This window comes from Haematobia irritans, chromosome 2 (genome assembly GCF_050003625.1).
Source record: "Haematobia irritans isolate KBUSLIRL chromosome 2, ASM5000362v1, whole genome shotgun sequence".
In the NCBI taxonomy this organism is placed as follows: Eukaryota; Metazoa; Arthropoda; class Insecta; order Diptera; family Muscidae; genus Haematobia; species Haematobia irritans.
This window is the reverse complement of record NC_134398.1, coordinates 149,001,762-149,266,214: the sequence shown is the minus strand read 5'-3', so window position 1 is coordinate 149,266,214 and position 264,453 is coordinate 149,001,762. Positions and strand designations below refer to the sequence as shown.

At 31.6% G+C, this 264,453-nt stretch overlaps 9 protein-coding genes and 3 long non-coding RNA genes across 19 annotated transcripts; 7 read left to right on the top strand and 5 right to left on the bottom strand.

The window, feature by feature from the left end:
• Positions 1–21,424: 21,424 nt before the first annotated feature.
• LOC142224210 (uncharacterized) lies at positions 21,425–21,791 on the top strand. The gene is made up of 2 exons (XR_012719070.1): positions 21,425–21,675; positions 21,743–21,791. It is a non-coding gene; the product is annotated as an uncharacterized LOC142224210 (long non-coding RNA).
• A 1,647-nt stretch (positions 21,792–23,438) lies between these two features.
• On the top strand, positions 23,439–24,072 carry LOC142224209 (uncharacterized). Its single transcript, XR_012719069.1, has 2 exons — positions 23,439–23,801; positions 23,859–24,072. It is a non-coding gene; the product is annotated as an uncharacterized LOC142224209 (long non-coding RNA).
• Positions 24,073–25,603: 1,531 nt separating this feature from the next.
• LOC142226534 (uncharacterized) lies at positions 25,604–31,821 on the top strand. Of its 6 annotated transcripts, none has more exons than XM_075296597.1 (5): positions 25,604–25,745; positions 26,236–26,327; positions 29,380–29,478; positions 29,611–29,833; positions 29,895–31,821. In XM_075296597.1, exons 1-5 carry the CDS (start codon positions 25,728–25,730, stop codon positions 30,864–30,866), a joined length of 1,404 nt encoding a protein of 467 aa, XP_075152712.1. In that variant the 5' UTR covers positions 25,604–25,727; the 3' UTR covers positions 30,867–31,821. The 6 variants fall into 6 exon arrangements, with proteins under 6 accessions (XP_075152712.1, XP_075152711.1, XP_075152710.1 ...); XM_075296596.1 differs by having other exon boundaries at positions 29,892–31,821; XM_075296595.1 differs by having other exon boundaries at positions 29,889–31,821.
• Positions 31,822–37,771: 5,950 nt separating this feature from the next.
• LOC142226533 (putative RNA methyltransferase CG11342) lies at positions 37,772–40,579 on the bottom strand. Of its 3 annotated transcripts, XM_075296592.1 has the most exons (3): positions 40,487–40,562; positions 40,345–40,428; positions 37,772–38,480 (listed from the first exon to the last, which is right to left on the bottom strand). In XM_075296592.1, exons 1-3 carry the CDS (start codon positions 40,503–40,505, stop codon positions 37,795–37,797), a joined length of 789 nt encoding a protein of 262 aa, XP_075152707.1. In that variant the 5' UTR covers positions 40,506–40,562; the 3' UTR covers positions 37,772–37,794. The 3 variants fall into 3 exon arrangements, with proteins under 3 accessions (XP_075152707.1, XP_075152709.1, XP_075152708.1); XM_075296594.1 differs by lacking the exon at positions 40,345–40,428 and having other exon boundaries at positions 40,487–40,579; XM_075296593.1 differs by lacking the exons at positions 40,345–40,428; positions 40,487–40,562 and adding an exon at positions 40,154–40,314.
• A 7,806-nt stretch (positions 40,580–48,385) lies between these two features.
• Positions 48,386–49,578, bottom strand: LOC142226532 (lysosomal aspartic protease-like). Its single transcript, XM_075296591.1, has one exon. It carries the CDS (start codon positions 49,574–49,576, stop codon positions 48,440–48,442), a length of 1,137 nt encoding a protein of 378 aa, XP_075152706.1. The 5' UTR covers positions 49,577–49,578; the 3' UTR covers positions 48,386–48,439.
• A 4,613-nt stretch (positions 49,579–54,191) lies between these two features.
• Positions 54,192–55,522, bottom strand: LOC142226530 (lysosomal aspartic protease-like). The gene is made up of 2 exons (XM_075296588.1): positions 55,482–55,522; positions 54,192–55,404 (listed from the first exon to the last, which is right to left on the bottom strand). The coding sequence occupies exon 2, from the start codon at positions 55,394–55,396 to the stop codon at positions 54,254–54,256; it is 1,143 nt and encodes a 380-aa protein (XP_075152703.1). The 5' UTR covers positions 55,397–55,404; positions 55,482–55,522; the 3' UTR covers positions 54,192–54,253.
• Positions 55,523–60,347: 4,825 nt separating this feature from the next.
• On the top strand, positions 60,348–61,647 carry LOC142226531 (lysosomal aspartic protease-like). Its single transcript, XM_075296590.1, has one exon. It carries the CDS (start codon positions 60,351–60,353, stop codon positions 61,488–61,490), a length of 1,140 nt encoding a protein of 379 aa, XP_075152705.1. The 5' UTR covers positions 60,348–60,350; the 3' UTR covers positions 61,491–61,647.
• Positions 61,648–68,662: 7,015 nt separating this feature from the next.
• LOC142226528 (lysosomal aspartic protease-like) lies at positions 68,663–70,003 on the top strand. The gene is made up of 2 exons (XM_075296587.1): positions 68,663–68,797; positions 68,857–70,003. The coding sequence occupies exon 2, from the start codon at positions 68,864–68,866 to the stop codon at positions 70,001–70,003; it is 1,140 nt and encodes a 379-aa protein (XP_075152702.1). The 5' UTR covers positions 68,663–68,797; positions 68,857–68,863.
• Positions 69,612–70,601, bottom strand: LOC142226529 (uncharacterized). Its single transcript, XR_012719691.1, has 3 exons — positions 70,230–70,601; positions 69,804–69,999; positions 69,612–69,747 (listed from the first exon to the last, which is right to left on the bottom strand). It is a non-coding gene; the product is annotated as an uncharacterized LOC142226529 (long non-coding RNA).
• An 8,241-nt stretch (positions 70,602–78,842) lies between these two features.
• Positions 78,843–80,235, top strand: LOC142225112 (cytochrome P450 6a8-like). Its single transcript, XM_075294884.1, has 2 exons — positions 78,843–79,754; positions 79,817–80,235. Exons 1-2 carry the CDS (start codon positions 78,866–78,868, stop codon positions 80,233–80,235), a joined length of 1,308 nt encoding a protein of 435 aa, XP_075150999.1. The 5' UTR covers positions 78,843–78,865.
• A 15,406-nt stretch (positions 80,236–95,641) lies between these two features.
• On the top strand, positions 95,642–97,422 carry LOC142226526 (cytochrome P450 6a8-like). The gene is made up of 2 exons (XM_075296586.1): positions 95,642–96,744; positions 96,808–97,422. Exons 1-2 carry the CDS (start codon positions 95,676–95,678, stop codon positions 97,224–97,226), a joined length of 1,488 nt encoding a protein of 495 aa, XP_075152701.1. The 5' UTR covers positions 95,642–95,675; the 3' UTR covers positions 97,227–97,422.
• Positions 97,423–106,900: 9,478 nt separating this feature from the next.
• LOC142226524 (protein phosphatase 1 regulatory subunit 14B) lies at positions 106,901–245,556 on the bottom strand. The gene is made up of 7 exons (XM_075296584.1): positions 245,407–245,556; positions 244,754–244,852; positions 142,759–142,798; positions 116,165–116,752; positions 113,881–113,955; positions 108,122–108,163; positions 106,901–108,057 (listed from the first exon to the last, which is right to left on the bottom strand). The coding sequence occupies exons 4-7, from the start codon at positions 116,378–116,380 to the stop codon at positions 108,016–108,018; spliced, it is 375 nt and encodes a 124-aa protein (XP_075152699.1). The 5' UTR covers positions 116,381–116,752; positions 142,759–142,798; positions 244,754–244,852; positions 245,407–245,556; the 3' UTR covers positions 106,901–108,015.
• Positions 245,557–264,453: the final 18,897 nt, after the last annotated feature.

Sequence of the window (264,453 nt, the reverse complement as noted above, 5' to 3'; positions counted from 1 at the left end):
ATTTTATTTTTTAATTTTATTCCTATACGAAATTTTGTCAAAATTTTATTTCAAAGAAAAAAATTTTTTAAATTTTATTTCCATACGAAATTTTGTCAAAACTTTATATCTATAGAAAAATTTTGTCAAATTTTATTTCTATAGAAAATTTTGTCGAATTTTATTTCTATAGAAAATTTTTTCAAAATTTTATTTTGTAAAAATTTTATTTCTATAAAAAAATTTGTAAAAATTTTACTTCTATAGGAAATTTTGTCAAAATTTTATTTCTATAGCATATTTTGTCAAAATTTCTATAGGAAACATGTTTTGATTTGAATTCTATGGAAATTTTTCTTAAAATTTTGTTTCTAAAGAAAATTTTTTCATAATTTTGTTTTTATAAAAATTTTGTCAAAATTTGACTTCTATAGCAAATTTTATCAACCTTTTGTTTCTACAGAAAATTTTGTTAATAATTTTATTTCTATAGAAAATTAAAAAAATATATATCAATTTGAAAAACAGACTAAGAATTAATAAAATGAAATAAATTTAGCCGAAAAAATGCTAAATCCTTTGTAAAAAAATTTCGAATTTTTGAAAATATTTGATCACAATAGTTCCAGACAAGAGTTATAATGCATTAATAATCATAAAAAATTTTAAAAATTATTTATTTTAACTACCCAGGAAGTTCTTTTAATTCAATTGTTTATAACTTGGTTTTTTCATACTATATAATGGTACAAATCTTTTAAATTTTGTCGAAAAAATGCTAAATCCAATCTGAAAAAATTGTGCATTTTTGAAAATTTTTGAGGTCAAACATTTCCGACAAGCGTTAGAATCCATTAAAAATTATAAAAAATTATAATAATTATTTATTTGACAAAATATCACAGATTTTTTTAATTTACATCCAAAACATTGAATTCGGATCACACCTTAAGAAGTGATGCAAATTTAGTGCAACGGCTGCTGAAATGGAGGACTTCCGTCCTATGACAAGCCCATGTTAAATTCATCGCTTCTGCATCAATTTTGCACCACTTCCGGATTCAAAAAGAACATTTTCATTACTTTTTTGGCGACGCTTTTTTGCTGGGTGGTGAAATGGTGGAGAGAAGTTCACCATTGGGTATCACAATGGGCTGAATAGTCTTAGTGATCGTGAAATATCGGGCTGCACCCTAACCTAACCCATGATAAATTCCAATTCAAATATTCAAAAGTGTGGTTGTTTCTCGTGCAAATGGAAGTGAAAATTATTGACATTTCGAGAAAAATGTTTTTTTTTTCGAACTGAAATTACCTCTCTTATTTATTCAAGATTGGTACTATCAATTCTGTGATTGAAGATATTTCAATTAATTGAATCAATTAATTTAGTGAAAATAAAATATTTTTTTCTGTGTATGCAAACTATTTTGCTCAATAAATTATGCAAAATATATATAAAACGCAAAATAAAATTTCAGTATCATTTATTATTTTTGTGTTAAAAAATCGTCTAACTTTGCATACGATAGCTGTACACTTGACCCACATGGAAAGAAAATGTTTTCACGTCTATGACGGTGTAAAGTGTAGTCCACACTTCGTCAGTGTGACACCTCCTACATGTATGTACCAGAACAGACACGATAATTTTGAAGAAATGTGTCCTTAATATTGTGTAAATTACTTGAGGTTGTATAATTTTTCGTATTTGGTCATTATTTTTTTCAGTTTAGTTTTATTTAAAAAGTAGACTTGGCTCATTTGACAAAAAACGGCATTTAATGTGACAATGATTTGAATCCAACATGTTTTCAGATAGACTACTTTGTAAACGACTTGAATCCAAGATGTTTTCAAATAGACTACTTTGTAAACGACTTGATTTCAAAGATTGTTCATACTTTATTTGTCTTCATTCCGTATATCATCATAAATTATTGTAATATAAAATCATTGCATTAAAATAAAACAAAAACACCGACTCATAATACGGGCCATGTTCCGAAAATCCAAATTGTTTTCTCTACTAAATGAAATTTAAAAATGTTAGTTTAAACTTAAACATGATTCTAAATATTCTGGCTTATTGCTTTCCAATTATCTTCAATAATGGGAAGTAGCTTTATTTGACTTTCTTCCAAATTAATACTAAATTAAAGAAATTTTCGGTAACATGAGCTAATATCCCTACACAAAAATTCTATAAATAAAAAAATATATAATAAAACTCCAACAATCTCAGGTATGCCATAGAATAAAGAAGAAAAAAAATATTAGATTAAAAAGAAAATACAATTACAACAATACATTAAAACAATACCCAAAATTTTTCTAAAATTTCCCATAACATCTAAAATATACTTGATTAAATGTATAACATTGTGTAATTATTTATTTTGTTTTTTTTTTTTATTATTTTTTTATTTTTTCCTTACACTCTATTTCTGCTTTATTTAACTTGAGTTAGTTATTTTAAATAACTATAAAATTTTTCCTATACATTTTTCTAACTTATATTATCCACATAAAACAAACTAAAATAAAATTTTCTTTAAATTAAAAAAAAAAAACAACAACAATAGCTAAATTATATATAATGGAGTAAATATTTCTGATCAATGACTGTACGTTTTATACAATGGTTTTAATTTCGCAAATATAAAAAATTGTTTAGTTTATATATGTATGTAATTAAATTAATATGAAGTGAAAATAAAACAAAAATATATACCGAAAAATACCCCCAATTGGCATTTAATTTATTTACATTTTCAAAATTATAAAAACAAAATTCCCGAAACATTTTTCAAAATTATTATCTCCCTTTAACCAGTACTAAAAAAGTTATTTGGCTTTCAAGTCTTTATATTTGTATATATATTTGAAGTCTTTAAAAAATATTCAATAGATATTTTTTTAAGCTGGTAAGTTTTGACTTTATGATCCAATATGTTCTTCGACATTTTATTGATGGAGAATAATATGTAATGCATTTAGCTTTACTGAAAAATGCGAAAATGTCAACCAAGTAACATCAATAATTTGGTGTAAATCCCCAAAATTACCCTAAAATTCGGGTCATTTTGCACATGAGAGTTGTTTAATTGATTAATTTTCCTCTGCACAGCTCGTGCAGTAGTCATTATCAGAGAATGAAGCCACCGAGTCGCGCCGCCGATTGTAGACTTCGCCGACCAGTTTTTGCCAGACGACGCTGCTGGCGAATATATTGACTTATCTCGAGTCAAATTTAGCCCCCAATTAATCAAAACTATTCGACTAGGATGCCCAAAACAGCTGAATGTATAAAGGAAAATCAGCTGTTTTTGACATTTCAGTCGAACGAAAACGTTCGTTTCGGATATGAGAAATTGGCTGTTAATAATTACTGTATTTTTGCCGACATTTTGAAGCTTCCACCCACAATCAATCAGTATCAAGTCGCTATAATAATTTTACAAAAATTTAACTCAGAAAATTTGAATGAAATGTAAATTTGATTGTAAGATTACCATTCAAATTGATTTAGAGTGGAGTGAGTAATTGTCCCCCGCCGAATAGACAAATTTATATCGACTTAACCGCCAAGCCGTCGCCGGAAGCAAATATTTAGTGTAAATCGCCACCAAGAAATATATATCGGCTTCATTCTCTAGGGCCAGGCACCCAAATTTGTGTGTAAATATGTTATAACCATAGCGATAGGCCGTAGCCGAAACATTTCTTCCGCGACGACAAATACAATAAGCTTGTCGGGTAATATTTCCTTTTTTCATGTTTCCGAGTGTTTTTGCTTTTTATACCATGCGCAACACTGTCGAACAGGGTATTATAAGTTAGTGCATATGTTTGTAACACCCAGGTGGAGACGCGATAGACACATGGTGTCTTTGGCAATAACGCTCAAGGTAGGTCGCTGAGTCGATCTAGCCATGTCCGTCTCCCATATATATCTTTCGCCCGAAATGGACTTATATGGACCCAGAAACCAGAGTTTTACCCCAATTTGGTTGAAATTTTGACCAAATTGGGATAAAACTCTGGTTTCTGGGGCCATATACATCCATTTCGGGCGAAAGATATATATGGGAGACGAACATGACTAGATCGACTCAGCGACCTACCCTGAGCGTTATTGCCAAAGACACCATGTGTACTAAATTTGATTCAAATCGGTTCAGATTTAGATATAGCTCCCATATATATCTTTCTCCCGATATGGACTTTTATGGCCCCAGAAACCAGAGTTTTACCCTAATATTCTTGAAATTTTGTACTAGGAGTACAATTTGTAGTGTAGTCAAGAGTGCTAAATTTTATTTAAATCAGTTCATATTTAGATATAGCTCCTATATATATTTTTCGTCCGATTTTATGTTATATGACCATAGAGGTCAAATTTGTAATCCGATTTACGTGAAATTTGGCACAGGGAGTAGAATTAAATTATGCATGTCAAACTTGGTTGCAATCGGTTCAGATTCCGATATAGCTTCCATATATATGTTCTTCCGATTTTGGCAAAAATTGACAAAATATCCACGTACGCTTTTGCGAAGTTGCCTCAAAATTGGTTCAGATTTAAATGTTTTGGGCATTAGCCGATTTAAATTTTACGTCCATAGATTTTGCAGAAGTCTAACAAATTTTGTCCAGATCAGGTCAAATTTTGTCCAGATCAGGTCAGATTTAAAGATACGTATATAGGAACAAAAACGTTTATATATAGCACCCAACACATTGGACGGATTTGATATGCTATCAAAAATGTGGATCTACAAAGTGATGCAGGGTATAATATAGTCGGTCCCGCTCGACTTTAGACTTTCCTTACTTGTTCAATATTAAACATTGAAGTTGAATAACATTGGCTTGTTATTTGTTGAATTATTTCAAGAAAAAGAAAATGCCATGCGGGCACACAACAACAATGCCTAGTGGTGAGTTAAAAAAATTTGATAAGCGACGGCAACACTATACCAATTTCCGCCAAGGAATTAGAATAGATTTTAATTTGGCGACACGCCGATAGCCGTCACGGTATTCCGTCGCTTATTTTGGTGTTCGCCTAAGAAATTCACGTAAACAAGTGTTCGCCTATCGCTATAGTTATATTTACACACTTAGGTGAATATTGTACTGCTCAGTCTTCTCGTTAAGAGATTTGCGGCAATCGATCTCTCAACGAGATGTCTGAGCAGTACATAATATGGATTTTCCATTCTTTGTAGAATTGTTTGTCTGCCATCGACCGTTACGGCGGTCAAAACCATCGCCGGAGTGCTGGAGACAATTCAAAGATGTAAATTTTCAGCTGACCTCTCTGGCAAGTAAACCCCATCATTTTGTTTGTTCACAAACTATTCAATTTGGAATAGCTTCTCATCGAAGAAAACCAAATTTCGTAATTTTCAAGCAAACGTCGCGACTCCTTGGCTCTTTCCAGTCTAGGAAAACGGTTGGTATGTAGGTTAGGTTAGGTTAAAGTGGCAGCCCGATTAAGTTTCAGGTTCACTTAGACTATTCAGGGGAGCCACCGTGGTGCAATGGTTAGCATGCCCGCCTTGCATACACAAGGTCGTGGGATCGATTCCTGCTACGACCGAACACCAAAAAGTTTTTCAGCGGTGGATTATCCCACCTCAGTAATGCTGGTGACATTTCTGAGGGTTTCAAAGCTTCTCTAAGTGGTTTCACTGCAATGTGGAACGCCGTGCGGACTCGGCTATAAAAAGGAGGTCCCTTATCATTGAGCTTAACATGGAATCGGACAGCACTCAGTGATATGAGAGAAGTTCACCAATGTGGTATCACAATGGACTGAATAGTCTAAGTGAGCCTGATACATCGGGCTGCCACATAACCTAACCTAACCTAAACTATTCAGTTCATTGTGATGCCACATTAACTAAAAGTACATATAGACACTTTTAGTTTTAACCGCTGAACCTTCTCGATTATTTTCACAGAGAGAATAAAAAGACAAGAGGACGAAACTGTAAAGCGAAACTGCGTCAGTAGGTGGCTGTCATGAGGAAAATTTCTCTAATATCATGCAGTTTTGTCGGCGCTTATCTCAAATATCATACAGTTTGCGTCGGCGTCACCCAGTTTAGTTCTTTGCCGGCTTTACGAAACGTAAGGAAAAGAGGATTTAGAATCTACTTTGTAATAACAAATGTTCTTTTATATAAATATTTTCATTCTATTAAATTTTTTGGCAGACAATTTGAAATTATAACTGCCGATGCCTTTATAAACAATTTATCAAAACAGCGCTTCGACCGCAACGTAGGTAATACTAACGCTGCAGGCATTGTGCGACATCTATACGGTTGACATTTGTTGTTTTTGTAGAAGAGAAATTTTCGTCCTCTTGTGTTTTTATTCTCTCTGATTTTCATATGTTGATCCAACCAGATTGTTCCAAAAACATTAGCAGACTGCTTCAGTTAACGTTTTCCAGGTCCGCCAGTAATCTAAAGCTATATGCCCCTAAAATTCGTTTACGCCTTACACGAAATGTAGGACACTCACGCAAGAGGTGCTTAATTGATTCCTTTTCCTCCGCATCACGACAGCTCATATTTCGCGCCAATAGTTTTTGCAAAATCGCCTATCCGGTAGCGACCCGTTATAGCAGATATCAGGAGTGATATCTGACGTCTTGAGAACACTAGCATATCTAGTGTGCGGTTTAAGTTTAAATGGGGCCATATTTGCTTTGTGTCGTTACAACCCTTGCAATTCTCCCATCGAACATTTGCCATCATAACAGCCCCCTCACGCAGTAAAGCTGAGTACTATGTTCAGTTTTCAAGCTGAAAACCAGCTTGTTTTCACGGTTACTTTTTTTAAGTAACTAATTTAGAAATATAAAATTATTTGCAATCAATTGCTTGGATCTTTTCCATCCATTATTTGGCAAGACTCGATCAAAATATAATCGTCTTCATAAATATATTTGTACTTTTAATTTAGTGTTTTGGTGAAAAAAACCGAACATAGTACTCACCTTAAGAGCTTGCAGGTAGGCAGAGGCATACCAGCAGATTCTAGTTCACCTGGAATATATAAGGTAGTTCCTAGCCTTGCTAACTCATCCACTTCGCAGTTTCCCGGTATGTTCCTATGGCCAGGCACCCATATTAGGTGAATATTGTACTGCTCAGCCATCTCGTTGAGAGATTTGCGGCAATCGATGGACGTTTTCGATTTAAGGAACACAGAATCTAAGGATTTTATTGCAGGTTGACTGTCTGAGTATATATTAATGCCAAAATTACTTCTCAGCCAATTTGCCACCTCTCTTATTGCTAATACTTCAGCCTGACAAACACTACAGTGATTAGGTAGTCTTTTCGCTATTCGAAGTTCCAAGTCTTTAGAATATACTCCGAAACCCACTTGTCCATCCAATTTGGAGCCATCAGTGTAGAAATCTATTTGACGTTTATTGTGGGGTCTGTGTGCATCACGCCACACTGTTGGGAATTAGAGTGTCAAACTTTTTGTCGAAAAGTGGTTGTAATCCATTACGTTTGGCACATCTGGCATTATTTTGAGGTTGACATGTAGGTCCAGTTTTCGTATCGTTCCTCCTCTCCGGAATTTCGTCCCACTCTCGAATTTCAAAAAGGTTCTTATCCGCACCCTTGATATTGAGCTAAACTTAGAATTGTGCAGCACTCACCCTCATTTTCAGGAAGCTCCGTTAGTGCTACGTTAGCGAACGAACTTTTAAACCGTACTATGGAATAGTATGTCATCTTGTCTATATATTCAATATGCCAGTTAGGAACTTAACTGCTAAAAATTTTTCAGTTAAAGTTAACCGGAGAGAAGATATTTCGATTTTATTTTCTGTTAACTGGGAGTTAAAGTCTAACGGAGATACATAAAAATGGCCGTCAGTAATAGAACATAGACCAAGGAAGATATAGACATCTTAAGGGAATTCACAGCGCTGTAGTTTGCCTGCACACCGTAGATGGCTCTTTTTCGTGATTTTTTTTAATTTGGCTTTAATATTGTAAATCATATATTGTAAAATATTGTAAAATCATATAAAATTTTAAATCAAATATTGTAAAATCATATAAAATTCTAAACATCCACACCTTTTTTGTAATACAAATTGGCTGATTTGTACGGTAATTCTCGTTTTTCAAAATGAAATTGAGTCACTTGACTGAGCAATTGAGTGAAATGACTGCGGACTGCAAATAAACAAAATCATTGTGAATTATCAAACTATGTCTTTATATTTTCTTGGTCTATGGTTAGTACTAAGTTCGAATATCAGCACTTATCACAATGAATGGGGTCCCAAAAACATGGTTGTTAACTTATTTGTTCGAAATAGTAAGCCTTCCTATTTTTTTCATACGAAAATTTCGGAGTTGTATTACTATCTGTTCGAAAAAAAAAATAAAAAATAAAGTTTGCGTGTTTTATATGATGTATAAAAACGTGAATATTGTACAAGGTTTATGATATTACTTAGAACGACCATTCACAATAAGACAACTTAATACGACCAATTCACAATTTATTTAGAAATCAAAAAATGTTGAGTTCATTTTTTCACACTAAAAAAAATATTAACTCATTTTATTGATTTCTTTCGTAAATTTATTTATTTTTTTTTAATTTTAATCAAATATTAATTTCCTTTTCCCTATTTCATATAAAATATTCAACTTGTGTAAAAATTAAAAATAATATGTAAAAACTAAAAATTAGAACTACAACCTTTTAGGCATAAACAATTACGAAGAGTTCAGAACCATTAGATTATATGTATAACATAACCTCTTCAATAATAATTTAATAATAAACAACTTTAACAATTAATGCAATTTTCCAAGTTTTTTTAAAGATAGGAAATTTTTTTCAATATTTGTAGGTGAAATAAACAAAAAAAAACTCAAATAAAATGTGTAAATCAAGTTGTGCGTAACATACAAAATTACACCCCCTCATGAAAGTACAAATTTTTCTCTAATTTACATATATGTATATTGGCAAAAACTATCCGATAACATTTTCATTAGAATTAGTACGTGTTTAGTTAAAAATGTCAATGTATGATTCTATGGCATTTAGAAGACGATAAAACCTATTAAATACGAATAAAATTTCAACAGGCAGATTGGAGATTGACAGATAGACGAGGCTTCCGTTTTAACCAATACTGCACAATGACAGAATTTAGTTTTTTACATATTTAAACAAATATATTTCAATTCTAAAGTTGTTCTCCCCATAATATGGTAAGAAAAAACAGGTAGTGTCTGCGAACAGATGATTCTAATTTAACAGCCAATTTCTTATATCCGAAACAAATGCTTTCGTTCGACTAGAATGTTCAAAACACCTCAACAAAAAAAAAATAATACATTTATTTTATGAATAGTGTTCACAAAAATTTTCCAAACACGGGATTCATAAATTATATGAAAACAATTCATAAAATAAAAATACAGGTTTTCATTGACTGCGAAAGTATACATAATATGAATGGAATTTTTAATATTATAAATGAAGTATACATATTTTTGTCATTGAAAAATATGAACTTTTACATAATATATAATAAAACCGTCATGCATTACATGTAACTTTTCATTTAGATTTCTGATTCTTAATGCCTGCATAATTGGTCAAAATGTATGAACCCAATTATTTAAACCCGCATTAAAGTCCAGCCTGCAAAGAACATAATTACATACACGCAAAGAAAAAAAAACGTTTGGGAAACGTGTACCGAAAACGTTTTTCTCTTGTTAGAGTTTTTTGAATTGCTTCGAAAATTTTAAACTTTTATCACCAAAGTTATTTTTGAAACAACAACGCAGTCCATTTCGTTTATATCAAACAGTGTTCTTTTCTGACTTTAGGTCTTTAATAATACACATTTTACAGTTCAAAATGTAATATACTACAATGTAATGTTGAACATTTTTTCGGAATCTTCCGAACATATCTGGAATATATGTAAAAAAAAAACTTTGGTCGAAGCAGGGTTCGAACCCACGATTTAGTTTGCTCCACGGTGCCAAACTAAATGTTTGTTTCTGTTAAATAAACTTTGTTTATTCGGTTCGTGGGCGCCGCAAGCTATGCTATGTAAATATAACTTATATGGATATTTATCTATTGATGACCATAACAGGTACATAGCTCAGTGGTTAGTGTGTTGGCTTACAAAGTGCATGGTCCGCGGTTCGATTCTCCGTCCAGGCGAAAGGTAAAAAAAATTTAAAAAGGTGAAAAGGAAAAGGTGTTAAGAACTAAAAAACCTCGTGAATGTGAGAAAGATGTGAGGGAAAATGCAATTAGCAAGAAAACAATGTTTTTTTTGAGTTTGTCTTTATGAAATTGTTTTTACATCCTGGAAAAGAATAAACGTTTATCACAAAAAATATGTACTTTCTTCCAATTACACTTCCTTACAGCGAAAAGCAAATGAGAATCGAACTTTGTTTGTCTAAAATTTCGTTTGGGAGGAAAGAATTATTTTTTTGCGTGTAATTAATAATTATAATATTTTATATTATTTATAAACATAAGCACCAACGCTTCCAGTTAATATTGTTTTTCATCAATTTTTTTACGGCAATAAATAATCTTGAAATCGCGACGGAAACTCAAACTGTGCTGAAAAACTCAAACACACGTGTTGCCTTCAAAACGATATGTTTCGTTTTTTTTTTTTGTCTCGTATTATATGCTTGTATTGTATACACATGAGAGTAACTCTATGTTGTGGCTCTCTCACGCTAAGAGAAAACCAGTATTTTTGATATATTAAGTTAAGTTTCATTAATTTTATGAAACCGTCCCTATATGTTATTAAAAAATTCATAATTTCATAACAAGTATTTACGAAAACAATATATTATGTAGATGTACACATTTTTTATGAAAAAGTCAATAAATTTATAAAAATGTACAAATTTATGTACAAATGCATATTTTATTTTTTTGTGCTGAATTTATAAAGGAAAATCAGCTGTTTTTTGCATTTAAGTCGAACGAAAGCGTTCGTTTAAGATATCAAAAATTGGCTGTTAGTGTTCGGATCTCAAAACGTCATATAAAATAATGAAATTGTCATTGCGAGTAATGGTTTTCTTTTTCTAGTTATTGAACAACATAAATAGAAATCTTTTTTTTTTGTAGAACTAGCACTACCTCTTTTTGTAGAACTGACACTACCATTCATCTACCAATTTGTAGAATATCGCTGATAAGATAAGAGAAGTAGTGTCAATTCTACAACAACAACATTTTTGTTCTCCAATCAGGGTCTGTTCGAAACCGAAACTTTTTACTATGGTGAAAAACAACTGATAATTAGTACACCAACAACTAATATGGTGTTCTCACCAAGCATGTTTTGGGGTTTGAGATGTTTTCCCTTTAAAAGCACTTCAAAACGAGTCGTCATTTTTAGAATGTGAGCCCACCTAATTTGGAATATACCCCGAATAACATACCCTATTCAAAATATATGTCAAAATATTGAAATAAGTTTCATAGAAAAAAAGAATAAACAAAGGCTTTTAAGAACATGGACATGTGAAAATAACATAAAACATTTTTATTTGGACATAGGTTGCAATTTCGAGTAAATGTTAATTTCTAGTTTCCATGGTAACTGTCAAACTAAAACATCTCAGCCCGGTGTGAACGGTGCAATTTTTTGGAAAAACGAATGAGGAAAACGAGTCGGTGGGAACATAGCATAAAACTACTTTTTGTTCGTTTTGATATAATCAAAACATGTCAAGCCTAGTGATGTCGTAAATGTCAAGAATTTTCAGCAAATGTCAAATTTCTTACTAGCCCTCCTGGGCTAGTGAAATTATACTCACCTCGATTTACGTCAAATTTTTACCAATGCTAGTAAAAAGATTCGGTTTCAAACAGGCCCTCAATCATGAATTCTATATTCTATAAATTTCAAATTAAATGTATTAATTTTTAATTATTATTATTAATATTAATGTTGAAGTTGAAGTTATTGAGGTTTAAATAACAAAAATGTTATTTTCATAGAACTGGCGCTCCATACCCTACGTATTTTGTAGAAACATCGTCTTCTACAGCAAAACTAATTATATTTATGATCATGTATTTTTTATTTATATATTAACATTCAATTATATATTAATTGAAAAAACTTGAGTTACACATTACAATAACATATAGTGAAACGTTTCAAATTTGGACACTCTAAGGTGATTTTGACTAGCGTTCATATTTTAATATAGACAAGAAAGAAGTTTTAAAATGGTACCAAATGTGTTGCGCGGGTACCACGTTACTTATTCTACTCAAATGGTATCAAAAGAGTACAAAAGTGTCGACTTTATCAACATTGACTCCCATATATGGATAAAATGTAAGGGACTGTGGGTGTCCAGGTCTTAGAGGTTTCACTGTATATAAAATAAAATATTTTGTTATTTCAAGAATGTTCTGAACTGCTGAGTAAGCAAAATTTATAAGAAAACAGTTGGCTCAACAAATAATGGCAAAGGAAATTAAAAAAATGTTTATTTTTTTTCCAAAAAAAAAAAAAAAACACAAAAAATTGAATTTTTATTTTAAGTTTTTTTCTTTAGGCAGAAAAAAAATTATACAAGTCTAAAATTTGAAAACTCAGGGCATAATAAAGACTTGTAGTTATAAAGTAAAATATAGAATATAAATAAACAAAATAGATTAGAAATTACAACAACACTTATACACATGACATTTATATCATTTAATTTTTGTTTAAAACTAATATCAATAAAAAAAACTGAATTTTATTTATTTAGTATTTTTTGTTTATATTCTCAAATGAATTTTTATTTCAAATATAACCTTTCCAACTCCAATAATAAATAAACGAATATGAACTTCTCAGGTATTAATTTTTAGAGCAAACAAAAACATAAAATTAAACATAGAAATACAATTTCTATAGAAAAACAAAAATTTAAAAAAGGAATATCTTTTTTTTAACAATGATGTAAAATATCAAAACAAACAACCAAAAAATTACAAAAAAAACTATATATACGTAAATAGCAACTACAGTTTATAAAACAGCAAACATCAATAAAGTCGGTATCGAAAGTTTGGGTAAAAAGTATCGAAAGTTCATATGTATGTAAAAACCAAAAAAAAAAAAAAAAAAACAAAAACAAAAACAATATTCTAATAAATTGAAATGGAAAATATATGATAATATGAGTAAACACAACCCTGTGAATTAGTCGTTGAGAATTATTATATTAGTTTTTATATTTAATTTTCCTTAATTTTTGAAAGAAAGCAAAAAAAAATAACAAATGTATAAAACCATTTATATTAAGCTGTGATTTTTTTAAAGAAATAGTAAAAACATGAAAAACTAGACTATGGAGCACATAATACAAATCCTCTTTTTGCAAAAATATAAAATAAATTTTGTTTAGATCTCACATATATGGTCAATGTCTCATATGCGATACAAATGTTCCGTTCAACCGAAAAAAATCTAAGAAAGTCAGAATTAAAGGCATTTCTGTTGAATGGACATTTTATTTTTATATTAAAGAAATTGACTTATAACTCCTTACCAAGCAAAATAAAAACTAACAAATAAATAAAATGCATTCATGTATACATATAATATAATTATTTTTTTTATTTAAAAAAATATATATATTTTTTTTAATTTCCAAACATTTGAAGATTATGTTCTAATTATTACAAACTTTTGGCATAAGAGAATTTCTTTAATTTTCATGTAAACTATTTTTTAACTACGCTCAAAAATAGAGTTTTATGTATTCGAAAAATGTATGTAAAATTTAATAAAGAAAACAAGAATACACAGAACCAAAGAATTTCTATAGAGAAATAAATTCAACACTTTCAAAAAACTCACCACATACTGTATGGACATATGTTTAATAAAAAAGAAATTTGAATTGTATTGAATGGATATTAAAAAAATGGCATAATAGCAGAAACATTGTATTGGAATAAAGGGATAATTTCAATAAACTTGTTGCTACGAAAATATCAATTTTCTACCTTGTTTGATTTAGAAAAAAGTGGAATTTCTACGAAAAATGGTAAGACAGAAAATTGTAAATTTGAATATAAGTACTCACCTTTCCCACTTTCCTCCGGAACAAAATGTTAGATCAACGAAATTTATCCTACGTTATACCTCCTACACTGAAAGAATTCTCTTCGTAAAGAGAATGTAAAATTTCGTTAAAAGAAAATTTGGGTTTTTAAAAGAACGAAATGTTACCTTTTTTAACCAAATTTGTTCTTCATTAATGTATGAAATAAATACTTTCGTACTTTTTATGAAAAAGTTTCATATTTTATACGAAAAAGTTTCGTTCTTTTAATGAACATTTTCCGTACCTTTAATGAAAAAATGTCGTATTTTTTATTAGAAAAAAGTGCGATTGATTGTAGTGTCAAGTTTGAAAAATGACATCACTTTTATACATATCATGCCCATTCTATCAAAAAACAGTTTACTTGAATTCAAAGATTTTAACCTTCCCTTAAGGATTTTGATTTTGATATGGTCACACTGGGCAAACATTTGACAGAAATCAAAAAAGAAAAATATCGTTGCCACAGTCAAACCAGCAAACATTTTTAGCTCATATTGGATATATTACATCACGATAATAGTACTTTCCAAAACCGGTTTCCAGATATTTAGAAAGTGCTCCCAGAAACAGTTTGACACTCATTATGACCATACCCTTAGTCAGTGTTGCCAGTATTGGGGATTTTTCCCCAAATCGGGGATATTTTTCGTAGATGGGGACAAAATTTTTGAGTCGGGGACTGGGGGATTTGGTGGGGAATTTCCACAAATTTGGGGATTTTTGTGGGGAAATTTTCAGTAAAATTACTCAGAGTAAGAACTATGGTTTATATGAAATTTTTTACATCTTAAAAAAAGGCTTAACCCATTTCCTGCCATTGTACTCGCTTGAGTAGAGAAAATTGGCAACATTTAATATCGCAGAACTTTGTTTATAAATTAGGCAACGTTTCTTTTTGTTTTTTTATGTTTTTTTTTTTTGTGATTTTTTTATATTTCTTAACTGAAGTTCAGTGTATCGTAAATATATAAATGTATTTAACATTTTTTTTTTAATTGTCTTGGCGTGTAATGGGTTAAAGAAGTACAGAGATTCTCCAAAATATAGAAAAAAAAACTTTTCTCTTAATTCCACGGCATTTATTTGGGTGGTCCAAGAGCTTCTTTACAATTTTTTTCTAAAAAATTGTTTACTATTATGAAATTATTTCGAAAGGACTCATCTGCGTACATCACTGATTTTGAAAATATGCGTACATCACTGATTTATTAATATCATATCGGGACAATAACGATAACGGGATCGATAAGCCAATTTTATTTCCAATACCAATAATTAACTCTTATGGGGGCTGGTATCGGATGATATTTTGAGCACCCGCCTCCTGGTTTAGTGTTTTGAAATCTTCATCTTTTTGTAACTCGCAAACTGGTATAACAAAAATTGCACATTTTTCAAAAATTTCACATTTTTCAAGTTTTTGGGGATTTTCTATAGCAGAGTCTATTTGCTTACTTTTTTCAAAAAAACTTGCCAAAAATTTATTGGGGATTTTTATGGGGAATTTTAAATTAAATTGGGGATTTTTGGGGATAAAATCGTTCCATTTTTGGGGACAAGAGCTCGGAAAATACTGGCAACACTACCCTTAGCCTACATTAAAAGTTTTTTATCATTAATCTAACGATTCAATATCTCAGTTAATCTAAATATTATTTCTTTAAATTAAAACATTTTGCTTTACTTTAAGAAAAAATTGTTTTACGAATTTATCGGAGGGACGCAAATTTCAATGATACGTTTCCTAAATTTAAAGAATTTTAAAACACAGATTATGAACTTTCTTTGTCCTTAATACTGTTTAAATTGCGTGTTTTACAATTTAAGGTGAGTACTAAGTTCGAGTTTAGCCGCCAAAGTGAAAACTAAATCAGTAAAAAAAGGCATAAAATTATACATATTTGTTGCGTATTTCGTTATAACTTGACGGGGAATAGCCCAAGGCAAATTTTCACTATGTTTGTATTCCTTAAATTAGATTATTAAAGAAAAGTAATCGTGAAAAAATGGCGATTTTAGCGTCTAAACTCTAACTTAATACCCACCTTTAGGTTGCATAATATTTCGTATTGAGTTAATATTTTTTCCCTATACCAACCCCAAAATTTCACTATGTTCTTCTCTCTTGTCGCTGCATTTACGTGGTAGAAACATATATAAAGCCTTTTGTATAAAAGGTTTACAATTTGAATGTTTGATAAACGTCTCTCGAAAATATCTCAAAGCAGTACGCACGGTTGAGATGTTTGGCCAGCATTAGGTATGTATTTAGATTTCATTACCGAAATTAAGTATAGGATTTATAAGTTTACGCCTTAAGATATGCAACAAATAAAGTCGATTTTCATTGTGAATGGTTTTATATGAACGAGCCTTTTATGCATGTGCATGTGTAGCAAGAATGTTTGTTCTACTCTGTGTGCAAAACCTCAAGTAAATCGGAGTGAAATTTAGACCTCTGGGGCCATATATGTGCGTATCGGACGAAAGATATACATGGCAGCTATATCTAAATCTGAACCCAAAATGTTCTTGAAATTTTGCATGCATAGTAAAAATGTTATTTCCATTCCCTGTGCACAATTTTAAGTAAATCGGAGGGAAATTTTTATCTACGGTGGTCATATGACTGCAAATCGGACGACAGATATACATGAGAGCTAGGGAGTCACCGTGGTGCAATGGTTAGCATGCCCGCCTTGCATACACAAGGTCGTGGGTTCCATTCCTGCTTCGACCGAACACCAAAAAGTTTTTCAGCGGTTCATTATCCCACCTCAGTAATGCTGGTGACATTTCTGAGGGTTTCAAAGCTTCTCTAAGTGGTTTCACTGCAATGTGGAACGCCGTTCGGACTCGGCTATAAAAAGGAGGTCCCTTGTCATTGAGCTTAACATGGAATCGGGCAGCACTCAGTGATAAGAGAGAAAGAAGTTCACCAATGTGGTATCACAATGGACTGAATAGTCTAAGTGAGCCTGACACAGGGCTGCCACCTAACCTAACCTAATCTAACCTACATGAGAGCTATATCTAAATCTGAACCGATTTCAAACAAATTTTCACGTAAATCGGAACACAATATTGGCCTCTGGGACCATAGGAGTGTAAATCGGGCGAAAGCTACACTGTCTCAAACAATTGTCCGTACACCAAACTGTTAAAGCTATATTTCATTGTATTTCAGAAACTATATGGCTATTTGTTTCAAGTAAATTGTATTTTAAAGATCAAGCTTGAATGATCATTTTCTATTTGATACCAAAAAAGATCGAATAAAATCAAATTATCTAGTTTCTGAGATACGATGAAATATATGTTCAACAGTTTGGTGTACAGACAATTGTTTGAGACAGTGTATATATGAGAGCTATATCTGAATCTGAACCGATTTGACTGATATTCTGCAAAATTTACGAGACTCAAAAAACATTCGCTTATATGAAATTGGAAGAAGATCGGTTGATAAATACGTCATTTATGATCAGATCGGTTATAAATATATATGGCAGCTACATCTAAATCTGAACCGATTTTTTCCAAAATCAATAAGGATCGTCTTTGAGCCGAAAAACGACCCGGACTTAAACTGCGAGCTGGACTTTGCACACAAAAATACATCAACAGACAGACAGACGGACATCGCTAAATCGACTCAGAATTTAATTCTAAGACGATCGGCATGCTAAAAGATGGGTCTATGACTACTCCTTCTCGGCGTTACATACAAATGCACAAACTTATTATACCCTGTACCCCAGTAGTGGTGAAGGGTATAAAAATGGGGTAATCGATGGTGCGGCCGATAGTTGGATCACAATATTATAGAGAACCAATTGCATTTCCGACTCGATTTATACCTAATATCTCCTTGTTGACGGGATTTTGACGGCCCCCAATAGTTCAATTCTTATCTAATATTTCATCTGGACGTCTAAAATAAATTCATTCACGTAGATGCTGCCTCGACATCTAGAAGCCGATAGCTGAATAAAAAAGTATCAAGCAGCAGTATTTTTAATTGGAATGCCTGAATGTATGCATCATTTAAATCGGAAATTCCTTTATACACCAACGATGCATATCAACCAATAATTACAAGGCAAGTATTTTTCAAATATGTATAGGGGTGCATACCGTAAATGCGCACTATACTTTTTTTCGGACATATTGTCTGGGTCTGAAGTGTATATTCCGTCTCATCCACGGTACCTCACCGTGGTGCAATGGTTAGAATGCCCGCCTTGCATGCCTTGGTGTTCGACCGAACACACACTGGTGACATTTCTGAGGGTTTCACAGCTTCTCTAAGTGGTTTCACTGCAATGTGGAACGCCGTTCGGACTCGGCTATAAAAATGAGGTCCCTTGTCATTGAGCTTAACATGGAATCGGGCAGCACTCAGTGATAAGAGAGAAGTTAACCTATGTGGTATCACAATGGACAGAATAGTCTAAGTGAGCCTGATACATCGGGCTGCCACCTAACCTAACCTAACCTAAGTAGTAAAATAGAAAGTCAGGCGAGGCCGACTACATCATACCCTAGACCACCACTACTAAATTAGTAGTCATTGTTTGTATCAATTGTTTGGCAGATAAACCGCATTTCCACATTTCAGACCATTAAGCGGTACATGTTTATGGAAGTTTTAATACAATCTGAACAGAAATGTCTGATATTAGGAGCTATAGTTGATTCTGCACCTACGGAGTTAGTATGCCAGTAATATTGATTCCATCATTAAAAAAAGAGGGAAACGCTCAATTAGTGTGGGTAATAAAGGGTGATACGGTCAAAATTTGGTCAAGGGAAAACGCGTGTAAATCGGTGAAATCGTTTATTTAAAAAATCAAATTAAATTTCTTTTTCAAGTTCAATTAGTATAAAATTCAGGAAAAATATTCAGTTAGGCTTTCGCTTTTCCAAATCCGAATTGCCGGGCCTCACGCTTGACACCGGCCATCAGATTTTGTACAGCCACCTTGTCCACCTTCTTCGCCGCAGAAAGCCAGTTTGCCTTGAACTGCTGCTCGTCCTTAGCAGTTTTTTTGGTCTTCTTTAGGTTCCGCCTGTTGGGAGGGTTCTTGTCCTTGGGAACCACCTGCACGTTGTTGGCGGCGTACCACTCCATGGCCTTTTTACCGTAATGGCAAGATGCCAAATCCTGCCAAACAGTACGGAACAACCGTGTTTCTTCAGGAAAGGCAGCAGACTCTCTTTCACGTAAATTTCTTGGTTGACAGTCCCGGAAGCTATGAAAATGCTGGCAGGGTCCATTCCAAATGGAATAATCGGATATTTTACAGATATTTTTCCAGACATGCGGCTTCGATCAAGGATAAACATCCCTGCCAACATTTTTTGAATTTGGGGGCGCTTCTGAGAATCCCCACTGCGTCGAAAACAGTCGTATACGATATCCAAAACTCGTCGGAAAAGCACCGTTACTATTGAGAAGTTGTACCACGCCAAGTTACTACAAAAAAGTATCGCATGAGTGCAATTATTAGGTGCCTTTTTTAATAAATTTAGAACGACGCCAATAAGAGCCCCTTCAAACAATCAGAAAAAGTGCATTGTAAGATAGTTGTAAAAGAATCATTGTGGTCAAGTAAAACACGATTGTTTAGATGTTTATTAATTTTATTAAACATTTATAAATTCTCATAAATATAACATTTATACGACTATCACATCACATTTAACATATTTTTATGCATTAATAAAAAATTGATGTTGAGTTACAAGTTGCAAATTACATGTTGTAGCGTCTATCAGCGAGTGCTTTTATTCCCAATAGAGGCAGCGTGTGTGGAAAATATTTGAAAAACTATCACTTTATTCCATTTGGAAAGTCAAAAATTGTTCACCAATGTACCTTTCACAATTTTAAGCGAAATAACTATGTTTTCAGCACTTCATTATCATTTTTATTTAAATAAATTATAAGAAGCTAGTTGTGCTTGGTGTTTCACAAAATATAAAATGGCTCTTGTAACAATAGTAATGGCAAAATACTTTCATGCGAATAGTGATAGCAAAATACTATCACAGTTGGCGATTGTTGCAGTGTCACTGGTAGCGATGAGGATGAAATGGAACTTTGAAATGTTGGCAGGGATAATGCGCTTTACAGACTATCAGTTATTCCGGACGACAGTGCTCGTGTCGAACATATCCCATACATTGTACACATTATAAGTTAAGTCCGCAGGCATAATCGATACTGCTGCATGTTTATGGGATCGATAACACATTTACCGATTATTTAGTCATCGCCGACAAGTCGTATCGATCCGACACACTGTAAGATTCTTTACAAACACCGACATTCCGTCAGGAATAACTGATAGTCTGTAAAGCGCATAATAGACGCTGTACATCAGTAGAATATATAAATAAATTTATAAATTAAATTTATCTAAAAATTCAACCAATAATTGCACTCATGTGATGCTTTTATATAGTAAAGGTGAGTACTATGTTCGGTTTTTTCACCAAAACACTAAATTAAAAGTACAAATATATTTATGAAGATGATTATAGTTTGATCGAGTCTTGTCAAATAATGGATGGAAAAGATCCAAGGAATTGATTGCAAATAACTTTATATTTCTAAATTAGTTAAATAAAAAAGTAACCCTGAAAACAAGCAGGTTTTCAGCTTGAAAACTGAACATAGTACTCAGCTTAACTTGACATTGTACACTGGTAGAAAAAAGGCGGTACGTGGCCATTACCGTTTGGTATTAATTGATGGGTTCACGTTACCTTCTAATTTTGATACCACTTTCTATCATATCATTTACATCCGGTATTATTATGGTATTAACTATCACATACCCGTAGCATATGATATGTCGCCATTGCTGAAAACTAGGTTGTCGCCTTAGTAGTTTAGTTTGTTCACATAAAGTAAACAGATGCGTTAATTGCAATATTTCTTGGAAAACATGATGACTGAAAAAACTAAATTTGTGGATATAGCGAAGTATTCGTAAGTATAAAATGTTTTAGTAGTATTAATGTTTACTAATTCGAAACCATTCTCTCATTAGATACGTAAGAGACATACAAAAGCTTTCCAAATCTCACAACAGACAGCAGAGCCTGTGATGGGACATAAAATTCAAAGAATAATTTTGCAAGAAAAAAGTGGTGAAGTGTATGTACTATGTATTTTATAAATGTATTAAAGGAAAAGCCATTGTTACGTGTGTTTTATTGAACTAATATGTATTATCCCTGCCAGCATTTCAAAGTTCCATTTCATCTTCATCGCTACCACAGACTCGTAAATGTCACTACAACCATCCTACTGTGATGGGGGGCAGCATATCATAAAGTACAAAATGTACTTCATACATGTATTTTGCCATCACTACTTTTACAAAAGCCATTTTATTTTTTGTGAAACGCCAAGCGCAACCAGCTTGTTATATTTTATTTAAATAAAAACGAAAATAAAGTTCTGAAAACATAGATTTTACGCTTAAAATTGTGAAAGGTATATTGGTGAACAATTTTTGATTTTCCAAATGGAATAAAGTGATTGTTTTTCAAATATTTTACAGACACGCTGCCTCCATCGAATAAAAACACTGGCTGATAGACGCTGCAACATGTAACTCGCTACTTGTAACTCTACCTCATCATTAATGCAAAAAATTATGTTAAATGTGATGTGATAGTGGTATAAATGTTATATTTTTAAGAATTTGTAAATAATTAATCAAATTATTAAATATCTAAACAAACGTGTTTTACTCGACCACAATGATTATTTTACCACTATCTTAAAATGTGCTTTTTCTGATTGTTTGGAGGGTCTCTTATTGGCGTCGTTCTAAATTGATCTGTAAAGGCACCTAATAATTGCACTCATGCGAAACCTTTTTGTAGTAACTTGGCGTGGTACAACTTCTCAATAGTGACGGCGCTTTTCCGACGAGTTTTTGATATCGTATATGATTGTTTTCAACGTACTGGGGATTCTCAGAAGCGCCCCCAAATTCAAAAAATGTTGGCAGGGATAACAATAAATACCCAATATTAAACCCAATATCGTTTGGTATTATTTGGTAATACCACACTGTTTATACATCAATAACTTAATGATATAAATATTAATACCGCTTACCCTGCCAACATTTTTTGAATTTGGGGGCGCTTCTGAGAATCCCCACTACGTCGAAAACAATTATATACGACATCAAAAACTCGTCGGAAAAGCGCCGTCACTATTGAGAAGATGTACCACGCCAAGTTACTACGAAAAAGTTTCTCATCAGTGCAATTATTAGGTTCCTATTTAGATCAATTTCGAAGGACGCCAATAAGAACCCCTGCAAACTATCAGAAAAAGTGCATTTTAAGATAATTGTAGAAGAATCATTGTGGTCAAGTAAAACACGATTGTGTAGATGTTTATTGATTTGATTAAACATTTATAATTTCTTATAAATATAACATTTGTCGGTTTATCTCATCACATTTAACATAATTTTTTGCATTAATAAAACAATGATGTTGAGTTTTAAGTAGCAAGTTACATATTGCAGCGTCTATCATCCAGTTTATTTTCGATGGAGATAGCGTGCCTGGAAAAATATTTGAAAAACGATCACTTTATTCTATTTGGAAAGTCGAAAATTGTTCACCATATCCTTTCGCAATTTTATGCGTAATATCTATGTTTCCAGAACTTTATTTTCGTTTTTATTTAAATAAAATATAACAAACTGGTTGCGCTTGGCGTTTCACAAAAAATAAAATGGCTCTTCTAACAGTAGTGATGGCAAAATACTTTCATGTACATTTTGTACTTTTTGATATGCTTCCCCCATCAAAGTTCGCGATGGTTGTGGTGACATTTACGAGTCTGTGGTAGCGATGAGGATGAAATGGAACTTTGAAATGCTGGCAGGGTTAGGTATTATTTTTAATACCATTTTGGTATTTTCATAATACCGTATGGTACTTTCATGCTTTGTGTACCGCCTGTACCGTTCGGTATTGATATTGTACCATACGGGGTTGGCTAACTATCAATAACGTACGGTATTGATTTGAGCCCGTATGGTAATAATTTTTCTATGGGTATACAACTCAATAGTGACGGCACTTTTCGGACAAGTTTTGGATATCGTATACGACTATTTTCAACATGGTGGGGATCTCAGAAGTGCCGCCAAGTTGAAAAAATGTTGGCAGGGACATGGCTTTTGTTACATTATTAAAGAAACGTAACATTGCATTAGATTGCATAAAATTCATTTTTGCGGCAGAAAATAAAACAATTGTAAGCCAATTTTTCAGATTTTCTCAAAGATATTTTTATTAATTGGCGGCTACATTTTAGTCGAGATGAGCCGACATTATCGGCGGTGGTGTAACCCTGCCAGCATTTCAAAGTTCCATTTCAACCTCATCGTTACCACAGACTCGTAAATGTCACTTCAACCATCATGAAAAGGTACATCAAAAAGTACATGCAAGTAATTTGCCATCCCTACTGTTAAAAAGGCCATTTTTTTGTGAAACGCCAAGCGCAACCAGCTTGTTATATTTTAATTAAATAAAAACGAAAATAAAGTTCTGAAAACATAGATTATACGCTTAAAATTGTGAAAGGTATATTGGTGAACAATTTGGTGATTTTCCAAATGGAATAAAGTGATTGTTTTTCAGATATTTTACAGACACGCTGCCTCCATGGAATAAAAACACTGGTTGATAGACGCAGCAACATGTAACTCGCTACTTGTAACTCAACATCATCATTAATGCCAAAAATTATGTTAAATGTAATGTGATAGTGGTATAAATGTTATATTTTTAAGAATTTGTAAATGTTTAATCAAATTAATAAATATCTAAACAAACGTGTTTTACTCGACCACAATGATTCTTTTACAACTATCTTAAAATGCACTTTTTCTGATTGTTTGAAGGGTCCCTTATTGGCGTCGTTCTAAATTGATCTATAAAGGCACCTAATAATTGCACTCATGCGAAACATTTTTGTAGTAACTTGGCGTGGTACAACTTCTCAATAGTGACGGCGCTTTTCCGAGGAGTTTTGGATATCGTATACGACTGTTTTCGACGTAGTGGGGATTCTCAAAAGCGCCCCCAAATTCAAAAAATGTTGGCAGGGTTGTTGCACAAATCGTATTTAAATAGGTAATTATTTTTAGACAAATTGACGTTGGATATATGACATTTCTTGAGGTAGAATTACATACCATGCGTTCAATGCGTACAATGCGTCCGATGATTGAAGAGTTGAAATTTCTCTTTGAAATCAAAAGCTCGAATAGTTTTCCGCAAACAGAAAAAAATCAACCCTTCCATCAATGCACGGATTGACGCATGGTGTGTAATTCAATATTTAAGGTGGGTATTAAGTTGAGTTTAGCCGTTAAAATCGTCATTTTCTTTATGGATTAGCCATTTTAAAGAATAAAAACTTTATAAAAAGTTGCTTTGGGCTATTCCCCATCAAGTTATATTAAAATTTGCACCAAAGACTTTTAATTTTATACTTTTTTACTGATTTATTTTGATTTTAGCGACTAAACTTGAACTTAGTACTAACCTTTAAGGTGAGTATTAAATTCGAATTTAGCCGTTAATTTTCACTAAAGTGAAAACTAAATGAGTAAAAAATGTCATAAAATTATACATATTCGTCGCAGATTTCATTATAACTTGATGGGGAATATCCCAAAGCAAATTTTCACAAAGTTTGTATTACTTAAAATGGATTATTAAAGAAAAGTAATCGTGGAAACATTACGATTTTAGCGGCTAAACTCGAACTTAATACCCACCTTTAACCAAAAAACAAACAAAAAAAAACAAATTTCAAGAGACAGTTTAACTTTATTTTAGTTCATGAAAATAAATTGATTGTAGTTAAATTACCTACATATTTTCTTTATTGTAATAATTATTTACAAATATAGGTGAGTACTTTTCCGGCCCGGAAAAAACAAAAATTCCACATCAATTCGCTGCGGAAATCAAACAAGCAGTCACCTACAATGTGAACGTTGGTAACACGTTTATAAAAAATGTGAAGGGTATATTAGATGCATTGTATACATATAAAAATGGACGCCGAAGAAATTGATTTAGATAGTGATGTGACAACAATTGACACAAAACTGAAGATGCCATATTTTCCAATTACCAATACGTTTGTTCCTAAAGAGACCTCAACTCAAAGCCTTTTTAACGGCGTTGAAATGATTCCCTATGTATAGCGATGTGTTTTATGAAGATATGCGGTTTTAAACAGTACAAAATATAAAATAATGACAAGTGTTCGTTTCGAAAACAATTATTGTGGGCAAATTAACAAAAATAATGCTACTTTACGTAAGAACAAAGTAATTGGTTCTACTAAATAACTGCGATAAAAACAACAACTTCGATGCGGCCACCAAAGCCGTTTGCATTTGTGCGGCTTTGTTCTCTGCCCCAATTGACAACTGTACAAAATTATTTTCCATATTAAATCATAAAATCTCAAGATTATTTCATTGATAAACAATGAATTCAGCCACAAAAGTAAGTTTATTTTTATGAAATCGATTAAAAAATGTCGTCTTCAACGGTCAATATTAAAAAAATACTAAAAAATAATTTGTGCGGGAAAACTGAGCGACGTCGTCAATGTCACTACTCTAACACAACCACCAAAACAACTCTCGGCAAGTGTCAGATCAACGAAGCTGAATTCCTTAGGGCGGCCAAGAGGAAAGAACGAGCAACAAACAAATGCAAACAAAATATTTATTTAAAAACAATATTAATGCTATGGGTGGAATGGGTCGGGCTCATACATTGCCTCCCCATTGAGAGAGAATGCAACCATAGCCGCCTCATTGAAGTTTATGACCCAAACATGCTAAGGACAGACAATTGTTTTCATCCAGGAATCAGATTCAATGGTCCAATTTGCATACTAGTTGTTTACTTTATTTTGATAACGATTTTTCGATTTGTTTACATGGTGATGTTGTTATTGTACCGAAAAAATTGTTTCACTTTGTTGCAGGTGGGTGAAATATTCACTGCTGCTGGTCAGGCATTTAGTCGTTTAGGAGATTTAACAATGCAATTACATCCAAATGCAGAATCACCAGCAGGGTATGTATATTTTTTGAAAAAACATAAAATTTAATAACAAATGTCTATAGTAACTCAGATATGAAATGAACTTATGATGATGTTTTACATTAAATAATATAAACTAGATTATTGAGTTATCTTTAGTGTTTAAGATTGAAATTTAAAAAATATTTGTTTGAAATCAGTTCTAATATTTTTATTAATAGGCTTTCACAACAATGGGGTCGCTGTAAAATCTACAATCTCATATTTTTGCAAAATTTTTGATCAAGCAGAATCATTTATTATTGTCGATTTATTTCTATTATTTCTTTATCATTTCCCACTTTATTTATATACCTTCGGGACTTTCTGATTTGAAGTGAAAAATCCCACATAGTTAGAATTATATATATATATATATATATATATATATATATTTTATTTAGCCCTAGCCTTCACCAGATAAGTGTTTTTATTTTTAAATTATATTCCTTCGAATTATTAGTTTAATTAATGGAAAGTGTAATCTAATATTAAAAAGATCGTTTTACCAAACGACTGCTACTATGTTCGGTGTTCAAGTTGAAATCACTTTATTTTTTCTATTACTTTTTTTAAATATTGAAATTCTATAAAATCTTGATAAGATCTAGATGAAAAAGGCTATACGGCTCAAATGAGTTAAACGGTCTGCTCTAAAATTAATTAACCGCGAACATTTCAACTCGAAAACAGAAAGTAGTAAGGCCCTTATAGTGTTATTGATAGTTTCTGGAAAATTTGTTGCCTACTGTATCTTGTATTGTAGTCCCTCGCCGAGTCCAAAATCAGAATGCTTTTATGAGTTTCAAGAACTTGCAAATGGGTAATATCTTAAAATAAATAATTTTTTAAATTTGAAAAAAGTGCCAACTACCTATTGCAGGTTTGCTTAGCTCTAACTTGTATTGTAGTCCCTCGCCGAGTCCAAAATGTGTCCGTCCATAGAAAGACGTGCAAAATCAAGTCGAAAGCTATAAATTTATCTTACACCGAAATATGTCTGCTATACTTATACTCGTTGCTTTATAACTCCGATATTATCTTTGGTTCATAATTCATAAAAAAACCTGAATGCTCATATGCAGGCCTATTTACCATTGATTCACGTTTATTCACAATAGATTCAGTTCATACAAAGAAAACTATCAGCCAGTTAACGCAGACTTCACAAATCTATGCCTATCTATTAAAAGATCACTATTAGTTCTTAAATATGCCATTTATATGGCATATTTAATTATGGACCAATATGTATGGTTGCTAGAGGATAAATCTCGTTCTATATTTCATGCAGATCGAATCAGAAATAGGCCTTCAGAATAGCCAAGGAGTCAAATGTAGAAATCGATTTGTATGGGGGCTTTATGAACTAAAATTGGATCAGAACATTTTCTTAAATAGACGGTGTTGATTAATACATCATTTCCGTGATTGGATAAATTAATTTCGTGATTGATGACAAACAACTCTACTGTGGTAGAGGGTATAATAAGTTTGTGCATTTGTATGTAACGCCAAGAAGGAAAAGTCGGAGATCCATCGTTTAGTATACCGATCGTCTTAGACTTAAATTCGATACCTGCCAACCTACCAGCGAAAACCTGTAACTTTGCCTTGACTCCTTATGAAGAAGGTCTAATGTAGTGTAACATATATATTCTCTTTTTAACTCTTTTAAACTTGGCCTAGCGATGCTCCAATTTAGTTCCCTGTATAATACGATTTTTCGAGGTTTGCAAATAGCTCTCCGTGAAGGCTACAAGCTCATCATTCGACTTATAATTGTGCCCATCGGCTACTTTTTTATGTTTGGAGTTGTAACGAAGCGGTACGGAATCAGGAAGGAGTTGTAATTCGTAAACCAATTTGGCAAGTCGAGAAAGGAGAAGCGACCTCAACATTATTAAGGAGAAACAGCAAATGAATTATCCCCATTCAGTAATGTTGGTGACATTTCTGAGTGTTTCAAAGCTTCTCCAAGAGGTTTCATCGCAATGTGAAACGCCGTTGGGCTCGGCTCCTAAAAAGGTGGTCCTTTGTCATTCAGTTAAACATGGAATCGGGCAGCACTCAGTGATATGTTAAGAGAGACGTTCACTGCCGTGTTATCACAATGGACTGAATAGTCTAAGTGGGCTTGAAATATCGGACTGCTACAATACCTAACTTAACCTAGACAAATAGGGACGTTGTTTTCTGAAATCAACTTATAATCGGCTTAATAATTCTACATACTACGTCCCTACGACCCCTTAACGTTTTTGCAGTTAGTCGTGGGTTTATTCACATCGGCCTTCATCACTCCTCTGTTTCGACTGTCGCTTGATCTTCGGTGTGCAACAATGGATCAATATTTGGTCGACTGTTTGCTCTAAAATGATCTCGTCATTAAGTTTATTGTTCGAAGTTAGCAATAATTCCTATGGTTTCGCCAAACCCGCATTCATTCTGCGGACTGTCAATACACCATGAAGTTTTTTGACATACTCTTCCTTTGTACCCATTTTCGGAAGAACGATGAAACTACGTTGAACTTAATTACTTAAAATTTATTTATGGTGAATACAGAAGTAGCAATTAATTTCGAAATTGTTCTTTTTCCATTATTCTACAATACAGACACACTCGCTAAAAAATTGTAGTCTTATCTAGCTGAAATTTTTGATAGGCGTTTTCGAAAATGTATTACATGATCGGACCAGTTTGTTTGTCTTTGCACTAATTGGCGATTGTCTGATTTTACCATCCTGACGTAAAGTTCCCTATCAGTCTAATAACAAAGAAGTTATTAACAATATTTCTTTCTCGTGTACAATCGAAAACTGTTTTGAGAAATTTGTTCTTATCTTTGAAATAAAAGATGTATCTGACTGCAATCCTTGGTTTTTGTCCAAATAAGTTTTATAAATATGTGCATATATAGGAGTACAAAAAAGTTGTCAAATTTAAACTAATTTTATTATTATTTTCTGTTCTCTCGCTATGTCCATCCACACGATTATCCACATTGTACTCTGCTATTGATTGTAAATGAAACGCAATGAAGAAAATGGACAGATGAAGAAATTGATATGTTACATGCATCAATAATCCGTTTCTCAGATGATTTAAATAAAATCAGTTTAAGCATAAAGAATAGAACAGTGTAAGTTGTAAATCGCTAAATTTCAATGATCAGTTAAGTCCTCTCAGGGATATAGCGAGAGGGCAATATTTGAATGCGGTTGCTTTTAATAATTGTTGTTGCTTATTTTCCTTCTTTGTGTGTTACCTTTAGAACCCAAATTAGACAAGCCCTAAAGAAAAAGGCTTTCGAAGATGCCGGTATACCTGCAAAACAAGTACCAGTGCAACAAGTACAAACGACAGTCGCTGTTCAACAGCAACAGCAGCAGCCGCAGCAGCAACAACAACATCAACCGACACATAATCAGATAATAAAGCATCATGTCGTACAGCAACAGCAAATACCCCATCAGCAAACACTTATTGCTACAAATGTATGTAACTCAAAATTTCTCGTAATTACCCATATGATATTTACGATTATTTCAGCAGCAGCCGCAGCCGCAACAGCATCAAGCGACACAGCCACAAACGGTGCATATACAAAATATACAACATATTGTACCTTTGCAGCAGCTGTTGCAGCAACAACAACAGCAACAGCACCATTCGTCCTCAACAGTAACAACAACACCCACACACATCTTTCAGTCAGCGCCTAAACAGATAATAATTCAGGCAGCACCTCACAGCGTAACACCATCATCGACAGTGACACTAAACACGGCAACAACAACGGGTACCTTGGTAGGGTCGCCCCAGTTGACACAACCTCAAATAGTTCACTTGCAACCACAACAGCTACAGCAATTACAACAAGCACAGGTACAACAACAACAACACACGACTACAACAACAACTACTGTGACATTGCAGCAATTCCAGCAAATGCAAGCGCAAAAGGCCTTAGCTGCCCAGCAGCAAGCGGCAGCATCTGGTTCTGTAGCCGTTTCTACCACAGTAGCATCAGCCCTCACACCCCCGACACCTACAATTGCAGCCACTGCATCAGCTACAGTGAACAACTCCAACATAACACCCGCAACACCTGCCCCGACCACAGTAACTGTAACCGAAAATATTGTATTGCAACAACCAAATACAACGGCCGCCCAAGTAGTGAGTGGTCCCATTGCGGTGGCAGCAAATACTCCCACATTAGCCACTATTAATAATTCTTCAAATGCAATATCGACCGTTGCTGCCGTTAGCAATACAAATGTCAATACTAATGCAATGGTGGTTTCACAATCATCCACAATAGTATCACCAGCAGCTGGATCGAATGTTGTTGTTCCCACCACAACTATGGCTTTGGCAGGAGCTACCGTGGGACTTAAATCTGGTCCAGATATTACAATGACATTGAACCGTATAAATACGGCAGAGCATGAAGTTGATGTGGAGGAATGTTTACCAGCTGATGTTGTTAAATTGGATTTTGCTGGCGAAGAAGTGGCTGGGTGAAATTTTACCCCTAAGGAATGTCTTCTAGGAGTATCCAATCGGCGACCGGTGCCCGGTTCTCCACCTATTACAACAGTACCATCATCGCTTCAGCCATCAGCAACAATAGCATCCCATCAGCGTCATATAAGAGAGATACAACCAGGTCACCATTTATCATCATCCCCTGCTAATTTAGAATTGACTAATGTTATGCAACATAATGTTTGCACCGATCACGAAGAAGTAGAAGAAGCTAATTGTCATAACCCCGCAGATGTAATCGATGAAGATTTCTACTTTTAAAATATGCTTAAAAACGATTTCGTCTTGTCTCTGTAAACCCAGTGGTTCTACATTCAACACCCATTTTTTTCATCCAGCCATTATTTCCTAAACTTTACCACCCATTTTTATTTCTTTTTGCAAAATGTTAACCGAAAAAATGTTAAAAAAAAAAATAAAAGTAGAAGCGAGTCAATATTTCATAAGATATGAACTCCAACTAACCCATTATGTTTGAACTAAAGTTCTCCCAAAAAGTATGTGCTAATACTTTATAGAAAACAAAATATCTTCATATAGGAACACTTACTATATATACTTATAATTATGATTTTTTTAGAATTTATGGTTAATTTATATAATTTTTACAAAGAAATGAATTGTATTTTTTTATTAATTTACAGCTCCTCCTAATTGCTCCCTTTTCTATTTATTAAGCGAGCTCGGTTTTTGTGTATGTAAGAGCCGTAAATGAATGAGAACTGAACAAAAGAAATCTTAATGCAATTTTAATTTTTAATGGAAACAACATGGAAGCAAAATAAGAGAAATGATAATTAAAAATTTTTAAATATAACAATATTAATGAGAGAGAGAAAGTTGATAATCCAGAAAAGAAAACATTGTGTTTTAGGGTCTTTAATTAGTGTATAAATGTACAAATTAATAAAAAATCATAATAAAATTATAATCGAACTTGTTTTATTTTTATATGCTGGGGTATAGGTAATTGGTTGGTGGTCTATACATTTTAATATATTAATTATTTATATTGAGTTAATAATTGTTGATTGAATTCTTTAACGAATCTTATTTTATGTTGATATATATACATATGTACGAGGATGGCAAAGAGAAACTGCTGTATTTTTCCACCATATGAAAACAGGAGTGTCTGGAAATATGGCAAACAGCAATGTCGATCGGAAATTCGTTTCTTGTTTTGGAAGATAAATATCATAACGAAATCTATTAGCGTTCGTATGCTCGGTTAACAATTGCTTTAATACGATTTAAAGTGGTCGCAAGTCGACTTGTGGTTATTCATGTGCAGGTGTCACAAATATGGTTGTCACCAGGGCTGTGGAGTCGAGCCAATTTTGCTCGACTCCGACTCCGACTCCAGCATTTTTCATCAGCTCGACTCCGACTCCGGGTAATATAACTAAATCTCATTTTAGTACCACTAATTTGTAGTTCTATTGAGGGGATATATATGGGGTATATATATGGATCGATATAAAGTATCGTATTTATTTGTGTGTGCAAGAAAGGTCTTAATTTCGCATTTATACCAATTAAACTCTTTATTTCAAATTTAGGGCAATGTTTAATAAATAAAATAATGATATAAATACCCATCATAATATGAGAAGATACCGACAGTATATGTATTTGTGGACGAAAATTATTATAAAGGGTTATATTCCCATATGCATGAATTTGAATCTGAATCGATTTAGACAAAATTGTATATACTTCTAGAAAATCTCTGTACCTAAAATTTAAATCTAACGTTATGGGACGTAACACAATTATAGCAAAAAATAAAAATGCAAAGAAAGTCTAAAGTCGGGCGGGCCGATTGTAACATACTCTGCACAACTTTGTATTTAGATCAACATTTTGATAAAATCTGAAATCAGACTTCTACAAAATCTCGTGCAATATTTGGGAAACATTCATAATTTTTTATATAGCAAAATTTGAGTCACTTTTACCAGTTTTCGACTTAGCAGTGAGTATCAGTAAGAAAAAAATTTGAGAAAATTTTCTACATAAATAAAATTTTGACAAATTGTTTTATAGAAATAAAATTTTGAAAAAAATATAAATAGAAATTTTGGAAAAATTTTTGTGTAGTAAATAAAAGTTTGCAAAATTTTCTATAGAAACAAAATTTGAACTAAATTCTCTATATAAATAAATGTTTGAGAAAATTTTCTATATAAATAAATTTTTACCAAATTTTCTATAAAAAGACTATAGTAAACAAATTTTGACAAAATTTTCTATAGAAATAAAATTTTGAAAAAAATATCAATAGAAATTTTTGGAAAATTTTTTGTGTAGTAAATAAAATTTTGCAAAATTTTCTAAAGAAATAAAATGCTGCAAAATTTTCTATAGAAAGAAAATTTAGACTACATTTTCTATAAAAATAAAATGTTGACTAAATTTTCTATCGCCATAAAATGTTGTATAAATTTTGTATAAAAAAAATCTATAGTAACAAAATTTTGGCACAATTTTCTATGGAAAAAAATTTGAAAAAATTATTAATAGAAATTTTGGAAAATTTTTTGTGTAAATAAAATTTTGCACAATTTTCTATAGAAGCAAAATTTTGGCTAAATTTTCTATAGAAATAAATTTTTGACAAAATTTTCTACATAAAAATATTTTTATACCCACCACCATAGAATGGTGACAGGGGTATAATAAGTTTGTCATGTCGAAGATGAGCTAGATCGGTCCAGGTTTTGATATAGCTCCCATATCAACCGATCGCCCGATTTGGGGTCTTGGGCTTATAAAAACCGAAGTTTTGCCAGAATTTGCCAGAAATTGGAAACCTAGAGGTATTCTAGGGCTATAAGGAGGAGTGCTGAAAATGGTGATTATCGGACCATGTTTTAATATAGCTCCCATATAGACAGAACTCCCGATTTTATTTCTTGAGCTTCTAGAATCCGTAGTTTTTATCCAATTTGTCTGAAGTTGGAAATCTAGAGGTATTATAGGACCATTACAAGGCGTGCCGAAGATGGTCACTATCGGACTTATCGGAAGTTTTGATATAGCCCCCTTTTAGACCGATGTTACGAGTTTATTTCTTGGACTTCTACAATCCGTTGGTTTTATTCAATTTGCCTGAAATTTGAAATCTGGAGGTATTCTAGGACCATTAAGAGGTGTGCCGAATATATTGTGTATCGGTCCAGTTTTTGATATAGTCCCCTTATAAACCGGCCCTCCGTTTTGGGGTCTATATTCTAGAACTACAATAGATGTGCTGAATACTGTACGTATCCTTCCATGTTTTTGGCGTAGCCCCATTAGTCCGATTGACCAAAATAGACCCAAAAAATTATTGAAGTTGGTCCGATGGTCAGACCAAATGGAATTTTTCTGCAGAAATAACATTTGGACAAAAATTTCTATAGAAATAAAATTATAACAAAATTTTCATAGAAATAAAATTTTAACAATTTTTTCATAGAAATAAAATTTTAACAAAATTTTGTATAGAAATAAGCTTCTTAAAAAATTTTGGGATACAATATTATGCAAAAATTTTGTACAAATTTCTGCTAAATATGTAATAGAAATAAAATTTTGGCTAAATTTTTTACAGAAATTAAATTTTGGCTAAATTTTCAATAGAATTAAACTTTGGCTACATTTTCTATAGAAATTAAATTTTGGCTAAAATGAAATCTATTGAAATAAAATTTGGACCAAATTTTCTATAGAAATAAAACATGGACAAAATTTTCGATAGAAATAGAATGAGGTCAACATTTTATATAGAAATAAAATTTTGAAAAAAATTTTCTTTCGAAGAAAAATTTTAGAAAAATTGTAACTTTTAAATTATTTTAATTTAAATTAGAAAACTGGTCCCCTGGTACGAATTTTGGAAAAATTTGGTCCAAAATAAAAATTCGTTGTTGCAACGCTGGTAAGGCCTCCATATAGACCGATTTCAGATATTGAGGGTACAGAAGGTGCATTTACCATAAATGTAAATTTGCCAGATATTACTTCTCGTAATCATAAAACAGTTGGTGTACTATAGATTTTAAATTTCAAATCAAGGTATTTTTTCTTAATTTTCTTGCACATTTACAGGATATGTTTATGATTCTTTTAAAACTCAAACAAAAATAGTTCTTATAAATCCGGAATCTGATAGGTAAAATCTTTGCATTTATTTTCGGGATGCGAACTGGTTAAACTGATCTGTCATCAAACCCTCATGAAATTTTCTAAGGAAATTAGTATATTTGATTCATGGTGGTGGGTATTTATGATTTGGCCCGGACGAACATACTGCTGTATATACTTGTTTTATTTTTTATTTTCTATAGTAATAAATGTTGATTTAATTTTCTATAGGAAAAAAATTTTCTATAGTAATAATATTTCGAATAATTTTTTTATAGAAATTAAATTTTGACAAAACATTCCATATAAATACAATAGTGACAAAATTTTCTATAAAAAACAGCTTTGACAATTTTTTCTGTCATATGTGTGTAGGTATATAGCCTTAAAATAAAATTAAAAACAATAAATTCGAATTATTGTTCGAATTATTTCAAATAAATTGATATGGGGATTAAAATGGATCGATCCAGCCCATTTGCTAGTCTAACATTCTAGGAAACATAAAATGATAGCCGTAATTGGAAGTTGATTTTTATTTCCAATCGTGGTGTACATTGATCGAATGCATAACGCATTGGAAACTAATTTGCGTAAAAACATTTTTAGTTACAAAAATGTGAAGTGTTTTAAAAAATTTGGTTTAGCCGGAGTCGGAGTCGAGCAAAATTTTTACGACTCCGACTCCGACTCCAGCCAAATCTTCAGACTCCGACTCCAAGACTCCGACTCCGACTCCAAGACTCCGACTCCGACTCCGACTCCACAGCCCTGGTTGTCACAGATGGTAGAATTCTAACAAAAATGGTAGATTCTTTACTGTTTGTTACATTGGTAGAATTCTTGATGTTCAACAAAGAGGTTTCAACAAAGAGGTAATTCATAATTTTTTAATAGAAATAAAATTTTGACAAAGTTTTCTATAGAAATAAAATCTTGATAAAGTTTTCTATAAGAAAACAATTTTGAGAAAATTTTCCATAGAAATAAAATTTTGTGAAAATTTTCTAAAGAAATAAAATTTTGAGAAAATTTCCCATAGAAATAAAATTTTGAGAAAATTTGCCATAGAAATAAAATTTTTAGAAGATTTTCTATAGAAATAAAATTTTGAGAAGATTTTCTATAGAAATAAAATTTTGAAAAAATTTTGTATAGAACTAAAATTTTGAGAAAATTTTCTATAGAAATACAATTTTGACAATATTTTCTATAGAAATAACATTTTGAGAACATTTCCTAAAGAACTAAAATTTTGAGAAAATTTTCTATAGAAATAAAATTTTGAAAAATTTTCTATAGAAATAAAATTTTGACAAAATTTTCTATAGAAATAAAATTTTGAAAATTCAGAGGTTTCACTGTATATGCAAAACTACCGATTCATATATGAGAGCTTTCTAAACGTGGCCCCGTTTTCCACTCAATAGAGTGCCAATAGTTCGTCTACATCATAGTTGGGTATATTGGCAAACCATTATTTAAGGCTGACTTAGACTATTCAGTCCATAGTGATACCACACGTGGTGAACTTCTCTCTTATCACTGCTGCCCGATTAAACGACAAGGGATCCCCATGTTATAGCCGAGACCGAACGTTTCACAACAAAAAACCCTTATAGATGCTTTGAAACACTCAAAAATGTCACTAGAATTTCTGAGAGTGCTAATCCAGCGCTGAAAAATTTGTTCAGGCCGATCTAAAATGTCTTTGCAAAGACATACAAATTTAATCAGATTTGATAAAAAAACTAAATATTTTATGTAGAAAAGCTTGAATCATCTTTGGTGTGTATAAAGTTGCAACTCCAGTTTCTAAAAAAGTTTAGGTATTATTTGGATAACCTTGATCGATTTTTGCTTTTTATACCCTGCGCCACACCCTAATTTACTTAAAATTTTGTACAAGAAGAACAATTAGTACTATAGTCAAATGTGCCAAATTTTATAGAAATCGGTTCAGATTTAGATATAGCTCCCATATATACCTTTCGCCCGATATGGATTAATACGGTCCCAGAAGCCAGAGTTTTACCCCAATTTGCTTGAAATTTTGCACAGGGAGTAGAATTAGCATTGTAGCTATGCGTGCCAAATTTGCTTGAAATCGGTTCAGATTTAAATAGAGCTCCCATGTATAGCTTTCGCCCGATTTACAGTCATATGACCACAGAGGCCAATTTTTTGCTCCGATTTAGTTGAAATTTTGCACAGGGGGTAGAATTAGCATTGTAGCTATGCGCGCCAAATTGAAATCGGTTCAGATTTAGATATAGCTCCCATATATATGGTTTTCTGATTTTGACAAAAATGGTCAAAATACCAACATTTTCCTTGTAAAATCGCCACTGCTTAGTCGAAAAGTTGTAAAAATGACTCTAATTTCCCTAAACTTCTAATACATATATATTGAGCGATAAATCATAAATAAACTTTTGCGAACTTTCCTTAAAATTGCTTCAGATTTAAATGTTTGCCATATTTTTTACTAACATTGTGTTCCACCCTAGTGCATTAGCCGACTTAAATTTTGAGTCTATAGATTTTGTAGAAGTCTACCAAATTCTGTCCAGATCGAGTGATATTTAAATGTATGTATTTGGGATAAACCTTTATATATAGCCCCCCAACACATTTGGCGGATGTGATGTGGTATCGAAAATTTAGATCTACAAAGTGGTGCAGGGTATAATACAGTCGGGCCCTCCCGACTTTATACTTTCTTTTACTTGTTTTTTAATGAAACTTCCTTATAGTTTTATTTATCGCTTTATTATCTATAGAAACAAATTTTTCTTTTCCATTTGGTTGGGTAAGATTCGTATACTTTTTTTCTCTGCAACGTCTCTGTTATATAATTTTCTATACAATATGCTACTTGGGATCTCCATTTCAATTCAAGAAATAATGGGAATATTTCACCAGATTTCTTCAGCCTTCTCTCGGCTGTTTGATAACACTTCCATGGCTGTGGCTCCACTATAAATAGTTTAGCTAATGCAGATAGTTTACGCAGAAATTCCTGTAGTCCCTCGTCATGGTGATTTAAGTGAATCCACATTGTAATCGAAAAACAGCAGACAGCATCAAATTGACATCTGCGATATCTTATCAAATATTCCTTGATTTTTTCAAATTCGGAATTTTCCATAACATTAACACAATCGTAGGAAATTGAGGTATTAGTATTTTCATTATTTGCCCTCTTAATAAGATTGTCATCGATATCTACACCATATACAATGACTTTACGCTGAGGCATTAAACCTGCAAGGAAGCCTTGTAAAAGATTGGTGAATACGCCAGTGTTACATCCTACGTCCAAAACTAAATAATACTCGTCCGTTTGTTCATTACTGTCGCTGGCCCAATGTTCTGTTGGTAGAAGTTTAAGTCGTTCCTCTGCCGAGTTGAATTGATAATAATTAATGAAGTTTCCATATTGCACAGCCCCAGGATCTGAAAAAATTATATTTTATTATATCATTAGCGGTTAAAACGTTGAAATGGACCAAATGCTAGTTTGAAATTCTAACCGTAATAATAATACGATGATGATATCTATACAGGGCATCTACACAAATACAATGAATAGGGTTAATGAAGCATATATTTAGTACTCCAAATGGACTCTGATTCCCTTTACATGGACTCCGAGTCTATGTGACTTTTCAAAATTTTGACCCTTTCCCATATAAGCAATATGGGACTCATAGCTAGTTTCGAGTACATACATTGTGAATTCGATAAAAAAAACTAAACCTTTGTTTTCTTAAAAAACGTGCTATTTTAAAAAGAGAATTTGGAGCAACTGCAGTTTATGGGCCCCTCACCGAATTGCTTAAAATTAATATATGTTGTGTCATTCGATTAGCTGATTCCAACAAAGTGACCCATACCCGAGGGAAGTACCCGGGTCTTGAGACATAGCCCTCCAAAGGGTCAATAAAAACTTGATATATCTCTTTTGTTTTTTGCCCAAGCGTGACAAGTTTGGTAGCATATGAAAGCTTATTCAATGCACTTTTATGCTGTGTATATATTTTTTTATATTTAGTTTGGGAGATAAAAATAAAAAAAGACAATTTTTACCCAAATTTTTTGTTTTTTTTCGTTATATCTCAAAAACGCTTCGATTATACCCTAACATTTTTTATATATAGATTGAAAGCCTATATTCTGGCGTTTTGATTGATGTAAAACATGTCTTTATAGGTCCACTTTAAGCAAAGTTATGGAATTTTTATTCTGAGTAGAAGAAGTTTTATTACTGAAATAATTTTTGTATGTTATAAGTATTAACCCAAAGGGGGAGAGTATCCGGCCTTCGGCCGGGGTTTAAGACTTTCTCCTATGGACAGAGTCCAAAGTGGGCTAACGCAGACCCAAGGGGGGAAAGTAGCCGGCCTTCGGCCGGGGTTTAAGACTTTCTGCTATGGACAGAGTCCAAAGTGGGCTAACGCTTGCCCAAGGGGGGAAATGTAGCCGGCCTTCGGCCGGGGTTTAAGACTTTCTCCTATGGACAGTGTCCTAAGTGGGCTAACGCTGGCCCAAGGGGGGAAATGTAGCCGGCCTTCGGCCGGGGTTTAAGACTTTCTCCTATGGACAGAGTCCAAAGTTGGCTAACGCAAACACAAGGGGAGAAAATATTTCAGTAATAATACATTTTTCTTTTTCTTCTCAGAATAAAAACTCCATAACTTTGCTAAAAGTGGACTTATAAAGACATGTTGTACATCAATCGAAAGGCCAGAATATAGGCTTTCAATCTATGTGTAAAAAATTAAGGTATAATCGAAGACTTTTTGAGATATAACGAAAATAACAAAAAAATTTTTTATTTATATCTCCCAAACTAAATTAAATATTAGAAAAATATTTTTTGCGTATAAAAGTGCATTGAATAAGCTTTCATATGATACCAAGTTTGTCTAGAAACAAAAGAGATATATCAAGTTTTTATTGACCCTTTGAAGGGCTATATCTCAAGACCCGGGTATGGGTCACTTTGTTGGAATCAGCTCACCGAATGACACAACATATATTAATTTTAAACAATTCGGTGAGGGGCCCATAAACTGCAGTTAAGCCGAGAATTTTTCCAAAAATCCATGCAAATCTCACCCACTTACGACCGTATTCATAGGAAAAAGTCCCAAACACCCGCCATCTCATTGGGTTCACGTTAGCCTACTCTCTAGGTCTCTAACTCCGCCGGAGGCTCGCTATTTGAACTTAATATTCGTGATTGGTCAAGGGTTTTTACCTCGCCCTCCCGACACTAATTTACTGCAAATTTTCTCTTAAAAATAAAATGTCCTACTCAACAAGTTGGGGGATTCATCAGCGTGTACAGGACAGTAGTAGGTATTTTGATAGCTAAATAATAAAGTTCCGTGCTTATTTCCTGCTTTAAAATATAGTAAAATAGTATTATTAAAAAGAAATCAAAGATTTGCACAAACCTTCATTCCGAAACTCCATTCGATAGCTTAATAACAAAATCTTTGGCAAATAAACAGAACTACTGTCACGTTTCAATCATTGGTTCGACTGGAGCGCATTTAATTTTATATAGTAAATACCGCCAGGGATGATAATTAGATGTCACCAACAGTACTTTTTACCGTTCAAAAGCTACCATCACTTATTAGTGCATTAAGACACAATTGTTTGAGAACTCTTTGATTTCCAGCCGTCATAATCAACAATTCTTTGTAATTTGATAATTTTTGATAATTATCACAAATTTTTACTAGAAGTCGTTCGTTTACACAATCGGCCTGCAAAAGAGAGCCGGAGAGAGAGTACATTTGACAGTTATAGATAGAGAAATTGAATGTTTTTGCCAGAGATTTTTCCCGAATTAAATCTTGCTAACTATAGCATACTGTTACGAATTTGATAATTATAGATATAAGTTTATTTAAATTAGTTTCCGTTAATTTAAAATTTCAAATTGTAACGATAAAATTTCGCTATCACTTGTTGGAATCATCTATTCATTTTCTAGTATTTTCCTGAATTTCTTTTATGTTCTTTTGTTTGCTTACCGAAATGTTAGTTTTTACTCTCTCATAGAATAACAACCCCTTTGCTTTGTTATTTTGCTTTCTCATTTCATCTCATTGTCTATTGTCATTGTTGTTGTAGTAATGCGAGCATATATCTATGTGAGTGTGTATGTGTTTGGCAGCCACCAGACGAATTACTTAATGGTCGTAGATCCTTCTAGCATTGTCTAAGAATGTTCTGGCGTTGCCAGAATATTGTAGTGCTACCAGAATGTTCTCGTATTGCCACACCGTCATATATAAAAGCGCTCGCATGCTGCTAACGGGTCAGTCTTAATTAAAGCGTCAAACGAATAACTTCAGTGTGAACGAATTGTAAAGTGTGAAGTCATAGTAAATAAATTGTAGATTGTCGTTATTTAAAAGAACTGTGTTTTAATTGTCGGGTAATTAAAAACGCCTAAATATAAAAACGTAACAATTGGTGTCGGAAGTGAAATAACGAAAAAAAATCTACAATGAAGTTTAATGAGCTTCGAGTGGAAGACCTAAAAAAGGAGTTGAGCAAACTGGAGCTGCCGACAACAGGCAATAAGGCCCAGCTTCAAAAGCGTCTACTGGAAGAGTTTGAACGGCGTAATATTGACATTGCGACGCATGAGTTTGATTATAAGGAAGACATTGATGAATCAATACTCGTCAATACCAGCAGTATAGAAACTCCGTCTGTGGCTCCGAGTGTTGTGGACTACACATCAATGCTCAGTGTTTTGAGCAAAATGATGGAGGAAAACTCTAGAAAAATCATGGATGAGAATTCTAGAAAAATGGAAGAAAATTCTAGAAAAATGGAAGAAAATTCTAGAAAAATGGAAGAAACTTCTAGAAAATTGCTGAAAGAAAATGCCCTACAAATGGAAGCAAGTTCAAGAAAATTGGAAGAAAAATTCGACGAAAATTCTAGAATTCTCAATGAAAAACTACAACAAATTTCTGAAGGCATGGAAAAACGTGTGGACCATATAGAAAATCAAATTGTGGAATTGGATAAGAAAGTTCTTTCTGTGGATGAGAAAATTATGGTTCATGATGAGAAGTTTCTGCACATCGAGAAAAAAATGTCAGAGCTGGAAATTAAAGGTGGTCCAGTGCGCGTCATCGAGGGCTCAAAAATCAAAACTCCTGTTTTCGATGGCTCAACGTCATTTGATGTCTTCAAATTCCAATTCGAAATGGTTGCTTGTAGAAATTTGTGGAATGACGATGATAAAGCAATTGAACTTCTATTGGCATTAAAGGGCAATGCTGCTGATGTGATACAAAGCATTCCCGCTGCTTCTAGAAATAACTATAATGAAGTAATAGCGGCACTTCAACGCAAGTATGGTGGAGAGCACAAGCAAGACATCTTTAGAATGGAATTAAGAGGTAGAGTCCAGAAATCAAACGAGACTCTACAAGACTTTGCAACAGAAGTTGAGCGGTTGGTGCTACTGACATACCCAGGAGAGAGTCACCCACTTGTGGACCGCATCAAAATTGAGACCTTTGTGAATGGCATTCGAGACCCAGACATAAAATGTGCAACATATGCGTCACAAAAGGCTACATTCGCAGAAACAGTAACATTTGCACTTGCGCAAGAAACTGCGAGATTGCTGGCACGGCCTCAAATTCACAAAGTACGCAGAGTAGAGACCGAGTGTGAAGAATCGAAATCGGTCATTGAATTGGTAAAAGAGGCTCTAAAGCAGATAATGCAAGAAATGAAGCAGCAGGCAAATAAATCTAGAATAAAATGCTATAACTGTGATAAGGCTGGACATCTTTCCCGGGAATGTAAAGCGTGGCGTAAAACGTCGGGGTCAATCTCGCCATCTCCATTAAACAATAGTCAGAAGAAGGCGACCACAAAGCCAAGCGACTCAAATTCAAATTTTGCGGATAATAGAAAAGGTGGCAAACAAGTTATTCATCAAGCCTTGACACGACGGCATTGCAATGTAGAAAACAGACGCTATTCGAAGGCTGAACCAAAGGAGACAGTTGTAAATGTCAGGCAGTTACACATCGAATCTGGCACAGACTGGTCAACAGAGCAACGTAAAGATCCCATTCTGAGAAAAATTATTTCGGCAAAACAAGAAAATAAGAAACCCAGCAAGAAAGATATCGCAGCCGAAAGTCCACTTATGAAAGCATACTGGGCTCAATGGGATAGTTTAGTTCTAGTCAATGGATCCCTGCAACGTAAATGGGAAAGCGAAGATGGCAAGAGCAGCCGAAATTTGATCATCGTTCCAGATTCCAAAATAAGAGACGTTTTGGCGGAGTTCCATAATGGTCCCAGTGGAGGTCATCTGGGAATAACCAAAACCGCCGAGAAAGTGAAGCAACGATTCTACTGGGTTGGATGCCAGAAATCAATTGCTGAATGGGTAGCCAATTGCGAGAAGTGCATGAAGGCGAAAGGTCCAACAAGGAAAAGTCGAGGTCCTATGCAAGAATATAGACCAGGAGCCCCGTTTGAAAGAATAGCAATGGACGTGGCAGGCCCTTTCCCAGTAAGTGATTCTGGAAACCGTTATGTCCTTGTGGTCATGGATTACTTCAGCAAATGGCCGGAGGTGTATGCAATTCCAAACCAAGAGGCAAAAACGATTGTGGATGTGGTCAACAAAAACTGGATATGTCGCTACGGTGTGCCGTCCGAGATTCACTCAGACCAGGGAAGAAATTTTGAATCGGCCATATTCAAAGAGATGTGTGAATCCCTTGGTATCAAGAAAACGAGGACTACGCCATTACATCCACAATCCGATGGCATGGTAGAAAGGTTTAATCGCACCCTGGAGGAACATCTTCGAAAAGTGGTGGACAACGGCCAGAGGGACTGGGACGAGCATATACCAAAGTTTTTGCTGTCGTATAGATCTGCCATTCATGATTCCACCTCTCGAACACCGGCCAATGTTCTATTCGGAACTGAGTTGAAGTTGCCTGGAGATCTGATATTCGGCGCTAAACCTAATGAGCTCGCCATGGAAGAAAACAGAAACGACATCCCAAACACTTTCGGTGAAGTTCACGAATCAGTGCGCAACAAAATAAAAATGGTCAGCAACAGAATGAAGGCGAGATACGATCGTGCTGTAAATACTGAGGGCTTCCAAGAAGAAGAATTGGTTCTGCTATTTAACCCGCAACGAAAGAAAGGATTGTGTCCTAAACTGCAAACACAGTGGGAAGGCCCATACAAAGTCATCAAGAAGATTAATGATGTTGTATACCGGATTCAGAAAGACGACAGCCCTAGATCAAAGATGAAAGTTGTACATCTGGAACGATTGGCTCCTTACGGAACAGGTTCTGTGCCTGTTCGGGACGAACAGGCTTAAGCGGGAGGCAGTGTTACGAATTTGATAATTATAGATATAAGTTTATTTAAATTAGTTTCCGTTAATTTAAAATTTCAAATTGTAACGATAAAATTTCGCTATCACTTGTTGGAATCATCTATTCATTTTCTAGTATTTTCCTGAATTTCTTTTATGTTCTTTTGTTTGCTTACCGAAATGTTAGTTTTTACTCTCTCATAGAATAACAACCCCTTTGCTTTGTTATTTTGCTTTCTCATTTCATCTCATTGTCTATTGTCATTGTTGTTGTAGTAATGCGAGCATATATCTATGTGAGTGTGTATGTGTTTGGCAGCCACCAGACGAATTACTTAATGGTCGTAGATCCTTCTAGCATTGTCTAAGAATGTTCTGGCGTTGCCAGAATATTGTAGTGCTACCAGAATGTTCTCGTATTGCCACACCGTCATATATAAAAGCGCTCGCATGCTGCTAACGGGTCAGTCTTAATTAAAGCGTCAAACGAATAACTTCAGTGTGAACGAATTGTAAAGTGTGAAGTCATAGTAAATAAATTGTAGATTGTCGTTATTTAAAAGAACTGTGTTTTAATTGTCGGGTAATTAAAAACGCCTAAATATAAAAACGTAACAATACGTTGCTAGCTGGTTGTTGCACCACACATTAACTCCCATATTCATAAAAGTTAACGTATGTTTGCCTCCGGCGGCGGCTAAGCCGATATAAATATATTCGGCGGCGCACGATTATCAATTATAAAATCAATTTGAAGTTATCCGATTGGTGCAGCAATTAATTGTACAACCAATATACAATCAAATTAAATTTTTTTTCAGCAAATTTTTTGCAAAAATTATTATAGCAACTTAATACTGATTGTGGATGAAAGGTTCTAAATTCTGTCAAAAAATATAACAACTTTTAATACATTTTTCTGATTTACAGCCTGTTTCTGTATGTCGAATGAGCTCTGTCGATCGACTAAAATGGAAACAAACAGCTGAATTTATAACCAAAAAGCAGCTGTTTCTATGCATTTCAGTCGATCGATTGAACTCGTTCGACATACAGAAACAGGCTGTTAAATCAATATTTTTGATTAATTGGCGACTAACTTCGAGTCGAGAACAGTCGAAATTATCGGCGGCGGCGTCGACTGGCAAAAAATGGTCGCCTGCGGCTAAAATCGGCGGCGCGACTGGGTGGCTTCATTCTCTGAAACCGACCCCAGATTTGACCTCCGGAGCCTATTGGAGGAGAAAAATGCATCAGATTCGACTAGTATATGGCCGCTAACAATCATGCCAAACTTATTCCATATCGGTCTATAGTTATATATAGCCCCCAGATAAACCAACCCCAATCCCACAAACATTGGTCCATATCGATTCATAATTGTATATTGCCCCCATATAAAGCGACCCGCATATTTCAATTCCTCCTCTCTAATTACCGCAAAAAAGTTCATATAGGTTAATAATTATTTGTAGACCTATTAACTTACAATTTAGAAACAGCGTCTTCTAAAGTTTTAAGATACCTCGCCATCGGCAAGTATTACCACAACCCAAGTAATTCGATTGTGGATGACAGTCTTTAATAGATGTTTCTAAGCAATCCATGTTGGAGAGTACATACGATTCGGCCTGACCGAACTTACGGACCCATGTACTTGTTATTGGATAGTTTTTATACCCTGCTCCACACTGTGGAACAGGGTATTATAAGTTAGTGCATATGTTTGCAACACCCAGAAGGAGACGAGATAGACACATGGTGTCTTTGGCAAAAATGCTCATGGTGGGCTCCTGAGTCGATATAGCCATGTCCGTCTGTCCGTGAACACATTTTTGTAATCAAAGTCTAGGTCGCAGTTTTAGTCCAATCGACTTCAAATTTGGCACAAGTATGTGTTTTGGCTCAGAATAGATCCCTATTGATTTTGGAAGAAATCGGTTCAGATTTAGATATAGCTCCCATATATATATTTCGCCCGATATGGAATTATATGGCCCCAGAAGCCAGAGTTTTTCCCTAATTTGCTTAAAATTTTGCACAAGAAGAACAATTAGTACTATAGTCAAGTGTGCCAAATTTTATTGAAATCGGTTCAGATTTAGATATAGCTCCCATATATATCTTTCGCCCGATATTGACTAATACGGTCCCAGAAACCAGAGTTTTAGCCCAATTTGGTTGAAATTTTGCACAGGGAGTAGAATTAGCATTGTAGCTATGCGTGCCAAATTTGGTTGAAATCGGTTCAGATTTAGATATAGCTCCCATATATAGCTTTCGCCCGATTTACACTCATAGGACCACAGAGGCCAATTTTTTGCTCCGATTTAGTTGAAATTTTGCACAGGGAGTAGAATTAGCATTGTAGCTATGTGTGCCAAATTTGGTTGAAATTGGTTCAGATTTAGATATAGCTCCAATATATAGCTTTCGGCCGATTTACACTCATATGACCACAGAGGGCAATTTTTTGCTCCGATTTAGTTGAAATTTTGCACAGGGCGTAGAAGTAGCATTGTTGCTATGCGTGCCAAATTTGGTTGAAATCGGTTCAGATTTAGATATATCTCCCATATATAGCTTTCGCCCGATTTACACTCATATGACCACAGAGGCCAATTTTTAACTCCGATTTAGTTGAAATTTTGCACAGGGAGTAGAAGTAGCATTGTTGCTATGCGTGCCAAATTTGGTTGAAATCGGTTCAGATTTAGATATAGCTCCCATATATATGTTTTTCTGATTTCGACAAAAATGGTCAAAATACCAACATTTTCCTTGTAAAATCGCCACTGCTTAGTCGAAAAGTTGTAAAAATGACTGTAATTTTCCTAAACTTCTAATACATATATATCGAGCGATAAATCATAAATAAAATTTTTTGAAGTTTCCTTTAAATTGCTTCAGATTTAAACGTTTCCCATATTTTTTTTACTAACATTGTGTTCCACCCTAGTGCATTAGCCGACTTAAATTTTGAGTCTATAGATTTTGTAGAAGTCTATCAAATTCTGTCCAGATCGAGTGATATTTAAATGTATGTATTTGGGACAAATCTTTATATATAGCCCCCAACACATTTGACGGATGTGATATGGTATCGAAAATTTAGATTTACAAAGTGGTGCAGGGTATAATATACTCGGCCCCGCCCGACTTTAGACTTCCTTACTTGTTTTTACTTGAAAAGTACGCGAACAGACCTATTATTATGTAAACGATCTGTATCAAATTGGGATATTTTGGAAACATTTAGGTAGTACTTGGGGAAAGATAAGAATGCGATGCAAAAAACCTATGAGTCCTATGAATCTTCAAACGGTCTCACATACTTCATTACGGATTGCTACTGGAAGGCACCACTCCAAGGTACCAGAACAGCATTCTTAAGATACTCTTGGTGATACAATACAGTGAACTCCTCACATGATAAACTGTAGTGGTGTAAACCACCCAAACAAAGCCACATTCAGGAGAGCACCATCTGAACGAGCCAAGCCCATCCGATTGGCTTTCAGAAAATACCAACAATCAATTAATTAACTGATCGGAGATAACTGTGGTTTGGAAATAAGGGCGGCATTGGAGGCCTTGCGGTTCAGAAAGCAATATCTTCCTACCAGTACAGCATTGTGCTGCGGGGAAGACCACAACCTGTCAGCGAAGACGAGAGAGACCAGGTCGTTGGTATCTCAGCTAAAATGTGACATCCAAGCAGTAGCCTCTCCCTTCTGAGCCCGGATCTTGAAGACCTGGACATTCTCATTCATCACGAGACATATCTTTCCGTGTCCTGCGAAACCAACAGACCTTACAACGACTTCACTCTGGACTTATCCAATAGAGGCAGCTCACTTACTCGAACTGCATGTAGAAGCTTAAATGTCTAATCCATAATCATTCCACCCTCAAAAAAGTTTATTTTTTAGGGATTTATTAATACTTAAACATGTATACTTTATGCTCTTTATTACAAACAATCAAGAAATATATAAACTTTAAAATTCTATTGCGCCAAGGCAAAACCGACTCGTTTATTCTCAAAATCGAAGGTAGTATAGTATTTACCAATAAAAACATCACCCAAAATCCATAGATTTGTTCCAGCATCTTCAAAAGCTGAAGCACATTGATCATCAGAATTGATAACATAGTCGGAGCCAGTCAATGTGAAAGTACCATCACCCAACGAGAAGGTAACCTCGGGTAGACTATCAATAGATGAGCAATCTAACATATATTCATTGATATCCTCATTGAGTGTAGCACCAATAGCTTCTTGAATGGCTTCGTAAACATTCGATGGAATACCAATAAGAGAGGTACCAGTATCGGCAATAGCTTGGCAACTATCGCACAGATTATAACCACTAACATCGACCGATGCCATTTCGAATTGCCAATAACCCTTCACAGAAACAGGAACATAGGTGAAATCTCCAGTATAGTGAGAATCGTCATTACCGCCCAGGACCAGAGCACCACCATCATCTGAGGTACCGTCACGAGCCAAATAAAACGAGAACACTTTGGTGTCAACCAAACTCTGTTGTATCATATTGTACCATGGTGGTATAACATTATCGACAGCAATTGCCTTGAAGCCCATACCCATAATTCCATCAAAGGGCGAATTGACAAAGGTATCTCCAGGTTCACTGGTGGCAACGGCAAATACTTGATTTTCAATTTCCAAACCTTCAACGTTTACGGTATCTTGAACCAAATAACCACTCAAACTGCCAGAGCCATATTGAATGGAGAAGGCTTCTCCATTCTCCACATAGGTGGAAGACTCACTGGGATCATAGGTATTGTGATTTTCACAAGCGGCATTGTCGGAAGAGCACGGATAGCCGGGAACCCACAAATTCGAGGATCCAGTATCGAACAAAATTAAAAATTCTTGAGGTGGAGTACCAATGGTTATCTTGCCATAATATGCATCATCCACATAGTTATAGAGTTTTTCCTCTACCGATGCCCCGCACACAGTATTGAAGGTATCACTATATTTGGCTTTCAATTTCTTCGATTCGTTAGCTTTGGTTTTTTGTTCCTTCACTCTTTGCAAGGGAATTTTCACTAAAGTCGCCTCGACCAAGAGGAGCGCACTTAATAGAATAACCACCGATTTCAACATTTTCAAATTTGCAACTGAATTTCCATAGGTGTGTGGTGGTTATTATATATATTTCAACCATTTTGGAGGCCGGTAGACTCATTTGTTTATCCAAAAAGTGTTTTCAATATCTACAGCGATAACCAGAGTGGTGAATTTATGCAACTCACAACCAAACAGAATGAAATCACTAGTATCGGAAATGCGATATCTTAAGCCCTTAGACGTAGGATAACGAATGTTATTGATTGATGTTGAGTTTATGAGTAATGAGTGGGTCTCCTTAGTCACTGGAAATTGTTTTGTTTGTTCCTATTTATATCATTGTTTAGAGGAAATCAAACAATTATAGTTTAAAATGACCTACAAAAAATTTTATATAAATGAGTTTACCATAGACTTGGATATTTATCATCATAATGTTAGGTTAGGTTAGGTTTTCGTGCCGAAAACTAAAATAATTCTCGTCGAGTATACATTTTCCCATTTAAAATAGAGTTTTGGTGGACAAACCGAATATAGTTCGAATATAGTGTTGCAATCTGCCAATTAACAGCACAATCGTAAAGCTTGACATTTTTGAGGTTATACGTACACACAGCGTTTTAACTTAAAAGATTCATTTCGTCCAAAATATGGAATTAAATCATGGACATTTTCGTGCGATTATTTTCTACAATTTTCGAAGTGGATTAACTCAACACGAGTGCATCGATAAATTTAAGTTTTGGGGATGAGGCTCCGTCAAGGACCAGTGGTTATTGATGGCCTTAGTCCACTCCAAGACAAATTTCGGAAAGGTAGTCAAAAATCAGTTGTTCATTTTAATCTCCATCACTCCACCGCCAACTGTGATGGGAAATGTACAAGGGGCCACGCTAATCTTCTCTGAATCGTTCCATTTTAGTATATGTTCTGCCGAAGCAAGAATATCTGTAATCTGATCTGTAATTGTAGGTCCTTAGGGACTTGGTTATGGGCATTTGAGGGCATAATTTTAGTATAAAAAATTTCAAGTGAATTTGAAGGAACATACCCCTCTGTAAAGATAATCGTTTCAAATGGTACGATTTCAAAAGTTCAATTAGGAATGCGATTTTAGATTTGAAGGAAGTTTTTTTATACCCACCACCATAGAATGGTGACGGGGGTATAATAAGTTTGTCATTCCGTTTGTAACACATCGAAATATCGATTTCCGATTATATAAAGTATATATATTCTTGATCAGGGAGAAATTCTAAGACGATATAACGATGTCCGTCTGTCTTTCTATTGTAATCACGCTTTCTGTTGTAATCAATAATGAAGCAATCGTGCTGAAATTTTGCATAAACTCGTCTTTTGTCTGCAGGCAGGTAAGTTCGAAGATGGGCTATATCGGTCCAGGTTTTGATATAGTCCCCATATAAACCGACCTCCCGATTTGGTGTCTTGGGCTTATAGAAATCGTAGTTTTTATCCAATTTGCCTGAAATTTGAAATCTAGAGGTATTTTATGACCATAAAGAGGTGTGCCAAAAATGGTGAGTATCGGTCCATGTTTTGGTATAGCCCCCATATAGACCGATCTCCCGATTTTACTTCTTGGGCTTATAGAAACCGCAGTTTTTATTCAATTTACCTGAAATTGGAAATCTAGAGGTATTGTAGGACCACAAATACGTGTGCCAAAAATTGTGAGTATCGGTCCATGTTTTGATATGGTCCCCATATAAAACGACCTCCCGATTTGGGGTCTTGGGCTTATAGAAATCGTAGTTTTTATCCAATTTGTCTGAAATTGGAAATCTAGAGGTATTTTAGGACCATAAAGAGGTGTGCCGAAAATGGTGAGTATCGGTCCATATTTTAGTATAGCCCCCATATAGACCGATTTCCCGATTTTACTTCTTGGGCTTATAGAATCCGAAGTTTTTATCCTATTTGCCTGAAATTGGAAATCTAGAGGTATTTTCGGGTCATAAAGAGGTGTGCCGAAAACGGTGAGTATCGGTCCATATTTTAGTATAGCCCCCATAAGAACGATCTCCCGTTTTAACTCCTTGGGTTTCTAGAAACCGTAGTTTTTATCTGATTTGCCTGAAATTGTAAATATTCTGGTATTTTAGGCTCACAAAAACGTGTATCGGATTAAGTTTTTATCGATCCATTTGGTAATGCCTCCATATAGACCGACTTCACTTCTTGAGGGTGTAGAAGGCGCACTGATCATGAAAATTGCTTGAAACTCAATGTAAAATTTCCAGATTTTACTTCTACAGATTTAAGATTTCAAATCAAGACGTTATTTTATAATTTTCTTGCACACTTACAACAGATGTTAATGATTCCTCTAAAACTCAAACAAAAATGGTTCTTATAAATCCAGAATCTGATATAGTCCTCATAGGTGAAATCTTTAAATTTATCTTCGGGAAGTGTCCTCAAGTCCTCAAGCCCTCCTGAAATTTCAAAGGAAACCCTAATATTTGGTTCCTGGAGGTGGGTATTTAAGATTCGGCCCGGCCGAACTTAGTGCTGTATATACTTGTTTTAATTTCAAAAGGGAATCTTAGATTTCTATCTAAGCGTTCAAAAAATAGAATGAAAATAAGACCTTTCATACGATTTCAGATCTAAAATCTCTAGGTTTATAGAGTGAATGGTTATTGTCCGAAATGGATAATTTTAATGGAGGCTATATGAAAACGAGAATTAAAATATTAACGATACGTAGTATCATTTATATGCCGAAAATAAATTAGGTCATGTCAGGTACAAATTGCTGTTTCTATTGGTCCAAGAAGTCGAATCGGGAGATTGACCTATAAAAGAGTTATACCGAAATATTGCGCTGGGACATGTTTGGCATATCACCTTTTCGATCTAAAATACCTCCAGATTAAAAAAAATTGATGCTTTCATGTCCTCAAATTAGAATATTGCTCTATCTTGGAGATATATTATAACACAACCCAATATATACTAAATTTGGTATAGCACTTTACGAATTTAAAATTTCGGTGTATATGGAGACTCTTTACACTATGTAGCTGTGTAAAGAGTCTCTCCTAAAATACTTCAATATTTCAAACGAATCGGAAGAAAATGCGGCTTCCGTGTTCTTAAGAAGTCGAGACATCATTCTATATGGGGACTATATCAAAACATGAAGCGATCTATACGAAATTTAGCAAAGCTCCTGATCCTAAAACACCTAAAGATTTCCAATTTCATGAAAACCATATGAAAATTGCTCCCAAGAACTCAAATCAAACCATGGACGGATATATACCAAAATTAGCACAGCTCCATACGAGCCTAAAATACTTCTAGATTTCAAATTTCAAGCAAATCGGATGACAATTGAGGCTTCCATGCACTCAACAAGACAAATCGGGATATCGGTCTATATGAAGGCTCTATCAAAATTGAAATTGAGCACTGCTCTTTATGGATCTAAAATACCTATAGATTTACAATTTCAGGAAAATAAGATGCAAATTGCGGCTTCCATGCCCACAAGACTTCAAATCGGAAGATCGGTCTCTATGGGAGCTATATCAAAACATACATCGATATTTACCAAATATAGCACAACTCTTTATATACCTAAAATACATTTGGATTTTAAAATTCATGTAAATGGAATGAATACTTCGCCTTCCATGCCCTCAAGAAGTCAACTCGGGATATCGGTTTATACGGGAGCTGTATCAACACATGGACAAATATATACCAAATTTAGCTTTTTTTATGGACCTAAAATACCTTTGGATTGTACATTTCAAGTACACCGGATGAAAATTGCGACTTCCATGCCCACAAAAAGTTAAATCGGCAGATCGGTCTTTATGGTAGTTATATCAAATATTTATTTACCGATATTTACCAAATTTAGTATAGATAATTATGGACTCTGGATCTCAAGCAAATGGAATGAAAACTTCGTCTTCCATGCCCTCAAGAATTCAAATCGGGAGATGGTCTGTATCGAAACAGGGTCCCATATAGCCCATCTGTATAGCCCATCTGTGCTCTTAGCATGCCTGCAGACAGACGAAAAAAGAGCTTGAGGAAAATTTAGGCACGATAGCTTCACTATTGAAGGCTGTAGTGTGATTTCAACAGACATCCAGCCAGAAAGACAGACGGACATCATTAGATCATCTTAGTATATATCCCTGATTAAGAATATATACTTTATGTAGTCGGAAATCGATATTTCGATGTGTTACAAATGATGACCATCCTATGGTGGTATGCTTAATTTTTTGTCGGAATAGACGCAACAATCCTTTAATTTTGTAACAATCCTTTAATTTTGTAACTTGGAATGGCATAACTTCTCAATAGGGACGGGGCTTTTCCGATGAGATCTAGACATCTTATACCCTTTTTTTCGGGGATTCAAATTCCAAAAATTTTGGCTGGTTCCGAAGAATCTAAAATTTGTGGTAAAGCGGATGAAATTTCCATTTCTATATTGTCAAGTAATGAAGACGGGTGAACAGTCTATCGAGAAGCAAGGTTCTCAAGCAGAGAAATCATGAGATTGATTTATCTAGTAGCTAATTTGTCTCTACCTGAGTCCAAAATAGCAAATTACTTCTTGAGCGACCTCCAGGTGCCGCTCCCTCAAATAGAATAATGCTTTCTTTTTATAAATTTAAAACTTTAAGAGTACTTTATTCATAATTCTTGCTAAATAACATCTTAAGCAATTGGAGCAAAACCAACACGGTTATTACCCAAATCGAAGACAGTATAGTAGGGACCAATGAATACATCACCCAAGATCCAGAAATCGGTACCCATATAGGTGAAGGCAGACATACAGTAGGTGGTATCATCATCGGTAACATCAACGATATACATATCAGGTGTCAAGGTGAACACAGTACCACCAATGGTAAGTTCAACATCGGGCAAGCTGGAGATAGTCGAGCAGTCGACAAAGAATTGACCATCATCGTTTTCACTTCCTCCAATAAGTTCATTAAGGGTAACATAGGCATCTTCAGGGGCAACGATCAAAGAGGTACCAGTATCGGCAATAGCTTGGCAGCTAGAACAGACAGAGTTGCCAGAGATGGAGGCGCTATCCATAACGAATTGCCAATAGCCTTGGTCGGAAACATCGACATAGGTAAGATCACCACTGTACAAAGAGGAATCAACACCGCCCAAAATCAATTCACCACCTTGGGTAGCAGTACCAGCACGGGTCAAGTAGAAAGAGAAGACATCGGAATCAACCAAACTTTGGCTGAACATATTGTAGAAAGGAGGAACAACATCATCGACAGCAATGGATTGGTAAGCCATACCCAAAATGCCATCAAAGCTGGAATCAACGAAACTGGTACCGGGTTCGGCCATGGCTTCAGCAAAAGTTTGAGATGTGATAGCCAAACCGTTAACGGTTACGGTATCGGTGGACAAGAAACCAGTCAAGCTACCGGATCCATATTCAATGGAGAAAGATTCACCATTGGCAACATAGGTGGAAGAAGCAGATGAGTTATATTGGTTGTGGTTTTGGCAAGCGGTGTTGTTGGCATAGCAGCTGACTGATGGTACCCACAAGTTGGAGGAACCAGAATCGAACAAAACCTGGAAATCTTGGGGTGGAGTACCAATGGAGATGGTGCCATAGTATTCCATGTTGACAGAGTTGGACAATTGTTCTTCGACAACATCGCGGGGAGTTGGCAACTTGTATTTGCCACGCAATAGCGATAATTCAGCCTTGATGTTGGCATAGGATTTCTTGAAGTTTTCTTGGCGGCTAATTGGTACACGGACCAAATCGGCGCTAGCCAAGGCAACCAAGGTTAAAAATAAAAAGAATTTCATGATGAAGGCTATGAAAAAAGGAAGAACAAAAAGAATCACATTTTAGATTATCCAAAAAGTTAGCTTAAAAATTAGTTTCACTTACCAAGTGTAGATGTGTCTAATATTAGAATATTGGACACAATAACTTTCGTCATCAATTCAACATCTATTTATACTCATGAAAATGAAATGTTTGCTATAATTTTGAAAAGAGCTTTCATTCTTTAGATTTGTTTCAATTTTGTTATCACTGGAGTGGAATAAAGAGATTGTTTTTTGGAATACGATATCATCGAGGTTTGCGATTATATTGTAAGGTATATCAGTTTCAGATTAGAAAGTCATTGTTTTGCCTCAAACACTTGGATGTGTCAAAAACAGTGAAGTGGCGTCAAACCTATTTTATTTTAGGCCCGAACTGTCCGCAATATTTTGTTGTCGATATATTGCTAAATCTTTGCGTAAAAGTTACCCACCACACCAAACGAATATTCTATACGACACCAAAAATGCTCTTGATGTAATGCTATATCTATTGTCCTCACACGAAATGACTATTTTGAATAATACACCAATAGATGTTCTTGATGTAATTTTGTATCTATCGCCTTTATTTTGACTAAAAAATCAAAGTCATCCCTTTAATTGTGCGAATTTTTGGAGAAATGCTCTTTTTTTATAAATATCGGTGCGTAGAACCTACTCAGAGAGAGTCGGAGAATTTTTTTGGTATTCCATGGAATCTGATAGAATCCATGTCACACAAGACAAACATGCTAATTACTTCACAAGAGAAATAAAATATACACAATAAAGCAACTTTCTTTGTAATCTCCGTAAATGGGAACCAGTTAAGGACTGTAATGGCATTTTAAAGGGTTGACCAGGAAGAGAACTTCATGCACAACAATGATATTTCAATTGTTTGGATGTCAGAGAAAAACACCTGCACCAAAAATAATTTTACGAGATCCTCGTAATGCTCTGTACTGTACACACCCAGAGAACGAATATTTCACAGGAAACATTTAACATTTCTGTCACAAAAATATTTTTTGTCGTTAAACATAACATGTTACATCTTCCCCTTGATGGGGAAATGCCACCATGTGCCGTTAATGCCGTGGTTGAGGGGACATTGAAAATGAAAACTCATTATGGGATGCGATGCAAAGGCACCGTGGTGCAATGGTAAGCATGCCCGCCTTGCATACACAAGGTCGTGGGTTCGATTCATGCTTCGACCGAACATCACAAAGTTTTTCAGCGGTGGATTATCCCACCTCAGTAATGCTGGTGACATTTCTGAGGGTTTCAAAGCTTCTCTAGGTGGTTTCACTGCAATGTGGAACACCGTTCGGACTCGGCTATAAAAAGGAGGTCCTTGTCATTGAGCTAACCGTGGAATCGGGCAGCACTCAGTGATAAGAGAGTAGTTCACCAATGTGGTATCACAATGGACAGTATAGTCTAAGTGAGCCTGATACATAGGGCTGCCACCTAACCTAACCAAGTGACATCATAATATATGGGGAAGTAGCGACATTAATACAAGAGGAGAGTCACTCATTTTATATACTAACTTTGTAGTTGGCAATAAGGCACTAAAACCATGCACGAGCTTTTGGACGTCACCTTTGCCTCGCAACACAGAAAAAAATATCACCAAAATATTTCCAATTAAAAAGTTAATTGAAGTTGAAAATGTTTCCAATTAATAAATTAATTGATACAATTAACTTTTTAATCATGATAGAAACATTAAGTTAATTAAGCCAGTGATTGAAAATTTTACAATTTTTAATTAAAAAATTAATTGATACAATTAACTTTTTAATCAAATTCGGAAGACTTATTCAGTTAAAAAAAGTGCTGATTTTTTTTAATTTTTAATTAAAAATGTATTTCAAACAATGATTTGTTAATCCAAATAAAAACTCTAAGTCAATTCAGAAAGTAATTAAAAATAGTTACCTTTTTTAATTAATAAATTAATTGAGTTTTGCAATCAACATCAATTAATTTTTTAATTGAATCAATTAAAAAATTAATTGAAATTTGCTGAAAAAATCAATTAATTCTTTAATCAAGAATTTTTTCTATGCCCAATTAATACTGTGATTGATACTATCATTTTCGTGATTGAAGACATTTCAATTAAAAAATTAATTGGATCAATTAATTTGGTGATTGAATCAGAAAATTTTTTTTTGTGTGAAGATCTGAATAAAAAGATATCATTTTAATTTTTTGTCTTATGATTATATTTGTTAGGGAGCCCACGGGGGCCATCACTCCCCTTATTGATCCTCTCCTACTTGAGCCTCCCCCTTTTCGCCGTTTTTGGTAGGCGGTTTTAGCGACTTATCTGGCCCTAAATCTGGGATCAATAAAATTAAAATTACGATACAGATCTCATTTATCGAATTTCCATTCTCTTTTCGCGGTATATTAATAAGGCTATTTATGTACAAACAAATGACAGTTTAAAAATCCAAATTATGACGGATACTTTTAAAATGTTTTCTTAATTCCAATAAAACTTTAAACCAAAGATGCTAAATCTTCAAAGTAAGTCTCAGCCTATGTTTGAATCCCTTTTATCTTAAATGTAAAGATTCAATATTTCAGCTAATTTCAGGACGATTTTTATACCCTTCACCACTACTGTGGTACAGGGTATAATAAGTTAGTGCATTTGTATGTAACGCCAAGAAATAGTGGTCATAGACCCATTTTTTAGTATACCGATCGGCTTAGAATTAAATTCTGAGTCGATTTAGCGATGTCCGTCTGTCTGTCTGTTGATGTATTTTTGTGTGCAAAGTACAGCTCGCAGTTTTAGTCCGATTGTCCTAAAATTTGGTATAGGGTCCTGTTTCGGCTCAAAGACGATCCCTATTGATTTTGGAAGAAATCGATTCAGATTTAGATATAGCTACCATATATATTTTCCACCGATCTGGTCATAATTGGCGTGTATATCAACCGATCTTCCTCAAATTCCGTACATCCAAATATTTTATGAGTCTCGAAAAACTTGCAAAATATCTGCCAAATCGGTTCAGATTTAGATATAGCTCCCATATATAGCATTCGCCCGATTTACACTCATTTGCCCACAGAGGCCAATTTTTTGCTCCGATTTAGTTGAAATTTTGCATAGGGAGTAGAATTAGCATTGTAGTTATGCGTGCCAAATTTGGTTGAAATCGGTTCAGATTTAGATATGGCTCCCACATATATCTTCCGTCCGATTTGCACTCATATGACCAGGGGGGCAAAGTTATACTCCCATTTACGTGGCTGTCAAGATTTTTACGTGGCTGGGAGTTATACTCCCATTTACAATTTTACTGAAGACCGTAAAAAAAATTCACGGCATTTTTCGAAGTATGGCCATGCGAAGAAGAAGAAGAACATTGCAAAAAGTGCTCAAAATCGAATTTGGCTAAAGAACTATAAAGGCTCGTAAAAAACGAAGGGCAACCAATCTAACAAAATTCAGGAGTAAGTTTTCTCCTCTCCTTCGTCTGGTATAAGTGAGTTTTTGTTTGGAATTTTTGTGTTGAGTAATCAATTGTATGATAAAGATGTACAAGAGTACATGATACATTTAATTATAAATGCATATTTATATCTATTCTCTATTTTAAACTTGAATTAATTTAGTAATTAACTTTAAACATTCTTATCTATTTAGTTGTTCACAGTTGTAAACATAATACGATCCCTTGCTACTGCTATCGGTCACAATAATATGAAATCAAAGGCAATATCAATAATAATTTTTTATTGCTATTTTATTTCACACTTGAATTTTTGGTGATACATTTCAGACAGCACTCGAGATAAGGGACAAACAGAAGTTATTTATGATACGAAAATTAAAAGTAACACACCATTAAGATTTAAGCATAAACAGTAATGTGCTTGTTTGTCTGAAACTATTTATTGAAGTCAAATTAAAAAGCACACAAGACAATAATTATAAAAATTAGTTATTATTATTATTTATTTTTAATTTATTATGATTATATTTAAAAGTGATTCAAATTCAGTGCAATGGCCGTTGAAATGGTGGACATCCGTCCTATGATAAGCCCATTTTTAAATCCATTGCTTCTGCGCCACTTTTGCACCGGATTCAAAAAGGACATTTTCACTACTTTTTTGGCGACGCTTTTTTCCTGGGTAATTAGTACTACAGAGGATTAGAGTAAGCCAAGTTTGATAAATAAGGGTTTTATCGCCAAATTTCCGAAAATCTGGCGATACACATATATGAGAGCTATATCTAAATCTGAACCGATTTCAATTCAATTCAGCGTCTTTCCTTGTGCTTTCTACTTTCTACTCACTTGTGTTGTATCCAGTTTGCTTGCAATTGGAATCCTAAAGGTAGGACCACCGTAGTGCAATGGTTAGCATTCCCTACTTGCCTACAAAAGGTAGTGTGGGTCCACTCCCAGTTTCGAACGAACATCAAAAAGTTTTTCTGCGTTGGTTTATCCACTTCAGTCCACTTCTCTGAAATCGTTGTCATGTTTCTCGCTTATGTGCCAAGAGACATTTGCCTATGCTAGCATCCATATATTGCTGGAGTGCATAAAGAAATATTTATTATTTTGAAATTATTTAATACAAAATTCCTTTCGATTTGAGGTCTATGTGGAATCTAATCAGCTATATATGCACAAGTGCATAGTTCCTATTTTCGAAAATTGATTGGCAAGATTTTTATAAATGCGCTTATCATCGAATGTATGTCAATTAGGTATCAGATTAGTAGATTGATATGATACGTCAAGATAATCCTGGGGTATAAATATGCCTAAACTTTCCGCTTGGAGAATAGTAATTGTGTCGTTTCTCTAAGGAAAACCACAATTAGTTGAAAGGTAATTAAAATTATATCAATAACTCCCTCCCAAGATAAACAAATTAAATAGTGCATTTTTCCAGTTTCAAAATGCTGAAGTACTTCGCCTTATTTGCCTTTGTCGCTGCTTTGGCCAGCGCCGAAATGGTCCGTGTACCAATTCGCAAGCAAGAAAATTTTGTCAAGACCAGCAAAAATATTCGTGCTGAAAAATTACATTTAAGCAACAAGTACAATTTGCCCCAATCTCGTGGCATTGTTGATGAATTGTTGTCCAACACCTTGAACATGGAATACTATGGTGATATCACAATCGGTACTCCTCCACAGAGTTTTGTTGTCTTGTTCGATTCTGGTTCATCGAATTTGTGGGTACCTTCCAGCCACTGCTGGATCTGGGATATTGCTTGCAAGAAACACAATCAATACAATCACGATAAATCGAGCACCTATGTCAAGAATGGCGAACAAATCTCCATTCAATATGGCTCTGGTAGCATGAGTGGTTTCTTGTCCCAAGATGATGTCACCATTGAGGGTTTGACCATTAAGAATCAAGTTTTTGCTGAAGCCATGAATGAACCCGGTAGCAGTTTCACCGACTCCAGCTTCGATGGTATTTTGGGTATGGCCTATCAAAGTTTGGCCAATGATGATGTTGTGCCTCCCTTCTACAATATGTTCTCCCAAGGATTGGTTGATGCCGATATGTTCTCTTTCTACTTGAAACGTGATGGCTCTGCTACCGATGGTGGTGAAATGATCTTGGGTGGTATTGACTCTAGCTATTATACCGGTGATATTACCTATGTCCCTGTCTCCAGCCAAGGCTACTGGCAATTCGAAGTTACCTCTGGCAGTGTCAATGGCACAAGCATTTGCGATAATTGCCAAGCTATTGCCGATACTGGTACCAGTTTGATTGTTTGCCCTGCCGATGCTTGCGATACTGTTAACACTGAAATTGGAGCTACCTATGATGAAGATGAAGGCAGCTATTATGTTGATTGTTCCTCTGTTGATAGCTTACCCGATGTTACCTTCGTGATTGGTGGAACCACTTTCACTTTGCCACCCAGTGCTTATATTGTCACTGTTGATGGCAACTGCATGTCTGCTTTCTCCTCCATGGGTACCGATTTCTGGATTTTGGGTGATGTCTTCATTGGCCAATACTACACCGTCTTCGATTTGGGCAATAACCAAGTTGGTTTCGCCACCGCTGCTTAGGAAACAAAGTGACAAAGTTCTGCAGTGAGATGTAAATAAAGAAAAGTTGTTAATGTAAAAGAGATTTGTTGCTTCAGTTGTTGTTCATAATTTTCATTAACCTAAAACAAAGGAAGAATATGTGCACACAGAGGCTCATAATAATAAAGTCATGTTTAATATTATTTCAAAACTAAGTCTATTCTGTATTTAAAATATTTCTGAGATGGGAAGCTGGGATTAGAGAACAAAAACAAATATTTATCACTGATCATAGATTGATAAATCAATACTTTTTGAATGCAAATCAAATGTTATAATTAACTACAACCCTCACACGCATAAATCCACGATTCTTCATCTGTCACGCTGTCATAGACCATCGATAAACTCTGGTGCTTGACGATGCTTTATAGTAACAGGTTGGCTGATAAGTCCTCGGTCTAAACACATTTTTTGTCAAAATTCGTTTTTATTATTCAACATAGTTCCCTTCAAGAGCGATACAACGATTATAACAACCTTCCAATTTTTTGATACCATTTTGGTAGTACTCCAGTTTCGGCGATCATCGCTCCTCAGTTTCGGCGATCACCGCTTCATTGCAGCCAAATTTTTTTCCTGCGAGCATCCTTTTGAGGTCTGAGAACAAGAAAAAGTCACTGGGGCCAGATCTGGTGAATACGGTGGGTGGGGAAGCAATTCGAAGCCCAATTCATTAATTTTTGCCATCGTTCTTAATGACTTGTGGCACGGTGCGTTGTCTTGGTGGAACAACACTTTTTCTTCTTCAAACGCTCCAATAACGCCATATAATAGTCACTGTTGATGGCTTTTTCCTTCTCAAGATAATCGATAAAAATTATTCCATGCGCATCCCAAAAAACAGAGGCCATTACTTTGCCAGCGGACTTTTGAGTCTTTCCACGCTTCGGAGACGGTTCACCGGTCGCTGTCCACTCAGCCGACGGTCGATTGGACTCAGGAGTGTAGTGATGGATCCATGCTTCATCCATTGACACATATCGACGGAAAAACTCGGTAACCACCTCTTTCGGGCGTCCAGTGCGTTCACCGTCCTCCGTGCTCATTTCACCACGCTTGAATTTTGCATACCAATCAATTATTGTTGATTTCCCTGGGGCAGAGTCCGGAAACTCATTATCAAGCCAAGTTTTTGCTTCCACCGTATTTTTTCCCTTCAGAAAACAGTATTTTATCAAAACACGAAATTCCTTCTTTTCCATTTTTTTCACAATAACAAAAGTTGCTTCAGAAAAGACGCTCTATCTCACAAACTAATTGACTTACAGACGTCAAATTTTGACACGAATCATTTGAAGGTTGGTACTATATATAAATATAATATGCATTTAATACTAGCGACGCCATGTGTCAGACCGGGGACTTATCAGCCAACCTGTTAGTTAAATTTTCGCACGAGGTAGTTCATTCTTCCTATAAAACTGTTTACTTTTTTTCTGTGCACCATCAAAAAAAAAAAAAAAAACGCTTCTGTAACAGATAATCTCAAAAACAGATTCTGCTTCAAGCAAATATATTTTCAGGATTAGTCAAAAAAATATTGTTTGTATTGTTCAAACATATTATGTTTCACCTCAGGCATACACTGATAGAAACCACTTTTAATGAAATTTTCTTTGTGTGTATATATTTTTAAACCACAAGTTGGTTACTTCTATTTTTGTATTTGAAGCATACTCTCATATTACTCATCCACACATATTATTTAAAAAAAGGTTATATCTCAAATATAATATGTACTAACATATTAACATATAACATGTCGCAAACATGTTATGCTAGTTTATGAACATTATATGCTTGCACTTAAAAATAATGTGCTAACAGTTTGAGTTTCAACAAGTATATACGGCCGTAAAATCGGCCAGGCCGAATCTTAAGTACCCTCCACCATGGATTGCGTAGAAACTTCTACGAAAGCCTGTCATCCACAAATTTCAACTCACTCGGATGAAATTTGCTCATCCAAGAGGCTCCAAAACCAAATCTCGGGATCGGTTTATAGGGGCTATAAATGATTACGGACTGATATGGACCACTTTTGGCATGGTTGTTAAATATCATATACTACCACCACGTACCAAACTTCAACCAGATCGGATGAATTTTGCTTCTCCAAAGGCACCGGAGGTCAAATCTGGCGATCGGTTTATATGGGAGCTATATATAATTATGAACTGATAGGAACCAATTCCTGCATGGTTGTTGGATACCATATACTAACATCACGTACCAAATTTCAACCAAATGGGAAGAATTTTGCTCTTCCAAGGTGCTCCGGAGGTCTGGGGATCGGTTTATATGGGGCCTATATATAATTATTGACCGATATCGACCAATTTTTGCATGGGTGTTTGAGGCCATATATTAACATCACGTCCCAAATTTCAACTGAATCAGATGAATTTTGGTCTTCCAAGAGGTTCCGGAGGTCAAATCTGGTGATCGGTTTATATGGGGGCTATATATAATTATGGACCGATATGGACCAATTTTTGCATGGTCATTAGAGACCATAAACTAACATCATGTACCAAATTTCAGCCGGATCGGATGAAATTTGTTTCTCTTAGAGGCTCTGCAAGCCAAATCGGGGGATCGGTTTATATGGGGGCTATATATAATTATGGACCGATATGGACCAGTTTTTGCATGGTCATTAGAGACCATATGCTAACATCATGTACCAAATTTCAGCCGGATCGGATGAAATTGGTTTCTCTTAGAGGCTCTGCAAGCCAAATCGGGGGATCGGTTTATATGGGGGCTATATATAATTATGGACCGATATGGACCAATTTTTGCATGGTTGTTAGAGACCATATACTAACACCATGTACCGAATTTCAGCGGGATCGGATGAAATGGAAAAATGGAATGGAATGGAAAAATACACAAAAAAGGGCTAAAAAAAGAAATCTAATATAAGAATAGAGTGTATAAAAAAAGTATATATAAAGAAGAAATATCATTTTAAAGCTATAAATTGTTCTAAAGCAAAAATCCACCCACTCTAATTTCTAGTTGTGCAAGTGTAGAATAGAAATCATAGATATTCTGGTTACTTTTAAGGTTTGACACTGCTTAATGCAGTGTTAAACTTTAACTGGCTATACGTAAAAGTGGACCGATATGGCTCATTTGCAATACCATACCACCTACATCAATAACAACTACTTGTGCCAAGTTTCAAGTCGATAGCTTGTTTCGTTCGGAAGTTAGCGTGATTTCAACAGACGGACGGACATGCTCAGATCGACTCAGAATTTCACCACGACCCAGATTATATATACTTTATGGGGTCTTAGAGCAATATTTCGATGTGTTACAAACGGAATGACAAAGTTAACATACCCCCCATCCTATAGTGGAGGGTATAAAAATATAATTTTTACACCCAATCATATGAAAAACAGTCTTTTTCGTCCGTGTGTATACTAGGTTAGGTTAGGTTATGTGGCAGCTATTAGCGTAGCTAGACAATTTTCCTAGGGGGGGCTATAGCCCCCCTAGAAAAAAATTAATAGACTGAACTTCAGTTCGATTCATATTTTATTTTATAAAAATTAATAAAAAATCAGACTTCAATATAACTCGACAATTAATTTATAAAAAAGTAACTAAAAGTAGTTCCACACTTTTTCCCAGCAAAAAAAAAATTTGTGTTGTGTTTCTAAAGGCACAACTGTAAAAGCACTTCCAAAAATTTCTTCACAAAGAAGTTAATTATTTTAAATACACAGGAAGTTTTTTTGATTCAATTTTGTTGTTGTAATAGTTTATTGTGGTTTCATCCATGTTTATGTTATACGCTTTGGTATTCAGCTTATGGCCAGATCGAGGAACTCTGCGACGTGTTGTGTTTTTAATGGGTAATTTTTTGTAATGGATTAAAAAAGAGTAAAAGTTTATAAAATGGTACAAATTTTTCAAATTTTGCCGCAAAAATGCTAATCCATTCTAGAAATTTTTAATATTTTAATAATTTTTGAAAATATTCGATAAACAAGCTTTACAATGCATTAAAAATCATAAAAACTTTTATTCGGGAAAATATCACAAAATTCACCTTATAGTAAAGAAACCAACTTACAATTTAGAAGACAATGTTAAGAAATAAAATCGGCAACTGCTACCACAATGCAAAGTCGTAAATAGGTTTTCAAATTCTGGGGGGGGGGCTAAAATTTTTCTGGGGGGGGGTCTAAACCCCCTCCCCAGAGGCCTTCCTACGCTTATGGTGGCAGCCCGATGTATCACGCTCACTTAGACTATTCAGTCATTGTGATACCACACACTGTTAGAAAAATATGTTTTTCATATGTTCCGATATAAACAAAATGTGTTTCGGGCACAATTTTTAAACACAATATATTTAAGTGCAAACATGTAATGTTCCTACACTAACACTAAATGTTTGGGACATCTATATTAATATGTTAGAATATATTATGTTTGGGGCATGAATGTTTCATAAAAATCATATGTGTGAATGCAAACATATATAAATTTACAAATTTCAACTAAACATACATATGTTGTGATATTTTATTCAAAGCGACAGAGAGAGTATAGAGAAAGATATCAACATAACACAGCGAAAGAATCAAAAGAGAACAATTTCTGTGAAACCGCTTGTATGTTGTTTCGGAAAACTGTTTTATGATAAGGCCAAAAATTTCATATGCTTAAGTCTAAATATTATTTAATTTGAATAAAGAGAATAGACATTCGGAACCAAGAGAACAGATATTTGAAAAACAAACAGCATATGTTTTCGCCTTGAGAGCAGCATTTTATGTATGTGTGGACATGTGTTTTGTTTATCATTTTGGCATCATGGGCACAATTTTTTTCTTGGTTCGTTAAAAGAAATCAGGGGTCTTCATAAAAATAACGAAAGGGCACTATACTCTTTTTAGAGTTGGGACATTAAAATGAAATAAGGAGGAAATAGTGAAAAATTACACAGTAAAATGTATAAAAACAAAGTTTAGTTCCTCTTTATTAATAAGTAGTCCACGAGGAGTTGACGGACACCTTCAAATATAAAAAATGGTCCTCGGTTCGATTCTCCGTGCAGGCGAAAGGTAAAATTTAAAAAAATTATAAAAGTGAATAATTTCTTCAACATTATTTGTATTACAGAAAAAGGTGCCAAGAACTAAAATATTTCGTGGAAGTGAAAATTACGAGTATGTTAGGCAATGAGCACAATCGTCTTTGGGAAAAATTCTTCCAAGCATATGATATTTTTGGGCTCAAAATGCTTCCAAACATATAATATGTTCACATAAATCAAACATATTAATGTTTCGGCAGTATCCAATAATATATGTGCTTCCTGCAAAATATGTTTGGAACATATGTTAAAGAAGCGATTTTTTTTGAGGGTGCAGTGGTGAACTTCTCTCTTATCACTGAGTGCTGCCCGATTCCATGTTAAGCTCACCCTGCCAACATTTTTTGAATTTGGGGGCGCTTCTGAGAATCCCCACTACGTCGAAAACAATCATATACGACATCAAAAACTCGTCGGAAAAGCGCCGTCACTATTGAGAAGTTGTACCACGCCAAGTTACTACGAAAAAGTTTCTCATCAGTGCAATTATTAGGTGCCTATTTAGATCAATTTCGAAGGACGCCAATAAGAACCCCTGCAAACTATCAGAAAAAGTGCATTTTAAGGTAATTGTAGAAGAATCATTGTGGTCAAGTAAAACACGATTGTGTAGATGTTTATTGATTTGATTAAACATTTATAATTTCTTATAAATATAACATTTTTCGGTTTATCTCATCACACTTTACATAATTTTTTGCATTAATAAAAGAATGATGTTGAGTTTTAAGTAGCAAGTTACATATTGCAGCGTCTATCAGCCAGTTTGTTTATTTTCGATGGAGACAGCGTGCCTGGAAAAATATTTGAAAAACGATCACTTTATTCTATTTGGAAAGTCGAAAATTGTTCACCATATACCTTTCACAATTTTAAGCGTAATATCTATGTTTTCAGAACTTTATTTTCGTTTTTATTTAAATAAAATATAACAAGCTGGTTGCGCTTGGCGTTTCACAAAAAATAAAATGGCTCTTCTAACAGTAGTGATGGCAAAATGCTTTCATGTACATTTTGTACTTTTTGATATGCTTCCCCATCACAGTTCGCGATGGTTGTGGTGACATTTACGAGTCTGTGGTAGCGATGAGGATGAAATGGAACTTTGAAATGCTGGCAGGGCAGTGACAAGGGACCTCCTTTTTATACCCGAGTCCGAACGGCTTTCCACATTCCAGTGAAACCACTTAGAGAAGATATGAAACCCTCAGAAATGTCACCAGCATTACTGAGGTGGTATAATCCACCGCTGAAAAACTTTTTGGTGTTCGGTCGTAGCAGGAATCGATCCCACGACCTTGTGTATGCAAGGCGGGCATGCTAACCATTGCACCACGGTGGCTCCCGGTGTATACTAACACTTGTACCAAATTTCAAATTTCCCGATCGAATGAAATTTGCTCCCCCGAGAGGCTCCGGAAAAAAATCTGGTTATTGGTTTATATGGTGGCTATATAAAGTAAAGCGCAATATTTTTTTTTTTTTTTGGGCCCATGACCAGTGAATCACCGTCTTGAGATGATCGACTCTTCGGTATTCCCCAGGTGCAAAAGTACAATGCATTAAGACCCGGAAATTTTAGTGAACATTGTGCGGTAGAAATGAAGCGAGGAACATCCTATTTAAGTAATTTTTGGTTCTGAGTGCTATGGTGCTGTATCTTGATGGCCTGCGGCTGAAATGTATACAAATTGAAGTAAACACTAAAGATACAAAGTTATATCACAATATTTTGAGTGCAATTGAAAATCTCTGCGCCCAAATAGACGTTTTCTGAGTGTGGACTTTTACCATCGCCCGACAAATTTGTCAAATTTTAACTTAACGCCTGCATTGTTTCATCAATTTCTTTAAATGCAAAACATTTCTTTAATCTGTATGATAATAAGACTCTATATGTCAAGAACTTAACATTCGATTTGCAAGCGATATGTTATCATAAGCGATGTGAATAAAATGATTACTCTATTTTGGGGGGAGTACAAACTTTCTGCAATTGCATAGCTTATTGTGATTATTGTTCAATATACATTGTCAATTATTTTGTTATTTTCATAGGTTAATTATTAGATAATCAGTAGGTATAAATAAACAATCATCCACCAAAGCGAAAGTAGTGATTGTGTTAATTCTTTGGAGAAAGCACAATTAAGTTTAAAAGGTAATTATTTAAAAGTAATTAAAAAAAAAATTAAAAAACTAATCGAATTAATTCTGCAGTTGCAACATGCTGAAATATTTCGCCATATTTGCCTTTGTCGCTGCTGTGGCCAGCGCTGAAATGGTCCGTGTACCAATTCGCAAACATGAGAATTTCGTTAAGACCAGCCAGGATATTCGTGCCGAGAAATCTGTTTTGCGTTCCAAGTACAATATTCCCCAACCCCGTGGTATTGTTGATGAATTATTATCGAATTCCTTGAATATGGCCTATTATGGTGATATCACCATTGGTACTCCTCCACAGAGCTTTGTTGTTATGTTCGATTCGGGTTCTTCCAATTTGTGGATTCCTTCCAGCCATTGCTGGATCTGGGATATTGCCTGCAAGAAACACAACCAATACAATCACGATAAATCCAGCACCTATGTCAAGAACGGTGAACAAATCTCTATCACATATGGCTCTGGTAGCATGAGTGGTTTCTTGTCTCAGGATGATGTTACCGTTGCCGGATTGACCATTAAGAACCAAGTTTTCGCTGAAGCCATGAATGAACCTGGTAACAGTTTCACCAATGCCAATTTCGATGGTATCTTCGGTATGGCCTATCAAAGTTTGGCCAATGATGATGTTGTGCCTCCCTTCTACAATATGTTCTCCCAAGGATTGGTTGATGCCGATATGTTCTCTTTCTACTTGAAACGTGATGGCTCTGCTACCGATGGTGGTGAAATGATCTTGGGTGGTATTGACTCCAGCTATTATACCGGTGATATTACCTATGTCCCTGTCTCCACCCAAGGCTACTGGCAATTCGAAGTTACTTCTGGTAGTGTCAATGGTAAAAGCATTTGCGATGATTGCCAAGCTATTGCCGATACTGGTACCAGTTTGATTGTTTGCCCTGCTGATGCTTGCGATACTGTTAACACTGAAATCGGAGCTACCTATGATGAAGATGAAGGCAGTTATTATGTTGATTGTTCCTCTGTTGATAGCTTACCCGATGTTACTTTCGTGATTGGTGGTACCACTTTCACTTTGCCACCCAGTGCTTATATAGTCACCGTTGATGGTAGCTGTATGTCTGCTTTCTCCTCCATGGGTACCGATTTCTGGGTTTTGGGTGATGTCTTCATTGGCCAATACTACACCGTCTTTGATTTTGGTAACAACCGTGTTGGCTTTGCAACAGCTGCCTAAATTTAAAGAGATTTTCTTTATCAATTCAAAATAAAAATTGCATATTTGAAAATTGTAATTAGTTTAAACTGCTTCCACCATAGGTTAGTTTGTAGAGGATGACATAAATTCTTCAATTGAATTGATGTCCACTTGGACTTCTATAGGTCCATTGTGTTTCCTCGATGTAATTCTCTCAATTTCTTCCTCCTGTGGTATTCTTCATTAAAGTCGCTCAAAAACTTACATTTGTCCGACTTCTTTAAAATTGCTGGAAATAACCAGCCACAGGCCCTCCACCATAGTAATGTTATTCTGTTTATGCAGATTCAATAATCCATATAGCCATCCTAACATGGTTTTATGGTCAAGTTCAAACGTCCCCAGAGTATCCGTAAGAATCTACAAACTGTTGAATTTGATGATGTGTAATCGAGAAATTGTCAATTTAAGATAAACGGGGCCTCGAATATGCGTCGATTGCACCACACCCCGAGGTAAACTCGAAACTCGAAGCCTCTAGAAAATGTATTTGCTTATTGATACCTCTAAATTTGGGCATTCGTATCGATGTAAAATTGATTATATTTCAGGTTTAGTTCATGTATGTTAACATCGGCTATTTTATTAAATTCGGTTGAAATTTTCTTCGGGAGTATCTCCTGGCCTGGCCAGGGTTATCATTAGGAAATTACGGCTATGTACTGTCATATTAGTGGTTTTTGAACAGCAGACATAAGTCTCAATGTGTGAGCTGTAGGCAGAAGCAGCATTACCGTTGAGAATTTATAATAAAAAGTGCCACAAAAACAAAACAAAAATAAAAATTAAATACTTTTATATCAATATTTGTAAGTAGAACTGTGAAATTGTATTGTTTTCAAATTGCATTTAAGTTTTTCTAACAATCGAAAGTCACCACTTGAAGTTGGCTTCTGTGGAGTAACACGATTCATATATTGCGGGTAATTTTCGTTGCATAGTTTTAGGCGACATATTTGTCCGCTTGAAAACATTGTGGCATGCGAAGAGAAAAGTAATCTCAAAAAGTACAAAAGGAATTATTAAAAAGTGTCACAGAATTTAAAAAAAAATATGGCAATTAGTAGCACAAAATAATGCTTGAAAAAAGTCGCACAGCAGTAACACTGGACAGAATACGATATAAAAAGAATTATTCAAAAATAGAAGCAACGTGAGTAGAGGATTTTCCCAAAAACGGAATTCCCGGGATAATATCTTATTGCTTCTACCGCTTTCCTGGGCATTAATTTCGGAATTCCTCGTGAATTTTTCTTTGCAATAGTTTATATAAAATATTGGGATAGGTACGAGTATTATGGAACAGGGTATTATGAGTTTGCAACATACAGAAGGAGATGAAATATAAACATAGTGCCTTTAGCAATATTGCTCAGGGCCGGCCCCTAAGTCGATACAGTCATGTCTGTGAACACATTTTTAAATTTGAAGTCATCGTCGCAGTTTTAGTCCAACCCAATTTCAAATGTGGCAAATGTATCTACTTTGGTTCAGAATGGAACCCAATTGGAATTATGGAAGATTCAGATTTATATATAGCTTCCATATATATGTTTTTCCGATTTGGGCAAAACTGGCTCAAATAATCACATTTCCTTGTAAAATCACCACTGCTAAATCGAAAACTTGTAAAACTGACTCAAAGTTTCCTATACTTCTAAAACATATCGATCAACCGATAAACCATAAATGCACTTTTGTGAAGTTGCCTAAAAATTGCTTTAGATTTAAATATTTCCAATATTTTTATAACCAAACATTCCGTTTATAACACATCGAAATATCGATTAACGACTATATAAAGTATATATCGATGTCTCCATTCCAAAGCACGCTAAGTCTAAAAAGTGAATTTTGCAGGAAACAAGTTCTAAGTTATTTTTTTTTTTTGGAATTTCTCAAAAACAGTATAAGATATAAATTCACCTTTTTCGGTCTTAAAATCATGTTTATTGTAAAGTTTTTTTGTATGTACGAATTCAAAAAAGTAATAATAGAACATGGTTAAAAATATTTTAGACCACTTTGTCCTTTTTGGATTGGAAATTTTTAAAACTTTACACTGAAAGAAAAGCATGTCCGCGTTTTGTCTTTACTTTAAAAATTTTGGTATTGATTCCGAGCAAAAGAAGCGTAGAATACAAGTAAGGATACTTTTAAGACACAATTCTCTTTTAAATTTGGGTTTTGTGTACTTGCTTCTAGGAAGCAAATTTTAATTTTTCGTTTTTTCAGCTTCTTTTCTTCATATGCTATCACAGTCCTTTAAAAACGAGTTAACGACAACTTTATTTTCCAAATTCAGGCTCGACTTCCAGTAGAAATTATGCTATGTTTCAAATAAAAAACGTCTTTAAAATAAAGTGTTGGAAAACATGTCCTATATTTGAACGATTTTTTGCTTTGTAGTCAAGATGCAAAAAGACAACAAATTTAAAGACAATTTCATTAATTTTAAATAATTTCTCTGAATTATTAAATTCAAGTTGACCTTAGCCCAAAATTGTTTTCTTTCATGTTATGATACCCATTTTTAATTGAAATCACTTAATTATAAGGACAACGCGACTTCATTGAAAAGTTTATCGACTTTTGGACAAGGAAAAACTTTATATTATTCAAATGCGTCTTCTATGCTAAGCAAAATTTGCATTCGTATTTTAAAGACATGACAATATTTTTTTCAGTGTAGTCACAGGCTACGTACAATATTAACCATAACTTTTGATAGAAGTGTCCAATAAATTCGAACTTTTGACAGGATGCAATTCACATCAATCCGAATAAAAAACAACGAACTCCATCAAAAAAATGCTAAGTCGACTTAGCGTACTCTGGAATGAGGGCATCGATGTATTCTTGATCAGGGAGAAATTCTAAGACCATGTCCGTCTGTCTGTCTATTGTAATCATGCTACAGCCTTCTATAATGGTGCTATCGTCCTGAAATTTCGCACAGATAAGTTTTTTGTGTATAGACAGGCCAAGTTCGAATATGGGCTATATCGGTCCAGGTTTTGATATAGTTCCCATATAAACCGATCCCCCGAGTTGGGGTCTTGGGCTTCTAGAAGCCGTATTTTTTATCAGAGTTGGCTGAAATTGAAAATCTATGTTAAAAGTATTTTAGGGCCACAAAAAGGTGTGCTGAATATGGTGTGTATTAGAGGTAATAGTTTACTCAAGCTTACGCACACTCACGACTGAAAAATCATACTCACGCACGATATTTTTTGGTAGGACTCACGCTCAGGCACACTCACGAAAGAAACTTTGTACTCACGCACGAAAACGTCGTGACTCACGAAAAATATCGTGACTCACGAATAATTTTATGATTAATTTACCTTACCGAAGTGTCTGAAAACATGAGCATTATTAAAATCGAGAGTGTTATTAAACTCTTAACATCCCAGGTGTCACTAAAATTGTATTTGAATTTAACTCTGAAGCGTTTTATGTTGGTGAGCAGGAATATTTTTGTGAGTGTAATTCGTTACTCACGCACACTCACGAAGATATTATTTTCGTGACTCACGCTCACGCACGACATTTTGGTTTGTTAAACACGCTCACGCACACTCACGGTGTTGTCATGAGCGTGACTCACGACTCACGCACGAATGACGAACATTTCGTGAGTCACGACAATTTCGTGTCACGTGCACACCTCTACACCCTCACAAAAAATCGCTTCTGTAACATATACTCCCAAACATATTTTGCTTCAAGCATATACATTTTTGGGTATTGCCCAAACATTTATATGTTTGATCTCTTCCAATATATAATATGTTTGAAAGCATATTGGTCTAAGCAATATATGTTTGGGTAGTCAAAGTTCCAAACATTTTGTATTTTTGCATCCAAATTCAATAATGTTGTCTTCCAAAAAACAATATATTATTATGTGAACATATGATATGTTTGGAAGCATTTTGCACCCAAAAATATTATATGCTTAAAAAAAATTCTCCCAAACAATATTGTGCTCAAAATTTTATTTATTTATTTATATATTTACAATCATAATGAATTATGAAAATAAACAGGTAATATAGGTGCTAACAACATAGATTTTCGACCTGAATGCTCAAAATTTTGTTTCTGCCTAATTGTATATTCCCCCACATCTTTCTCACTCCCACGAGATTTTTTAGTTCTTAGCACCTTTTTCTGTAATACAAACATTGTAGAAGAAATTATTCAATTTTATGATTTTTTTATTTTAAATTTACCTTTTGCCGGACGGGGATTCGAACAGCGGACCACACAGTTTGTAAGGATCAAAGAAGTAGCTGATCAATTGCCCAAGGAAAAATAAAATGTTAATTTTGTAATAACAAGCAACAACCACCAACTTAGTTCAATATCGCTCCCTGTTAAATAGCGCTCCAAGCTACTAAACACATATATGTTTATAGGCTATTTCTAAATTAATATATGTTTGCATCCAAGCATATTATATTTACAAACATTTTATGTCCCAAACATAATATGTTCTAACATATTAACATATATGTCCCAAACATGTTATGCTAGTCTATGAACATTATATGCTTGCACTCAAAAATATTGTGTTTAAAAATTTGTGTTCCAAACATATAATGTTTATAGCCAAACATATGAAAAACAGTCTTTTTCATCCGTGTAGTGTGTATCGGTCCATGTTTTGGTATAGCTTCCATATAGATCGGTCTTCCTATTTTGGGTTCTTGGGCTTCTAGAAACCGTAGTTTTTGTCCGATTTGCCTGAAATTGGAAATCTATATATTTTAGCACCACAAATAGACGTGTCGAATAAGACGTGAATTGGTTCAGGTTTTGGTATAGCTTCCATATAAACCGGTCTTCCGATTTTGGGTTCTTGGGCTTCTAGAAACCATAGATTTTATCCGATTTGCCCGAAATTGAATATGTGGAGATATTTTAGAACCAAAAATAGGCTTGTCGAGTATTACGTGAATCGGGGCATCAAAAAATTGGGAGTTTTTCTAAAGGCACAACTTTAAAAGCACTTCCAAAAATGTCTTCACAAGAAGTTAACTATTTTAACTACACAGGAAGTTCTTTTACTTCATTTTTTATATTTTAATGCGTAATTTTTTGTTTTCTTCTTTCAAATAGTTTAAAAAAAAGAGTAAGAATAAATAAAATGGTACAAATTATTCAAATTTTGCCACAAAAATGCTAAATCCATTATAGAAAAATCGATAATATTTGAAAAAACGTTTCAAACAAGCGTTAGAATGCATTAAAAATCATAAAAAAGTATAAAAATTATTTATTTGGGAAAATATCACAAAAGTTTTAATTCACATTCAAAACACTGAATTCGGATCACACCTTAAGAAGTGATGCAAATTCATTGCAACGGTTGTTGAAACGGTGGACATACGTTCTATGAGAAGTTCATATTACATTCATCGCTTCTCCGCCAATTTTGTACAACTTCCAGACCCAAAAAGAACATTTCCACTTCTTTTTTGGCGACGCATAAATCATAAGTTCAACCACAGCTTTATTTCATAAATATCAGACTTCTACCACAACCCAAGTAATTCGATTGTTCATGAAATCTTTAATGGAACTTTGTGTGTTGTACGAGTATATACTTGTTTAATTTTTATAAAAATGTAAAATCGTAAATAGGTTTTCAAATTCTGGGGGGGGGCTAAAATTTTTCTGGGGGGTTCTAAGCCCCCTCCCCAGAGGCCTTCCTACGCTTATGGCTACGACGAAGAGTTTTTTCATGTTGGCGGGTATTTAAGGTATTAAGGCTGAACTTAAGGTCGTATATACTTGTTTATACTAACATTGTGTTCCACCCCAGGACTTAAGCCGACTTAAGCCTTTTAAGTCTATAGATTTTGTAGAAGTATAACAAATTTTGTCCAGATCGATTTAGCTTTAAATTTATGTATATGGGAACATAAACCTTTATATAGATAGAAAAAAGTAAAGCAAGAATGAACTACCTTGTGCCCTAAATGGACTAAATTATACTCCACATTTTGAGATTTTCACAAAGCGTTGTTAAAACCAGGAAAATTTAATGGCCTGATGTACTTTTTAAGTACAACTCACGAAATTACACCCTATCATGGAAGAAAAAATGAACTAAAAGTAAGGAACAAAATCAGTACTTCATTCTTACTATTTTTGGGAATCGTACGAAAATTTTCTTTTGGAAAAATTCGAAAAAAAAAAAATAATTATTTTGCAATAAAAATAAGTTAAATTTAGCTTTAGTCTAACTCAGAGATGGTCGGTATCAAACATTTTTAGGTTTGCGACTGTCGCAAAGTTGTAAACGTCGTAAACGTCACATAGGCGTCGTAAATGTAGAAAAAGTAACAAAAGTCGCAAACTGAAAATACTTTAGTCGCGTCAGCTAGGCAGCGAATTCGATGATATCCAAGACGATGGTACGTGCGAAGTAGTTTCAATTCTTAGGAATGTTCACAATTTTCGGTTTTAGTCCCCACATTTTCCCTATTGCCTTTTGCAGGAGTACAGCATAACCGTGGATTTTCTCGCCCTTTCTTAGCTTTAAGTTCAGTCTCCTGTCCAATATAACCCCAAGGTATTTTGCACACTCACCAACGGAAATTTCGATACCACCTAAGAAAATAGGCTTGACCATGGGAAAACTTTCACAAATTTCAGCAGAAACTCACAGCGAATGGTGTCAAACTAAATTAAAAAATGTTCACGATTTCTTCTATTCAAAATTTGGTTTTCTACAGTAGGTTTACGATTTTTGCGACATACGTATTACACCGTCGCAAATGTATGTCGCAAAAGTCACAGTTTGTGACAGGCCAACCCTGGTCTAACTCCGGATTTTTTTTTTTTAGTGTATAGCACCCAACAAATTTGAAGGATTTGAGATGGTGTCGAAAATGTAGTTCTATAAAATGGTGCAGGGTATATTATAGTCTGCCCCGCCCGACTTTAGACCTTCCTTACACGCACAGAAAAAACATGTTTGAACATGGTTGCCGCATCCATTTAATGCTTATCTAGAGTATGTAATTGTCGCGAAAATCATGTATTTTGTCTTTGTAAAAATAATTTTCGAGCGGAGAAAAATATATGTTGGCAATAAGCATTTAAATGGTTCTCAAATGCCGCAAACATGATCTATTATTTAAATGATAGAATTTGAGACCATTACATGGTCGGGAAAATCATGTACCTAACCATTCAATTTTTTTACTTTTTTGCAGGGAAAAAAGTATTTTTATGGTTTACGTATACACGGATGAAAAAGACTGTTTTTCATATGTTTGGCTATAAACATTATATGTTTGGAACACAAATTTTTAAACACAATATTTTTGAGTGCAAGCATATAATGTTCATAAACTAGCATAACATGTTTGGGACATATATGTTAATATGTTAGAACATATTATGTTTGGGACATAAAATGTTTGTAAATATAATATGCTTGGATGCAAACATATATTAATTTAGAAATAGCCTATAAACATATATGTGTTTAGTAGCTTGGAGCGCTATTTAACAGGGAGCGATATTGAATTAAGTTGGTGGTTGTTGCTTGTTATTACAAAATTAACATTTTATTTTTCCTTGGGCAATTGATCAGCTACTTCTTTGATCCTTACAAACTGTGTGGTCCGTTGTTCGAATCCCCGTCCGGCAAAAGGTAAAATTAAAATAAAAAAATCATAAAGTTGAATAATTTCTTCTACAATGTTTGTATTACAGAAAAAGGTGCTAAGAACTAAAAAATCTCGTGGAAGTGAGAAAGATGTCGGGGAATATACAATTGGGCAGAAACAAAATTTTGAGCATTCAGGTCGAAAACCTATGTTGTTAGCACCTATATTACCTGTTTATTTTCATAATTCATTATGATTGTAAATATATAAATAAATAAATAAAATTTTGAGCACAATATTGTTTGGGAGAATTTTTTTAAGCATATAATATTTTTGGGTGCAAAATGCTTCCAAACATATTATATGGTCACATAATAACATATTGTTTTTTGGAAGACAACATTATTGAATTTGGATGCAAAAATACAAAATGTTTGGAACTTAGACTACCCAATCATATATTGTTTAGACCAATATGCTTTCAAACATATTATATATTGGTAGAGATCAAACATATAAATGTTTGGGCAATACCCAAAAATGTATATGCTTGAAGCAAAATATGTTTGGGAGTATATGTTACAGAAGCGATTTTTTGTGAGGGTGTGGAAATGTCTAGAACCATTACATGGTTTTTTATCAAGTGGACAATTTTATTTTTCTTAGAACCATGTTCATTGAGCCAACATGGTTGCAGGTGAAAATGTTACATGGTCGCCTCAAAAATAGCTCCTATCATATTATTTTGCTCTTCGAATATGATTGTGACAATCTTCTTCTCTGCGTGTAAATTAAATGAGGCTGTTAACCTTGATTAGCGTCTCATTTCGATATAACATAAATGACGTTCTGCCAAGGGCAAATTAATTGCATATATTTTTTGACTTTAATAATGAAATTAAAAAAGTTTTTATCTGGATGCAGTATGTCTTTTAACGTTATACCGTCATGCTTTAAATGAACAACCGTAAATTTGTTTTATCCCCCATATCGAAAATATCTGGGAACGATTTCAAAGTACGCTAATATGGATTTTTTATTCATTTGCACTTCGCTTGTTCTCATATTAGTCATTGTATTCGGACTCAAATATATCGAAAGATGGTTATATTGGAAACGACAAAATATTCAAATGTTGAGTATAACACAATTGATATGGCAAGCTAGACAAAGGCCTTTATATCAAATAGTCGATGAAATCTACGGAGAAATGTTGAAAAACAAAGAGCCCATGAGGGCTGTAGAATTTTTATTATATTCTGGAGTCCTAGTGCAGGATCAAATCGCCATTGGAAATATTCTCGGATCACAATATGAGCAGTTTGCCGATCGAGGTGTTTATATAAATGAGCGAGATCCTCTTCTATGTCATATGGCCCGTTTACCATATCATCAGTGGAAACCTTTAAGAAGAAAAATTGGATCATCGTTCTCACCCACTGTGGCAAAAACTATGTTCCCTTTGGTATCGAAAGGTTGCAAACAATTTGTGAATAGCTTGCGAGAGAAAGCGAATGGTATTCAACCCATAGTGGAAATGTATGATCTTTGCTCAAGATTTTTCATTGACATTATAGGCAATGTGGCCTTTGGTGTAGAGTGTAATAGTTTCCAGGATCCAAACTCGACATTTCGAAAATTTGGTGAGAAAGCAACAAGGGAACATTTTCAAAATATTTTTCAATTTAAAATGAAGCATTTGGATGTTCTTCACTTATTCAATGTAAAATATCATAGTCCAGAGACTGTAGAATTTTTCACTACTTTAGTTAAGGAAACCATAGAGCATAGAGAGAGATTTTCCATAAAGCGAGGAGATTTAATGGACATTTTAATTGAATTGAAGAATAATGCGGACGATAGCTCTGAATATCCTTTAACCCTGGAGAGAATAGTGGCTCAAGCTTTCTTATTTTTTGCTGCTGGATATAATACTTCATCTACTGCCTTATGTGAAGCTCTCTATGAATTGGCTAAAAATCCCAAAATACAAAACAAAGCAAGGCAAGAAGTCCTGGAGGTAATAAGGCATACAGAAAGTAATTCAATTACATTTGATTCTATTAAAGAAATGCCATATCTAAGACAAATTATTCTGGGTAAGTTTTGTGTACATTGCTTCCCTTTACCATTTTAATTTAATAAAATTTTCCTATTACAGAAACTTTACGCCGTTACTCTATGCTATATTTAATACCCCGGATTTGTCGGCAATCCTGTGTTCTTCAAACATCCATGGGTCCATATAATATTGAGAAGGATACATCCATTATGATTCCTGTACACTCTATACACCATAATCCAGAAATTTACCCAGAACCCTTTAAATTTTATCCTGAACGATTCGATGCGCAAGAAATGCATAAGTATCCCAGCTATAGTTTTTTGGCATTTGGTGAAGGTCCCAAATCTTGCATTGCTCAACATTTTAGTCTGACAAATATTATTGGATGTTTGGCTTATCTCCTATCCAATTTTCGCTTTGAATTTTCTGAAAAAACTCCCAAAGAGTTGATATTCGATAAGGAGACATTCAGACTCAGTTTGGATGAAATGTATTTAAGAATTGAGAATATTTAAGATATTAAATTGGATTTCTTTTTTATACCATATGGTCGTTATCATAAGCACGCAAAATATGATCACCTCCTAGAGTAAAATATATTTTTTTTTTGGGATGGGGAACATTGAATAGTTTTGTCGCAAACATATTGTTATCTCGCCAAACATAAAATGGTTGTCGAAATGCCCGAGAAAATGATATGGTTGCGATAAACACCTTACATGTTCACCCTCCGAAAATAATATTTTGCTCTAGAAAGTGATCATATTCCTTCTCTGGGAAAAGGTTATTGGGTGGTGGATGGAGGTCTAACAACGATTTGATACACGTAAAGAAAAAGCAAGTATATACGTCATTAAGTTCGGTCCGATCGAATCTTAAATACCCACCACCATGAATCAAATATAATAGTTTCCTTTGAAAGCTCATCATCGCAGCTGGTTAATTGAACCTATATAGATTTTAAAGTGGATTTGATGACAGATATTCTCCCCAGCAGATGGGTTCAAATGGTAATCTTCCCCAAGTAACATTTAAAGTTTCTAGGTATTCAGATTCTGGATTTATACGAGAACTTTGTTTGAGTTTTGGAGGAATCTTAAATATGTCGGCAAAATGTGCACGAAAATCCGATAGAATAACACCTTTCATACGAGTATAAATTGAAATCAAAACTATATACGAGTAGATCTCCATTACTCGAATGAGCACGAAGAGTAAACTCGGGACTTCAACACGGACGAAAAAGAGTGTTTTTCAGATGTTTAGGTGTAAAAATTATATGTTTGGAACTCAAATTTTAAGCAAATTATTTTTAAGTGCAAGCATATAATATTCATAAACTAGTTTAACATGTTTGGGACATATATGTTAATATATTAGAACATATTATGGTTGGGACGTTACATTTTCTTAAATATAATATCTCTGGATGCAAACATATACTAATTTAAAATTTTCGTATAAACATATATATATGTCTAGACACGTCAGAGAGAAAGAGAGAGAGTACTAAAAAACGATCACAAGAAAAAGATATTTATTTTCTATTTCTTCATACATAATTGAATGATGCTGTTTCAGGAAAAAATTGTCACACGCAAAAAAATAATTCTTTCATCCCAAACGAGATTTTAGACAAAGATCGTTTTTCATTTGCTTTTCGTTGTAAAGAATTTTATTTGGAAGAAAAGTATATACTTTTTGTGATAAACGTTTATTCTTGTCCAGGGTGTAAAACAATTTCATAAAAACTAACTAAAAAAAAACAATCTTTTCTGGCTAATTGCGTGCAGTGATTACATTAGTCCGCCGGATAACCTATTTGTTTATGGAACATTTTTCACTTCCGCTATTCAACAGCTTTAAAGTCTAAAATTTCAGCAACCTACATAATAAAGGTTGTGTATGTTCTTGTAAAGTTTGAATTTTAGCAAATCGGTTGAAAATTGGGGTGTCAAGACAATAAATAAGTCAAATCGGTAAATCGATCTATATGGGGGTTATACCAAAATATTGACGGGCACAACTTTTTGTAGCCCTAAAATAAAGCTAGATTTCCAATTTCAGGAAAATCGCAAGAAAATTGCAGTGTAAAGGTGCTCTAGAACTCAACTCGTGTGATCGGTTTATATGGGAGCTGTATCAAAACCTGGACTGATATGGTATAGCCCATCTTCGAACTTAGCCTGCGTGCAGACAAAAGACAAATTTGTGCCAAATTTAATTACGATAGCGCCATTATCACCATTCTATGCTGGTGGGCATAACAAATTTGAAATATGTGTATCGAAAACGTTGTTTTTTCGTTAGAGATTTTTAAATTTATTCGAAAATTTCAAACTTTTTTCACCAAAACAATTTTATACAAAAAATCACAGTTCACTTCGTTTGTATCAAGCACTATTCTTTTCAGACTGTAAAGTCAAATAATTTCTTCTACATTATTTGTATTACAGAAAAATGTGCTAAGAACTAAATAAACATCGTGATAGTGATAAATATGGGAGGGAAAATGCAATTAGACAAAAAATTGTTTTTACATCCTGTAAAAGAATCAACGTTTATCATAAAAAGTATATCCTTTTCTTCCAAGAAAAAACTTCCTTATAGCGAAAACAAATGGGAAACGATATTTCTTTGTTTGGGAGGAAAGCATTATTTTTTGCGTGTAGGAAGGTGCCGGATTGATGTAATATACTTTTTATTCCCTGCGCCACACTGTGGAACAGGGTATTATAAGTTAGTGCATATGTTTGCAACACCCAGAAGGAGACGAGATAGACACATGGTGTCTTTGGCAAAAATGCTGATATATGAACCAAATGGGCTCCTGAGTCGATATAGCCATGTCCGTCTGTCCGTGAGCACATTTTTGTAATCAAAGTCTAGGTCGCAGTTTTAGTCCAATCGACTTCAAATTTGGCACAATTATGTGTTTTGGCTCAGAATAGAACCCTATTGATTTTGGAAGAAATCGGTTCAGATTTAGATATAGCTCCCATATAACAATATATTTCCCCCGATATGGACTTATATGGCCCCAGAAGCCAGAGTTTTACCCTAATTTGCTTAAAATTTTGCACAAGAAGAACAATGAGTACTATAGTCAAGTGTGCAACATTTTATTGAAATCGGTTCAGATTTAGATATAGCTCCCATATATATCTTTCGCCCGATATGGGCTAATACGGTCCCAGAAGCCAGAGTTTTACCCCAATTTGGTTGAAATTTTGCACTAGGAGTACAATTAGTAGTGTAGTCAAGTGCGCCAAATTTTATTGAAATCGGTTCAGATTTAGATATAGCTCCCATATATATCGATCGCCCGAATTACACTCATATGACCACAGTGGCCAATCTTTTACTCCGATTTACTTGAAATTTTGCAAAGGGAGTAGAATTAGCATTGTAGCTATGCGTGCCAAATTTGGTTGAAATCGGTTCAGATTTAGATATAGCTTCCATATATAGCTTTCGCCCGATTTACACTCATATGACCACAGAGGCCAATTTTTTGCTCCGATTTAGTTGAAATTTTGCACAGGGAGTAGATTAGCATTGTGAAATCGGTTCAGATTTCAGATTTAGATATATCTCCCATATATAGCTTTCGCCCGATTTACACTCATATGACAAGAGAGGCCAATTTTTAACTCCGATTTAGTTGAAATTTTGCAGAAGGATTAGAATTAGCATTGTGGCTATGCGTGCCAAATTTGGTTGAAATCGGTTCAGATTTAGATATAGCTCCCATATATATGTTTTTCTGACTTCGACAAAAATGGTAAAAATACCAACATTTTCCTTGTGAAATCGCCACTGCTTAGTCGAAAGTTGTAAACATTACTCTAATTTTCTTAAACTTCTAATACATATATATCGAGCGATAAGTTCTAATAAACTTTTGCGAAGTTTCCTTAAAATTGCTTCAGATTTAAATGTTTCCGATATTTTATATATAGCCCCCAACACATTTGACGGATGTGATGTGGTATCGAAAATTTAGATCTACAAAGTGGTGCAGTGGTATAATATAGTCGGCCTCGCCCGACTTTAGACTTTCCTTGCTTGTTTATTTTTAATTAAAGGCCAGTATTAAGTTGACATTATGGCGCTAAATAGGACATTTTTCATGGTTACCTTTTCTTCAATGATTCATTTCACCGAAAACAAACATTTTCAATTTTTGCATTGGATTGGATTCCCCATCAAGTTATAATAAAATTAACAACAAGAAGATATATTTTTATTCTGTTTTTGCAGATTTATTTCTGATTTTGGCAGCTAATCTCGAACTTTGTACCCACCTTAACTCTGTTATGAAATAATCAGCACATATTTAATAAATGCATTTACATTTTTTAAGACCGGTTTTAAATGTAATTATCGATTTTATTGAACTCTCAAAGAATTTTTTTTTGAAAAGCAAAATAAATAATAATGTAATATAACAACGGGGGTTCAGTGTACGATTTTGTTTATTAACTAAAAGATATACTAAAAAGAGTGAATCCACTAGGAAAGAAAATGTAGGATAATTTTACAACATTTAAATATTTAACTAAACTATATTGCAAATGCCGATATGACATAAATAAGGCAATATTTTTTAACTCTCATAACACACACATATATATATATATATATATATATATATATATATATATATATATATATATATATATATATATATATATATATATATATATATATATATATATATATATATATATATATATATATATATATATATATATATATATATATATATATATATATATATAATATATATATATATATATATATATATATATATATATATATATATATATATATATATATATATATATATATATATATATATATATATATATATATATATATATATATATATATATATATATATATAATATATATATATATATATATATATATATATATATATATATATATATATATATATATATATATATATATATATATATATATATATATATATCTATATATATATATATATATGCGGAGGAAAAGGAAGGAACACCTCTTGTGTGAGTGTCCTGCATTTTGTGTAAAGCGCAAGCAACTTTTAGGAGCATATAGCTTCAGATTACTGTCGGATCTGCAAAACGTTAACTTAAGCAGTCTGCTAATGTTTTTGGAACAAACTGGTTGGTTCAACAAAGAAAAATAATGAGGAAGGTTCAGCGGTTAAAACTAGAAGTGCCCATATGTAATAGGTACTTTTAGTTAATGTGGTATCACAATGGACTGTATAGTCTAAGTGAGCCTGAATCTTAATCGGGCTGCCACTTTAACCTAACCTAACTGTTCTCCAGATTTGACCGCCGGAGCTTCTTGGAGGAGCAAAATTCATCCGATCCGGTTCAAATTCGGAACGTGGTGTTAGTACATGGCCGCTAACAACCATACCAAAATTGGTCCATATCGGTTCATAATTATGGTTGCCACTCGAGCCAAAAATAATCTACCAAAATTTTATTTCTATAGAAAATTTTGTCAAAATTTTATTTCTATAGAAAATTTTGTTAAAATTTTATTGGGTTCATAATCATGGTTTCCACACGAGCCAAAAATAATCTACCAAAATTTTATTTCTATAGAAAATTTTGTCAAAATTTTATTTCTATAGACAATTTTGATAAAATTTTATTTATATAGAAAATTTTGTCAACATTTTATTTTTATAGAAAATTTTGTTAAAATTTTATTTCTGTAGAAAATTTTGACAAAATTTTATTTCTATAGAAAATTTTGTGAAAATTTTATTTCTATAAAAAATTTTGTCTGTAAAAAATTTTGTCAAACTGCACGTATGGACTTACATCCAATTTAAAAGACGGTGTAAGGAGGTTTTAAGGTACCTTGCCATCGGCAAGCGTTACCGCAACTTAAGTAATTCGATTGTGGATGGCAGTGTTTAGAAGAAGTTTCTACGCAATCCATGGTGGATGGTACATAAGCTTCGGCATGGCCGAACTTACGGCCGTATATACTTGTTTGTTTTTATACCCTTCTCCACACTGTGGAATAGGGTATTATAAGTTAGTGCATATGTTTGCAACACCCAGAAGGAGACGAGATAGACACATGGTGTCTTTGGCAAAAATGCTCAGGGTGGACTCCTGAGTCGATATAGCGATGTCCGTCTGTCCGTCTGTCCGTCTGTCCGTCTGTCCGTGAACACATTTTTGTAATCAAAGTCTAGGTCGCAGTTTTAGTCCAATCGACTTCAAATTTGGCACAAGTATGTGTTTTGGCTCAGAATAGATCCCTATTGATTTTGGAAGAAATCGGTTCAGATTTAGATATAGCTCCCATATATATATTTCGCCTGATATGGACTTATATGGCCCCAGAAGCCAGAGTTTTACCCTAATTTGCTTAAAATTTTGCACAAGAAGAACAATTAGCACTATAGTCAAGTGTGCTAAATTTTATTGAAATCGGTTCAGATTTAGATATAGCTCCCATATATATATTTCGCCCGATATGGACTAATACGGTCCCAGAAGCCAGAGTTTTACTCCAGTTTGGTTGAAATTTTGCACAGGGAGTAGAATTAGCATTGTAGCTGTGCGTGCCAAATTTGGTTGAAATCGGTTCAGATTTAGATATAGCTCCCATATATAGCTTTCGCCCGATTTACACTCATATGACCACAGAGGCCAATTTTTTGCTCCGACTTAGTTGAAATTTTGCACAGGGAGTAGATTTAGCATTGTAGCTATGGGTGCCAAATTTGATTGAAATCGGTTCAGATTTATATATAGCTCCCATATATAGCTTTCGCCCGATTTACACTCATATGACCACAGAGGCCAATTTTTAACTCCGATTTAGTTGAAATTTTGCACAGGGAGTAGAATTAGCATTGTTGCTATGCGTGCCAAATTTGGTTGAAATCGGTTCAGATTTAGATATAGCTCCCATATATATGTTTTTCTGATTTCGACAAAAATGGTCAAAATACCAACATTTTCCTTGTAAAATCGCCACTGCTTAGTCGAAAATTTGTAAAAATGATTATAATTTTCCTAAACTTCTAATACATATATATCGAGCGATAAATCATAAATAAACTTTTTGGAAGTTTCCTTATAATTGCTTCAGATTTAAACGTTTCCCATATTTTTTTACTAACATTGTGTTCCACCCTAGTGCATTAGCCAACTTAAATTTTGAGTCTATAGATTTTGTAGAAGTCTATCAAATTCTGTCCAAATCTAGTGATATTTAAATGTATGTATTTGGGACAAACCTTTATATATAGCCCCCAACACATTTGACGGATGTGATATGGTATCGAAAATTTAGATCTACAAAGTGGTGCAGGGTATAATATAGTCGGCCCCGCCCGACTTTAGACTTTCCTTACTTGTTTTTTTTGCAATTTTTATTTTTGCAATACAAAAAATACTTTTTATTCCAAAATCGTAGTCCGTTTCGTTTATATCAAGCACTATTTTTTCTGACTTATATTTCATGTTTTACATTCACCTTTCGGGGGATTTTATCCCAATTGTCTTGATATTGTAGATAGAAATTTCTCCAAATCGGTTCAGATTCAGGTAAAACTTCAATATATGTGTTCTCCAAAGAAGTGGAGTATAAAAGTAAGGGCACCTTTAAAACACAAATCTCTTTTAAATTTAAGTTTTGCGTACTTGATATTAGGAAACAATTTTCAATTTTCAATTTATCTGCTTTTTTCTTCATGTGCTATAAAAGTCCTTTAAAAACGTGGTAACGGCACCTTCAATATCCAAATACAGACGTGTCTTCAAGTGGAAATTATCTATCGCGAAAGTCCCATTTTGAATAGTAAAATGTATATTGGCCCGACTCATCCTCTAATGTCCTGCCGTTCAGGTATTTGCCCATTTGTATTTAGCGTCTTGTCTTGTGATATTCTCCTCTTCCCGCAGGCATGGCTCCATCCACAATTTCTTTATTTATATCTCTATGTTTTACAATATTAGTTTTGTTTTCCTGATTTTGGAGGATTTTTCTACTGTCCATTCATAACGATACACATAACAAAATTGCTGATTCAATCACAAAACTAATTGATCCAATTATTTGTTTTTTTTAATTTGAATGTCTTCCATCACGAAAATCATAGTATCACTGACAGTTTTAATTGGACATCAAAAAATACTTGATTAAACAATTATATAATTTCATTTGCAAATTTAAATTAATTTTTTAATAGATTCAATTAAGTGTTTAATTGCACACAAAAAATTTTTTCTGATTTAATCACGAAATTAATTGATCCAATTAATTTTTAATTGAAATGTCTTCAATCACAGGAATGATAATATCAATTAAAAAATTAATTGAAGGTCAATTAAACAGTTAATTGATCCAATTAAAAAGTTAATTGATATTATTATTTTTATGATTGATTTTTGTTTCAATTAAAAAAATTGTTGAATCAATTAAATTTTTAATTGAATATTTTTTAAAACTCAATTAAAATTTTAATTGGAAAAAATTTCGTGAATTTTTTTTTGTGTGTGATGTTGATTGCACAATTCATTTAATTTTTTTAAACGAATTTATTTTTGATCTCTATACCATATTTCAATCACTTTCTATAACCTTTTGTAATCCTTTTTAGTTTGATTCAAAAATTTATTTTTTCAAAAAAAAAAAAAAAAAAACAACAACAAAAACAAAATAAAAACAAAAATATCCGTAATTTTTTAACTGACTTACTCTTCCGAGTTTGATTAAAGAGTTAATTGTATCATTTCATTTTTTAGCTGAAATTTTATAAAGTTTCAATCAATGATTTAATGTTTCTAGTTTGATTGAAAGGTTAATAGTACTCATTAATTTTTTAATTGATACAGATCAATAAATTTTTGAGAATATTTTGGTGATATTTTTTCTGCGTACCTCCATAACGTCAGCTTTAGTGTGTTCTTCAATATAGTTGCGCCAAAGTGTTCATTATGTTCTGTTATTTGCATATGTAGCAGATGTTTTAAATAATGTTACGAATTTGATATTTCTAGATTTAAGTTTATTCAAATTAGTTTCCGTCAATTTAAAATTTCAAATTGTAACGGTCAAATTACGTCATCACTTGTCAAAATCATTTCTTTATTTTCTAGTCCTTTCCTAAACATCTTTTGTGTTCTTAGTTTCCCATTCGTTCATTGTAAAGTAACCCCTTTTTGTTATCTTCATTGCTTATTGTTATAGTTGTAGTTATATGACCATAATCATCTATGCCTGTGCGACATCTGCCATAGAGTAGAATGTTCCAGTTGATTGTAGCCAAGACAATGAGCATGGGCCGATAAATATATGCGATGTCGCCCGTGCGACATCTACCAGGTAGTAGAATAGTGTAGAATGTTGTATATATAGGGAGATTTCTCAAGTAATTATCTCCATATACAAGTAATTATCTCCATATTATTTATGGATCTCAAATAACTCTAAATTCAAAATTTCTGACAAATCTTATGAAAATTTTAAAAAAACTTCTTAAAACAAATCGGAAGATGGGTTTATATGTAGGTGCTATGTCACAAAATTGTGCGATATGACCCATCTTCGAACTCAACATGCCTGCACAAAAAAATTTAGAACTTTAGGTTCCACTGCTATATTACCTTACAATTGTACCTTTATCAAGAGTCCATATAAAGGGTGATACGGTCAAAATTTGGTCAAGGGAAAACGCGTGTAAATCGGTGAAATCGTTTATTTAAAAAATCAAATTAAATTTGTTTTTCAAGTTCAATTAGTATAAAATTCAGGAAAAACATTCAGTTAGGCTTTCGCTTTTCCAAATCCGAATTGCCGGGCCTCGCGCTTGACACCTGCCATCAGATTTTGTACAGCCACCTTGTCCACCTTCTTCGCAGCAGAAAGCCAGTTTGCCTTCAACTGCTGCTCGTCCTTAGCAGTTTTTTTGGTCTTCTTTAGGTTCCGCTTGACAATAGCCCAGTATTTCTCAATTGGGCGGAGCTCTGGCGTGTTGGGAGGGTTCTTGTCCTTGGGAACCACCTGCACGATGTTGGCGGCGTACCACTCCATGGCCTTTTTACCGTAATGGCAAGATGCCAAATCCGGCCAAAACAGTACGGAACAACCGTGTTTCTTCAGGAAAGGCAGCAGACGTTCATTCAAACACTCTTACACGTAAATTTCTTGGTTGACAGTCCCGGAAGCTATGAAAATGCTGCTTTTCAAGCCACAGGTACAGATGGCTTGCCAAACCAGATATTTCTTTGCGAACTTTGACAGTTTTATGTGCTTGAAAATATCTGCTACCTTTCCCCTTCCTTTTGCCGTATAAAACTCCTGTCCCGGAAGCTGCTTGTAGTCGGCTTTGACGTAGGTTTCGTCGTCCATTACCACGCAGTCAAACTTCGTCAGCATCGTCGTGTACAGCCTCCGGGATCGCGCTTTGACCGTCGTATTTTGTTTATCAACGCGATTTGGAGTCACTACCTTCTTGTAAGTCGATAGTCCGGCTAGTTTTTTTGCTCGATGCACGGTTGTAGACGATACACCCAGCTTATTTGCGGCATCTCGGAGAGAGAGGTTAGGGTTTCGCTTGAAACTACCGGCAACTCTCTTTGTCGTCTCAGCGGCTTCCGGTTTTCAATTTCCCCCCGATCCAGACTTCCTGGCTGTCGACAAACGTTCCCCAAACACTTTAATTACATTTGTAACGGTTGATTCGGCAACTTTTAGCGATTTTGCCAGCTTTGCGTGCGAGTAGCTCGGATTTTCGCGATGCGCGAGCAAAATTTTGATACGCTGCTCTTCTTGCTTGGACGGCATTTTGACAACTGAAGAGTGAATTCCAAAATCAAAATAGGAGCAACATTCTACACACACACACCTTCAAAATGAGGGGTGTTCAGGTTTTTTAAATGCAAAATTGAAAGAAATACGTCAAGTTTATATTGACCAAATTTTGACCGTATCACCCTTTATGTTAAAAATGGACAATACAATTGATTAATTCAGCCCATATTCTAGTAAAACCTACTTTTTATATCACCGTGAAATTTCACCATATAAATAATGGTCTGAAATCCATTAATTCGTTTTTCGTTGTTCGATAAAAAACCTACTGGAACCCAATTTGTCGAAATATTTCTTCAGTTACAAAGATAGGAAGTGTTTGTTTCGAAAGAACTGTGTTTTATTAACGGGTTATTAAAACGCCTCAATATAAAAACGTAACAATAATTTGCTTTTCCAACTGTGCCAACCATTCTTCGGTTTTGCTTTGCATTTTGTGTTGTGGAATGTGGTATACTTTTAGGCTTGGTGTATACGTGTGTATTTAATAATGAGTATAGTCACCCAGTATTATTACCTTAGTAAAAACTTCTTTGTGTCACCCATTAATATTTGTGTGGATAATAAATTGAAGTATACTTTTAGGTGATAACTTATGTTCTTGTTCTTTCTTGTGGTATTTCTACGCGCGATTAAATTATGCGTATTTTTACGTATAATGACAATCTTTTAGGAAATAAATCAATACTCATATACCATCATCACATGTAACTCATTCTTCTTCAATAGAGCACATTGTAAACAAATCACCTCGCAAGGAATAGAACACATTTATCTTTCACTTTTATATTCTTAATGATAGCGTTGTAGAAAGAAATCTCTGATTCAGGGTTTTTATTTCATGAAAACACCACTTACTTAATTAGTTAATTAATTGCGGGGTTCTTTCTATTAAGTAAAATGTCCTATTCATTAAATACGTACGATTTAGGGTTCATATTTCTTGCGGATAGTCCAAAAAATAACATTTGAAGATTTTGCTGATCTCATTTACAAACTTTTTGAACATTTGCATTATATACGTATGTGTATTTCGATTGCAAGTCAACTGGTTACTTTTTTTCATCCACCTCATCATCATATACTAACATTGTCTCTACGTTTGTAACACATCGAAATATTTGTCCGTCCGTTTGTTGAAATCACGCTAACTTACGAACGAAATAAATTATTGACTTGAAACTTGACACAAGTACCTGTTATTGAGTTAGATCGTATGATGTCGGTTATATCGGTTATATCGGACTACTTTTAGGTACAACCATTATATATTTCGACCCCCTGATATGAATTCAGGCGCCTCTTGGCAGAGCAAATATCCGATTGAAATTCGATCCGATTGAAATATCATATGTTATGTTATGCCAGTATATGATTTCTTCCAACCGCGCTAAATGTTGTCCATATTGGTCTATAATTATATATAGCCCTAATATAAATCGCCCATTCAAGATTTCACTTCCGGAATACCATGGAGGCCTTCATATCTGTTCATGACTCTTCCGTATAAAAGGATTTAGTACTAGACTCAGTAGTAGACTCAACACCATACGATCGTGATGGGGGTATAATAAGTTTGTCATCCATTTCCGGTTATATAAAGTCTAGAAATTCTGAGATGATATAAATATGTCCGTTTGTCTGTCTGTTGTCATCACATCACTGCTATCGTCTTGAAATTCGACACAGATTCGAGTTTTGTCTGCACTCTGATCATGTTCGAAGATTGGCCATATCGCCCAGCAAAAACAGCGTCGCCAAAAAAGTAGTGAAAATGTTCTTTTGAGATCCGGAAGTGGTGCAAAATTGGCGCAGAAGCGTAAATTCATCGCTTCTGCGCCAATTTTGCACCACATGGGGTTGTCATAGGATGGATGTCCACCATTTCAACAGCCGTTGAACTGAAATTGCATCACATCTTAAGGGGTGATCCAAATTCAGTGTTTTGGATGAGAATTAAGAAATTTTGTAATATTTTGACAAATAAATAATTTTTAAAATTTTTTATGATTCTTAACGCGTGTCTGGAATGTTTAACATCAAATGTTTTCAAAAAATCACAATTTTTCTAGAAAGTCTTTTGGATTTTTTTTTTTTGTTTCGGCAAAATTTTAATGATTTGTACCATTATATATGTTTAGTTCGACTTGAGGTCATATGAATAAAAATAGATGTTGTTGTTTTTGTTGAGTTCTATTTTTATTTAAAATTATCCAATATTTCGAAACATCTCCGATGTTCGTCTTCAGGGAAATTTTTTTAGAAGTAAAGAACAATGATCTTATTCGCAAACGAGTAAATTAACCATTTTATTAATTCTTAACTGTTATTAACCCATTTGAAACAAAAAAAAAATAAATTTCCTTTTAAAAATATGAAAATAGCGAGTTATAAAAAAATTGATTAATTGAACTTCCTCTGCAGTTAAAATAAAGAACACCTTTGGGAGAACATTTTTGGAAGTGCTTTTAAAGTTGTGCCTTTAGAATTTTTTTTGTTGGCCGGTCCAAGTTTTGATATAGCCCCCATATAAACCTATCCCATGATTTGACTTTTTGGGCTTATACACACCGCAATTTTTATCCCATTTGCTTGAAATTGCAAATTTAAAGGTATTTTAGTCCCACAAATAGATGTTCCCAATATGGTGTTTAGCGGTCCACATTTTGGTATAACCTCCATATAGAGCGATCTCCGATTTGACTTCTTGAACTTCTATCCGGTTTGTCTGAAATTCGAGGGATTTTAGGTTCAAGAAGACTTGCGGAGTTTATACCGGAAAGAGTTTTATGTAATTCTTATATAAACTGGTCTCTCGATTTAATTCTGGAGGATAGTGGTTGACAGACTTTAGAAAAACTTTGAAGGCAATCCATAGTGGAAAGTACATAGCCGACCTTTCGGTCGAATACACTTGTTATACCCTCCACCATAGGATGGGGGGGTATATTAACTTTGTTATTCCGTTTGTAACACATCGAAATATTGCTCTAAGACCTCATATATATATATTCTGGGTCGTGATGAAATTCTGAGTCGATCTAGCATGTCCGTCCGTTCGTCCGTCTGTTGAAATCACGCTAACTTCCGAATGAAACAATCTATCGACTTGAAACTTGGCACAAGTAGTTGTTATTGATGTAGGTCGGATGGTATGGCAAATGGGCCATATCGGTCCACTTTTACGTATAGCCCCCATATAAACGGACCCTCAGATTTGTCTTGCTGAGCCTCTAAGAAAAGCATATTTCATCCGATCCGGCTGAAATTTGGTACATGGTGTTGGTATATGGTCTCTAACAACCATGCAAAAATTGATCCATATCGGTCCATAATTATATATAGCCCCCATATAAACCGATCCTCAGATTTGGCTTGCGGAGCCTCAAAGAAGAGCAAATTTCATCCGATCTGGCTGAAATCTGGTACATGGTGTTGGTATATGGTCTCTAACAACCATGTAAAACTTGATCCATATCGGTCCATAATTATATATAGCCCCCATATAAACCGATCCCCAGATTTGGCTTGCGGAGCCTCAAAGAGAAGCAAACTTCATTCGATCCGGCTGAAATTTGGTACATGATGTTGGTACATGGTCTCTAACAACCATGCAAAAATTGCTCCACATTGGTCCATAATTATATATAGCCCCCATATAAACCGATCCCCAGATTTGGCTTGCGGGGCCTCAAAGAGAAGCAAACTTCACCCGATCCGGCTGAAATTTGGTACATAGTGTTGGTATATGGTCTCTAACAACCATGTAAAACTTGATCCATATCGGTCCATAATTATATATAGCCCCCATATAAACCGATCCCCAGATTTGGCTTGCGGAGCCTCAAAGAGAAGCAAACTTCATTCGATCCGGCTGAAATTTGGTACATGGTGTTGGTACATGGTCTCTAACAGCCATGCAAAAATTGCTCCACATTGGTCCATAATTATAAATAGCCCCCATATAAACCGATCCCCAGATTTGGCTTGCGGAGCCTCAAAGAGAAGCAAACTTCACCCGATCCGGCTGAAATTTGGTACATAGTGTTGGTATATGGTTTCCACATCGGTCTATAATTATATATAGCCCTCATATAAACCGATCCCCAGATTTAGCTTGCGGAGCCTCAAAGAGAAGCAAACTTCATCCGATCCGGCTGAAATTTGGTACATGGTGTTGGTATATGGTCTCTAACAGCCGTGCCAGAATTGGTCCATATCGGTCCATAATTATATATAGCCTCCATATAAACCATTCTCCAGATTTGACCTCCAGAGCCTCTTGGAGGAGCAAAATTCATCCGATCCGGTTCAAATGTGGAACGTGGTGTTAGTATATGGTCTCTAACAACCATGCAAAAATTGGTCCATATCGGTGCATAATTATATATAGCCCCCAAATAAACAACCATGCCAAAATTGGTCCATATCTGTCTATAGTTATATATAGCCGATCCCCAATAACACAAAAATTGGTCCATATCGGTTCATAATCATGGTTGCCACTCGAGCCAAAAATAATCTACCAAAATTTGAATTCTATAGAAAATTTTGTCAACATTTTATTTCTATAGAAAATTTTGACAAAATTTTATTTCTATAGAAAATTTTGTTAAAATTTTATTTCTATAGAAAATTTTGTCAAAACTTTATTTCTATAGAAAATTTTGTCAAAATTTTATTTCTATAGAAAATTTTGTTAAAATTTTATTTCTATAGAAAATTTTGTCAAACTGAATTATATACATATTTAATCGGTCTGTTTTAATTTAATATATACCACGTATGGACTTATTTACAATTTAGAAGACGGTATTAGGAGGTTTTAAGATACCTTGCCATCGGCAAGCGTTACCGCAACCCAAGTAATTCGATTGTGGATGGCAATGTTTAGAAGAAATTTCTACACAATCCATGGTGGAGGGTACATAAGCTTCGACCTGGCCGAACTTACAGCCGTATATACTTGTTAATGTATTTTATCCATAGATTTAATAACTAAACCATCTGGATTTAGCATGCCTTTTAACATTATACGAACAGTTTGTTTTATCCCTCACATCGACTATAACTTCGAACGATTTCTAAGTAGCCTAATATGAACTTTTTATTCATTTGCATTACCTTTGTTCTCGTATTAGTCATTCTATTCGGACTTAAATATATCGAAAGATGTCTATATTGGAAACGACAAAATATTCAAATGTTGAGTATAGTACAATTGATATGGCAAACTAGACGAAGGCCTTTATATCAAGTTCTCGATGGAATCTATGGTGAAATGCTGAAAAACAAAGAACCTATGAGGGCTATAGAATTCGTTGTATATTCTGGAGTCTTGGTGCAGGATCAAATCGCTATTAGAAATATTCTTGTAACTCAAAATGAGCCCTTCGCAGATCGAGGGGTGTATGTAAATGAGAGAGATCCTCTTCTATGTCATATTGCCCGTTTACCCTATCATCAATGGAAACCTTTAAGAAGAAAAATTGGACCCTCCTTTACACCTAATGTTACCAAACTGGCGTACCCTTTGGTATCGAAAGCTTGCGAAGAATTTATGAATACTTTGCAAGAGAAAGCAAATGGTACTCCAGCCATAGTGGAAATGTATGATCTTTGCTCAAGATTTTTCATTGACGTCATAGGTAATGTGGCTTTTGGTGTAGAATGTAATAGTTTCAAGGATCCAAACTCGGCATTTCGTAAATTTGGTGAGAAAGCAACAAAGGAACATTTTCATTTTCTCCAATTTAAAACGAAATATTTGGATGTTTTCCAATTATTCAATTTAAAATATCATAGTCCAGAGAGTGTAGAATTTTTCACTACCTTGGTTAAGCAAACCATAGAGAATAGAGAGAGATTTTCCATAAAGCGAGGAGATTTAATGGACATTTTAATTGATTTGAAGAATGATAAGGACAATAGTCCCGAATATCCTTTAACCATGGAGAGAATAGTGGCTCAAGCTTTTTTCTTTTTTGCTGCTGGATATAATACTTCATCTACGGGGTTATGTGAAGCTCTCTATGAATTGGCCAAAAATCCCAGAATACAAAACAAAGCAAGGCAAGAAGTCCTGGAGGCAATAAAGCAGACAGAAAATAATGCAATTACATATGATTGTATTAAAGAAATGCATTATGTCAAACAAATTATTTTGGGTAAGTTTCCATATTATTTTTAATTGCCTCCTTTTTTTGGTTAATAAAATTTTCCTCTTGCAGAAACTTTACGCCATTATAGTTTTATATATCTAATACCTCGGATGTGTCGCCAATCTTGTATTCTTCAAACCTCCATGGGTCCATATAATATTGAAAAGGATACTTCTATTATCATTCCTATACATTCTATACACCATAACCCAGAAATTTATCCAGATCCCTATAAATTTTATCCTGAACGATTCGATACACGAGAAAGGCTTAAATATCCCAGCTGTAGTTTTCTGGCATTTGGTGAAGGTCCCAAATCTTGTATTGCTCAACATTTTAGTCTTACTAATATGATAGCATGTTTGGCTTATCTCCTATCTAATTTTCGTTTTGAATTTTGTGAAAAAACTCCCAAAGAGTTAGTGTTCGATAAGGAGACATTTAGAATGAATTTGGATGAAATGTATTTAAGAATTGAAAAGATTTAATTGAATTTCGATTTTATACGATGTAATATGAAATACTAGTATAGAAAATCAAATAATTGAGGAGACTTATTTTAAATTAATTGTGTAATTAAATATCCTGCTACTATTCGAACAACACAACAACATTTTGTTTAGAAAAGGCCGGTATAATGTTCGGTTTCCGCAGCGAAATCATATACAAAACCGAGCAATGCACAAAACTACCGAAATTTTTTCCATTTGTGGTACTTTTTCTATGCAAATAAATTGTTTACAAATTTTCTATTGGAATAAAACTTTGACAAAATTGTCTATAGAAATAAAATTTTAACAAAATTTTCTATAGAAATAAAATTTTGACCAAATTTTGTATAGAAATACATTTTTGACCAAATTTTCTATAGAAATAAAAATTTGACAAAATTTCCAAATTTTCTATAGCAATAAAGTATTGAGAAAATTTTCTATAGAAATAAAATTTGTACAAAATGTTCTATATAATAAAACTTTTGAAAAAAAAATTATGTAGAAATAAAATTATGTTAAATTTTCTATAGAAATAAAACTTTGACCAAATTTTCTATAGAAATAACTTTGTGAAAAATTGAAAAATATAATTTTTACAAAATTTTCTATAGAAATAAAATTTTGATAAAATTTTCTATAGAAATAAAATTTTGACAAAATTTTCTATAGATATAAAATTTTGGCAAATTTTTCTATATAATAAAATTTGTACAAAATGTTCTATATAATAAATTTTGAAAAAAATTCTGTAGAAATAAAATTTTGATAAAATTTTCTATAGAAATAAAAGTTTGACCAAATTTTCTATAGAAATAAATTTTTGAAAAAAATACTTTATAGAAATAAAATTCTTACAAAATTTTCTATAGAAATAAAATTTTGACCAAATTTTCTATAGAAATAAAATTTTGACCAAATTTTCTATAGAAATAAAATTTTGACTAAATTCTCTACAGAAATAAAATTTTGACAAAATTTTCTATAGAAATAAAAATTTAGACACCATTTTCTATAGAAATAAAATTTTGACAAAATTTTCTACAGAAATATATTTTTGAAAAAATACTTTATAGAAATAAAATTTTTATAAAATTTTCAATAGAAATAAAATTTTTACAAAATTTTCTATAGAAATAAAAACTTAGACAAAAATTTCTATAGAAATAAAATTTTGACAAAATTTTCTATAAAAATAAAATTTTGACAAAATTTTCTATAGAAATACATTTTTGACCAAATTTTCTATAGAAATAAAATTTTGACAAAATTTTCTATAAAAATAAAATTTTGACAAAATTTTGTATAGAAATCAAATTTTGACAAAATTTTCTATAGAAATAAAATTTTGACAAAATTTTCTAAAGGAATACAATTTTGACAAAATTTTCTATAGGGGTACAATTTTGACAAAATTTTCTATAGAAATAAAATTTTAACAAAATTTTCTATAGAAATAACATTTTGACAAAATTTTCTCTAGGAGTAAAATTTTGACAAAATTTTCTTTAGAAATAAATTTTTGACAAATTTTCTACAGAAATAAAATGTTGAAAAAAATTTTCTAAACATAGATAAAAACGAGTATATACAGTAGTAAGTTCGGCCGGGCCGAATCTTAAATACCCACCACCATGAATCAAATATAATAGTTTCTTTTGAAATTTCAGAGGGGTTTGATGACAGATATTTTCCCAAGCAGATAGGTTCAACCAGTACAAAATTTTCTATAGATATAAAATTTTGGCAAATTTTTCTATATAATAAAATTTGTACAAAATGTTCTATATAATAAATTTTGAAAAAAAATTCTGTAGAAATAAAATTTTGATAAAATTTTCTATAGAAATAAAAGTTTGACCAAATTTTCTATAGAAATAAATTTTTGAAACAAATACTTTATAGAAATAAAATTCTTACAAAATTTTCTATAGAAATAAAATTTTGACCAAATTTTCTATAGAAATAAAATTTTGACTAAATTCTCTACAGAAATAAAATTTTGACAAAATTTTCTATAGAAATAAAAATTTAGACACCATTTTCTATAGAAATAAAATTTTGACAAAATTTTCTACAGAAATATATTTTTGAAAAAATGCTTTATAGAAATAAAATTTTTACAAAATTTTCAATAGAAATAAAATTTTTACAAAATTTTCTATAGAAATAAAAACTTAGACAAAATTTTCTATAGAAATAAAATTTTGACAAAATTTTCTATAGAAATAAAATTTTGACAAAATTTTCTATAGAAATAAAATTTTGACAAAATTTTCTATAGAAATAAAATTTTGACAAAATTTTCTATAGAAATAAAATTTTGACAAAATCTATATATATAAAATTCAATCTATGTTTGTTTATTTGTTTGTTTGTTTGTTTGTATGTACCGAGTTGGCTCCGAAACGGCTGAACCGATTTACTTGAAACTTTCAGAGATCGTAGGGGGCGTTCATGTGGTGAAAATAGGGTACCTCATTTTTTGACACCTGGTCGCGGAGGGAACCTCCCCTTTGTCGGACTTTTTGAAAATTGGACCAAAGTTGACCGATTTGGTTGAAATTTTCGTTGAAGATTGGGGTTGGCATCTAGACAAAGATCCGCTACTTTTTATTTCGATATTTGGTGGCGGAGGGGGCCCTCTCCTTTGTTCGACTTTTTTTAAAGTACAGTGAAAAAACTAAAATTCTCTAAATTATCTGAGATTTACAGAGAACATGTGGTGAGGTTATGGAATTAATATGGGGTACCCGATGATTTCATATGTGGATGGGGAGGGGGACCTTCCCCTTGCCCTACTTTTTGAAACTTGGAACAAAATTATGCGATTTGCTTGAAATTTTCATTGAATGTTGGGGTTGGCATGTAGACAAAAATCCGCTACATTATTTTTCGATATTTGGTCGGGGAGGGGGACCACCCCTTTGCCCAATTTTTTTTTTTTGAAAGTTCAAACAAAACTAAACTCCGCCGACTGAAATTTTATAGAAAAAATGGGTTACGAAATTTATATCAGGTTCCTGATTTTTTAATAAAAATAAAAGGACATAGGGAGACATCCGCTACTCTTAAGTACATACAGAGAAACAATTAAACTTTACCGAGTTACTTGAAATTTACAGAGGACTGGGGAGAGATCGTAACCTCCGTCAACCGTAATAGTTGATACCTGATTTTGTGATATTTGGACGGAAGAGAGGCCGCCCCTTTAGGCTTATAATTTGCTTGACATTTTCTGGGACGTTTACAAAAGATACGCTAAATCACTTTTCGATATTTGGTCGGGGAGGAGGTCCTCCTCTAAAACTACAAAAAAAAATTAAGTTTTCTGGTTGGGGAAGGGGAAAATTGAAATAAACTTTATCGATTTACTTCGATAGAATTTACAGGGACCATTGAGTAGTTGCGAAATTAATATAGGGTACGTGATAGTCCGATATCAGGTCCGAGTGGAGCGAAGGTGTGGAGAGGGTTCCCTTTTGTCCGTTTTTTTTTTCTTAAATTGAAAGTAGAGGGTTGTCTGTAAATGGGAACTCGGTACATAATTTTATGATTTTTGCACAGGCTTCTGCCAGACTTCTTTTTAGTAAAGGACTTAAATTTACATGAAATTGGCAGCCAACGTAGAGGGTGCATCATTTTCCAACATTTTAGCAAATGTTAATGCGGTAAAATTTTTTACTACTTTTGCTTTTCCCAATTTATTGGATGGGAAACAGTAATTCTTTGTATGTTATTATAATATAGTGCTTAATTTTCAGATATGTTGAGGAGAAGGATACCTTTCCTTGACAAACCCCACTTAAAATTCACAAGAAATATAGAAGATTGTCCAACTACTTGAATACAGAACATTATTAAAAAAATTTGGAGGAAAGGGTTCACCCTCTTCCGCCGTATTTGTACCTATAAACGAAAAATCAAGTAGTCCGATTTGTTTAAAAGAATTGAAATCTTTTCGAATTTGTTTTCAGCACGAAGGATATAGTTGACTAAGTTAATGCAAAATGTTCCTCCAAATACGCTTCGGAAGGCGCAGCGAAGCGGGCCGGGTTACGCTAGTTTTCTATAAAAATAAAATTTTGACAAAATTTTGTATAGAAATAAAATTATTGTATAGAAATCAAATTTTGACAAAATTTTCTATGAAATCAAAATTTGACAAAATTTTCTAAAGGAATACAATTTTGACAAAATTTTCTATAGGGGTACAATTTTGACAAAATTTTCCATAGAAATAAAATTTTGACAAAATTTTCTATAGAAATAAAATGTTGACAAAATTTTCTATAGAAATAAAATTTTGACTAAATTTTCTATAGAAATAAAATTTTGACAAAATTTTCTATAGAAATAAAATTTTGACAAAATTTTCTATAGAAATAAAATTTTGGCAAAATTTTCTATAGAAATATATTTTTGACCAAATTTTCTATAGAAATAAAATGTTGACAAAATTTTCTATAAAAATAAAATTTTGACAAAATTTTGTATAGAAATAAAATTTTGACAAAATTTTGTACAGAAATAAAATTTTGACAAAAACTTCTCTACAAATAAAATTTTGACAAAATTTTCTATAGAAATAAAATTTTGACAAAATTTTCTATAGAAATAAAATTTAACAAAATTTTCTATAGAAATAAAATTTTGACAAATTTTCTATAGAAATAAAATTTTGACAAATTTTCTAAAGGAGTACAATTTTGACAAAATTTTTAATAGAGTACAAGTTTGACAAAATTTTCTATAGAAATAAAATTTTGACAAATGTTCTATAGAAATAAAATTTTGACAAAATTTTCTATAGAAATACATTTTGACAAAGTTTTCTATAGGAGTAATATTTTCTATTAAATAAAATTTTGAAAACTTTCTATAGAAATAAAATTTTGCCAAATTTTCTAAAGGAGTACAATTTTGACAAAATTTTTAATAGAGTACAATTTTGACAAAATTTTCTATAGAAATAAAATTTTGACAAAATTTTCTATAGAAATAAAATTTAACAAAATTTTCTATAGAAATAAAATTTTGACAAATTTTCTATAGAAATAAAATTTTGACAAATTTTCTAAAGGAGTACAATTTTGACAAAATTTTTAATAGAGTACAATTTTGACAAAATTTTCTAAAGAAATAAAATTTTGACAAATTTTCTATAGAAATAAAATTTTGACAAAATTTTCTATAGAAATACATTTTGACAAAGTTTTCTATAGGAAGTAAAATTTTCTATTAAATAAAATTTTGAAAACTTTCTATAGAAATAAAATTTTGCCAAATTTTCTAAAGGAGTACAATTTTGACAAAATTTTTAATAGAGTACAATTTTGACAAAATTTTCTATAGAAATAAAATTTTGACAAATTTTCTATAGAAATAAAATTTTGACAAAATTTTCAATAGAAATACATTTTGACAAAGTTTTCTATAGGAGTAATATTTTCTATTAAATAAAATTTTGACAAAATTTTCTATAGAAATAAAATTTTGACAAAATTTTCTAAAGGAGTACAATTTTGACAAAATTTTCTATAGGGGTACAATTTTGACAAAATTTTCTATTGAAATAAAATTTTGACAAAATTTTTTAGAGAAATAAAATTTTTACAAAATTGTCTATATAAATAACATTTTGACAAAATTTTCTATAGAACTAAAATTTTGCAAAAATTTTCTATAGAAATAAAATTTTACAAAAATTTTCTATAGAAATAAAATTTTGACAAAATTTTCTATAGAAATAAAATTTTGACAAAATTTTCAATAGGAGTAAAATTTTGACCAAATTTTGTATAGAAATACATTTTTGACAAAACTTTCTATAGAAATAAAATTTTGACAAAATTTCAAAAATTTCTATAGAAATAAAATTTTGACAAAATTTTCTATAGAAATAAAATTTTGACAAAATTTTCTATAGAAATAAAATTTTGACAAAATTTTCTATAGAAATAAATTTTTGACAAAATTTTCTATAGAAATAAAATTTTGACAAAATTTTTCTTAGAAATAAAATGTTGACAAAATATTCTATAGAAATAAAATTTTGACAAAAATTCTTATATAAAATAAAATTTTGACAAAATTGTCTATAGAAATAACATTTTGACAAAGTTTTCTATAGGAGTAATATTTTCTATTAAATAAAATTTTGACAAAATTTTCTATAGAAATAAAATTTTGACAAAATTTTCTAAAGGAGTACAATTTTGACAAAATTTTCTATAGAAATAAAATTTTGACAAAATTTTCTAAAGGAGTACAATTTTGACAAAATTTTCTATAGGGGTACAATTTTGACAAAATTTTCTATAGAAATAAAATTTTGACAACATTTTTTAGAGAAATAAAATTTTTACAAAATTGTCTATATAAATAACATTTTAACAAAAATTTCTATAGAAATAAAATTTGAAGAAATTTTCTATAGAAAAAAAATTTTGCAAAAATTTTCTATAGAAATAAAATTTTGACAAAATTTTCTATAGAAATAAAATTTTGACAAAATTTTCAATAGGAGTAAAATTTTGACCAAATTTTGTATAGAAATACATTTTTGACAAAATTTTCTATAGAAATAAAATTTTGACAAAATTTCCAAAATTTCTATAGAAATAAAATTTTGACAAAATTTTCTATAGAAATAAAATTTTGACAAAATTTTCTATAGAAATAAATTTTTGACAAAATTTTCTATAGAAATAAAATTTTGACAAAATTTTCTATAGAAATAAAATTTTGACAAAATTTGCTATAGAAATAAAATTTTGACAAAATTTTCTATAGAAATAAAATTTTAACAAAATTCTTCTTAGAAATAAAATGTTGACAAAATATCCTATAGAAATAAAATTTTGACAAAAAATCTTATATAAAATAAAATTTTGACAAAATTGTGTATAGAAATAACATTATGACAAAATTTTCTATAGAAATAAAATTTTGACAAAATTTTCTATAGAAATAAAATTTTGGTAAAATTTTCTATAGAAATAACATTTTGACAAAAATTTATATAGAAATAAAATTTTGACAAAATTTTCTATAGAAATAAAATTTTAACAAAATTTTCTATAGAAATAAAATTTTGACAAAATTTTCTATAGGAGTAAAATTTTGAGTAACATTTTCTTTAGAAATAAAATTTTGATAAAATTTTCTTTAGAAATAAAATTTTGACAAGCTTTTCTATAGAAAAAAAGTTTTGACAAAATTTTCTCTAGAAAAAATGTTAACAAAATTTTCTATAGAAATAAAATTTTGACAAAATTTTCTTTAGGAGTAAAATTTTGACAAAATTTTCTTTAGAAATAAAACTTTGACAAAATTTTCTATAGAAATAAAATTTTGACAAAATTTTCTATAGGAGTAAAATTTTGACAAAATTTTCTATAGGAGTAAAATTTTGACAAAATTTTCTATAGGAGTAAAATTTTGACAACATTTTCTATAGAAATAACATTTTGACAAAATTTTCTCTAGGAGTAAAATTTTGACAAAATTTTCTTTAGAAATAAATTTTTGACAAATTTTCTACAGAAATAAAATGTTGAAAAAAATTTTCTAAACATAGATAAAAACGAGTATATACAGTAGTAAGTTCGGCCGGGCCGAATCTTAAATACCCACCACCATGAATCAAATATAATAGTTCTCTTTGAAATTTCAGAGGGGTTTGATGACAGATATTTTCCCAAGCAGATAGGTTCAACCAGTACGTTTCCCACAGATAAATGTAAAGATTTTACCTATGAAGGCTAGATCAGATTCTGAATTTATAAGAACCATTTTTTGTTTGAGTTTTAGAGGAATCATAAACATCTCTTGTAAGTGTGCAAGAAAATGATGAAATAACGCCTTGATTTGAAATCTAAAATCTGCGGATTTTCATCCCAATTATTTAAATGACTACGAGAAGTAAAATCTGGACATTTTGCATTCAGTTTCAAGAAATTTTCATGATCAGTGCGCCTTCTATACCCTCAAAAAGTGAAATCGGTCTATATGGAGGCCTTACCAAATGGACCGATAAAACTAAATCATAAACATTTTGTTATGAGTCTAAAATGCCAGTATATTTTCAATTTGAGGTAAATCGGATAAAAACTACAATTTCTAGAAACCCTAGGAGTTAAATCGGGGGTTCGGTGTAATGGGGGCTATACCAAAACATGGAAGGATACACATAGTATTCAGCACATTTAATTGTAGTTCTAAAATCTAGACCACAAATCGGAGGGCCGGTTTATAAGGGGGCTATATAAAAAACTGTACCGATTCTCAATATATTCGGTACACCTCTTTATAGTCCTAGAATACCTCTACATTTCCAATTTCAGGCAAATTGGATAAAAACTACGGATTCTAGAAGCCCAAGAAGTAAATCCGGTCTATATGGGGGCTATATCGAAACATGGTCAGATAATCACCATTTTCGGCACATATCTTTATTTTCCGCGAATACCTCTAGATTTCCAATTTCAGGCAAATCGGTTAGAAAATACACTTTCTAGACGCCCAAGAAGCAAAATCGGGAAATCGGCCCATATGGGGGCTATACCAAAACATGGACCGATAGGCACCCTTTTCGGTACACTTTTTGATGGTCCTGAAATACCTCTAGATTTCCAATTTCAGGCAAATTGGATAAAAACTACAGTTTTTATAAGCCCAAGACCCCAAAATCGGGAGGTCGGTTTATATGGGGACTATATCAAAACTTGGACCGATATAGCCCATATTCGAACTTGACCTGCCTGCAAACAAAAGACGAATCTGTGCCAAATTTCAGGACGATAGCGCCATTATTGAAGGCAGTAGCATGATTACAAAAGACAGACAAACGGACAGACGGACATGCTTATATCGTCTTAGAATTTCTTCCTGTTCAAGAATATATATACTTTATATAGTCGGAAATAGATATTTCGATGTGTTACAAACGGAATGACGAACTTATTATACACCCGTCACCATTCTATGGTAAGTGGGTATAATAAATAAAATAAAAGTTTGAGAAAATTTACTATAGAAATAAAATTTTGTTGTTGTTCTGTGTATTTTAGTTCAACTAGTAGCCAGATCAAGGAACTCTGCGACAAGGATGGGGTGTGTTCAGAGTGATCTGGTGGTGAGACGGGTAGGCTTAGCTGGGCAAGCGAAAAGGTGACGAGTGTCATGTGGCCCTAGATTACAGATGGGACACACGTCAGCTGCGCTGCTAAGTAGGAATTGAGGCGGCAGCACTTGCTCTTAGTTGGGACAAAATTACCCTGGTCTGCCGTGGGAGGTCTCTCTCCTCCGGTGCAATGGGCGGGGTTGGACGCTGAGAAGATTTTCGATAGAAATAAAATTTGAAAAAATTAAATATTGATATTAACAAAATGAAATATTTTTGTTTGGTAATTTTTTGGTAAAATTCGCTCCAAATTTTGATAGATTATTGTTGGCTCAAGCGGCAACCGTGTTTACCAGCCGACGAGTCTTCTGCCTACCTTAAATCTTCGATATGTAATTGTAACAACCCCGGTTTGCAGTTGTATCACTCCGATATCCAGTTGAAAACTTTAAGGAAAGTTGAAGTTCCCATCCCAACTTTTCAAGAGTATTTGAAATTGTTTTAGTTTATTTTTGTATTTTATATTTTTGGTAATAAAACAACATTTTATATACGATTTGAAATGTTTTCCTTTTTATTGCATATGAAAAATAATCGAATTTTAAATAACAATCTTTAATTTAAGCGAACTCTTGCTTTAGCGCAAAATTGTGATTGCAGAGAAAAATGGTTGTGCCAATTCTCCCAGCAACCTGACTGACTACTCCTTTATTTCATTTCATTTAATTTATCAATTCAAAAACATTTTGGCAGTGAACCTGAGCTTTCATGAAGAGTTTTTTTTTAAATCAATATTAATTATATTTTTGGAAATATTTTTAAAATATATGCAATAATATTTTGTAATTTTGTCAGAAAAAGCTTCCAATTTCATAGTTTTGTGTGTTTTTTTTTTGCGATTAAGTTATGATGATTTTACAAAATTCTAATTTGATATATCTCGAAAATAATTCTATTACTAATTGTTTGTTTGTTTTTCTTATCTTGTGTTTTTCTTCAATTCTCTGTAATAATTATTTGTATTTCTATTGAAATTCACTTTTCCAAAAGAAAAAAAAAAGAAAATTTTTTTATGATTAAAAAAAATTATGTCATATATTTAAGCTATAATTCCTTAAATAATTTTTATGATTTGTTTTTTAAATTATATGTATAATCTTATAAAATAAATTTAAAGTTAAATTTTAGAAATAAATTGAAAAACATATTGGTTATCTTTGTATGTATACGAGTGCTGGATGATTGAGGGTTTTTTTGTTTGTTTGTTTGGTTGAACTTAACTAAAAAATTAGAAATTATTCTTTAGTTTTATTTTTTGTTTTCTCTTCTAAAATGTTATATGAGATTAAGAGAGAGATAGAGAATTCTTGTATGAATTTTTATTTCATTTTTTATTCTTTTCCTTAAATTAAAATATTTACTATTTTAATATTGGTAAATTGTAATTATTTTGTTTGTTGTTTTAAAAAATAAAAATTAAAAACAAAAAAAAAAATTATAAATAAATTAACAAACAAATCAAAGAAAAAGTCTAGTTATCTAAATAATTAGAAAATATGATGTAGATTTTCATGAATTAATTTTTTCCTGGATATCATTTGTTGACCAATTTTGGTGATTTTTAGACAAAGATGTTTTCTGAGGAGGTTGAAAAGATGTTTACAGCGTTTTGGCGCGATCCAAAAGATCACTGATGAATTTCTGTAATAAATTAATAATGATTTTAATAAAATTTATTTATCAGTGTATATTTTTTTCTCCTTACCGATATGTCGGATTGCGGGCGTTTGCAGACGGACAATAATCTCTGTAATAAAAAAAATGGGAAAGAGAAAATTAATATTTTGTAAATAACCGAAATCAAACAAGTATATACAGCCGTAAGTTCGGCCAGGCCGAATCTTATGTACCCTCCACCATGGATTGCGTAGGACCTTCTACTAAAGGCTGTCATCCACAATCGAATTACTTGGGTTGCGATAACACTTGCCGATGGCAAGGTATCGTAAAACTTTTTAACACTGTCTTCTAAATTGTAAGTTAGTCCATAAGGGGTATATATTAAACAAAAAAAAAGGCCGATTAAATACGTATTAAATACGCAGTTTGACAAAATTTTCTATAGAAATAAAATTTTGACAAAATTTTCTATAGAAATAAAATTTTGACAAAATTTTCTATAGAAATAAAAACTTGACAAAATTTTCTATAGAAATAAAATGTTGACAAAATTTTCTATGGAAGTAAAATGTTGACAAAATTTTCTATAGCAATAAAATTTTGACAAAATTTTCTATAGAAATAAAATGTTGACAAAATTTTCTATAAAAATAAAATGTTGACAAAATGTTCTATAGAAATAAAATGTTGACAAAATTGTCTATAGAAATAAAATGTTGACAAAATTTTCTACAGAAATAAATTTTTTTACAAAATTTTCTATAGAAATAAAATTTTGACAAAATTTTCTATGGAAATAAAATGTTGACAAACATTGCTATAGAAATAAACTTTTTACAAAACTTTCTATAGAAATGAAATTTTGACAAAACTTTCTATAGTAATAAAATTTGACAATTTTTACATGGGTGTTAGAGGCCATATACTAACGAAATGTACCAAATTTCAACCGCATCGGATGACTTTTGCTCCTCCAAGAGGCTCCGGAGGTCAAATCTGGGGATCGGTTTATTTGGGAGCTATATATAAATATGGACCGATATGGACCAATTTTTGCATGGTTGTTAGAGACCATATACTAACATCACGTACTAAATTTCAATTGGATCGGATGAATTTTGCTCATCCAAGAGGCTCCAGAGTTCAAATCTGGGGATCGGTTTATATGGGAGCTATATATAATTATGGACCGATATGGACCAATTTTTGCATGCTTGTTAGAGACCGTATACTAACATCAGGTACCCAATTTCAAACGGATCGGATGAATTTTGCCCCTCCAAGAGGCTCCGGAGGTCAAATCTGGGGATCGGTTTATATGGGAGCTATATATAATTATGGACCGATATGGACCAGTTTATGCATGGTTGTTAGAGACCATATACTAACACCACGTACCAAATTTCAATCGGGTAGGATGAAGTTTGCTCCTCCAAGAGGCTCCGGAGGTCAAATCTGGGGATCGGTTTATATGGGAGCTATATATATTTATGGACCGATATGGACCAATTTTTGCATGGTTGTTAGAGACCGTATACTAACATCAGGTACCAAATTTCAACCGGATCGGATGAATTTTGCCCCTCCAAGAGGCTCCGGAGGTCAAATCTGCGGATCGGTTTATATGGGGGCTATATATAATTATGGACCGATATGGACCAATTTTTGCATGGTTGTTAGAAACCGTATACTTAGACCACGTACCAAATTTCAACCGGATCGGATGAATTTTGCTCCTCCGGAAGGCTCCGCAAGCCAAATTTGGGGATCGGTTTATATGGGGGCTATACGTAAACGTGGGCCGATATGGCCCATTTTCAATACCATCCGACCTACATCAATAACAACTACTTGTGCCAAGTTTCAAGTCGATAGCTAGTTTCGTTCGGAAGTTAGCGTGATTTCCACAGACGGACGGACAGCCGGATAGACGGACAGACGGACGGACGGACGGACATGCTTAGATCGACTCAGAATTTCACCACGACCCAGAATATATATACTTTATGGGGTCTTAGAGCAATATTTCGATGTGTTACAAACGGAATGACAAAGTTAATATACCCCCATCCTATGGTGGAGGGTATAAAAAAGTAAGGGTAATAAAAGTTTAAAATATCCCCTATGTGAACCCCTCTACTAATTATTAACTGTTTTCTGGTATTAAAAACGAGCGATCCACATCGCCTATCTGGATGAATTGATCTCAAAGCTGAGCTATGACTTATTATTGGGACGGCTTGAAGAATAAAATTTATTCCCCATGGCGAAGATTAAAGTGCGATTTTACCTTGATAAGGCATCGGCTTAAATCTCCTCATAAAATATTGGGTGGCGAGTTGATGCTTCATTCCCCGTATTTGGCCCCTTGAGGCTTGAAGACCTGGGGAAAATATACTTTTCATGCGGGGTAAGAAATTTGTATCGAGTTAAAAGAAGGTTTGATGGAAAAATCAATTGTCACCTTGCTTTGTTTATAGTCGAAGTACTTATACCACCACCCTCGTTTGCCAACTTTACCCTTTTGCAGTTTTGTTTTTTTTGATTATTTCTACGACCAGGAAACCATATTGGGACGACATTGAACTACTCAGCTATGAATTTAAGAGATGGCCGTTTTCGAGTTACATGCACTGCGGCCACAGTTGGTATAATTCTACCAAAAATAGTAGATTTTTTTACTGTTTGGTAGATTGGTGGAATTTTTGATGCTTTGATAGATTTTGCATAATATTCCTCTCCAACTAAGAGGTACCTCACAAATTTTCCATAGAAATATAATTCTGACAAAATCTTCTATAGGAATAAAATTTTGACAAATATTTCTATAAAAATAAAATTTTCTATAGAAATAAAATTTTGACAAAATTTTCTATAGAACTGAAATTTTGACAAAATTTTCGATAGAACTGAAATTTTGACAAAATTTTCTATAGAACTGAAATTTTGACAAAATTTTCTATAGAAATAAAATTTTGATAAAATTTTCTATAGAACTAAAATTTTAACAAAATTTCTATAGAAATACAATTTTGGCAAAATTTTCTATAGAACCATGTTTTGGTATATCCCCCATATAGACCGATTTTGACAAAATTTTCGATAGAACTGAAATTTTGACAAAATTTTCTATAGAACTGAAATTTTGACAAAATTTTCTATAGAAATAAAATTTTGATAAAATTTTCTATAGAACTAAAATTTTAACAAAATTTCTATAGAAATACAATTTTGGCAAAATTTTCTATAGAACCATGTTTTGGTATATCCCCCATATAGACCGATCTCCCGATTTTGCTTCTTGCGCGTCTAGAAACAGTATTTTCTATCCGATTTGTATGAAATTGAAAATCTAGAAGTATTTTGGGACCATAAAGAGGTGAGTCGAAAATGTTCCGTATCGGTCCATGTTTTGATATAGCCCCCATATAGACCGATCTCCCGATTTGGAGTCTTGGGCCTATAAAAACCGTAGTTTTTATCCAATTTGCCTGAAATTGGAAATATAGAGGTATTTGAGGACCATAAAAAAGTGTGCCGAATATAGTGCCCATCGGTCCATGTTTTGGTATAGCCCCCATATAGACCGATATCCCGATTTTGCTTCTAGAAACTATATTTACAATATGATTTGCCTGAAATTGGACATCTAGAGGTATTTGAGGACCATAAAAAGGTGTGCCGAAAATGGTGCTCATCGGTCCATGTTTTGATATAGGCCCCATAGAGACTGATCTCCCGATTTTTCTTCTTGGGCTTCTAGAAACTATATTTTCTATCCGATTTTCCTGAAATTGAAAATCTAGAGTTCTTTTGGGACTATAAAAAGGTGTGCCGAAAATTGTGTCCATCGGTCCATTTTTTGGTATAGCCCCCATATAGACCGATTTTGCTTCTTGGGCTTCTAGAAACTATATTTACCATCCGCTTTGTCTGAAATTCTTGAGCTTCTATAAACTGTATTTATTACCCGATTTGCCTGAAATTCGACATCTAGAGGTATTTTTAGACCAGAAATAAGGGTGCCGTAATTGAGGTTTTTGGTATAACCCTCATATAGACTGATCTCTCGATTTTTACTTCTTGGGCGTCTAGAGACTATGTTTTTTTAGCCGATTTGTTTGAAATTCTGGAGGTATTTTAAGATCACAAATATGTGAGTAGCAAATGGTACCTATCGGTCCATGTTTTGGTATAGCCCCCATATACACCCATCTCCCGGCTTTATTTCTTGGACTTCTAGAATCCGTAGTTTTTATCCGATTTGCTGGAAATTAGTAATTTATAATGAAATTTTAGACAAACGAAATTTCCTTTCCTTTAAAAAATATTTTCGTTTATTCAACTCTAAAATTCTCTAAAATAGCAATAAAATTCTCAATAGATCATGAAAATTGCTTCAAACTGAAAGTAAAATTTCCAGATTTTACTCTACAGATTTAAGATTTCAAATCAAGGCGTAATTTAATCATATACACGATATGTTTATAATTTCTCAAAAACTCAAACAAAATTGGTTCTCATAAATCTAGAATCTTATCTGGTCTTCATAGGTAGAATCTTTAAAGTTTGTCTTCGGGACCTGACTGCCTTGGGAGAAGATTTGTCATCAAACCCCCTACAATTCTAATGTCCGTGAAAATAAAGTTAACTTTAAAATTTATGATAACATTGTCTTAACGTTAACAGAGCGTTAACAGAGCTCTGCTAAGTGCTTGACAGAGAAAAAATAAAGTTAACTTTAAAAAGAATAAATAGTTAAAATAAAAAAACGATCATTGTGCCAAAACTATAGAGGGGGCAGTATACACCCATATACCAAAGGGCCCTACAATTTGGTATATGGGTGTATACTGCCCCCTCTATAGTTTTGGCACAGTGGTCACATTTGTTTTTAACTTTAACTCAATCGCAACTTAAAGTGAAAATATCTCGAATTCTGGCAATGAACTTTATGAAATTATTTCGGATTTAGATTCTACTCATCGTGCCCTACAATTTGGTATATGGGTGTATACTGCCCCCTCTATAGTTTTGGCACAGTGGTCACATTTGTTTTTAACTTTAACTCAATCGCAACTTAAAGTGAAAATATCTCGAATTCTGGCAATGAACTTTATGAAATTATTTCGGATTTAGATTCTACTCATCGTGCCCTACAATTTGGTATATGGGTGTATACTGCCCCCTCTATAGTTTTGGCACAGTGGTCACATTTGTTTTTAACTTTAACTCAATCGCAACTTAAAGTGAAAATATCTCGAATTCTGGCAATGAACTTTATGAAATTATTTCGGATTTAGATTCTACTCATCGTGCCCTACAATTTGGTATATGGGTGTATACTGCCCCCTCTATAGTTTTGGCACAGTGGTCACATTTGTTTTTAACTTTAACTCAATCGCAACTTAAAGTGAAAATATCTCGAATTCTGGCAATGAACTTTATGAAATTATTTCGGATTTAGATTCTACTCATCGTGCCCTACAATTTGGTATATGGGTGTATACTGTCCCCTCTATAGTTTTGGCACAATGATCGTTTTTTTATTTTAACTATTTATTCTTTTTAAAGTTAACTTTATTTTTTCTCTGTTAAGCACTTAGCAGAGCTCTGTTAACGCTCTGTTAACGTTAAGACAATGTTATCATAAATTTTAAAGTTAACTTTATTTTCACGGACATACAATTCTCTATATTATCAAGTAACCCAATACGACGAAGAATTTTCAACTATTATATTTGATTCATGGTGGTGGGTATTTAAAATTCGGCCCGGCCGAATTTACTACTGTATATACTTGTTTTTATTAAATTTAATTTTTAAATTTGTTTTTTTACTTACTATTAAATGAGATCTTCTTATATCGTCGGTGTCCATATCTAAAATCTCATCAATATCTACATCAATGGCTTCAGTCTAGAAAGAAAGGTAAAAACCATCAGTTAATGAAAGCAATAAAAAAATATAAAATTAAAATAAATTTAATTTAATTTAAAAACCAGCATTACAAGGGAGGAAAAATTAAAATATTAATATCAATGGTAATTACAAAAAAAGATCCTTTAAGAAATAACACAATAAAAACAACAATCAATAATGGAATTAATTGATGGAAGAAATTTTTGATTGAATTGCCGAAATGATACTATAAGCTACCAACGAAAATTAATATTTATTATTAAAATTTTAATTGACTCAACTAATTTTTGTGATTGTTTATAAATTTGATTAAAAATCAATTATGTTTTTTTATTGAATATTTTTATACCCTGCGCCACACTGTGGAACAGGGTATTATAAGTTAGTGCATATGTTTGTAACACCCAGAAGGAGACGAGATAGACACAGGGTGTCTTTGGCAACAATGCTCAGCGTGGGTCCCTGAGTCGATATAACAATGTCCGTCTGTCTGTCCGTCCGTCTATACGTCCGTCTGTGAACACATTGTTGTGATCAAAGTCTAGGTCGCAATTTAAGTCCAATCGCCTTCAAATTTGGCACATGTTCCTAATTTGGGTCATAATAGAACCCTATTGAGTTTGGAAGAAATCGGTTCAGATTTAGATATAGCTCCCACATATATCTTTCGACCTATATGCACTAATATGGGCCCAGCAGCCAGAGTTTTATACCGATTTGCTTGAAATTTTGTACAAACATAACACTTAGTCGTATAGTCAAGTGTGCACAATTTGATTGAAATCGGTTCAGATTTAGATATAGCTCCCATATATATCTTTCGCCCGATATGGACTTATTTGGCCCCAGAAGCCAGATTTTTGGGCGAATTTGGTTGAAATTTTGCACTAGGAGTACAATTAGTAGTATAGTCAAGTGTGCAAAATTTGATTGAAATCGGTTGAGATTTAGATATAGCTCCCATATATATATATCTTTCGCCCTATATGGAATAATATGGTCCTAAAAGCCAGAGTTTTGGCCCAATTTGGTTGAAATTTTGCACAGGGAGTAGATTTAACATTGTAGCTATGCGTGCCATATTTGGTTGAAATCGATTCAGATTTAGATATAGCTCCCATATATATCTTTCGCCCGATATGCACTTATATGGACCCAGAAGCCAGAGTTTTATCTCGATTAGCTTGAAATTTTGCACAAGGAGTACAATTGGTAGAATTGTCATGTGTGCCAAATTTGATTGAAATCGGTTGAGATTTAGATATAGCTTCCATATATATTTTTCGCCCGATATGGACTTATATGGCCCCAGAAGCCAGAGTTTTGACCCAATTTGGTTGAAATTTCGCACTAGGAGTATAATTAGTAATATAGTCATGTGTGCCCAATTTGATTGAAATCGGTTCAGATTTAGATATAGCTCCCATACATATGTTTTTTTGATTTCGACAAAAATGGCCAAAACACCAGCATTTTCCTTGTTAAATCCCCACTGCTTAGTCGAAAAGTTTTAAAAATGACTCTAATTTTCCTAAACTTCTAATACATATATATCGCAAATAAACTTTTGCGAAGTTTCCTTAAAATTGCTTCAGATTTAAATGTTTGCCATATTTTTTTATTAAAATTGTGTTCCACCCTAGTGCATTAGCCAACTTAAATTTTGAGTCTATAGATTTTGTAAAAGTCTATAAAATTCTGTCCAAATCGAGTGATATTTAAATGTATGTATTTGGGACAAACCTTTATATATAGCACCCAACATATTTGACGGATGTGATATGGTATCGAAAATTTAGATCTACAAAGTGGTGCAGGGTATAATATAGTCGGCCCCGTCCGACTTTAGACTTTCCTTACTTGTTTTTTTTAATTCCTGATTTCAAATAAAAAAGAAAACAATACTGGTAATATTTTTTATTTACAGAAAAAAACTATTTTTGGTTGAATTACCGAAATGATACTATGAACGACCTACGAAAATCAAAAATTAATTTTTTCTATTAAAAATTCAATTGACTTAATTAATTTTTGTAATTGATTATAAATTTTATTAAAAACCCAATTATGTTACTCGTATTTTTTATTGAATATTTTTGTAAACTCCAGATTTTAAATGAAAAAAAAAAAACAATGCTGGTGAAATTTTTTACTGTGTACTTTATTTTTCTATATATCTATCTATGAATGTTGTTTTGCAACTTACCGGCGGATCAAAAAGTTTCTGCAATTCATCATAAAGCCACATCTCAACGGCCAAACGTTTGCGAATTAAGCTCATTTGATGTGAACCATATTTGGCTGTGAGGAACTTTTCACGACGCTCTTTGACTTCTGAGCCCTTCTCATTGAAATTCACCCGCAAATTTGTCCGATTTGGTGAACGTTCAGTGTCATTCATTTGCTCTAGACCGCACTGCATCTTTGGTATGGTTACGACTGTACTTGGTGGTTGGTTGAGAGTAATCTAAGAACTGCTGGTGACAGCAGCCAAATGAGAGTTCGTGGGAAGTGTTGGTGTTGGCGGGATGAGACGACCGACCGACCAATTGCCGTTTTGAAAATGATTTGGTTTTGGTCTTGTTCTATTTCCAAATACTTTGGATACGATAATGATGATGGTGACTACTGAAGTTGGGGATTGGTGTACTGCTACTGCTACTGCTGTTGATGATGTGGATGTTAAAAATGAAGTCTTCTTTCTTCAGGGTGTGGGTGGATGGGTCGAATGGTAGCTGATTTATTTGTGTTTTCCTTCCGTTTCGTCAGCAGATGTTCCAATGAATTTTTACCACTGAAATAGAAACAAAGTTTAATCGAATTAATTTCTTATGTTACGAAGAAAAAACAATGTTAATTAATTGATTGATTGATGGATGACTGAGAATGGGGGAGATATACTAAGAAATGCATACACGGCCATGAAGGCAATGTAGCATTCCAAGTAAGAAGATCGAAGTGTATTAGCGATTAAGTTTCTATGACTTCTGAGAGATAATGGGACCATTTGGACTCAGTACAATTGATGGACAGATATTCGTAGCGGCATGGAACGAATACCTCACTAGATACAATTTGAATTTAACTGCGGAACTACATCGAAAGAATTCTCTTTGTAAAAGAACGAAGAGTTTCGTTAAAAGAACAAAATCATGATGGCGGAGAGAGGTTCGTAAAATGTACGAATGAATAAACGTTAATGTAGAATATTTCGTATATTCGTAAAATTGAAGCAAATCAATAATGAATTTTCGAAGAATAACTAAGAAAGCGAAACCAAGAGAATTCTATCGTATTGTATTGTATTTTTGGAATAAAATAAAATTAATAGAGAGTAATAGGTACTTAAGAATCTTTAGTATCCCCTCTAAAAGGGTGTCCATATATCCGTTTTATAGAAAATGATTTTAGGTATGACATATGAGAATATTTTTTTTTGACATACGCAGAAAAAATGCTCACCAAAATATTTCCAATTAACTTTTTAATTGAATTTTTAAAAACCTTCATTTAAACATTTAATTGATTCAACAATTTTTTAATTAAAACAAAAATTAAAAGTATCAATTAATTTTTTAATTGATTGCGATAATTGATGCTACCATTTCTGTGATTGAAGACATTTTAATCAAAAAATAATTGGATAAATTAATTTCGTGATTATTCTTTTTTTTATTTTGTTGTGTGTATGATAGTGTTTTGTTTATTGGTGGAAGTGTATTATATCGAGACAGCTGTTAGGTACATATCAAAGTTTGGCGCTCGCCATACACACATGTCAAAGTAGATAGACATTTTATTGAAAAAACAGGATAGTTTAAACAATGTACAAAATACCGGTTTTAGTGATTTACATACAATGATAATTAATCGGTTTTGGAATCCCAGTTTTGAATCCTCTTATCAGATTTGATCCTGTGAACCTATTCCCAGATTTGAATAACGTACATCACTCAGAGATTAATTTTTTCCGACTCGTTATCGTATCGAGTTACAATATATGAGTCGTTAACTCTCAAGTTCACGAGTGATATCAACTAAGAACCTTGGTATCATGTTGGACAGCAGAGAACTGCAACCGGTGGCTTTTTTTCGTATTGCAATCGTACCCACAAAATGTGGGTGGCAGTGAGTAAGACACCAATTACCATGCGATCTTTTACATTGATCAAAATGCGAGAATAAAAACACCAGTAGTATATAACAATGTTCGTATGCAGTGTCTTGCAATCTTAAACCAATCGACATCGTAACAACACTCGGTAAACAAAAACAAGTAAGAAAAGTCTAAAGTCGGGCGGGGTCGACTATATTATACCCTGCACCACTTTGTAGATCTAAATTTTCGATACCATATCACATCCGTCAAATGTGTTGAGGGCTATATATAAAGGTTTGTCCCAAATACAACATTTAAATATCACACGATTTGGACAGAATTTGATAGACTTCTACAAAATCTATAGACTCAAAATTTAAGTCGGCTAATGCACTAGGGTGGAACACAATTTTAGTAAAAAAATATAGGAAACATTTCAATCTGAAGCAATTTTAAGGAAACTTCGCAAACGTTTATTTATGATTTATCGCTCGATATATATGTATTAGAAGTTTAGGAAAATTAGAGTCATTTTTACAACTTTTCGACTAAGTAGTGGCGATTTAACAAGGAAAATGTTGGTATTTTGACAATTTTTGTCGAAATCAGAAAAACATATATATGGGAGCTATATCTAAATCTGAAACGATTTCAATCAAATTTGGCACACATGACTATATTACTAATTTTACTCCTAGTGCAAAATTTCAACCAAATTGGGCCAAAACTCTGGCTTCTGGGGCCATATATGACCACATCGGGCGAAAAATATATATGGAAGCTATATATAAATCTAATCCGATTTCAATCAAATTTGGCACACATGACCATACTACTAATTGTACTCCTTGTGCAAAATTTCAAGCTAATCGGGATAAAACTCTGGCTTCTGGGTCCATATAAGTGCATATCGGGTGAAAGATATATATGGGAGCTATATCTAAATCTGAATCGATTTCAACCAATTTTGCCACGCATAGCTACAATGCTAAATCTACTCCCTGTGCAAATTTTCAACCAAATTCGGCCAAAAATCTGGCTTCTGGGGCCATATAAGTCCATATCGGGCGAAAGATATATATGGGAGCTATATCTACATCTGAACCGATTTCAATCAAATTTTGCACACTTGACTATACGACTAAGTGTTATGTTTGTACAAGATTTCAAGCAAATCGGTATAAAACTCTGGCTGCTGGGTCCATATTAGTACATATCGGGCGAAAGATATATATGGAAGATATAAATGTGTTCACAGACAGACGGACGGACGGACGGAGGGACAGACGGACATGGTTATATCGACTCAGGGACCCACCCTGAGCATTATTGCCAAAGACACCATGTGTCTATCTCGTCTCCTTCTGGGTGTTACAAACATATGCACTAACTTATAATACCCTGTTCCACAGTGTGGCGCAGGGTATAACGAGTGTGGCACTTAAGTGTGATTGCACTCAACAACAACAATTACCAGCAGTTGGCATTAGCTCAAGAGAATTGAGAGAGTGCCAACTAAGAGAATACCAGTGTTGCCAGGTTATTTTGGAATCTTCCCCCCAAATCTTAGGTAAAAAACCCCCAAATTGTACCAAATTTTTTTCAAAAACCCCTAAAAATTTTTTAGTAATGCAAATAGGTAAAAATGGGCTTCCCAAATTTGTAAAAATGAATACTATAGTAATGCACATCAAAAATTCAATTTTACAAAAAAAAAAAAATATCTAAAAATATAATATGTATATCAATTAAAAAATCAGATAGGAGAAAATAATTCAATGAATAAATGTTTCAATTCACACCCAGCAAACAAATTTGGAAGTTCTTCTAAAGGCATAACATTAAAAGCACTTCCAAAAATGATTGTTTGGTGCGGTTTTTTCATATTTTTAATGGGTTATTTTAACTTGTTTTGTTTCAAGTAGATTAAAAAACAGGGTAAAAATTAATAAAATGGAACAAATTATTCAAATTTTGTCGGTAAAAATGATGAATTCAAACGTTTCAGACAAGCTTTAGAATGTATTAGAAATCATAAAAAATAATATAAATTATTTATTTGGCAAAATACCACAAAATTTTGTAATGCACATCCAAAACACTGAATTCAGATCACACCCTAAAAATGCTTCAAATTCAGTGCAAGGGCTGTTGAAATGGTGGACATCTGTCCTATGACAAGCCCGTGTTAAATTTATCGCTTCTGCGCCAATTTTGCTCCACTTCCGGATCCAAAAAGAACATTTTCACTACTTTTTTGGCGACGCTTTTTTTGTTGCTGGGACATTAATTCAAAATCAAATCAACAAAAGTTAAATTCAGTATATGCATTAAAACTGTTTAAATGTGCTCCCTTTGCATTGTATGATTTGTTGGAAGTAAATAATTTAATCGTTTCACTTGTAAGTGTAAGGAATTTAAGGAATAATGTAAGGAATATTTAACTCTTAAAATGCTTTCAGTTGTTAAAGTTAAGATACGGTTTCTTAATTTGTTTTTAACTGTGTCGAATATTAGAAATGCCCTTTCAAAGGAAGCACTTGAAAAGGGTAGCGAAAGCTATCCTAATGCATACTTGCTTATATCGAGGGATTTGTGCTGATCTCCCTCGTATGTTTTCCGAATTTGGTTGAGAATTGTTTCACTTTATTGGATGTTAAATATTTTTTGCCTCTAAAAAAAACCCCAAATAAAAGTTACCCCTAAAATCCCCCCAAACGGTTAAAAACCCCCTAAATTTGGGGAGAAAACCCCCAACCTGGCAACACTGGAGAATACCAAACTGCTGAGATATGGGTAACCAATTTGTGTGATTGCTTTACTACGGTGTTTTCGAGAGACCAACACTCATACTAACAAACACCGACAGTCGTCGGTTGCATTGGATATTGGTGGTTGAAATTTTTTACCAATTGGTATTTTAAGATTGCAAATATTGGTGTTTACTAAATACACTGGTCGGTTGCGGTAGATCGCAGCCTTGTTCTGTTGGACAGTTCACTGAGTTGGACTAACTTTATTAGTGGTCAAATTTATGCCACTCTCAGAATCCTTTTGTTCACACGGACGTTGACATCTTTGCAAATAAGAATCCTTTAGGCAAAGAATGACACAATGATATCTATACTGCATACACGCAAGAAAAAAAAAAAATAAAACGTATGGAAAACGTATACCGAAAACGTTTTTCTTTTGTTAGATTTTTTTAATTTCTTCAAAAATTTTAAACTTTTATCACAAAAAAAAAAAAATTTTGTTACAAAATTTTTATTTCAGCAATAAGGTGGGTACTAAGTTCAACTTTAGATGCTAAAGTGAAAACTAAATCAGTAAAAAAAGGCATAAAATTATACATATTTGTTGAAAATTTTATTATAACTTGATGGGAAATAGCCCAAAGCAAATTTCACAAAGTTTGTATTCCTTAAAATGGATTATTAAAGAAAAGTAATCGTGGAAAAATGACGATTTTAGCGGATAAACACGAACTTAATACCCACCTATAAAAAAAAAATAATTTTTGATCGATAGTCCATTTCGTTTATATCAAGCACTGTCCTTTTCCGAATTTAAGTCTTTAATAAGACACATGTTCGGAATCATCCGAAAATTATTGGAATATATGTAAAAATATGTGTAAAAAACTTTTTGGAGTTCGGTCAAAGCAGGTATTGAACCCACGATCCTTTGTATGTAAGGCGGGCTTGGTAACCATTGCTACACGATGACCAACTAAATGTATGTTTCTGTTAAATAAAGTTTCTTTACATCGGCTTGTGGGCGCCCAAAACTATGATCTATAAATATAACTGCTTAACTGTATGTGTTGTTTGTGCGTTGATGGCTATAACATAATAATTGCCTGTTGATGACAATGACAGCTACATTACTTGTATTACAGAAAAACCAGCTAAGAACTGAAAAAACTTTCTGTCTTTTCTTCCAAATCAACTAGCTTACAGCGAAAAGCAAATTGGAAACGACATTTGTTTGTTTAAAATTTCGTTTGGGAGGAAAGAATTAGTTTTTTGCGTGCCCTTTCTTTCTCTGACTCTGGTCACAATCAATTAATAATACGTTTGAGCGACTTATTTTGTTAATATAAAAATTTTGAAACACACCTCGTTGTTGCCAAAATATTGTCTACTTTATATAAATAAATCATTTTTTTTCTTCCAATTCAAATACACGTTTCCTTTTGGGGTCAATCGAATCTCAAGTTTAATTTACGTTTCAAAAAAAAAAAAAACTTATTAATTCCCCTGCTTATGACTCATCTACCTACACGCTCACAAAAAATCGCTTCTGTAACATATACTCCCAAACATATTTTGCTTCAAGCATATACATTTTTGGGTATTGCCCAAACATTTATATGTTTGATCTCTTCCAATATATAATATGTTTGAAAGCATATTGGTCTAAACAATATATGTTTGGGTAGTCTAAGTTCCAAACATTTTGTATTTTTGCATCCAAATTCAATAATGTTGTCTTCCAAAAAACAATATGTTATTATGTGACCATATAATATGTTTGGAAGCATTTTGCACCCAAAAATATTATATGCTTAAAAAAAGTTCTCCAAAACAATATTGTGCTCAAAATTTTATTTATTTATTTATATATTTACAATCAAAATGAATTATGAAAATAAACAGGTAATATAGGTGCTAACAACATAGGTTTTCAACCTGAATGCTCAAAATTTTGTTTCTGCCCAATTGTATATTCCCCGACATCTTTCTCACTTCCACGAGAGTTTTTAGTTCTTAGCACCTTTTTCTGTAATACAAACATTGTAGAAGAAATTATTCAATTTTTTTTTATTTTATTTTACCTTTTGCCGGACGGGGATTCGAACAGCGGACCACACAGTTTGTAAGGATCAAAGAAGTAGCTGATCAATTGCCCAAGGAAAAATAAAATGTTAATTTTGTAATAACAAGCAACAACCACCAACTTAATTCAATATCGCTCCCTGTTAAATAGCGCTCCAAGCTACTAAACACATATATGTTAATAGGCTATTTCTAAATTAATATATGTTTGCATTCAAGCATATTATATTTACAAACATTTTATGTCCCAAACATAATATGTTCTAACATATTAACATATATGTCCCAAACATGTTATGCTAGTTTATGAACATTATATGCTTGCACTCAAAAATATTGTGTTTAAAAATTTGTTTTCCAAACATATAATGTTTATAGCCAAACATATGAAAAACAGTCTTTTTCAACCGTGTAGCAGCAAAATGTATTCTTTTCCAGCCCAAAAACCTGGTCAAAGAAAGGATTCTTTAAAGCCACAAAAAGATTGTAACTACTGACTGCTGTACTCATATCTTTAGAAAATTTTTATATGGAGTTGTCAATGCAATACCGAATAAAATTGGATGACTCATTTTCGATGCGTTGTTATTGCCCATACCATGGCCAAGCTAAACCCATATGAATGGTAGGCTAAGAAGTAGTCTGTCGTCATTTGTGATGCATGTCTACGAGTATCTGTTTTATGTCCCTTATTAATGTGTTTGGTGTTAACATGTTTTCAACATTTCATGCCAGATATCGGATATAAGTGTTAGTCATTTTATATGACGCCAAGGTTAAGATTTGAATTTTCTACTTCTTCATGTTCTTGGAATTGGTTAATAGATGCTGCTTTACTATAAAGTAGTAATTATAGTTTATGGGATAGGATTCCTTGGCGAGACATTAAATAATAAAAATCCATTTTGTAGTGTGTCATAGAATAGAATTTAAATAAAAATTGCTTCCAAAAGTAAAAGACCATCAAGGGGATTTTTAGTGGTAAACAGATTGAAGGAAGTTACAATCTGGCGAAAAATCGAATCGGTTTGTATCTTTTGTACCCTGATAAAATTATTTTCTCGATTGGATATACACCCAGATGAGGAATATGATCACCTCCAAGACCAAACGGTTATTTTATAATTTTCTCAGACACTACCCAGAAAATGAAGCCGCCTACACAAATCTGGGGATCGGTTTATATGGGGGCTATATATAATTATAGACCGATGTGAACCAATTTTTTCATGATTGTTAGATACCATATACCAACATCATGTACCAAATTTCAGATCGGATCGGATGAAATTTGCTTCTCTTAGAAGACTCGCAAGCCAAATCTGGGGGTCCGTTTATATGGGGGCTATACGTAAAAGTGACCGATATGGCCCATTTGCAATACCATCCGACCTACATCAATAACAACTACTTGTGCCAATTTTCAAGTCGATAGCTTGTTTTGTTCGGAAGTTAGCGTGATTTCAACAGACAGACGGTCGGACGGGCATGCTTAGATCGACTCAGAATTTCACCACGACCCAGAATATACGGGATCTTAGAGCAATATTTCGATGTGTTACAAACGGAATGACAAAGTTAATATATCCCCATCCTATGGTGAAGGGTATAAACGAAGCATAAATATTAACTAAATTCGTGTCTCCCACAAAATGGTTCAGAATTTCTTAAATTTTGTAAATTTTACCAATAATGCGCCCATCTTGAACTTTCCAGCAAAAAAAGAGCTTCCAAAAAAGTAGTTTGGATCCCCAATCTGTGATCCGGAAGTAGTGCAAACTTGGATCATCTCCAATGAATTTTACATGGGCTTGTCATAGGACGGAAGTACTCCCTTTTTGGATCCTTTGCATTGCTTTAGAAGTTGTGCCCTGGAAGTTAATTTGAATGAAGAAATTTAAAAAGCGAAAAAAAAATTTTCAACCAATTTCACTTTTTTCATCCATATGTTTTATTATTACACAATTATTTTCCTATTATCTATTTTTTACAATTTTAAAAACTTTTTCGCTCCGACCAGAGGTTGAACCTGGGTTTGCTGGCACCATAACAGAACGCCTTAGCACACTCAGCCACATTGAACATAAAGCGTCGAAAGGTCAATTCAAATGTTTGTGATATGATCGTAATACGACACCAAGGAATAACATTCTAATTGCTTCTCGAGATGTTCTTTATTAGTATGAACGAAAAAATAAGAAACGCAGGTTCAAATCTCTCAGCGGCAATTTTTTTTATCAAATATTTTTCTAAAAAATTATTTTATGTCATGCATCGTTTTTATTTTTGATTTTCGGCATATATTTTCATATAAATATATATATTTTTTTCCATTAAAAATAACCAAAAAAAAAAATTAAAAATTCTCGTAATTTGCAAAACCTTCTCAAAAGAACTTCCATGGAAGCGAAAAAGTCAAACGGCACATGTTCAAATCCCAGCGGGGATGAAATTTATTTTTTTTAATATTTTTTTTTTTACTTTTTTTATTAATTTCTATTTTTTATTAGTTTTCTATTTTTTTGTAAAATTGAACTGTACAAAATTTGCACTTAAAATAGCCTGATTGAGTTCTTTCTAATACTTGTCCACAAGGACTGCATCGGAAGTAGAAAAAAATCATTGGGGGATCCCAAGATGCGCTTTAGAAGAAATGTTTGTGCACTTGTCCAAAAGGACTGCATCGGAAGTGGAAACAAATTATTGGGGCATCCCACGATGCGCTTTACAAGAAATGCTTGTGGACTTGTCCAAAAGGACTGCATCGGAAGTTGAAAAAACTCGATGGGGGATTCTGGGATGGGCTTTAAAAGAAATGTTTGTGGAACAACTTCCAATTTTTTTTTGCTGGGTTCGTATGGTACTAAAGAAATTTTTGCAAATTTGAACTCCAATTTCTTCCTCCAAACTACGAAATTTTCTTTAATAGGTGGAAAATAATATTTTTTTCAAAAAAATTTTCTTGAATTTGTGGAAAATTATTTATTTATTTAAATTTGTGAAATCCGCGTGACATCTGCGTTTCTAATATAGTTTAGTTACCATTTTCTCAAATTAATCTAATTTTTCTAAGATTAATAAAAATTTTCTTTCCTGGTCGGTTCACTGTTGTGGATTTTCTCACAAACGAATTTTTTTCTGTTTTTGGAATTGCATATTCCCTCACATCTTTCTCACTTGCAAAAGTTTTTTTTTAAGTTCTTAGCACCTTTTCTGTAATACGAACAATGTAGAAGAAATTTTTGGATTATATATTTATTTTAAATTTTGCATTTTTGCCTGGACGGAGAATCGAACCGCGGACCATACAGTTTGTGAGCCAACACAATATCCACTGGGTTACGTAGCTGTTATTGTCATCAACAGACAGTTATCGCTATATCAACGCATAAGCCACGCATACAGTCAAATAGTTCTATTTGTAAAGCATAGTTTTGTGCGCCCACGAGCTGATGAAAAAAAACTTTATTCAACGGAAATATGCCGTGGAGCATGGCATGGGTCGTAGGTTCAATACCTTCTTCGACCGAACACCAAAAAGTTTTTTTATAATTAAAAATTTCAATAATTAAAAAAAAGATTTGAGCACTAGTAACTAAAGTTCTCGGCTAATGAATAATCAATAGGAGGTAATTGATAAAAATGTTACCTTATATTTATCTAGGATCATGACATTTCTTTTGTTTAGGTCTTGAGCAGTACATATAATATTACACAAAATGTACATAAAATATTACACAAAATGTTCACACAAATTCCTCTCTGAGTTTTCTTTATAAGAAAACTAACAATGGCTTTTCCACTTACCCAACAATTTCAGTTATTTACATAACATGTTGAATATTCTTCCCCTTCACATGGTGAATAATGAAAATGTCTATTCATATGTTGTGAATCCCATTCATTTTTTGGTTTCTCAGGCAATCATGTATAGTTTGTATGGAATCTTCTAAAACATTGGATATTTATGTAAATCAAAACATAAGAACACGTCATATTCATATTCAACTTGAGAACCACCAGTATGAAATTTTTCCTCATACAATCGACTGTAATCAAATCATAAAAAAGCTTCCAACGGCAACATGTTGCTGCTGCAGGCTTTTTAACTGCTTGCACTTTTTGCTAATTGTTATGCAGATTTACTGTAAGTCAACATTGTTTTGCACCAAAAACCACAACAACAAGGTGGAAGCTTTGCAATTGTGGCGATGATGAAATTCTGCAAATAAATTGTGTTTTTCTTTTTTTGTACAATAATTATAACGAAGACAATAGATGCGTTGCGTTACGGTTGCTATTAATGCTGGGCGAAATGATGCTCAGGGAACTGAAAATTTATAATTAGATTCGCTTCGCATACCTTATATTGCCAAGTCTGATTGATGGTTGTGATGATAGTGGCTTTGAGAGCACTCCCAACTATGAAAGATGACTTGTAAATTACCTAACTGACATTAGCAGTTAGACACTTAGGCACCTTTTATATTCTCCATGAAAGAGTTAAACAGCGAGGGGCGTAGCTGCAAGGGCACATAGGGCTGAAGGCATTTTTCATTGGCTTCTAAAGGCTGATTTTTTAGCTAGTATCTTTTTGGATGAATTCAATATATGTCAACAATTCATATGCTGACGCAGCAAAAAACAATCGGAAGTTCTTCTAAAGGCACAACATTAAAACAACTCCAAAAATGTTCTCCCAAGGAAGATCTTTAATTCGATTTCTTATAACTTGTTGTTTTCATAATTTTAATGGGTAATTAAGCCTTTTTTGTTTCAAATAGTTGGGGAACAGAGTAAGAATTAATAAAATGGTACAAATTATTTAAACTATGTCGACCACTTCCGTATCGAAAAAGAACATTATCACTACTTTTTTGGAGACGCTTTTTCTTGCTGTGTCTTTGGTTTTATTTAAAGTAAACAAGTAAGGAAAGTCTAAAGTCGGGCGGAGCCGACTATATTATACCCTTCACCACTTTGTAGATTCACATTTTCAATAGCATAGAAAATCCGTCCAATGTGTTGGGTGCTATATATAAAGGTTTATGTTCCCCCATATGTACATATATTTAAATCTGACCCGATTTGGACAAAATTAGTTACAGTTCTACAATATTTATAGACTTTAAATTTAAGTCGGTTAATGCCCTGGGTTGGAGCACAATGTTAGTAAAAAACAAGTAAGGAAAATCTAAAGTCGGGCCGACTATATTATACCCTGCACCACTGTGTAGATCTTCGATACCATATCACATCCGTCAAATATGTTGGGGGCTATATATAAAGGTTTGTCCCAAATACATACATTTAAATATCACTCGATCTGGACAGAATTTGATAGACTTCTACAAAATCTATAGACTCAAACTTTAAGTCGGCTAATGCACTAAGGTGGAACACAATGTTAGTAAAAAATATGGGAAACATTTAAATCTGAAGCAATTTTAAGGAAACTTCGCAAAAGTTTATTTATGATTTATCGCTCGATATATATGTGTTAGAAGTTTAAGAAAATTAGAGTCATTTTTGCAACTTTTTGACTAAGCAGTGGCGATTTTACAAGGAAAATGTTGGTACTTTGACCATTTTTGTCGAAATCAGAAAAACATATATATGGGGCTATATCTAAATCTGAACCGATTTCAACCAAATTTGGCACGCATAGCTACAATGCTAATTCTACTCCCTGTACAAAATTTCAACTAAATCGGAGTTAAAAATTGGCCTCTGTGGTCATATGTGTGTAAATCGGCTGAAAGCTATATATGGGAGCTATATCAGTAATGCTGGTGACATTTCTGAGGGTTTCAAAGCTTCTCTAAGTGGTTTCACTGGAATGTGGAACGCCGTTCGGACTCGGCTATAAAAAGGAGGTCCCTTGTCATTGAGCTTAACATGGAATCGGGCAGCACTCAGTGATAAGAGAGAAGTTCACCAATGTGGTATCACAATGGACTGAATAGTCTAAGTGAGCCTGATACATCGGGCTGCCACCTAACCTAACCTATATCTAAATCTGAATCGATTTCAACCAAATTTGGCACGCATAGCTACAATGCTAAATTTACTCCATGTGCAAAATTTCAACCAAATTGGGCCAAAACTCTGGCTTTTAGGACCATATTAGTCCATATCGGGCGAAAGATATATATGGGAGCCCTATCTAAATCTGAACCGATTTCAATCAAATTTTGCACACTTGACTATACGACTAAGTGTTATGTTTGTACAAAATTTCAAGCAAATCGGTATAAAACTCTGGCTGGGTCCATATTAGTGCATATCGGGCGAAAGATATATATGGGAGCTATATATAAATCTGAACCGATTTGAACCAAATTTAACATGCATAGACTGAAAAAAAGCATTCCCGGTTCCAAAGGTTTTGTCTTTACTTTAACAATTTTGGTATTGATTCCGAGCCAAAGAAGTGGAGAATACAAGTAGGGATACTTTTATGACAAAATTCTCTTTCAAATTTGGGTTTTGTGTACTTGATTCTAGGAAGCTAATTTTATTTTTTCTTTTATTTAAGATTTAATTTTGCTATCAAAGTCCTTTAAAAACGAGTTAACACGAGTAACGAGTAACATCTTTATTTTCCAAATTCAGACTCGAATTCCAGTAGAAATTATGCTATGTTTCAAGTAAAAACGTCTTTAAACTAAAGCGTTGAAAAACATGTCCTATTTTTGCTTTGTAGTCAAGATGCAAAAAGACAACAAATTTAAAGACAATTTCATTAAATTTAAAGAATTTTTCTGAATTATTAAAGTCAAGTTGACCTTACCCCAAAAATTTTTTCTTTCGTGTTATGATACCCATTTTTAAGTCAAATCACTTAATTATAAGGACAATACGACTTCATGGAAAAGTTTATCGACTTTTGGACAAGGAAAATAACATTATTTTAGAGAAATGCGTCTTCTATGCTAAGCAAAATTTGTATTCGTATTTTAAAGACATGAAATCTTTGACCTCACGACAATATTTTTTTCAGTGTAGTTACTATGTTAATTCTACACCCTTTCACGTAAATCGGATTTCAACTTTGACCTCCGTGGTAATATGACGAAAACTCGGGCGAACCGATTTCAACCAAATTTAGCGATCATAGTTAGAATGTTGATTCTACTACCTGTGAAAAATTTCACGTAAATCAGAGTACAACTTTGGCTTCTGTAGTCATATTAGTGTAAAGCGGGCGAAATATATATATGAGAGCTATATTTAAATCTGAACCGACTTCAATAAATTTAAGCACACTTTCTGGGGCCATATACGTGCATATCGGCCAAAAGACATATGTGGGAGCTATATCTAAATCTGAACCGATTTCTTCCAAAATCAATAGGGTTCTATGTTGACCCAAAACAGGAACTTGTGCCAAATTTGAAATCGATTAGATTATAACTGCGACCTGGACTTTGATCACAAAAATGTGTCCACAGACGTCTGGACATGGCTATATCGACTTAGGGACCCGCCCTGAGCAATATTGCCAAAGTCACCATATGTCTATCTCGTCTCCTTCTGGGTGTTGCAAACATATGTCCGTCTGGACATGGCTACACTCAAAAAAAAGTGAACTCTCTATTTTACTAAAGCCCATTTAACTTTATTTTAGTTCATGGAATTATTATGTTTGGAGAAAGTTTTCTTTACTCTACTAATTTTTTGTGTACGTTAGTTAAATTAACTAAACCCGAGGAAAAATATATACTCAACTGAAGCATAAAGATTAACTAAATTCATGTCTTCCACAAAATAGTTCAGAATTTCTTTAAATTTATAAATTTTACCAAAAATGCGTCCATCATGAACTTCGTATGTCACTAAAGACATTCTTGCAATTTTGAACTCCAAGTTTTTCCTTCAAACTACAAAATTTTCTTTAACAAGGGAAAAAGCTTAGTTATTTTTGTCGTTATTTTCTTGAATTTGTCGAAAAATATTTACTTATTTTTATGACATCGGCGTGATGCCAACGTTTATAATACTGTTTAGTTAAAATTTTCTAAAATTAACCGAAAGTTTTCTTCCTGGTGGGTTCACTGTTTTTTTTCAGTGTATATCGACTTAGGGATCCGCCCTGAGCAATATTGCCAAAGTCACCATATGTCTATCTCGTCTCCTTCTGAGTGTTGCAAACATACACTGAAAAAAATATTGACCTAATATGGAAGATTATGCAACTTAAATTTTAGGACTCGAAATTTACGCAATGCTAAGAACAAAATTCTTTAAAATAATGACATTTTAATTAAAAGAAAGTTTATAATCCTTGCTTCAAAAATTTTTTTCATTAAATTTGGGACACAAATCTTGAAATTTTTCGTCCCTCTGTTGAAGTTGTAGATCTTTGAAGTAAGGCAAATGTTCCTTAAAATAAAGAAAAACATTTTTATTTTAAAGAAATCGTCTTTAACTCAACTCAATATTGAATTTTTAAATTTAAGATAAAAATGCTGCAAATGTAGGCTAAGACTTATTTTAAGGATTTGCATCTTTGGTTTAACGTTTTTTTAGCATAAGAAAACAGTTTTTACTTTGAAGTACTTGGCATAATTTGGATTTTGAAACTGCAATTTGTTTGTACATGAATACCTTTATTAATATATCGCAAACAGAGAATAAAAATTCGATGACTGAGATCTGTATCCAATTTTAATTTTATCGATCCTAGATTTAAAGCCAGGGAGGTCCCTAAAAAATGTTTTTATTTTAAAGAAGCCGCATCTTTGGCTCGGAATCAATACCAAAATCCTAAACTTTTTTTTGAGTGTATGGACTAACTTATAATACCATGTTCCTCAGTGTTGCGCAGGGTATAAAAAGTAATTTTAGTATACCTCATATTTAAGGTTTTTATTTCAAATTTCTAAATTTAGTACTTCAAAGTTTCAGTATTCTAATTATGTCTGCGTCAAATTGTCTGCCCTAGCAAACCTTACTGCTACCTTTTCTAAATTCAACGATTTCGTCGTCGATTATGATACATAACACTGTGGCAACTACAACCACCTCAAATTGCAGTTGACTATAGTTGTCACAATTGTTGTACAATTGTTAGGAACATACCACACCTAAACAAGTTGCATGCAACGCAAGGGGATAAATACACGAAGTAAATTCCAAGGACTAGGAATATAATTCTAAGATGGAGCAAATTATCCATCTATGTTTGTATGGAAAAACTTGAATAATCGGGAAATTAAGCATGAAATTTATTTATACATTGGGGTAGGTTAGGTGGCAGTCCGATATTTCAGGCTCACTTAGACTATTCAGTCTATTGTGATACCACATTGGTGAACTTCTCTCTTATCACTAAGTGCTGCCCGATTCCATGTTAAGCTCAATGACAAGGGACCTCCTTTTTATAGCCGAGTCCGAACGGCGTTCCACATTGCAGTGAAACCACTTAGAGAAGCTTTGAAACCTTCAGAAATGTCACCAGCATTACTGAGGTGGGATAATCCAACGCTGAACAACTTTTTGGTGTTCGGTCGAAGCAGGAATCGAACCCACGACCCTGTGTATGGAAGGCGGGCATGGTAACCATTGCACCACGGTGGGGTAAATTAGTGCATTATAATTTATTAATAAACTGTCCAATAAGAGATAATTGTATATTCAAAATTTTATTTCCTATTTACCCTTTATCTACAACTGGATCTGCCTGCAAAGTTACTCCAGCGAATATTATATAATTCTTTGTCAACTTATAATCATATTAACCGCAATTTGTTTATCTATCAAAACTTTTCCTACCATTTGGCCAAAGAAAAAAATCTAAACAATGGTCCGTACAACTCTCACCCTAGATTTCCATGGCATATTGTATTCATTTGAATTTCCATATAAATGTGAAAACCCCTTCACATAATGCTTAAGCAAAATAAACAATAACGATAGTGTAAAAGAACATGAAATGATTAACTTCATGCTCTTGACATGGTATCTATCATTCCCAGAAGTGTCACATGGCAAAGTGTTAAACACCAATACAGTTTTGTTAAATGTCTCATAAATGACACTTTGTTGTAATTTGATTGCAAATGAGATATAGCACTTCGCTATGGTAACTGAATCTAAGCAAAAGCTAAACTTGATATACTTCTCCATGGCTAATATTCATGAAATTCAAATCTCATACGTTGATTGTATAATTAAGAGGCATATAAACAGACAACTATTATATGTAAATAATAATTTCTGCTTACGATTATATTTATTATCTTATGTTTATGTACAAAGAAAGATATGTGCTGATATAGACGCGTTTTCTTTTGTGAGTATTGTTATTTTAGATAAATGAAGTTTTCTTTTGACGCCAGGAAAGTTGCTTTCAAACCAAATAAATAATATTGTAAACAATCGTTGCAACGATTGAATTCCGATATATTTGTTCTTTTTAAGGAAAGTAATAAGTTAGAAAGGAGAATTTCGTTTATCTACAATTTTGATCCGCAGGAAACAATTTTTTTTGATTATGAAATGTAATGCTTTGAATACAATATTTTGGAAAAGTGGCGAATTTATTTACAAACTTGGAAATGACAACATTTCGTCTTTTGCAAATGCCGTCTTTTTCACTATATGGAAAAGACGATTTTCAACTTTTTATACGTTCTACTGTAGGATGATAGAATAACTTTGTCATTCCGCTTGTAAAACATCGAAATATTGGTTTTAGACGCCATAAAGAATATATATTCTGTGTCGTGATAAAATTCTGAGTCGATCTACAAAGAAAAAAATTTTACGAAAATTTTTACAATTAAAATTTTAATTGAGTTTTGAAAAATATTCAATTAAAAATTTAATTGATTCAATTTTTTTAATTGGAACAAAAACTAATCACAAAAATTAATAGTATCAATTTATTTTTAATTGGATCAATTAATTGTTTAATTGACCTTAATTGATATATACTATCATTTCTGTGAGTGAAGACATTTCAATTAAAAAACAAGTAATTACGGCCGTAAGTTCGGCCAGGCCGAATCTTATGTACCCTCCACCATGGATTGCATAGAAACTTGTACTAAAGACTGTCATCCACAATCGAAGTAATTGGGTTGCGGTAACACTTGCTGATGGCAAGGTATCTTAAAACTTCTTAACACTGTCTTCTCAATTGTACGTTAGTCCATACGGACTTGACAAATGTTTAATAGAAATAAAATTTTGACAAAATTTTTTCTATAGAAATAAAATTTTGACAACATTTTCTACAAAAATAAAATCTTGACAAAATTTTGTATTGTAATAAAATTTTGAAAAAATTTTCTATAGAAATAAAATTTTGACAAAATTTTCTATAGTAATAAAATTTTGACAAAATTTTCTATAGTAATAAAATTTTGACAACATTTTCTATAGAAATAAAATTTTGACAAAATTTTCTATGGTAATAAAATTGTTGCAAAATTTTGTATAGTAATAAAATTTTGACAACATTTTCTATAATAATAAAATTTTTACAAAATTTTCTATAGTAATAAAATTTTGACAGCATTTCCTATAGAAATAAAATTTTGTAAAATAATTTTTGGGATCGGCTATATATAACTATAGACCCATACGGACCAATTTTGGCATGGTTGTTAGCGGCCATGTACTAGCCCAATGTACCAAATTTCAACCGGATCGGATGAATTTTGCTACTCCAAAAGCTCCGAAGGTAAAATCTGGGGATTGGTTTAAATGGGGGTTGTATATAATTAAGACCAGTTTGGACCAATTTTTGCATGGTTGTTAGAGGCCATATACTAACACCACGTACCAAATTTCAACCGGATCGGGTGAATTTTGCTCTTCCAAGGGGCTCTGGAGGTCAAATCTGGGGGTCGGTTTACATATAATTCGGCCTACATATAATTATGGGCCGATATGGACCAATTCCTGCATGGTTGTTAGAGATCATTCATCCGAATCGGATGAATTTTGCTGATCCATGAGGCTTCGGAGGTCAAATCTGGGGGTCGGTTTATATGGGGGCTATATATAATTATCGACCGATGTGGACCAATTTTTGCATTGTTGTTAGAGACCACATACTAACACCATGTACCAAATTTTAGCCGGATCGGATGAAATGTGCTTCTCTTAGAGGCTCCGCAAGCCAAATCTGGGGATCGGTTTATATGGGTGCTATATATGTTAAGGGTTAAGGAAATGTCAACATCTATATTAGATCCATACACCATCGTGGCGTTTCTAGACATCGAGGGGGCATTCAATAACGTCAATCCGAGCTCTATATTAAATGGACTGGCAACTCTGAATGTTGACCCAGGTATACTTAGGCTGCTAGATTAACTGCTAATGAGGAGACGTATTTCGGCCACACTAGGACAAGCAAACATACAAAGGTATGTATGTCATGTACTGCAAAGATCGCAAAACCCCAACGGTTAAGCTCATATCCTTAGGGGGTATTGAAATTCCCTTTAGTGAGTGTGCAAAATACCTTGGCGTTATTCTGGACAGGAAGCTGAACTTTAAGCTTAATATTGAAGAAAGAGCGAGAAAAGTCACGGTAGCTTTGTACTCGTGCAAAAAGGCAATAGGAAGAAAGTGAGGACTAAAAATTGTGAAAATTGTGCATTGGCTATATACAGCAGTGGTTAGACCTATAATGCTATATGGCGTTGTAGTCTGGTGGCCGGCACTTCAGCAACCGACAGGTTTAGATAAAGTTCAGCGTATGGCGTGCTTGTGTATCTCAGGCGCATTCAGTAGGACAGGAACAGATTCCCTTATGTCATGCTGCATGTATTGCCTTTAGACATTTTGGCCAAACAGTCAGCTGCAACAACGGCTGTGCGGTTGCGCGAGCTACCGCTGTGGTCGGAAAAAATGTACGGTCACAGTTCGTTCCTCAAAATAATGCCAGATGTGCCTAACGTAGTGAATTACATTCTGGCGAAACCACTTTTCGACAAAAAGTTTGAAACTCTAATTCCCAACAGTGAGGCGTTGTGTACACAGATCCCGCGGAATAAAAGATATATTGATTTCTACTCTTATGGCTCCAAATTGGATGGACAAGTGGGTTTCGGAGTATATTCTAAAGATCTGGAGCTTCGAATAGCGAAAAGATTACCTAATCACTGTAGTGTTTTCAGGCTGAAATATTGGCAATAAGAGAGGTGGCGAATTGGCTGAGAAGTAATGATCCAAAAATTGTTGGCATTAATATATACTTAGACAGTCAACCTGCAATAAAATCCTTGGACTCTGTGTTCCTTAACTCGAAAACGGCCATCGACTGCCGCAAATCTCTCAAGGAGATGGCTGAGCAGTACAATATTCACGTAATATGGGTGCCTGTCCATAGGAACATACCGGGTAACTGTCAAGCAGATGAGTTAGCAAGGCTAGGAACTACCTTACATATTCCAGGGGAACTAGAATCTTTTGGTATGTCTCTGGCAACCTGTAAGCTCTTGCTGCGTGACAAGGCCGTCATGATGGCAAACGTTTGATGGGAGAATTGCAAGGGTTGTAACGATATCAAGCAAATATGGCCCCATTTAAACTTGAACCACACACTAGATATGCTAGTGTTCTCAAGACGTCAGATATCACTTCTGATATCTGCTATAACGGGTCGCTGCCTGATAGGCGAATTTGCAAAAACTATTGGTGCGAAGTATAATGACTATTGTATGAGCTGTCATGATGCGGAGGAAAAGGAATCAATTAAACACCTCTTGTGTGAGTGTCCTGCATTTTGTGTAAGGCGTAAGCGAATTTTAGGGGCATATAGCTTTAAATTACTGGCGGATCAGGAAAACGTTAACTTAAGCAGTCTGTTGATGTTTCTGGAACAATCTGGTTGATTCAACAAAAGAAAATAATAGGGCAGATTCAGTGGTTAAAACTAGAAGTGCCCATATGTAATAGATACTTTTAGTTAAATGTGGTATCACAATGGACTGAATAGTCTAAGTGAGCCTGAAACATAATCGGGCTGCCACTTTAACCTAACCTAACCTATAGATCCAAGTAAACTTTTTTCGAGAGTAGTTTATGAACATTACATGCTTGCACGTAAATATATTGTGGTAAACATTTGAGTTCCAAACATAAAATTTTTACACCGATCTACTTAACATATATGTCCTCAAATCATATCATATATCAAATCATATATGTTCTCACTTCTAAACATGCATTTGGGAGCAGAAAATCTCTCTACGATATGGCTGAGCAGTTATATATTTTTTCAAGCCCGCAAAGTAGACAACTGCAAAGCAGAAGTGTAATAAGAAGTAAGAACCCTCTTTATAAGCCCTTTTCGTGAGAATACCGCTTAGATCTCTTATTATTATTAGATATTTATTATTATTAATTTTAAATGTTGCTGTTAAATTTATTTCCCGGACTCAGATAAGTGTAGATGATATACCGTGAAATCTCTCAAAAGTGGAAATTTGGAAGATGTTCACTTATGAGAGGTAAATTTTAATGTTATAATATAGCAAAAGTCTCAAGAAAATTGTCCATTTGCGAAAGGTGTCCACTTTTCAGAGTGTCAAAGTTTTAAAGATTTCACTGTAGACACAAGTAATATTACAACAATTGAATCTTATTAAAGCTTTGATGTACTAGTTTCCTTAAATCATAATGCTCGCTTACGATATGCTCCCATATTGTAAAGTTGTAACAGCAGAAGCAAGCCATGATGACTATACCATAGAGACCCATAAAGTCACTTAAATTTTAATCACACATAATGGCTTATGGTGTTGTTCATATTGTCATGTAGTTGCCACAGACTGGGATAATTGTTTCCAACAACAGACATTTGGAACCTGTGACGTTATTATTGCTATTACAATGTCTTCCTGTCCGTCCGTCTGTTTTGCCTTACATTTACCATGTTTATTATTTTTAATCAATTGTAAAGAATATGAAATTAAAATAAAATACTGATGATCAGAGTAAAAAAAACGACGACACAATGACTCCACTTTACATAAAAATGCTGTTTTGGAAAAAGCAACCCAAGAAAAAGAATGCCAGCTAGTTGTTACCCATCCAGGGCACTTTACCATAGCGTAATCGAGCGATAATCATACACCTTCTCATCATAATGCATTGAAGCGATGAGGATAGTTGGAGGTAGTGTAGTGCAACTAATAACGATCATTGCAATGTAGCACAATGTTGTAGGTAACATGCAACATGTTGCATGCCAATAAACATTCTTCTTTATAGCAAAGCATATCGCCATGCACTTGCCAAGCCAATGTTGGAGAATGAAATAAATTCAATGAAATGCAATTACAATGTACGAGTATATGTAGTTGTGGTTTCGGGCATAAGAGACTTTCATAATAGATATTTAAGTAAAATCAACGAGGGCTATGTGTTCAGCATAGTACACAGAAAAAAAGGAATCTATTTTATGAGAAATATAAAATACTTCGCGGGAAACATGAACTATATTGTAATCCATTTTTTGAGACTTCTATAATGCGTTTTTAAATTAAAGAAAATTTATTGATATTTTGAATTTTTAATTACCATTTACGAAAATTTTTACTTCTCATAAAAGCAAAAAAGAACTAAAAGGTGCCAAATCACTACCATATAAACCATTTTTTTCTAAATCCAATAGCAATCTTCCTTCCTATACAAAATTTCATCAAATATAGGAAATTTTGTCAAATATTTATTTCTATAGAAAATTTTTGCAAAATATTATTTATATGGAAAATTTTGTAAAAATGTGTTTCTATAGAAAATTTTGTCAAAATTTTATTTCTAAAGAAAATTTTGTCAACATTTTATTTCTTTAAAAATTTTGTCAACATTTTATTTCTTTAAAAATTTTATTTCTGTAGAAATTGTTGTCAAAATTTTATTTCTATGGAAAATTTTGTCAAAATTTTATTTCTATGGAAAATTTTGTCAAAATTTTATTTCTATAGCAAATTTTGTTAAAATCTTATTTATAGAAAATTTTGTCAAAATTTGACTTCTATAGAAATTTTTGTCATCATTTTATTCCCATAGAAAATGGTGTCTAACATATATTTTTATAGAAAATGTTGTCAAAATTGTATTTCTGTAGGTTAGGTTGGGTTAGGTTATGTGGCAACCCGATGTATCAGGCTCACTTAGACTATTCAATCCATTGTGACACCACAGTGGTGAACTTCTCTCTTATCACTGAGTGCTGCCCGATTCCATGTTAAGCTCAATGACAAGGAACCTCCTTTTTATAGCCGAGTCCGAACGGCGTTCCACATTCCAGTGAAACCACTTAGAGAAGCTTTGAAACCCTCAGAAATGTCACCAGCATTACTGAGGGGGGATAATCCACCGCTGAAAAATTTCTTGGTGTTCGGTCGTAGCAGGAATCGAACCCACGACCTTGTGTATGCAAGGCGGGCATGCTAACCATTGCACCACGGTGGAAATTGTTGTCAAAATTTTGTTTTACAAAAAATTTTTGTCAGAATTTTATTTCTATAGAAATTGTTGCCAAAATGTTATTTCTATGGAAAATTTTGTCAAAATTTTATTTCTATAGAAAATTTTGTCAAAATTTTACTTCTATAGAAAATTTTGTCATAATTTTATTCCCATAAAAAATTTTGTCAAAATTTTATTTCTGTAGAAATTGTTGTCAAAATTTTATTTTTCGGAAATTTTATCAAAATTTTATTTCTATAGAAATTTTGTTTCAAAACTTTTTTCTATAGAAATTGTTGTCAAAATTTTATTTCTATAGAAATATTTGTTTCTATAAAAAATGTTGTCAAAAGTTTGTTTCAATAGAAAATTTTCTCAAAACTGTATGTTTATAGAAAATTTTATTTCTATAGAAAATTTTGTCAACATTTTAATTCTTTAGAAAATATTGTCAAAACTTTATTTGTATACAAAACTGTGGTTTGTCAAGGAAAGGTATCCTTCTCCTCAACATATCTGAAAATTAAGCACTATATTATAATAACATACAAAAAATTACTGTTTCCCATCCAATAAATCGGAAAAAGCAAAAGTAGTAAAAAATTTTACCACATTAACATTTGCTAAAATGTTGGAAAATGATGCACCCTCTACGTTGGCTACCACTTTCATGTAAATTTAAGTTCTTTACTAAAAAAAAGTCTGGAAGAAGCCTGTGCAAAAATCATAAAATTATGTACCGAGTTCCCATTTACGGACAACCCTCTACTTTCAATTTAAGAAAAAAAAACGGATAAAAGGGAACCCTCCCCCACCTTCGCTCCACTCCGATCTGATATCGGACTATCACGTACCCTATATTAATTTCGCAACTACTCAATGGTCCCTATAAATTCTATCGAAGTAAATCGACAAAGTTTATTTCAATTTTCCCCTTCCCCAACCAGATATCGAAAAATCATATACTAATTTAAAAATCATGTATAAATTTAATCACCTCCCCCACGTTCCCTGTAAATTTCAAGTAGATCGGCGATGTTTAAATTTTGCTCTATTGTTTTAAAGGGACGTCACTTTCCCCGATACAATATCGACAAACACCGCAGTGAATAGCACCCCTAACCTTCCCTGAAAATTCTTGAAACTTTCCTTCAAGTGTGGGGCAAGGAAGGTTGCCTCTTCGTTCATAACCCTCCCCCACTGCCTATGTAAATTTCAAGAAAACTTAAGAATTGTTGTTTTTTTTGCAGTTTTAGAGGAGGACCTCCTCCCCGACTAAATATCGAAAAGTGATGTAGAGTATCTTTTGTAAACGACCCAGAAAATGTCAAGAAAATTATAAGCCTAAAAGGGCGGCCTCTCTTCCGTCCAAATATCACAAAATCAGGTATCAACTATTAATATCGTAACCTCTCCCCAGTCCTCTGTAAATTTCAAGTAACTCGGTAAAAGTTTAATTGTTTCTCTGTATGTACTTAAGAGAAGCGGATGTCTCCCTATGCCATTTTATTTTTATTAAAAAATCAGGAACCTGATATAAATTTCATAACCCATTTTTTCCGTAAAATTTCAGTCGGGGGAGTTTAGTTTTGTTTGTCCTTTGAAACAAAAAATTCGGGCAAAGGGGTGGTCCCCCTCCCCGACCAAATATCGAAAAATAATGTAGCAGATTTTTGTCTAGATGCCAACCCCAACATTCTATGAAAATTTCAAGCAAATCGCATAATTTTGTTCCAAGTTTCAAAAAGTAGGGCAAGGGGGGGGGACCTCCCCCGACCACATATGAAATCATCAGGTACCCCATATTAATTCTATAACCTCACCGCATGTTCTCTGTAAATCTCAGATAATTTAGAGAATTTTAGTTTTTTCACTGTACTTTAAAAAAAGTCTAACAAAGGGGAGGTCCCCCTCCGCCACCAAATATCGAAATATAAAGTAGCGGATCTTTGCCTAGATGCCAACCCCAACCTTCAATGAAAATTTCAAGCAAATCGGTCAACTTTGGTCCAATTTTCAAAAAGTCCGCCAAAGGGGAGGTCCCCCTCCGCGACCAGGTGTCAAAAAATGAGGTACCCTATTTTCACCACATGAACACCCCCTACGATCTCTGAAAGTTTCAAGTAAATCGGATCAGCCGTTTCGGAGCCAACTCGGTACATACACACAAACAATCAAACAAACAAACAAACAAATAAACAAACATAGATTGAATTTTATATATATAGATTTTGTCAAAATTTAATTTTTTTAGAAAATTTTGCCAGAATGTTATTTCTATAGAAATTGTTGTCAAAATTTTATTTATATAGAAAATTTTGTCAAAATTTTATTTCTATAGAAAATTTTGACAACATTTTATTTCTAAAGAAAATTTTGTCAAAATTTTATTTCTATAGAAAATTTTGTCAAAATTTTATTTCTATAGAAAATTTTGTCAAAATGTTATTTCTATAGAAAATTTTGTCAAAATGTTATTTCTATAGAAAATTATGTCAACATTTTATTTCTATTGAAAATTTTGTCAAAATTTTATTTTTATAGAAAATTTTGTCTAAGTATTATTTCTATAGATAATTTTGTGTAAATTTTATTTCTATAGAAATTGTTGTAAAAAAATTATTTTTATAGAAAATTGTGTCAAAATTTTATTCCCATTTTTTTATTCCCATTTTGTGAAAATTTTATTTCTATAGAAAATTTTGTCAAAATTTTATTTCTATAGAAAATTTTATTATATTTGTCTTCGGTATTGTAACAAGGTTGTATTTTCTCGCCGACTTCTCATATTACATCTTCCTTTCATGGAAAATCCAATTATATTTGCCTTAAGGCCATAATACCAGTGTAAGCTTGAGCAAGTTCACAACATCGAACCATATTCGTTACATTTGTCGAACGATCGAAGAAAATGAAAACAATTCGCTCCATTTCGAATTGAGGAAAGTCTAGCAAGCATAGATCACTAGTTCAAATCTTTTAAAAATTTTATAGCATTGGGACATTATATATGGATATGAATCCATACCATGCGACGACGACAAATAAAAGCTAAGAGGCAAGGTGGTTGACAATAAAAAAGTATTTGCACTGATGGAGGTGGTTGTTGCTTGGGTGACTATCAGCGTAAATAAAGGCTATTACGATTTGCGCAAGCAAACTAAAATTTCCGGGAAATATTTATGTGAGCAACAACCAACTATTTGAAATCAAATAACTTTTTTTTGATGTCTTCATTAATTTTTGTTGTCCACGATATGTTTTCTCTCCAGTCTGGGAAATATAAGTTATGACATAACATACTGACACTGTTTTCTCACATTTCATTGAACAACAAAAAGTTTATGCTGATAAAATATTGCAATTAATCATCAAATACAATTGTGCCAAAAATAATAGATTTCTTCATGCATTTCTTACCATTTAGCTTTCCAAAAGATCCATGTGAGAAAGTTTTGTCCTAAAAAACAAGCGTAAAAATAAAAAAAAAAAATTAAAAAATTTTATAAAAATATGTATTCGTATGTCTTGATTATGAATAAGTTTTTGTTTTATACTGGCGAAATATGTAGTATGTAGTAGAATAAAATGAATAACCATTTTTCATAAACAATGACATTTGTTTTGCAAAACTACCTTGATATTCTTTTGTTAGAAAGAGATTTATGCTTGCAATTTTATGAACAATTTTCCATAGCAAAAAACAAGTATATACGGCCGTAAGTTCGGCCAGGCCGAAGCTTATGTACCCTCCACCATGGATTGCGTAGAAACTTCTACTGAAGACTGTCATCCACAATCGAATTTCTTGGGTTGCGGTATCACTTGCCGATGGCAAGGTATCTTAAAACTTCCTAACACCGTCTTCTAAATTGCAAGGTAGTCCATATGTGGTATATATTAAACTAAAAAAGGCGGATTAAATACGTATATAATTAAGTTTGACAAAATTTTCTATAGAAATAAATTTTAACAAAAATATAGAAATAAAATTTTGACAAAATTTTCTATAGAAATAAAATTTTATTAACATTTTGTATAGAAGTAACATTTTGACAAAATTTTCTATAGAAGTAACATTTTGACAAAATTTTCCATAAAACTAAAATTTTGACAAAATTTTCTATAGAAATAAAATTTTGACAAAATTTTCAATAGAATTAAAATTTTGACAACATTCTCTATAGAATTAAAATTTTGACAACATTTTCTATACAAATATAATTTGCCAAAATTTTCTATAGGAATAAAATTTTGACAAAATTTCCCATTAAATTAAAATTTTGACAAAATCTTCCATAAAACTACAATGTTGAGAAAATTTTCTATAGAAATAAAATTTTGGTAGATTATTTTTGGCTCGAGTGGCAACCATGATTATGATCCGCTATGGGCCAATATTTGTGTGATTGGGGATCGGCTATATATAATTATAGACCTATATGGGCCAATTTTGGCATGGTTATTAGCGGCCATATACTAACACCACGTTGGAAATTTCAACCGGATCGGATGAATTTTGCTCCTCCTAGAGGCTCCGGAGGACAAATCTGGGGATCGGTTTATATGAAGGCTATATAGAATTATGGACCGATATGGACCAATTCGAGCATGGTTGTTAGAGACCATATACTAACACCATGTACCAAATTTCAACCGGATCGGGTAAATTTTGCTACTGCAAGAGTCTCCGCAAGCCAAATCGGGGGATCGGTTTATATGGGGGCTATATATAATTATGGACCGATGTTGACCAATTCTTGCATGGTTGTTAGAGACCATGTACTAACACCATGTACCAAATTTCAGCCGGATCGGATGAAATTTGCTTCTCTTAGAGGCTCCGCAAGCCAAATCGGGGGATCGGTTTATATGGGGGCTATATATAATTATGAACCGATGTGGACTAATTTTACAGACCATATACTAACACCATGTACCAAATTTCAGCCGGATCGGATGAAATTTGCTTCTCTTAGAGGCTCCGCAAGCGAAACCGGGGATCGGTTTATATGGGGGCTATATATAATTATGGACCGATGTAGACCAATTTTTGCCTGGTAGTTAGAGACCATATACTAACACCATGTACCAAATTTCAGCCGGATCGGATGAAATTTGCTTCTCTTAGAGGATCTGCAAGCCAAATTTGGGGGTCCGTTTATATAGGGGGCTATATATAATTATGGACCGATGTAGACCAATTTTTGCCTGGTAGTTAGAGACCATATACTTACACCATGTACCAAATTTCAGCCGGATCGGATGAAATTTGCTTCTCTTAGAGGATCTGCAAGCCAAATTTGGGGGTCCGTTTATATGGGGGCTATACGTAAAAGTGGACCGATATGGCCCATTTGCAATACCACCCGACCTACGTCAATAACAACTACTTGTACCAAGTTTCAAGTCCATAGCTTGTTTCGTTCGGAAGTTAGCTGATTTCAACAGACGGACGGACGGACATGCTCAGATCGACTCAGAATTTCACCACGACCCAGAATATATATACTTTATGGGGTCTTAAAGCAATATTTCGATGTGTTACAAACGGAATGACAAAGTTAATATACCCCCATCCTATGGTGGAGAGTACAAAAAATGAATGGTCGAACAATACAATATAATACCCTACATCAAGATAACTTAGAAAAGTATACTAAATGTTATTATTATTAAGTCAATATTGTCTCAATGTAAAATCATGGAAATTTCCAATAAATATTCCAAAAGTACGCCAATCAATGTTTCGGATGACGTGGTCATAAAATATTACCCCAAAATTGTTCGAAACGTCTTTATATATTGAAAATATATTAACGTGATATTAAAGATTAAGCAGTCTAAGTTCTAGGACGCGAAATTTACAAAATATTGAAGATTTTTTTAATAATGAAATTTTAATTAAAATAAAGTTTACAACCTTCGCTTAAATTTTGTTTGTCCCTCCGTTAAAGCCGTATGTCTTTTAATTAAGGCAAATTTTCTTTAAAGTAAAGGAGCGCATTTTTTATTTAAAAAATCGTCCTTAAATTATCTGAAATATTGAATCTTTAGATTTATGATAAAAACGTTTAAAATGTAGGCTTTGGGATTCTGTATTTTTGATTTAAAGTTTTATATGGAATTAAGAAAATATTTTTTACTTTGAAGTAGCCGTATAATTTAAATTGATAAAAAATGTATAAAATTAAATTGACATTTGTTTGTACGCGAATAGCTTTATTAATATACCCAAAAAGGAGAATACAGAACTAAATAAACCTGGTGTTAGTTTTTATGAGATTGTTTTATATCCTATAAAAAGCAACGTTTATTACAATACCTTTTTTTACGAATAAACTTCCTTACCGCGAAAAGCAAATGGGAAACGATATTTGTTTGTCTAAATTTTTTGTTTGCGTGTAGAAGTCAATAAAGCATAAAAGGCAGATACACATAGAGTGGCCAGTATTAGGGATTTTACCCTAAATCAGGAATATTTTTTCGTGGTTGGGGACGAAATTTTTGAGTTTGGGACTTGGGCAGTTGGGATTTTTCGAAATCTGTTCAGTATAATAAATCAAACTTAGAGTAATGGTTTATATGAATTTTTTTCTACATTAAAAAAAAAAAAAACTTTCTACTGAAATTATTTCGCGAGGACTCGGATCGAAATGTTGCTCCATCATCTGCATACATCACTGACATGGACTCAACAATGCCTTTATATTAATCAGATCACTCAATTTTCTTGATTATTTAGAATTAACCCTTAAATGCGCATCTTTTAAGCTACAAACAGAAAAAATTTCTTACGTTTAAAAATTTTGACCGAATTCTACACAATCAGGTATTTTGCATTTAAACCATCATAACGCAGTTTTAAAAAATATGTTTTTCCGGATAATGTATAGTACTTCTGTATAAACATAAACCAAAATTTAAAGAAAATTTAAACGAAACTTTTCTTTTGAATACCAATTCTCATGGTTTTTTGTTGTGAAATCTTGATCCTATTGTAACTCGCAAATTGGCATAACAAAAAATTCATATTTTTTTTAAATGTTAATATAATATACTAACTTAGTCGTCATATACTTTGTGTCGTGGTCTGAGTCTATCCAGCGTAGCCCGTCCGTCCGTCTATGGAAATCACGCTAACTTCCGAACGTAACAAGCTATCGACTTGAAACTTGATACAAGTGGTTGTTATGTTATTTATGTAGATCGGATGGTATTGCAGATGTGCCATATAGTACCACTGTTAGGTATGTCCCCCATATAAACCAACCCCCAGATTTGTCTTGCGATTCCCCTTGCAAGAAAAAATTTCATACGATTCAGTTGAAATTGTGTCGTGATGTTAGTATATGCCCTCTAACAATAGTTCAAAAAATTGTCTTTGCCATACGGAGCCTAATTTCGGAAGCCTCATGAAGGAAGAAAATTCATCAGATCCGGTTGAAATTTTGCCCTCTAATTATCAAGCTAAAACTGGTTCATATCTAATATAGGCATAGACTTTGTGGTATATGGGCTAACATACAATTTACACGGACGAAAAAGACTGTTTTTGATATGTTTGGGTGTAAAAATTATATATTTGGAACTCAAATTTTTTAACACAATATTTTTAAGTGCAAGCATATAATGTTCATAAACTAGCATAACATGGTTGGGACATATATATGTTAATATGTTAGAACATATTATGTTTGTAAATATAGTATGCGTAGATGCAAACATATATATTAATTTGGACATAGCCTATAAACATATATGTGTTTAGAAAGAGAGACCTAGAGAGGATGCTGCAAGTAAAATAATGGAAGTAACCAATTGGCACCCTAAAAATATATCCACACAAAGAAAATTTCATTAAAATTTTTTACTAAGGGGAAACATAATACGTTTGAACAAAACAAACAAAATTTTGTTTGGACCAATCTGAAAATATATATGCTTGAAGCGAAATGTGTTTGGGGTATATGTTACAGAAGCGATTTTTTTTTTGAGGGTGTAGAACACAAAGTCAATACAATGCTATCGGCAACTTTTACCACCGTGGTGCAATGGTTAGCATGTCCGCCTTGCACACACAATATTGGAAAAATAATGAATTTCTTATTATTAAATTTAAATTTAGATTAACTTCCCATATCCTATAGTAACCACTTTAGATTTGTATATGTATGAAGAAGATCTTGACCTCTCCACGTTTGTTAGTTACATAATAACTTTCTAAAATATATTAAATTGTTGACAAATAAACTAGTACCATATTTGTCTCTATTTGCATTTATCACTAACTGAGAAGGCAAAAATTCCCACGCTTCTCAAAACACTTTTAGCAATTAACATATTTAATTTTATTATTTATAGCATTTAATAATTAAAAGCCAAAAAACGAAACCACTTTTTGTCTTTGCACAGTCGCTTCGATTGTTTAAAGTTGGATGACTGTTATTGACGTTAAACTAAAAGCTATGACGGCGGGTGGCTAATATGGTCAACTATGACGACGATGGTTTCGTTTAATGAGCTTTTTCAATGTCATGCTAATTTAGTATTGAAACAAATTGCAGTTCATTAATCTAGAAGTAAAGTTAAATAAACAATAAATAAAAATAAAAATAACATTTAACGACTTATTTTTTAATCTGTATTATTAGTCAAACAAAAAAAAAGTAATAAAAATAATTGCAGATTTATCTATAATAAAATGTAAGCATATTTAAAAAATTCCGTAATTTTGCTTTAATTTACTGAAAAATCATCATTAAGACTGAATGTTTCAAAATTAAAGATCTGTGTTTTGCATAAAATAAAAAAATATAAATATACTCTGAATTTGTTCTTTATTTATGTTTTTTATTAAAACTCAATTTTTATATTCAAGATGTCTAGAAGTATTATAGAGGAAGTTACCAATAAGAATAAGTATAAATACATAAGATAAAATTCTTGGCAATTGTTTATAAACAAATTATGAATAAATTATTATTGATGAAATTTATGTGTAATTTTGTATCTAATTTCCATTTTTACAACTTTTGTCTTATAACCTCCTTTCACTCAAAAAAAAAGTTTTAATTGGATCCACAGATTTTGACATTCCCTTAAGGATTTTGGTATTGATTCCGAGCCAAAGATACGGCTTCTTTAAAATAAAGAAATTTTTTAGCGACTTATCTGGCTTTAAATCTAGGACCAATAACATTAAAAGTAGGATACATATCTCATTTATCAAATTTTCATTCTCTTTTCGCGATTTATTTATAAAGGTACGTACAAACAAATGCCAGTTTAAAAATCCAAATTACAACGGATACTTAAAAGTAAACAATTTTTTCTTAATTCCAAAAAAACGTTAAACCAGAGACGCTAAATCCTGAAAATAAGTCTTAGCCTATATTTGAAGCGTTTTTACTTAAATCTAAAGTTTCAATATTTCAGTTAATTTAAGGACAATTTCTTTAAATCAAAAATGTGTTTCTTTACTTTAAGGAAAATTAGCCTTAGTTCAAAGGCATTGGACTTTAACGGAGGGACGCAAATTTGCAAAATATGTGTCCTAAATTTAATGAAAAAAATTTTTGAAGCAAAGATTATAAACTTTATTTTAATTAAAATTTCATTATTTTAACAAAATTTGTCCTTAATATTTTGTGAATTTCGCATCCTAAAATTAAGGTTGCGTAATCTTTAATCATGTAAATATTTTTTCAGTGTACAAGCCAATTTATATCCTGCATATATTATTTCTATAGATAATATTGCCAAACTCTTATTTTTATCAAAATTTTATTTCTATAGAATATTTTGACAAAATTTTATTTGTATAGAAAATTTTGTCAACATTTTGTTTCTATAGAAAATTTTGTCAAAATTTTATTTCTATAGAAAATGTTGTCAAAATTTTATTTCTATAGAAAATTTTGTCAAAATTTTACTTCTATAGAAAATGTTGTCAAAATTTTATTTTGTCAAAATTTTATTTCTATAGAAACTTTAAACTTAATTATATACACCCTCAAAAAAAATCACTTCTCTAACATATGTTCCAAACATATTTTGCAGGAAGCATATGTATTATTGTATACTGCCAAAACATTAATATGTTTGTTTTATGTGAACATATAATATGTTTGGAAGCATTTTGAGCCCAAAAATAGTATATGCTTGGAAGAATTTTCCCCAAAGAAGATTGTGCTCATTCCCTCACATAATTTTCATTTCCACGAAATTTTTTAGTTCTTGACACCTTTTTCTGTAATACAAATAATGTTGAAGAAATTATTCAGAATCGAACCGAGGACCATACAGTTTGTAAGCCATCACACTATCTACTGAGCTACTTAGCTGTTATGGCCATCAATAGACAATTATCGTTATAAGTTATATTTATGTAGCATAGTCTGCAGCGCCCACGAGCCGATGCAAACAAAACATTATTTAACAGAAACATACATTTGTTGGCCACGTGGAGCAGTAGTTAGCATATCTGCCTTGTTCAATCCCTGCTCCGACTAAACACCATTTTTTTTTTAATTTACGTTACACATTTATATTTATACTATATTAAATTGTTTAATAAAACTTCGAAATGTGGGTTATTAAAGATTTACAGTCAGAAACAGTGCTTGATATAAACGAAATGGACTGAGCTTTTGGATAAAATATCATTATTTTTTTTTTTTGGAAAAATAACAATTTTATAATAAAAAATTGTTTTTGGTATAAAAGTTTGAAATTTTGGAAGGAATTTAAAAACTCTAACAAAAGAAGAACGTGGAGTAATTTTATAATATACACATAAATTTATTTAGGCGTGTGCAGTTTTTACTAGCATTTAACACCATTTTAAATGCATTTAAAACTTATCGTGTTTTGTACTTAATTTCATTTTTACCTTTAAGGCCGGTATTAAGTTGGCATTATTGCTCTAAAATGACCCTGTTTTGCCTTTTACTTTTCTTTAATAATTCATTTTAAAGAAAATAAACTTTTTCAATTGTTGTAGCTGCAAAACACGAACTTAATGCCCGCTTTTATATTTGAAGGTGTCCGTCAAGTCCTCTTGGGCTACTTATTAATAAAGGGGAACTAAACTTTGTTTTTATACATTTTACTGTTTAATTTTTCACTGTTTCCTCCTTTTTTCATTTTACTGTCCCAACTCTAGAAAGAGTATAGTGCCCTTTCGTTATTTTTATGAAGATCCCTTTGTAATTTTTGTATATTTTCCACCGATTCTTTTTAATTTCCTTTGTCTGAATATTTTGACTTACTCCTCGTACGTTCCGATTTCTTTTAACAAACCGAGAAAAAAATTGTGCCCATAATGCCAAAATGATAAACAAAGCACATGTCCACACATACAAAAAATGCTGCTCTCAAGACGAAAACACATGCTGTTTTTTTTTTTAAATGTCTATTCTCTTTACTCCGAATACTCTAATATTCAAATTAAATAATATTTAGACTTAAGCATATCAAATTTTTGGCCTTATCATAAAACAGTTTTCCGAAACAACATACAAGCGGTTTCACAGAAGTTGCTCTCTTTTGATTCTGTGTTATGTTGATATCTTTCGATTTCCATCTCTATTTCTTTCTCTACTCTCTCTCTGTCACTCTCTGAATAAAATATCACAACATATATATGTTTACTCGAAATTTGTAAATGTATATATATTTACATTCACACATATTATTTTTATGTAACATTCATGCCCCAAACATAATATATTCTAACATACTAACATATGTGTCCCAAACATTTAGAGTTAGTTTAGGAACATTACATGTTTGCACTTAAAATATATTGTGTTTAAAAATTGTGCCCGAAACACATTTTGTTTATATCGGAGCATATGAAAAACATATTTTTATAACAGTGTACGTAAAGAAGAAAAATTCATGCGATCTGGTTGAAATTTGGTACGTGGTGGTAGTATATGATATTTAACAACCATGCCAAAAGTGGTCCATATCAGTCCATAATCATTTATAGCCCCCATATAAACCGATCCCGAGATTTGGTTTTGGAGCCTCTTGGAGGAGCAAATACCATCCGAGTGAGTTGATATTTGTGGATGACAGTCTTTCGTAGAAGTTTCTACGCAATCCATGGTGGAGGGTACATAAGATTCGGCCTGGCCGAACTTACGGCCGTATATACTTGTTGTTTTTTATTTTGTATTTTCAAATAATTTATGATTCCCATTTAGACCCTTAAACAGACCTACGTATTTTCTTTTGTAAAGTTTCTTTAGATCAATGTAAATATTTTCTACTACTACTTCCAATTTTTTTGACATAAGTGACATGTAGTATATCTCGGAAACATCTGCATATTAAACGCAGTGGTTTTTTATTAAATTGGAAATTAATTGATATCGTGCAACACGTTTTCTTTTCAAAATTCTGAAAAACAACCATCTTCTTTTTAGTATTTTTCAATAAATTCATATTCGATGAAGGCTTAAAACCCCAACATGCAATATGCCATTCATTCACGCACGCTATAACTAAAGGAAACTAAAACTTGAAAATCCTTTAGCAACACGAATCAAAACAGGACAGTACAAGGATAATCTATTTTTAAACATGCAGGATATATTGAAACACACACATTCACATATTCCGACATATACTCGTATAATACATATACAAGGTCAAAGCATAAATAGGAGCATAAATAGGAGTCCCCACAAATGTACAAGAGAAATTTTCAAAACAAACCTAAAAAACAATCAAAACATCCACAAAATACGTTTATAATGGCCACCACATATGTTATGCTTCCATGCTTCCATAATAATGAGGTTGTGTTTTAACAGTAGCCCGATTATCTTTAAAGGCCATCAGGCTTTGATTTTTAAATACTGCCTGTGCTTATGGGGTTTCCCCAAAATTCAAGGTATCCTTATCTTTCAGATTCAGACTCTCTCTTTTCTCTTATTTTAATGAAAATTTTATGGAAAATTATTCAAAGGATATCTGCAAACTGCAGTAATAAACCCAATTTCAGGCCAATCATTTTTGGTTTCTTTTAGGTAATTCCGGCAATGTGTCCCTATTTTATTATGCTCAGCCAAAAAAAAAAAGAGATTATGATGTGAATATTTTGTTTTGTATAAGGATACCCATTTGGAATATGAAAAAAATTGCCTGCCTCATAAATTAAGGGTAAACAATAGATTTTTCTTTTGTGTGTACATAAAGTATACATTTATTGGCTTTGTAGAATAAATAAGAAATTAAATTTTTGGTGCAGAATATTATGATTTCTTAATAGGGGTATATCTCATATGAAAAACAAAAGAGTTTGGAGCTTCAATCGTAGGATGAATGAATTTTTAAATTAAATTGCTGTATATAACCAACGTCAATTAATTTTAAATATATGATTTAAATAAATTATGTAATTCAGTTTTGTTTTATTATTATAATTTTTATACCCTCCACCATAGGATGGGGGTATATTAACTTTGTTATTCCGTTTGTAACACATCGAAATATTGCTCTAAGACCCCATAAAGTATATATATTCTGGGTCGTGGTGAAATTCTGAGTCGATCTGAGCATGTCCGTCCGTCCGTCGTCTGTTGAAATCACGCTAACTTCCGAACGAAACAAGCTATCGACTTGAAACTTGGCACAAGTAGTTGTTATTGATGTAGGTCGGATGGTATTGCAAATGGGCCATATCGGTCCACTTTTACGTATAGCCCCCATATAAACGGACCCCCAAATTTGGCTTGCGATTGCTCTAAAAGAAGCAAATTTCATCCGATCAGGCTGAAATTTGGTACATGATGTTAGTATATGGTCTCTAACAACCATGCAAAAATTGGTCCATATCGGTCCACTTTAACGTATAGCCCCCATATAAACGGACCCCCAAATTTGGCTTGCGATTGCTCTAAGAGAAGCAAATTGTATCCGACCCGGCTGAAATTTGGTACATGGTGTTAGTATATGGTCTCTAACAACCATGCAAAAATTGGTCCATATCGGTCCACTTTTACGTATAGCCCCCATATAAACCGATCCCCCGATTTGGCTTGCGGAGCCTCTAAGAGAAGCAAATTTCATCAGATCCGGCTGAAATTTGGTACATGGTGTTGGTATATGTTCTCTAATGACCATGCAAAAATTGGTCCACATCGACCGATAATTATATATAGCCCCCATATAAGCCTATCCCCAGATTTGACCTCCGGAGCCTCTTAGAGGAGCAAAATTCATCCGATACGGTTGAAATTTGGTACTTGGTGTTAGTATATGGTCTCTAACAACCATGCAAGAATTGGTTCATATCGGTCCATAATTATATATAGCCCTCATATAAATCGATCCCCAGATTTGTCCTCCGGAGCCTCTTGGAAGAGCAAAATTCATCCGATCCGGTTGAAATTTGGAACATGGTGTTAGAATGTGGTCTCTAACAAACACGCAAGAAGTGGTCCATATCGGTCCATAATTATATATAGCCCCCATATAAACCGTTCTCCAGATTTGATCTTCGGAGCCTCTTGGAGGAGCAAAATTCATCCGATCCGGTTGAAATTTGCAACGTGGTGTTAGTATAAGGCCGCTAATAACCATGCCAAAATTGGTCCACATCGGTCTATAGTTATATATAGCCGATCCCCAATCACACAAAAATTGGTCCATATCGGTTCATAATCATGGTAGCCACTCGAGCCAAAAATAATCTACCAAAATTTTATTTTTATAGAAAACATTGTCAAAATGTTATTTCTATAGAAAATTTTGTCAAAATTTTATTTCTATAGAAATTTTTTTGCAAATTATATTTCTATAGAAAATTTTGTCGCAATTTTATTTCTATAGAAAATTGTGACAAATTTGAGATGCTCTGTTTAGATACTATACGCGTACATTCCAAAAAGGGGACACTAAAATCATTTTATCTCTAGTTTAGTTTGTGGAAATTATTATGTTTTACCTAAAATGCATCCAATGAAATTAGAAAGTTTCCATCTATACTGATGTGTACAACCACACCCAGAAAAAAGTGCCTTCGAAACTAAAGGAAAAAATGTTTATCAATTTAGTTTAGCCATTTTATTTCCATTAGGTCAAATTTTTGTGCGAAATAATAAAATTTACTCGTTTCAGTAAAAAAATCCTAAATTGTAAGCAGTTAGGAATAGTTCATTAACTAGAATAAGGCATGGAATTTTACTCATACTATTTTCTTCGCTGGGTATAAGAATTTACTACTGAAAAAGAAAATTTTATTCACCGATAACAAAGCATTCGTAAAAATAAACAAAAACCGAACTACAACCAAGTTTCCTCAAAATTAGTAAAATTTCTTATAAAATGATAATTGCGACTTCCTTTATAATAGAAAGTTTTTCATACATACGAACAACACTTGGCATAGAAAAATATTTTAGTTCATTCGTACTAAGAAGTATGCAATCCTTTCAAAACTTAAGGAAACACACTTGTTAGAATATAGGAAATTTTCCTAAATTTCTATTGTCTACCTGTAATCGATACCTGTCATCGCAATCGATGTGTTTGCGCGTGGGTGTAATCGATATATTTGCGCGTCGGTTGTTTTTTTAGTTGGAATCGCGTTGTTTCGGAGAGATTGTTAAAAATAATATGGTAAAATAATATAATAAATAACAAATAAAATATATAAAATATTTGTTATTTTAAATTAGTGAGAAAAATTTTCGTTTTTTTAAATAAATCTATGTTCGTGATAGTGTATAAAGAAATAAAACACCAGCAGAATAACAACCCTTTCATTTGTCTTCATTTTGGAATTTTCAATTATCAGGTAATATTCAGTGACGCTAACCTTTTGCAACAAAAATGTTTTATGATGTTTTATATTTGTAGGTATTGAAATTGTAAAAGGAGGGCAAAATCGTTAGGCAGCAACTTATTAAAAGTGAAAAGTACAAGAAGAAGAAAAAGTGCGTTTTACAGTTGATAATATCACACGGAAATTGGAAATAGTGGAATAATAAACTAATATTTCAAAGAGATTCGATGCTGTTGATTCTTAATAAATATATTCAATATATTAATAAAACATGTCTTTTATTGAAGATAAAATTGCTTATAGAAATAAATAAAATTGTATTTAAAAACGAAGGTAAGCAGTTCTAATTATGAAGTAAAAGTTTTACCACAAATGTGTAAGATTTGTCGAAATGAATGAAAAAATTTCAATAAAATCATTCCATATATGAATTCAAATTAGTTAAATTTTTTCATTCTGTAGTATAGTAGTATATAAATATAGGAAAATGTTAACTAATATATGGAATGCATTATTCCTAATTTCTACGAAAATCACATCGTTCAAACAAATAAAAATGTCTTTGGCGCTATACGAAGTTCAACTTTCTTCACAATGAGTTCATTTTAACTTAAAGAAGGGGTCACTTTTTTCTGGGTGCAGTTTTGTCAGTGTGTTTCTGGCGTTTGTGTCCAAGAGATTTCAAGATTTCGAAACAGAAACCCAGAAGACCGGTGCGTCTTCCAAAAGTTCGAGGAATTAAAATGGGAGTTTATTTCTATATTTCAAAATTTTGTTCTATAGACAATTTTGCCAATTTTTTTTTTCTATAGAAAATTTTGTCACGATTTTATTTCTATAGAAAATTTTGTCAAAATTTTACTTCTATAGAAAATTTTGTCACGATTTTATTTCTATAGAAAATTTTGTCAAAATTTTATTTCTATAGAAAATTTTGTCAAAATTTTATTTCTATAGAAAATTTTCAAAATTTTATTTCTAAGAAAATTTTCAAAATTTTATTTCTATAGAAAATTTTGTCAAAATTTTATTTCTAAATAAAATTTTGTCAAAATTTTATTTCTATAGAAAATTTTGTCAAAATTTTATTTTTAAAGAAAATTTCGTCAAAATTTTAGTTCTAAAGAAAATTTCGTCAAAATTTTAGTTCTAAAGAAAATTTCGTCAACATTTTAGTTCTAAAGAAAATTTCGTCGAAAACTGCTGTTAAGTCCGCAAATGAACACTCAAGATTTGTAAAGAGATTTTGGTGAAAAAAATTGAGATTTTGTGCCTAGAGTGAACGTAGTATAACGTTTAGGTTTTGTTGTGCGATATTCCCATACTTTTGTGGTATTTTCAGCAGTCATAAAAAAATTCCATTCTTACTCTTACTCTTGATGTACTCCACTTTATTTGCAAGAAAAGTAAATGAATAGGCCTAATATTTTCACACAAAAAAACTAAAAAACTTTGTATCAGTTATCCTACAAATATCGCCTATTATAATTTCTCATATATTTGTTTATATTATGATATTTTTCAATTTGATCATAGTCTATGTCTACTTTCGACCCACCTTAATATACTACGTTTGTATGCGCCCCCATATATATATTAGTGGGCAAACAGTTTTGCAAATGCTATTAAATTTAACTTGACCACACCGGGTGTTTGTCATTGTGTAGAAGTGGCTAATAGTATGAGAAATATTCCAACGAATATTGGCAAAAAAAAAACCCAAGGACATTCTCTTAACCTCCCAAATATAAGCATGGATGTGTGTATATTCGTGAGAGTATTCATGTGTGTTTATATTGATGCTATGATGATATCCTGCAATATTTGAGGAGGGGTAAATCGACAATAAACATCATCGCCATCATCATTTGATGTCCGTCCCCCAACGTTGTCCTCTATTTGGGTCATGATGGAAATTTCCGCTTTTATTTACCACTTGAGTGTAGTTTGAAGCTTTATTTGATTTATTTCAAGAGTTTATTTGATTTAGTTAGAATGTTGTTGAACTTAAAATTGTGCTGTTGTTGCTACTGCTATCGTTGCCAATTAGGGATGTCATTTGAGAATTGTTTCAACATGGGTAATTTAAAGATTTCTGTTTTTTTTTTTTTTTTTTTTAATTATTATTACAATATTGAATTTTGTAATTATTATATTTGATGATTTAAAAAAATATATCTTATTTATAGATAAGTTTTAATACCACATTGTTGTTACCATACGAATTATTTGTAGTCCCCAATATTGCTATATGAATTATTGTTTCATAATTCATAACACATATATAACTTACCCGGCATACCTATTGACCATACTTATCATATGATTATAATTTTTGGCAAGTCCTTCATGGAATAAAAACCAACCACATTCATATCATAATGAGAAAACCACTTGACCCCACTGGCCAAGAGTAGAAATGATGACACTAAGGCATTTTCGTAAACCAACAAACGACTGGATGAGTTTCGATTATTGCTGATGTTTAATGTAAACTGTAGGCCGTGTAAATAAAACTGTGTTTGCTTGTGAATAAGAAATGTTTGCTGTGACATCTTAATTATGTGTAAACAAATTTGTCATGAATAGGAAATGACTGCATGCCGACAAAGGGTCCAGCTGGATTGATTGCAAATTAAAAAGTTTGCTTGCTTAAAATTGATGTGGGAAATCGCAAAAAGAGAATTCATGAATATTGTCTCAACCTAAATATGGTTTATTTTGTATGCTGAGTAAAAAATAAATTTCACTGAAAATTGGTCCATTCGATTAAAGAAAATTAATTCTTTTGAAATTAAATATAATTTGGATCTGTTTATTAATTACCCAGCAAAAAAAAGCGTCGCCAAAAAAGTAATGAAAATGTTCGGAAGTGGTGCAAAATTGACGCAGAAGCGATGAATTTAACATGGGCTTGTCATAGGGCGGAAATCCTCCATTTCAACAGCCGTTGCACTGAATTTGCATCACTTCTTTAGGTTTAAAATAAAGAACATAATTGGGAGTACATCTTCTGGAAGTGCTTTTAAAGTTGTGCCTTTGGAAGAACTTCCAAATTTTTTTGCTGGTTAATTAAATCACTAACTAGTTAGTGGTAGTGCAACTTTAGTGGTAATTTCTTCACCTTTTTAATGCGATGCCATTTTTGAGCCTCATGAGTTTAGAATAAAATTTGAGCATATACAGGTTCTGGCTGATATGTATTGCAAAATCATATTACTATCATTTCTAAATCGCTCGTCTAAAAGATGTCAGATTTATTACAGTAACTGTTCATTTTTTTCATTTACAAGCTAACAAAAGCATTTTGTTCTATTGCATTCTGAAATAAAGTTATTCGTGATGAAACTCAAGCATGGTAGTGCGATTGCTTCATATTTGGTTGGAAAACCCAAGTGGCCAGCGCTAGAGACCTCCGGCATTTAAATGTAAAGAAATCTTATTTCTCCTATTATTTCTTGTTTCCGTGGTAGTAGATACCGATGCAAAAAAAGGCTGAAGGAGTTGCTTCGCTTGCACGAAAGTGGCTGGTGTCGAACTTGGTTTTCTCCGATGAGAAACTATTTCAAATTGAACAGTTTGTGAACAAGTAAAACAAGTATGTACGGCCGTAAGTTCGGCCTGGCCGAAGCTTATGTACCCTCCACCATGGATTGCGTAGAAACTTCTTCTAAACACTGCCATCCACAATCGAATTACTTAAGTTGCGGTAACGCTTGCCGATGGTAAGGTATCTTAAACCATCCTAACACCGTCTTCTAAATTGTATGTAAGTCCATACGTGGTTATATTAAATCAAAAAAGATCGATCAAATACGTATATAATTCAGTTTGACAAAATTTTCTATAGACATAAAAAAATTTAACAAAATTTTCTATAGAAACAAAATTTTCACAAAATTTTCTATAGAAAGAAAATTTTGATAAAATTTTCTACAGAAATAAAATTTTAACGAACTTTTCTATAGAAATAAAATTTTAAAAAAATTTTTTATAGAAATAAAATTTTGACTAAATTTTCTATAGAAATAAAATTTTAACAAAAATTTTCTATAGAAATAAAATTTTGACAACATTTTCTATAAAAGTAAAATTTGGAACAAAAAAATCTATAGAAATAAACTTTGGAAAAAATTTTCTATAGAAATAAAATTTTGACAAGATTTTCTAAAGAAATAAAATTTTAACAAATATTTTCTATAGAAATAAAATTTTAACAAAATTTTCTATAGAAATAAAATTTTGGTAAATTATTTTTGGCTTGAGTGGCAACCATGATTATGAACCGATATCATATGCTGACACCACGTACCAAATTTCAACCGGATCGGATGAAATTTGCTTCTCTTAGAGGCTCCGCAAGCCAAATCTGGTGATCGATTTATATGGGGGCTATATATAATTATGGACCGATATGGACCAATTCCTGCGTGGTTATTGGATACCATATACTAACACCACGTACCAAATTTCCACCGGATCGGATGAATTTTGCTCCTCTAAGAGGCCCCGGAGGTCAAATCTGGGGATCGGCTTATATGGGGGCTATATATAATTATGGATCGATATGGACCAATTTTGGCATGGTTGTTAGAGACAATATACTAACACCACGTACCAAATTTCAATCGGATCGGATGACTTTTGCTCCTCTAAGAGGCTCCGGAGGTCAAATCTGGGGATCGGTTTATATGGGGGCTACATATAATTATGGGCCGATGTGGATCAATTTTTGCATGGTCATTAGAGAACATATACCAACACCATGTACCAAATTTCAGCCGGATCGGATGAAATTTGCTTCTCTTAGAGGCTCCGCAAGCCAAATTGGGGGATCGGTTTATATGGAGGCTATACATAATTATGGACCGATGTTGACCAATTTTTGCATGGTTGTTAGATACCATATACTAACACCATGTACCAAATTTCAGCCGGATCGGATGAAATTTGCTTCTCTTAGAGCAATCGCAAGCCAAATTTGGGGGGTCCGTTTATATGGGGGCTATACGTAAAAGTGGACTGATATGGCCCATTTGCAATACCATTTGACCTACATCAATAACAACTACTTGTGCCAAGTTTCAAGTCGATAGCTTGTTTCGTTCGGAAGTTAGCGTGATTTCAACAGACGGACGGACGGACGGTCATGCTCAGATCGACTCAGAACTTCACCACGACCCAGAATATATATACTTTATGGGGTCTTAGAGCAATATTTCGATGTGTTACAAACGGAATGACAAAGTTAATATACCCCCATCCTATGGTGAAGGGTATAATAATCAAGTTCACCTGCCAAAGAGATCAGCTAAAAATTTAAACCTTCGATTGGCCATCTGAACGCAGGCGCCGCCCATGGTAATGGTGTGGGCCGATGAACGCTCCCCGCTCGTATTCATCACAAAACAATTTTTTCTCATTCAATCACGAAATTAATTGATCCAATTAATTTTTTAATTGAAGTGTCTTCAATCACGAAAATGATAGTACCAATCATAGTTTTAATTGGACATTAAAAAATACTTGATTAATATATTAATTGATTTCATTAGCAAATTTTAATTGATGTTGATTGCAAAACTCAATATATAATAAATTTTTAGTTACAAATTTCCATCACTTATGTTTATTTAACTTAGTCTTCCGAGTTTGATTAAAAGTTAATTGTATCAAATAATTTTTTAATTAAAAATTTAAACATTTTCAATCAGTGACTTAATTAACTTAATGTTTCTATCTTGACTAAAAAGTTAATTGCATCAAATAATTTATTAATTGAAAAAATTTTCAACTTCAATCATTTTTTTAATTGGAAATATTTTGGTGATATTTTTTCGGTGTAGGGTCAAAATTAATGCCGAATGTTATGGGGTAAATGTCCTAAAGACGGTATTGTAGACTTGTGGCACATACATATTTCAGGCTCTATTAAACTATTCAGTCCATTGTAATGTCACAGTGGTAAACATCTCTCTCTCTGAGTGATTCTATGTTTAGCTCAATGACAAGAGATTTGGCCGAGTCCGAACGGCGTTCCACATTGAAACAATTGAAACCAGTTCCACGGCGAAAGCAGTTAGAGAAGTTCAGAGACACTCAGAAATGTCACCAGCATTACTGAGAGAGGATAATACACCGACTTTTTAGTGTTTGGTCGAATATGGGATTGAATCCATGACCCTTTGTATACAAGGCGGGTATGCTAACAATTGCACTATGGTGACTCCCGAAGACCGTGGACACTCCTACAGGACTCAGCTCCATCGCACACAAACCAACTATAGTTTCAATTAATAAAAAGGGAGTTTCCACACTTCATTTCTACTGCAAAATTGCCACCAAAATCTCCGCATCTCAATCCGTTGGACTTTTGCGCCCGGGGCATTATGGAGGCACTAAAAAATAACAAAGTGTCGATCATCTCAAGATGGCGTTTTGCCGGGAATGGGCCACAATACCACAGCGAGTGATGGCTTTTCTAAAATTTGATATTATTCCAATACTTTTTGTCTTTGAACAATAAAACTAAAGGAGAAAATTTAAACATTTTAGCGCTTTACTTTGTTGCAATACATGTTATCCATCCTGTATATTAAAAAAAAAAACGATGTCAAGTTATAGTGTTAGAAGTGATGAGTTTCTAAACATCCTGTTTAGTGGCGAGGAAAAATTCCAAATTGAGTAATTTGTAAACTCCCAGAATGTTTCTGAGTTTACTTTACTCGACACATGCAGGAGAATTTAAGCGGATTACCAGTGTTACTGTTGTGACATATCTGCCACTGGTCCTTTTGTCCCACTATACCTCTTAAAGTTCAGTTTCTTTGAGAGTTACAAATTTACATAAATAATTTTAAAGGAATCGCTTTTCTAACATACAAAAGTTAAAAACTACACAACCTTATATACTATGCTTCAGTAAACTCGAATGTCGCTGATTATTGCGCCTATAGAAGTAACTCTTTTCCGATCATCATATTCTCTAGTTAAACATATCGTCTGTATCATTTAAAAAAAATCCTCTAATTAAATTTTATTATCAACGTTTAACACAAATAACAGACACGAATTACTAATACTCTTCTCTTTTAATGTTTGGCTGATTATTATGGAATGAAAATCTTTCAATCTTCTAACAATTAATTATGTGCAAACATAATAAACGAATCGCAGTTAAAGTATGGTGAAGATTGTAAACAGATGCCAAAACATAAATAAATTATGCAATTATAAGCAAAAGCCATTAAGAATAACCTCCCAACCTCCTTTGCAAAAACCAATGGAAATATCTATACGCATAGCAAGTTTGGGGAAATGGGGGAAGAGGATGGGAGTCTAAGAAGCTACGATTGAAGACTAAGTTTTACTCACAACATGAGTCAAAAATGGCAATTTGTCAGAGCTAAGAAAAATTATTGTACGCTGTGAGTATTCTATTATGTGGAAGATCTTCAATGTAACAAAACTAACATAAGTTCGTTTATTGAACACCGGAAAAAATTTTGTTGGAAAATTTGGAATATTTTCGAGACAAGTGAACGATTACATGACGATACCTACATGGTTTTCCTTATTTTTCGAAAAGTTATACTCTGTAAAGAAGAAATAGAAGTACATGAAAACTGGGACCTATGGCGGATAAATCACCCAACATAAACTAGATAAATACAGTGAGATTGATATAAATTCCAACCAACTTCAGGTTACTATCATCTCTAAACCACTCATCTCACAGCAGATAGATTTATTCCAGTGACAGTTCACTTTAATGCGCATAAGCTTACGACAGTATTTTGATATATTGCATACAGAAATAAAATTATTCGCGATGGAATTCAAATTTCATTTTGTCAAAATTCTCTTTCTATACAAAATTTTCACAAAATTTTATTTCTATAGAAAATTTTCTCAAAATTTTATTTCTATATAAAATTTTGTCCAAATTTTATTTCTATAGAAAATTTTCGTAAAATTTTCTTTCTATACAAAATTTTCACAAAATTTTATTTGTATAGAAAATTTTCTCAAAATTTTATTTCTATATAAAATTTTGTCAAAATTTGATTTCTATAGAAAATTTTGTCAAAATTTTATTTCTATAGAAAATTTTGTCAAAATTTTATTTCTATAGTAAATTTTGTCAACAATTTATTTCTATAGAAAATTTTGTCAAAATTTTATTTCTATAGAAAATTTTGTCAAAATTTAATTTCTATAGAAAATTTTGTCAAAATTTTATTTCTATAGAAAATTTCCTCAATGTTTTTTTTTCTATAGAAATTTTTCTCGAAATTTTAAATTTATAGAAAATTTTGTCAAAATTTTATTTCATTCGTTTTGTTTTGTTATTGTTGGTTTCTTTCTTTAATAATTGTTGTTGTTTTTGATTTCAGCTTAAAACCATGCATTGACTAAACTACAAGTGTAGCTTAACCAACAGAGGAAAAGAATGTTTGTCAAATTTATTTGGGCAAAGCCCTATAGACTGCAAGATGGTTGGATGTATAGCTGTTTCGGAATTACCACATTCCTCATCAGCATCATCTACTTGCAGCAAAGCTATCAACCAATTATCAGAATAAATTCAGCAGTTCAATAAACGCAAGGTGAACCACACTTGAACCTTCCGAAAAAAGGTTTATGATAGCCGGCTTATGCCGAAATAAATCCATACAAGGTTAGGTTATGTTAGGTTAGGTGGCAGCCCGATGTATCAGGCTCACTTAGACTATTCAGTCCATTGTGATACCACATTGGTGAACTTCTCTCTTATCACTGAGTGCTGACCGATTCCATGTTAAGCTCAATGACAAGGGACCTCCTTCTTATAGCCGAGTCCGAACGGCGTTCCACATTGCAGTGAAACCACTTAGAGAGGCTTTGAAACCCTCAGAAATGTCGCCAGCATTACTGAGGTGGGATAATCCACCGCTGAAAAACTTTTTGGTGTTCGGTCGAAGCAGGAATCGAACCCACGACCTTGTGTATGCAAGGCGGGCATGCTAACCATTGCACCACGGTGGCTCCCAAATTCATACAAACATTTCTTTTTTCCTTTGCCACCATCAAATCATCGATTTGAGTGCAGTTGGCTGGGTTTATTTTGAGCGTGCTTCCTCTTTGTTTCATTCGTTTTGTTTTGTTATTGTTGGTTTCTATCTTTAATCATTGTTGTTGTTTTTGATTTCAGCTTTAAGCAATGAAAATTTTGTCAAAATTTGTAATTTTACAGAAAATTTTGACAACATTTTATTTCTATAAAAAAATTTTGACAAAATTTTATTTCTAGAGAAAAATTTGTCAAAATTTTATTTCTATAGATAATTTTTGTTAAAATTTTATGTCTACAGAAAATTTTATCAAAATTTTATTTCTACAGAAAATTTTGTCAAAATTTTATTTCTACAGAAAATTTTCTCAAAATTTTATTTCTACAGAAAATTTTCTCAAAATTTTATTTCTATAGAAAATTTTCTCAAAATTTGATTTCTATAGAAAATTTTGCCAACATTTTATTTCTATAGAAAATTTTGCCAAAATTTTATTTCTATAGAAAAGTTTGTCAAATTTTATTTCGATAGCGAATTTTCTCTAAATTTTATTTATATAGAAAATTTTGACAAAATTTTATTTCTATAGAAAATGTTGACAAAATTTTATTTCTATAGAAAAGTTTCTAAAAATTTTATGCGTAAAGAAAATTTTCTCAAAATTTTATTTCTATAGAAAATGTTCTCAAAATTTTATTTCTAAAGAAAATTTTGTCAAAATTTTATTTCTATAGAAATTTTTGTAAAAATTTTATTTCTAAAGAAAACATTCTCAAAATTTTATTTCTATAGAAAATGTTGTCAAAATTTTACTTCTAAAGAAAATTTTGTCAAAATTTTATTGCTAGAGAAAATTTTGTCCAAATTTCATTTATATCGAAAATTTTGTCAAAATTTCATTTCATAGAAAAATTTCTTAAAATTTTATTTCTATATAAAATTTTCTCAAAATTTTATTTCTATAGAAAATTTTCTCAAAATTTTAGTTCTGTAGAAAATTTTGTCAAAATTTTATTTCTATAGAGTTGTCAAAATTTTTATTGCTATAGAAAATTTTGTCCAAATTTTATTTCTATAGAAAATTTTGTCAACATTTTATTTGAATCGAAAATTTTCTCAAAATTCTATTTCTGTCGAAATTTTTGTTAAAATTTTATTTCATAGATTTTCATGAGTATTACTCCGTAGCAAATATACATTTTTTTTTTTTTTGGAAAACTGTATTGTTTGTTCATATCTCTCCATGCTTACTTATTTAACTCTTGGCAATTCTCCAGAGAAGTGGTTAAAATTTCAAGGGCCGATGTTGATTTTGAATAAAACACAAACTATTTAGGAAATTATTGTAATTTTATTTTATTATGATATACTGGTATTACTCAATTATGTATGGAACAAAATATCGGTCAAATGGGCGCCGCGACCTCGGTGGCACGCCTTCATCCAATGGTCCAAATTTTCGATGACGCTGAGGCATAATGGAGGTTCTATGCCGTTAATGTGCCGAATTATCTCATCTTTTAGCTCTTGAATTGTTGCTGGCTTATCGACGTATACCTTTTCTTTCAAATAACCCCAAAGAAAAAAGTCTAACGGTGTCAAATCACATGATCTTGGCGGCCAATTGACATCGCAATTACGTGAGATAACACGGCCATTGAATTTGTTGCGCAAAAGAACCATTGTTTCGTTAGCTGTGTGGCAAGTGGCACCGTCCTTCAAAAACCACATATCGTCCACATCCATATCTTCCAATCCGGGCCATAAAGAGTTCGTTATCATCTCACGATAGCGAACACCATTCACAGTAACTGCCTGACCGGCCTCATTTTGGAAAAAAATACGGCCCGATGATGCCGCCAGCCCATAAACCGCACCAAACAGTCACTCTTTGTGGGTGCATTGGTTTTTCGACAATCACTCTTGGATTCTCATTCGCCCAAATGCGGCAATTCTGTTTATTATTCTATTTATTAATGAAAGGTTTTGGTGTGAAAATCTGAAAGGTTTTGTAGTCTTGATCCGTGATAATGGCAGACAAATTCCATTCTTGCTTCCCCATAATATTTGATTATTAGTTTTTTTTTCTCTGTGTAAATTGTATTTATATTCACATCACTCCATTGCTCCTGCAATCTATGGTAAAGTTGAAGCAAGCATCCATACATTATTGCTGATGTACGAGCACCATGCCACACATAATTTAATCGCATGCCAAAAGTGAATTTTTCCTTTTGACTGCACATACAAAATATTTGCCAAATGGGAGATGAAAGGAAGCACTAAACACACACTCAAATACACACACTTAGGTGTGGACACATACAGTCACACCGAAACTATTTGAAAGGAACAAAGTGAACATGTAAACAGGTAACCTTTTGTGAAGCTTCTATGAAATCAGTTTTATGAGAGACCATTTTTTAAAGAAATTGTACCACTTAAAAGCTGACAAAAGGATAATGGTATTCGCCAATGCGGATATAGGACAACGGAAACGGAAAATGTCACTGTATAAGGGGAGTTCCTAGCTCTATATATACAGGGTAGAGAAAGAGAACGGAAAGTATAGAAATGTTTGATGGAAAAAGTCTACAATTTCTATGGCAACTTCCTGTTTCTAATGGTCTCAATTTTATTCGCATGTCATGAATATTGAAAATGCCAAAATATCATGTACTTTGACATGTCGGAATTGTCTATGACATATTTTCTTTGTCCATGTTTTATGACATATGAAAAGAAAAATAGTTTTGAAAAATGGGATAGCTTTGTTGATACATCGCAAAAAGAGCATGAAAAATCGATTAATGAGAACTGTATCCTAATATTAATTTTTATAGCTACATACACTGAAAAAAATATATTTACGTGATATTAAAGAATACGCAACCTAAATTTTAGGATGTCCAATTTACAAAATATTAAGGGCAAATTTCTTAAAAAAAAACGAAATTTTAATGAAAATAAAGTTTATAATCTTTACTTAAAAAAAAAAAAAAAATATATATATATATATATATATATATATATATATATATATATATATATATATATATATATATATATATATATATATATATATATATATATATATATATATATATATATATATATATATATATATATATATATATATATATATATATATATATATATATATATATATATATATTAAATTTGGGACACAAATTTTGGAAATTTGTGACCCTCCGTTAAAGTCATGTGTCTTTGAATTAAGAAAAATTTTCCTTAAAGTAAAGAAACACATTTACATTATTTACTCTGTGATGATTTGCAGTTTTAATCTGGCATTTGTTTGTACGTTAATAGCTTTATTAATATACCGCGAAAAGAGAATGAAAATTCGATATATGAGATTTGTATCCTAATTTTAATTTTATTGGTTCTAGATCTAATGCCAGATAGGTCGCTAAAAATGTCTTTATTTTAAAGAAACCGCATCTTTGGTTCGGAATCAATACCAAAATCGTTAAGGAAAGATCAAAATCTTCGGATCCAAGTAAACTTTTTGAGTGTACATTTCCATGTAAGTCGAATTTATAATATCTTGACCAGTGCTACGAATTTATAAAATGCGGCACTTGTAATAAAAGGTGGCACAAAATGTCGCTCAGTTTTTCCAGAAGGAAAAAGTCACAATTAAAGACACTTATACCAGTGTTGTATATACACTCAGAGAAGGAATATGATCGCCTCAAACATGTTTCAAGAGCACCATATAACTTTTTCACAGCGACCATGTAGCATTTTTGTCGTAAATATCAGATACATAATCTCCGAGAAAAGAACATGGTTTCGACAAACATGCTACATGTTTTCCGTGAAAAAGTAACATTTTGCTCTTGGTTTGGGTGATCATATTCCTTCTCTGCGTGTAGGCCTATGAAATATTTCGCCATTAAAATAGAGAATTATTTTAACCTAACAATCATTTAATCTCCATTTCATTTAAAATCATTCTTTTAAATTTAATATTCAGGTTTATATGGTATTATATGAATAAAAGACAAGTATATACGGCCGTAAGTTCAGCCAGGCCGAAGCTTATGTCCCTCCACCATGGATTGCGTAGCAACTTCTACTGAAGGTATCTTAAAACTTCCTAACACCGTAATATATACCACATAGTCCATACGTGGTATATATTAAACTAAAAAAGGCCGAATAAATACTTATATAATTAAGTTTAAAGTTTCAATAGAAATACAATTTTGACAACATTTTCTATAGAAGTAAAATTTTGACAAAATTTTCTATAGATATACAATTTGGAAAAAATTTTCTATAGAAATAAAATTTTGACAAAATTTTCTATAGAAATAACATTTTGGCAATGTTTTCTATAAAAATAAAATTTTGGTAGATTATTTTTAGATCGAGTGGCAACCATGATTATGAACCGATATGGACCAATTTTTGTGTGAAAGGTTATCGGCTACATATAACTATATACCAATATGGACCAATTTTGGTATGGTTATTAGCGGCCTTATACTAACACCACGTTGCAAAAACGGTTTATATGGGGGCTATATATAATTATGGGCCGATATGGACCAATTCTTGCGTGTTTGTTAAAGACCACATTCTAACACCATGTTCCAAATTTCAACCGGATCGGATGAATGTTGCTCCTCCAAGAGGCTCCGGAGGACAAATCTGGGGATCGATTTATATGGGTCGATTTATAATTATGGACCGATATGGACCAATTCTTGCATGGTTGTTAGAGACCATATACTAACACCACGTACCAAATTTCAACCGGATCGGATGAATTTTGCTCCTCTAAGAGGATCCGGAGGTCAAATCTGGGGAACGGTTTATATGGGGGCTATATATAATTATGGGTCGATGTGGGCCAATTTTTGCATGGTCATTAGAGAACATATCCCAACACCATTCACCAAATTTCAGCCGGATCGGATGAAATTTGCTTCTCTTAGAGGCTCCGCAAGCCAAATCGGGGGATCGGTTTATATGGGGGCTTTATATAGTTATGGACCGATGTACTAACACCATGTACCAAATTTCAGCCGGATCGGATGAAATTTGCTTCTTTTAGAGCAATCGCAAGCCAAATTTGGGGGTCCGTTTATATGGGGGCTATACGTAAAAGTGGGCCGATATGGCCCATTTGCAATACCATCCGACCTACATCAATAACAACTACTTGTGCCAAGATTCAAGTCGATAGCTTGTTTCGTTCGGAAGTTAGCGTGATTTCAACAGACCGACAGACGGACGGACGGACGGACAGGCTCAGATCGACTCAGAATTTCACCACGACCCAGAATATATATACTTTATGGGGTCTTAGAGCAATATTTCGATGTGTTACAAACGGAATGACAAAGTTAATATACCCCCATCCTATGGTGTAGGTTATAAAAATTTCGTAAACACGTTTTTGAAAACATTTTTTCTTTGCGTATATGTTAGAGAATATAAAAATATAAATAAATTGTTGATTGCCTCAATTGAATTTTGTAACCAAAATCAATTAATTTTTTTATTTATTTATATTATTAATCAATTAATTTGTGAATAAGAAAAACAAATTCTGTATATTTTCCTATTTGCTTTTAATTTTTACCCACTCATTTTTTCCTTCTAATTTTCTGCACAAAATGAAAAATAAAATGTCTAAAAATAAAAAGTTCCATCTCTGATACCAAAAATTCACAAAAGTGCATACAAAAAATTTAACAAATTCATTGAGACTAACAAATTTGTATATAAGTGAATTTTCTTGCTATGGTTGCATGTGTCAGAAAAATATTGTGTGGCATTTCACTTTGATTGCATTCTTTATCGTATCTCACAGATGCTGTGTTGTTGGTGGTGGTGGCCAGTGGTTGCTCTACTGGTGGCAGGTGATTAAAGATGAGGACATACTCAACTTTAGTAGCCAACTCAAATGGAAGAGATCAGATATGAAATATTTGCTTGGATAAAAATACCTTATAGTTGGCCATAATATAGCAGAAGAAGTTACATATATATAGTTGATGGATTTTGTGATGTTTTTGATTAAATTTGTTTGTTAAGATACAAAGCTCATTTATGTTTGATAATAATCCAGAGAATTTTCCACTCAAAGAAGAACATAAAATATTAAAAACTATTTACTTGTCAATGTCTAAAAATTGTAAAAGTTTATATTATTTATTTGAATTTATATTTGATTTTTACTAAATGCTTTATATGGTCGAGTGGTTCGTCGTATATTATCAAATATTTCTGTGCTAAAAGAATTTTTGTGATTTATGTAGACAACTAGAAAATTCTTTCAAGCATATCTGTCAACAAAATAGTTCGTAGGAGGAATCCTATTTTTAATTTGTCTATATTTTATTACATACATGCTAGATATTTCAAAATAGTTTCAAGTTGCTCTATTTTATTTTAATGAGTTTATGAAGATTTTAATGTATACATCTAAGGTGTGTGTGTAGAATGTTGCTCCTATTTTGATTTTGGAATTCACTCTTCAGTTGTCAAAATGCCGTCCAAGCAAGAAGAGCAGCGTATCAAAATTTTGCTCGCGCATCGCGAAAATCCGAGCTACTCGCACGCAAAGCTGGCAAAATCGCTAAAAGTTGCCAAATCAACCGTTACAAATGTAATTAAAGTGTTTGGGGAACGTTTGTCGACAGCCAGGAAGTCTGGATCGGGGGGAAATCGAAAACCGGAAGCCGCTGAGACGACAAAGAGAGTTGCCGGTAGTTTCAAGCGAAACCCTAACCTCTCTCTCCGAGATATATCTGGTTTGGCAAGCCATGTGTACCTGTGGCTTGAAAAGCAGCATTTTCATAGCTTCCGGGACTGTCAACCAAGAAATTTACGTGAAAGAGTGTTTGAATAAACGTCTGCTGCCTATCCTGAAGAAACACGGTTGTTCCGTACTGTTTTGGCCGGATTTGGCATCTTGCCATTACGGTAAAAAGGCCATGGAGTGGTACGCCGCCAACAACGTGCAGGTGGTTCCCAAGGACAAGAACCCTCCCAACACGCCAGAGCTCCGCCCAATTGAGAAATACTGGGCTATTGTCAAGCGGAACCTAAAGAAGGCCAAAAAAAACTGCTAAGGACGAGCAGCAGTTCAAGGCAAACTGACTTTCTGCGGCGAAGAAGGTGGACAAGGTGGCTGTACAAAATCTGATGGCAGGTGTCAAGCGTGAGGCCCGGCAATTCGGATTTGGAAAAGCGAAAGCCTAACTGAATATTTTTCCTGAATTTTATACTAATTGTACTTGAAAAAGAAATTTAATTTGATTTTTTTAATATACGATTTAACCGATTTACACGCGTTTTCCCTTGACCAAATTTTGACCGTATCACCCTTTAGGTGGTAGCCGACTCCGAGCGGCGCTCCCTATTGAAGTGAAACCACTTAGAGAAGCTTTGAAACACTAAGAAATGTCACCAGCATTACTGAGGTGGGATAATGCACCGATGAAAAACTTTTTGGTATTAGGTCGAAGCAGGAATCGAACCCACGACCTTGTGTATAAAGGCAGCATGCCCGCCATTGCACCACTGTGGCTCCATTTTATTTCTATAGGAAATTTGGACAACGTTTAATATCTTTAGGATAGGGGTTTTACTCTTCGCTACTTGAAAATATGTAGATTTTCAGGTGGATTAGGTGACAGATACTCTGCCAAGAAAGCAGACATACCAAATCATGGTCCTTCAAATCGGGAAAACGGTCTATATGGGGTCTATCCAAATAAATATCAAAATCTGGACCGATATAGTCCATCTTCGAACTTGATCTGCCAGCAGACAAAAAACGAGCTTGTGCAAAATTTCAGCACGGTGGCTTCATTATTGAAGACTGTAGCGTGATTACAACAGGAAGACACACGGACATCGGTTTATTGTCTTAGAATTTCTCTCTGATCAAGTATATACTATATGTAGTCGAATATCGATATTTCGATATGTTACATATGGAATGAAAATTTTATCATAACCCTATCACTATGGTGGGTATAAAAATTTTATAAATTAATTTCGTGATTTAATCCGAAAAAATATTTTCTGTGTGAGTTTAATTGTTTGTAAAAAGTTTTAAATATATGTATACCTAAAAGAAAATTGAAAATTTTAAAATTGAGATGTTAACCGTAATTCAAAGTGACGACAAAAATTTGATGTATCAACAAAATCAATGATTTTTTTTTTTTGTTTCAAAAATGTTGGTTAATTAATTTTTTACATAAAATCAAAATGCCATTTAAATTGGTAACACTTCAAGGATGTTCCCGAAATATTTCCAATAATTTAATTTTTGAATTGGATCAATTAATGTTTTAATTTAAGTTGGTGATGGAAACTATAATTTCTGTGATTGAGAAATAAATAAATATAAAATTTGATTGCATCAATTAATTTCGTGATTGAAGACAAAAATTATCTCTGTCTCTATTCATGTCAGTTGTACTGTAATTTCATCACATACCCAATTACACTGCCACTGTTTGCCAAAGCATTTAGTATGAACAACAAAAATCACATACATCTCCATCATTTAGCACTTGAACAAGATTTCAATGAAATTCACAAAGAAAAATAACAACATTTACAAAATAATAAACAAATTCATGAGAAATATTTTTAGAATAAAAAATGAAAATTCAATGTTAACACATTTAGCCGAGAACATTAGCAGGCAATATTAACTTAAATATGTTACATTTTCACTTTTATTTAAGCAATGGGGAAATTAAATAAAACAAAAAAACCTACAAGATTTCTTATACAACAGGAAATGTTGTCTGGCTTAAGACATGTTTTCTTGGCTATCTAAATGGTCATTCACAGTTAAAGAAAACCGAAAGAAAACAAAGATGTTAATTAGATTGCTGGTAAGCTGGAAGAAGGCTTTTAAGACCATATATTAAAAATTCTCAAAACTAATGGATAGGTCAACATAAAGTCTAAAATGTTTGTGACACAGATAAAAAAACAACAAACTGACTGAAAACTAAGTTATAAGAAACACGAAAATCCCCCTCCCCAGACTGAAACTGGATTTGGTCATCTAATGCCTGAAGACAAAACAAAGAAAAGAAAAAATCCTATTTAAACGTTTCTGGGAGGGTTAATCACATCATCTCCATACATTTATGTGGATGGCATTCGACTTCTCTTGGCCGTTGGGAGTTGATTTTTTTATGATTCTTTGGTCTTTTTCTAAAAGCCGCTTTATAAATGGTTGGGTATTTGTCAGCACTTGGTTTAAAGTTTAGCATCATTCTCTAGAAAATGATGCTAAGCAAAGACAAAACTATTCATTAAATCTTTGAGAAGAAAAAAATAAGCGTTGAAAATAGTTTTCATATTCTTCTTCATTCACAATGCCACCGATTACAATAAAGAAATGAAAGCTATCAGTATTTCATAATATATTATCATCTTAAATAAAATTATAAATGGTAATTTTTCTGAAGTTTTTTTGTTATACGAAATTTTCGGAAAATGTAATTTCAATAGAAGATATTTCGGAAAATTAAAACAAAAATACGAAATTTTCCTTCCCACAGGAAATTTTCTGAAATTTTCATTTTTTAGGAAATTTTTGAAGAATTTTATTTCTATAGGAAATTTTCGGAATGTTTCATTTCGATAGGAAATGTTCGGAAAATTTATTTCTATAGGAAATTTTGTCAAAATTTCACGGATATATGAAATTTCGTCTACATTTCATTTCTATAAGACATTTTAGGAAAATTTCCTTTTTAAAGGAAATTCTAGAAAAATTTAATTTCTATAAAAAATTTGCAGAAATTTTAATTTTTATGACGATTTTTTTGGAAAAATTCAGATAATACAAAAATTTCGAAAAATTTTCGAAAATTTCTTCCCTATATGAAATTTTCTAAAAAAATTATTTATTTATTTATTTTATTAAAGAATTTAAAACCATAATAAATTATGATATTAAATGAGATAGGTCTAACAACAAAGGTTTTCGACCTAACTAAAAAATTCATTCATATAACAAATTTTCTAATAATGTCGTTCCTACAGGATTTTTTTTCAAAATGTCATTCCTACAAGAAATTTTCTTAAAAATTTTATTCTTGTTGACAATTTTCCGCAAATAGTTTCTACGAATAATATTTTTAAGTTTATATTTTTAAGGGAAATTTTCAGAAATATTTTCGAAAATTTAATTTAATTGACCTATACAAATGCGAAAAGTTTGATTTCTATAGCAAATTTTCAGAATAATTCCTATAGGAGATGTTAAATGTTAATTTAATTCGTATCAAAAATTTTCGGAAACTTTAATGTGTAACAAAAATTTTCGGGAAATTTCATTTGTATAAGAAATCCAGCCTGTATTGATATCACGCTAACATAAAAATAGTAAGTTTTGGGAAAATTTCATTTTGTGGGAAAGTTTAATTTGTATATAAAATTTTCGGAAAATTTAATATCGGTAAGAAACTTTTGGAAAATTTAATATCTATAGGAATTTTTGGGAAATTTTGCAGAATATTAATTTTGGAAAATCTCATGTCTATAGGTAATTTTCTGAACATTTTATTCGATTTCATTTCCATAGGAAATTTTCAAAAAGTGATCATTCTTATAGAAAATTTTCAGAAAATTCCATATGTATAGAAGATTTTTTTATCATTTCTGTAGGAAATTTTTGGAAATATTTACTTCTAGAGAAAATTTTCGGAAATTTTCAGTTTTATACGAACATTTCATTTCTATAAGAAGTTTTCAGAAAATTTCATTTCTATAGTCAATTTTCCGAAAATTTCATTTCTATAGGAAATTTTCCGAAAATTCCATTTCTATAGTGAATTTTCGAAAAATTAAATTTCTATGGGACATTATGTGAAAATTTAATTTCTATAAGAAAATTTCCGAAAATTTAATTTTTATTTTCATATCATTCTTATAGGAAAATTTTTTAAAAGTTAGTTGATATAGGAAATTTTACGAAAATCTCATTTCTATAGGAAATTATGCGGAAATTTATTTCTATATGAAATATTTCGAAAATTTCATTTCTATAAAAAAATTTTCCGAAAATGTCGTTTATATAGGAGAAAACTTCATTTCTATATGAAATTTTCGGAAATTTTAATTTCTAAAGGAAATTTTCCGAAAATTTCATTGCTATGGTCGTTTCTATAGGAAATTTTCCAAAAATTTTATTTCTATAGGAAATTCCGAAAACGTCATTTCTATAGGCAATTTGCGAAAATTTCATTTCTATAGGAATTTTTTTTCATTTACATAGGAAAATTTCCGAAAATTTCATTAATATGGGAAATTATCCGGAATTTTTTCGAAAATTTCGTTTCGAAATTTTCCGAAAATGTCGTTTCTGTAGGAAATTTTCCAAAAATTTCATTTCTAAAGGAAATTGTCCGAAAATTTCATTTCTAAAGGAAATATTCCGAAAACTTTATTTCTAAAGGAAATTTTCCGACAATTTAATTTCTAAAGGAAATTTTCCGAAAATTTCATTGCTATGGTCGTTTCTATAGGAAATTTTCCAAAAATTTTATTTCTATAGGAAATTCCGAAAACGTCATTTCTATAGGCAATTTGCGAAAATTTCATTTCTATAGTAAATTTTCCGAAAATTTCATTAATATAGAAATTTCATTTCTATAAGAAATTTTGACAATTTTCTCAAAGTTTTCTATAGAAATTAAACTTTCTGAAAATTTCCAGTAGAAATTAATTTTCCCGAAAATTTCCTATAGAAAACAAACTTGATATAAAATGTCAGGAAATTTTAATAGATAATTTCATTTCTTGCAAAATTTTGCGAAAATGTAATTTCGATGGCAAAGATTAATTTCTATATAAAATTTGCTAAACATTAAATTTCTATAGGAGTTTTTCGGAAAATTTTATTTATGTAGAAAATTTTCAAACAGTTTAATTTTTAGCGGAAATATTTAGAAAATTTATTTCTATATGCAACTTGCCGAAAATTTAATTTGAATTGGAGATTTTCGGAAAATTTCATTTGCATAGGAGATATAAGGATCATTGAATTTTTAAAGGATATTTGCAAAAGATTTTTTTTTTTTATAAACAAATATTCTGGAAATTTCATCTCCATTTCATTCCTACGGAAAATATTCTAAAAATTTCATTCTATAGGAAATTTTCTAAAGATATCATTCCATAGGATTCTAAAAATTTCATTCATGCAGCAAATTCCTGTAAGAAATTTTCTAAAAATGTCTTTCTTAAAGAAAATTTTCTAAAAATGCCATTCCTACAGAAATATTTCTAAAAATTTCATTCTTAAGGTGGATACTATAAATCTGTGAAAGCTGAATAAAATTATAATTTTTTAGCAAATTTCTGTAACTTGATGAGGAATGATCTACAGCAACCATTGAAAAAGTTTATTTTCTTTGAAATGAATTATTAAAAAAAAAGTAACCGTGAAAGTGGCTACTGGCCTTTACAGGATTTATTTTTTTTTTGTAATTTTCTATACTAAAGACAATTTTCTGCAAATAATTCTATATAAAGTTTTTAAATAAAAAAAATATTTTTAATTTTACCTTTTTCGTCATTGACCCTAGACATGTCAGCGATAAAAACTCATTTGTCAGAAAATATTCCGTTCGGAATATTTAACAAAATATTAAATAAATAAATATTCCCATTGCTTACATTTTACTAGTGGTATGACGATGATAAGATGTGCAAACATAATTTATACAAAACTCATGGCGATGTAATTTTAATTGTTTTGTGGGTCATATTGTGGCAAAGATCTTAAAATATATGGTGATGAGAAGAAGAATCACATCAAAAGAATTGTTGTTTTCGGGAGGGGGTAGAGAGAGAGAGAGAGAGAGAGGGTAGTGTAAATAAACATTAAAAATTGTATTCTTTGGCTTATTTAAATTTACGCTGTTTGTTCTATAAGATTCATTTCAAAATTTATTTTTGTTTTGTTTCCGTTTGTCTTAGTTTGTTTTTTGTTTATTTTCTCTTTGTGGGTATTTGGATTTTGCGTTACATTTTTGCATGTATTTTGCTGGATATTTGGTTATAACAGATTTTTTTTGTTTGTTTTATTTAACACTTCATTGTTTTTTTTTTTTTGCTATTTGGCTATGACGATGATCTTTTTGCTGTGGTCAGTGCACGGAAAGAAATTGTGTCGGTTTTTGAGGGACAAAAGAGCGGAATAGTGCTATTCGAATAATCGATTTTAAAAATTGACTAAACGATGTTGAACATTAATATTTTTATATTAGCCTGATATCAATGTTGGTTTAATGTCAAAATTGTTTGTACTACAAATTATTACAATATTTATTCGAGCTATTGGACAAGATTAATGCGCTTTGCAGACTATCAGTTATTCCGGACGACAGTGCTCGTGTCGAACATATCCCATATATTGTGCTCATTATAAGTTAAGTCCGAAGGCATAATCGATACTGCTGCATGTTTATGGGATCGATAACACATTTACCCATTATTTAATCATCGCCGACAAGTCGTATCGATCCGACACACTGTAAGATTCTTTACAAACACCGACATTCCGTCCGGAATAACTGATAGTCTGTAAAGCGCATAAGGGAATTGATACTGTTAAGTTATTGAAAATGCCAGATACAGATCTACTCAAGCCTGTTTATACACATGTTTCATCGCTGGCTAATTGCAACTTCCATTGTCTTTAGTGTAGATCTTGTGGTGGGATATGATCCATTTTGGGACTTATATGCTAATTATTTGAAAATTGAGTTAAATCGACTTTTGATGTTGGTCAAAATAGGTTAATCGATTTTTATGGTGAAAATTTATACAAAAAATTCGAAAGCCGCGATTTCAAGTATCCACTTTTCAATAATTGTCAAAATTTGAAAAAGTCAAACTGCACCTTTCCAAATTTTCAATTGCCTGAAAAGTCTGTTGTTTACTGCTCCTTACAATACCTTGTCAGTTTTTTATTACATAGAAAAATTCTATGTAATAGCTTTATTGAGGTAAGAAGGTTTTAGTAAAGGTTATCGTGATATATGCAAATTACAAAAAAAAAAAAACAAGTATACGGCTGTAAGTTCGGCCAGGCAGAATCTTATGTGCCTTCCACCATGGATTGCGTAGAACCTTCTACTAAAGACCGTCATCCACAATCGAATTACTTGGGTTGTGGTAATACTTACCGATGGCAAGGTATCTTAAAACTTCTTAACATCGTAGGTAAGTCTACAAATAATTACGAACCGATATGGACTTTTACTAGAGGTGTGCACGTGAGTAATATTTTACTCACGCTCACGCACACTCACGACGGAAAAATCTTACTCACGCACACTCACGCACGATATTGTTTGGTAGGACTCACGCTCACGCACACTCACGAAAAGAAAATTTGTATTCACGCACACTCACTCACGAAAATGTCGTGACTCACGAAAAATATCGTGACTCACGAAAAATGTCGTGACTCACGAACAATTTTTTGAGTAATTTACCTTAGCGACGCGTCTGAAAACATGAGCATTATTAAAATCGAGAGCGTTATTACACTCTTAACATCCCAGGTGTCACTAAAATTGTAAATGAATTTAACTCTTAAGCGTTTTATGTTGGTGAGCAGGATTATTTTCGTGAGCGTAAATCTTTACTCACGCACACTCACGAAGATAATATTTTCGTGACTCACGCTCACGCACGACATTTTGGTTTGTTAATCACGCTCACGCACACTCACGCCGTTGCCATGAGCGTGACTCACGACTCACGCGTGAGTCACGAAAATTTTCGTGAGTCACGACAATTTCGTGTCACGTGCACACCTCTAACTTTTACGCGGTAATTAGAGAGCCAGAATTGAAATATGGGGGTCGCTTTATATGGGGGCTATGTACAATTATGAACCGATATGGACCAGTTTTTGTGTGATTGGGGATCGATTTATCTGAAAGCTATATATGTTATATGGTTGTTAGCGGCCATATACTAGCATAATGTACCAAATTTTAACAGAATCGGATGATATTTGCTGCTCCAAAAGGCTCCAAAACCAAATCAGGGGATCAGTTTATATCGGGGCTATATATGATTATGGATCGATATGTACCAATTTTGGCATGGTTGTTAAAGATCATATACTAACACCACATACTAAATTTCAACCGGATCGGATGAATTTTGCTTCTCCAAAAAGGCTCCGGAGGTCACATTTGGAAACTAGTTTATATGGGGGCTATATAAAATTATGGACCGTTATGAACTAATTTTTTGCATGGTTGTTAGTGTCCATATAATTACACAAAACACAAAAATTCAACTGAATCGGACGAAATTTGCTCCTCCAAGAGGCTCCAAAATTAAATCTTGGGATAGGTTTATATGGGAGCTATATATGATCATGGACCTATATGGACCAATTTTGGCATGGTTGTTAAAGACCATATACAAACACCACGTACCAAATTTCATCGGATGAATTTTGCTTCCCCAATAGGCTCCGGAGGTCAAATCTGGTGACCGGCTTATATCGGGGCTATAATTATGGACCGATATGGACCAATTTTGGCATGGTTATTAGAGACTATATATTTACACCACGTACCAAATTTCAACCGGATCAGATGAATTTTGCTCCTCCAAGAGGTAGCCTCCACATCTTGGGGTCGGTTTATATGGGGCCTATACGTAAAAGTTGTTCGATATGGCCCATTTGCAATACCATCCGACCTACATCAATAATAACTAACGTACTTATGTCAAATTTCAAGTCGATAGCTTGTTTCGTTCGGAAGTTGGCGTGATTTCAACAGACGGACGGACATGCTTAGCTCGACTCAGAATTTCACCACGACCCAGAATATATATACTTTATGGGGTCTTAGAGCAATATTTCGATGTGTTACAAACGGAATGAAAAAGTTAATATACACCCCATCCTATGGTGGAGGGTATAAAAATCATTATTGTCCTAGTACTTCATCTTGGTTGAGCGAATCAATTACCTTCAAGCTTTGGAAAGATACGTTATATATTGTTTTCCTCTAAGCAAAAATTCTTATATACATTTTGAAGTACCAGAGATAGATAGAATACTTCATTCAATACAAACAAGAAGATGTGTACGAAGACCCCAAGTCCGTTTCGATCAAGTTCATTTTATGACTGCCTAGATCAAGGCGTTGCCACCATCTTTCTGGAGGTTTGTTTTATAGGTAATTATCTAAAAAATTAAAAAATTCGGCTTTAGATATAGTAGAGAATATCATTGTCGCCCGACTGCCAGTGCCAACATGGAAGAGGGAGATATTTTCTTAATGACAAAAGTATATTTTTATAAGCAAAGGTTATATTAAGTAAGCTTATGGAATGCTGTAACCTCAAAAAAAAATTATCAGCTATCACAGTTTTGTTAATTATTAAGTAAACAAATAAAATGATCAAGTATCTAATGAAGTATGCGGCAGCTTTATCGCTATGCACTTTTACAAAAATGTTTCAGTTCTAATAAGTAGAAGAGTTTGAAAAAAATTAACTATATCTTAATTATTCTCATATTCGCCACATTTTTTTATCATTCTGATAAAAATTTGAGCGTTTGGTATCTAAAGAGGAAACATTGACTTACTAAATTTTTATCAGAATGGTTAAGAAATCAATTTTATTGTTAAAATATGGGGGTACTAAAGAAAACGGGTGAAAAATCTACTATTTTGTCAAAAAAAAAAGCATAAAGTCAATGTCGACTTTTTGTACTGATCCAGATCGATTAATCGACTTTTGAATTTGTTGAAAATCCATACAATTCGACTACTCGATATTTAGTGAATTTAAATCGACTAATGGAATTTGTTTTAGTGACCAAAATAAACCAATAGAAATTTAACGAAAAACTTCAAAAATTCGTTGTGAAACTAAACTTAAATTTATTGCAAAAAATTATTTTAGTTTAGTAATTTTTAAAGTAATTTTAAGAAATTTTCCCCAGACGCATGAAATTGTCTTTATTTCAAATATTTGTCAAAAATGTTATAAACTAAACTTGAGGTATTAATTTCAATAACCGTACGATTAATGCTACACGGACGAAAAATGCTGTTTTTCATATGCTTGGGTGTAAAAATTATATGTGTGGAACTCAAATTTTTTAACACAATATTTTTAAGTGCAAGCATATTATGTTCATAAACTAACATAACATGTTTGGGACATATATGTTAATATTTTAGAGCATATTATGTTTGGGACATAAAATGTTTGTAAATATAATATGCTTAGATGCAGACATATATTAATTTAGAAATAGCCTATAGACATGTGTTTAGAAAGAGAGACCTAGAGAGTAAGCTGCAAGTAAAATAATGGAAGTAGTCAATTGGCGCCTTAAAAATATATCCACACAATGAAAATTTCATTAATTTTTTTCTACCAGTGTATGCCCTAAGGTGAAACATAATATGTTTGAACAATACAAACAATATTTTGTTTGGACCAATCCTGAAAATATATATGCTTGAAGCAAAATATGTTTGGAGTATATGTTAGAGAAGAGATTTTTTTGAGGGTGTATAAATTTCATTTATTTTATATTAATTTACTATTTAACTTAATCTAGTTACACTAAAAATTCCCTATTAAATATAAAAAAAATATTAATAATTGAAAACTTTTTACTTTGCTAAAAAATAATATTATTTTAAATATTTTTAAATTTATTTGAGCTATTTTTAATATTTTCTTAATGTAGTTCCACTAAAAGTTTTATATTTTATTCAAAAGAATTAAAAAAAAATTATAATTTTTTTTTGGCTTAAATAATTAATCCAAAATATTTTAAAATATAATGATCTTTTCACCAAGTTTGTTTTTTTCAGTGCATTTTATGGTTTTCTTCAAAAACCTTAACCCAAAAATATAACCATTACAAATGATTAATAAATTACTTAATTGTTATCTGGTCAATTTTTAGTTTTCTTTTTCAACGCCATTCGTCAAGCACCTCCCTCTCAGATTTTCAGTGTCAAAAGAACACAGTTGCCAAAAAACGATCATCGCACTCAGACTTCATCATAACCATAAGTCAATGGACTTTGTGGCAGTGGGGGTACAAACAAATAAAAAAACCGCCATATGGCATAGCCTCAACTTCATGCCCGAGAAAAAAAAGAAGTTTCACAAGTCAAGGTAAGTGCTGAGTAATGAAATTAAAATGTATTCAAATGGAAGAAGAACAAAAAACAACCAACACTTTTATATTATTTCATCATTAGGTCGATAGTAATTGTTACCCTAATTGCGAAAATGAGATAAATTTGAAAAATGAGAAAAAAATGTAAACAATTATAAGTAATGATGTTAGTTTCTTTAAAATCGGAATACCAGAAGTTATGGTCTTATTTATACACCCCTTGGCGGAATATTAACGAGAGCCTCTGGTCAACTAGTCGCTATACAAACAATATTTCTATTTGATATTCACGAACCTGCTGTGGCGGACATGTTTTAGACAAAAACGCCTTTAATGACAATAAATAAGTTTTGCCTGTATACTAATGTGGTCAGGGTATAAGAAATTTGATTAACTTCTAAATTTCCTAACAAAAAGTATTACCTCCATATTCATAAAATTTAACGTAAACTTTAAATCTACTATTACCATATAAATTCCTTCGAGAAACTGCCAGTAACATATTATTAATATGGTCAACAGTTGTAGGCCCTACATTATATAAATTGATTCATTCAGAATCACCTCCTGAGCACGGTTGTAACCGTTGGTAGATTTTCCCTATATTTGACAAAATTTTCTATAGAAATAAAATTTTAACCAACATTTTCTATAGAAACAAAATTTTGACAAAATTTTCTATAGAAATAAAATTCTGACAAAATTTTCTATAAAAAAATATTTGACAAAATTTTATATAGAAATAAAATTGTGACAAAATTTTTTTTTTAGAAATAAAAATAAAATTTCGACAAAATTGTCTGCAGAAATAAAATTTAGACAAAATTGTCTATAGAAATAAAATTTTGACAAAATGTTCTATAGAAATAAAACTTTGACAAAATTTTCTATAGAAATAAAATTTTGGCAAAATTTTCTAGAAATTAAATTTGGACAAAATTTCCTATACAAATAAAATGTTGACAAAATTTTCTATAGACATAAAATTTTTAAGAAAATTTCCTATACAAATAATATTTTGACAAAATTTTTACAAAATTTTCTATAGAAGTAAAATTTTTACAAAATTTTTTTTAGAAATAAAATTTTTACAAAATTTTTTTTAGAAATAAAATTTTTACAAAATTTTTTTTAGAAATAAAATTTTTACAAAATTTCTTATAGTAATAAAAGTTTGATAAAATTTTGTATAGAAATAAAATTTGACAAAATTTTCTATAGAAATAAAATTTTGACAAAATTTTATATAGAAATGAAACTTTGACAAAATTTTCTATATAAATAAAATTTGGACATTTTATATAGAAATAAAATTTCGACAAAATTTTCTATAGAAATTAAATTTTTACAAAATTTTCTATAGAAATATAATTTTGACAAAATTTCCTATAGAAATAAAATTTTGATAAAATTTTCTATAGAAATAAAATTTGGCAAAATTTTCTATAGAAATAAAATTTTGACAAAATTTCCTGTAGAAATAAAATTTTGACAAAATTTTCTATAGAAATAAACTTTTGACAAAATTTCCTATAGAAATAAAATTTTGACAAAATTTTCAATAGAAATTAAATTTGGACAAAATTTCTCATACAAATAAAATTTTGACAAAATTTTCTATAGAAATAAAATTTTTAAGAAAATTTCCTATACAAGTAAAATTTTGACAAAATTTTTTATAGAAATAAAATTTTTACAAAATTGTCTATAGAAATAAAATTGTGACAGAATTTTCTATAGAAGAAAATTTTGACAAAATTTTGTATAGAAATTAAATTTGAACAAAATTTCCTATACAAATAAAATTTTGACAACATTTTCTATAGAAATGAAATTTTTACAAAATTTTCTATAGAAATAAAATTTTTACAAAATTTTCTATAGAAATAAAATTTTTACAAAATTTCCTATAGAAATAAAATTGTGATAAAATTTTCTATAGAAATAAAATTTGGCAAAATTTTCTATAGAAATAAACTTTTGACAAAATTTCCTATAGAAATAAAATTTTGACACAATTTTCAAAAAAAAACAAAGTTTTGACAAAATTTTCCATAGAAATAAAATTGTGACAAAATTTTCTATAGAAAAAAAAATGTTGACAAAATTTTCTATGGAAATGAAATGTTGACAAAATTTTCTATAGAAATAAAATTTTGACAAAATTTCCTATAGAAATAAAATTCTGACAAAATTTTCTTTAAAAAAAAATGTTTGACAAAATTTTATATAGAAATAAAATTGTGACAAATTTTTTTTAAATAAAATAAAATTTCGATAAAATTGTCTATAGAAATAAAATTTCGAAAAATATTTTCTATAGAAAGAAAATTTTGACAAAATGTTCTATAGAAATAAAATTTGGACATTTTATATAAAAATAAAATTTCCACAAAATTTTCTATAGAAAACAAATTTTCCATAGAAATAAAATTTTGACAGAATTTTCTATAGAAATAAAATTTTTACAAAATTTTCTGTAGAAATAAAATGTTTACAAAATTTTTTATAGAAATAAAATTGTGACAGAATTTTCTATAGAAATAAAATTGTGACAGAATTTTCTATAGAAATAAAATTGTGACAGAATTTTCTATAGAAATAAAATTTTGACAAAATTTTCTATAGAAATTAAATTTGAACAAAATTTCCTATACAAAAAAAATTTTGACAAAATTTTATATAGAAATAAAATTTTTGAGAAAATTTCCTATACAAATAAAATTTTGACAAAATTTTCTATAGAAATGAAATTTTTACAAAATTTTCTATAGAAATAAGATTTTTACAAAATTTTCTATAGAAATAAAATTTTTACAAAATTTCCTATAGAAATAAACTTTTGATAAAATTGTCTATAGAAATAAAATTTGGCAAAATTTTCTATAGAAATAAACTTTTGACAAAATTTCCTATAGAAATAAAATTTTGACAAAATTTTCTATAGAAAACAAAGTTTTGACAAAATTTTCCATAGAAATAAAATGTTGACAAAATTTTCTATAGAAAAAAAAAATGTTGACAAAATTTTCTATGGAAATAAAATGTTGACAAAATTTTCTATAGAAATAAAATTTTGACAAAATTTCCTATAGAAATAAAATTCTGACAAAATTTTCTAGAAAAAAAATGTTTGACAAAACTTTATATAGAAATAAAATTGTGACAAAATTTTTTTTAAATAAAATAAAATTTCGATAAAATTGTCTATAGAAATAAAATTTCGAAAGAAATTTTCTATAGAAATAAAATTTTGACAAAATGTTCTATAGAAATAAAATTTTGACAAAATTTTCTATAGAAATAAAATTTTGACAAAATTTTCTATAGAAATAAAATTTTGGCAAAATTTTCTATAGAAATTAAATTTGGACAAAATGTCCTATACAAATAAAATTTTAACAAAATTTTCTATACAAATAAAATTTTTAAGAAAATTTCCTATACAAGTAAAATTTTGACAAAATTTTCTATAGAAATAAAATGTTGGCAAAATTTTCTATAGAAATTAAATTTGGACAGAATTTCCTATACATATAAAATTTTGACAAAATTTTTTATAGAAATAACATTTTTACAAAATTTTCTATAGAAATAAAATTTTTACAAAATTTTTTATAGAAATTAAATTTTTACAAAATTTCCTATAGTAATAAAATTTTGTATAGAAATAAAATTTTGACAACATTTTCTATAGAAATAAAATTTTGAAAAAATTTCCTATAGAAATAAAATTTTGAAAAAATGTTTCTATATAAATAAAATTATAATAAAATTTTCTATAGAAATAAAACTTTGACAAAAATTTTCTATAGAAATAAAATTTTGACAAACTTTCCTATAGAAATAAAATTTTGTAGAAATAAATAGAAATAGAATTTTGACAAAATTTTCAATAGAAATTGACACAGTGTCCTATAATAATAAAATTTTGCAAACATTTTCTATGGAAATTATTTTTTTCAAAATGTGCTATAAATTCAATATCTTTAAAAATTTTTATGTTGGTGTTATTTCATACTAACAAATTCCATTATGAGTAAAATGTTCCATTTTGTAGAAGTAGCAACTTTCCCTTGTTGGTTCAAGCTAAAATCGTTAAAATATTTAAAATTGGACACATTTACAATTCAAAGGTTATTTAATCATCCAAAAAAAATTCACTACTTTGTCATACAAGAAATTCGATCAGAGACTTTAAAATTTAACAATTTATTTGGCTACTTAATATTTAATTAATATCTTATAATTTAGATTGATTTTTTAACCGGGTCTATTGGTTTTTGAAAAGGAATGATTCTTTCTTGTTAAAAACAAAATACGATATCCGTTTTAGCATACCATAACAAGTAACATATCACTTTTAAAAAATTCTATTGTCATTTAACGTATTTATTAAAAAATTTTCCCAGAGTCATCAACAAAAATTCGAAAGTTATTTCCAAGCAATTTATTTTTATTGATGTTCCCATCACGTTCTTCTTTTGTAAACCCCAAGGAACCAACAAAACAAAGCAATCATTTCAAAATGAATTCTCATTAGGAATGCAAGGAGATGGAAGATTGTTAGCCTTGCAACGTATTCGAAATTTTGTCAGCAAAATTTCATAATGTGAAATGTTTCACCAAATTATAATTTATTCTCAAGGTTTGGAGACATTCGAATGTGATATGAAATTATGTGGCATACATAAGAGTTCATAATATTATTAAGCGAAATATGGTTAATTAGAAAGAAACACATGTAGGCAATAAATTAGAGAACATTATGGGAATATTATATTCCATTTGGAAAATATCTAATAGAGAATAAATGTAGTATAATGGATGGTATTCGATTTTTGTAAATTGATTGCATTATTTTTTTATTTTGCCAATCTTTGAAGGAGAATGAGATAAGCTTTAAAATGTTAACAATTGTCCAACATCTTTCTTTGGCAAAATCGATTCCAGCTGATCTAAGAAACTCATTGAGCTTCAAAATAATAATAGCAATACTAATAAATAAATAAAAGGCATTTCATAAAGATATGCGTCAGCAAATATACAGAAATTTTATCGGAGAACATTTGTAGGTATAGCTGTTTGGATATACCCAGAAAAGAAAAGAGCTTTCAAAAAAGTAGTTTGAATGTGAATCCCCGATATGTGATCCGGAAGTAGTGTAAATTTGGATCATCTACAATTAGTTTTAAATGGGCTTGTCATAGGGCGGAAGTACTCCTTTTTTGGATCCTTTGCATTGCTTTAGGAGTTATGCCTTGGAAGTTCATTTGAGTGAAGAAATTAAAAAAAAAACTAAAAAACAAATTTTTTTTCACCAATTTCCCTATTTATTTTTATCAATATTTTTTTTATAAATGAAAAATAAAGCATAGTTTCAAATCTCAAAAGCGGTGAATTTTTCTAAAATATTATTTATTTATGTTATAACATACATCGTTTTTATTTTGTTATTTTTGGCATTTATATTTATATAAATTCATTTTTTCCACATAAACCCAACAAAACATTTAAAATTCTCTTAATTTGCAAAACTTTCTAAAAATAACTTCCTTGGATGTAAAAAAGTTAACTGACACAGAATCAACTCTCCCGAGGGTTACATTTTTAATTTTATTGTCATTGTTTTTTTTACTATTTTATTAATTTTGTATTCTTTTTGCGACATTTAATTGTCCAAAATTAAAATTTTGTTTTAAAACGATCAAAATATTTGCTAAGACTGGTCCAAAAGAATTTCATCCGAAGTGGAAAAAATTGATGGAGGATCCCGGTATTTTTATTATTTTTTTTTTTAAATCGCCGCTGAGTTGACATTTTTAATTATATTTTAAATGTGACATTTCTTATTTTGTTTTCGTTAAAATTAAATTTTTCATCTAAAACGGCCAAATAGAGTATTTTCTAACATTTGTTCCACAGAACTTCTTTGAAGTGGAAAAATTGGATAAGGAATCCCTGCACTGAAAAAATTATTTACGCGATATTAAAGATTACGCAACATAAATTTTAGGATGCGCAATTTACAAAAAAAAAGGGCAAAGGACACATTTTTTAAAATAATGAAATTTTAATTAACACATTTTCTAATCTTAGCATCGATTTTTTTATACCATGCGCCACACTGTGGAACAGGGTATTATAAGTTAGTGCATATGTTTGGAAGACCCAGATGGAGACAAGATAGACACATGGTGTCTTTGGCAAAAATGCTCAGGGTGGGCTCCTGAGTCGATATAGCCATGTCCGTCTGTCCGTGAACACATTTTTGTAATAAAAGTCTAGGTCGCAGTTTTAGTCCAATCGACTTCAAATTTGGCACAAGTATGTGTTTTGGCTCAGAATAGAACCCTATTGATTTTGGAAGAAATAGGTTCAGATTTAGATATAGCTCCCATATATATATTACGCCCGATATGGACTTATATGTCCTCAGAAGCCAGAGTTTTACCCTAATTTGCTTAAAATTTTGCACAAGAGGAACAATTAGTACTGTGCCAAATTTTATTGAAATCGGTTCAGATTTAGATATAGCTCCCATATATATCTTTCGCCCGATATGGACTAATACGTTCCCAGAACCAGAGTTTTACCCCAATTTGGTTGAAATTTTACACTAGGAGTACAATTAGTAGTGTAGTCAAGTGTGCCAAATTTGATTGAAATCGGTTCAGATTTAGATATATCTCCCATATATAGCTTTCGCCCGATTTGCACTCATATGACCACAGAGGCCAATCTTTTACTCCGATTTAATTGAAATTTTTCACAGGGAGTAGAATTAGCATTGTAGCTATGCGTGCCAAATTTGGTTAAAATCGGTTCAGATTTAAATATAGCTCCCATACATAGCTTTCGCCCGATTTACACTCATAAGACCACAGAGGCCAATTTTTTGCTCCGATTTAGTTGAAATTTTGCACAGGGAGTAGAATTAGCATTATACCTATGCGTGCCAAATTTGGTTGAAATCGGTTCAGATTTAGATATATCTCCCATATATAGCTTTCGCCCGATTTGCACTCATATGACCACAGAGGCCAATTTTTAACTCCGATTTAGTTGATTTGAATTTTGCACAGGGAGTAGAATTGGCATTGTAGCTATGCGTGCTAAATTTGGTTGAAATCGGTTCAGATTTAAATATAGCTCCCATATATATGTTTTTCTGATTTCGACAAAAATGGTCAAAATACCAACATTTTCCTTGTAAAATCGCCACTGCTTAGTCAAAAAGTTGTAAAAATGACTCTAATTTTCCTAAACTTCTAATACTTATATATCGAGCGATAAATCATAAATAAACTTTTGCGAAGTTTCCTTAAAATTGCTTCAGATTTAAATGTTTCCCATATTTTTTTACTAACATTGTGTTCCACTCTAGTGCATTAGCCGACTTAAATTTTGAGTCTATAGATTTTGTAGAAGTCTATCAAATTCTGTCCAGATCGAGTGATATTTAAATGTATGTATTTGGGACAAACCTTTATATATAGCCCCCAAACACATTTGACGGATGTGATATGGTATCGAAAATTTAGATCTACATAGTGGTGCAGGGTAATATAGCCGGCCCCTCCCGACTTTAGATTTTCCTTACTTGTTTTGTATTAAATTTAGGACACAAATTTTGGAATTTTGCGTCCCACCATTAAAACCGTATTTCTAATTCAAAGAAATTGTCCTTAAATTAACTGAAATATTGAATATTTAGATTTAAGATAAGAACAGTTCAAAATTAGGCTAAGAATTATTTTGAGGATTTAGCTTCTTTCGGTTAAGTTTTTTTTTTTAATTAAGAAAACATTTTTTTACTTTGAAGTATCCGTTAAAATTCGGATTTTTAACTGGTAACTGTTTGTACGTGAAACGAGAATGAAAATTCGATAAATGAGATCTTTATCCTAAATGTCTTAATTTTAATGAAACCGCATCTTTGGCTCGGAATCAATACCAAAATCCTTAAAGTAAGGTCAATATCTTTGGATCCAAGTAAATTTTTATTGATTGTGGATGCTCCTAAATAGAAATGTTTGTGGATCAACTTTAAATTTTGGGAAGTAATAGATAAATATACCCACAAAAACATACGACAAGATTTTTAACTTTTTCTACAATATTTACTTACAATTCTATTGGGCAACCCTGTAGGTTTCAATAAAGCTTACCTGTAAAAAGTAAAAAGAAAAATTATATTATTTATTTATATCACATAAAGCAAACAAAGATAAAATAAACTGGAATGGATATGAATATGACACACAGAAAAAAAATTTATTCAATGACGAATTTAATTGATCCAATGCGAAATTGGTTGATTGCAAGAATACAGCCAAAGACCGACAGACAGACGGACAAACAAATGGATGTCGATAAATCGAATCAGTGAACGATTAAGAGTGGATTAAAAGGAAACGGGCAACAAATGTGATCTACACTTTTATTTGAAGAATACTTCTACAGACCAACATTGTAAATTTGACGGTATGAAAATATCGGTTGCGGTACATTCGTTACCACAAATTTTCACTTTTTTTGTAAAACTTGTATTGAGAAAGCGTATAACATATATCTCCCAGATATGCAAATATATACAAAAGTTACTTACACAATCAGGACACTTCAGGACACTTTGCCTCTGGCTACTTAAATGAGATTAGAGTGATCTCGTTGATTCAAAAAAGTTGCAGTGCAATAAAATTTCACTTATGTTTTAATTTCCATCAAAACAAGAAACCTTCTTTTTTATAAGAATTAGAAAAAATAATAATTAGAAGAATAATTTAATACAACTTTTTTTCTATCATTAAAAAATGTAATGTAGTTATATCTACTTCACTAAGAAAGTTATGACGTTTACAATTTCAGTGGCGTTGAAAAGTCCATAGTCTGACAAATAATGACCATTAGAAATATCGTTTTGCAAATGCTTTTAAGTCATAAATACGTAATATTTCGACATTTTATCTTCAGATACAAGGTATGTGGAATGTCTTCTATTATTTGAAAAAACGTGGTCATAAAATTTCAAAAAAAAAATTTTGTCCTGTCCGATTGGTCGTATAGCACACTGTGCTGCGGTCCGACAACATCACATATTTTGTTTGTAACAACTGCATTTTTATATCTATTGGAAAACAGGACTTCTAACTTTAAAAACTGGCAGATAATTCCACACAACAAAAATTCTGAAATTTAATATAACAACTTGAAAATTATATAAAACTAACAACACTCCTCCTACAAAAAATCCGCACTTACAAACTCAACGTTAATAAATGTTACAGTTAAGAGTTGGTCATAAAGTTTCACTAAATTCTAGTAATCAACTTAGATTGTGTAGATATAATTAATAATAAAAGCAAAACAACATCTGTCTCATGCAAAGACTATAACAATGGCTATAAAAATAATAGAACCTCTAATAAGGTGTGGTCGTCCCCCGCCTTGTATCACATGATGACCAACCAACAACAACAGATAGACAAATATTCAAATGCAAAAAAATACGTTACAATTTCGACCAAAATACAAAACAAAAAAAAATAATAATATATAATATTACGTCTAGAAAATATCTGTCCCAGATGTTGTGGGAAATGTTAGTCATGAGCCATAATTCTGTGATTCTCATTTTTAATGACAATCACGTACATAGCCAATATTTTTAGAACTAAGCATTTCGATCAACATCACCATCATATTTATATGGAAATTGAACATATTGCGAACAAAAGCAATCATTATTATTATGGCAGCAAATTAATTAAGAGGACAAAGGTGTGAGATGTCGAATAATAATGCATATAGACAAAATTGTGTTAAATTTTGTAATCAAATGTTCATGACTATATTTGAATTTAATAGTGTGCTAATAATACGTTATTGAATTCCATAAATAAATTGAGTTTACGTCATATGTGGATGAATAGAAAATTCAATAAATCAATAAAGAATTAATTCGTTTAATTCAAGCTAACTAAATTAAATTATAATCGAGTTAAATCAAATGACAAAAAATATTTAAATTAAATTATGTTAAGATAAATTAAATTAAACCTAACAAAAGCTCATTAAATTATCGGGAACGCAAATTAGTTTAGATTAGGTAAACTAGAAAAAAATTGGTTTAGAAAAATTTTGGTCAATTTTAGAAAATTTAGATTATTTTTAAAAAATATTAACTAAACGGTATTACAAACGCTGGCATCACGCCGACATCACCAAACTAAGTTGAACAATTCAAGAAAATTTAATTTAATTTAACCGACATTTTGTAGTTTGCAAGAAAAAATTTGTAGTAAAAATTACAAATTTAAAGAACTAATGACCTATTCTTTCTCCAAACATTATAATTCCATGAACTAAAATAAAGTTCAATCTTGTTTGGTAGAAATAACATTTTGACAGAAATAAAATCTTAACAAAATTTTCTATAGAACTGAAATTTTTTCAAAATTTTCTATAAAAATAAAATTTTGACAAAATTTTCTGTAGAAATAAAATTTTGACAAAATTCTCTATAGAAATAATTTTTTTATCAAAATCTTCCATAGAAATAAAATCTTGATCAAATATTTTATAGAAATAAATTTTGACAAAATTTTCTATAGAAATAACATTTTGACAAAATTTTCTATGGAAATAAAATTCTGATAAAATTCTCTATAGAAAAAAATTTTGACAAAATTTTGTATAGAAATAAAAGGTTGACAAATTTTTCGACAGAAATAAAATTTTGAAAAAAATTTCGATAGAAATAAAATTGTGATAAAATTTTTTTAAAGAAATAAAATTTTGAAAAAATTTTCTTTAGAAATAAAATTTTTATAAACTTTCATATGGAAATAAAGCTTTGTCCAAATTTCCTTTCAGAAGTAAAATTTTGACAAAATTTCCTATAGAATTAAAATTTGACAAATTTTCTATAGAAACAAAATTTTGACAAAGCTTTCTATAGAAATAAAATTTTGACAACATTCTCTATAAAACTAAAGTTGTGACAAAATTTTCTATAGAAATAAAATTTTAACACAATTTTCTGTATAGAAATAAAATTTTGAAACATTTTCGTTAAAAATGAAATTTTGGTAAAATATTCTATAGAAATGAAATTTTGATAAAATATACTATAGAAATAAAATTTTGATAAAAAATTTCTATAGAAATAAAATTTTTCTAAATTTTTCGATAAAAATAAAACTCTGACAAAATTTTCTATAGAAATAAAACTTTGACAAAATTTTCTATAGAAATAAAATTTTGATAAAATTTTCTATAGAAATAAAGCTTTATCAAAATTTTCTTTTAGAAGTAAAATTTTTACAAAATTTTCTATAGAAAAAAAATATTGACAACATTTTCTATAGAAATAAAATTTTGACAAAATTTTGTATAGAAATATATATAGAACTGAAATTTTATCAAAATTTTCTATAAAAATAAATTTTTGACAAAATTTTCTGTAGAAATAAAATTTTGACAAAGTTTTCTATAGAAATAAATTTTTATCAAAATCTCCCATAGAAATAAAATCTTGATAAAAAATTCTATAGAAATAAATTTTGACAAAATTTTCTATAGAAATAATATTTTGACAAAATTTTCTATGGAAATAAAATCTGACAAAATTCTCTAACGAAATAAAATTTTAACAAAATTTTGTATACAAATAAAATGTTGACAACATTTTCTATAGAAATAAATTTTTAACCAAATCTTCCATAGAAATAAAATTTTGATAAAATTTTTTTAAAGAAATAAAATTTTGACAAAATTTTCTATAGCAATAAAATTTTGACAAAATTTTTTATAGCAATAAAACTTTGCCTAAATTTCCTTTTAGAAGTAAAATTTTGACAAAATTTCCTATAGATTTAAAATTTTGACAAAATTTTCTATAGAAATAAAATTTTTACAAAGCTTTCTATAGAAATAAAATTTTGACAAAATTTTCTATAGAAATAAAATTTTAACACAATTTTCTTTATAGAAATATTGAAATATTTTCGTTAAAAATTAAATTTTGGTAAAATATTCTATAGAAATGAAATTTTGATAAAATATTCCATAGAAATAAAATAAAAATTTTCTATAGAAATAAGATGTTTATAAATTTTTCGATAAAAATAAAACTCTGACAAAATTTTCTATAGAAGAATACAATTTTGACAAAGTTTTCTATAGAAATAAAATTTTTATAAATTTTTCGATAAAAATAAAACTCTGACAAAATTTTCTATAGAAATAAAATTTTGACAAAATTTTCTGTAGAAATAAGTTTTTATCAAAATCTTCCATAGAAATTAAATTTTTGACAAAATTTTCTTTAGATATAAAATTTTGACAATTTCCTATAAAAAACAAATTTTGACAAAATTTTCTATAGAAATAAAATTTTGACAAAATTTTCTGTAGAAATAAAATGTTGGCAAAATTTTCTATAGAAATAAAATTTTGACAAAATTTTGTATAGAAATAAAATGTTGACAAAATTTTCTATAGAAATAAAATTTTGACAAAATTTTCTTAGAAATAAAATTTTGACAACATTTTCTTAGAAAGGAAATTTTGACAAAATTTTCTATAGAAATGAAATTTTGACAAAATTTTCTACAGAAATAAAATTTTGATAAAATTTTCTATAGAAATAAAATTTTGACAAAATTTTCTTTAGAAATAAAATGTTGGCAAAATTTTCTATAGAAATAAAATTTCGACAGAATTTTCTTAGAAATAAAATTTTGACATTTTCTTAGAAATGAAATTTTGACAAAATTTTCTATAGAAATAAAATTTTGACAAAATTTTCGATAGAAATAAAGTTTTGACAAATTTTTCTGTAGAAATAAATTTTTAACAAAATCTTCCATAGAAATAAAATTGTGACAAAATTTTCTATAGAAATAAAATTTTGATAAAATTTTCTGTGGAAATAAAATTTTGACAAAATTTTCTATGGAAATAGCATTTTGGCAAAATTCTCTATAGAAGTAAAATTTTGACAAATATTTCTATAGAAATAATTTTTTTTTAAATCTTCCATAGAAATAACATTTTGACAAAATTTTCTTAAGAAATGAAATTTGGATAAGATATTCTATAGAAATAAAATTTGACAAAATTTTCTATAGAAGTTAGAAATAAAATTTTGACAAAAATTTCTTAGAAATAAAATTTTGACAACATTTTCTTAGAAATAAAATTGTGACAAAATTTTCTATAGAAATAAAATTTTGATAAAAAATTTTTATAGAAATAAAATTTTGATAAAAGTTTCTTATAGGAATAGAATTTTGACAAAATTTTCTATAAAAAATAAAATTTTGACAAAATTTTCTATAGAACCAAAATTTTGACAAAATCTTCTTTAGAAATAAAATTTTGACAAAAACTTTCTACAGAAATAAAATTTTGACAAAAATTGTCAATTGAAATAAAATTTTGACACAAATTGTCAATTGAAATAAAATTTTGACAAAAACTTTCTACAGAAATAAAATTTTGAAAAAAATTTCTATAGAAATAAAACTCTGACAAAATTTCCTACAGAAATAAAATTTTGGCAAAATTTTTAATCAAATAAAATTATATGGACTAGGAAGTTTCTTCAAAACATTAACATTCAAAATTCATTTAATTAGTATAAATCACACTAGCTTACTGTCTCGTAATCCTTTCTTCTGCCTGTGCGCATTTCAAACGTTTTGAAACACTGTAACCATGACCTCTTGACACAAGCCTCGACACGAATAAGAAAAAAGAACATGGAAAATTTCCAGCATACACTACAACACTTTATTGAACATTGAACATTTATTTCAATGATGATTAACTCAAATAAATGGAACATTCCAACAGAATACAAAAGAAATCGTAATAAAATGAAATCGAATGCAAATTCTATGAGAGTCTCAATAGTCAATGTTCTCGGTCTACGAACAACAATGTTGGACGAGAATATATAGCAGGAAAAACGAATGCATAGAACTTGTAAAGGCTTTTGGATGAGGTTAAAGGCAATTATTTTTAAGATTTAATTGAAGCACAAGTTGGAAAAAACGAGAAATGAAAATATGATTCAATAGAATATAAAAGTAAAAATATATACTTCCGTTGATGACGCAATGTGTACATGGATGACAAAGGAGTAGTTTAATTAAAAGTTTAAATAAAAATATATAGGGCAACTATTCATGAAATCAAGGGTTTTTGTATTATTAGATTCGATAGAACAGAAGGTTTGTGGCGCTAAACACTCGAGACATTATACAAATGCTCATTGAAGAACTTCAAGTACCTCTTCGAAGCGGATAAGCTCTTGTCGAAAAGTGTTAATGGAGTCCTGTCATCGCTTTTGCCCGGTTTCGAGAAGCCTTTCAGAGTGTTTATTGACTTTAATCTCAAGATTTTATTCACTAACTCTGAGGAATTCCATATCACCCATATGCTAGCATCGTTGCTTTCGATGAAAAGTCGGACCTATCTTGAGAAATTCTCCGCGCTGATATGAATCGAGGAGCTGCTAAGTGAAGGATGTTTCAGAAACTCCACGTGGCTACATTAACATGAGAAAGTGTGATAGTTCTCGGAAATCCATTGGTATTATTGGTCTTCTGATTGACTGCTAGTTTGCATCATTCTATCTACCTTCCAGACGATTGCTCATTGAAGAACTTCCATTACCTTTTCGAAGCGTCAAAGTTCGTAAAGTGTTAAGAAGTCTTTTAAAGTGTTCCTCAGCTCTCTCTGACTTGAAGAATAAAGAGAAAAAATGGCGGTTGTCAGATTGCTTCATTTAACAGACCTATCGATGCTAATGAAAAATCTGGAGAGGTGCTGCACACCCTGTATAACACTCTACCTTAATTCCGTTTTGTCGATGGTCTTAAGATTAACAGGTTGGCTGATAAGTCCCCGGTCTAACAAAGAAAAACACATTTCTTTGTCAAAATTCGTTTTTATTATTCAACATAGTTCCCTTCAAGAGCCATACAACGATTATAACGACCTTCCAATTTTTTGATACCATTTTGGTAGTACTCCTACGGCTTTGCCTCAAAACAGGCCTCAGTTTCGGCGATCACCTCTTCATTGCAGCCAAATTTTTTCCCTGCGAGCATCCTTTTGAGGTCTGAGAACAAGAAAAAGTCGCTGGGGGCCATATCTGGAGAATGCGGTGGGTGGGGAAGCAATTCGAAGCCCAATTCATGAATTTTTGCCATCGTTCTCAATGACTTGTGGCACGGTGCGTTGTCTTGGTGGAACAACACTTTTCTCTTCTTCATATGGGGCCGTTTTGCCGCGATTTCGACCTTCAAACGCTCCAATAACGCCATATAATAGTCACTGTTGATGGTTTTTCCCATCTCAAGATAATCGATAAAAATTATTCCATGCGCATCCCAAAAAACAGAGGCCATTACTTTGCCAGCGGACTTTTGAGTCTTTCCACGCTTCGGAGACGGTTCACCGGTCGCTCAGCCACACAGCCGACTGTCGATTGGACTCAGGAGTGTAGTGATGGAGCTATGTTTCATCCATTGTCACATATCGACGGGAAAACTCGGGTGTATTACGAGTTAACAGCTGCAAACACCGCTCAGAGTCATCAACACGTTGTTGTTTTTGGTCAAATGTGAGCTCGCGCGGCACCCATTTTGCACAGAGCTTCCGCATACCCAAATATTGATGAATGATATGACCAACACGTTCCTTTGATATCTTTAAGGCCTCTGCTATCTCGATCGACTTCATTTTAGGGCCATTCAAAATCATTTTGTGGATTTTTTTTGATGTTTTCGTCGGTAACCACCTCTTTCGGGCGTCCACTGCGTTCACCGTACTCCGTGCTCATTTCACCTCACTTGAATTTTGCATACCAATAAATTATTGTTGATTCCCCTGGGGCAGAGTCCGGAAACTCATTATCAAGCCAAGTTTTTGCTTCCACTGTATTTTTTCCCTTCAGAAAACAGTATTTTATCAAAACACGAAATGCCTTTTTTCCATTTTTTTTCACAATAACAAAAGTTGCTTCTAAAAACTAATTGACTTACAGACGTCATATTTTGACACGAATCAGTTGAAGGTTGGTACTATATAAAAATAATATGCATTTAATACTAGGCCGGGGACTTATCAGACCGGGGACTTATCAGCCAATCTGTTAATTCGCCTAATTCTTGTATCAGCACGGTTAATCCGAACCATCTTAACTCGACACCGTGGTCGAATGGTTAGCATGCCCGCCCTGTGTTCAATCCCAATTTCGACCGAAGACCAAACAATTTTTCAGCGGTGGATTATCCCCTCTCAGCAATGCTGGTGTTATTTCTGAGAGTTTCAAAGCTTCCCTAAGTGGTTCCACCGTAATGTGTAACGCCATTCGGACTTGGCTATAAAACGAAGATACTCGCCAGTGGGTCCCGCAGTATCTGATGAGAAGTTGGGTCTCGAATGTAGAATACGATCAGCAGATATAAAGCGAATGGCTGTTGCATTGATGCTTTCACTGAAATTCCTGAACTACAGGTATTGGTAGTTCAACGAAGGGGGCGATTGCAGCTGTTCCGATTCACTTTCTCTTTGTTGATATACTTCCAGCATTCCGCGTTCATAAAATCGGCAGTTATCGTTTGTGAGGATTATAGGGAGGTGCTACGAATACAGTCACCCCTCCTCCCAGTCAAAAAAATCTACCAAAATTTGGAGAACATTTTACCAAAAAACTATCAATCTCAAAATCTTATTTTGTCAAAATTTTATTTCTATAGAAAATTATATCAACATATTATTTCTATAAAAAAAATGTTGTCAACATTTTATTTCTACAGAAAATTGTGTCAAAATTTTATTTCTATAGAAAATTGTATCAACATTTTATTTCTATGGAAAATTAGTGAATTTCCTCTTAGTTGGAGAGAAATATTTGGCAAAATCTACCAAAACATCAAGAATTCTACCAATCTACCAAACAGTAAAAAAATCTACCATTTTTGGTAGAATTCTACCAACTGTGGCAACCGTGGCTGCGAACCCAAGAAAAATAACTGTTTGCCATGTTACGTATAAAAACTGAATGCCTAGAAACATGCACCCGGAACAGCTAGAGACGTGCACCTGGAACTTTTCTCTATTCGAACTTGGACCAACTGAATAGATACTTTGCAGAATTAATTGTTACTCCGATGGATCGAAGATGACTGAGAAGTCTCAACCGCTCAGCCATATTGGATCCATGCAGGATTCTGCGTTGACCCAAGCGCCATATTCTTCGTATTCCAATTGCCGGACAACTGGCCAATTCATGAGACATAAGTACGGATAATAAGCGCATGACTGCAATAACACAAGAGGAGGGCAATGCAGAGCACGTAGAGTTCAGGGCACATTAATGTCTCCGATGGATCGAAGATGACTGAGAAGTCTCAACCGCTCAGCCATATTGGATCCATGCAGGATTCTGGGTTGACCCAAGCACCAAATTCTTCGTATTCCAATTGCCGGACAACTAGCCAATTCATGAGACATAAGTACGGATAAGCGCATGACTGCAATAACACAAGAGGAAGGCAATGCAGAGCACGTAGAGTTCAGGGCACAATGTCGAACCGACGGATTATAAGCGAGTAAATTTTGTCGCATTGCCTATGTCACTACCAAATAGTCAGGAGATATAGATTCCATCATAGAATCACAGAGATTCAATGGTAAGATCGCAGATATTTTGTCATTAGGATTCCACGTCATTTATGGTTCCATAGGCCACTATTACTTCATGGGAAGCAATTTTTGTGGCCGCAGAAATATAATTCTCGTTTAACCATTTCCACTGATATTGAGAAGAAGGCAACTATAGTTACCACAGTAGAGCAGGGCGCAATCATATACAGGGTTCATCATGAAGGATCGTTCAAATCATCAAATATGTCGTCACAGAATCAACTCGAATACATAAATCCAAATGTCCGACTACACACCGACCATATCTCTCTTCGAAAGGCTTCCATAGCAGAACGACTCTAAAGCAATACGATCATATTTTTTTGTTCTGTAATATTATATATTGAATGTTTTATATATCTAGAAGAAACACTGGAACCTATTGTTTATTTTTCTAGAGGCTATCAAATCATCTTCTATCTATACATCGTAAGCAGCTGTTCTCAATACAGCAGCTGGAAATTATTATACGAACGAATGATATATGAAACTCTAGTCCATCTATGTATTCACAGTTCTCCACACTTTTATAGAACCTAGATATGCTGAGGCATACCCATTTGGACCATTTTTTTATGTCTCTACTTTTTATAGACATTGTTTACTAAGTTTTGTCTACAATTAGCTGTTCCATACTGTGGCTGAGTGTGTTGGTGCTCGTGAAGTATTGCGGCATTGTCTATAAGCATCTCTGTTTGCAATGAAAGAAAGTCCAATGACTTCTACTTTCGGTTCATGTGATTTGCTGCTCCACTATGTCTACAATTGATGCATTTGATGAAGTCCATGAATGTGCAAATGACTGCAGAGTATTGCTGCATTAATGGTCGCCATGGAGTGTATTCCAGTCATCAACAATAACAAAGGACAGACGCATGAGCGTTGCTGAAGTTTATAAATAAAAATTCGTAATACAAATATTCCGACAATGTCGGATCGAATTGTTTGAATCGAATTGTATGATGTATTCATTAGAGTATGGGAATACAAAAAATCGACAGCAAAGACGGGAACGATGATGTCGATTAGGGTGGCGATGATATGATGAACTCCACCTCAACATGATGAGTGAGAAATTCACAAAAGAATCCATTTGCTCTATGCTTGATTTCATACTGATGCATTCATGTAGTCAACTATAGATAAGGGTTGAGGAGTTGCTTGGAAGAATGCAAATATGCAAAGTCTATCGATATGATGAGACAGTGTAAACAAATTGAAATTGATTCATCTGTTACAATTGGTGTTCATATGGGAAATGACATGGGGTCTCGTTGGTAGAGAATTGGGACTGTAGAGTGTGACATATTAATACGAGAGTTCAAAGGATTCAATTTCTCAATGATAAAGATATATATGACTCATTAGTCAGTGATTCTACCTAGATAACTTATAGACATCTATCTATACCAGCTCGTCGAATTCCCTAAGATATGCCTAAATTTCCCGTAAATATTCTGCTTTTATTTTGAAAGATCAGTAACAGAGTCAAATAATATAAAGTAGGTCCCGTTATGAGTAAATTGTTGTCAAGTGTAAGAATCCTCTCGGGTTGATGTAAGAGAAATGACAGGACCAGACAGTTGGACATATTTTTACGACGGTATAATCACGGTTGCCACTCGAGCCAAATATAATTTACCAAAATTTGGAGAAAATTGTACCAAAAAACTACCACGCCGATGTCATAAAAATAACTAAATATTTTTCGACAAATTCAAGAAAATTTATTAGACATATCTAAGTTTTTTCACTTGTTAAAAAAAATTGTAGTTTGAAGGAACAACTTGGAGTTCAAAATTGCAAGAATGCCTTTAGTGACATACGAAGTTCATGATGGACGCATTTTTAGTAAAATTTACAAATTTAAAGAAATTCTGAACTATTTTGTGGAAGATACGAATTTAGTTAACCTTTATGCTTCATTTTAGTATATATTTTCCTCGGTTTTAGTTAATTTAACTAACGTAAACAAAAAATTATTAGAGTAAAGGAAACTTTCTTCAAACATAATAATTCCATGAACTAAAATTAAGTTAAATTGGCTTTAGTGAAATAGAGAGTTCACTTCTTTTAGTGTATAAAAAATTTTGTAAAAAATGTATTTCTATAAAAATTTTGTCAAAATTTTATTTCTACATAAAAATTTGTCAAGAATTTATTTCTATAGAGAAAGTTTGTAAAATTTTATTTCTATAAATTTTTTTATACAAAATTTTGTCAAAATTTTATTTCTACAGAAGATTTTGTCAAAATTTTATTTCTACAGAAAATTTTGTCAAAATTTTATTTCTATAGAAAATTTTGTCAAAATTTTACTTCTACAGAAAAATTTGTCAAAATTTTGAACAAATTTTATTTCTATAAAAATTTTGTAAAAAATTTATTTCTATAGAAATTTTGTAAACATTTTATTTCTATAGAAAATTTTGCCAAATTTTTATTATTATAGATTGGTATCTGGCGTTTTCTTTTCAATGGCTCTATTAACCATGTTCCTTAATCTATATCTGTCCATAATGCATTTGGACGTCAATTGCCTGTTTCATTATCAGGCTAACATGAAATATAATAAGCAACGATGAGCCCGTCGTAAGACTAGGAAAAACACGACTAATGTAAGCGTTAGAATTGTTGTTGTATCCTGGAAACCAGTTTCTGTTAATTGTCATATGTTGTAGTTGACTGTAGAAACAATAAGCATTGTTCGACTGTTCACCACTTAGGTGAATTCTAACAAATTAGCTTTCTAAAAATAAATTTCGTGTTGTTGCATTACTATGTAACAAAACGAAATAAAAATAAGATTAAGGGACTTATAAGTTATATGAAAAGATGATGTACAGTGGGAGAAAAGATGATTCAATTTGTAAGAGGAAATTTCCCAAATGTTTTCTCCATAAGGAGTTAGCATAAAGGGCCCAAAATTGAGTTATCTCTCCCAGCCAGATCTATACAAAAGGCTGCGGAAAGGTTCATTCGCCCGAACCGAAACATGTACAGTCCAGGCGTGTATAGATTGGTATCTGGCGTTTTCTTTTCAATGGCTCTATTAACCATGTTCCTTAATCTATATCTGTCCATAAAGCTCGAAAAATAATTGTATAATTAGATATAATGCATTTGGACGTCAATTGCCTGTTTCATTATCAGGCTAACATGAAATATGAAAAGTTTGTCAAAATTTAATTCTATAGAAAAGTTTGTCAAAATTTAATTCTATAGAAAATTTTTTCAAAATGTTAATTCTTTAGAAATTTTGTCAAAATTTTATTTCTATAGAAAATTTTGTCAACAATTTAGTTCTATAGAAAATTTCGTCAACATTTTATTTTTATAGAAAAATTTATCAAAAATTTATTTCTAAAGAAAATTTTGTCAACATTTTATTTCTATAGAAAATTTCGTCAACATTTTATTTCTATAGAAAAATTTGTAAAAATTTTATTTCTATAGAAAATTTTGTAAAAAGTTTATTTCTACAGAAAATTTTGTCAAAATTTTATTTCTATAGAAAATTTTGTCAAAATTTTATTTCTATAGAAAATTTTGTAAAAATTTTATTTCTATAGAAAATTTTGTCAAAATTGTATTTCTATAGAAAATTTTGTTAAAATTTTATTGCTGTAGAAAATGCTGTCATCGTTTTATTTCTATCGAACATTTTGTTAAAATTTTTTTCGATAGAACATTTTGTCAACATTTTATTTCTATAGAAAATTTTGTCAAAATTTTATTTCTATAGAAAATTTTGTCAAAATTTTATTTCTATAGAAAATTTTGTAAATTTTTTTGCTATAGAAAATTTTGTCAAAATTTTATTTCTATAGAAAATTTTGCCAAAATTTTATTTCTTTAGAAAAGTTTGTCAAAATTGAATTCTATAGAAAAGTTTGTCAAAATGTAATTCTATAGAAAATTTTGTCAAAATTTTATTTCTATAGAAAATTTTGTAAAATTTTTTTTGCTATAGAAAATTTTGTCAAAATTTTATTTCTATAGAAAATTTTGCCAAAATTTTATTTCTTTAGAAAAGTTTGTCAAAATTGAATTCTATAGAAAAGTTTGTCAAAATTTTATTTCTATAGAAAATTTTGTTAAAATTTTATTTCTATAGAAAATTTTGTCAAAATTGTATTTCTATAGAAAATTTTGTTAAAATTTTATTGCTGTAGAAAATGCTGTCATCGTTTTATTTCTATCGAACATTTTGTTAAAATTTTTTTCGATAGAATATTTTGTCAACATTTTATTTCTATAGAAAATTTTGTCAAAATTTTATTTTTATAGAAAATTTTGTAAAATTTTTTTTGCTATAGAAAATTTTGTCAAAATTTTATTTCTATAGAAAATTTTGCCAAAATTTTATTTCTTTAGAAAAGTTTGTCAAAATTGAATTCTATAGAAAAGTTTGTCAAAATTTTATTTCTATAGAAAATTTTGTCAAAATTTTATTTCTATAGAAAATTTTGTCAAAATTGTATTTCTATAGAAAATTTTGTTAAAATTTTATTGCTGTAGAAAATGCTGTCATCGTTTTATTTCTATCGAACATTTTGTTAAAATTTTTTTCGATAGAATATTTTGTCAACATTTTATTTCTATAGAAAATTTTGTCAAAATTTTATTTCTATAGAAAATTTTGTCAAAATTTTATTTCTATAGAAAATTTTGTAAATTTTTTTGCTATAGAAAATTTTGTCAAAATTTTATTTCTATAGAAAATTTTGCCAAAATTTCATTTCTTTAGAAAAGTTTGTCAAAATTGAATTCTATAGAAAAGTTTGTCAACATTTTTTTTCGATAGAATATTTTGTCAAAATGTTATTTCTATAGAAAATTTTGTAAAATTTTTTTTGCTATAGAAAATTTTGTCAAAATTTTATTTCTATAGAAAATTTTGCCAAAATTTTATTTCTTTAGAAAAGTTTGTCAAAATTGAATTCTATAGAAAAGTTTGTCAAAATTTAATTCTATACAAAATTTTGTCAAAATTTTAATTTTCAGAAAATTTTGCCAAAATTTTATTTCTATAGAAAATTTTGTCAAAATTTTATTTCTATAGAAAATTTTGTGAAAATTTTATTTCTATAGAAAATTTTATCAAAATTTTATTTCTATAGAAAATTTTGTCAAAATTTTTTTCTATAGAAAATTTCGTCAACATTTTATTTTTATAGAAAAATTTATCAAAAATTTATTTCTAAAGAACATTTTGTCAACATTTTATTTCTATAGAAAATTTCGTCAACATTTTATTTTTATAGAAAAATTTATTTCTAAAGAAAATTTTATCAAAATTTTATTTCTATAGAAAATTTTGTCAACATTTTATTTCTATAGAAAATTTTGCCAAAATTTCATTTCTTTAGAAAAGTTTGTCAAAATTGAATTCTATAGAAAAGTTTGTCAACATTTTTTTTCGATAGAATATTTTGTCAAAATGTTATTTCTATAGAAAATTTTGTAAAATTTTTTTTGCTATAGAAAATTTTGTCAAAATTTTATTTCTATAGAAAATTTTGCCAAAATTTTATTTCTTTAGAAAAGTTTGTCAAAATTGAATTCTATAGAAAAGTTTGTCAAAATTTAATTCTATACAAAATTTTGTCAAAATTTTAATTTTCAGAAAATTTTGTCAAAATTTTATTTCTATAGAAAATTTTGTCAAAATTTTATTTCTATAGAAAATTTTGTGAAAATTTTATTTCTATAGAAAATTTTATCAAAATTTTATTTCTATAGAAAATTTTGTCAAAATTTTTTTCTATAGAAAATTTCGTCAACATTTTATTTTTATAGAAAAATTTATTAAAAATTTATTTCTAAAGAACATTTTGTCAACATTTTATTTCTATAGAAAATTTCGTCAACATTTTATTTTTATAGAAAAATTTATTTCTAAAGAAAATTTTATCAAAATTTTATTTCTATAGAAAATGTTGTCAACATTTTATTTCTATAGAAAATATTGTCAACATTTTATTTCTATAGAAAGTACTGTCATCGTTTTATTTCTATCGAAAATTTTGTTAAAATTTTTTCTATAGAATATTTTGTCAAAATTTTATTTCTATAGAAAATTTTGTCAAAATTTTATTTTTAGAGAAATTTTGTAATTTTTTTTCTGTTAGAAATTTTGTTAAAATTTTATTTCTATAGAAAATTTTGTCAACATTTTATTTCTATAGAAAATGTTGTCAACATTTTATTTCTATAGAAATTTTGTAATTTATTTTTTTCTATAAGAAATTTGGTTAACATTTTATTTCTATAGAAAATGTTTTCAACATTTTATTTCTATAGAAAATGTTTTCAACATTTTATTTCTATAGAAAATGTTTTCAACATTTTATTTCTATAGAAAATTTTGACAAATTTGTATTTCTATAGAAAATTGTGTTAAAATTGTATTTGTTTTTGTTTTTATTCAGTCTGTTTGTTTTAAAATGCAGTGATCAGCAATGATGCCCGCATTCGAGACTGTTGTTGTACGAAGTACATTATTGTACTCTTGTACAATGTTTCTTAAACTAGGAGTAGTGAAAAAATTATGAGGGGTCGCAATAAACAGGTTTTTATTACTTTTAGACATTGCATGATTCATCGCGAAGCATTGGTGGCCAAGAGGGTATCTTTGGATCTAGACTCGGTTTTACAAGATGCAGTTAGGATCATCAACTTTATTATTTGTCAGATATATCCGAGAAACTGAACGAACTAAATTTGTCTCTTCAGGGGACGTATACAAATATTTTTAATTTGGGTAATAAAATCCAAGCATTTGTGGAAAAAATAAATGATTTTATTACTGAAAATGATTTGGATTGCAATTTTATCAAGACGATTATAATTGATCATTTGGAATCTTTGGAAGAACAATTCAAAAAAATATTTTCAGCCAGATTTTGATTGGGTGCAAAAACCACTCAATGAATCAATTCAAAACATCACACATATTCCATTAAAAGCTCGAGAAGAATTCGCGAAACTTTCGAGCGATACAAATTTAAAGCTAGAATTTGCTCAAACAAACTTAAATACTTTTTGGATCAAGGTTAAAGGTGAATTTCCAATACTCTCCGACTTAGCGATCAAAATGCTCCTGCATTTTGCTATCACATACTTGTGCGAATCAACGTTTTCAACGCTTGTTGCAATTAAATAAAAAAAATCGTTCTTGCCTTACTAATGTTGAAACAGTCCTGAGACCTGCGCTATCTGAAATAATCCCGAGATTGGATTTACTCTGTAAATTAATGCAAGCACACCCATCTCATTAATTATATACTTTTTTTGTTTTTGCTTCTGAATTTTGAATTAATTTTAATTTTTAAATGGACAATTATACGCATTTTTCGTTTGGTTTCTGTATTTTGATATTAATTTTAATTTTTTGTAATAAGAAATTTATAGTAAATATGTTAATCTGTATTCATTCTTATTATTTTAAATACATTCTATATAAAATCATTAGAACCTGCATTTTCAAAATTAAATTATACTTTCACGTAGCAAAAAGTTTAAGAAGCCCTTCTCTAGTACATGCAATGATATTATGGTTCATATATACGGCAATATACTGGAGTGGTGTTAATTGGAAGGCAAAAATGTTTGTACTATTTTTCTTTTTTTGGACATTTTGGGTTTTTTAAAGCTAATTCTATGCAATATTAGAAAGTTTTACCAATATTGTCTAATAATTGAAATGAGTAGATCGTCCAATAACTGATGAACTGAACTGATGAGGATGAGGAAATCCGAAGCAGCTGTCTTCCCAACCATTTTGGACAACATTTTTGCTTTTCATACAACAATAGTCTCGAATGCGCGCATCGTAGCTGATCGAAATTTTATTTCTATAGAATATTTTGTCAACATTTTATTTCTGTCGAAAATTTTGTCAAAATTTTATTTCTATCGAAAATTTTGTCAAAATTTTATTTGTATAGAAATTTTACAAAAATTTTATTTTATTATTATGACAGAAAATTATGTCAAAATTTTATTTTTATAGAGAATTAAAAAAGTTTATATCTTTAGTATATTTATGAAGTACCTCTTAGTTAGAGAGGAATATTTTGCAAAATATACCAAAACATCAAGAATTATACCAATCTACCAAACAATAAACAATCTATCATTTTTTTGTAGAATTCTACCAATTGTGGCAACCGTGGGTATAATACGTATATTTATAACCCCTATACATATAAATCCCATCGTCATTAAAATTGGCATTCTATTACTCAACGTTCCCTCAATAACTTCACCAAAATATGCCGATGAAATAATGACACATAAACCGCCGCAAAAAAAGATTAATTAATTTGTATTGTTTTCACCTACTTTTTGGTTTTATTTTTCGAATGGTAATTTTGAAGTAAACCTCTTATATTTCAAATTTTGCCTTTGGCTATTTGCTAGCTTTGATTCTCTGCTCACTTTAATAATAAAAAAATCGATAATATGTAAAAACAATTGATTATACATACACATTTTTACTAAGCTACATATACAATCAATCATGTCTCCTAACTAATACAACACCAATAACAAAACTTGGCAACCAGAAAAAGAAGTCTACCACATGTTTTTTTTCATTTTATTTAAAACTATGTCATCAATACTCATGGAGACGGATTATGATGGTTCGATTGCATTTTCTATTGATTTGTGTTTATAAATTCCCTCAGTCTCCCTAACAACCATACCATTTAGTCAATCATTTATTTAAGTCAATTTATTGGTATACCATTTAACGAAACTAAACTTAATAATAAGCAACATGAAAAATAAAATGCCATCGATGAATAAGAATAGCATAGAAATTTATATATTAAAGAATTTAATATTTTTGGTTGATAGCCTTAAGAGGAAAGAATATTTTTGTTATTTTACGTTTTTGTTATTTTATTTAAATAATTAAACTATTCGTGTAAAATTAAATAAATAAATATACAATAAATTTTTAAATACCGGATTTATTTTAACGTTTAATTTAAGATTTAAATTAAATTTGATATTTATTTACCTAATTATAATTTAATTTAAAAATTATAATTATTTTACTATCAACGCTATTGGAGGTAAATATACAATCATTATGGTGGTTGTATTTATTATGTTTTTTATACCCTTCACTATAGGATAGGGGTATATTGACTTTGTCATTCCGTTTGTAACACATCGAAATATTGCTCTAAGACCCCATAAAGTATATATATTCTGGGTCGTGGTGAAATTCTGAGTCGATCTGAGCATGTCCGTCCGTTCATCTGTTGAAATGACTCTACCTTCCGAACGAAACAAGCTATCGACTTGAAACTTGGCACAAGTAGTTGTTATTGATGTAAGTCGGATGGTATTGCAAATGGGCAATATCGGTCCACTTTTACGTATAGCCCCCAAATTTGGCTTGCGTGGACTCTAAGAGAAGCAAATTTCATCCGATCCGGCTGAAATTTAGTACATGGTGTCAGCATATGATCTCTAACAACCATGCAAAAATTGGTCCACATCGGACCATAATTATATATAGCCCCCATATAAACCGATCACCAGATTTGACCTCCGGAGCCTCTTGGAAGACCAAAATTCATCTGATTCAGTTGAAATTTGGTACGTGGTGTTAATATATGGCCTCAAACACCCATGCAAAATGCAAAAAGTCGAAATCGGTCCATAATTATATATAGCCCCCATATAAACCGATCCCCAGATTTGACCTCCGGAGCCCCTTGGAAGAGCAAAATTCATCCAATGGTTTGAAATTTGGTACGTGATCTTAGTATATGGTATCCAACAACCATACAGGAATTGGTTCATATCAGTCCATAATTATATATAGCCCCCATATTAACCGATCCCCAGATTTGACCTGCGGTGCCTTTTGGAGAAGCAAAATTCATCCGATCTGGTTGAAATTTGGTACGTGGTGGTAGTATATGATATTTAACAGCCATGCCAAAAGTGGTCCATATCAGTCCATAATCATATATAGCCCCCATATAAACCGATCCCGAGATTTGGTTTTGGACCCTCTTGGAGGAGCAAATTTCATCCGATTTAAATTTGGTACATTTTGCTAGTATATGGCCGTTAACAACCAAGTCTAACTAGGTCCATATCGGTCTATAGTTGTATATAGCCCTCAGATAAATCGATCCCCAATCACACAAAAATTGGTCCATATCAAGTTCATAATTGTATATAGCCCCCTTATAAGCGACCCCCATATTTCAATTCTGGCTCTCTACCACGTATGGACTAACTCACAATTTAGAAAACGATGTTAAGAAGTTTTAAGATACCACAACCCAAGTAATTATCTGGGCCCCATCCGTATAGAAGGTATATGGCAAAATGTTACTTTCGCACGGGGACGATGGAACATTATTTTTTTTTTTTTGTTTTACATAATGTCCGAGAAACATATTACAAGTTCACCGTCCAAAAGTATTATTGTGCTCTGGGAGGTGATCATATTCCTTCTCTGGGTGTGTGCTTGGTGATTTTGATGTGGAAGACAAATAAAGTCCAGGACAACCCAGATGTCCTGCTGAATTGTAGGCATTACTCGATGAGGACTTGTATAAAATACAAGGTGAATTTGCCAAATGAAACTATTGGAAATGATTCAAAAGCAATGAAATTAGGTACCGTATGGGTTAAAGCCGAGAGACGTCGAAAGTCACTTAGGAACAGCTGCTACAAAGGCAACAAGGGAAAGGATTTTTGCATCGCCTATTTACTGGTGACGAAAGGTGGATCCACTACGGCAATCCCTAGCAAAAACAACCGTATGATAACTCTGGACATGCCTCATCATTGACATTGATTATCCATCACAGGAGCTTTGTATCGAATCCAATGAATGCGTTAGAGTCAAACATTGCTTGATAAGCGTCCACAAAATTTTGAAAGATGATTTTGCAGTACACTAGCTCTGGGCCCCATCCGCCGAACAGCTCCTTCTAATGCCCAATTGCTCCGGTCGATATTGCATGAGCTGGCTGTTGATTATTTTTGTTCTTATGAGAAAGTCAAAAATTGGATCATCTCGGGGATTGAGTCAAGATACGAATCGTGTTTTCGAGTTGCCGTAAAGATGGACAATATTTCGATTTGTCAGCAAGCCACAAAATTTTTCGGGATAAATTTTCAATCATTTGAAAAAATCCCTCATTTTTAATTTTCGCTTCCAATACATTTACCTCCTACGCTATATTGTGTTACGGTCTGGTGGACAGCTGTCGAAGATTTCGTGTCAAGTTAAGCGAATGACATCTTTGTGTGTCTCATAAGCTTTTAGCTAAACAAATGCAGATTCTCTTAATGCCCTGTTGCATACATTGGCATATTCGCCCAACAGACGGCTACAACAACGGCTACATGATCGTAAAAGCATAACGCGCTTCTCAAAAGGCCATAGGCTACCGCAAATTTCAACGAGATGACTGAGCTGTCCAATATTCATGAAATATGCCAGGTCACAGGAAAGCATACCAGCGACACAGGCACAGAAAAAAGTATCACCACAATTTTTCCAATTAAAATTTTAATTGAATCCTAAAACATATTCAATTAAAAATTTAATTGGTTCAACAAATTTTCTTGATTGAAGAAAAAATATATTTTTTTCTGTGAACCCCTATTAAAAATGAATGGAATGGAATGGTGGTCACCGTAATGCGATCGTTAGCACGGGTCATTGGTTCAATCCCAATTTCGACCAAACACAAAAGAGTTTTTCAGCGGTAGATTATCCCTGTAATGCAGGTTTTTCGAAGCTTTTCTAAGTGGTTCACTTTTATTTTTCCTAGGAAATTAACCAGGTATGATATATCTATGTACTGAATAGTCTACGTGAGCCTAAAATAATTGGTTGCCACCATACCAAACCTAACCTACTGGAAATGAATCAACCCCAGCAGGACTAGCCGAAATGAAAAAACTAAGATTAAAGGGATTGAAGTTATACGAAGAGATTATTCACAGTGAAAATATGGTTCGATTTGGGAAGAATAATTCTCGTATGTAATTTTCATAAGGAATTAATATAATGTTTAGTGACAAACACTGAAACAAATGTATACTCAGGCTTGCGATTTTCTTTTCACTAACTTAATCGTATCAATTCCCATAATCTTCTTGTCCAATAAGATCGAATAGATATTGTAAAGGGTGATACGGTCAAAATTTGGTCAATATAAACTTGACAACCGTGCATCGAGCCAAAAAACGAGCCGGACTATCGACTTACAAGAAGGTAGTGACTCCAAATCGCGATGATAAACAAAATACGACGGCCAAAGCGCGATCCCGGAGGCTGTACACGACGATGCTGACAAAGTTTGACTGCGTGGTAATGGACGACGAAACCTACGTCAAAGCCGACTACAAGCAGCTTCCGGGACAGGAGTTTTATACGGGAAAGGTAGCAGATATTTTCAAGCACATAAAACTGTCAAAGTTCGCAAAGAAATATCTGGTTTGGCAAGCCATCTGTACCTGTGGCTTGAAAAGCAGCATTTTCATAGCTTCCGGGACTGTCAACCAAGAAATTTAAGTGAAAGAGTGTTTGAATAAACGCCTGCTGCCTTTCCTGAAGAAACACGGTTGTTCCGTACTGTTTTGGCCGGATTTGGCATCTTGCCATTACGGTAAAAAGGCCATGGAGTGGTACGCCGCCAACAACGTGCAGGTGGTTCCCAAGGACAAGAACCCTCCCAACACGCCAGAGCTCCGCCCAATTGAGAAATACTGGGCTATTGTCAAGCGGAACCTAAAGAAGACCAAAAAAACTGCTAAGGACGAGCAGCAGTTCAAGGCAAACTGGCTTTCTGAGGCGAAGAAGGTGGACAAGGTGGCTGTACAAAATCTGATGGCAGGTGTCAAGCGTGAGGCCCGGCAATTCGGATTTGGAAAAGCGAAAGCCTAACTGAATATTTTTCCTGAATTTTATACTAATTGAACTTGAAAAAGAAATTTAATTAGATTTTTTAAATAAACGATTTCACCGATTTACACGCGTTTTCCCTTGATTTTGACCAAATTTTGACCGTATCACCCTTTAATAATAGGTACTTTAAATGATTTGGACATTAAGCGAGCCTGCATTGATATCAGGCTGACATAAAAAAAGTTCGTTGATGGTTCATGATATTTGCTAAGTGTAAAAAAATAACAATTAAAAATTATTTGGAAAAATATTTTTTTGTTAGTGTACAAATATTTTATTTTAAATTCTACTTTTATTCTATTTTAAATTCATAATTTATGTTTTGTATATGATTTATTTTAATTGATATTTTCATGCCACAATGCTTCAACCAGCAACTTAGCAATATTATCCGTAGATTCAACAATGAAGCTATTTGCACATACAACCCACAGCGAATGTGGTATTATCGGCTTGCAGTTAAAAGCCAACATAATGGCTTTTTGAAAGACAACTTCATTTTTCTATGGGTTTTCATCGATATTAACAACTGCATCGATTTAATTGTACAGATATACTCATAAAACTCGATGTAATAATAGACAGACTAACGTATAATTCATTTGATCCAACTTCAGAGTTTAGCAAAACAATGAAGAAGTAATGCCTGCAGAATATTGGCAAAATGTTGACACAACAGAAGATGAAGAAATACCATCCAATATGCAATTGATGGCGAAAATAAACAATTGAATAAATTGGGTTGCAGCCAGTGTTGCCATATATATATATACAAAATAAGATCATTAATATGAGATGGAATTAATAAATGAAATATCATACGATATAAGGTGTATAAGATTGATATTTTAGTTTGATATAAGAATAATAACCGACAACTTTAATGAAGATTTTTATTGAAACAATCTTTAAAAATAATGGCATCCCTTTTCTCATTACTTCGAATATTCCTAACTCACTAAGCCTTGATAAATATTTACAATGGATGCCTCTCTCAATGTAAACCCGTTCATTTTCTTAATTCATCATCAATGTGATAGATTAAACTATAGAGAAAAGGTAAAAAGTTAAAATGATGACAATAGAAGTCAAACCAGATACAACAAAAATGCAAAAGGGTAACAGAAAAGTATTGACAGAAAAACACCCTTCTCAATTACCACGGTTGTCGCACTTGGTAGAATTCTACCAAAACTGGTCGATTTTGTTTTGTTAGATAGATTGCTCTAATTCTTGAAGTTTTGGTAGATTTTGACAAAATATACTTCTCCAACTAAGAGTTACTCCACAAATTTTCTTTAAAAATAAAAATTTTCAATAGAAATAAAATTTTGACAAAATTTTCTATAGAAATAAAATTTTGACAAAATTTTCTATAAAAATAAAATTTTGAAAAAATGTTCTATAGAAATAAAATTTTAACAAAATTGTCTATAGAAATAAAATTTTGAAAAAATTACCCATTGAAATGAAATTTTGATAAAATTTCCTATAGAAATAAAATTTTAACAAAATTTTCTATACAAATAAAATTTTGACAAACATTTCTATACAAATAAAATTTTGACAAACATTTCTATACAAATAAAATTTGACAAAATTTTCTATACAAATAAAATTTTTACAAAATTTTCCATAGAAATAAAATTTTGACAAAATTTTCTATAAAAATAAAATTTTGACAAAATTTTCTATAGTAATAAAATTTTGACAAAATTTTCTATAGAAATAAAATTTTGACAAAACTATCTATAGGAATAAAATTATAAGAAAATTTCTTATAGAAATGAAATTTTAAGAGAAATATTTATAGAAATGAAATTTTAAGAAAATTTCTTATAGCAATGAAATTTTGAGAACATTTTCTATAGAAATGAAATTTTAAGAAAATGTTTGTACAGAAATACTATTTTGAGGAAATTTACTATGGAAATAAAATTTTGACAAAATTTTCCATTGAAATGAAATTTTGATAAAATAGAATAGAAATGACATTTTGAGAAAATTTCGTATATAAAATTTTTTTTTGCGAAAATTACTTATAGAAATAAAAATTTGAGAAAATTTCCTATAGAAATAAAAATTTGAGAAAATTTCCTATAGAAGTAAAATTTTGGTATAGTAATAAAGTGTTGACAAAATTTTCTATAGAAAAAAAATCTTATCAAAATTTTTTATTTCACAATTTTGACAAAATTTTCTATAGAAATAAAATTTTGACAAAATTAGCTATAGAAATAAAATGTTGACAAAATTTTCTATAGAAATAAAATTTTGACAACATTTTTTTTCTATAGAAATAAAATGTTGACAAACTTACCCATTGAAATTAAATTTTGACAAAATAGAATAGAAAAAACATTTGGAGAACATTTCTTATAGAAACAAAATTTTGAGAAAATTTTTATTGAAATAAAATTTTGAGAAAATTTTCTATTGAACTAAAATTTTGACAGAAATAAAATTAAAAAATTTTCTATATAAATTAAATTAAACAAATTTTCTATAGAAATACAATTTTGACAACATTTTCTATAAAAATAAAATGATGACAAAATTTTCAGTAGAGATAAAATTTTGACAAAATTTTCTACAGAAATAAGATTTTGGCAAAATTTTCTATAGAAATAAGATTTTGACTCAGTTAGTTAAACTCAGAATTTTACTATGCCCGTGAATATATCCGACACAAATTTCAATGAATAATTAAAAAGTTAATAACACTATGGTGGAGTATCTTTTAAACAACTCCTAAAAGTATGCAACACAAACGGTTGTATACACCAATGTAAACCATCCCAAAAGTATGCTTCACAATTACACCAATGTTTTGTGATGTTCTCATTTATAAAACGTATTGTTTGAAAACCCTTTCCATCCAAATGCATTACACTTTTAATCAAAGCACTTTGTTCATTCAATCGTATGACTACAACGTCATTGCACATCGTCCAACATCATTATGCCATGGTGACATCGTCAACCACGGTAACCAATCAGGATGACGTTAAAATCACCTTTCAATGAAACAAAGAAAATTTTCGTTTGTTTTGTAGCAGAAATGACAATAAAACCATCAACCATCGTCGTCATCAAACCACGTTTGAATTTCTTGTAGTACGAGAAGCCAGTAAAACCTCTAGTGCATGGTTGGAGGCTAGATGTAGTGTAGAGTATTATTAATAATACCTAGTGAATGGAATACTACAACAATGGCCATAAAAAAAAACTATATAGCCGGGAAAATCGCATATCTTTTTTATGTGATACAAACAAATCATCCTCGTACAATCACCTCCTCTCTTTCAACTACCACCAATCCCGTCTATCTAACCTACCCTACAAGTTTTGCAGAGACTTCATTGAGTTTACATTGCTCTGCCATCCATCAAATTGTTTTAGCCAGGTTGCGTTTATAGACATGTCCGTATGTCATTTTATGTATTTGAAATATTGCACAGTGACTTCAATATAAGTAGTATTATGTGATGGAGGCAAAATAATAGCACATCTTGTCAAAATTTTATTTCTTTTGTCAAAAATATTTTGCCAAAATTTTATTTCTATAGAAAAATTTGTCAAAATTTTATTTCTATAGAAAATTTGGTCAAAATGTATTTTTAAAGAAATTTTTGTCAAAATTTTATTTCTATATTTATTTCTATATTTCTATTATTTATTTCTATAGAAAATTTGGTCAAATTTATTTTTAAAGAAAATTTTATCAATTTTTTTTCTATAGAAAATTTTATCAAAATTTTATTTCTATAGAAAATTTTGTCAAAATTTTATTTCTATAGAAAATTTTATCAAAATTTTATTTCTATAGAAAATTTTATTTTTGTAGAAAATCTTCTAAAAAATTTATATCTACAGAAAATTTTCTAAAAATTTTATTTCTATAGAAAATTTCGTCAAAATTTATTTTTAAAGAAAATTTTGTCGAAATTTTATTTCTATAGAAAATTTTCTAAAAACTTTATTTCTATGGAAAATTTTGGCAAAATTTTATTTTTATAGAAAATTGGGTCAAAATTTATTTTTAAAGAAAATTTTGTCAAAATTTTATTTCTATAGAAAATTTTGTCAAAATTTTATTTTTATAGAAAATTTTGTCAAAATTTTATTTTTATAGAAAATTTTCTAAAAAATTTATTTCTATAGAAAATTTTCTAAAAATTTTATTTCTATAGAAAATGTTGTCCAAATGTTATTTCTACAGAAAATTTTGTCAAATTTTTATATCTATAGAAAGTTTTGCAAAATTTTATTTCTATTGAAAATTTTGGCAAAAATTTACTTCTATAGAAAATTTTGTCAAAATTTTATTTCTATAGAAAATTTTGTCAAAATTTTATTTCTATGGAAAATTTTGGCAAAATTTTATTTCTATAGAAAATTTTGTCAAAATTTTATTTCTATTGAAAATTTTGGCAAAATTTTATTTCTATAGAAAACTTTGTCAAAATTTTATTTCTGTAGAAAATCTTGTCAAAATTTTATATATATAGAAAGTTTTGTCAAAATTTTATTTCTATTGAAAATTTTGGCAAAATTTTACTTCTATAGAAAATTTTGTCAAAATTTATTATTAAAGAAAATTTTGTCAAAACTATATCTCTATAGAAAATTTTGTCAAAATTTTATTTGTCAAAATTTTATTTCTATAGAAATGTTATTTCTCTGAGATCCGGAGGGAGTACCTGATTGACCCTAGATCGATAAGCTTATAACCATGCACAAGTGGCGTTACTAAGAAACATTCTAAAAAGTTGAAAAAGTAGAAATAATGAAATTTGCACTGAACGGTGGCACAATTAGTGGTTCAGTTTTATAACGAAAATAGGAGATACGGTCGTAAAATCAGTCAGGTCGAATTTTATGTAGCCTCCACCATGGATTGCGTAGAAACTTCTACTACAAACTGCCAATTACAATAGAATTACTTGTTGAGGTAACACTTGACTTAGTCCATTTAGAGACAGAATAAAAGTCCAAGCGCGGGAAATGAAATCTGGGGAACTAAGAAATAAATGAATTTTATTGTTTTCCTATGGAGTTATAAAGTAGCGATTTTAAATAATAGAACTAAATAAACCCAATAATCATTCAATCTCCATTTACCACGCTTACCTAGTAAAGAAACATTTTTCTTTGCATATTTTCAGGGGCCACAATTGTCCATTATGGAGCCTTACATAGGCCGCGATAAAATTCATAAAGGACAACATCAAAGAATATCGTCTGCCACAAGGGAGTCATACGGTTTATATAATTCGGAATAACAAGAATTATTCTATACTCCTGGAATCAATAGAAAGTCTTCCGATTGTAAAATTATTAATTGACTGATTACTTGAAGTCCTTCTAATACCTAACTCTGACAATTTTTCCAAAAAATCCACATTACCCTCTACATCTACCCACTGTACAGTATTCTTTGGTCGTTCGTACCGTACAGTTCATTCTATATATCATCATCATCAGCAGCAGCGTAATATAGTGGCGCGAAACGGCACCAAATGACGTTTCAGCAAAAAAAAACAGCAACGAATAAAATAAATGAAAACAAAAAGCTACGCTACAACGGCACACCAAAGTGCCGCGTTTTTTATTTGAACAATAAAAAGCTGCACAAAAATGTGGGTAAAACTTATTAAAAATGGAAAACCATTGAACCTACCAATATGTTACCATTCATTATATCGTATAACGTGTGTGCTGCAGTGCATGCCACCACAACTCATGCCACCCAACATTGGACATTTTAGTCATACCGAATGCGAAGAGGATAAGGTACCTGGCCGGCTGATGGGCTTTTGTTTCAATTTCAACGTAATGCCTTGGTATTTGGTAGTACGAAAACCACCACAACCACATCCCCACCATAAACATTGCGTTGGTGGTGCTCGTATGGAAATAAAAAATCAGGTAATTGTACTACTAAGGGGCTGTTGCTCTTATCCACCTTGTTGATAGACATTCACTTGCTCAATAGTGGGGATGTTTGATGATTTACACCGAAAGTAATGAATATAAGCATGGCTTATGGGGATGATTTGGTCGTCGCCGACAATGTTGCCAGTATTGGGGGTTTTTCCGGAAATTAAGGATTTACCCCAATTGGGAGTTGGGGACTTGTGGATTGAATGGGGAAACTTCAAGAAATTTCGGTATATTGTTGGGAATTTTCCAAAAGTTTTGCATTACATACACGGTTGCCACTCGCGCCAAAATAATCTAACAAAGTTTGAAGAGTATTTTACCACAATTTACCATATTTAAAAAAATCTATTTTAAAGCTTTTGAGCAAATTTATGTGGTTAATATAAAAAAAATTTCCCCGAATGAATGATCCTCCCATTAGCGACAGTGTTTTGTGTATCTCTGGAATTGCAAATGTGTCGAATTTTAAATGTTCTAACAATTGTAGCTTGTGCGGACAAGAGAATGTTACTACTTCTACAAAAAGAGAGAACTTACACACAATGGACTTTGATAGTATAAAATAGCACGAAAATTCTTAAATATAGTGAAAATTTTATTCCTATAGAAAATTTGGCCAAAATTTGTTCCTATAGAAAATTTGGCCAAAATTTGTTTCTGCAAAAAATTTGGTCAACATTTTATTTGTATACATATTTTTATTCAAAATTTTATTTCTATAGAAAAATTGGCCAAAATTTAATTGTATAAAAAATTTGATCAAAATTTTATTTCTATAGAAAATTTTCACAAAATTATATTTTTATAGATAATTTATTAAAAATTTTATTTCTATAGCAAATTTGGCCAAAATTTAATTGTATAGAAAGTTTGGTCACATTTTATTTCAATATTTATATAAAAAAGTTGGTCAACATTTTATTTTTATAGAAAATTTGGTCAAATATTCACAACATTTTCTTTTTATAGATTTTTTTTTTAGAATTTAGTTCTATAGAAAATTAGGTCAAATTTTATATCTATAGAAAATTTGGTTAACCTTTTATTTCTACAGATTTTTTTTTAAATTTTATTTCTATAGAAAATTTGTTCAAATTGTTATTTGTATAGAAAATTTGTTATTTTTTCTGTAGAAAATTTGGTCAAGATTTTATTTCTATAGAAAATTTTGTCAACATTTGATTTCTGTAGAAAATTTGGTCAAAATGTAATTGTATTGAAAATTTGGTTAAAATTTTATTTGAATAGAAAAATTCTACAACATTTTATTGCTATAGAGAAAATTTTAAAAATTTTATTCCTATAGAAAATTTGGCCAAGATTCTGTTTATACAGAAAATTTGGTCAACATTTTATTTCTATTTTTATTTGTATAGAAAATTTGGTTAAATTTGATTTCTATAGAAAATTTGGTGAACATTTTATTTCTATAGAAAATTTTGTCAAGGTTTGTTTCTGCAAAAAATTTGGTCAAAATGTTATTTATATAGATAATTTATTCAAAATTTTATTTCTATAGAAAATTTGGCCAAAATTTAAATGTATTTAAAAAAAATTTGGTCAAAATTTTATTTCTATCGAAAATTTTCTTAAAATTTTGTTTCTATAGATAATTTATTCAAAATTTTATTTCTACACAAAATTTGGCCAAAATTTAATTGTATAGAAAATTTGGTCAATATTTTATTTCTATGAAATTTTTGTTCAAATTTTATTTGTATAGAAAACGTTCATAACATTTTATTTATATAGAATATTTGGTGAACATTTTATTTGTATAGGAAATTTGGTCAAAATTTTATTTTTTATAGATTTTGTTTTTAATTTTATTTTTATAGAAAATTTTGTCAAAATGTTATTTTTATAGAAAATTTGGTAAAAATGTTTTTTCTGTACAAAATTTAGTCAAAATTTTATTTCGATAGAAAAATTTTATTTCTATAGAAAATTTTGTCCCAATTTTACTTCTATAGAAAATTTTGTCAATATTTGATTTCTATAGAAAATTTTGTCAATATTTGATTTCTAAAGAAAATTTTGTCAATATTTGATTTCTATAGAAAATTTGGTCAAAATTTTATTTGAATAGAAAATTTTCACAACATTTTGTTGCTATAGAAAAAATTTTAAAAATTTTATTCCTATAGAAAATTTGGTTAAATTTTATTTCTACAGTTTTTTTTAATTTTTATGACTTATGACAAGCGTTAGGTCGCATGAAGAACCATCCTAAAAAAATATAAAAATTATTTATTTGGAAAAGTGGCATAAAATTGTTTAATTCACATCCAAAACACTGAATTCGGATCACAGAAGTGATGCAAATTCAGTGCAATGGCTGTTGATATGATGGACATCCGTCCTATGTTAAATGTTACTTTTTTAGCAGGGCGTTTTTTTAGATTACTTTTATTTTTTAGCAGAGCTTTTTTTAGATCGGTATCCTAATTTTAACTTTATAGAGTCTAGATTCAAAGCTAGGTAGCTACCTAAAAATATGTATTTATTTTATAGAAGCAGTATCTTCGGCTCGAAATCAATACCACATTCTGGGGATTTTAATTTAGTTTCAATTTTATAATCTTTATAATTTCTTATTACAAAAAATTATGCATATGATAAAACCACATGTAGTACTCGTACCCAGCAAAAAAAGCGTCGCCAAAAAAGCAGTGAAAATGTTCTTTTTGGATCCGGAAGTGGTGCAAAATTGGCGCAGAAGCAATGAATTTAACATGGGCTTATCATAGGACGGATGTCCGCCATTTCAATAGCCAGTGAACTGAATTTGCACCACTTCTTAAGGTGTGGTCCAAATTCAGTGTTTTGGATGAGAATTAAGAAATTTTGTGATAGTTTCACAAATAAATATGTTTTAAAATTTTTTTATGATTTTTAATGCATTATAACGTATGTCTTCAATGTTTAAAATCAAATATTTTCAAAAATTCGCAATTTTTCTGCAAAGTATTTAGCATTTTTTTCGGCAAAATTTTAATAATTTGTACCATTTTATTAATTCCTAATTTGTTTTTAATGCATTTGAAACAAAACAATTTTAAATTTTCTATTAAAAATATGAAAAAAGCGAGTTATAAAAAATTGACTAAATTGAACTTCCTCCACAGTTAAAACAAAGAACATCTTTGGTAGAACATTATTGGAAGTGCTTTTAAAGTTGTGGCTTTAGAAGAATTTCCAAATTTTTTTTGCTGCACAGAAGAAAATATTGATATAATATGGGAGATTATGCAACTTAAATTTTAGGACTCGCAATTTACGCAATTACGCAAAATTCTTTAAAATAATGAAATTTTAATTAAAAGAAAGTTTATAATCTTTGCTTCAAAATTTTTTTCATTAAATTTAGGACACAAATCTTGAAATTTTGCGTCCCCCTGTTGAAGTTGAAGATCTTTGAAATAAGACAAATGTTCCTTAAAATGAAGAAAAACATTTTTAATTTAAAGAATTAACTCAACTGACATATTGAATTTTCAAAATTTAAGATTTTCATCTTTATATATAGGCTAAGAATTATTTTAAGGATTTGCATCTTTTGTTTAAAGTTTTTTTAGCATTAAGAAAACAGTTTTTACTTAAGTACTTGGCATAATTTGGATTTCGAAACTGGAACTTGTTTGTACATGAATTCCATTATTACTATATCGCAAACAGAGAATAAAAATTCGATGAATGAGATCTGTATATAATTTTAATTTTATCGATCCTAGCTTTAAAGCCATGGAGGTCCCTAAAAAATGTCTTTATTTTAAAGAAGCCGCATCTTTGGCTCGGAATCAATACCAAAATCCTTAAAAGTAGGTCAAAATCTTTGGATCCAAGTAAACTTTTTTTTGAGTGTGGGTACTTAATGTCTTAATTTTTTTTTAGTTTTCTCTCTGTGTACATTTAGTATACAACAAATCGGCATAAAGTAACAATGAATTTTAAAGAAAAACCTAAATACTTTTCCGCGGTATTACTATTCCATTCAATGAGGTCGATGGTGAGGATGAGGGTGTTAATGATGGTGATGGAATGAGATGGTTACTGGGCTTTTGTTTGCTTTTCTTGAATGGTGGAGGCTTTTGTTTTGTTGGGACATTAGTAATACTGTTGCTTTGGTGGCGTGGTAAATGTAATGATTGTGGCGTGCGTTATATTTAAAAAGCGCGAAATGAGCCTCTAAATAACCAACTATGCTGATGAAATATTTATTATACACAAAAAAAAAAATTCTGATTCAATCACGAAATTAATTGATCCAATTAATTTTTAATACAAATGTCTTCAATCACAGAAATGATAGTATCAATTAAAAAATGAATTGAAGGTCAATTAAAAAGTTAATTGATCCAATTAAAAAATTAATTCATACTATTATTTTTGTGATTGATTTTTGTTTCAATTAAAAAATTTGTTGAATCAATTAAATTTTTAATTGAATATTTTTTAAAACTCAATTAAAATTTTAATTGGAAAAATGTTCGTGAAATTTTTTTGTGTGTAGGTTTTCCATACATATATGTACACTTTTTCAAAGGCGGTGCATTTGCAAATTGTGTTGTATTATAGTTGTTGTTGTTGTTTTTATTGTGGATATGCACTACATCTTCTGCTTGTTTAATTATTACCAACATCACCCTCACTTCTGTTCGTTAATCAAATACCTCAAATATCATGCCTATAGTGTTGCAATATCTTCACATTTTAAAGTATTCACGAGTTTCGCCATAGTAAACGAAGTTGTTTCTCTTATTGAAATTATCATAAACATTGATAAATGCAATATTTGGTTATACAAATTTATTGGGAAATTCAAACATAGTTTAACGGATCGATGAATGAGTGACTTGAGTCATTTAATATTTTATGTCCTCCTTGTGAAGAAGCCAATTGATATCAAAGATGATTTAAGCTAATTGCATTTGCGTGATAGGTGATAAATCAAATATTACAATTGGTGGAATTTTGGGGAGGAGTTGTTTTGGAGTCAATCGAAATGAAGAATATACAAAAAAAAAAAACACTGAACTCTCTTCTCCAGAACGAAATTTTAAGCCAGGTTAGACAAAGTTTGGCATTGATTCCGATCCAATGATGCTGCTTCTTTGAAATAATAACATCCCAGCAAAACTGATTTCAGATTCCTATTCTACTCGTGGAGAGCTGTCTCCACCAGTGCTTGGTATATTCCACCCATGCCGATTTTTGGCACAGTGGCTCAAATACTAAAATCTTACTTTCAGTTTTATAACGCAATTTTTGCCCAAATCTGTGTGATATTCAGTAAATCTTTAAATTTTTTTCAATTCATCATACATATTTCTATTATATTGTTTTACCTTCGTCTGCTGACAATAGTTTTTGTATTAAAAAATCATAATTTTATTTAATATTATTTTTTTCTACGTACGTGACTGAACATACATTTGCCTTACTTCAAAAACAAGCATTCATTCGTATTATAAAGTTAACGAAAAATAAGATAATAAATTTTCTTTTAATTAAATGTAATTATTTTAGAGAAATATTTTTCATTAATATTGTGTAAATTGAGTGTTCTAAAATTTAGGTTGCATTAATTTATATATCATGTCAATATTTTTTTTTTGTCAGTATAGCGAACATGAAAATAAACAATAAAAATATTTTTAATGGACAAATGAAAACTTAGTATCGAATGATCTGCATTGATTTTTAGAGCAGCTAAAGTAAATGCCTCATCTGATGCCCAATCTTAGATTTCCAATCACCAACAATCACTTGTAAACATAGGAAGCTATGTACCGAACAAACATAGTTTTCATTTTGTCATGATGGTGAAACCAGTAGCAATCTGTTTACTATTGGTAAATAACAAATACAGGTCTTGAGTACAGTGTTGCCAGTATTTTTCGGGCTCTTGTCCTCAAAATAAGACGTTTTCATCCCCAAAAATCCCCAATTTAATTTAAAATTCCCCACAAAAATCCCCAATAAAATTTTTGGCAAGTTTTTTGAAAATAGGCTCTGCTGTAAAAAATCCGTCATAAACCAAAAATTGTAAAAATATGCAATTTTTGTTATACCAGTTTGCGAGTTACAATAAGATTAAGATTTCAAAATCCAAAAATTAAGACGGGTGCTCAAAATATTTTCTAATACAATCCCTCATCAGAATTAATTATTGATATAAAGAGTTATCGAATTTGTGTCTTATGCAAATCATCTTCTAAATGCTCGAGAAATAAAAATAGAAGTTGGGTCAACATGTGTAGTTATGAATCAAAACTTAGTTCTGAATAGCTAAGACATAAAATTGGGTGATCGATCAAAAGGCGTTGTTGCCCCGATATGAAGTCTATTATATATGTTTGATATATATATATATATATATATATATATATATATTTTCCAAATCAGTGATGTATTCAGATGAGGGGCCATCACTGCGACCCAAATCCTTATGAAATAATTTCACAATAGTAAACAAATTCTTAGAAACAAAGTAAATTGTAAAGTAGCTCTTGGAATAGTTTTTTTTTCATATTTTGAAGATTCTCTGTACTTCTTTAAGCCCCTTTTTAGGCATGTAGAAGTAAAAAATGTCATATAAACCATAACTCAAAACCTGATTTGTTATACTGATCAGAATTCCCCATAAAAATCCCCAAATTTGTGGAAATTCCCCACCAAATCCCCAAATCCCCAACTCAAAAATTTTGTGCCCATTCACGAAAAAATATCCCCGATTTGGGGAAAAATCCCCAATACAGGCAACACTGCTTGAGTAAATTGAAGTAAAAGTGTTAATATTGTTTTCATGGTACCATCTTCATCATAATCGCCTCAGGGTAGGGAAGAATCTAGTAGACTAGCTATTATTGGCATTTTGCTCCGGCCATGGAAGATATTTAACTCATGTTTAAACCACTTTGCGTGTTGCTAATGAAGTCTTCTTTATTTAGGTAAGCGATAAATTTACTATGTCTTCATATTATTGCCACAGTATAACTTCAATAGAAGAGATGCTGAACATATACTCAAAGACAAATAAAGAATTGGACCACACCGAATCTTACACTGAAAGAAGAGTTTTCATTTATGAGGAACGAAATATGATAACTTCCTAGAGAAAAATGTTTGTTTTGAATGGGGAGCATGGAATATTTTTTTCGCAAAAACGTTGTTTGTTTGGCGTGAAACATATATAATGTCCGAGAAAATAACATGGTTGCGACAAACAAGCAACACGTTCAAAAAACGCAGCTTTGCTTTAGGAGGTAATCATAATCCTTCTCTGGGTTGCCCCCGGAGGGCTCTAACGATAGCCACTTGGGGGTTTTCGCTCAAATATAAAGCAACCACACAATTACGCTTGAATTCCTTAACGAATACTTTTATTTATGAATTCAATAGAACAAATTGCTTTTGTAATCTTGTAAGCAATAAAATGAACTGTCGGAATAAATCTGTTAGCCGTCAGACGAGCGGTTTAGAAATGATAGAAAATAATAGAAAACATTACGTTCCAAAATCGTGAATTCATAAGTAAGTTCGGCCGGACCGAATCTTAAATACCCACCACCAAGAATCGAATATTATAGTTTCTTTTGAAATGCCCCCTGACATTTGATGACAGATATTCTCCCAAACAGAGCAGTTCAACTAGTACATTTCTCGAAGATAAATTTAAAGATTTTACCTATAAAGAATATATCAGATTCTGAATTTATAAGAACCATTTTTATTTGAGTTTTAGAGGAATCATAAACATCTCTTGTACCGCCTTGATGAAATCTAAAATCTGTAGATTTTTACCCCAATGACTTAAATGATTATGAGACGTAAAATGTGGACATTTTTCATTCAGTTTCAAGCACTTTTCATGATCAGTGCACCTTCTGTACCCTCAAGATCTGAAATCGGTCTATATGGAGGCTATACACCTTGGGGGCTATACCTAATGGGGGCTAGGCCAAAAACATGGAGGGATACACAAATCGGAGGGCCGGTTTATAAGGGGGACTATATCAAAAACTAAACCGATACACAATATATTCGGCACACCTCTTTATGGTCCTAGAATACCTCTAGATTTTCAATTTCAGGCAAATTAGATAAAAACTTCGGATTATAGAAGCCCAAGAAGTAAAATCGGGAGATCGGTCTATATGGCGGCTATACCAAAATATGGTCCGATACACAATATATTCGGCATACCTCTTTATGGTCCTAGAATACCTCTAGATTTCCAATTTCAGGCAAATTGGACAAAAACTACGGTTTATAGAAGCCCAAGAAGTAAAATCGGGAGATCGGTCTATATGGGGGTTATGCCAAACATAGACTGGTACTCACCATTTTCGGCACACATCTTTATGGTCCTAGAATACCTCTAGATTTCCAATTTCAGGCAAATTGAATGAAAACTACGGATTCTAGAAGCCCAAGAAGTAAAATCGGGGCTATATCAAAAAAGGGTCCGATAATCACAATTTTCGGCACACCTCTTTATGGTCCTAGAATACCTCTATATTTCCAATTTCAGGCAAATTCGGTAAACACTACAGATTCTAGAAGCCCAAGAAGTAAAATCGGGAGATCGGTCTATATGAGGGCTCTACCAACACATGATCCGGTACTCACCATTTTCGGCACACATTTTTATGGTCCTAGAATACCTCTAGATTTCCAATTTCAGGCAAATTGAATAAAAACTACGGTTTCTAGAAGCCCAAGAAGTAAAATCGAGAGATCGGTCTATATGGGGCCCCTACCAAAACATAATCCGCTACCCAGCATTTTCGGCCCTCCTCTTTATGGTCCTATAATACCGCTAGATTTCCAATTTCAAGCAAATTAGATAAGAAATACGGATTCTAGAAGCCCAAAACCCCAAATCGGGCGATCGGTTTATATGGGAGCTATATCAAATCCTGGACCGATATAGCCCATCTTCGAACTTGGCCTGCGAGCAAACAAAAGACGATAGCTCCATAATTGAAGACTGTAGCGTGATTACAATAGACAGACAGACGGACATGCTTATATCGTCTTAGAATTTCTCCCTGATCAAGAATATATATATACTTTATATAGTCGGAAATCGATTTCTATGTGTTACAAACGGCATGAAAAACTTATTAAACCCCGTCACCATTCTACGGTGGTGGGTATAATGAAGCGTAAACGTTCACGAAAAATCAAAGCGAAATGTTCAAAATTTGGAAATAATTTTACCAAGCAAAAAAATCGTATTTTGTCAAAATTTTATTTCTAAAGAACACTTTCTTAAAATGTTATATCTATAGAAAATTTTCTCAAAATTTTATTTCTATAGAAAATATAGAAAATAGAAAATTTTCTCAAAATATTATTTCTATAGAAAATTTGTCAAAATTTTATTTGTATAGAAAATTTTGTCAAAATTTTATTTGTATAGAAAATTTTTTCAAAATTTTATTTCCATAGCAAATTTTGTCAAAATCGTATTTTGTCAAAATTTTATTTCTAAAGAACACTTTCTTAAAATGTTATATCTATAGAAAATTTTCTCAAAATTTTATTTCTATAGAAAATATAGAAAATAGAAAATTTTCTCAAAATTTTATTTCTATAGAAAATTTGTCAAAATTTTATTTGTATAGAAAATTTTGTCAAAATTTTATTTGTATAGAAAATTTTTTCAAAATTTTATTTCAATAGCAAATTTTGTCAAAATTTTATTTCTAAAGAAAATTTTGTCAACATTTTATTTCTATAGAAAATTTTGTCAAAATTTTATTTCTATAGAAAATTTTGTCAAAATTTTATTTATATAGAAATTTTTTTTATATCGAAAATTTTCTCAAATTTTTTTTTTCTATAGAAATTTTTCTCAAAATTTAAATTCAATAGAAAATCTTGTCAACATTTTATTTCTATAGAAAATTTGGTCAAATTTTTATTTTTTAGAAAATTTTGTAAAAATTGTATTTCTAGGGAAAATTTAGTCATATTTTTTTGTCAAATTTGTATGTCTATAGAAAATTTTGTCAAATTTGTATTTCCATAGAAAATTTTGTCAAATTTGTGTCAAAATTTTATATCTATAGAAAATTTTGTCAAACTTTTATTTCTATAAAAATTTTGTCAAATATGTATTTCTATAGAAAATTTTGTCAAAATTGTATTTCTACAGAAAATTTTGTCTAAAGTTTATTTCTATATAAATTTTGTCAAAATTTTACTTCTGTAGAAAATTTTGTTAAAATTTTATTTCTGTAGAAAATTTTGTCAAAATTTTATTTCTATAGAAAATTTTTCTATAGAAATTTTTTTTTATATCGAAAATTTTCTCAAAATTTTTTTTCTATAGGAATTTTTCTCAAAATTTTATTTCTATAGAAAATCTTGTCAACATTTTATTTCTACAGAAAATTTGGTCAAATTTGTATTTCTTTAGAAAATTTTGTAAAAATTTTATTCCTAAGGAAAATTTTGTCATATTTTTATTTCTGTGGAAAATTTTGTCAAATTGTTATTTCTATAGAAAATTGTTTCAAAATTCTATTTCTGTAGATAATTTTGTCAAATTTCGTCAAATTTGTATATCTATAGAAAATTTTGTCAAATTTGTATTTCTATAGAAAATTATGTCAACATTTTATTTCTATAGAAAATGTTGTCAAAATTTTATTCTTATAGAAGGTTTTGTCAAAATTGTGTTTCTTATATCAGCAGAAATGTTATGTTCATCCAAATTTGTAATCAATTTCCGTTTCATTGCCAAAGATTTGTTTTCTCTCAAACAAAAATTTATTCTATTCCTCGCGAAAATCTTCATCCATGTCCAAGAAATTTTCTTTTTTTATTTGCATATCGGTTTTACCTTGGCCTCCCGCCTAAATCGCATTATTAATGATTTAAACATTTTCTTATAGGGAATTTACTTAGATAATTCCATTGCTCTTTCCACAGCTGTATATTTCTACGAGAATGGCCTAATCCAAAGAATCATTAGAAAAACCTTCTCAAAAATAGAAATGTCACTAAAACTGAAAAAAAAAATATTTGAAAAATGGCACATTCTAATCTCGTTTCCTTCAGACAACCAAACACATTAAGTTCAAAGGCGCAAACACAAAGGGGAGATAATCACAAGTGCGATGAGTCAAGAATATTAAAATCATTATTCCGGCAACCACATAATAGTGACTACTAAAACGTCCGGCAGGTCTGTGTGTATCTATTTCTCCTTTGGATTTTGGGGTAGCTTCTGGAAACTAGAGGTGTGCGAGCGACACGAAATTTTCGTGACATGCGTGGTTCACGTTTGAATCACGTGAGTCATGAGCAAAATCCAAAGCAACTCTGGTGAATGTGCGTGAATGGGACTAAGTGAAATATGTCGTGTGTGAGCGTGCGTGAGAAATAAAATCGGTTCGTGAATGTGCGTGAATGAAATTTCTGCAAAATCACGCTCACGAAAAAATCAAGATTTAATTCTTACTCGTATGTTAACTGAAATTAATTTAGCTGACGAACTATATTATACTCATGAATTTTGTTACCTTTGCTCATTCCCGGTTGGAAAATGTCGTGAGTCTCGTGAATTTGAATCGTGGGTGAGTACTGGTTTTCATTTCGTGAATGTGCGTGAGCGTGCGTGAATAAACATTTTACTTCGTGAATGTGTGTGAGTGTGAGTGAAATTTCACTCGCGCGCACATCTCTACTGGAAACCATGGAGATATGGTCGGAAGAAAGCATCTCTCATTGGATTTGCAATTCATTTCAATTTCTTTGCCGCCCAGACAAATCTCTTACGAGTAGCTAAATATTCATGTCTGATGAAGCCCCCAATTGCCTGTGCATATTGGGCTAACCGCCGACTGGCTATTATCGGCTCTTGGACTTGTCTCGCTAGCAGCGTTGCTTATTCTTGTCTTCCTTTTGGGCAAATCTAATAAATGAAAATGACCACAGAGCACGTCATTCTAACACTTCAAGCGTAGCGATTTTTTTCCGTTCTCAAGTGAATGTAGATGTTCATTTTCTTGTACCAGGATTTTCGTGTTCCATTAAAAAATATAGTATGGCCAAAGTAGTACACATACACAGACAAAATAACTGAAAATAGAGCCGGGTGTTATGCTTCAATGACGGCGGCAATGGTAATAGAGGCTGCAGCAAACAAAAGCCATAGCCACATTTGTGGCAAAAAGCGAAATGGTAGCTGCTGTAATGCCACAACCCACATTAGCTCTGTTTTTTTTAGTACTGGAAGCAACATCTGTATGAGCTATCCAACTTGATGTCTATAGAAAATTTTGTCAAAATTTTATTTCTATAGAAAATTGTGTCAAAACTTGATTTCTATAGAAAATTTTGTAATTTTTTTTTTTAATTTTGGAGTGAAGTGGAATATTTTGAAAAATCTACCAAAACATCAAGAATTCTACCAACCGAGTTGGATGATTGGTCACGGGAGACATAAAGCGATGTGGACCAATACAACAGTCGGAAGAGCGACGAAAATATTATGGGGTGACCCACATCCAGAAGAAAAAGACTGTAGAACTACTCAAGGAGAGTAGGACGACTGTCAAGACGGCCGTAAGAATAATGACCGGACACTTAGAATTGAGAGCACATCTGTACAAAAAAAAAAGCAACAGAGAATTGCGCATATGGGGCGTGTTTGTCATATAGGTGAAGAGGTGATTCGGGACCTGGCCTAGATGGTGATGATGAGACCTTGGAACACTATCTTTGTCACTGTCCTGCCTTTTCTAGGTAAAATGTTAAAGTGATTCGAACCGACATGAGACAGGACAACCTGAATCCTAACCAACCTAACCTAGCCTAGGCTAGGCCATGAGTGACTCCATATTGATAAAGGCGGTTTCTTACACTTTTACAATTGACGACATACCCAGAAAAAAAAACTTGGAAAATTTTCCTAAGACATTACTTTAAAGCTCTTCTAGAGATTGACTAAGTGTTCACTTCGGAAGCAGTTCTTTTGAGGTGATATATAAAAATCCTTTGGCAATAAATTTAATTTTTTTAATTTTTTTAATTTTATTTTATTTATTAATTTTATTGTGTATAGAACATATAGATGTTTACCTGCTTTCGGTAGCATTAAAGTCCCAAAAACATTCCCTTTGAAATTTACTATCAATCTAAGCCATATTTCAAGCTGAACAGCTTTTGCCACCAGAAATGTCTCCCTCTTTTACGAGTTCAAGTACGGGTATCTACCATGACCTTTGGAACATTATGTATCCCCATATGACGGTTTTTGTTTGTCTCATTTTAATTCTAGTGTATCTACCAAAATTATGTGTTTTATAATTTAATTTGCTCTTGTTTTTTCGTTTTTGTTATCTTCACTGGAATTCGTTCACATGTGTCTACCCGCTTCATTTTTATTATTTTTTGTTTTGGTCAATGTAAGCTTGCAACCATTAATTTTAATTTCTTCTACCAGGGACAGGTGTAAGCAAGTAAGCAACAAAGCGAAAACGCCTTCCTATCAAAAGCAATGAGGTTGTTATTAGCAGGTTGGTCAGCCGGTCAGTTGGATGATGTGGATGAAATGTGGACATTGAAAAACATGTTATACAAAGTCAAGATGAATATTTCAAAGGAATTTTAGTTTTTTTGTGCGCAAAATATCTTCAAAGAAAATTTTACAATCATTTTTTAGTTTTTACATAAAACAATTAAAATATTGTCTAGTTGAAATTTTCATCAAAAATATTTACAACTTATACGGCTATTCATGACGATAGAAAGGTGACCTTTTAAGCTTCATTTGACCAAAAGAGATACGGAGAATTTAATAAAATTACAGCTGTTTAAAATTGGGTAAAATAAAATAGTTTGCATTTTTAAAATAAAATCAAATACATTGAATTTTTATAAAAAATAAAATAAAATATTTTAAATTTTTATAAAAAATGATTTTTTTCTTTTTTAATCGCAAAAAAAATGTTTCCAATATTATGGTTGGAAATAATGAATTTTATATAGACATTGGTTGATTAAATTTTAACTCAATTAAAAAAACGTCCGCTACAATTAGGAGAATCTTCAGAAAACACATAAGAGAGTGCGATGAACAGTTGTAATCATCTACCAAATTTAAAAAAATTAATTTTGAAGGTTTTGATAAAATGTTTGTAGTTATTTCTTTGAAAGAAATGTTTTATTACTAATATACTTTGAATTGTAAATGTTTCGAATTTTAAATGTATTAACGATTTTAGCATGCAACAACAAAGGAAAGTTACTACTTCTTACTAACAATGGACTTTGATAGTTTAATCTAATATTAAATTTTTTCGAGATTTTGAATTTATAGAAAATTTTGTCAAAATTTTAGTTCTATAGAAAATTTTGTCAAAATTTCATTTTTATAGAAATTTTTGACAATTTTTTTTCTATGGAACATTTTGTTTCTATAGAAAATTTTGTCAAAATTTTATTTCTATAGAAAATTTTGTCAAAATTTTATTTCTATAAAAAATGTTGTCAAAATTTTATTTCTATAGAAAAGTTTGTATATCTATAGAAAATTTTGTCAAATTTGTATTTCTATAGAAAATTATGTCAAAATTTTATTTCTATAGAAAATTTTGTCAAAATTTTATTTCTATAGAAAATTTTGTCAAAATTTTATTTCTATAGAAAATTTTGTCAAAATTTTATTTCTATAGAAAATTTTGTCAAAATTGTATTTCTATAGAAAATTTTGTAATTTTTTTTTTGTAGAAAATTTTACCAACATTTTATTTTATTTTATTTCTATAGAAAATGTTGTCAAAATTTTATTTCTATAGAACATTTTGTCAAAATTGTACTTCCATAGAAAATTTCGTCAAAATTTTATTTTTATAGGAAATTTCGTCAAAATTTTATTTCTAGAGAAAATTTTGTCGAAATTTATTTCATAGGACAGTAAAAAATAATAATAGAAACAGTAAAAAATAATTTTTGGTAGAATTCTACCAACTGCGTGATTATAGCTAACCATTTCCATTGAGTGGTGGTACTAAACAGAGTAAAAAACTAGTACACCGGATGGTACCGGTATACCAGGCCTATACTCTGGTACTTGTAAGTCGTATCTGAAAGTTTGTTGGAGTGAAACGGGAACAAGAATTGTATCTATGACCCTTTGCAATAGCAAATTTGTGAAATATTTGATAGAATATTTCAAAAATTGTCTATGAGAATTTGTATTCTCATAGACAATATGTTTTTTTTATTTCGCTCCAACTATATCTAAGAAATCATATCATTTGCCCCCATATTCTATGCTTTAACAAATCACATACACTAATAAATATTAATTAGGGTTTCTTAATAAAAAAAAATTGGAATATGCGATAATATTGATTGTGGCTTTATTCTAAATGAGTCTCTTGCGTATCACCATATAAGCCGGTTATAAATCGAACCAGCATCTTAAAAGTAGGTCAAATGTGCCGTAAAACATTTCGTAATAGCCGAATAGAAATTCTTTTGTTCTGAACGCACATTAAAAGACATGCTTATTTATTCAGAAAAAAAATGTAGACATGACAACTTCTTCGTATATAAGCGTTAATCGAACACAAGTTTCAATAAATATGTGAAAGCTGGAGGTGAACTAAGGGGGTTTGGGTTAAAACTGAGCATATAGTTGTAAAGTAATAAAAATATAATCCCTAATGTTCTATATATATTAGCAAACAGCAAGAACGAATCTTGATGTTAATTTTGAAATATTGGTGAGATTATTTTTAAATAGAAAAAATAATTAATAACGTTTAATTTTTTCAAATTGCACTATAGTTGAAATTATTTTTAAATTAAAAAATATATTAATATGTTTTGCTTCAAATTTAAAACCAATCGCAATAATACTGCAATTCTTTTTTGATGTGCAAATGAACATTTTTCAAAAAAATTAAACATTTTCAAAACAAACAAATGCTTTTTCACATCAATTGAAACCTTTTTCAAATCAAATTAAACTTTTTACAATTAAAATGCAACTTTTTTTAAATTGCAATTAAGCCGAATGGATTCTAGTTTCTCATTAAGAGTTTTTTATTATTTTATCTGCTAAAGCTACCACGTTGTGAACTATTTGCACAGTTTTGTGATTATATGAGTGCAATGTTTTTGTTCTTAATTCTTTTAGTTTTGTAATTAAGCTTGAGGTCTGATTTAATTTAATTTTTAGTTAAAGAGAAAATTCCACATAACATGTGCTCAGAGCAGAGTAATTTCCATTGTCATGAAAATAGGACTATCGGAAATTCTTGCCTAGGCCTTTGTTGCAATGGTAGCTTTATCATATACGATATAAAATCTGGCGCAATGAAAATGGGTCCCAGGAAAATGGGGCAAAGCTTTATGATGGATATGAGTCCCAACTTACTGTAACTGCACCATGAAAATCTACCCCAATCAGCCCCAAATTTAGGGCTGATTTTCACTTTTTATTTAAGCGACTATCACTTTGCCACTTATTGCACTTTGGTATCAGTCCATAGGAGAAAGTCTCAAAAACCCGGCCAAAAACCGACCACTTATATCTCTTTAGGACAAAACCTTGAAGTTCGCGTTCGCCCATTTTGGATATATCTATAGGATAAAGTCTTGAACCTCGCCATCCATATTCGTGGCAACAAAAAGATGTCAGTTCTCAAGTCCCAGAAAGCGAAAATAGACCCTACTTAAAAACGAAGCACAATCCCAAAAAGGAAATTGAGGTTAATTTTCATTTGAAATAATAAGGTTTATTTTTATAATACAAACTGCACCCATAAATAAAATACAGTTACACCCCAAAAACATAAAAATTTGGTGATGTTTAGGTTATGAGGCTTATTTTCATGGGGCTCATATTCACAGCTCCGTAAAATGTAACAAAACGGAAATTCGGAGTCCAATGTTAATATAATCTACACGGTTTCACTCAGGGATCCGGAGCGGAGCGTGGAGCGGAGCGGAGCAAGACCTTTTTTTGCCGGAGCGGGAGCGGAGCGAGAGCGGTATTTTTAAAATCCGGAGCGGAGCGGTGAGAAAAATGTTCGTTTTTTGAAAATTGGTTTCTAAAAAAAGAAAACACCAGTACAGGGATCCGGAGCGGAGCAAGACCTTTTTTTGCCGGAGCGGGAGCGGAGCGGGAGCGGTATTTTTAAAATCCGGAGCGGAGCGGGAGCGGAGCGGTTTCCAAATGAAAAACCGCTCCGCTCCGAATAAAATATTACTTGAATGAAATGTGTAACTTTGAAATTCCACTGGTTTCACTTGGTTTGCAAAAAGTTTCAATTTCAATGAAAAAAGTTTCTTTTGATTTTGAAAAAGCTACATTTGATGTGTAATGCATCAAATTCAGTCATCATTTTAGATTTGTTCGAATTGACTACCTTTAGCAAAAAATATGGCCTTCAATTGGCCGACAAAGCTGTCACACCCAGCACAATAGTGGCTCTGTGGTATTTGGGCCCATTCCGGGCGAGCGACGTCTTGAGATGATAGGTACTTTGGAAACCTTTAGGTTAGGTTAGGTATAGTGGCAGCCCGATGCATCAGGTTCACTTAGACTATTCAGTCCATTGTGGTACCACATTGGTGAACTTCTCTCTTATCACTGAGTGTTGCCCGATTCCATGTTAAGCTCAATGACAAGGGACCTCCTTTTTATAGCCGAGTCCGAACGGCGTTCCACATTGCAGTGAAACCACTTAGAGAAGCTTTGAAACCCTCAGAAATGTCACCACCATTACTGAGGTGAGATAATCCACCACTGAAAAACTTTTTGGTGTTCAGTCGAAGCAGGAATCGAACCCACGACCTTGTGTATGCAAGGCGGGCATGCTAAACATTGCACCACGGTGTCTCCTTGCTCTCCAAAATGCTCTAAGAGTAATAGTCCAATCCGACCGTTGGTGCCCATTGGGCGGTAAAAATGAAGCAAGGAACCTTTATTTTAAGCCATTCTTGGTTGAGGCGTGCTGATTAAAATGGTGCTAAAACCTGTCCATGGACTGCGACCGAAATTTTTGTCTGGGCCGTTAACATCCCCAGGAGCCACCGTGGTGCAATAGTTAGCATGCCCGCCTTCCATACACATGGTCATGGGTTCAATCCCATTCAATACCAAAAAAGTTCTCAGCGGTGGAGTATCCCTTCTCAGTAATGCTGGTGACATCTCTTGATATTTCAAAGCTTCTCTAAATGATTTCATCGTAATGTGAAAATCCGTTCGGACTTGGCTATATAGAGGAGGTTATTGAGCTAAACATGTACACAAAAAAATATTTTTTGTCTTCAATCAGGAAATTAATTGATCAAATTAATTTTTAATTGAAATTTCCTCAATCACAGAAATGGTACACACAAAAAATTGTTTTCTGATTCAATCACGAAATTAATTGATCCAATTAATTTTTAATTGAAATGTCTTCAATCACAGAAATGAAGGTCAATTAAAAAGTTAATTGATCCAATTAAAACATTAATTGATACTATTATTTTTGTGATTGATTTTTGTTTCAATTAAAAAATTTGTTGAATCAATTAAATGTTTAATTGAATATTTTTTAAAACTCAATTAAAATTTTAATTGGAAAAATTTTTGTGAAATTTTTTTGTGTGTAGTGTCAATTAAAAAATTAAATGAAAGTCAATTAATTAATCCAATCAATAAATTAATTGATATTATTAATTTTTGTTTCAATTTAAAAAAATTGTTGAATTAATAAATTTTTTAATAGAATACTTTTTAAAACCCAATTATTACTTTGATTGGAAAAATTTTATTCTGTGTAGAATCGGTCAGCTCTCAGTAATAAGAGGGAATATCACCAAAGAATTTTAATTGAAATTTCTTCAATCACAGAAATGGTAGTATTAATTGAAAGTCAATTAAAAAATTAATTGATCCAAACAATAAATTATTTATTTATTTATTAAATTTAACTTAGCTTATATAAATATAAGGCAAGTATAAAGAAAAAAAGAAATAGCATTAGCTACAAAGGCTATCAGCTAAACATTTTGATAAAATATAAAGGGAAACAGTGAAAATTTGATTTTACATATTATATAATTGTGTTGGTACGAGAAATGAAATTATATACTCTATTTATGTTATCTAAAGAAGGTATTTTTAAAATGTTAATTCCTTTATGTTGGAGCACCATTTTGTCTTGATATGTAAGAAAGCAGCACGTTTCAAGAAGATGTTTAATGGAGGTTGTATTTTTACATCTGCAGCATTCATTCTTTGTATTTTCGTTGAGTAGGTGCTGATGGGTGCTAATTGTGTGACCCATTCGTAGGCGAGAGAATATACGGATTTTCTTTTTGTCTGCATTTGTTGGATATTGAGGCGCGGCATAAGCCGGGTTAATATATGTATAGTGCTCGTGGTGGTAGTTTCTGAGATTAGACAATGTATTTTGTTTATGTGTTGTGATGATACATTTTTTAATGTCTTCTTTTTCGATCAATGTGTCAGTTAATATTGGTGAGGAACAATAATTAATAGTGTCAATAAATTAATTGACACTATTAATTTTTATTTCAACTAAAAATTGAAAATTTGGATTAATTAATTTTTTAATAGAATATTTTTTAAAACTCAATTATGATTTTATTTGGAAAAATTTTCGTGAATTTTTTTTTTTTGTATAGAATCGGGCAGCTCTCAGTAATAAGAGGGAATTCACCAAATGATTTTAATTGAAATTTCTTCAATCACAGAAATGTTAGTATTAATTAAAAAATTAATTGAAAGTCAATTAAAAAATTAATTGATCCAATCAATAAATTAATTGACACTATTAATTTTCGTTTCAATTAAAAAATTTTTTGAATTAATTAATTTTTTATAGAATATTTTTTAAAAATAAATTATGATTTTATTTGGAAAAATTTTCGTGAAATTTTTTTCTGTGTAGAATTGGGCAGCTCTCACTAAGAAGTGGGAATATCATTAAAGGACTGAATAGTCCAAGTGAGCCTAAAATATCAGACGGTTACAATACCTAACCTAACATTATTTCAGAATCCAATAAATCGAAATACTTGATAAGCTTGTAAACAATAAAATGAATTCTCACTGAAATAAATGTGCGGTTTAGAAATGAAAGCAACCTGAAGTTGCTTGCAATACACATCGGCCGAACTGAGAAATAAAATTGTGTTCTCTATAACATACATTTCAATCAAATCGATCTATCTATCTATCTATAGGGGACTATATAAACTATATTTCCTTCACGGCATGCAATATTGATTTCATCACATCGTATTTATTACACAGCTCCTTCCCACTTTAATCATCCCACGGTTCACTGTTAATTAGCATGTTTACTTTCTTTGTTTAATCAGTCGACACAAAGATAATTTCCATTAAAAATTTAAATATTTAAGTCGCTTTTAAATAACCAAGATTATCAAAATCTTTACCACTATCAACGAAAAGCTTAAAAGAAAAATTATATATTTTTTAATAATGTTGTTATTGTTAAATTGTCTGCGTTTCGTTTTATTGGTTTTTAAATATGCATCATTGATAAGTAGTGCATTTTCAAAAAACCCACAGAAAGAAAAAATAAACCGACCGAACGACCATTAAGTGCTATACCCAACATACGCATAGGTGAGGGGAAACATCAAATGAGATATAATGACTGACTTTGGGATTGAAGAAATGCCGGATGGATGGACGGACAGATACATTCAGTTACGGAAGACATGCTGCAAGGGCCCTTGTTAACAAAATCAAGCACTTAGTGAATAACCACACACAGTCACTGGCAAGACCAATTGGCCTGTGGTCATTACTATTATAAGGTGGGAGGGGTCACTTTTTCGGAATAAATTGTATGAGTTTTACAGCATTAGCTTAAAGATAATATTAAATAGATTAGATTTAAAATTTATGGGGACTGAATATAAAATAACATAAAATAGTTTATTTGTTCATAGATACCCGAACCAGATTTTATTGTAATCGGTAGTAATGGCGGTCATCTGTTCATCCTTCAATAAATTCCGAAAACGATGTTAATGTTAAGCCCTTGTCATTAAAAAATTCCCAAAAAAAATGTACAAATATTTTAAACCCTTGATCACTTTCCTATAAATACTGTTTTACATTGTGTGGCATTTAGACTTGGGTGCAAATAGTCGTAAAAATGTCATGGAACTGCCCGTTCTTTCTTTTCTATACCCTACTCCATAGGATAGAAATTTAATTAGCATGAAATTCTTAGACGATCAAGCGATGTCTGTCTTAATTTTTTTATTTTATATGACAATAAATTTTTTTCCCATAACAACCATTAAAATTTGATCAAAAAATTAAAATGAGATTTTTTTGATACACACAAACGAAAATTTCATTAAAATTAGCCAACGACAAAGGAATACATAGTTGCCGAAAGGAGATACACAATTTCCTAGAAAATAACATGGTTGTGACAAACCTTGCACAACTCTCTTTCTGACGTGTCCAGGTTGCATCATCGAGTTTTTGTACCCTAAACCACATAGTGATCAGGGTATAATAACTTCGATCTGCCAAAAATGTGCCTACCAGAAATATGGATTTTAGACCCCATAAAATATATACCGATCTACTCAGAATCACCTCCTGAGTCGATCTAGCGCTTGGTGTCCGTCCGTCTGTCCATATTTGTATTTGTTGTTCACAGGATTCCGGTCGCAATTATTAACCGATTTCGATGAAATTTAGTACAGGGTGTTTGTTGGGCCCGAGGAAGAATGCTATTGAATTTGGAAAGAATCGGATCAAATTTAGATATAGCGCCCATATATATGTATCGCCTGATATTCCCAAATTTGGCAATAAACCTCTTCTTTATCAACCGATCTTACTCAAAGTTGGTGTACTTTAATTTTCTATAGTACTAACTACCCAGCAAAAAAATTTGGAAATTCTTCCAAAGGTACAACTTTAAAAGCACTTCCAGAAGATGCACTCCCAATGATGTTCTTTATTTTAACTACCCAGGAAGTTCTTTTAATTCAATTTTTTATAACATACTTTTTTCATATTTTTAATGGGTAATTTCAACTTTCTTTGTTTCAAATAGGTTAAAAATCGGAATAAGAAGTGATAAAATGGTACAAATTATTTAAATGTTGTCGAAAAAAAATGCTAAATCCAATCTGAACAAGTATATACGGCCGTAAGTTCGGCCGGGCCGAACCTTATGTACCCTCCACCATGGATTGCGTAGAAACTTCTACTGAAGACTATCATCCACAATCGAATTACTTGGGTTGCGGTAACACTTGCCGATGGCAAGGTATCTTAAAACTTCCTAACACCGTAATATATACCACATAGTCCATACGTGGTATATATTAAACTAAAAGGGCCGATTAAATACGTATATAATTAAGTCTAAAGTTTCTATAGAAATAAGATTTTGACAAAATAAAATTTTGACATTTTCTATAGAAATAAAATTTGGAAAAAATTTTCAATAGAATAAAATTTTGGCAAAATTTTCTATAGAAATAACATTTTGACAATGTTTTCTATAAAAATAAAATTTTGGTAGATTATTTTTGGCTCCAGTGGCAACCATGATTATGAACCGATATGGACCAATTTTTATGTGATTGGGGATCGGCTATATATAACTATAGACCGATACGGACCAATTTTGGCATGGTTATTAGCGGCCTTAAACTAACACCACGTTGCAAATTTCAACCAGATCGGATGAATTTTGCTCCTCCAAGAGGCTCCGGAGGACAAATCTGGGGATCGATTTATATGGGCGTTATATATAATTATGGACCGATATGGACCAATTCTTGCATGGTTGTTAGAGACCATATACTAACACCACGTACCAAATTTCAACCGGATCGGATGAATTTTGCTCCTCTAAGAGGCTCCGGAGGTCAAATCTGGGGATCGGTTTATATGGGGGCTATATATAATTACGGGCCGATGTGGACCAATTTTTGCATGGTCATTAGAGAACATATACCAACACCATGTACCAAATTTCAGCCGGATCGGATGAAATTTGTTTCTCTTAGAGGCTCCGCAAGCCAAATCGGGGGATCAGTTTATATGGGGGCTATATGTAATTATAGACCGATATGGACCAATTTTTGCATGGTTGTTAGAGACCATATACTAACACCATGTACCAAATTTCAGCCGGATCGGATGAAATTTGCTTCTCTTAGGGGGTCTGCAAGCCAAATTTGGGGGTCCGTTTGTATGGGGGCTATACGTAAAAGTGGACCGATATGGCCCATTTTCAATACCATCCGACCTACATCAATAACAACTACTTGTGCCAAGTTTCAAGTCGATAGCTTGTTTCGTTCGGAAGTTAGCGTGATTTCAACAGACGGACGGACATGCTCAGATCGACTCAGAATTTCACCACGACCCAGAATATATATATTTAGGGGGTCTTAGAGCAATATTTCGATGTGTTACAAACGGAATGACAAAGTTAATATACCCCCATCCTATGGTGGAGGTTATAAAAATTGTGAATTTTTTTAAAATATTTGAAGTCAAACGTTTCCGAGAAGCGTTAGAATCCATTAAAAATTATAAAAAAATTATAAAAATTATTTATTTGACAAAATATCACAGAATTTTTTAATTTACATCCAAAACATTGAATTCGGATCACACCTAAATAGTGATGCAAATTCAGTGCAACGGCTGTTGAAATGGAGGACTTCTGTCCTATGACAAGCCCATGTTAAATTCATCGCTTCTGCGTCAATTTTGCACCACTTCCGGATCCAAAAAGGACATTTTCATTACTTTTTTAGCGACGCTGTTTTTGCTGGGGAGCCACAGTGGTGCAATAGTTAGCATGCCCGCCTTGCATACACAAGGTAGTGGGTTCGATTCCTGCTTCCACCGAACACCAAAACGGTGTGGGAGCCACCGTGGTGCAATGGTTAGCATGCCCGCCTTGCATACACAAGGTCGTGGGTTAGATTCCTGCTTCGACCGAACACCAACAAGTTTTTCAGCGGTGGATTATCCCACCTCAGTAATGCTGATGACATTTCTGAGGGTTTCAAAGCTTCTCTAATTGGTTTCACTGCAATGTGGAACGCCGTTCGGACTCGGCTATAAAAAGGAGGCCCCTTGTCATTAAGTTTAGCATGGAATCGGGCAGCACTCAGTGATAAGAGAGAAGTTCACCACTGTGGTATCAAAAGCCCGCCTTGAATACACAAGGTCGTGGGCTCGATTCCTGCTTCGACCGAACACCAACAAATTTTTCAGCGGTGGATTATCGCACCTCAGTAATGATGGTGACATTTCTGAGTGTTTCAAAGCTTCTCTAATTGGTTTCACTGCAATGTGGAACGCCGTTCGGACTCGGCTATAAAAAGGAGGCCCCTTGTCATTGAGCTTAACATGGAATCGGGCAGCACATTAATATACCGAGCAAAAAGAAAAAAATCGATAAATGAGATCTTTATCCTAATTTTAATTTTATTGATCGTAGATTTAAAGCCAAATAGGTAGCTAAAAAATGTCTTTAAAGCTTTAAGGGAAGGTGAAAATCTCTGAAGTAAACTTTTTTGGAGTGAAGGGTTCATTAGGGATACATTCGGGTTTTTTGTAATGAACTACAATGTTACAGTACACACAAAAAATATTTTTTTTCTTAAATCACGAATTTAATTGATCCAATCAATTTTTAATTGAAATGTTTTCAACCACAGAAATGATATTATCAATTAAAAAAATATTAATTGATTTTATTAATTTTTGTGATTGATTTTTGTTTCAATTAAAAAATTTGTTAAATCAATTAAATTTTTTATTGAAAATTTTTTAAAACTCAATTAAGACTTTAATTGGAAAAATGTTCGTGAAATTTTTTTCTGTGTAGGTAACGGATATGATTAGGTTAGGTGGCAGCCCGATGTATCAGGCTCACATAGCCTATTCAGTCCATTGTGTTACCACAGTGGTGAACTTCTCTCTTATCACTGAGCGCTGCCCGATTCCATGTTAAGCTCAATGACAAGGGGCCTGCTTTTTATAGCCGAGTCCGAACGGCGTTCCACATTGCAGTGAAACCAATTAGAGAAGCTTTGAAACACTCAGAAGTGTCACCAGCATTACTGAGGTGCGATAATCCACCGCTAAAAAACTTTTTGGTGTTCGGTCGAAGCAGGAATCGAGCCCACGACCTTGTGTATTCAAGGCGGGCCTGCTACCATTGCACAACGGTGGCTCCCGTCTTAGCCTATATTTCATGCGTTTTTATCTTAAATCTAAAGTTTCAATATTTCAGTTAACTTAAGAACAATTTCTTTAAATCAAAAATGGGTTCTTTACTTTAAAGAAAATTTGCCTTAGTTCAAAGACATGCGACTTTAGCGGAGGGACGCAAATTTGTGTCCTAAATTTAATGAAAAAAAATGTTTACAAACTTTATTGTAATGAAAATTTCATTATTTGTAAGAAATTTGTCCTTAATATTTTGTAAACTGCACATCCTAAAATTTAGGATGTGTAATCTTTAATATCACGTAAATATTTTTTCAGTGTAGATTCAGAAATATAAAGCTAACATTTTTATATCACAAAAAAATCTACAACATTATGTTATGTTTAATTAAAATCGAAAAACCAAATGTATGCCTAGTTACCAATAATTAATATGTTTCAAAAAAAAAACATTTACCTTTTTTCAACACCTTGTGATGCTATCGTAAATGATAATAAGATCTCCAAACTCAGAGCATAAATATATCCAGAAATTTTAGAAATCCTTTGGCTGCACCTTTTGTTGGGTATTAAAAAATTTATTAATTTCTTTTTGTGTAGTTATAATTTTTTATTATTATTATAAATTATTATTGATTGAAAGCACCATTAATTTTTGCACAATTATCCACATATACACATAAATATTTTCATGAATTTCATAAAATTCATGCAATCGTTTTAACTACTTTTTATTTTTATTATTATTATTAAAAGATATTTTAATTATATTCTCTAGACCATATACAAAATGCAGTCGACGACTTCTCTCGATTTAGATTCAATAGAAAATTTGTAAACACACAGACGTTTCAGTGAGTAAGTTTCGTTTGGTTGGGTATCTTTACAATTGAGATGGTAAAATTTCATTTAATTTCCACACTTCTTATATGGAAGAAAGAAAAAAAAAAACAATTTTTTCTATCTATACACGAATCTGTAAGTTTCTTTTTGTTTAGATTTATTTCCACAATTTTCCACTTTTTACATATATTTGTTGTTGTTGTTGTATATAACTTTAGAAGAATACAAATGATTGAATGAAAGAAAAAAAACTAATGGTCAGCGTACCGCAATATTCCGTTCGTTGATTGAATGAACAATGTTTTCAACAATCTTCGTTGAGCACCATAAACAGACTGTCGCTTGGTTTTCTGCTCTTGCCTAAAGATTCCTGTTTAACCAGCATAATATTCTGTTCGGCGTTTTTGTTTTTTTTTTTGCTGTGTGTATGCGCGCATGGTGTTTACATCTATCTGTATAGTGGCAGAGCTCTGCTTTTCTTTTTCTCATTCCAAACAAGAAAAAATGCTTTGTGTTTCTGTTAACGTTAACGTCAATCATTAATTTTTTTAGTTTTGTTAACATCTCACTTGGGCTATGGGGGCTCCATTTACATGAATTATTATACCTGACTGTAAAGTATTAATTGTATACATTTTTTATTGAGAATAGAAGTTGATGTACTAGAGAGAGGGAGAGTGAGTAAACGTATGCTCCAATGTTAAGTTTGTTCTGTTAATTCTCTGATGAGAATATGTTGTAAGAATAATAGTGTTAAATTTATTGGTATATATTTCTCTCTGGGTACATAACAGAGACTATGGGGCATTAATGTTAAATGTGGAATAACAGAGTTATTTATATATCAATTGCAAGCTATTTAAATGAATGATATCTTCTCTATGAACAGGAACACTAGAGAGAACTACCACAAATCATATGGAGCCAACTATAGGAAAAACTAAAAAATGCATATTGTGTGGTCAAAAGCAACATTCCCATTAATGTTATATGTGGAATAACAGAGTTATTTATATATCAACTGCAAGCTATTTAAATGAATGATATCTTCTCCATGAAGTTTGTGGACACTTTCAAACAGGAACACTAGGGAGAACTACCACAAATCATATGGAGCCAACTATATGAAAAACTAAAAAATGCATATTGTGTGGTCGAAAGCAACATTCCCATGCAAAGTGTCTTGTTTTCAATGCGATGATGATGATGATTGGCATATTTTTACAGTTTTCGACCACTTCGTCATTATATGTGCACTCTACCGTCAAGCTGAACAGGCGCGTTTTCGAAATCGGATTCCAACAATTTAATGCAGGCGTAATAGGTACGTATTACGAATTTCAAGAGTAGTTGTAAAACAAGCTACCATAGAAGGAAATTCAACGTCATTCACTGGGCTGCCAATATTAGGGTTTTCCAAGGGACGGGTTCCTATTGAAGATAATTACTTGGGCAATAGCCAAGAATTAAGGCCTATTAGTCGACCTGTTGCCGGGTCAACGGCCTGCGACTGGGTTTCCCAAGGAACGGGTTTCTACTCTCATTAAACGTCAATCTGAACGGGCGTGTTTCCTAAATCGGATTCTTTAAATTTAGTACCGGGGAGCCACCGTGGTGCAATGGTTAACATGCCCGCCTTGCATACACAAGGTCGTGGGTTCGATTCCTGCTTCGACCGAACACCAAAAGTTTTTCAGCGGTGGATTATCCCACCTCAGTAATGCTGGTGACATTTCTGAGGATTTCAAAGCTTCTCTAAGTGGTTTCACTGGAATGTGGAACGCCGTTCGGACTCGGCTATAAAAAGGAGGTCCCTTGTCATTGAGCTTAACATGGAATCGGGCAGCACTCAGTGATAAGAGAGAAGTTCACCACTGTGGTATCACAATGGACTGAATAGTCTAAGTGAGCCTGATACATCGGGCCACATAACCTAACCTAACCTAAATTTAGTACCGGCGTAATGGGTAGTTATTGCGAATCAAGTGTGGTGATGAAACAAGTTACCATACAAAGAAATTCAACGTCATCCACTGGGCTCCGAACTTTACGCCCCAACGGGCGGTTTCATACTGAAGATAATAATTTGGGAAATTACCAAGGGTTAGGCCCTATGAGTCGACCTGTAGACGAGTCGATATACTGCGACTGTTTCCCAAGGAACGGGTTTCTATCATCATTATACATTAAACGTCAAGTTAAACGGACTTGGTTTCTAAATCGGATTCCTTCATTTTACTCAAGTAGGGAGCCAATGATTAGCATGCCCGCCTTGTATACACAGGGTTATGGGTTCAAACCCAGTTTCGACCAATCAGCGGTGGATTATCCCACCTCAGTAATGTTGGTTACATTTCTGAGTGTTTCAATGTGGAACGTCGTTTGAACTAGGCTATAAAAAGGAGCTTAACATATAATCGGGTTGCACTCAGTGATAAGAGAGAAGTTCACCACTGTGGTATCACAATGGACTGAATAATCTAAGTGCGCCTGAAATATCGAGCTGCCACTATACATAACCTTCAATTTAGTACCGGCGTAATAGGTAAAGGGTGGTTAAAATTTCAAGGGCCGATGTTGATTTTGAATAAAACACAAACTATTTAGGAACTTATTGAAATTTTATTTTAATCTGATATATTGGTATTACTCAATTATGTATGGAACAAAATATCGGCCAAATGGGCGCCGCGACCTCGGTGGCACAACTTCATCCGATGGTCCAAATTTTCGATGACGCTGAGGCATAATGGAGGTTCTATGCCGTTAATGTGTCGAATTATCTCATCCTTTAGCTCTTGAATTGTTGCTGGCTTATCGACGTACACCTTTTCTTTCAAATAACCCCAAAGAAAAAAGTCCAACGGTGTCAAATCACATGATCTTGGCGGCAAATTGACATCGCCATTACGTGTGATAACACGGCCATTGAATTTGTTGCGCAAAAGAGCCATTGTTTCGTTAGCTGTGTGGCAAGTGGCACCGTCTTGCTGAAACCACATATCGTCCACATCCATATCTTCCAATTCGGGCCATAAAAAGTTCGTTATCATCTCACGATAGCGAACACCATTCACAGTAACTGCCTGACCGGCCTCATTTTGGAAAAAATACGGCCCGATGATGCCGCCAGCCCATAAACCGCACCAAACAGTCACTCTTTGTGGGTGCATTGGTTTTTCGACAATCACTCTTGGATTCTCATTCGCCCAAATGCGGCAATTCTGTTTATTGACGAATCCACTGAGGTGAAAATATGCCTCATCACTGAAGATGATTTTCTTCGAAAATTGATCATCCATTGTTGCCATTTCTTGGAACCATTTAACACATTGTTGGATTGTGTATCTCTCCATGGTTCAAATTGAGTAAGTCTGAAATAGAGAAATGTCAAATAAAATTCGGAAAAAAACTTGGCGTTTAGGTGTGGTTCACATTCAATATCGGCCCTTACAATTTAACCACCCTTTAGTTATTGCGAATTTCAAGTGTGGTGATAAAACAAGTTACCATACAAAGAAATTCAACGTCATCCACTGGGCTCCCAACTTTAGGCCCCAATGGTTAGGGTTAGGCCCTATTAGTCGACAGACTGTGACACCTCTTTGGCAAGTCCACCCTTTTCTAAACCAATGACATCAAAATGTGGTAATCCCTCAAATTTCATCCTATCCGGCTGAAATTTGGTACATGGTGTTAGTATATGGTCTCTAACAACCATGCAAAAATTGGTCCACATCGGTCCATAATTATATATAGCCACCATATAAACCGATCACCAGATTTAACATCCGGAGCCTCTTGGAAGACCAAAAATCATCTGATTCAGTTGAAATTCGGTACATGGTGTTAATATATGGCCTCAAACTCCCATGCAAAAATTGGTCGATATCGGTCCATAATTATATATAACCCCCATATAAACCGATCACCAGATTTGACCTCCGGAGCCCCTTGGAAGACCAAAATTCATCTGATTCTGTTAATATTTGGTACGTGGTGTTAATATATGGCCTCAAACACCCATGCAAAAATTGGTCGAAATCGGTCCATAATTATATATAGCCCCCATATAAACCGATCCCCAGATTTGACCTCCGGAGCCCCTTGGAAGAGCAAAATTCATCTGATTCGGTTCAAATTTGGTACGTGATGTTAGTATATGGTATCCAACAACCATGCAGGAATTGGTTCATATCAGGCCATAATTATATATAACCCCCATATTAACCGATCCCCAGATTTGACCTCCGGTGCCTTTTGGAGAAGCAAAATTCATCCGATCTGGTTGAAATTTGGTACGTGGTGGTAGTACTCGTATATGATATTTAACAACCATGTCAAAAGTGGTCCATATCAGTCCATAATTATATATAGCCCCCATATAAACCGATCACGAGATTTGGTTTTGGAGCCTCTTGGTACATTGTGCTAATATATGGCCGTTAACAACAATGCTTAACTAGGTCCATATCGGTCCTCAGATAAATCGATCCCCAATCGCACAAAAATTGGTCGATATCAAGTTCATAATTGTATATAGCCCCCATAAAAGCTACCCCCATATTTCAATTCTGGCTCCCTACGTACCGTGCAAAAGTCCATATCGATTCGTAATTATTTGTAGATTTACCTACACATACCTTTTTTGTCTAATATATACCACGTATAGACTAAATCACAATTTAGAAAACGATTTAAGATACCACAACCCAAGTAATTCGATTCTGGATGACAGTCTTTCGTAGAAGTTTCTACGCTATCCATGGTGGAGGGTACACAAGACTCGGCCTGGCCGAACTTACGACCATATATACTTGTTTACTTTGAACATCCGTTACAAATTTGTTTTTTATTAAACTGGAATTTCCATAAATGAGATCTCTAACCTATTTAAATTTTTTTTTATTGATCCTAGATTGAAAGCCAGCTAGGTCGCTAAAAATGTCATTATTTTAAAGAAGACGCAGCATTGGCTGGAAATCAATACTAAAAATTGTGGATCCAAGTTAGGGTTGCCAGATAATGATTGCCCAAAACCGGGACGTTGCACCGTAAAAAACCGCAGACTTTGAAATTTCAAAATATGTTGGAGCCTCTGAAACTTTCTCCCAAGATGGCTGTCATGATTTTATATCAAACGTAAACATTTTTGGGAATTTTTTTTTTAACGGAAACCTAAACCCATATTTACTGGCATATTCCTTTCGGTTTTGGCAAACAAACTTAAGGTCTGAGATGACAATCGCTGCTTGTTTTGTAGTGCCTTTCGATACTGAGAATTTGGATATCGCCGTGGACATGATTTTGGTATATTTCCTATCAGAGTTGGGGATTGTTATAGTGTCACTAAAGAGTCTATGGTAGTGATAGGGATAAAATCGAATCTTGAAATGTTGGCAGGAGTATAGACTTGACTTATAATTTGTAAAAATTCATTTCGCAGAAAAACGTGAATTTGAAATAAAATTGTATTTTTTTTACAGTTACTGCTCAAGTGACAGCTGATGATTCGAAAGACAGTGATTTGATTGTTTCTCATAGTGATGAGATTGAATGAAATGGTTCTAATAGACAAATGTACATTTAAAAAAGTATGAAAATCCAAAACCAGAAATATTTTTGAAAGCGATTTAATTTCAAATCGTTTTCTTTTCGAAGAAATGAAAAAAAAATTAAAACATATACCTGAGTAATTGAAATTCCGGGATTTTTGGCAAATTTTGTGAAAGATTCGGAACACTTCCTGTAGAAGAAATTCCCGGACAATCCAGGCGAATCCCGGCCCTCTGGCAAGCCTAATCCAAGTAAACTTTTTTGAGTTCAGGAATCATGTATCTCTATTTTTTTCAGTTTGGCCAGGTTCCGAATCGCTTTTTCTTCGATATGGGTAACTCTTTGCATAATAAAGGCAGGGTAGTGAACCTAAGGTAGTGTTCGAAGGACTCAACATCTTCAGAACACGCCCTACATGCACTATCCTCTGCTGCTCCTCATCGACACAAAAGGACTCCCAATTCTAGAAGTTCATTCATTATTTTCTCCACATCTGACATTATCTAAGAAGCTTTACCAAATGCGATTTAAATAAGAAAGCCTTGACACTTCGGTTATATTGCAAAACCTTCATACAGATGAAGATGTTTTCACTTCAATAGCTTCCTGTAATGCTACCAACCCAGTCCCTCTGATGTCCATTCCATATTATCTCTATGGAAAAATCTTAAATTCGAAGAAAATTCACGGAATGAATGTTTAAACCCCTTCAATTCTAATTCAACCTTCAGCTTTAAATTTTCATTTGAATTTTTATATGGGGATTTATCTATGTAGTGACATTTGTTCTCTTTCTCCTGGTTTTGTTGTTGGTCCCATTCAACCTTCTCAGCATTGTTTTGGAATGGCCCAGAGGCTGGTTCTTTGTTAAAATGGTTTGAGTAGTCGCGTTTTAACTAAAACTCACCGAACAAACAGCAACGAGAGCCGACAAAAAGCCTGCACGCAAATATACTAACATACTAATAGACTGGGAAAATGCACAGTGGTTTTGTTCATTTAGGTGTGGAATAAATATAAAATAAAATAAATAAATTTCTTAAAATTAAAGGTAGTTCACCAACAAAAAAATCGATATTTGTCTATAAATAATGCTAGATTTCTTGCTGTTGGTAGATCGATAGAATTTGGGTTGATTTTGCAATAGATTTTCTATATAAATAAAATTTTGACAACATTTTCTATAGAATTAAAATTTTGATTACATTTTCTATAAAAATAAAATTTCGGCAAAATTTTCTATAGTAATAAAATTTTGACTAAATTTTCTATAGAAATAAAAGTATGACAAAATTTTCTATAGAGATAAAAATTTTACAAAATTTTCTATAGAAATAAAATTTTGACAAAATTTTCTAAAGAAATAAAATTTTGACAAAATTTTCTATAGAAATAAAATTTTGACAAAATTTTCTATAGAAATAAAAGTATGACAAAATTTTCTATAGAGATAAAATTTTGACAAAATTTTCTACGAAAATAAAATTTTCTATAGAAATAAAAATTTTGACAAAATTTTCTATAGAATTAAAATTTTGACTACATTTTCTATAAAAATAAAATTTCGGCAAAATTTTAGAAATAATATTTTGACAAAATTTTGACAACATTTTCTATAGAATTAAAATTTTGATTACATTTTCTATAAAAATAAAATTTCGGCAAAATTTTCTATAGTAATAAAATTTTGACTAAATTTTCTATAGAAATAAAAGTATGACAAAATTTTCTATAGAGATAAAAATTTTACAAAATTTTCTATAGAAATAAAATTTTGACAAAATTTTCTATAGAAATAAAATTTTGACAAAATTTTCTATAGAAATAAAATTTTGACAAAATTTTCTATAGAAATAAAATTTTGACAAAATTTTCTAAAGAAATAAAATTTTGACAAAATTTTCTATAGAAATAAAATTTTGACAAAATTTTCTATAGAAATAAAAGTATGACAAAATTTTCTATAGAGATAAAATTTTGACAAAATTTTCTATGAAAATAAAATTTTCTATAGAAATAAAAATTTGACAAAATTTTCTATAGAATTAAAATTTTGACTACATTTTCTATAAAAATAAAATTTCGGCAAAATTTTCTATAGAAATAATATTTTGACAAAATTTTCTATAGAAATAAAATTTTGACAAAATTTTCTATAGAAATAAAATGTTGACAAAATTATTTATAGAAATAAAATTTTTGACAAAATTTTCTATAGAAATAAAATTTTGACAAAATTTTCTATAGAAATCAAATTTTGACAAAATTTTCTATAGAGATAAAATTTTGACAAAATTTTCTATAGAAATAAAATTTTGACAAAATTTTCTATAGAAATAAAATTTTGACAAAATTTTCTATAGAAATAAAATTTTGACAAAATTTTCTATAGAAATAAAATTTTTACAAAATTTTCTATAGAAATAAAAGTATGAAAAAAATTTTCTATAGAGATAAAATTTTGACACAATTTTCTATAGAAATAAAAGTATGACAAAATTTTCTATAGAAATAAAAATTTTGACAAAATTTTCTATAGAATTGAAATTTTGACAAAATTTTCTATAGAAATAAAAGTATGACAAAATTTTCTATAGAGATAAAATTTTGACAAAATTTTCTATACAAATAAAATTTTGACAAAATGTTCTATAGAAATAAAAATTTTGACAAAATTTTCTATAGAATTAAAAATTTGACTACATTTTCTATAAAAATAAAATTTCGGCAAAATTTTGTATAGAAATAATATTTTGACAAAATTTTCTATAGAAATAAAATTTTGACAAAATTTTCTATAGAAATAAAATGTTGACAAAATTATTTATAGAAATAAAATTTTGAAAAAAAATTCTATAGAAATAAAATTTTGACAAAATTTTCTATATAAATAAAATTTTGACAAAATTTTCTATAGAAATAAAAATTTTGATAAAATTTTCTATAGAAATAAAATTTTGACTACATTTTCTATAGAAATAAAATTTTGACAAAATTTTCTAAAGAAAAAAAATTTTGACAAAATTTTCTATAGAAATAAAATTTTGACAAAATTTTCTATAAAAATAGAATTTTGACAAAATTATAGAAAATAGAAATAAAATTTTTACAAAATTTTCTATAGAACTAAATTTTGACAAAATTGTCTATAGAAATAAAATTTTGACTTATTTGTTTATATAGAAAATTTTCTATAGAAATAAAAATTTGACAGAAGTTTCTATCGAATAGAAATATTCGATAAATTTTTGACAAAATTTTCTATTGAAATAAAATATTGAAAAAATTCTCTATAGAAATAAAATTTTGACAAAATTTTTTTATAGAAATAAAATTTTGAAAAATTTTTCTATAGAAATAAAATGCTGACAAAATTTTCTTATACAAATAAAACTTTGACAAAATTTTCTATAAAAATAGAATTTGGACAAAATTATAAATAGAAATAAAATTTTGACGAAATTTTCTATAGAAATAAAATTTTTACAAAATTTTCTATAGAAATAACATTTTGACAAAATTTTCTAAAGAAATAAAATTTTGAAAAAATTTTCTATAGAAATAAAATGTTGACAAAATTTTCTGTAGTAATAAAATTTTGACAAAATGTTCTATAGAAATAAAATTTTGACAAAGTTTTCTATAAAAATAAAATTTTGACAAAATTATAGAAAATAGAAATAAAATTTTGACGAAATTTTCTATAGAAATAAATTTTGACAAAATTTTCTATAGAAATAAAAGTATGACAAAATTTTCAATAGAAATAAAATTTTGACAAAATTTTAATATAGAAATAAAATTTTGACAAAATTTTCTATAGAAATAAAATTTTGACAAAATTTTCTATAGAAATAAAATGTTGACAAAATTTTCTTATACAAATAAAATTTTGACAAAATTTTCTATAAAAATAGAATTTTGACAAAATTATAGAAAATAGAAATAAAATTTTGACGAAATTTTCTATAGAAATAAATATTTGACAAAAGTTTCTATAGAAATAAAAGTTTGACAAAAATTTCTATAGAAATAAAATTTTGATTATTTTTGGTATGTGTGGCAACCGTGGTAGAGGACTCTCGATTATTTTATGTATACGTAAAAAAAAAGTTCAACTTCACAGTGTAGCGTGCCTCGGCCTTAGGTGGTAATGTCATGGATGACTGTCATAGACCACTGTTCTAGCTAGTATGTCGGGGAAATATGCATTCTATGGTGGTTTTGCTGCATGCGAACACATAGTAGAAACAAACAAGAAATAACCATGACAACAGCAAAAGCAACAATAATAGTAGGGACCAGAAGCTATAATAACAACAATACTCTAATGGTAAAATCATAAAGGCGTTCATTCTTTCCTCATATAACATCCGTACCCAAACAAGCTTGCAAATGTTCAGTTATTTGAAATACACGCTCTAACCCTCTGTTCTTGGGCTATCTCCAAGTGTGTCTGACAGATATGTACAAATTCCATAAAAACAAACCGAAATATAACCGCATATACATATTTACATAACTCTGCTATTTAAATGTGAGAAGAGCTGTAAACAACGATAACAACAAACACGAGTCGATTGAATGCAAAGCATGAAACTCTGCTCAAAGCATCTTGCCAACAAACGATTGACTTGTCTATGCTGTCATTGGTGTCGGCTTCAGGGGTGAGGTGAGAACATACATAAGCTCCAATGTGTGTAAAAAGTTGCATTTGATGTTGTTGGTATGTTCATGCTGATAATTCTCAAAATTTGGCCAAGAGCGCGTCCATGACAGTGAAACTTAGTCCATGAGCGCTTTGATAGAAGGAGGAGGAGGGTTAACTACTATAGGCAAAGCTAAGGATTGAGAGTGAATTGTTTAGTCTCTACTCAAGAATGTCTCTGACAAATACTCTATCCATTCTGGTTGTTGCTGGTCTAGTGTAGCTACAGAGATGTAGCAGCGTTACCATTTGCTGCCGTTAGTTGGCAACTTTTCTTTGTTGTGATGCCAGTTTTTTTCTGGAGTTTTTGTATAATGCCGCCGCAATATACAAAAACATAAAAATGAAAACAGAATCATTACGAAAAAAAACCATAAAAATAGAATTTTAATTATGAAGTGGAGGTAGATTTAATCAACAACAAAAACGAAATAATATACGTAGATAAAAATTAATCGTGAGAGAACATTGGAATAGAGGCAACAATTTTCGTTTAAGTTAAAAATTGCCTAAAGCCATTTAATATCCGTTTTTTTTTTTTTCATTTTCGCGTTTCCTTCTTTATCCATTTCCTTTAAAAAACATCCTTTCATTTAATCTGGAAATTGTATAACGGAAGCTGTGGTTTTTGTTTTTCATTAAAAATACAAAAAAATCCTTAACGGTACACAAGTTGATATTCTCCAAAGAGATTATATAGCGTATAATGTTGTGTGTGTGTGTGAGAGAGAGAGAGAAGCTTACTGTTATTATTACAGTCCAAGAGCACCAGTTACAATAAAAGTTTATGTTTAACACATGCTCTGTTACTAGGTTTTTGCTCTCTCACTCTCTACTTAGACTTGTTAATATTTAACATAAGTCGTTATTGTAAGTGATTGGGATTTATTATGATAAAACTGTTATTGTAATCATTGACCTAAATGATACGAGGTACCTGTTAGAAAGTCAGGACAGTATAAATTAAAAAAAAAAAAAACTACCCAGAAAAGGTCAGGGAAAACTCCAATAGGTGCAAATTACTCCCTCTGGATGTCGAATTATAAGACAGCTGTTCCACAATGCAAACACCACAGTATTATAACAAGTAAATACAGCCGAAAGTACAGTCTGTTCTTTAGTTGCACTAAAGACTGTCAACCACAATCAATTTACTCAGGTTGTGGTAACAATTTCCGTTGACCATGTAGATTTTTATTTCTTGTCATTGTCATCTAAACCACACGTTAGTCCATATGGAGTTGAGGCAAATCTGGGGATCGGTTTATATGTGAGGTATATATAATTAGGGACCGATATGGACCAATTTTTACATGGTTGTTAGATGCCATATACTAACATCAAGATCAAAATCTCAAGCGTATCTGATGAAATTTTCTCCTCCTCCAAGAGGCTCCGTAAACCAAATCTGGGGGTTAGTTTTGTATGGGGGCTATACCTAAAAGTGGTCCGATATGGCCCATTTGGCCATACCATCCAAACTACAGCAATAACGACTACCTATTCCAAGTATCAAGTTTCGTTAGGATGTTAAAGTGATTTCAACAGGCGGGCGGACGGACATCGCTAGATCGACTCAGAATTTTACTTTATGAGACCAATATTTCGATGTGTTACAAATGGAATGACAAAGTTGGGTATGGAGGGTATCATGCTACGATGGAGGGTGTAAAAATTGATCTCCATCGAAATATTTCCCCTTTAACTCTATTTTAATTTACTTTATCATTAAAAAATTGCTCATAAAATCGAAGTCTTAAAATTTTGCAAATCTCAAGGCAGAAAAATCACTATTCCATTAAATGTTCATACTTTAGCAAAAATCTGACATCGTATAATTATATTACAAATTATATACCAGGCAATCACTTTTAACTATTCAATTTCCACAAAACATCCTTCCCCCAATTGGTTATGAATTTCTTGAGCAGTGGTAGGGATCCCATCAACCTACCTATCTGGCTAGACATAAAATTATGTGTTGTTGTTTCATGCTTTTGAAAAGTTTTCAAAAGAACAAAGTCTGTTTTTTTTTGTTTCTATGATGACATGAACTTGACTCAATAGAGGCGAATGGTAGAGAAATCAATAAAAGATCTTAGTAATTTTCCATTTCACAATTTTTCAATTTTATTTAATGGCAAATAGAATTCTATGTGTTTCCTATTGAATTTAGTTAATTGAGAATTGACTGAAAATGGTGGGATGATAGACACAATTTCAGTGGTAATGGAATATCTTAACATAAAGATTTCAGAAAGGGGGAAATGCTAAAATAAACATTAGCGAAGAAGGAGTATTATATTGAAGTGAATTGAAGTTTTATTTTGGATTCTAGTAAACAAAGTAAGTTTCTAAATTAAATTTATCATACGTCAAGTGGTACATCAATTAATATCACTTATCCGTAAGACTAAAGTAAGTTTCTAACTTAAATTTATATTACGTATACAACATAAGGGTTTCAATTAATACAACTCACACATCACGTGGTACATCAATTAATATTACTTATACGTAAGACTCATAAAGCAATCTGTTATTTTTTTTCAGTTTCTTTGACTATTTGGTGTGTCAAAGTATGTGCTACACAGGAAATATTTGAGTCCCCCTTAATTAACACTAAATTATTCTTGAGCTATTCTTGGATCTAAAATAAACAACAAATATTTAGCCTTACCGTCAAACACAATTGTATCACAAAAAGAATTTACTCTCGTGTATATTATATTTTCATAAATGGCCACTATCGATGTTTTAGTATATAGGAGTGGTGTTTTCATATTTACCGCATTTCTCTGCGTATTCTAGAAATAACAATAGGTCAGTGATCACGGTTGCTTCTCGTGCCTAAAATAATCTACCGCAATTTAAAGAAAACTTTACCAAAAATCTACCAAATTAAAAAAAACAGTTTTTTATCACATTTTTGTGGTTATTATAAAAAATATTATTTTTTCGAAAGAAATGTTTTATTATTTTATTTTAGAAGTTTATTTCATTATTTTTAATATTATGATATCTCCTATAAGCACAATGTTTTGGGTGCATAAACATCCCTGAAATTGTTTGACAATTTAGTTTGCACTAACAAGGGAAAGTTACTACTTCTTTAAAAAGGGAGATCTTACTCACAATGGACTTTAATAGTGTGATATTGAATTTATAGAATTGTTTTTTATCAAAATTTTATTTCTATAGACAATTTTGTCAAGATTTTTTTCCATAGAACATTTTCTAAAAATTTTGTCTCTATGGCAAACTTTGTCAATATTTTTTCTATAGTAAATTTTGTCAAAATTGTATTTCTATGAAAAAATTTTTTTTTTCAAAACTTTATTTCTATTGAAAATTTGGTCAAAATGTTTTTTTTGTAAAATAAAATTTTATGTCTATAGAAAATTTTGTCAAAATTTTGTTTCAATAGAAAATTTCGTCAAAAATGTACTTCTACAGAAAACTTTGTCAAAACTTTAATTCAATAGAAAATTTCGTCAAAAATTTATCGAATATTTCTATTCGATAGAAAATTTTGTCAAAATTTTTTTCCATAGAAAATTTTCTCAAAATTTTATGTCTATAAAAAAAATTGTCAAAATTTTATTTTTATAGAAACTTTTGTCAAATTTCTATTTCTATAGAAAATTTTGTCAAATTTTTATTTCTATAGAAAATTTTGTCAAAACGTTTTTCTATAAAAATTTTATTTTTATTGAAAATTTTTTCAAAATTTTATTTCAATAGAAAATTTTGTCAAAACTTTAATTCTATAAAATATTTTTCAAAATTTTATTTATATAAAAAATTTTGTCAAATTTCTATTTCTATAGAAAATGTTGTCAAATTTATATTTCTATAGAAAATTTTGTTAATTTTTATTTCCATAGAAAATTTTTTCCAAATTTTTTTTTCTATAGAAAATTTTGTCAAAATTTTTTTTCTATAGAAAATTTTTTCAAAATATTATTTCTATAGAAAATTTTGTCAAAATTTTATGTCTATAGAAAAATTTGTCAAAATTTTATTTCAATAGACAATTTCATCAAAAATTTATCTAATATCTCTATTCGATAGAAAATTCTGTCAAAATTTTATTTCTATAGAAAATTTTGTAAAACTTTAATTCTATAAAAAAATTTTCAAAATTTTATTTCTATAGAATATTTTGTCAAATCTATATTTCTATAGAAAATTTTGTAAAATTTCTATTTCTATAGAAAATTTTGTAAAAATTTTATTTCAATAGAAAATTTCGTCAAAAATTTATCTAATATGTCTATTCGATAGAAAATTCTGTCAAAATTTTATTTCTATAGAAAATTTTGTCAAAGCTTTAATTCTATAAAAAAATTTCAAAATTTTATTTGTATAGAAAATTTTGTCAAATTTTATGTCTATAGAAAATTTTGTTAACATTTTATTTCAATAAAAAATTTCGTCAAAAATTTATCTAATATGTCTATTCGATTGAAAAATCTGTCAAAATTTTATTTCTATAGAAAATTTTGTCAAAACTTTAGTTTAAAAAAAAAAACATTTCAAAATTTTATTTGTATAGAAAATTTTGTCAAATTTTATGTCTATAAAAAATTTTGTCAAAATTTTATTTCAATAGAAAATTTCGTCAAAAATTTATCTAATATGATAGAAAATTCTGTAAAAATTGTATTTCTATAGAAAATTTTGTCAAAACTTTAATTCTATAAAAAAAATTTCAAAATTTTATTTGTATAGAAAATTTTGTCAAATTTCTATTTCTATACAAAATTTTGTAAAATTTCTATTTCTATAGAAAACTTTGTAAAATTTCTATTTCTATAGAAAATTTTGTCAAATTTTTATTTCCATAGAAAATTTTTTTAAAATTTTGTTTCTATAGAAAATTCTGTCAAAAATTTATTTCCATAGATAATTTTCTCAGAGTTTTCTATATAAAAATTTATTCTACATTTTATTTCTATAGACAATTTTGTCAAATTTCTATTTCTATAGAAAATTGTGTCAAAACTTTTTTCTATAGAAGATTTTTTTCAAAATTTTATTTCTATAGAAGATTTTATCCAAATTTTATTTTTATAGAAGATTTTGTCAAAATTTTATTTCTATAGAAAAATTTGTCAAAATTTTATTTCAATAGACAATTTCATCAAAAATTTATTTCTATAAAAAAATTTGTTAAAATTTTATTTCTATAGAAAATTATGTCAAAATTTTATTTCTATAGAAAATTTTGTCAAAATTTTATTTCAATAGAAAATTTTGTCAAAAATGTCTCGAATAATTCTATTCAATAGAAAATTCTGACAAAATTTTATTTCTATAGAAAATTTTTTCAAAACTTTAATTCTACAAAAAATTTTTCAAAATTTTATTTCTATAGAAAATTTTGTCAAATTTCTATTTCTATAGAAAATTTTTGTCAAATTTTTATTTCTATAGAAAATTTTGTCAAAATTTTATTTCTATAGAAAATTTTGCAAAAATTGTATGTCTATAGAAAATTTTGTCAAAATTTTATTTCAAAGAAAATTTTGTCAAAAATTTATCTAATATCTCTATTCGATAGAAAATTCTGTCAAAATTTTATTTCTATAGAAAATTTTGTCAAAACTTTAATTCTATAAAAAATTTTTCAAAATTTTATTTGTATAGAAAATTTTGTAAAATTTCTATTTCTATAGAAAATTTTGTCAAATTTTTATTTCAATAGACAATTTCATCAAAAATTTATTTCTATAAAAAAATTTGTCAAAATTTTATTTCTATAGAAAATTATGTCAAAATTGTATTTCTATAGAAAATTTTGCCAAAATTTTATTTCTATAGAAAATTTTGTCAAAATTTTATTTCTATAGAAAATTTTGTCAAAATTTTATTTCAATAGAAAATTTTGTCAAAAATGTCTCGAATAATTCTATTCAATAGAAAATTCTGACAAAATTTTATTTCTATAGAAAATTTTTTCAAAACTTTAATCCTACAAAAAATTTGTCAAAATTTTATTTCTATAGAAAATTTTGTCAAATTTCTATTTCTATAGAAAATTTTTGTCAAATTTTTATTTCTATAGAAAATTTTGTCAAAATTTTATTTCTATAGAAAATTTTGTCAAAATTTTATTTCTATAGAAAATTTTGCCAAAATTTTATGTCTATAGAAAATTTTGTCAAAATTTTATTTCAATAGAAAATTTTGTCAAAAATTTATCTAATATTTCTATTCGACAGAAAATTCTGTCAAACTTTTATTTCTATAGAAAATTTTGTCAAAACTTTAATTCTATAAAAAAATTTTCAAAATTTTATTTGTATAGAAAATTTTGTAAAATTTCTATTTCTATAGAAAATTTTGTCAAATTTTTATTTCACTAGAAAATTTTCTCAAAGTTTTCTATATAAAAAAATTAGTCAAAATTTTATTTCACTAGAAAATTTTCTCAAAGTTTTCTATATAAAAAAAATTAGTCAAAATTTTATTTCTATAGAAAATTTTGTCAAATTTCTATTTCTATAGAAATTTTTGTCAAAACTTTTTTCTATAGAAGATTTTTTCAAAATTTTATTTCTATAGAAGATTTTATCCAAATTTTAGTTTTATAGAAAATTTTGTCCAAGTTTTATTTGTATAGAAAATTTTGTCACAATTTTTTTTGTGCAGAAAATTTTGCCAAAATTTTACTTTTACATAAAATTTTGTCAAAATTTTATTTCAATAGAAAATTTTGTCAAAAATGTATCGAATAATTTTATTCAATGGAAAATTCTGTCAAAATTTTATTCTATAGAAAATTTTGTCAAAACTTTAATTCTATAAAAAAAATTTTCAAAATTTTCTTTCTAAAGAAATTTTTGTCAAAATTCTATGTCTATAGAAAATTTTGTTAAAATTGTATTTCTATAGAAAATTTTGTCAAAATTTACAAACAAAAATTTTACCAAACTGTAAAAACTCTTCCAATTTGGCAGATTTCTACCAACTGCGGCAATCATGTCGGTGATTTGATTTTGGCTTGTGAAAGGTATATCGATGTGTATGACGACCCTTATCCTTCGATCGCCGGTATTCGATGAGACTCCGAAAACGGCTACTATGTAAGAAAACGTGGCATTTCTTCCTTTAGGTATCAGTGCAGTAATTGGGCTCTTTAATAATGTAATAATTAATAAAATAATTGTTCAGTAAATATGGATCTACTGGTGCATATCGGACACCAAGGATCAGTAGGAGCAATGGACTGCATACAGAAAACGAACATGGACAAAGTTGAAAGGTCGTGGCCAACTTTTTCTTGAGATTCATAAGGAGTTTTATAGAAAATTCCAGTCCATTTGAAGTGGAAAAACGCACTTTTTGGGTCACACGTCCGGCGTTTGTACGGTCCAATTGCTAGAATTGTGATAGGTCTTTTCTAGTTTGTCGCCCATCGACTTCTTTTTGTTTCCAAATTTGAGATATCTTGAGAAACAATATTTTTTAGACTGATTAAAAAATTCGGAGAATTGCGGGACCATGTATATTCACTAATTTAAACTCTAGTTATTTGCGTTAGTGTATTTCAATTCATATAAATCATACGCACCCTAGTTCATAATATCAGTGTTCTGTTAACATCACTCATACGCAACCTAGATAAGGTTTGGTGTTTTCTATATATCTGATCGCTGGCTTTTTTTTATGGCAAAAATCTATAGTTTGGCACCAATGTGAATCGATTAGAAGTGAGAAGTGGTTATCGTCGCTTAGGAGGCTTTCTTGTAAATCTCTAGAAACAACATTTTTTATCAGCTAAAAAAATTGGAGAATGTCTGGACCAAATATATCGTTCTAATAGGTGACTATGTTGGGGTGGTCACGAATTAAAGTCACTTTCGCTCTAGAACGCTTAGTTTAGGAGATATGGCCAAAAGAAGTGTTTCATATAAAAATTTCAAATTTTTAGGATTTGGGTGGATTTTTAAATTTTTGGGTGTGGTCACAAATTAAAGTCCTTTTCGCCCTTTGACGCATTTTTAAGGAGATATGACCAAAAGAAGTTTTTCATATAAAAATTTTGGGGGTGGTCACGAAATAAAGTCTGTTTCGCTCTAGGACGCTTAGTTTAGGAGATAGAGTCAAAAGAAGTTTTTCATATAAAAACTTAATTTTTTAGGATTTGTGTGGATTGTTCATTGTTTTGGGGGTGGTCACGAAATAAAGTCTGTTTCGCTCTAGGACGCTTAGTTTAGGAGATATGACCAAAAGAAGTTTTTCTTATAAAAATTTCATTTTTTTTAGGATTTGGGTGGATTTTTCAAATGAAGTTTTTCATATAAAATTTCAATTTTTTTAGGATTTGGGATTTTTCAATTTTTTGCGGGTGGTCACGAATTAAAGTCCATTTTGCTCTAGGGCGCATATTTAAGTAGATATGGCCAAATGAAGTTTTTCATATAAAAATTTCATTTTTTTTAGGATTTGGGTGGATTTTTCATTTTTTTGGGAGTGATATGGCCACAAGAAGTTTTTCATATAAAAATTTCAATTTTTTTAAGATTTGGGTGGATTTTCCAATTTTTTGGGGGTGGTCACGAATTAAAGTCTGTTTCGCTCTAGGACGCTTAGTTTAGGAGATATGGCCAAAAGAAGTTTAAAAAAAAAATATTTTTTTTAGGATTTGGATGGATTTTTCAATTTTTTGGGGGTGGTCACGAATTAAAGTCCTTTTTGCTCTGGGACGCATATTTAAGGAGATATGGTCAAAAGAAATTTCTCAAAATCGACAGTTATTTCCGAAAGAATAGATTTTAGTTGAATCAAAAAGTCATCTTTTCCGTATGTATTTCAATTCATACAACTTATACGCACCCTAGTTCATGACACAAAGGTTATGTTAATATCACTTATATTTGACCTATATAAGGTTTGGTGCTTTCTATATCTATTTTTTGATATTTTTATAGCAAAATCTCCTAGATTATTAAGTTTTGCAAATAATTCAGGTGTAAATAATAGTTTCATTAAGCTCATTCGGTTTTCAATTCGTACGACCCGTTGGAAATATTATGAAAAAC

Coding starts and splice junctions, on each gene's coding strand:
- LOC142225112 (XM_075294884.1), top strand. CDS start 78,866: ATGTTGAAAAACAAAGAGCCCATGAGGGCTGTAGAATTTTTATTATAT. Junction 79,755..79,816: donor TCTAAGACAAATTATTCTGG/GTAAGTTTTGTG, acceptor TTCCTATTACAG/AAACTTTACGCCGTTACTCT.
- LOC142226530 (XM_075296588.1), bottom strand. CDS start 55,396: ATGAAATTCTTTTTATTTTTAACCTTGGTTGCCTTGGCTAGCGCCGAT.
- LOC142226534 (XM_075296595.1), top strand. Junction 29,479..29,610: donor AGCATAAAGAATAGAACAGT/GTAAGTTGTAAA, acceptor TGTTACCTTTAG/AACCCAAATTAGACAAGCCC. Junction 29,834..29,888: donor AAACACTTATTGCTACAAAT/GTATGTAACTCA, acceptor CGATTATTTCAG/CAGCAGCCGCAGCCGCAACA.
- LOC142226531 (XM_075296590.1), top strand. CDS start 60,351: ATGCTGAAGTACTTCGCCTTATTTGCCTTTGTCGCTGCTTTGGCCAGC.
- LOC142226532 (XM_075296591.1), bottom strand. CDS start 49,576: ATGTTGAAATCGGTGGTTATTCTATTAAGTGCGCTCCTCTTGGTCGAG.
- LOC142226526 (XM_075296586.1), top strand. CDS start 95,676: ATGAACTTTTTATTCATTTGCATTACCTTTGTTCTCGTATTAGTCATT. Junction 96,745..96,807: donor TGTCAAACAAATTATTTTGG/GTAAGTTTCCAT, acceptor TTCCTCTTGCAG/AAACTTTACGCCATTATAGT.
- LOC142226528 (XM_075296587.1), top strand. CDS start 68,864: ATGCTGAAATATTTCGCCATATTTGCCTTTGTCGCTGCTGTGGCCAGC.
- LOC142226533 (XM_075296592.1), bottom strand. Junction 38,481..40,344: donor TGAATCCCCCAACTTGTTGA/GTAGGACATTTT, acceptor TAATTTTTTCAG/ATCCTGGGGCTGTGCAATAT.
- LOC142226524 (XM_075296584.1), bottom strand. CDS start 116,380: ATGCAGTGCGGTCTAGAGCAAATGAATGACACTGAACGTTCACCAAAT. Junction 108,164..113,880: donor TAAGAAGATCTCATTTAATA/GTAAGTAAAAAA, acceptor TTTTTATTACAG/AGATTATTGTCCGTCTGCAA. Junction 108,058..108,121: donor GCCCGCAATCCGACATATCG/GTAAGGAGAAAA, acceptor AATTTATTACAG/AAATTCATCAGTGATCTTTT.